Raw genomic sequence first — 288,358 nt, forward strand, 5'->3', positions numbered from 1 at the left:
TTATCTTATTCTTCCCAGTTAAATTTACCCTTCATTCTAATTTGTGTTGTACAGTTATTTCATTTTTAACCTTAATTTATATTTTATTCCTTCCTAGTTAAATTTACCCTTTTTAATTTTTCATATTTATTTCCTATCTTATTCATAGCCTTTTCCTTTTTTGTTTTCTTTAGGTCACGAGCAGTTGTCCAAGCATTTCACTACATATCGTACTGTGTATGACTGTGTACGTGACAAATAAAAATTTGAATTTGAATTTGAATTTGAATTTGAATCATCATCATCATCGTCTCCTTCTCGAGAGTTTTCGCGTACACCGGCCTCAGTGAGGACCTCGGACTCTCCGTTCCTCCTCGATCTCCTTCCTCCTTCTCCCCCGTTCTCCTGCTCCCCGCAGGCAAGCGCTTAGCCGGATGGGCCCCGGGTTACGCGTAAACCGGCCCAAGTGGGGACCGCGGGCGCTCCATGCTCCGTGGGTACTCTGTGACCCCTTAGTGATCATGATGGGGTATTTCGCCACCCCGAACCACATTCGTAAGTTATGATGGCAAATACTGGGGTCTCAAGGGACCCTGAACCACCGGAGCAAACATCTCTCAACTTCACATCATCATCATCATCATCATCATCATCGTCTCCTTCCTCCTTCTCTTTGGTCCTTCTATCCTGCGCTTGCAAACGCTCAGCTTTACAGAGGGTAGTCTTCACGTAAACCGGCCTTCTCCTCAGTTCTCCTGGGCCTCGCTGTTGGACGCTTGGCTTTACAGAGGGCAAAGTTCGCGTAAACCGCCCTCCTTGAGGGCCTCAGACTCTCCCTGCCGCCTACCTACCTCCTTCTGCTCCATTCTCCTGCTCGGGTGGGCCCCGAGTTACGCGTAAACCGGCCTAAGTGAGGACCGGGGGTGCTCTCTACTCCGTGGGTACACTGTGACTCCTTAGTAATGGCGATGGGGTAATTCGCAACACCAATGCTCATTCGTAAGTTACGATGGCAAACGCTGGGGTCTGGAGGGACCCCGAACCGCCGGAGCAAACAACTCTCAACTTCACATCATTATCATCATCATCATCATCAATTTCTCCTTCTCGGCAGTGTTCGCGTAAACCGGCCTAAGTGAGGACTTCGGACACTTCCTGCTTCCCCGTCCTGCGACCTCCTTCTGCTCCGTTCTCCTGCTCCTCGCAGGGGAGGGCTTAGCCGGACGGGCCCCGGGTTACGCGTAAACCGGCCTAAGTGAGGACCTCGGACTCTCACAGCCTCCTAGTTCAAAGAACAGTAGTTCAAAGCGGTTACTATTTAAATGGTGTCTAGACAGAAATATTAACTCCTGTTATGACTAAGTTGCTAAGTTACTAGTTAATGAAGTTACCAGTAACATGGTTAATCGCATCCACAGATTCACAGTAAAGATCCCGATTAGCTTCAATGGATCTATAATAAATTTCTGCTAGTTCTAGCGCTTCATTTAAACCGTATGATACTCATACTTACCCAGAGTCAGTGTAAAATAAAATTCTACCTGTGTGAACAAAGTCTGGCTCCTTTAATCCTGCATGACAAACTTCAGGATGCAGGTTTATTGACCCTCTTTCCTGCTGGCACACCTGTGACACCTGAGAGTCAGCTAGAAACTTACAGGAATGTTTACATCAGGCAAAGACTGATAGACTCTGTAATACTGTAAATGATCAGTAACTTAGGTTAATACTAAACATTTGTGCCTCTCTGTCTGTGCTGAACCATTTAGAATCAGGTTTTGAGTCAGGCTGCATTGAGTGTGGGACTTAAAAGCATTAGGCTTGAAGATGGTATGAAAATCTCTACTTACCTTCTACGCTATATTTTTGTTACTGATTTATTAATACATTTTACATTGTTTCTTTTGTTTATCAGTAGAGAGAACACAGATTTCAGAGGCGCAAAGAGAAGCACTGTTGCTTCATACTTAATACTTTAAAGCTGCATTAGACAAGAAGTAGAAGTACTTCCAGGCACAGCCGCAGTGAGGGAGCAGACACCTTACACTGAGTTCAGAGAAGTCAGAATTTCAAGAAGCGTCTGAAACAGCTCAGGTTTGGAAAGAAGCCTTTTATGTTGGGTGTTATAAAAAATATACACATATTTATAAATACATTTTATAACAACAACTATAATATTATTATAAATAGTAGTTATTCTCTTATTATTATAAATAAATATCAAACATTTCAGTTGATTTTCTATCACATATATTGTGTTAGCCCTGTGATAAACTGGCAGCCTGTCCTGCTTTTGCCCTGTGGCAGCTGGGATAGGCTTCAACCTCCCACTGTCACGATCCTGGGTCTTTTGACCCAGCGTTTTAAGTTTTAGGTTATTTTTGATATTTGTGGTTTATTTTTTAAGTTCATTAGGTTATCTAAGCTCATTTGTTTATTTAGATTCCCCTTGTGTCTTCTACCCCTGTGTTTTAGTCTCCCTTTGCCCTTTATGTGTTTCATGCTGCGTGTCTTATGTTATCAAGTTTATATTGTCTTGTCTGCGTCTCATGTTTCCTGTTTTATTTTGAAGGTCTGTGTCCTATGTCAGTGTAGTCAGCTTTGCTTCCTTTGTCTCGTTATGTCAGAGTAGTGTCAGCTGTTTCCCCATGTGTTTCCACTTCCCCCTAATCACCCTTGTGTGTATTTATTCTGTGTGTTTCTGTTCATTCTTTGTCAGGTTGTCTGTTGTTCCATGTCTCCAGGAGTTTCCATGTTTATGTTTTTTGCAACGTTCAAGGTTTTGTTCTTTGCCTTTTGTGTTTAGCATTCAGTTTTCCCAGTTTAGTTCTAGTTAGTAGTGATGGGCAGATGAAGCCCCATGAAGCACTGAAGCTTTTCATCCAATTGGTTCACCCCAACGCGAAGCTTCATGAAGCTTCATTTGCTCTAGCAGGACACCTACTGGACGTAAAAATAATAGCTGGCATGAATTTGAAGAGTGTGGCATTTTGCACACAGCCTGTAAATGTCAACAACAAAAGGAGTGTGTAAAACATGTATATTGTAGTGATGGCAGTATACTGTGTATATTTATAGTGGCAGTATGGAAAATGATTATTTGGAAATGCTTGAAATGGAAATGATCATTTACTGTGAGGTGAGGTGTGGTTGGGGTGTGGACAGTGGTTGTGCTTTTGTAACGTTGAGGTATGGACAGCTACACACTGAGGCTTTGAGCCTCAGTCCTGCCTGTTCACATTTTATTCTGTAAAAACTAAATTTTCACTGCTTTTATGACCTTTTTAGTGGGGAGAACATAGCTAGGATTTAATGATTTAACAAATCTTTTGAATCCTTTGTCCTCCACAATGCTAAATGGCTGGGAGTCCTCAATCACCATGCTGACCAGGTCTTCATCTATTTGAGATTGTTCTCCTGAGGAAAGACAATAAAGACAAAGCACAAATATAAACATCACACACGTAACTTATTACAGCTGTATAATATTGTTATATCATTTAGTAACATTACTGCATGCTATATTATCATGGCATTTGATGGCTCACCTGGTCTTGCTCCACAATCGGTGTCCCCCTTATTCTCATGCAAAGCTCTGTAGTGCCTAAGCATGGATGAGGTGTTGTTGTTATATCCCAGCTCCCTGGCACATAGAAAACACTTCACCTTGTACAAAAGTCAAGACAGCTCAACATAAATTGTATTGCACCATCAGTATCATGAAAATACATCTTCTGTAGAAATTTACATACCTTGTTGGGAGGAATAAGATCAAAATGTTCCCACACAGGGGAGGACATCCTCCTCTTCTTAGCTGGCTCTATTCTCTCCTGACTTTCTCTCCTCACTCTCATAAACCTCCAAACTGTCTCCAAACTCTCACTAACCGCAACTCTCCATCAAACACCCACATTGTGAATGAAGTCTGAGGGGTTTATATCGCTGTCATATCTCGCGGCAAAGTTCGAACCACTTCATGAACCAGTCACGTGGTACAGCCGGGCAGCGAGGCTTCGGACGTCATCATTTTCAGCTCCTCCCATAAATGAAGCAAGCCTCGATACGCGCTTCGCGGAAACGCCCCCTCCATTACTCGACACACGCTCCGAAGCCTCGATACAGAACGTCCCATCACTACTAGTTAGGTTCTTTCTTGTGTGCATCTGCCTTTTATCAGCCACATTAAACGGCTCGCTTTTAACCTGACCATGTTTTACCCAGCAGACATTTATTTCAGTGACTCTTTGGAATGTAACGGACTTTGGATTATTTCCTGTGCAGGAGGAGGAGAAGGAGGCTATTCAGATGACCCGGATAGCCACGGCTAACCCAAGGTTTCTGGATTTTTTTGCCTGATGATTTAAAGAACTTTGTTACTGCCTCAACCTCAGTAGTAATATAACTTTTTAACTAGTTTAGGAGCATTTCACTTTTCTTTTGTGCTCTGAAAGACACAGAGGCTAATAGTTTTTAAAACAGAGTACCACAAACAACATGTATCCCTTTAGAAATAAACTTTTCTTGTGATACTTCTAAAAACCACATATTCTTAACTAGCCACAATAGCACTGTATCGACGCCCCAATGTTCCTTTAATGCAACCTATAATTGTCTAGTAGCCACACAAACGCACTGCAACAGTAAGACTTGATGATTAGACAGAGGGGGTTACAGGTAGGGCCCCAACAGTCAGCAAAACAAGTCATAAAACAATAAAAGCTGCATACTTATCAAGAGCATCCCAGCACACACATCCCAACTGTAGTTCCATAGTTTTTCACCTTTTTTCTTTACAAACTGCTCTTTTCATCTCTCCATGTCAGAGGTCAACTGAAACCAAGTCCACCTATATAAAAACACCCCATCAGACACACAGTATTTTCCTCAGCACTTCACAACTTTCGCAAGGTATATCGTTTTAACTGTTTTTTTTTTCGGACCCCGGACACAGCGCTGTGAGGTAGTTAGCACACAATTTGGCCATGTAGAAAGCATCGTTTGTTTGGAACGCGTCATCACTGTTCATAAGAGTTTAATTTAATCAAACCTCATTTTAGGATCTACGTGGCTCCTCATCACTCGCCGATTCATCATTTTATTTAAATATCTGAATGTTCGGAATGGTGATCTAAGCGGGACACAGGCTGCTAGTTTTAACGCACCAGAATGCCGCAAATATAAATAAAAGCCTGACTGTCCCGAGAGCCTAGCCGCAGCGACACCTTTCTTTCAAATGGATGCCTGCAGGTGCGTTGGAGCCGACTTTGCTACCCGCACAGAGCGTTTCTGACAGTCGGGCGCTGCTTATGCAATAAAGAAAAACAACAATACAGCATGTTTCTCTGCTCCAAGACATCCGCGGTCCTTTCACACGGTAAGCATGTCTGTTATACCCAGCGCATAAATGCCTGTATGTCAGCGCTGATTATTCAAACCCTGTTTAAAATGTGACACGTTTGTTGTCCAAAAACATTTCCTCTAAATTTGCAAAGTTACTGATTTAAAATCTGCTCTAAGAAATATTTCCTGTGATCTAAAATTTGGCACATTTATATTTGTGTCTGGTAACAACAGCAGCAAATGTGCTGTACAGCTGATTCTTTTGAGGGTGTAGCGCCTTCAAAGGTTGACGTAGGCACCATGTAGAGTTATAAAACGGGGTTTATTCTGGTCTCGATGACCCGGGAGAACTGCTCAAAGAAGAAAACGATTTTTTTAAAAACATCACATCAAAATGGATTCTTCTACTTTGTGTAAATCAATCACAACGTAATCAATCACAGAAAATAAAACATTTAAAGAACACAAACAAAGTAAGCTGACCTCCAGGAGGGGCTAAATAGTCCTTTGTGGCCTTATTAGCTTTTTCTATCACCCTCCTGGGTGATAAGTTAGCAGCGATGCAGGTGGATGCTTCTCTGGTGTCCTGGATTGTTGATTACCTGACAGGAAGACCACAATATGTACGTCTCCCACAGTGTGTGTCTGACAAGGTGATCAGCAACACAGGGGCACCACAGGGGACTGTCCTCTCCCCCTTCCTCTTCACCCTCTACACCACAGACTTCAGCCACTGCACAGAGACATGCCATCTTCAGAAGTTTTCTGATGACTCTGCGGTGGTTGGATGCATCAGCAGGGATGATGAGACAGAGTACCGGGCTGTGGTCGACTCCTTTGTCACGTGGTGTGAGCAGAATCATCTGCAGCTCAACGTGGCAAAGACCAAGGAACTGATCGTGGACTTCAGGAAGACCAGGAAACACTTGACCCCAGTTTCAATCCAGGGGGTCAGTGTTGACATTGTGGAGGACTATAAATACCTTGGAGTACACATTGACAATAAACTGGACTGGGCTAAAAACACCACAGCACTTTACAGGAAGGGCCAGAGTCGTCTCTATTTTTTGAGGCGACTGAGGTCCTTCAACATATGCCGGAAAATGCTGAGGATTTTCTATGAGTCTGTTGTGGCCAGTGCGATCCTCTATGCTGTTGCATGCTGGGGGAGCAGGCTGAGGGTCGCAGGTGCCAACAGACTTAATAAACTGATCCGTAAGGCCAGCAATGTTGTGGGGATGGAGCTGGACTCCCTCAAGGTGGTGTCGGAAAGGCGGATGCTGTCCAAGATAAAGACAATGTTGGATAACACCTCCCACCCACTCCATGACATGCTGGTCAGTCACAGGAGCTCGTTCAGTGAGAGACTGAGATTACCGAAAAGCACCACTGAACGACACAGGAAATCTTTCCTGCCTGTGGCCATCTCCCTGTACAACGCATCCACTTAACACACTGTTTGCTGCTACAACTACACGTTTTTTTTTCAGCTATTTATTTATGAGTGACTTATGTATGTATGTATGTATATATATGTATATATTGTACTATTCTTAGTTAGTGTATTGTCTGTCTTGTCTTAATGTTGGTTTATAATGGAGCACTGTAACAAAAAATAATTTCCCCCAGGGATCAATAAAGTATTCTGATTCTGATTCTGATTTCTTGCACTTATTTAATTTTGAACATTACTTTTTCCATGTGTGGAGCTAACGATGTGTGCTAGCAAAAAAGGGGTTGGGTGGAGACCCAAAAATGCAACCAACTCTACATTCCACTGTTCATCACCAGATGGTGCAAAAGCGCAAGATCCAGACATAAAGCATCAAATCCAAAAGTCCTTTACAGAGGGTTTTTATCATTATTATTATTTATTATTTAACTAACTTTTTAAATGTTTCACACATTAAACATTAATGCATGAATGGATGTGTATTTTAAAATGAAATACTTACAGAAGACATTGTTAATTATTAACAGCTTAATTATTGTGCTTTGTATATGCTACATGTATATATAGTACATGCAGTATGACAGGAACACAGAGGTTTAGTGCCAGACTTCACATAAAAAGTATCAACTATGTTAGGATCCATGATTATCATGTGTGGTGTTAGTTTACATTAGTGGCTCCTCTCATGAAGGTGTGTGGATCTCTCACCTCTCTCCAAATTGTGGTTGTGTGTTTGATGCTGAAACAGATGAAGACTGCTGATTGGCTGAAGTAGGGTACAATATATATTTTTGGTTTTTGGTTTGGGCAGTGCTCACCGCTACATTAAATAAACTGCTGCTCGTGTGTGTTTGTAGGTTCTCAGTCATCCAGCTCATGGTTGTCTAAGGAGCCTGGAAACACTTCAGCCACCTGGAAATACCCAGCCTGCAGAGTACATCATATGATTTATTGATTTATTTTGTGTTCATGTCACATGGATGGATGTGAAATTAATTTATGATTGTTTTGTTTTTTGTCTGTTTCTAGAGGAGACGTCGTTCAGGTTGCAGGACTTGGTGGTTATAGAGTAAATGCCACCGGCCACACACGTAAGACCATATTTTGTTTGATTATTTCACAGTTAATGCTAGAATCTGATTTCGGTTTCTGTGACTGTTTTATACTTACATTTATGTTTTTGTTTAATACTGAATGAAGAACAAGTTTTTTATTTTTGTAAATTTTGGAGTAGATATACTGTGCGCCAAGTTCCTTGTTTAAAAATCATTTGGAAACATAAAAAAAGACGAAACATCATTCTACTCAAAATTTTAGCTTTTGAAAGATTATGAATAACTTTTGTTCTTTTCCTTTTTCTCTAGTCCCTGATGAACCACCTAATCTTCAGTGTGCAGACGTGTGTTGCTGACTGTGAGCCTACCAGATACTCTCAGTGTACTGCATATGTGCCATATAACAACAGGCTGTGTCTGGAAGAACATCAAGTAGATGCACGTGGGGTTGGTTGACTGCTAATATTACTGTATATCATCTGTGTTTGTTTTAGATATTTTGGGGAGCACAAACTACATTTCTCTTCTCTCAGGGTGATTCTGGTGGTGGAGTGATTTACAACAACATGATTTATGGTGTAATCAGTTCTGTTTTTGAACGTGTCTGTACTGGACCAGCTGTTACTGTGAATGTTTGTTCTAACATGAACTGGATAAATCAGAAAATTGCTCAAAATAATGGAAAATAACTGAATGAAAATAACATCCAGAATAAACAATCATCTCTACATGAAACTTGTGTGCTGTGTGTTGTTTCTACTCTAGAATATCTTCATGTTAACTGCAAATTGTGAACCTTTTTCTTTGGTCTAAAATATTGTGTCAGATTTGCAGCTTGTGTGTGTTTGAATGTGGTGTCAGGTGTGTAGCAGCTCATCCTGTTGTTCAGAAACTCTCAGACTCACACTGTGAAGATGCAGAAAGGCTTTCTGATCAGACATGCCACCAATCAGCTGCAGGGCCTGAACATGATAGACTTCATAAATCTGAGTTGATTGTTGGGGGTGGAAATGTTTACGTGGAGGCTGTTGGCTCATTGGTGTCAGATCAAATTTTTTTCAATCACTGCACTGAGGGCATTAAAATAAATACAGTAACCATCAAAATAAGTTTTGTTGATAAAATACATTTCTTGAAACCGTCCATTGTTTTGTCCGAACTCTAAACACTGAATTCAATGCAGTGCTTTCAAATTACTTTTGAAGTAGTACAGAGAAATTACTCTTCTCCTCGTCTTTTAAATTGCATCAATATTTTCCAACTGAGCAGTAAAAGGACACGGAACTCAAACATGAAGCATCAACGTGATGTTTAGATGTCGATTAATATTACAATAAGAGACTAAAGTAACTCGCTTTGAACACTTCAGTTTTCTCTCTTGATGCTTCTGTTTGTTTCCTCCTCCACTTGTATTTTTCTGCACTTCAGTGAATGTGCATAGCGCCCTCTGTTGTATGTTTGGGAGAACTGCACTGCATTGTCATCAAATGAAACTGTGCAGAGGTGGAAAATGAGCAAAGGAAGCACATCAACTGAAGAAGCTTCTTGGATCAGAAGTTAAACATCATCCAGAACCTTAAAGAAGTAAAGTCGCTTTCTTTCCAGGCTCCTTAGACAACCATGACCTGGATGACTGAGAACCTACAAACACACGAGCAGCAGTTTATTTAATGTGGACCTGAGCAGTGCCCAAACCAACAACCAAACAATTTTTATTGGACCCTACTTCAGCCAATCAGCAGTCTTTATCTGTTTCAGCATCAAACACAAACCACACCTTGAAGAGAGGTGACAAATCCACAAACACCTTCAAATGTAAACACACATCACACATGATGAACATGGATCCTAACATAGTTGATACTTTTTTTTGTAAAGCCTGATACTAAATGTATGCAGGCCACCTGAACTGCTTTGTCTCGAGTGCCGCCCACTGGGTTGGTCACTAGAACTGTGTGTTGCCATCACTGGAGCTGGTCTTTTAGATTATTTAGACTGGGACTGTTTTTTGTTGATTAGGCGGCATGGTGTCCTGACGGCTGCCTCTGTTGTTTTTTTTCCCAGGAGGAGGAGAGTGGAGCACAGGTGGACAGCAGCCATGGGAGCAGAGAGCACAGAGTTTTGGGTGAAGACATGACACAGGAGTCGAGGGAGCTCAAGGGATTATTGTGTTGTCTTATTTACTCCACTGTAAATAAAGAGCACTGTTCATCGCACGAGTCCTGCATTTGGGTCCTCCTTCCCCACTTCACAAACACTGAAACTAATTATACAGGTAATAATAAAGGAACCAAAAGTTCACATCTATAGCTTTAAATTTGGACAAATCTGTCAACACAACCATCAATAATAGAATAAAATACAAACAAACACTGAAACTAATGAAAAATTACACATGATATATGAACTGTGGAAACTAACTGAACAATAAAACTCAGAATAAACAAATTCAAACATTAAATGAAAGGTATAAACTGATTTGCATCTTACTGATTTGCAGGCTCACTTTGCTCCAGGACTTGACGACTGGCCCAACCGTACAGTCTTTGGCTCTTAATACTGAATGTTGAAAACTGATACTCATGGACACCTTATTTCAGCCTCTTTACTTTGGATAAGAGACCCAAAGCATTACATCAACATGATGTTGTCTAGTGGACCAGCACGTCCATTACATGTTTTGCCGTTATTGCTGTTTGTTACGAGTTCAAATATTGAGGGTGAGCACAAAACAATAATGGTCCAGAAGAGCTTCGGTCAGACAATGATTTTAATGAACACGCGCGTGGAGAGATGAACACTGCCCACAGACAGCATCGATCTCCGCCCAATGATACACAAGCAGTTGTTTTATACCATCAGGGTTTACGTTTATGACGCCCCCTCATGCGTCAAGCAGATACAACACATGCATAAGTTTCAAAACCACAAATGTTCTGTTGACGACTTTGGACACATTTAAAAGGACATCTTCTCCATCTCGAGGCCAGGTGCTTCCTATTAATCTTCTAACTCTCGCTTATCTCCTGGAACAAACTGTCCCTTAGGCAGACACAATTTTGCAGTCACAAGCTTTTGCAAACTATTATTTGAACTCTTACCTAAATATGAGTCTAACTACTGTTTGTGTGTGTGTGTCTCGACCTCCAACGCACTCAGCCTCACCCCGCCCGTTGATGCTTCTAACCTTTTACCAGACTGAAGCTCTCTGTGATAGGTGTAATAATCTTAACTAAGAACATGTGTAATCTATTGAATAAATGCTTTGATGAAATGATAATTAATGTAATGGTAATGATGATGGTTATGAATAGTAGCAGTAAAATATTTCCCTGATCTCCACACTGAGTTATTCATCTTAGAGCAGTTTGTGTGTGTTTAACAACTCCACAACATTAATAGATGATTCCTTTGCTCTAAACTGAAGATTAGTTTATTTTGGGTTTTGCACATTTTGTTTCTGAATAATTGTTTGATTTGTAAATTCATATTTCTGTGTTATGTAGAGAAATGACACTATACATATTTGAAATCACAGACTTTGACCATCTGCATCCACTGAGGAAACACAGCACTACAAACACAAAAGTAGATTTGGTGGAAATTTCAAACAGGACTGCCTCATAGTGTGTATGGTTGCCGCCCGGCACACAATGCACCTGACCCCTATGGCGCCTCCTGTGGGTGGTGAGCCTGCGGGAGGATGGGCCCATGTCTCCTATTCGGGCTGTCCCCGGCCGGGCCCCATGGACTAAGGCCCGGCCACCACCTTTGTTTCCTGATTATTTTTATAGCCTCTACAGAGACACATTTCTCACAATCTTCTGTTCCTGTGTATTACAGTGCATAGTGTGTGCATGTTATTGCAGGTGATTGTTTCTTATTTTGAATTGTGTATTAAAGCAAGCATGGGGTTGATCTTCCTCAATAAAGTTGAGGGTGAAAACATGTATGTATGATGTTTGTAGGGCTCTACTGTAGTTGCCTGGTAATTTCGCTTCTTTTTGTTCTTTTAAATATTGTCCTTACAATGTTCAGTCATGGGATACTCTTTTAAACATGGAGCTAGAAATGGTTACAGGACTACATCAACAGTTTACAGTGATAATAATATGATTTGCATGTTTCACTCAACATGTTTCCTACCTTCCAGTCGATGCTGTTCTGGTTGGTGTATGCTTCAACCAGTGAGCTGTAGAGAAATTATTTTGTTTAATTCCCCAAAATATTCCAATAGGAATTAAATGCATTTTCAATTTCTTGATGCATGCTCAATCATCCAGGTAAGTAAATCCCCAAAGTTCGATTCTGTTCATCTGGGCCTAGCCTTGTCAGAGGGAGAAACGTTTCGTCACTCATCCAACTTCTTCAGTCTCAGCTGACTGCAGGTTTCCCCAATTTTATAAACAGTACATTTGTATAATGACTGAAACTAGCACCACTAAAGGAACAATTGGCTGGGAGGTCAGTTCCTTGAATATGCAAATTTTCATGACCATTGATCAATGACCACTGATCAAAACTCATTGTACCGTAAACCTACACATATGGATGAGTATTTAAGGTTTGACTCTCATCATCCACTGGAGCATAAACTGGGTGTCATCAGGACGCTACAACAGAGAGCGAACGCCATTCCCACAGACACAGTGGCCAGGGAAGCAGAAGAATATCACATCAAGAAGGCCCGGAGTAAATGTGGTTATCCCAGCTGGACATTTGTCAAAGCTGGGAAGGCGCCTATAGAAAGCTCCAGCCGTTCCAGGAGAGAAGGACAACCATGGATTGTTGATCAACCACTGACAATTTGCATATTAATGATCAAGGAACTCCCCTATTTTTCAGACCATAATGTGCATCGGATTATAAGGCGCATTAAGTGAGTGAAACAAAAGAGTCAGATAAGTCAAAGTTTACTCAACTCATTCTTCCTGCTTCCTCCACTTCCGTACCGTTGATTCATTACTGTTGAATTGTCTGGCAGCTGCTCTATTCCCATGTTTTTGCAGTATATTAATGACTAACCTCGTATTGTGGATGGATTGTCTCAGTTGTTCTTCTGACGGAAGTTTGGTGCGTTTACAGCATCCTGCCATGCGATTGCATTTGTCTCTAACCATTGGGAACCCTGGCGTTAACTTTTATAAAGTGGAAATAAGTTAGCGTTCATGCTCCAGCTTATGTTATGCTAACATAGCTGTGTCACTAGTGATCACGTAGCACATCATTATATACCAGCTCGTCCAACTTCAGTAGCCCTACAAAAGTCACTGCTGTTTCGTTTTCTGTCTTCGTTTATGTTGGAAGTGATAGCAGAGCTGTACGTTTTAATTTTTTCAGAAATCTCTCAGTCAGAACATGGCATATCATGTGTAGGTGGAAACTAGCGAGCTAACTTCCTGTTAACTTCTAACTCCGTTAAATTTAATAAATTCTGTTTTCATGGATGCCTGGATGTTAAACTTAATTGTTACACCTGGTAAAGCAGCAACGCTGATCATTTTATTAAAGATGAAAGAATTTGGACAGTTTTTAACTCTCAGTGATGTAGCAGTGTTTGTTTGACTTTGGGACCTGAAGCTGATGGACTTTGACCCTGATTACTCCGCAAGGCTACTGACTATATTAGCCGTAATGCTTCGACAATCCATCGAACGGTGCCGCTTCGAAGCTTACCAAAGTTATTCTAAAACTTTTTTTGACAGATTTTTGAGAGCCGTGTAACACATAAAATCGGTAAGCACAACCACAATTCATATGTAAGGCACACCGGATGTAAGGAACAAGGAACAAGGAAAATTAAAGAATTTTACGTGTGCATTATAGTGCGGGAAATACTGTCTGTAAGTCATAAATAGTTACAATTGTTGACTTTCTGGCCCTGTCACATCCCAGTAAGACATGATGATCTGAAAAAATGAATTGCATTATTTATTTTGTATTTTTATTACATTTATTGCATATAATACACACAGTTAAACATTTGAACACACTAATCCATTTAATTAATGAATTAATTAGAGGTCTTATGTGAATTACAGTCCTTTAGAGGTTTCACATACATTTTTACATTACTGAAACTAGACTCACAAATTAGTAGGAATACAAACCAGCTGATGTAATGGGTTTGGATTTATAAGTCTATATTTATCATTTTAATCTGTTGAAACCAAAAGAAAAAAGATTTTTTAATTTTTTTTAAATTAAGCAATATTAGGGTATAGTAAACCAAATTCATATGAATAAAAAAAGGGTGACTAAACTCTAACAAATATAAAAGAACAAGTGGAATATTGTTATGTCTTAGTAGTAGAAAAATAAATGCATAAACTGACAAGTATCACATTAATCTTTACAGTTCATTAGAGCAACAGAACTATTATGAAGATAACATACAAAATATATTTCTTATTTTGCAGATGGTTTGTAACGATTACACCGATCTCCAGCCAGATGAGGGTCACATGCCAGAGTGTACCGGACCTCAAAACCACCTCTTTTAGCTGGACAGGTGAATGTGTGTGTCCCCTGCTGAAGATACTTGAAACATGATCCCAGACGGTCATCATGCCATACATCCTTGTCCCAAACTTCAACCTTCAAACCCAAGTGTGTGTCCACCTTCATGAGAAAATTAATCAAACAAGATTTAATATAGTTTTATCCTACCAATGTTAATTTTAGCACTAGTGAAAAATAAACACAAACGAGAACAATGAAATAGGACAAATCCATAAACCATTTGTACATGCTTAATAAGAGCAGCATTTAAAACTGGGCCATAGGAGTCATTAACTGTGTGAAAGACACAGCGGTGGATTCGAGGGAGATTGATTATTGGAATCAATTTAAAGAATGGCTCTTTGAATATGAATATGCATATATGTTTATGTATATGTTTGCTAAACCACTACCTAGCTAACATTACTTCTTCCAAGTCAACTAACATACATGGTATTTGTCATTACAACGGTTCTAAAGCTCAACTTAAAAACAGAAGTTTAGTAGTTTAGTAGTAGAGTCTGATTATTTGGATTGATGATGAGGTAATGCTTTTGCATTTTTTTTTAGGTATTAGCTAAACTATGGCTTTGTGTGATATATTGTGTCGAAAAAACAAACAAGAACAAGAAAAAAACCCGTAGTAAACTGTTGATAGGCTTCAGGTTTGAAAAGTAAATCAACTCTGCTGACTGTGAGGCCAAACAATTTATCATGATCTATAATGAGGGTTTACTGACCTTGCCTAAATCATAATTCGCGTTCCACCAGGGATTGTTTGACCGAATCCAACGAGTCTTCCGATAGAAGGAACCAAACCACATTTTAGCATAGCTGTGATCAGAAGAAAAGAAAGAAGAGCAGCAGAAGAATTATTAAGTCTGCTTGATATACCACACCAGCCAGATCTTAATAGACAAGAGTCTATTCACCCCTCAGTTTTTCCAACTGGATCTCCTTTCAAATTCCAGGCTCGCACAATGGTAACCCTTAGCGTCCCCCTCCAGGCTTGCAGAGGACAGCAGTTGGAAGCCAGATTAGGAATGTGCCACCCACAGTTTGGCTCATTGGGTGACTTTCTCACAGCGTTATCTTCCAAGTACTCTTCTATGGCAGCTTTCATCCCTGCCTTTTGTGTGCCATTTGTCATCAGGCTATAGATTGGCCGAAGGGAGTAGGAAACAACATCTGGGTGATCTTTCAGGGTGCTCAGCCAAGTTAGAAAGCCGAGGGAGTCATTCTGGGTGAGTGCAAACTCTCCCAACCAACCATTGCCTCCTACCACCTCTGTGTAGTGTTGGTGGAGTCCAGTGCTGTACATAAACGAGAGACCCTGGTTTTGTAGGACCTTGTTGCAAGACTGTCTGTTACTGGATAATTTCAATTTTCCCAAGCCGACAGAGAAACCCAGTGATAAACAGGAGTGGACCTGCAGGACAGGAAGGGAAACAAAATGTCAGTGTCTATCAAGGGCATTTTCTCTGCATTTCTAGCTGTACTATAAATATATACAGTGGTGTGAAAAATTGTTTGTCCCTTCCTGATTTCCTTTTTTTTGTTTTTTGCATGTTTGTCACACTTAAATATTTCAGATCATGACAGAAATTTAAATATTAGATAGAGATAACAAAATAAACACAAAATACACTTTCTAAATGAAGGTTTTTATTATTAAGGGGAAAGAACTTGCATGAACCTGTATGAGAAAGTGATTTTCCCCTAAACCTAATGACTGGTTGGGCCATCCCTAGCAGCAAAAACTGCAATCAAGGGTTTGCGATAACTGCCAATGATTCTTTTACAGCGCTGTGGATTAATTTTGGCCCACTCAGAATTGTTGTATTTCAGCCACAAACTCAGCCATTCAGGGTTTTTGAAATTTTTTTAAATTCATCCCACATCATTTCAATCAGATTCAGGTCAGGACTTTGACTGGGCCACTCCAGTCTTCAGTTTGTTTTTGTTTTAAGCCATTCAGAGGTGGACTTGCTGGAGTATTTTGGATCATTGTCCTGCTGCAGAAGTCCGCTTCAGATTGAAGTCACAAACAGATGACCGGACTGTCTCCTTCAGCATGTTTTGGTAGACGGCAGAATTCATGGTTCCAAATACCACAGCAAGTCTTCCAGGGCCTAAGGCAGCAACATAGTCCCATACTATCACAAAACCACCACAATGTTTTACTGCTGGTGTGATGTTCTTTTCATGAAATGCTGTGTTAGTTTTATATCAGATGTAACAGGACTCAAGCCTTCCAAAAAGTTCAGCTTTTGCCTCATTAGTCACAGAGTATTGGGGATCATGAAGATGTTTTTTGGCAAATGTGAGACGAGCCTTTATGTTCTGTTTGTTCAGATGTGGTTTTCTCCTTGAACTTTCCCATGGATGCCATTTTTGCCCAGTCTCTTTCTTATTGTTGAATCATGAACACTGACCTTAACTGAGACATACGAAGCCTACAGTTAATGTTGTTCTGGGGTCTTTTGTGACCTCCTGGATGAATTGTCAATGTGGTCTTGGAGTATTTTTGGTCGGCCGGTCACTCCTGGGAAGCCTCACCACTGTTCCAGGTTTTCAGTTGATGTATGATTGCTCTTATTGTGGTTCACTGAAGTCCCAAAGCCTTAGAAATAGCTTTGTAACTCTTTCTTGACTGATAGATGGCAGTGACTTTTGTGTTTCTCAAGTACTTATTTAGACTGTGGCATGATGTCTGGCTTGTTGAGATGCTTTTTACCTTGCTTCACTTTGTCAGACAGGTTCTATTTACGTGATTTCTTGATTCAACAGGTCTGCCAGTAATCATGCCTGAGTGTGTTTAGTTAACCTGAACTCAGCTTTTCAAATAGTGTGGTTTATCACAGTAACGCATGATTTAACAAGAGGAGACAATCACAATTTTCACACAGGACTAGATAGGTTTGGATAACTTTGCTCCCTTAATCAATAAGATCATCATTTAAAAACTGCATTTTGTATTTACACACACACACACACACACACACACACACACACACACACACACACACACACACACAAAAAAAACAAACACAAACACAGTTTGTGAAGATTTTGCGGGGCTGTCTGATCACGTCAGTTTCATAAACATGTCAAAGCTGTTGTATTAAAACCAACTTAAATCATGCATATGCTCTTCTCTTAACAAAGCACACAAGCAGTCTTGTGGAGAGAGAAGATGATGACATTATAAATGAAGATGATAGAGTGTATGAAGGACTGTCAAACCAATTTTGAAAGATGAGAGAAAATAGGTGTTTACATCCAGACTCAGATTTAAAAAAAAATCCAGTTCATCAAGATGTGTGCCACATGTATGTCAATTTTAACTCTAAAGACTGTTCTACTTACTTCTCTGTTTTCTATTGTCTTGTGTAAAGTCATCCATTTGAGCATTAATCTAAATTTTGGCAGCATTATGTAATGTTATGTCTCAAAAATTGGGTTAATTAGCCCTGCGTTAGGCTGACAACCTATGACCCTATGATAGCTGTGACTCTTATAAGGATAAGTGGAAGAGAACGGAAGGATGGATGGACAGAAAATTATGGTGACGAAATATGTAGGCTACAAATTATGTCACTAAGATATTAATCATAGCTTTATTGATCGAATACTTAATTACAGGATCAGTAAGAGTCTGGACTAAAGAAAAACTGAAGTTTCTAATAACTAAGATAATATTGGACTATAGAAGTTTATGTAAAACAAAGCAAAAACAACAACAAAAAATCATTGGCATTATTGTTCAGTATGGCACAACTTTAACAGGGTTAACTTTGGCCTTTCATGACCAGTGTTGGTCAAGTTACTTGAAAAAATACTGATTACTTCCCCCAAAAAGTAATCCCGTTACTTTACTGATTACTTATTTTCAAAAGTAATTAATTACTTAGTTACTTAGTTACTTTTTAAAAACACGATTTACAACCTGAGTAGGTGATAAAGTGATAGATCTTTCAGCCCAATTCTACTTTTTCTGCATAATCCATCATACAAAATGTAATCAAATGGAAAAGTCTCTTTTTAAAACTTTTATAGTTTTATTAATTTTAATCTTTTAACTTTATGCATCAAGCAAAAATGTAATTATATGCAACATTCTCTGACTGGAAGAAATTTGTTTAATATTTAAACCTATTTTCTGAACATTCCAGCACATAAAATATATTTTTTTTTTTGTGTTTACACTCACTCTTTCAAATAGATGCAAGTAAAACACAGCAGAAAATAAATAAAATCAAAGACTAGCGGTCCTGTTGCTCTATTTTCACCTGTACAGCAGGAGTTGGGTAGGCGGAGGTTTACCCTGGTGCAGGTGTGCCGCAGCGGTCAGTGGAAGGATACGGCAGTTTCTCTGTGAGTTTCCCATTACGTCGTTGCGCACTCGGAGCTTGCTTGGAAGTTTAGGGTTTTTTTTCGCTGTAAAAAGATGTTTTCTTCCCACGCACAATGCTAATGGACGCTAATGTTTTTGTCACTTTTTATGGAATCAAACTCAAAGTAAGGTCAGTACTTCCACGCTTTAAACGCTGCACGCTCATACTCTCTCCGGCACTCGATATATGATCCATTGTTGATCTGCACACAGCTGTTGTCACGAACGTCGCACTCGCTTACGTCACTGTCATGAGACATTCTCGCAAAAAAATCACGGTTTTAGTAACGCAGTAACGCAGCGTTCCTACGGGAAAGTAACGGTAATCTAATTACCGTTTTTGCAATAGTAATCCCTTACTTTACTAGTTACTTGAAAAAAGTAATCGGATTACAGTAACGCGTTACAAGTAACGCGTTACTGCCCATCTCTGTTCATGACAGAGGTACTGCCCTGTATGTATAGAAATATGTAGTCTGGTAACTGCAGGCACATGAGCCAACATACTATACAGAGCACGTGTCTCGCTATGCAAAACCCACACACACGGTTTTAGATGCAAAATTCAACTTTAAGTCTAATTTACTAAGCCCAAAATTAACCCAGGCAGTCTAGAGGCACTACAGCGGGCCAACGAACTCAGCTCGGAGTCTAACCGGCGAAAGAACTTAGCCCCACTGTCAGGCAGACTGTCAACTGTAACAGTTGACAATCTCAGCTCAGAATCGAGCCAGCAAAAGAACTTGGGCCCACTCCCATACAGGCTGTCACCTGTGGTGAATTTAACTACTCAATTTCAATCGAGATGCAACCTCTCGCACTTTCACATACACACGCACAGCCTAGAGGCGCTGCCCCCTTCGCACAGAATCTAGCCGGCGGAGAAAATTGGGCGGCCCCCTTTCATGTAAGCCTTTCAACTGTGGCAGGGATCCCACACCCTGTCTGGTTCTTTAGGATGTCCTCAGTTCCCAGGTTACCACCCCAGTCCTCCCTTCCCATGGGTCTCGCCCTCGCGTCCGCGAGCGAGTGGGGCAGCCAAGCCCAGAACAATTAGTCTTACTCTTACATTTTCAGTCGCTATTTTTGAGATAAAATTATTTGAAGTGCCTCAGTAATGCTATGCTTTTAATAAGTGTTATAAAGTACCTCATTTGAGGACAGTCCATTCAGTGAGGACAGACAGGTTCGTGCAGCTGTGACTCGCCTCAGTCGACCACCAAGGTGAATCTGCAATGTGGTGCAAAGTCGGTGTTATAAATCATTTTTTTGAAGAAATATAATAATAATAAGGAATAATAAGAAAATTCACAGCATGTGCTTTAACCTGGCGGATGTAGTGTGTGCCGTAGGTGTGTATAAGCTCACTGTACTGAGCTCTGGTGGAGCTGTTGTAGAAATGTGGTAGCTTGGTTAAATCCTTACTGAACTCAGAGCTGAGAGACGGACTGTTTGATACTCGGTAACTGGACACAAAGAGACAGATTAGTAAATGATCTCAACAGAAGCTTTTCAAACAAAGATTGATTGATTGATTGATTGAATCTTTATTTTGAACATGTTGAAAAAGTATTAAAAAAATAGAATTAAAAGAGACAAATGAACAAAGCAAACAAAAGGAAAACGAGCAACCACAACTCCAAATAACGTCCATGTTCAAAAAGGAGCAGGAAGAAGCATAAGCTTATTTAATCCCACCCCTTTTCCACTATCTAGTATCAATAGACTACAGAAATACCTCCTTGCAATTACATTATATGTTATGTGTAATTTTTTTTTTTTTAAATATATACACATATATGTTTCTATCTATCCATACATACGTATATACACACATACGCACATATACACATTTTCAATAACCCCATTAACACCTCAAGGATACACAGCCTACAATTATATATATATATATATATATATATATATATATATATATATATATATATATATATATATATTATATACATACCCATACCAACAAACCCGTGCATGCGCACACACATGAAAATATTCGACAAGAACACCCTATCAAATCTCTACCTTTTCCCTGTACCCTGTAAAAACCATATCCTTAAACCTCTTTTTAAACTGCGCCATGCTTGGACATTGCTTCATATCTTTACTTAGTCTGTTCCACAGCTTCACTCCACACACAGAGATGCAAAAACTTTTTAATGTTGTACGGATACGAGGATGTTTTAAATTTAATTCCCCCCTCAAATTGTATCCCCGTTCCCTTTTAGAAAACATTTTTAGAATATTGTCAGGAAGCAGGTTATTTATTGCTTTATATATAATTTGCGCTGTGAGAAAATGAACCAGATCTGTGAATTTTAGAATTTTTGATTTTAAGAATAGTGGATTTGTATGATCTCTGTAACCAGCAACATAACCCAAATTTATATGACTATTCTGAGTTATTCACAGCCTACCTGTAATGGTTGCAGGTGACCCTGTGTGTGCTGAAGATGTGGCGGTCCTCTGCGGCCCTTTTTGATGCAAAGTTATACACAGCAGATTGCTTTCCTCCCACAAATATCCCTAAATCTAGGCCAGTCTGTTATGAAAGATAAGAAAAAGAATAAATAAATTAGTGTGTTCAACTGATTGATTTTTTTTTTTGCCAGCCAATAATGAGACATTATTTGATCTATCTGTCCCAAATTACAGATCTCGATTTATGTTCAAACATGGCCTCAGTTTCAAAGTGCAAAACACATGTTGGTGGTGGGACCATTTTTCAAAAATCTGAAAAAGTATTTAAAATATGAGGTTAAAACTTCCTAATAAGACTTAAGACCATATACTTTAAAAAAAAAAAAATCTATCTATATTGACATGTTTATCATTATTGTAACATTGACATTATTTGATAATACCAAAATATGTTAATTTTATGTAAATAACTGTTGTGAAATGTGCCCTACCTTCCAGTCAGTACTGTCCTGGGAGGTGTAGGTGTCAACCAGAGAGCTGTGAATACAATTCACAGTAAAGAATCACAGATAAATTTCAGTTTGATTTCAAAGGTGATTTCCATTATTTTAAACAGTTAGTATTTACAGATGAGGACCTGTTTTTGTAATTAGATTAGCTCTGAATAATATGATGAAGAGAATAAAGATAATTTATACATCAGAAAAGGTGTCTAGCAGTAAAAATCCTTGAATTTCATCACTGCCAGAGACTGAACTAATCAGATATAGATTTTTAGATAGCGACTCAACTGTCACACAACATTTAACCTTCTCTCAGTAAGACACTAACTGTGAAGCAATCATAATAATATAACATAATAATAAGGCTATACCTAACAGAGGTGTGGATGCTGCTGTAAATATCGGCACTACATCGGCTGAATGCACGCCAGTCCACTGCAGAGACTGGCAGCTGAAAATGAAGACAGATCATGAACATGTACACATAAAGTGTGTGCTACTGTTCAAATGGCTCTTTGTTGTTGCATCTTTATTTACTTTCTGCCAGAGGTGTGGACTCGAGTCACATGACTTGGACTCGAGTCAGACTCGAGTCATTAATTTTATGACTTTAGACTTGACTTGAAAAAATGTTCTAAGACTTGTGACTTGACTTGGACTTTTACACCAATGACTTGGGACTTGAATTGGACTTGAACCGGTTTACTTGAAAAGACTTGATATTTTACCCCAAATATAAAATTTAACATGCATATTATATAGAGATTGAAAATGTGACGTCATTCACGGGTAGAACCGCAAAGGATTCTGGGAACTCGTGGCAAGCGGTACTAGCGCACGCAGGCTTTCAATTAAAATCAGTTATACAGCGATAAAAAAAACCACAAAAATGTCAAGAAGCCGTTGTATTATTAACTGCAATAGCCGGTCGCATGACAGCCACGGGAAGCCGACGGGTAAAGAGATCGGTTGTTATCGGATTACGTCGTTGAAGAGAAATTGTTCAAGCCATGTTTCCGAAGTAACAAAGACGCGACGGATGGTCTGGATTGCAGCCATTCAAAGATCAAATATAACGTCCCAGAACACTCCAGCTCACAGGTTAGTCTGCTCCAAGCATTTACACAAAGGTCAGTGTTTTTTAGTAGTTAATACGTCATTTTCATAACATAACTGGTGATATAGGTTACAAGCAAGTCTGGCGCTGAACAGAAATTGTCGCGCTATGCTCCTTTATTTATTGTGCATAAATAGTGAATTGTCCTGACACAATATTGCGTTTCGCTTCTGTTATTATGGTACATTGACAAAAACATATACTTTTATTTATCCTGTTTTAGAACAGGATAAAACAGGTTTTTTGTATCACTAATTGCCCAGTACGATTACAGCATACAATATTGTTGTCACTGCTACATTTCTGTGATGGGTACCAGAAATTATTTCCACTACTAATTAATTACCGTTGAGCTCAAAGGTCCTATTAATAAACGGTTAACGAATGTGTATTTATGACGACAATTTGTGAGACTGGTAAACTTATGATACGTACGATGGTCTTTCGTTCGACACGGTGCATTTCAAGGTCCTGTACCCATCTGTCGGTAAACTGTACCTGGGCTTGTTGCAGTGACCGGAAGTTACTAAACTTCATGAGTGTATGCACTCACTCCAAGAACTGTATGATTATAAATATGCATATAAATATGCTACGATGAGATAGCTGACTTCATCTAACTAGCAAATGTTGTCCAGGCTACGTTGGTGATACAGTTTTTTTTTAATGTGTATGATATTTTTGTCATGCGATTTTAAAGCCGGTCCTACAACCGCATCCAAGAATAACATGCAGCTTATCTCAGAACTGTCGGTGAAAATTATTCTTGGAGCTAGGTTTAATTGAGCTGCATTTTAAAGAGGTGCAATTTCACAATTTGTGTATATTTTCTAAGTTCACTATTTTGTCATGTGTTGAGAAAAACACAGATTTTAAAATTACATGGTCTAATATTTACATTTAGCATAACTGCAACATTATTTTTTCGTTTTTTTTTTTAAAGACTCGAAAGGACTTGAAATTCAAAGTTTCAGACTTGTGACTTGACTCGGACTTTTACACCAGTGACTTGAGACTCGACTCTGACTTGCCTGACATTACTTGAGACTTGACTTGAGACTTGAGGATAAAGACTTGAGACTTACTTGAGACTTGCAAAACAATGACTTGGTCCCACCTCTGCTTTCTGCAGCATGTTGCCTTGAAGCGGGTTGGAGCAGAGAGTACATGTTTCACTTGGTGTGAGGTAGGTATTCACATCAATCACGTAGGCTCCCTTTCGTCGCAGAGTGACCACATCAAATCCCTCCCCCACCAGGTTGTGACCTGGTATAAAAGGAGCAGCCTTACACTGGCTGTAGTTTCCAGTCTGACAGGAAAGAACAGCGGAGTTGCAGGACAGAAAGAGAAGGAGGCTCAGGTAGAGAGGAGGTGGGGTTAAATAAGACAGCATAGCTGCAGTGAAAAAGACTGATATTTTGGAGAGAGAGAGAGAGAGAGAGAGAGAGAGAGAGAGAGAGAGAGATAAGTGATCGTCATTAAAGTTCTCAGTAAAGTAAAGAACACCAAATTTTTGCAAACATGCAGCCTCACCTGACTGCAGGGTTCCCCAACCTTATAAACAGTACAGGACACAACAGTGTGCGTATTAGTGATTTGCATAATATTATAAGCTTGAGTAAACCTGCAGTCAGCTGAGGCTCGATGGGTGAGGAAATGTTTTTCCCACTTAAAATTCTGTGACTGGATGAACAGAATCAACTCTCTGTGATTCCTTACCTGTATTTAAAAACATTCATTAAGATAGTGTGCTTTAAAAAAAAAAAAAAAATCTGGATACCTCTTTCGCAGTTTTTCCATGGCAGAGATTTCTGAAATTTGTTTTAATCATCACTGATCAAAAATGTAATTTTCCTTTTTATTAAAATGCTGTGCTTGTAATATGGTTTCAATATCATATACTGTAGTATCTTGTGTGAGAAGCTGTAGTCAATAAAGTATTGTTAGTTGACTCAAGTCAACATTTTTCATATTGACTTGACTCACATGTAAAATGATCTTGACTTAAAAGAAGATAAGAAAAAAAATCACTAAATTGAAATGCAAGCACACATACATAAACAAATAAAAGGAGAGGCTTTCTTTAAACACTGTATCTCTGTCTGTCTTATTAAAATAAAGTTAACAATAACTTTGTGTACCATTAAAAAATGTTTCTACCTTTTCCAAATACTGTTGAAGTTGCTGTTCCTCTGTCAGTGATGCAATTCAGACAAAAGCAGGACAATGAGCCAACAAGACTTGTTCAAAAACAGACAGAGAAGCACAGCTTTTAAAGAATAAGATGGGTACACGTGCTACAAATCAACAAAGATAAGGATCGTTAAACAAACCAACAATGGCTTTTTGGACCCTGGATTAAGGAAGTGTCCTTGGAATAACTTCCTTGTCAATGCTGAGAAGCTGTTTGAGATTATGTGCCCTCTTAACAATAGATGTAACTGTATATGTGTAAGAGAAAGCGGGCTGTCAGCCCCCAAACCACAAAATTCCAACAACAGAGATGCCACACATGCACATTTGGTTCAAATATCAAAAATGATTTGGACCATGTATATTTTTATCTTCATTGCCAAATCTATTTATTAAAATTTTTTTTAAATAACTAACACAATTAACAATATAATTAAATAATAAACAGACTGGCGACCTGTGCCCCAATTGTACCCATATGGCACCTTGGATACGCTCCATCCCTCAGCCCTGCGACCGTGATAAAGATAAGCAGAAGAGAATGGATGAATGGATGCCAAATTTAATAATAAATGTTTAGGTAACAGAGGCGTTATCAGTGTTGTACTGCTGGCTCTGCAGTCACTAGATATAAAGTCTGTCTTCATTCTGGGTAAATGTGTCACGTTTATTATTGCGGCTCTGATTGTTTTCCCTGTTTCACTCCTTTCTTCAGTTGTTTTTCTTACACCCACAGGTGCCCTTGGACTTTAATTGCTCCTAGTGTCACTCACGTGTTTGGCATTACCTGAAGCAGCTTTGTGTGTAAACATACCTGAAATCTTTTACTAGTTGTTTTCAGCAGTGAAATGAATACATTACCTGTAAATCAACTTCCTTTTGCACATTTGTATTTTTCATTTGTAAACTTGTTATGTTATTCACTATAAAACATGTTCCATCACTACCTAGGCTTACAATTTCAATTAATATCCAGACCTTTAAGTAGTCAGGCTATTCATTTTCAAACTGTAAAAACATTACACACAGACAAAGTCTCACAAAGAGACTCTCAAAAGAGACTTAGTGTTGTGTTTGAAGTAGTATACCTTGCCTGTAGAGGTAAACACAAAGATCATTAAGCATGCATGTTATTAAAGTATCTTCCCCCCTTTCAGCTGCTCAATAATGCAAATATATAATAAGCCAGTCTAATGGTAGCAACGGAGTGCATTTAGGGACATAGACATGATCATCCTGCTGAAGTTTAAGTAACTTTTAATATGGCATGTTGATGTCAGATGGTGTAATATAGAAATTGTTTCCCATAAAATCACCTCTAGGGGTTACAGAGAGTGAGTGAAAAAGAGAAAATATCCAGTTTTCTCAGTGAAAATGCCCAAGTGTGTAGTTTCATACCATGGATTCATACCATGGATAATCCTCTATTTTAAGGTACAGTATGGCCAAGATTTTTTTAACAGTTTTTACAGAATTAAATTTCATCTCTGTAATATTCTGAATATTTATAATTGAGCTATTTGTATATAGTAGAGCTATTTCCCAATTTTGTGAACTTTGTAATATATTGTATTATTTAATTTAATTCAGTCTGTTACTGTTCTTATTGTCTTGGAGCAACTGTAACCACATAATTTCCTCAGAGATTAATAAAGCATTCTGAATCTGCTGAATCTGCTGATGAGACAGCTTTGAGCTGATAGGAAGGTGACAATAACTCGCATAACCACTCATTAAAACCAGGATGCTGTCAGGGTTCCTGGGCCGTTGACCCGGTATTTTCAGTTCGTCTTCATTGTTCATTCTCTGCATGTTCTACTTCCTGTTTAATTGTGTTAGCCTTACTCTGTGCATTATGTTCTAGTTCTCTTCCCATTTATCATTAGTTCATTATGTTCAGCTGTTCACTCACCTGTCTCTAATCACTCATCATTCCGCCTGTGTATTTATGTTCCCCAGTTCCACCAGTCCAGTGCCGTGTCATTGATGTTGCCATTATTGTCGTTCCTGTCTGTATTCAGTTATTCAGCCAGCCAGCCATTCAGTCAGTTAGTTAGTCTTGCCGTTCCTGCTTTGTTCATTCACCCGCTCCAATAAATCCTCGTCATTCTGCACCGTGAGTCCAGCGTTTGGGTCATCTCTTCCTCGCCTCCCACAACCCCTGACAGGTACACAGAAGAGCATCTCTGAGCAAACAACATGCTGAACTTGCGGATGAGCACACCAGTCATGCACTACTGCCAGCTAACCCTCTATGCCAAATGAGTACTACTGAATACCTGAGTATCATGTCCAAGATGGCGCCGCGGATGGTCGCCCTGGTGCTTCAGTGCGTTACTTTTGTTTTGTTTTTGTGCATTTCTTCTGTGTCTGGGCACTCCTCTGGATATTCGTACACCAGAGAAGAGCTCCTTAACTACAGGACTACAACGCCTGTGGATTTATTTCCAATATTTGTCGCATCTGCGGAAGATTTACTGCTGACTCTGACCAGGAAAGCGAGACGCCGAAAGAGAGGGAAGCGAGCCGGCGCACTCGTGCGTTTGAGGAGACGCGGACTGCGAACCGCTCTTCCTGGGATCTTCCTTTCTAATGTACGCTCACTCGGGAATAAGATTGACGAACTGGCCCTGATGAGAAGCATGAACAGAGACTTTGCCTCCTCCTGTGTCTTATGTTTTACGGAGTCGTGGCTCAGTGAGAACATCCCAGACTGCGCGCTCAAACTGGAGGGCTTCCATCTGCTGCGCGCGGACCGGCAGGCCGCTCTCTCCGGTAAGTCCAAAGGTGGAGGTCTCTGCTTCTACATCAATAGTGGCTGGTGCACAGATGTGACAGTGATTGCTCAGCACTGCTCTTCCTCTCTGGAATATCTTTTTATCCACTGCAAACCGTTTTATTCTCCGCGGGAGTTTGCTTCATTCATCCTGGCCGCTGTTTACATCCCGCCAGACGCAGATGCGCAGGCAGCTCAGTGCGCACTCGCGGAGCAGATTCTCCACACGGAGCGGACATTCCCGGACTCTCTCATCATTGCTCTTGGGGACTTTAACAAAGCCAATCTGAGCCATGAGCTTCCAAAATACAAGCAGTATATTAAATGCCCGACCAGAGAGGAGAGGACATTGGACCACTGTTACAGCACGATCAGCGGGGCCTATCGCGCGGTGCCCCGCGCTTCACTCGGACTTTCTGACCACGTCATGATCCACCTAATCCCCGCATACAGACAGAGGCTGAAGCTCTCCAAACCTGTCGTGAGGACTAAAAAACTGTGGAGCAACGAGGCTGTGGAGGAGCTTCGCACGTGTTTGGAGTCTACAGACTGGGACACAATGAAGGCTGCTTCTAACAGCTTGGACGAGTTTACGGACACTGTCACCTCCTATATCCACTTCTGCGAGGACAGCATTGTGCCATCACGCTCCAGGGTGAGTTATAACAATGGCAAACCCTGGTTCACCTCCTATATCCACTTCTGCGAGGACAGCATTGTGCCATCACGCACCAGGGTGAGTTATAACAATGACAAACCCTGGTTTACTCCTAAACTCAAAAAGCTGTGGCTGGAAAAGAGAAAGGCGTTCAGAAGCGGAGACAGGGACTGCTACAGAGAGGCCAAGTACAGGTTCACTAAAGAAGTGGACATTGCTAAACATCAGCACTCTGAGAAGATGCAGCAGCAGATCTCAGAGAATGACTCGGCCTCTGTGTGGAAAGGTTTTAGGAATATCACAAACTACAAGCCTAAAACCCCCCACTCCACTGATGACTTGCTCTTGGCCAACACCCTTAACGACTTCTACTGCCGTTTTGACGAGCCATCAGGCAGCCTTCACACCTCCAACGGCCCCAACAATAGAGACACTTTGGACACTAATTCCCCCACCTCTCCCCCCTCCATAGAGCCATCACCACCTTCAAACCGTTCACCTACAACACCCCCCTCCTCACCCCACACAAAAGAGGATTTCACACCACCTCCTCCCACCACAACTCTTCATATTCATGAAGCAGATGTGAGGAAGCAGTTTAAGAACCTGAATGCTCTGAAAGCTCCCGGCCCAGACGGTGTGTCTCCTGCCACCCTCAGACACTGTGCAAACGAGCTGGCCCCAGTGTTTTCTGGCATTTTCAACTCCTCACTGCAGGCATGTCATGTGCCTGCCTGCTTCAAGTCCTCTACCATAATCCCTGTCCCCAAGAAACCTAGGATCACTGGACTAAATGACTACAGACCCGTGGCTCTGACATCTGTGGTCATGAAGTCCTTTGAGCGCCTAGTTCTCTCCCATCTCAGGACCCTCACGGCCCCCCTCCTGGACCCCCTGCAGTTTGCATATAGAGCCAACAGGTCTGTAGACGACGCCATCAACATGGCCCTACACTTCATCCTGCAGCATCTGGACTCCCCAGGAACCTACGCCAGGATCCTGTTTGTGGACTTCAGCTCTGCCTTCAACACCATCCTTCCAGACCATCTCCGAGACAAGCTTTCCCAGATGAATGTGCCTGATCCCATCTGCCGGTGGATCACTGACTTCCTGACGGACAGGAAGCAGCATGTGAGGCTGGGAAAGAATGTCTCGGACTCCCGGACCATCAGCACCGGCTCCCCTCAGGGCTGTGTTCTTTCTCCTCTGCTCTTCTCCCTGTACACCAACTGCTGCACCTCCACCCACCAGTCTGTCAAGCTAATCAAGTTTGCAGATGACACCACCATTATTGGACTCATCTCGGACGGGGATGAGTCTGCCTACAGGAGGGAGGTTGAACATCTGGTGTCCTGGTGCAGCCACAACAACCTGGTGCTGAATGCCCAGAAGACAGTGGAGATTATTGTGGACTTCAGGAAGCACACAGCTCCACTCCCCCCCATCATCCTGACTGACACCCCCATCACCTCTGTGGACTCATTCCGCTTCCTGGGTACCACCATCACCCAGGACCTGAAGTGGGAGCCCACCATCACCTCCGTCATCAAGAAAGCCCAGCAGAGGATGTACTTCCTGAGGCAGCTGAAGAAATTCAACCTGACAACACGGACGATGATGCAGTTCTACACTGCAATCATCGAGTCCATCCTCACCTCCTCCATCACCGTGTGGTACGCTGGAGCCACTATCAGGGACAAACAGAGACTGCAGCGTGTTGTGCGCTCTGCTGAGAAGGTGATTGGCTGCAGACTCCCATCTCTGCAGGACCTGTACACCTCCAGGACATTGCGGCGTGCAGCTCGGATCTCAGCTGACCCTTCTCACCCTGGTCACAGTCTGTTTGACCTGCTCCCCTCAGGCAGGAGGCTCCGGTCCATTCGCACCAGAACCTCTCGCCATAAGAACAGTTTCTTCCCCTCTGCTGTTGGACACATGAACAATAACCGTATGACTATCCCCGCCACTAACACATGACCCTACGCTGTGTTCACTGTATCATTCCATGTTTGGCACTGATCACCACCTGCACTCATGAATATATCTTTCAACGTAGCACTCTTAATTCTTACTCTCATGTATATATCTCATGTATATCTCATGCACATATCTTTCCACGTAGCACTTTTAATTCTTATCCCTACTTTTATTTTTTCCATGTCTATTTAAGTGTTATTTATGACACCATGTTTGCACTGAAGCACCGCAGCAATTTCCTAATGTTGTAACCCTGCTCAACATTTGGCAATAAACCCCATTCTGATTCTGATTCTGATTCATCTGTTTTTGATCCCAGTGTACCCATCTTATGAAGGCTGCCTCCACAATAATGTGTTGTCTCACAAAATTCAATTCATCTCAAGCTGGTTTCTTGCACATGATAATGATTTAGCTTTATTCAAATGGTCTCCACAGTCACCAGATCTCAATCCACTAGAGCCTGATGGGACGTGGTGGAACAGGAGATTCACATCATTGATGTGCAGCTGACAAATCTGCTGCAACTTTGTGATGCTGTCATGTCAGTATGAACCAAAAACCTCTGAGGAACATTTCCAGCACCCTGTTTAACCAATAAGAGCCAAGACCCATTTTTACTGTCAGGAAAACTGGGAGAGTCAATTTTGAAACTTCAACAGAACCTTTCCTCAATGTGTACAGGGGCATGGGTTCTTATGGGCAAATCTATGCCATGAATGATTAAGGTAGTTCTGGGATCCAGGCTATTATTAGCAAAGTGTACCTAATAAAGTGAGTATAAACAATGGAAATGAGTGTCTTCGTTAAATCCAATCCAGCTGTGTGTGCTAAAAGTACATTTTAGCATGATAATCTAATCTGATACCTGCTAAATATTAACTTATTACTAATGCCTTTACTATGCTAACTCACTTTACCTTTCTTTACTTTGCATGATTTATTCCAGACATGTCTCACAAATCTATTCTGGGCTTCAGACCAGATTTTATAACAATATCACCACTAATTGGTTGGGTTATTGGAGCAGCTCATGGTCTCCTTTTCTTCATTTTGGATTAATTTAGACTTGTTATGTTTTTACTTGAACTGTGATTGTCAGTAAGTGACTTTAATTGAGAGCAGCTACAAAGCTTGCTACCATAGAGAGTATAAAAGCTTGACTATTGTGATGTCACATCCACAAATGTGCCTTTGTGACATTAATTAGTGCCCTCACTGACACACAAAACAAAACGACTACACAACAGAACAACTACACAAGACAACACAACACACTAAGTATACACTCCACACTAAACGTCACAAATCTCCCACATCTAAAAACTCTCTCTCTCTCTCTCTCACTCGCTTGCTCTGTCTGTCTGCCATTACCGTCACTCCCAAAACTTTTCCCTCTTCCTAAACAATCAAATCCCACGTGTTGACTTTTTTTTAAAAAATTGGTCGACATGGTACATTTTTCCACCAACAGGAAAGCGGTGGCTTTTTCCCTTTCTTTACTGTTTTCACGCTGTCCTTAGAAAATGCTTAAAACACACACACACAAAAACGTGACGACAGTGTTTAGAAAGAAGTATGACTTATATCTATTATCATAACTCTGGATTTACTGGCCTGTAATTAAAATTTAAAAACATTGAAGTCTGAACTTTCAATGTGGGCTGAAATAGAGACTCAGTGTGGTTGCAGCTTGTTGCTATGTCAGCTTACATCAGTCATGTGATTTGGAGGTGGAGCGTGTCCGTGGACCACAGAGGGTTAACATCCAACCACCTGTGTAAAATCCGAAATTCCCATGGTGTTGTTCAAAATGTGCTTTGGCACAATCATAAGCATCGCTTGTTACTGAAAACAAGAAAAAAGCCGGTCCTGCTATGGGCTGAACCATTTGTTACTGGTGCAGGGGGGAACACTATGCAATATATTCAGTTTTAGCATTTATATTCACTGTTGACTGTAACTACGCTCAAACTGTTAATGCTACCTTATTTTAATAAACAACACTGTCATATGCAAAACTGGGGTGGCACTTGGGGTGGCAAGGGAGCATTTTAGGGTGGCACTTGCCACCCCATGCCACCCTTCTAGATCCGCCCCTGGATCTAAGGGGAAAGGAGTCCAGGTCGGCATCAGCTTTCAAGCTCTGCAAAGCAGCCTGTACAGGAGCACAAGGGGATGCACAAACTGTGCGTGAACAGGGAAATGATTTGTTCTCCGTGTTATACGGAAGAGGCGCTGAGGTGGACACCGCGTCAGCCTCCCTTCCTTTCTCTCTTTCATTAACATGCACTTCTCTAGGCAATTCTTTCAAAGCTGCTTTCGTTTCCCTCCTTTCTGCTTCTATCATCCACATTTTCAAACATTCTTTCTCCTTGCTTACCCTACACAAATCTACCGTCTTAACTTTCCCTTTCTTTAACAGCTTTTCTTCCTCTTCCCGCAACTGTTCCTCTACTTTCTTTAACTGGTTAAAACTCAGCGTGTCACGGTTCTGGGTCCGTTGGACCCAGTATTTTGAGTTCATTATGTTTTGGTACTTTTGCATCATGGATTTTCCTTTATGTTTCTCTGGTACTTGGTGTTTCAGTTATCTTGGTGTTTTTCTATATTATGATTTATGATCTGATACTGTTGTGATTATGATTATCATTTAGTAGCCTTTGGTCAGTGTCAAGTCTGTCTCTGTCTAGTCTGTGTCTTAGTAAAGTGTGTTTTGTTTCCTGTTTTACTTTGAGGGTTCTTGTTCCTGTCTGATGTTAGTGTGTGCAGCTTTGTTCCCCCTGTCTCGTTAGCCCTGATCTCTCCCAGCTGTGTCTCCCTCCTGTTGCCGATTCCCCCGTTACTACCCTGTGTATATAAGCCCTGTGTTTTCCCATGCTCGGTGTCGCGTCGTACCATCAGATTATGCCTGTGTGTCCTTGGTCTCAGTGTTCCATCATCACTTCATGTTTGTTTTCCTGCCAGCAATAAAGCTGAGGTTTTTGAGTTTCAATTCTGTGTTCGAGTCCTGCATTTGGATCCTCATCTCTGCCTGCCCGCACACAGAGCCCTGACACAGCGATTCTTTTTCAGGAAACCCGTTTTCTTTTTGCCACTTAACAACATATTTCATACACCCAAACCCACATTTCTAAACCATACTGTCAAGTATTAAGTTTTGTCCCTGGCCGCCCGGTGGAATGTCTGCCGCCTTACTGGATCTAGATCCCATATTTACATTCAGAGCGTCCCCTCCAATGGGCTTCTTCCCTTCCCAGCAGAAAAGTAATAAAAAACCATCACTTCACGCACTGTAGTATGCAGAAATAATTATCAACAGTGGACTCAAACCACTGTCCCCTGTGATGGACCAGAACCAAACACAGGCCTGGGGACTTGAACCCCAGGATTTTCCCTTCGGAGACTCGAACTCTGGAGTCAGCAGCTGCTTCCCCCTCGGCCAGGCACAAAACTCTCGTGACTTGTATATAGGGTAGATACAGCTCACTGTTCTGCAGGAGTTTCCCCTCGATTTGTCAAGATGATCTTGGTGGTCTCTGAAACACGGCCCTGCAACTCCGCCTTTTTCTTTGCTTTAACCAGCCGGCAGGACCGAAGCGTTTAGCTATCTCGGGGTGATCAGCCGTCCCAGAGCCGTCCTTCAGTGAGAACACTGGACCATCCTGTTCGTGATGTCACTGAACTGTTGTGGAAGTTCACTAACAAAGCCTCCAGACATGATGAGCCATTAAAAAAAACAACACCTTTATTTCCCATGCATGAGGAGAGACTTCAGTCAGGGGGCACTGAGAGTCGTCTCAGTCAATGAACAGTTCAGGTACTCTTTTAAAACCGTTGCAGTACAAAAGCTTTCACAGTTCTCTTTCACACCTTGAGTCTAACATTTATTTTGTTTCTCACAATAAATCAGTTTATAAAGTAAAACATACAGAGAAAAGAATGCAGTGTTTACTGTAATAACCACACGGGTTAATAGCTTTTTGGGGGGCACAGTCTGATTTGTTTTTTGCTTACAGCCCTGACACTTTGTGTGTGTTTGGTTGACTTTTAAGATTTCTGGCAGTTTTTGTCAGGAGGTTTGTTCCACACACTATCTAGCAAAGTTAGAAACTATAACAGTTCATTTCATCTTTGAATGATCCTCTGCTGAGCAGCCTCTGAACCATGAAAAAACTTTCCCTGAACTTTATCTTGTAGCACTGAAATTTTGTTTTACTCTGACTGTACAGATTGGTGTTTGTCAATTCAATGCTGGGCTGTGCTAAAATAGTTATCCTCGGTCAGAAGGAGAGGCTGACATCCAGGGAGAAGATTGTAAGAGGTGTGGTTTATTTACATTCAGATTGATGGTACAAGGAGGTATGGCATAGTGTAGAAGGATGTGATGGGGTGGTGTGGTTTCTGTGATCAAGAACAGGAAACACTTAGATCATGAATAAAGATTTAAGGCTATATCGCTGGCATGGAATTCCTTCACTACAAACCTGCTAAGGAATTGCATCAATCTACAGTTTTTCTGAAATGATAAAACACTAAATCCCATTGTAAAAACTAAACTGTAAACTACCAAAACTCGTTCATCAAATCAATCCCACAGTTGTTAAAATTTTAAACACTATTCATCTGGTTAGGACACAATTTGCAAATCTGAATCTCCCATTTACCAAAACTCTAAACACATTCTCAAACACAAAACACATTTAGCAGTGTGGTGCACTTGTACCCAGAATGGTGCACACAGGCTACAGAAGTTTAACACAACTAACACACTGTTTTCATCATTTACACACTACCACTCAAAATTGAAAACACGTGTCCAATCAGTGAACTCAATTAGTAAACAGTATATAAGCCTAGTAAAATGCAAATTCAACTGTCAGAGATCATGTTCTGGTGCATGGTATGACTATAAGGGAGGCAGGGCAACGTATGCAACCAAACCTAAGCAGGTTCTCCGTGGCTACTATAATCTGGACCTTCAGAGAAGAAAACAGGTAAAAAGTATACTTGTCTCAGTAAGGGGACAATGAAAAATAATTTCTCCATGGTACTGCTTGAAAACATTTACTGAAAACATAGGTGTGTGTGTGTGTACTTATAACTAAATAATGCAATTCGACTGCGTGAATTTCAAGCTTAACCGGCCTCTGTGCTGCTGTAGCTTAAAGAGCAACCAGCCATATGATGTTGATTAACCTTCTGTCCACAAGGTGTCACTGTTAGGCTTCCCAACATGGATGGTAATGGACAGATTCAAGGTTTTCGATGGTTACAGCCTCGTGCAATAAGAAGGATGCTCTGGATTGAATATGAATTCTGACTGTATGGAAATTTATCAGAAAATGACCACTTGAAATAGTGACAACAGTAAGTAAGGAAACTTACTGTTGTTGATGTGTTTATGGTCTCAAATACTAGTTTCAAGTGTCCATCAGTAGAATATAATGCTTTTTTTAAAATGTTGTCTCTAATGTTAGGTGTCATAGTATTTTCTACTCAAACTATGTGTGTGTGTGTGTGTGTGTGTGTGTGTGTGTGTGTGTGTGTGTGTGTGTGTGTGTGCGTGTGTGTTTTATGTACATGTACTGATGGTTCTGCAGTAAATATTGAATATAAATTCAAATTAAACAGGCTTGACCTCTTTCACAAGCTGTTTTCTCCCTTGAAAATAACAAATTATAACTGTTCCCTTTACATATTTAAGCATGCATTACAACATGTAATCTTCTTTACTACTTTTAACTAGCATAGGCCTAAAATTTAAAATGAGGTCCAAAGATAGTATTTTTTTCTAACTGATCAGGCCATTGAAAACCATTACATACAGAGGCTTAGAGGCTGAAATGGTTTGTTGTATCAGACTGTATATAAAAGATATAAAAGATAGAATTAAAGCACACATTTCAGATCTGAAACACGAAACCACTGAAAATGTCTTAAATCTGCATTTTGCTTCCTACAAGGGCGTCCTCTGGATGTAGGTGGAGGATTTACATTATTCCTACACATTTCCTTGCGGTTAGAACTCAGCAGCCCCAAGCACAAAGAAGCTATCGCATGCATTGCTGCTGTTTCATGTTCTCACAGGTAGCTCTCTGCACTCGGAGAGAAATCCTGCTTGCAGAATCAACTCACTTTTGACTGTCTGGAGCAGTCATTGGTCTGGAGGCAGAGCCCAATAAAGGACGGAGTCCTAATGTGATTGGTCAGTTTGATGGCAACTTCAGGTTAATGCGTACTGAGAGTTACACTGTGGCAGTGACAGCTGCTTTAAACCATATTTGTTCACAATTTGAAAAATAAAGTTTGTCGAATTAATTATAAACAGTTATTGTTTGCTGTACAGCAATGGAAGTACTAACAGTTTAGGTTGCTGCTATCATGCAGTGTAAATCTAAAAGAGTCTTATAACTATATTGCCCACCATGCTTGTAGCTGCAGTGTGCTGAGTGTGCTAAGTTTTTATGCTTTGTGGTTCCTCTGTGCAGCTAACTAGTGGATTAACTTTTGTTATGTCTGTTGTTGATCCATCACTCAGCTCTCCAGCCCCGAACCTGCAGACCACAGGGAAAAAACACACATCTACTGTATCTGCTGTCTGTTGTCAATGTTTTCTTGAAATTCTTTTACTTTTTTGTTTGATAAGTTTATTATTCATTTATTTACAAATCTTAATAGTGCTCATAAAGTAGGGTGACCATATTTTGATTTCCAAAAAAGAGGACACTTGGTCCAGTCATGAAGAACTTTAATAATACTGTTTACTTAAAGAAAACTTTACCATATTTAAACAATGCCTTCTCTGTGCACTTCATGAATTCATTCATTCATTCATGAATGGTGAAATAAAAAATGTCATATAGGCTTTTACAAGTCAACAAGTGCAAAAAAAGAGGACGGTTGGTCACCCTATCATAAACAGACTAGTTGATTTATATTGTATATTAATCTACAGAGGATTAGAGTTCATAAGAGTTCATAATAAAATGTTTTCATTTGGAAATAATGAAATATTTCCATTTGTATAGTTATTTTTTATGAAGAAATTTTAAAAAGTCAGTATGAAAGAGTTGATCTATGCTACACATCAATCTTGAGGATGTGTTGACTTTTTGAAAATGCAGTTTACCAGTTTACCTACAGCTTTTATTTCTTCTCTGCACTGGTGGGTGTGCTGATTTATGACTGGCTTGACTTTAAATTAAAATAACTACAGAGCATTTTCAGTTGACCATTTCAAACTCAAAAACTTTTAGAACAGAAATTGTAAAAATTTTTACACAATTACAACAACTGCAAAACTCCATAAGCGGTGAATTGGAGGCCTAAATACAGGTTCAAAGCTGGAAACAAAACATAGTGGTGTCAATAGGTGTATTGACCACCCTAAAAAAATTCTGTTTAAAATAGTGCATAAAAATGGCTGTAATTCATCAACACTTATTAAAATATATAGCCTGTCAAATTACAGCTGCACCTCAGCTACTCTACGAGCTAAAATTATGAAAACTGAGTCATTGTCCAAACTTTTCTCAGCTGTATGAGTAGTAAAGTAGTAGTAACATACCCTGCACAGTATGTACCACCGGCAGATAGAGGAAGTGGCTGACATCCAGAAATCCTACCAGTGGCTGGACAAAGCTGGACTGAAAGACAGCACAGACGCACTAATCATGGCAGCACAGGAACAAGCTCTGAGCACAAGATCCCATTCATAACCTCGCACCTCCTTACCTTTCTGACCTGTTAAGCACTACCTTTTCTGCCCACCCACTTTGATCTTCTTCTTCTATCCAGCTTTCTGGGAATTTATTATTATCATTATTATTATTATCCATAGAAGCTGGGGTCCTTCCCACTAGGCAAGACCCGAGGTGCAGGCTGTGTAAAGATGCCCCTGAGACAATCTAGCTCATAACAGTCGGGTGCAAGATGCTAGCAGGCAGGGCATACATGGAACGCCATAACCAAGTGGCCGACATAGTATTCAGAAACATCTGTGCCGAGTATGGCCTGGAAGTCCCGAGGTACAAACAGGAGACGCCCCCAAGGGTGGTGGAGAATGACCGAGCTAAGATCCTGTGCGACTTCCAGATACAGATGGACAAAATGGTGGTGGCTAACCAACCGGACATAGCAGTGGTAGACAAGAAGAGGACGATAACCGTAGTGATAGACGTAGCGATGCCGAATGACAGCAACATCAGGAAGAAGGAACACAAGAAGCTGGAGAAGTACCAAAGGCTCAGAGAAGATCCTGAGAAGATGTGGAGGGTGAAGGTAACAGTGGTCCCAGTGGTAATGCGAGCACTCGGTGCAGTGACTCCCAAGATAGCCGAGTGGCTCCAGCAGATCCCAGGAACAATATCCGAGATTTCTGTCCAGAAGAGCAAGACCGCACTCCTAGGAACAGCTAAGATACTGCGCAGGACCCTCAAGCGCCCAGGCCTCTGCTGGAGGACCCAAGCTTGAAGGATAGACCGCCTGCAGTTCCTGGTCAAAATTGACCGGTCTGTTTTAACAGCTCTTAAATTAGCATAACAAACATTTTTCACAACCAAATTCAGTTCAGTGGGTCGTTCAGTGGTCTTTCAGTGGGCCATTCAGTGTGTCGTTCAGTAGGTGGTAAAGTGGGTCTTTCATTTGGTCATTCAAATTACCAAATGAAAGATGTCATTTTGGCGACATTTGGGCAATCATGGCTCAAGAGTTGGGTGCTCGTCTTGTAATCGGAAGGTTGCCGGTTCGAGCCTCGGCTCGGACAGTCTCAGTTGTTGTGTCCTTGGGCAAGACACTTCACCTACCGCCTACTGATGTTGGCCAGAGGGGCCGATGGCGCGATATGGCAGCCTCGCCTCTGTCAGTCTGCCCCAGGGCAGCTGTGGCTACAACTGTAGCTGCCTCCACCAGTGTATGAATGTGAGAGTGAATGAATAGTGGTATTGTAAAGTGCTTTGAGGGGTCCCGAAAAGCGCTATATAAATGCAATCCATTATTATTATTATTATTATTCAGGGGGTCAGAGGCCAAAGGGTGGTATGGGGGGGTGGATTCCCATTCATTTCCTATGGTGGTCACTTTTGACCGAGAACACCACAGGGTACACACAACACAAGGTTGACTAAAACACTCAAAATTGAATGAAAACAAGTGCTCATCACTTTTGTATGTTCAAGTGCATAGTGTGGAGGATGTCCTAAGGCCTTGGGGCAATCGGATGTAAAACACAATATTTATGAGTGTTTTAAGTTGTAAATCGGACAGATTTGCCCTGGGCAGGGATCACACCAGCAACCCTCAGATTAGTAGATTACCTGTTCTACCTCCTGAACTACAGCCATCCCATCTGCAATTGTCTTGTACAAATGCAATAACTTCTGGAAGGAATAACTCAGTGCATTATTAATCTGAAAATTCAGGGATTCAAACAAGAACTTGTTATGTATGTATGTAGTGTACTGTAAACTGTACTGTGCGTAAAACATTTTCACTTTCTTTTTTTCATGCAGACACACCTGTCTCAATGGTTAGATAAGGTTTAACTTGCCAGTCAAGAATCTTAGTAACTCCTTTGTTATTTAATTCAAAAGAGAATTAACAATAGAATACAAGGGCGTAGATTTGGTTTTGACATTGGTGGGGACGGATGATTCAACCAACGAACCCTGCCCTGCTTCTTATTTTTTTCCCCCTTTTGTCTTTGCTGCTTGATTAAAAAAAGGAGAAATATACTTGCCTACATATGCTATTAAATTACTATTAAACAAATGACTGTATTTTAGACCAGCGGTCCCCAACCCCCGGGCCTCGGACCAGTACCAGTCCCTGAGTTGTTTGATACCGGGCTGCGAGACTTGAGGCTCAGGTGTGTTATGAATAAATCTTTTTTTCGGTACCGGTACTAGTTTTATTTTGTTGTATTTATCCGCGACACATTAAAGGCCGGTCTGTGAAAATATTGTCGGGCATAAACCGGTCCGTGGCGCAAAAAAGGTTGGAGACCACTGTTTTAGACTTTAGTTTACTTCAGCCATATTCCATATAAAAAGTGAGACATGTCAATTCAGATTCTTTGTCAAATTACATCAGAAGCCCAACAGTTGTCATGATAATAAATACTAGTTAATCAATAGTACCAAATCATGAGTCAGTCACCTGTGACCTTGCCTCTTCACCTCTGTCCGAGCTACAACATGGCAGAGCTTACTTGGCTTTAAGTGACTTGCAGGTTTCTTTGAAAAATACTTTCTTATATCCCGGTTCTTCCTTTGTGCTGCCATCCTCCAGCGCAGGCTTGCCGCTGCTAAAACTAAACAGAACTCCCTGAAAGGCTCAGCCAATCACATTGGCCATATTTGTCACATGAGGTAGGACTCCAGTAGAGAACTTATTTATCTCTTTCTGCACCGCTGGGTGAATGAGACGTTGAAAGATAGTTTTTTTTTCTCTCTATCGGGTTTGTTTTTCTTTACTCGAAGAGACCAAATTATTGGTGGGGACAATTCAATAATCGCTGGATATTGGTGGGGACATGTCCCTTCTGTCCATGCTAAATCTATGCCTTTGATAGAATACATAGAAATCATTTCTTTAACCAGGCTACTACAACCCTAAAACTAATTTAGCTTTGCTAAAGTAACATTAAGACAACTAATGTCTGTAAGCATGGAACAGAAGCTCATTAACCACAGGTCCTAACAGACTGACTGGATGGGTCACTTTATAACAGGTACATTCATTTGTAGAATTCCTCATTCAACAGTCATTTTGAGGAGACCAGCTCCTACAAATATTACACACATTATAACAACATGAGTGTGCTCAGTCATACGTTACATCTTTGCTTAAATGGGACCTAGGCTCTTTTCACTGTTAACCTGACAATCCGTTAAATTCTGTTAATTCTATGTACTGTCTTACTCAACTCGTAAACACAACTTTTTGTCAAAGGAGGCTTGCAGCCTGCAGTGCACATATAGGATATTCCTCTTAGCCTACAGTAATATCACCAACCTGAGATAAACACTCTAACGCAAAAGTTAGCACAGGCTTTTACAGTGTTTCTCTAAAAAATATGATTGGAACAGCAAAATATTTGCCATTCTTGCAATGGACAACATTTCACGCATCATATACAAAAACTAAGAGCACACTGAAGAAGTATTTGTCAAATAGATATAGTTGATTTTGAAATGTCATGTAAACAAAAAACAATTCTATTTTTTCACTGAAAGTATCACAGGGCGGTCATCATGTGAGCCCTTTTCATGGAATGACATTTATGTCATAACAAACATCCTCTGTGATACAAATGTACCCTAGGATTCCACAGCTTTTAAGATGGTTTTCAGTATCTCCATTTTGGATTTTCACAGGATGTCAAAGCATTTTAGTTGCCAGCCACTGAGCAGTCCCACATTATATTTATTATATATTTCTGAAAAGTGAAAGTCATGAGGCCACCCAAACTAGCTGAAAGCTAATAAATGTCAAACAAAGATCTAACTAAGATTTTATATTATATAAAAGGTTTCAAAAAATGGCTATAGATACATGTGTGTTTATGTTTTAGGTCAGATGTAGAAGCCTTTTGAAGACGCCCTTCTTTGCTCTCAAAGTGGGAGAGATGAGTGGTCCTGTCTTTACTGACTCTGGAGTCCACATCATCTTGACAGGAAGACTTCACATGTTGTAATTTTCTATTTCATCATCAAGCGCATACAAAGAAAGTCCTTTATTCCATTTACATTATTGGTGTCCACCACCCTAATAAACAAAGCTTCAAGCCTGCATTGCATTATTATTTTATAAATTGACACTTAAATTGAAAAAGTATTCCATATTATTCTTTAAGACCATAAGCTCTTATTAACCGTTGAAGCAATCGTGCCAATGAAACAGTTTCATATGACTGAGGTTTAATTTAAAAAAAAAATCTTGTTGGTATGTGCATCTCTTCAAAAGGACTACTATCTTTAAGTTTTCCTATAAGATTTTCTGTTTATATTATTTGTGTGCCAAAGCATAATGTTATTGTATTGGAGAACAGATTAAATGATTCTTCTTAAGATAGCAGCGCTCAACAGATAGAGAAAGCTCAGTGGTGCCAAATTTTTTAAAACATGTTTTATTTCATAATTGTAACAACTTAATTGTTTTTTTTCCATAATTTAGTAAGTTTTAAAAGATGAGTCAGAGTTATCACACCTTCACAGTCTTACAGCTTGAAGGTTAATCATTAGACGCTCTTAAGCAATTACAAGCAGTAACTGTCTTATCTATTTAAACCCCTGACTTCTGCAATCACTTCTATGGTTAAAAACATAGCTTCACAAATTAAGTCAAGAACCCTGTCAAGGAAATGGGACTATCATTGTTAAGGTCTACAATCAAAATAATTATTCATAAATTTGACTGGAAAGTGCAAACCACTGGTTCCACTGAAGAACAAGAAGGCCAAATTAGAATTTGCCAGAAACATCTGAAAGAGTCTGCGCTGTTCTGGAAATCTTTTTTGGACAGATTAAACTAAAATTAGAATGATGGGAAGAGGCAATTATGGAAAAAGTGACAAACAGCTCATGATCTGAAGCATACCACATCAACTGTTAGATGTGGTGGAGGCAATGATATAGCATGAGCATGTATGGCTGCCAGTAAACCTGTGTCTGGTTGCTTGTTGATGGTGTGGCGGCAGGGTGTACAGGGCTATACTCTCTGCTCAGATTCAGCCAAATGCTGCAAAACTGATTGGACTGGGCTTCACAGTGCAAATGGATAATGCCATAAAGCAAACTGCAAAAGCAACCCAAGAGTATCTCAAGGGAAAGATGTGGCCAACAGAAGAGAGGAGCGTCATAACAGTTAAACAAACCTGAAGAATATATCATAGCTAGCATGAAGATTACAAACAGAATACTGAACTGTACAACTGCAAGCCCACGGTGTAGTGACTTGTATGTTGAGTAGCACTGGTTCACTGATTCTACGACAACATGAAGCATCTTGTTGAACAGGTTAAAGATTTAATGACATTCTAATTGACCTGCAGGCTTATGCACAAAAGAGAGAAAAAGAAAGTGAAACTGTGTGACTCAATTTGTCTTATATAATTACTCTTTGAGACAAAACAATGTACGCTTTGTCAGGATGACAGTTTCCAGTGTATCTTTTTAGTTTTAGCAGGAACAGTTTTGTTAGTTGAACAGTTTCAATTGGGAAGAAGACTAATCTAGGTGTGCTGGATAACCTCACTTCTCACACTGTGTTAAAACTCACCCTGCAGTGTGCTTAATTTAACTATCACTGCTTTACTAATTTTAATCATAGTAGCTGATGTGTCATCTACTGCCCCTTTTAAGCTGGAACAAAGCTTTCATCCAAGTAAAATTACCTGCAAATATCCACTTCTTGCTTTTTCAACTACAGTTTAAACACATATCCAAGCAATATATTTGGTGGTATTACTGTTGTTAATAGCTACAATGTCAAATAAAGATCTGCACACCAAGCTTTATGCTTTTAATTCTTTTGCCAATAAATTGTGAAAGTCGGATGTGAGACATTTACAAAATGAAAGAAATATATATATTACTGTGAAAAACTCACATTTGGGACCATTGCTGTTTTGACATATGTCAGGTTTAAGTGTTTTAGCATAATTGTCAATGCATTTAAAATAAATTTAAACTTTAATAAGTCAGACATGCTGACAAGCACTGCCTGATTTGTGCAAAAATAAAACCACACTGTCATAGTCCCAGATTTGTTGTGATTATTTTGAGTTTTGATTGTGTTTTCTTGTCTTCCCTGTGTCTCCCTGCCGTTGCCTTTCTTTGTCATCAGTGTGTTTGTTGAGTCCTCTTCCTGGTTTTTATTTGTAGTTGCTTTCCCTGGCCATTTCTGCCTGTTTCTCAACTTCTCATTTTATTTTCCCTACTTTGTTATCGCCTTTGTGCCACTGTCACTTGTATGTGTGTCAGTTATTGTCAATTTAACAAATGCAATAATAATAATAAACTGACATAACATTGGCATGTATGGCTGCCAGTGAACCTGGGACTGGTGGAATTTCAAAAGCAACCCAAAAGTTTCTCAAGGGAAAGTCGTGGCCAACAGAGCAGCATCATAACAGTTAAACAAACATGAAGAAAATATCATAGCCAGCATGAAGATTACTAACAGAATACTCAACAGTGCAACTGCAAGCCCACAGTGTATTAACCTGTATATTGAGTGGGACAGTTTCACTGATTCTACAACAACGTGAAGCATCTTGTTGGACAGGTTGAAGATTTAATGAGTTGAACAGACCTACAGGCACACAAGAGTGAAAAAGAAAGTGAAACTGTGTGACCCAAATTCCTTATATAATTACTCTGTGTGACAAAACAGCTTACACCTTTTCAGCATGACAGTTTCAGTGTATCTTCATAGAAGCAGTTTTAGTAGGAACATTTTTGTTAGTTCAGTTTTATTAGTTCAATAATAAAAAATAAAAACAAAATTAGGGGAAAAATACATTCAATAGAAATTTAACAAAGTTTCAGGTACCTACTTACATTAGCGTTCTTATAAAGTTCTTTTGAAGTGATACAGGTCACATCTGCATGTAAAGGATAAAGGTCTCTCTTTCGAGGATGCCAATGTTCACATTTTGGACAGAGAAGACATATGTTTTGAAAGAGGAGTAAAAGAAGCCGTTTATGTCCACACTGAACAACCATCCTTGAAACGAGGGGGTAGCGTACGACACCAACTGTCCACCACCTATAATCCAGTTTTGAGATCCCTTCCCAGATGCCTCAACGCCCACTCAGACCATGTGTCAGCTCATCTCAATAAGTCACATGACAGAGTGAGGCAAGGTCTTGTAGGTTTCAGCTGAAGCTGTTGCGGTACTGGGTCTGTGACCCAGTGTTTTGCTTGTTGATTAATTTATATTCTTTGATTTAATGTTATTCATGGTTTTGGCTCTCCTTATTGTTATCCATGTGTTATATTCTTAGTGCCTAGTCTTTAGGTTTCTGTTACTATGTTTAATCATGCTTGTCTCCATATTCCCTCTTTCTCTTGGTCTCTTGGTTCCTGTTTTACTTTGAAAGTCTCGTGTCCCATGCACAGTGTTTTCAGTTTTGCTTCCTCCCTGTGTCGTTTTGTCTTATTAGTCCCAGCTGTGGTTCCCTCCTTTTTCCCCATCCACTCGTTGCTCCCTTTTGTATTTAAGCCCTGTGTTTTCCTCTGTCTGTTGTCGCTTTGTATTACCCCATGTTGCTGTGTGTTCAGGTGTTAGTGTTACTGTTATCTCTGAGCTTCTCGTTTCCCTCTCACTATTCCTACCTCCTAGTGTCTTGTTTTGGTCCCAGTCTCTAGTTTTCAGTATGTAGTGTTTAGTGGTTGGTTCTTGCATGTACAGCAATAAAGCTGCCTCCTTGAGTTTACTTTTCCATTTACGAGTCATGCAATTTAGGTCCTTCATTCTGCCTGCTGTATCACTGACCTTGACAGAAACCTCTGCTGATAATAACCCACACCCATTTTCACACCTTGGCTCGTGTGATTAGGCACCCAATCAACAGTGGGTCAACGACCCTCTTAAGGGACCGCTCCCAATAGGGCTTAAAATCTGTGACTCTTCTCCCACTTGGTCATAAGATACAAAAAGCTTCTCGGATGCACTGCAAAAAAAGGATTTTCAAGAAAAACAACAACAACAACAACAAAACAAAACAACCACACAAACAAACAAAACCCTTGTTTCTTGTCTGAAAAGAAAACACAGGCAGAGGCATGGCAAATCAATTTCATAAAAAAAAGTTTATTAAAATAACTACAAATAATATAGAGCTGAAGAAAAGAAAATTAGGGGGCAGGACTTGCAGTACATAACCTTTAATTAAAACACTTTAGTAACAAACATTGCTTAAAAGAATGAGATTCACTGCCACTATGTTGCTCTAGTTAAAAAGAAAAAAGGGAAAAAAAGCACTTCAATAAAATAGTTAAGCAATATGGCTACGGAAGGAATGAGTGCCAAATGCCAGGAGTCACTGAGTAGGCCACAGCTGCTCCTTAGAACCAGCTTCTGATTAGACAGCTAAGGGAAGAGTAAATGTTCATGCTGCGTTCACAGACACCATGCATGAACAGAACATCTCCTACAAAATCTAATCCACTATACAAGTTGTGACATCATGACCAGAGCCTGAAACGATGCAGGGGCGTTAGTGAGTCCAAATGGCATGACCAGGTACTCAAAATATCTGAGGTGAGTGTTAAAGTCCATTTTCCATTCCCCTTCCTTATCGTGACTAGATGTTATGAGTTCTGTAAATCAAGTTTGAGTTACTACAAGGACCCACGGTGTTCACCAAAGGCTGAAGACAACAGCAGCAGGGGCTACTTGTTTTTAACAGTGATCTTGTTTAGCCCTTGAAAGTCAATACAGAGATTGAGAGGCTTGTATTTCTTCTCTATATGGAAGCCAACACTGAGTGGGAAGTGGACGGACAAATTATCCCAGCAGCCAGGGAGTCTGTAATGCAACATTTCATAATCTCCCTCTCTGGCTCTTTTTCATCTGCTGGCTCGCTTCCTCCTGGACTCCGTTCCCTTGAAGTTGCTCGAACGCTCGATGAGAATCCCCCACTAGGCTGCTGTTAGCCGTAGTTTGGTTTGCCATATTCATGCATGTGGTCATCCATTCTAATGCACATGGACATTAGAGAACTAGGTAAATTCTTGACAGTTAACTCACGACTTAAGACGTGAGTTAGGCTATGAAGTAAAAGCCCCCCAAAGGGCTTTCTCCTCCTTCCCTGTCTCCCAATCGAATCCAAAAACCAATGGAGAAGTCAGATATGCGCCTCTTACCTTGCTTGAGAGTAAACATCTTGTGTGCTGCTGCGTCGGGTTACAAGCTTTATCAAGAACAGTGGAATTTTGTTAGAAAATCATCATTTGACTAGTCAGGGTGAGCTTTTAATACCGCTTGTGCTCATTTTATTGGCATCCAGTCAGTAGCTCCACCATGAAGGAAATCTTTTCACTGTTGGATGAATAGTGCTTGCTGTGCTGGTGAAAAACAAGTGGAAATTGGGTAAGAAATCCTCCACTCGTATCTAACTCAGCGGTCCCCAACCTTTTTTGCGCCACGGACCGGTTTATGCCCGACATTATTTTTACGGTGTCGCGGATAAATACAACAAAATAAAACTAGTACCGGTACCAAAAAAAAAGAAGATTTATTCACGTGAAAAGACCCAGGAAAACCGAGTTAACAATAAAAACGATAACAAAATAACGCCGAAAACCGATAAAAACCCTGAAAACCATACATTTCACACCTGAGCCTCAACTCTCGCGGCCCGGTACCAAACGACTCACGGACCGGTACCAGTCCGAGGCCCGGGGGTTGGGGACCGCTGATCTAACTCACCTGCAAACTTCTCTGGGGTAGGTGGCAATGGAGGAAGACGGCTGGCAGCAACGACGGCACTAAGAGACGGAGGAGCTGGATAGTGTAGTGGTAAGACTATACACCTTTGGAACCGGATTCGCAAGTTTGATTCCCACTCGGTGTCCAGTAAGGGTCCTGCCCATATAGAAAAGAAATAGTAAAAACTTATATGTGATTACTCATGAAAGTGGCCACTTTCATGAGTAAATCATATAAGGCTTATATGATTTACTCATGAAAGTGGCCACTTTCTCATTACTTTCATACATTCTTTTAGTAAGTATCCAAAACATACAAGTTTCATCATATAATTTTTCAAGGGATCTTATATCTGTTTTCACTCTTATATGCTTTTCATACAAGTTTCACACAAGACAGATACAAACTTTATAAGATTGATAATTATCTTTTCCATATGGGTGGCTAGATGCTAAAAAAAACAAAAAACAACAACACAACAAGCCCAATGCGGTTACATCTACTGCCTGTCCGCAGCTCAGACACAGGCACTCACACTTTCACTACATGTTGTACTCTGTGTATGTGACAAATAAAGGTTGTTGTTGTTAAGGGTGTGCAGGCCTGTAACATACCTTTCATTTCCATGAAGCAGCAAGCTCTGTTCCTTGGAAATGTGCTGGAGCATTCCTTTGTGGCGCTCTAGTTGGTCCCCCTGCAGCGACAGAAGGCACTGAACAGGGCTAGGGCTGGGTCTGTATCTGGCTGGATTGTTTGGTCAGGTTTACAGGAAAACAGGACCTGAACACAGGACGTCCTGAGGTCCAAAGAGGTTTCTTCTGTGGCGATTTCCCAACTTGTGTAAACTGTTGTGTGTGTTGTAACTGTGTTTTCAATAAAAGGCAACGAGCGGAGGCCTAAGTCGGGGTCATTTTGTGATAGGATTCGAAGTGGGGCCTCCCTTGTGCAAGTACAAACAATCGATCACTGATTGTCTTGCTTTCTTCATGAGGAATAAGTTTCTAAACTAGCGGGGCCTGTGGAAGCGCAGACCCAACACTTGGTAAGCTGCTAGCATATGAGTTCAGTCATGTGGCCTCATCCAAAAGCACACAATGTTCTGGTTATCTGCATTATTTTGTTCATTGTCTTGTAATTCAAACAATAAAGGGATAACTAGACAACTAGAAAGATTCTTGACTGACATGTAAACTCGTTTTCTTTCTGAATGGTCTAGTAGCAGTACAGTGCGTATTGTTGTGTAAGGATGTCATTCATCACCTTTTACAGTAACTTCCTGTTTTCTTCAAACTCCCAACATCTTGAATGCCTGAGATTTCAGATAAATGAAGCACTGTTCTTGCCTGTCCAGATTCCATTTGCATTTATCATGTGACTTTCAGTCCTAATGATACTGTTTTGGTATATTCAGAGAGAGGGTTTTAACCACAGCACAAAGTTTATTAATTTAAGAGGATTGCTTCGTAGCTATCTGTTCTCTGGAGTTATTATCAGTTTTCTACAGAACTTATGTTGTGATTTGCATAAATATATAGTTGCATTGTAGCTTTCAACAAAAAGTAATGGATTAATGTATACTTTATTGATCCCCGTGGGGGAATTTCCCCTCTCCATTCACTCAGTGAAGCAGTGGGCAGCCGATTGAGATACTATAAATTCTTTTTCCACTCTCAGTTTCCCAAAGAACAAATGTTGAGCCCCTAGCTAGTGTATTGAAGGCTAAAGCTTAATCTAATCTAGATCTAAAGCATAGTAAGTTCAAAGGCTTGCCTCTCTATCACTGCTTATGACAAAATCTTAGTATAAACTTTGCCATTGCTTTATTTTATCATAATTTTCAGAGGGCAATGTATTTGGACTCCACACCAAAAAATGTATTTTGTAATTGTCTTTTCATGCCTTCATCTACAGTTAGGGTCATAATTTGTTGGACAAAAAAACAGTTTCTCTTGTTTTGCCTGCAGTGCAGACTTTCAGCTTTAATTCAAAGGATTTTTAAAAAAGTATTACATTAAAAGTTCAGTAATTACGGCCATTTGTATACGTACTCCTCAATTTTCAGACTCAACATTCTGTGGATAAGTGGACAGTAAAACAGGTTCATGGACAGGTGGGGCTTGTTCCCTTGTTACTCAATGATAAATGACAGTTTTATACCTTTTTACTGTAATTTTAAATATGAGGCCCAAAGAGACATCAGTGTGTGACCATGTTTGACATTGGCTCTACCATGGACATATATGGCTGCCAGTGTAATGAGATTTTACTGCTGATATAAGTACCAGGATGGCTCTGAAGCATGCAGAGCCATACTGTCAGCTGAGATTCAGCCAAATACAGCAAAACTGAAGCAAGGTTCATCTTTAAGGCTAAACTTCCAGTGGTTCATCAGACAACCAATAATATGCCTGACAATAAGATGACTGTAAAATGGCAGAAAAGATTGACAACTTCTCTTCTGTCACACATCACTGTGAACCTGCTCTTGATGATGGACACCTTGAAATGTAAATAATAGGTTGATGTGCGCTCGAGAAAAAAATGCGTCAATGCAAGTTTGTTCCCTGCCTAAAACAACTTTCGTTTTCTGTTTTGCTGTTGGTTTCTGCTTTTGAATGTATTGTAAATCTTTTCATGCTAAATAAGAAGAAAACATGGAGTATACACCTGCCCACACACACATACTGTTTTTATTATTATTCAGCAGATGCATTTATTAAAACAAAGAGACTGATATATATTCAGTATTACATTATTCTTATTATTATTTGTGTATGTATTATTTTAATGGTTTAAGCTGAAATAATTTAAAGTATTAAAGTAGTATTTAGGCTAAAGTTGATCATCCATCCATCCATTTTCTTCTGCTTATCTGGAGCAGGGACAGCAGCCTAAGCAGAGAAGCCCAGACCTCTCAGTCCCTGGTCACCTCCTCCAGCTTGTCCAGGGGAACACCCAGGCATTCCGAGACCAACCGAGAGATATGATCTCTCCAGTCCTGGGTCTTCCCCGGGGCCTCCTCCCGGTGGGACATGCCCAGAAGACCTCACCCAGGAGGCGCCCAGGAGGCATCTTTGTCAGATGCCCGAACCACCTCAACTGGCTTCTTTAGATGTGGAGGAGCAGCGGCTCTACTCTGAGCCCATCCTGGATGGCCAAACTCCTCACCCTATCTCTAAGGGAAAGTCAATCTCCCACTCACCTCACTCGTGAGCAAGACCCTGAGATACCAAGGTATCTGAGGTTTGACTAACAGACAGACTCTCCTTTCCAGCATGCTGGCATAGACTTTCCCGGGGAGGCTGAAGAGTGTAATTCCCCCATAGTTATAACATCCCCCTCCTCAAATATGGGAACCATCACCCTGGTCTGCCAATCCAAAGGTACCGTTTCTGATCTCCTCACAACATTGCAGAGGCGTGTCAACCAATACAGCATTACAACATCCAGCATTACAACATCCAGAGCACTCTGATGTAATTATTCAATCAGTAAGAAACTAAAGTTTCTATTAATTCCAAATTAAAATCAAACCCAACACTCTCCAAACTCCGACCATATCAGAGTTTTTGCTTTAGCCTTTGCCCAAGCTGTGTTCCACTTGACCTGTTGGTAATTATTGGCTGCCTCCGAAGTCCCACAGGCTAACCAAGCCCGATAGGACTCTTTCTTCAGCTTGAAGGTTCCCTTAAAATCTGGTGTCCAACATCTGGTTCGGGTATTACCACCATGGCAGGCACCAACCACCTTGCAGCCGCAGCTCAATCCAGCAGCTTTAGCAATGGAGGTGCTGAACATGGTCTATTCAGACTTAATATCCCCCAGTCTCCCTTGGAATGCTGCCAAAGCTTTACCGGAGGTGGGAGTATGCTGCAATAGGCATAGGCTACTGGGGGACTCCCATGATGCATTGAGTTTTTCCTTTCCAGTCACCTATCTCACTCACTATGTGCTAATACACCTCTCTGCATTGAATCGTACCTGATATTAATCTCTGTCTCTCTTCCACAGCATGTCTTTATCCTGTTTTCCTTCTCTCACCCTAACCAGTCGCCACCTCTCCTTGAGCCTGGTTCTGCCGGAGGTCTCTTCCCGTTAAAGGCGAGTTTTTCCTTCCCACTGTCGCCACGATCTTGATCGTGGCTCAAGAGTTGGCAGTTCGTCTTGCAATTGGAAGGTTGCTGGTTCAAGCCCCGGCTCCAACAGTCGTTGTGTCCTTGGGCAAGACACTTCACCCGTTGCCTACTGGTCGCGCCAGTGTCCGGCAGCCTCGTCTCTGTCAGTGCGCTCCAGGGCAGCTGTGGCTACAATGTAGCTTGCCATCACCAGTGTGTGGATGACTGAATGTAGTGTAAAGTGCTTTGGGGTCCTTAGGGACTAAGTAAAGCGCTATACAAATACAGGCCATTTACCATTTACCATGCCAAAGTGCTTGCTCATAGGAGGTCATATGATTGTTGGGTTTTTCCTCTGTATCTATTATTGTAGGATCTACTGTACAATATAAAGCACCTTGAGGCGACTATTGTTGTGATTTGGTGCTATATAAATAAAATTGAATTGAATTGAATTGAATTGAATTGAATTAGAGATCTAGCCCATACCTCTCAACCTCACACACCAAGTCAGGCTCCTTCCCCACCAGATAGGTGACATTCCAATTCGCTAGTCTTGGTAGCCGGGGATTGGTATGCCAGGGTCTCCACCCCTGGCCACCGCCCAAAACACATTGCACCCGGCCCCTACAGTTTCCCCTGTGTATGGTGGGCCTAGAGGAGTATGGGCCCATGCCCCCTTTTCAGGCTGTGCCCGGCCAGACCCAATGGACTAAGGCCTGGCCACCAGATGCTTGCCCTCAGGCACCCTTTGTGGGCTCCAGGGTGGGGCCCCAGTAACCCTGGATTACCCTGGCAGGGGTAGCTGTTCCCTAGTTCTTGCACACACAGGGGTTTTTGAATCTCTCTGTCTGGTCCTACATCCAGGGCCAATTTACCATGGGAGACCATATTAGGGGATAAAAAGCCCCAAAATACATAGCCCCTGGGATCCCTGGGACACTCAAACCCCTTCACCATGATAAGGTGAATGCAATAAAATTAATTACCTCTCAATTTTGTAGCTATGATAATGTGGAAAAAAAAGAGAGAGCGAGAGAGATGCCAGAAGGTCAACAAGCGTAATGGTGGTCTAAGGAGCTTGGAAAGAAAAGCGTCTATACTTCTTTAAGTTGCTTGAAGACGTTTCACCTCTCATCCAAGAAGTTTCTTCAGTTCTAGGGTCAAATGGAGAAGAGTCCCAGATTTAAGCCCTGTGGGAGTATTCCCCCAACGAGGGACAATGGACCCCCTAATGATCCTCTACCTAATCACATGTTAACTTTGACAACACTAACATCTAATTTAAAAACAGTAACAAAGTATTTGTATGTCTACTTCAGGTTTAGTGAAATTCCGGTCTGAAAAGTTCTTCACCCATTTTTCCTGTCTGTCCTCAGGTGTGTGTTCTTCTCTGAGGAGTGAATGTTTTTGATAGCAAAGTGGCTGTGCCATGGGCTCCCCGGTGTCACCTATTGTAGCCAACCTTTACATGGAGGAAGTGGAAAGAAAGGCTCTTGGCTCTTTTAAAGGGAAAGTACCTAACGACTGGTACAGATATGTAGACAACGCCTGGGTCAAAATCAAAACAGAAGAAGTCAAATCCTTCACTGCTCACATTAACACTGTGGATAAAAACATCAAGTTCACCAGGGAAGACACAAAGGACAACTGGTTGCCTTTCCTGGACTGTTTTGTGTGCATTGAAGAGAGTGGAAACCTCAACAATGAAGTTTACCGGCAGCTCACACACATGGACCAGTACCTCCTCTTTGACTCCCACCACCTTCTGGAACACAAAATTGGAGTAATCAGGACCCTACAAAACCGGGCAGAAAATGTTTCCTCTAAGCTGAAGGGAAAAGAAGGAACACACACATGTAAAGGAAGCACTTAAAACATCCTAATTGGGCTTTCAGCAAGTCAGCAAAGAGGCACAGAAATAAAGATCAGACACCAGCTAGGGAGGATAAGAAAAACAAATGCAACAACATTGTCATCCCCTATGTAGCTGGTGTATCAGAAAAACTCAGGAGGGTTTTCTCCAAGCACGACATCCCAGTTTACTTCAGACCCAGCAACAGGCTCAGACAGAAACTGGTTCATCCCAAAGACAAAACTCCTAAACACAAACTTAATAATGTAGTGTATACTGTACAGTGTAGCGAGGAATGCCCAGACATCTACATTGGAGAGACCAAACAGCCACTTCATAAACGCATGGCACAACATAGAAGAGCCACCTCCACAGGACAAGACTCGGCTGTCCATCTGCATCTAAAGTACAAAGGTCACTCTTTCGAGAATGCCAATGTACACATTTTGGACAAAGAAGACAGATGGTTTGAAAGAGGGGTAAAAGAAGCCATTTATGTCGACTGTGAGCGACCATCTTTGAACAGAGGCGGTGGCTTACGACACCAACTGTCTGCCATCTATAATCCAGTTTTGAGATCCCTTCCCAGACGCCTTAACGCCCACTCACATCCTGGGCCATCTGACCTCAGGAAATCACATGATAGGGTGGTACCAGGTTTCACAATGAGCTCACCCGAAACCTTGGCTGATTGTGACCAACACCTGTTTTCACACCTTGGCTCAGGCGATTAGGTAGAGGATCATTAGGGGGTCCATTGTCCCTCATGGGGGGGGGGGGGGGGGGGGGGGGACACTCACACAGGGCTTAAATCTGGGACCATTTGACCCTAGAACGGAAGAAGCTTCTCAGATGAGAGGTGAAACATATTCAAGAAACTTAAAGAAGTCCAGACACTTTTCTTTCCAAGCTCCTTAGACTACGATGACCTGGATGACTGAGAACCTTCACAGACAAGAGTAATAGTGTTTAACCTGTTGGATTGTTTCATTTCCTGTAAGTCATTTGAATGCCAAGAATTTAGCTGATGTATTGCCTCGGGTGAATGTGAAATGTCATTTTCTTTTTCTTATATGAGAGAGTCTTTCCAGCTCCGTGACAATACAGTTCTTTCTTTTTTACTGTCACCATGTCTTGTGCACCTTCTGATTTTCACATAAAGATCACAAAAATATTTTTTAACAAAAATATAGTATTGGGAATCAAAACTCATATCATGTTATCATGTATTTATAATGTGTGATCAAAATGCTAATTTTCTTGTTTTTAAGTAATAAAGCATTATTTTTCAGAGCTCCAAAATCACAAATATGTTTGTGTTCATGGCATGCTGTTTCTCAGCATCCATGCTTTATGTGTTAAAAAACAAAACAAAAACTGTCGCGGGAAGGTCACATGACCTGGGACAAAGAATAAAAGTGCTGTTGCCTGAACAGTCACAGGACATCCTCAGATGATACCCTCACCATCTCCATCTCTTGACACATTCACTGCTGAGGTTTAAACAGGTAATCTGATGTTTTTTATTTAAAAAATATTTAACACATATTTTAAATCAAATCAAAGAATGAATCTTATATTATTTACAGTAAACTTATGAATGATCCTGCTGATTTTTTGCCACCTCAGGCTGAACAAATTAATTTAATAAATTTATCTAAATTACTGATTGTGTGTGAAGTATGCTAACATAACTAGCAGAAACACATTAAATGTTGGTACTACGCAACCAATGCCAAACATCATTTTGATTTGTTAGCACAGGTAAATAAATATAAATATAAATATAAATAAATATCACAAATGTAGCTTTTTGAGCTGTTGATCTAATGAAACAAGCCTTTCAATGGAATGATGGACCCTTTCAACATGGAATGCAGTATTCTGAGTATATATAAGATAAGATAAGATAAGATAAGATAAAACTTTATTAATCCCTCGGGTGGGTTCCTCTGTGAAATTCGGTTTCCAATTGCACAGCACCGACAGAAGTTACAGAACGTGAGCAGAATATTATATACATACACATATATCAATACAGAGACATATATAAATAAAATATATAAAAGGGATAAATAGAATAAATAGAAATAAGAATACAAGGGAATTGCACATTTCAAGTATTGAAGTCTATTGCACCGTTGACTATTAACAAAACGTATTGCACAGTGAAGTGAAGAGGCACTTGTTCCCCCCTCCTTTGTCCCCCTGTTTCCCCTCCCTCTCCCCTCCAGAGAGGAGTTAAACAGTCTGATGGCGTGTGGGACAAAGGAGATTTTAAGTCTGTTCGTTCTTGTCTTTGGGAAAAGCAACCTGTCACTGAACAGACTCCTCTGGTTGTTTATGGCCGTGTGCAGAGGATGCCCAGCATTGTCCATAATGTCCAGCAGTTTTTTTAGTGTCCTTTTCTCTGCCACTGTCACCAGAGTGTCCAGCTTCATGCCGACCACAGAGCTAGCCTTCCTGATCAGTTTCTCCAGCCTGCATGAGTCCTTCTTTGCTGTGCTGCTCCCCCAGCACACCACAGCATAGAAAAGTACTCCAGCAACCACTGACTGGTAAAACATCCTCAGGAGCTTCCTGCAGATGTTAAAAGACCTCAGCCTCCTGAGGAAGTACAGTCAGCTTTGGGCTTTTTTATACAGGTGCTCTGTGTTGCATGACCAGTGCAGTTTGTTGTCCACCCACAGCCCGAGGTACTTGTACTTGTTGACCACCTCCACCTCCTCCCCCTCTATCTGAACCGGCAGTGGACCTTCTCTGGACCTCCCTAAGTCCACAACCAGTTCCTTGGTCTTTGAGGTGTTGAGTTGCAGGTGGTTTGTGTGACTCCATGTGACGAAGTTCCTCACCAGACTTCTGTACTCCTCTTCCTGATTATCCCAGATACACCCCATGATGGCTGTGTCATCTGCAAACTTCTGAATATGGCATAATTCAGAGATGTAGCAGAAGTCAGAGGTGTACAGGGTGAAGAGAAGAGGGGACAGCACAGTTCCCGGTGGTGCTCCTGTGCTGCTGACCACAGTGTCAGACATGATGTCCTTCAGCCTGACGTACTGTGGTCTGTCAGTTGTTAGTGATTGTTAAAAAACAAACAAACAAAAAACCAGCGGCATATTAATTAATATTTAAAATAATCACTAGAAGCCATCCTATATATTATGACAATGTGAATAGCCTCTTCACCTCACTGTGCAATACCTTTGTGCAATACTTTTGTAAATAGTCAATGGTGCAAATAGACCTCAATACTTGAAATGTGCAATTCACTTGTATTTTTATTTTTATTCCTATTTATTCTATTTATCCCCTTCATATATTTTATTTATATTTGTCTCTGTATTTATATATGTGTGTGTGTGTGTGTGTGTGTGTGTGTGTGTGTGTGTGTGTGTATAACATTCTGTAACTGTAACTTCTGTCGGTGCTGTGCTTTTGGAAACCGAATTTCCCAGAGGAACCCACCCGAGGGATTAATAAAGTTCTATCTTATCTTATCTTATCTTAGCCGGGTCATATCTACTTAAGAGAGATGAATGATTAAAAAAACCCCAAATAAAACAAAAATAGTATTTCTTGCATTTTCTTTTTGATACATTATATTACAGCTTAAAATAAAGCAACTGTTCTCCCTTCTCCCAGCCATGCTCTCCTTTTCAACTCCCACCACTCTCTACCTGAGCCTCCTCCTCCTCTTTCTGTTGTGCCTCTCCCCTGCTCTTTCTTGTCAGACTGGGACTCAGAGCCAGTGTATGTCTGCTCCCTTTGTGCCTGGTTATGACCTGGCAGGGGAGGGCTTTGATGTTGTTACACTTAAGCGAAAAGGAGCTTATGTGATTGATGTGAAGACCTACCTCACTCCAAGAAAAACCTGTACACTCTGCACCAACCCTCATAAAGGCGGCCAACTGCAGAAAGTAACTAAATATTATAGTAATTAATAAAAAACATGTCAAAAATTACTTTGGCATACCATTAACATGCTAAACCTGTTATTAATTATATTTCCAGCTACCAGTCTCTACTTTGGACTGGCGTACATTCAACCGCTGCAGTTTTCGTCTCGAGGACAGTGAACACACCTCCATCAGGTATTCTAGGACTTAGAAACATAATCACTCATTGTGCCCTGACAGGTTTCATACATTACTTTACATATTCATAGATGTCATCCCACCCACATGGCATACATTAATTAATTTGATCAAACAATCATTTAATAATTGCAAATCATTTTTTCCTACTGGAATATTTTGGGGAATTAAGCAAAATAATTTCTCTACAGTTCACTGGTCAGCACATACACCGACCAGAGCAGCATCGACTGGAAGGTAGGAAACATTCATGTTGAGTGAAACATGGATATAATGTTACTATTACTGCAAACTGTTGATCTAGTCCTGTAATCATTCCTAGCTCCATGTTTTAAAAAGTCCTATGACTGAGCATTGTAAGGACATTATTTAAAGAAAAAAAGAGAAGAGAAATACAGTAACAAGGCATATAAACATCATACAGTGTGGAACCCCTCTGTTTATTGAGGAAAATCATCCCACTTTTGATTTAATATGTAGCTCTAGGTAAGAAAGAATTGCCTGCAATAACATACACACACACCACGCACAGTAATACACAGTAACAGAAGGTTGTGAGAACAGTGTCTATGTATAACCTATAAAAGTAACGAGAAGGTGTTCTAACTTGTAGAAGGATCTTAAAAAAGAAACATTTCGTTTTCCCAAAAATCCCATTTCCTTGTCAGGTGTTTCTCAAGAGTCCTTAGAGTGAGACTAGTACTTCTCCTAGTTTTTTGTTTTTTTTATAACAATCAATAATTTAAATGCTATGACTATAATTCCCTCGAAGCAAGGCAGACGCAAGGGGTTTTCCGTCACTGGTTTATTTGAAGACTTCTCTCCAAAGTCACCGTGAAAACTACACACCATTAACAAAATAAAAACTCAATGTAAGACACAGCACCTAAAATAACACTGTACAACAAAACGAGATATATCAATAAATACCTCGTTGGCTGCATGCTGCAAAAAGGGAATTAGTCACCATTCTTCTGAAGTTTCCTTATAAGTGTGTATTTAAAGCCCATTCCACTTAGTGTGACTTTCACTAAAGAACGGCCTCATTCTTGCTCCGCGCTTACAGGTGGTTTTCTCCTTTTTTCTCCCAAAAAGGAAACAGCGCGACTTGTAAGCAAGCTTGACTTTCAAAATAAAAGCACAATAAGTTTAACTACATAAAATAGCATAGCATAAATAATGTAAAGCTTAAACAATTTACAACGATGACATGGACCTTGAGAAGATAAAGAAATAATTCAAATGATATAAACAATGTCATCATGCCAACAACAACATGACCATGCATTGTTTGGACATGGACAATAAGCTGGTCTAAGCTGGCACTACTTCCAAGAACTTTGCAACTTGTTCTCCAATGTGAGCCTTTCTCTTCTTTTTGTAAATATTCCTCTTGACTGTATATATTTCTCTTGTTTGTTATTTATTCCTGCTGTCTTATTACAGTGTTTCTCAAATGCTAAAACACATGTCACACAGCAAATTCAAAAGTGTTAAATGTGTTGGTGTTAATAGTCTTCTTGCAAAAGTAGAGTTAATTTTACTCTAAGCAGAGTCACATTCTTTTAATGTAACTCTGAGGTGTAAAATGATAGTAGTTAAAATCGAGTGTTAAAAATGAGTGTTTCTCTGTCAAATCTGGAGGTGTTACAATGGAAACATTAACTCTTGACCTCTTAACTCTGAACTCCTAGAGGGGCTATGACACCAATAGAGTAAATTCACAGACTCCGCCCCCAGCACGGCTCCAATCGAAGCTGAAGTGAAGCCGTTTCAGAACATTTTGCACTACATATTTGAGTTGTTTGCCATGCTTGGTAAGTCATTTTTTCAAAGATTGTTTCAATTATTATTATGAGCTTTTACTTCTGTGGCTCTTTGGAGTTGAGACAAAGCTGTGTGAAAGGCATTAGTCATGTTGCTCGGTGATAGCATAACATTCTGCTTTAGCTAGCTGAAAGGTATTGTTTGCAGGCAAATACCACAGCCTTGAAAAAAAGCTTGCATGTGAATTTTCAGTCAAACTTTTGGTCAAATACACCTAAAACAATGTGTAGAATGTGAAATGTTGGTATAATGGTGCTACTTGAAGCCTGAAAACGATCGCCCATAAAAAACAAAAAAACAAAAAAAAACCCCAAACACGAGCAAACAGCAGTAGCAGGCGTCCTGACTGGGTTCTACGTTAGCATAGATCCCTCCAGAGTTTTGTGCACACGGTTTAAGTAAAAATTAAAAAGGTTGAGGTTTTACATTTAGTTCAGTATTACCTGTTGCCTGCGTCCTTGTCTTTTGGGAAAATACTTTACACAAGTAATGGCTCAAAAAGGATTCCTTTTCTTTTTTACTGTGCTGCAATTGTTTACTGGATTATTTGTGCCATTAATTAGTGTCAACTAATTTTTATTCAATCTCCGCACAGGATATGCTTGTGAAGATGGAATATGGGGGAGAGCAGAAGTGCGTTGAAGTTCCACAAAGGGATGAATGAAGGACATACATATTGTATCGAAGAAATAAGTGATGAGAATGCTGTTATTTGCATTTACCATGTCAGACCTTTTGATAAACAAAATTCTAATGAAAGTGAGAACATGTATACTGTTACATCTTTCAGAAAATGTTTTGAAATTGTGGTGCACAATTCAGAATAAATGTTTTTCAAAAACCACTGCATCTTTTTAGTAAATGTTTATTTCCAAAAGAAATTTCTAGAAGTTCAGAACAGTAAAATTCCCGCTTTTTAGAATGAATTAGAAGATAACTCTTACGTAGTTAAACTAAAATACTCTTTGAGAGTTAATATATAAACTCTTAACACCAAGTGTTAAATTATCAACTCGCAAATTGGGAAAAACGCCCTGGAATGGCGAATCCATCCCTGGAAGGCCTCCACTGGGATGTCAGCACAGGCCAGCTCCATTGCCCGTACGAGGTTCTCTCTTGTGTATGGCTGTCTGTCATACACCTTCCATCTCCATGATGAGAAGAACTCCTCTATAGGGTTCAGGAAAGGGGAGTAGGGTGGCAGACAGACGTTTAAAAAGTGGTCACTGTTGGTGGTGAACCACTCTCTGATTTGGTGTGTTTTGTGGAAGCGGACGTTGTCCCAAATGATCACATACATGTGATGTGCTAGCCTAGGATGGTGTTGTTGACGGTCCAGGAGGATGTCTTTTAGCTCATCTAGGAAGGTGAGGAGACGTTGTTTGTTGTAAGACCCAAGGACAGCATGCCGGTGGACAAGCCCCTCCGTACCCATAGCTGCACAAAGAGTAATATTACCCCCCCCCGTTGGCCAGGAACCTCAGTGATGGCTCTTTGGCCAATGATGTTACGGCCTCTTCGCCTTCGTTTCTGGAGGTTGAAGCCAGCCTCATCCAGGAAGAGGTACTCATGGGGTCTGGCCATCGCGTCCAACTGCATTATCCTCTGTGAACATGGAAAAGCATACAGGTGTTTAGAACGGTCAATCAGGTAGCACAGTATTGTCCAGAAGTAATGTAGGCCACTAAGCAACACAGTATGTCCACTAACTGTACTGTGGACATGGATGTATACGTACTTGCACATACTCGTAACGTTGTTCTATGTGTCGCGCAGAGTTGCGTTCAAAGGGAACCCTGTAGACCTGTTTCATCCTCATCTGTTGGCGCCGGAGAACTCGGTCTATTGTGGACAGCATCAATGTTCTCAAAGTTTACATTATCTGCAATGACTTTGTCTCTGATCTCTCGGAGTCTAATGCAGTTGTTCTCACGGACCATATCTGCAATGAGGGTTTCTTGTGCCGCTGTGAATATGGCAACCCTCCCACCTCTTTGTGGCATTCTTTCAGCTCTAAAGAAAGAAACATGTGTTGTCAATTGACTGATTTATATGTAAAACTACTGTACATGTAAAGTAACAGACCACTTTCACAGGCCTGTAAAACTGTAGTGTGACAAAGAAAGCAATAGCGTACTATACCTGTTGTGTTGTCTAAATGCCTTGATAATGGTGGCCACAGTGAACCTACTCAGGTTTGGATGTACTCTTCGTCCCGCTTCAGCCATTGTCATGCCATGGACAATGACATGATCAATTACTGTTGCTCGCATATCATCTGTTATGATGGTGCGAGGTTGTCTTCTTCTCCCACCTGGACCTTCTCCTCTCTCTTGTTGGCCTCCTTCTCTTCCTCCTCTACTCCGAACTCCTCTTCTTCTTAGGCCTTCACCTCTTCCTCCTCTGATCTCAACCCCTCTTCCTCTTTGGCCTGCAGCTCTTCTCCTTCCGCACGCTCGAATGCCTTCATCCATTGTGATTGTTTGGCATCTTCACCAAACTATGCTTTTATAGGTGGGGTCACATCATTAGCAACAGGTGTCTTCAATTTTGAGTCGTTGTGTGTAGTGACTGACGCCAGGTGTGTTCCCTGTGTTCAAAGATTGGTGACTGTGGCAAGCATTTTGCATCACATGGGCTTTCATTTGTGAATATGAGCAGAGTTGTTTTGCAACATGTGTTTTAGCAAGGACAAATGTGTTTAGATTTATGAGTACAGAGGGTTGTGTTTTGTGAATTGTGTCTTCATGTGACATGTGTTTATGGTACTGGAATATGGTGGCTACATTTAGTAAATGTGTTTAGACTACTGGTCATTTGGGTTACAGGATTGGCTTTTGTGTTTTAACATTTGAGAAAAACTGTATTTATATTTTATTTGTGCACAGTTGGTGTGGAGCACACACAATTTCATTGTACATTCTACAATGACAATAAAGGACTACACACCCATTGCTCAACAACTTGTTAATTACAAGTCAGTCACTGAGTGTCTGGTTTACAATCAGCACACTTCAAAATGAGACTTCATAAACCAACATATGACATCACAATAGCTACATGCATCTTTTATACTCTCTATGGTAACAAGCTTTTTAGCTGCTTTCAATTAAAGGTACTTTTAAGGCCTATTGCAAATAAAAGTTGAACAACAGGTGAGTTGTCATCTTAATTCAATGTGGTCCTATAATTCACTCACTAACAATCACACTTCAATCAAAATATAAATCACGTAGCTCATGCCTTCATTTCTCTTAGGTTGGACTGGATATTGAGAAGCTTGGCAACCTGGAGTTTGGAGGAACAAGATCTACAGCATACAACTTTGCTGTAACCAAGAAGAGAGAGGATCGCTACACCTTCAGCACACATATAATCACCTGTAAACATTATAGGTAGAGTTTAAAGACTACTACAACATCTAATTTTTTAAATTTAAGTTTGATGTCTATTAATCTGTATTTTTTTTGTGTGTTTAGTTACCGTGTGTCCAACAGCCCTCCTCTCAGTGCTGAGTTCAATAAAGATGTGGCCAGACTCCCAGCTACCTACAGCAATGCAACCAAAGCCCAGTACAGACACTTCATAGACACATACGGCACACATTATATTCGCCAGGTGATAAAATTAATATACACATCCCTTTAATTTTTTTTATACCATTCAGAAGTCATTAAACCCATCCATCCATCCATCCATCCATCCATCTTCATCCGCTTTATCCGGGGCCGGGTCGCGGGGGCAGCAGCCTAAGCAAAGAGGCCCAGACCTCCCTCTCCCCAGCCACCTCCTCCAGCTTATCCGGGGGAATACCAAGGCGTTCCCAGGCCAGCCGAGAGATATAATCTCTCCAGCGTATCCTGGGTCTGCCCCGGGGCCTCCTCCCGGTGGGACATGCCTGGAACACCTCACCCAGGAGGTGCCCAGGGGGCATCCTTGTCAGATGCCCGAACCACCTCAGCTGGCTCCTTTCGATGTGGAGCAGCAGCTGCTCTACTCTGAGCCCCTCCCGGATTGCCGAACTTCTCACCCTATCTCTAAGGGAGAGGCCAGCCACCCTTCGGAGGAAGCTCATTTCTGCTGCTTGTATCCGCGATCTCGTTCTTTCAGTCACTACCCACAGCTCGTGGCCATAGGTGAGGGTAGGGACGTAGATCGACCGGTAAATTGAGAGCTTCGCTTTTACACTCAGCTCCCTCTTCACCACGATGGACCGGTGCAGCGTCTGCATTACTGCAGCTGCAGCCCCAATCCGTCTGTCGATCTCCGGCTCCCTTCTCCCATCACTCGCGAACAAGACCCCGAGATACTTGAACTCCTCCACTTGGGGCAGGAACTCATCCCCGACCCGGAGTGGGCACTCCACCCTTTTCCGGCTGAGAACCATGGCCTCAGATTTGGAGGTGCTGATCCTCATTCCCGCTGCTTCACACTCGGCTGCGAACCCTTCCAGTGCGAGCTGGAGGCCCTCACCCGATGAAGCCAACAGAACCACATCATCTGCAAAAATCAGAGATGAGATTCTGAGGCCACCAAAGCGAAAGCCCTCCGCCACTTGGCTGTGCCTAGAAATCCTGTCCATAAAAATTATGAACAGAACCGGAGACAAAGGGCAGCCCTGGCGGAGCCCATCACCCACCGGGAACGAGTCTGACTTATTGCCGGCAATGCGAACCAAGCTCTTGCAACGGTTGTATAGGGATCAAATGGCCCGTAGCAATGGGCCAGACACCCCATACTCCCGCAACACCTCCCACAGGACACCCCGAGGGACACGGTCGAATGCCTTCTCCAAGTCCACAAAACACATGTAGACTGGTTGGGCAAACTCCCATGCACCCTCAAGTATCCTGGAGAGGATAAAGAGCTGGTCCAGTGTTCCGCGACCAGGACGAAAACCGCATTGTTCCTCCTGTATCCGAGGTTCGACTAGCGGACGAACTCTCCTTTCCAGCACCCTGGCATAGACTTTCCCAGGGAGGCTGAGGAGTGTGATCACCCTGTAGTTGGAACACACCCTCCGGTCCCCTTTCTTAAAGATGGGGATCACCACCCCAGTCTGCCAGTCCACAGGTACTGCCCCTGATCTCCACGCAACATTGCAGAGGCGTGTCAACCAGGACAGCCCTACAACGTCCAGAGCCTTCAGGAACTCGGGGCGGACCTCATCAACACCAGGGGCTCTGCCACCAAGGAGTTGTTTAACTGCCTCAGTGACCTCGCCCCCGGAAATTGGCGGGTCATTCCCCTCATCCCCAGACTCTGCTTCCTCCTCGGAAGACGTGTCAGTGGGATTAAGGAGGTCCTCGAAGTATTCCTTCCACCGCCTGACAATTTTCTCAGTCGACGTCAGCAGCGCTCCGCCAGCACTATACACAGTGCAGGTAGAGCACCGCTTTCCCCTCCTGAGACGCCTGACGGTTTGCCAGAATCTCTTCGAGGCAGTCCGAAAGTCTTTTTCCATGGCCTCTCCGAACTCCTCCCACACCCGAGTTTTTGCTTCAGCCACTGCCCGAGCCGCATTCCGCTTGGCCTGTCGATACCTGTCGGCTGCCTCCGGAGTCCCACAGGCTAACCAAGCCCGATAGGACTCCTTCTTCAGCCTGGTGGCTCCCTTCACCTCTGGTGTCCACCATTTGGTTCGGGGATTACCACCACGGCAGGCACCAACCACCTTGTGGCCGCAGCTCAATGCAGCAGCTTCGGCAATGGAGACGCTGAACATGGTCCATTCGGACTCAATGTCCCCAGTCTCCCTCGGAATGCTGTTGAAGCTCTGCCGGAGGTGTGCGTTGAAGATCTCGCGGACTGGGGCCTCTGCTAGACGTTCCCAGCACACCCTCACTACGCGTTTAGGTGCACCAGGTCTGTCCAGCGTCCTCCCCCGCCACCTGATCCAACTCACCACCAGGTGGTGATCAGTTGACAGCTCAGCCCCTCTCTTTACCCAAGTGTCCAGAACATATGGTCGGAGGTCTGCTGATACGATTACAAAATCGATCATCGACCTACGGCCTAGAGCGTCCTGGTGCCACGTGCACTTATGGACACTCTTATGTTCGAACAGGGTGTTAGTTATGGCCAAACTGTGATTAGCACAGAAGTCCAATAACAAAGCACCGCTCGGGTTCAGATCAGGGAGGCCGTTCCTCCCAATCACGCCCCTCGAGGTCTCGCTGTCATTACCCACGTGAGCATTGAAGTCTCCCAGCAGGACAACAGAGTCTCCAGGCGGAGCACCCTCCAGCACCCCCCCCCAGGGACTCTAAGAAGGCTGGGTACTCTGAACTGCCACTCGGCGCATAAGCGCAGATGACAGTCAGGACCCGTTCCCTGACCCTAAGGCGCAGGGAACAAACCCTCTCGTCCACCGGGAAAAACCCCAACATATCGGCAGCAAGCCGAGGGGATATTAGAATACCCACCCCAGCCCGCCGCCTCTCACCAGGGGCAACTCCAGACTGAGACAGAGTCCAGCCCCTCTCCAGGAGACTGGTTCCAGAGCCCAAGCCATGCGTAGAGGTGAGCCTGACTATATCTAGCCGGTACCTCTCAACCTCACGCACTAACTCAGGCTCCTTCCCCACCAGAGAGGTGACATTCCATGTCCCTATTGCCAGTCTTGGCAGCCGGGGGTCAGTCCGCCAGGGCCTCCGCTCCTGGCCGCCACCCGGCACACAATGCACCCGACCCCTATGGCGCCTCCTGCGGGTGGTGGGCCTGCGGGAGGATGGGCCCATGTCTCCTCTTCGGGCTGTGCCCGGCCGGGCCCCATGGACTAAACCCTTTTTTAAAAATGTTTAATAAATGTTTTTTCAGGTTGATCTTGGAGGGCAGTTCAGGCGAGTCACGTCTACACGTACCTGCTTGTCCAGTCTGAATCATCTTACTTCATCCCAGGTATGTGTAGCACATATATCTGGTTAAAGCAGTGAACATATGTACATACACTTTGTACCAACAAAAGCAATATCCAGTGTTACCTCCTTTCACACAGGTACACGACTGCTTGTCATTGGGTGTCAAGGTAGGCCTGGGGAATGTTAATCTGGGTCCTTCTTTTAACTTATGCGCCTCAGTCCTAAACAACCAAGGTGTCTCTGTTATGTACGCCTCTGGTCTTCACGGTCATTATTCAGAAGTGGTAGGAGGCAGAGGCTGGACTGGGGAGTTTTCACTCACCAGAAATGACTCACTGGGCTACCAGAATTGGCTAAAAACCCTCATAGATCAACCTGATGTGGTTTGCTACTCTCTAAGACCACTGTATGAACTGGTGCAAACGTCAGCACGGAATAAAGGACTAAAGGCTGCAATAGAGCAGTACTTAAAAGACAACAGCATCAGTCGATCAAACACACAGTCGTACTGTAGCAGCAGTGGTCCCAACCTGGATTCCAACTGTTGTCCTAAAGAGATTCAGAAAGGAACACTAAGGATAACAATGATCCAAGCCTCTGGTCTGGAAGGAGATTTTTGGGGCAAGACTGACGGGTGAGTAGTGAACAAGATAAGCTTCAAAGGAAAGCCACTGTAAACATAACAGATGAATCATAGACATTAACACAAGGAGGGATATTATACCCCTTATGTCAAACAGAGTGATTTGTGGCCCCAATAAATGATTTGTGACCCTAGGAAGTAATAAAGGAAGTAATAAAACATATGGTACCCATAAAATTATTATATTCATGAAAATTATGATATTCATAAATTTGTGATATTCATCAAAATATGCTAGTTCATAGTTCATTAATTTTTCCCCAAAAATAAATGATTTCATTATTTAAAAAAAGTTTTTTATATCAAATAGCATCCTTTATTTTTAAGCATAAAAAGTTTTTACTTTTTATGCTTAAAAAACGCCATCTGGTGGTGGGTCAGTGTGTGTGTGGACTTTCTCAAAAACAGGAGAAAACTGATCAAACAAAAAGGCGGTCCACCCCTACACGCTCTTACATTAACCAACATAGTGACACAGTGAACGGTCTGCCGGTTGGGTTGGGCCGAGGATGAATGACCTGGCAGTCCCTGGCGGTGTCTTCTTATCGCTGCCTCCCGGTCCTTAGCCAATCGGTGCAATCCAGCCACCCTGGATGCACCAATCACGGAGGAGCACCTGCACACTCAAATTTACATATGATAATTACGACAACAGTCGTAACATGTGCTTTTTGTTAAATAAAAAACATGAGAGATAATTCACTTAAAAACATAATAATAATGTTTTATTTTTGGTTTTTGATTACATCAGAAATTTAACCATGTGGGTGATAAGGCAATTGTCTTGCTTTTCTTCTTTTTTTGGCTTAACAATAACATCTTCCTCGGATGATCTGTGGTATTCTCCTGTTTCTCTTGAATCTTTTAGCGCTGCTATTTCCCTTCTGGCTGACAAGTTTCCAATAGTGGACAGGGGTAGCTTTAGGTCCGCCAGAGTTCGTGCAAGTGAACGCCAGCCTGTTGGCTTCACACTTGTCCAAGAGCTTGCTAAAAACTTCATCAAGTTGAGCACGTGACTTCCTGGTATAGGCTTTTCTCTATGCATCAATTCTCCGTCCTCAGTCCATCCACTGTGACCTTTTGATGCTAATATTCTACGCATTAGATATTCAGTGTTTCTCTTTGAGCGAGGGTTTATGTGGGTTAAAACGGCATGTAAAACCTTATTCACACTTGCCACCTGCTCCCCCTCCTCGCTTTCTTCCTGCTGGTAGTCGCGCTCATCATGTGATCTCTCACTCTGTCCCTCTTCACGCGCAGCGGGGAGCCTTAGTGTTATTTGCTTGCTTTCATCTACTTTTTGTCTCTCTAGTATGAGATACTTTTGTAAAAGCATGTTATACTTTTTTTATTTTCTCATCGGGGTTTAGACCCTGAGTCTCCAATACACGTCTCATTTGACTGTCCAGTTCATCCTCGGCTTTGTCTCTGATGCTTGGTCGAGAAGCATTTGCATGCGTTTCATGTAAGCATTTGATCTGCTCAGGCGAGATCAGATACATTTTCTGCATTTTTATTTGCGAATGGCGCCTATAGCTAAATCAGCTACGATGGGTAAGACTGTTGTGAGTAGTGGTAAGAGGAAGCTGCCTTTTTGAGTCATTACCTTCTTTTTCTTCCTGACACCGTCACGTCTGTTGGCCATTTGTCTGATTTTCTCTTATGTCATTTCAACTTCTTATGTTGGCATTGTGTGATTGGAATATTTCCACACAGCTGTTCTGACGGTAGTATCCCGGATCTCAGTCTGAGTTGCTCTGGAGAGGTGGGGGTTAAACCTATCAATAAATATCCGTGTGGTTCTCTCGTGGCTTCTTCAAAACTCTCCAAGATGAAATGCAGACGTCCTGGACATATTTGTCTAGCTAGTGTATTAACTTGTAATTTATCGTGAGGTTTTTAAATAACACTGTTCAGACTGATCGTCCTGCTGTGTTTACCTTGTAGAAACACATTTTGGCTCAACATCATCACACTCATATTTTTATGGTGTCTGTACTTTGTGAAAATCCGGACCACTTTTGGATGATTTGCTTCTTGAAAAATAACATCATCCAGTACAATGAGATGACTCTGGTGTGAGGGAAACAAGCTCTCATCGTCAAAAGAATCAGGGAGACCTTCAATGAATTTAATGATTTTATTTTTCTCTTGAAGCTCAGAATACAGAGGCTGAAAGGATGTATAAACCCAAACAACATTGTCAACAAACTTGTTCGAAACGTACACAGTTTTCCAATACAGATTTCACGAAAAAGGTCTTTCCCCTCTTGGTTGTTCATTTCAGCACAAGTGCGACAGAGAGTAAAGAGAAGCTTGCCTGACTTTGTTTTATAGAGTCCTCTGGGTGGGTATACAACCGCTTTGATAAACCCAAAGTAGTTTTTAGGGTGCTGAAAATTTCGAAAAATTACTTGAGGATGGCCTAAGGGGTAACGACAGGTGCTATTTACAAACGGATACAACGAGGTGACATCCACATAACTAATTTTCTCACCAGGCGCTACACTGCAACGCAATTGTGCTGGGCTTGTACGGCCTCCGAAGAGGGCATGGCGAGGATTCAAAGGCTCTGGTGGATCATAACGTCTGAGGAAGTTGATTACACTCTCATCAGTACGTTTTAACTTGGTCCACTCATGCTGCCAGATTATAACAGGACACACATTATGTTCAGCTCTCAATCTAGCGAGCCTGTCTTGAGCGGCCATGTTACTGTCTGAAAAAGAGGCCCCTAACAGAGGGTTAACATCGGCCTGATTTGAAAAACACGTAACACACCCATGGAAGTAGCAACCCAAAAATTCCCACAGGTATGTTTTACCGTTAATCTGACCATACCCATCCACATAATAACTAGTGAGCTGTTTTTCCCCTTGATTGAGTGCATGTCTGATAAAAACACCTTGTGTGTAAGAGAGATATTGGAGCCATTGAATTGAGGATGAGGAAAATGATTTGACCTGATTATGGTAATTTAGAGGGCACGGTATTGCTAAAGAATTCATTGGCATGAAGTTTGTTAAATAGGTTTTACGCACGCGCTAGCAAGGGTGTTGCGGCTGAAAGGATCTACTCCTGTCTCTTCAATAAATCCGTTTCTGAACAATGTGCAACCCCGAGCTAGAATTTCAACATCGTTTTCACAGTATAAAAGGGCCTCTTTCATGAAATTGAAGGTGCCGGAGCTGACTGAATCATACCATTTGTAAAATTCTTTCCTGCCCTGTGTTGTCATACGCTCGAGACTATAGGCGGAAGGGGAGGATAAGTGATGTTTGTTTCGAACTGAAACAATGGGGGGAAAGCCTTTAATGCTGTCTGAAAACCCCATTCCTTTTGGGATACCTGACAACGGCATCGGAAGGAAACAGCACGAGTCCATATAGCGCTGGTTTAAGTCTGTGTCTGTAAAGCTGATCAATTTCGAGCCTTGACTGATTAACTTTGGTTTTAAGCTTTGCTTAACCATAGCCCTGAGAATAATGTAAGCATCAAAACTCTTGGCATTATGAGCGATAAAGATAGATAGATAAAGATTTCTGCCAAGGCTGCTAAAGCCTGATTAAGCGCTATAAACGGATCGGATGAGGAAATGTTTTGTGTCAGACTCAGTTGAGAATGAGCCATGTCTGACTCTGTTTGGATCTCACCATGCTCAACACTCAAACATTGAGAGCTATTTTGCGAGACACTTTCACTAGGCGCTAATCGGGCTAGAGCTAAATTAAGCATTTCTAAAGGGTCATTATTATTATTATTGATCACATCAGGTTGCTCACCGCTTTGTGGAGGTGTATTCTGTGAATGAACAGTATTTTGATTTAACCTAGCTAACGCTAGAAGCAAGAAATGGGTCTGTAATATCATGTTCCTGGTTATCCATTTTTATTGAGTGACAAGAATATCTAAAAGCACAGTTGTTGAAAAAGTAAAGAAAAAAAAACAGCTTTTTATATGATGAGCGAATTAATTCAGCAATGAGACATACTGCTCGAAGAGCGATAGAAGCGAGCTGGTGTCGTCTGCGCTTTGTCCTTGTGCTCCTTATCCTTCTGGTCCTGCTGCTTGTTCTGTTGCTCCTGAGATGTTTAAGTAGACCTAACAATTTGAGGATAAACCCCCCCCCAAAAACAAACAAACCAGTGAGTTATGTTAAATACAAAAGGATAGTTTTTATAAAATTAGAAAAAAAGTGAGAACATAGAGAGACTGACCGTGTTTAGCTCGCAAAAGCAGGCGCCGTGAATTTCGTCTGCCTGATGGGGGAGAAGAAGCGTTGGTGGGGATGGTGCTCCGGGAGCCAGGAGCGTGAGGACCGACCGCGGAGAGCAAATCTTGGCGGACAGACGAATATTTTTCCCCGAGGGTCGCGGGAGAGAAGAAGCGCCGGTGGGGATGGAGCTGTGGCCGGCAGAAGCGGGACGACCTAGCGCTAAGAACAGATCTCTCCCGATTTGACAGACGGATATTTTTCTCTCAGCGAGAGATCATAAAAATCGGACCTGTATGCGATTGGCTAACCGGGGTGCAAGGGGAGCCGCTCTTTTGTTTATGTCATTGGCAGCGGGGCGAAGTTAGGCACGTCTCGAAGGCGGAGTTGGTCTCCAGCGCAAATTTCGAACGGAGAGCCCGAAATCATTAATAAGGAGCAGATATAGCGAGAGTAACAAGGGAAAAAATTGTGCGCTGGCTGCGGCTCAGTGCGATGTAGAACTTAGGCTGTGCGCTGAATTTGAGATGGAGCTAGTAAGAGGGCTGGTTTGAAGAAAAAAGACTAAGGATTTTTTCAGGAGTTTTTACCCTGTTATCGAATATAAGTTTTGGGAATAGAGGGTTCCCCCTAACAAGTTATTCCTGGGGGGGTTTTTTGCGCGTGTTTTCGATAAAAATACGGAGGGTTTTTTCTGGAGGTTTCCTGCTTGTTTGCCTAAGGGTTGGGTGGGAGCCGCGGTGAGCTTATGCTTGGGGGGGATAGCGAGAGTTTTATCGAGTTATTCTAGGGGGGGGGGGTTTGCTGTTGTTGTGCGTTTTTGGAGAAAGACGGAGGGTTTTTCAGGAGGTTTTTGCTGGGAGCCGCGGTGCGCTTATGCTTGGGGTGGTTTTTTTGGGGGGATCTCCAGCATTTGTGAATCGGACTTGGATTCTCATTTTCCTTGTTCAGATTAAACAAATGCAAATAAATTGAAATAAAGTTTTCCAATGAGGGATGCAGCCTGTATCTCCCGCCATACTGAACGTTACAAAAACACAAGTTTAACTAAGCACTTTTACTCTGGTTTAACACACACACAGACGAGCACGGGCCCAGACACAGGCACGCGCACGAGCGCGCACAGACACACTCGCACAGGGGGCGCGCGCGTGCGCACACACGCACTGACCCACCACCAGATGGCAGTTTTTAAGCATAAAGAGTAAAAAAATAATTTAATGGCTTAAAAATGAAGAATGCTATTTGATATAAAAAAAAATCAAATCATTTATTTTTGGGGAAAAAATTAATGAGCTATGAACTAGCATATTTTGATGAATATCACAAATTTATGAATATCATAAATTTTATGAATATAATAATTTTATGGCTACCATATGTTTTATTACTTCCTTTATTACTTCCTAGGGTCACAAATCATTTATTGGGGCCACAAATCACTCTGTTTTACATAAGGGGTATAATATCCCTCCTAATACAGTAATGTTCTTTTTCCACATTTTGCCATTTCACAGATATGTTAAGATCCAGTTTCAATCGCAAAAATTCCAGACCAGTGTGATCGAATCTAACTCCCCCTCCTGGACCACCAATTACATTCTGGAAAATGTCAGTACAAAGCACTTCTATCTCACTTTTATCCACTACAACAAGTAAAACCAAGGACATTTTAAAAAGCTCTTTTTTTTCAAGATTTTGCATAATTATCTTCTCAGATAAAGAAAAGAATCACACTGTTATATCTTTATATTAAAGACAAATAATAATGAAGCACTGGTGAAATGCTATTTTTTCCTTCTGGAGTTTTTTTTTTCTTTTAAATTATTATTGTAATAAAATGAAACATTACTTTAAATGGGCACAACATACATAATTTTATTTCACTTTGGTTTAACTTTGTCTGACTTTTTTTTAAAAAGGTGGCAACAAGCTCGCCTCTGATGATTGAAGTCTGGGACGAGGATGTGTTCTTTGATGACCACCTGGGATCGTGTGTGAAGTACCTGACTCAAGGTACAAACACAATCAGATGCTCACTTCAAAAAGGCGGCACTGTTGAGGTCCAGTATACTCTGACATGTGACAGACACCTGACTGGATCCACCTGTAACCAATACCAACCATCTTCACAATGAAAACGCATTCTGGCTGGCACACACTATGGAAATGCTGGTAGCTTATCTTTAATCAAGTATCATGTCAGGTTGGGTGATAACATTCTTTATGTGCAATATATAAAGAATAATAATTGGGCACAAAATTAACACATACCATGCACTTAGAGTTACAGCTAATTTGATGTGTCATATAGTCTGAGGCAGACAGTCATCTTGTTTAATCCTCATTTGATTTTGGTGGTGGGTCCACATTCAAATCACTTTGTGTATTCATTAAAGACACTTGTGATTATTTTCTGAATTATGTGTAAAAATGGTCAGGCCTCTTCATAAGTATGATTACAAATGCATTCTTGTGTGTCATTCTTGCAAAAGCCTTCATAACATGCAAATATTTTATGTATATTTTTCAGTTCTTTGATTTGTAACAAGTATATAAAACATTAAGTTTAGCAATGCTTGCATGGGTCATATTTAGGGACTTAATGTATCATTTATAATAATGCTGATTATAAAGAAATAAATGTGAGTTCTGATTAATTGATATTTGGCTCATTAAACCTTTGGTGGTGTTTGAATGGCCGTAAATAACTTTTTTCTTTCTTTTTTTTGTAGACACCAAGACTAGAATAAATAAAAAGGCACCCCCAGGTGCCTTTGGCGGTGCAAAACGTTTCGTCGACATTGTGTTTGTTACAAACATACAGTACAGCACTTCAGAGTCATACTGCTAGCGATCAAAGATTTATGGAAATTTGACAAGCTGGAAGCATTCTGTACTGTACAGGAGACACGGCACGAGATTGATTGACATTGGTCTACAGCCAATCAGGACGCAGTGCACTGTGTCCTGAAATAAAATCCACAAAACAGCGAGGCCGCGAAAGGTGAACCGCGTTATAGCAAGGGACAACTGTAGTTTCAAATCGTATAAATAGCCAAAGCTCTGTTGAAAAGGGTTACTTTTTAGGGTTTAAACCATGATTGTAAAAATGAATATGCTGTACTGAAAAACACTGAATCTGGGAAGTGAGAGAAAAAAACTTATCCAAAAGGTTTACTGAGGTCATCAAGTGAGCAGAAGAATCCCTTCCTCACTGACTTTACAGTTTTTCTGAATTGCTAAAACACTAAATCCCATTGTGAAAACTAAACTGTCAACTATGAAAACTCATTCATCAAATCAATCTCACAGTTGCCAAAATCTTAAACATTATTCATCTGGTTAGGACACCATTTGTAACTCTGAATCTCCCATTTACCAAAACTCTAAACACATTCTCAAACACAAAACACATTTAGCAGTGTGGTGCACTTGTACCCAGAACGGTGCACACAGGCTACAGAAGTTAAACACAACTAACACACTGTTTTCATCATTTACACACTACCACTCAAAATTGAAAACCCATGTTGCAACCTCTTCTTCTGCTATTTGCTAGATTGAATACAGCTTCATCCACGAAGCTGTATTCATGAGGCCTAACCATTGAATCAAGCTCAAAGATTCTCTTTATACAACAAACTAATTTTAGTTCTGTAAATGAAATAGTATGATGTATATATGTGCTATCTATACAAGTATACTTACAGTTTTTTCTGAATGCTTAAACCCTAACTGTGATTCCTGTAGCACAATCTCTAAAACTATTCAGACTTATAGCAAAACCACTCACTGAGTTTGCAAAACTAAAGGCACAAAAACTGCTTTGCACTCAGTTTGCAATTTTGTAACACACACTTTGCAAAACTGTAGGCACAATCCACTGCACAACACTCAATTACCAAATTTCCAACACACTCCTAGCAAAAGTATACACATGTATGGCTATCATTAACACTAATTTGCCAACTGTCTGGCACACTTTCACATGTGAAAACTTTTTTAGATAATTAGTTCACTTTGCAATCAGCCTAAGCACTATAATACAGGTAAGCTGTGTGTGCGGAGTACAATGGAGGGAGCAGAAAGAGTGAGAGGTAGAGGAGGCCGAGGAAGAGGACGTGGAGGTGAAGAAGTAGGATGAAGAGGACGACAAGGACAAGGAGGAGCAAGAGGAAGACAAGGAGGGGGGAGAGGAAGATGAGGAGGGGGGAGAGGAAGGGTAGGAAGAGTAAGAAATAGAATTGCTGATGACATCAGAGCTACAATAGTGGACCATGTAATCAACCGTGGAATGACCCTGAGGGTAGCTGGCCAACGGGTCCAGCCTAACTCGAGCCGCTACACTGTAGCAAGCATCATAAGGACATCTTGAAATGAGAATCGGTTAGTACAGTCACTTCGCACAAAGATTTGTAGCACTGCCATATGCCAATGAGAAACACACCAATACCATTGATGTAAAAATACTGAAATTGTTACTTTACAGAATTGCTAGATGACCAGATGCTGGGGGCAGAGGAAGCATGTTCACTGCAGACCAAGTAACCCATATAGTCATTATGGCGATTGCAAATAATCCTATACTTGGAAATAGACACTTGTGTTCGTTTTGATGTGTTTGAATAAACACCAGTACTTGAAGTTTGGATCCCTCTATGCTTATGGATCTATGACAGAAGTATGAGCTCAAACTGACATAGCCTACCTTGTGCACAGAGAAAGCAAAAGCCAGATGTGTTTTGTATTCATACCATCAGTGTGCAGTTGGCGCATTGTGTGCTTAGTAGATGATGGCTTGTGTGTACTGTTTGATACGGAAACACCATTTTTACGAAGGTGTGAAGAGTTAATCTAGCTGTGTTTGCTTTTGCAAGAGAACTACAATGTTTTGATTATTGGGTGACAGGTTTTCTTATTTGTGTGAAGAGTTTTGCAAAATTAGCCAATAGTTACAAAAAATGTGCTTAAGCAATCAGAAAAAACTGTAAGTCCTCTGTCTCCCTTTGTTCATTGTCAAGTCATTTCCCATCTCACTGTGTCTCAAAGGTTAGTGTTATCTGTCATGGTCCTGCGGCCATGACTCAGTGACTTTGTGTTTATGTTCTTTATTGTTATTATTCTCTTTATCATTCATGGGCTGTTTTGGGATGGTTTGTGTTTTGGGATTTTAGGTACTGGGTTCTGAGTTTGTGCTCCCTCTATTGGTCCCTGGTGTTAGTGTTCCCCTGTCTCGTCAGGTTAATCAGGTCCAGCTGTGTCTCCCACCTGTGTGTGATTTCCCAGTGTCTCTTTGTGTACTTTTAGTGTGTGTTTGCCTCTGTTCCTGGTCGCGTCGTCTGTGTTCATACCTGGTGTAATCCCCTGCGTGCTCTCCCTGCTGTTCTCCCTTCATGCTCAGGTTTGCTATTTTTTTGTGTAGTTTCTCCCAGTTAGTTCATCCTTAGTTCTGTTTTACCATCCCCACTTTATATTGGATATTATCAATAAATCACCCTCACACCTGAATAAGTGCTGCGTTTTGAGTCCTCCTTCCGCTCTCCACACGGCCGCTGCCCCGGACCGTGACATTATCAGGATTTTTGGGTTTCATGTTATATTTTCTTCCAGTCTAGGTTTTGTTAGTTCTCGTTCTGTTTTTGTTGTTGTTTATTTTCATGTGTATTGTTGGCCAAAATGAAGACTTGCCTTGTGTTAGATTCAATTCTGCCTCCAGTGCATCTGCTTTTGGGTCCACGCCACAACTCATCGGCTACCCAGCCGTAACATTCCCTTTACATATTTAAGTATGCATGATGAATGAAGCATATGAATGTATGCATGAAGTGAGGTCCAAATTATTTTTTCTAACTAATCAGGCCATTGAAAACCATTACACAGAGACCCTCCAAAAAGGTCCGTTTTTAGAGGGTGAATTGGTCTGTTTGCATAGATTTCAGGTCTGAAACATTAGTCTACTTAAAATGTCTTAAATCTGCATTTTTTTTCTTATGACGGTGGCCTCTGGATGTAGGTGGAGGGTTTAGTTCCTACACATTTCCTGTAGCTTTTCTCTCACAAGCAGAAGATGAATTGTGTTAAATACACTTAAGAAATGAAAGAGGGCGATCCTCAGTGTGTAGGCATTGCATTGTTCTTACACTGAAAAAGTCACGACCATCTCAGTTCAGCAGCTATCTACTGTTACATCACATGTGATGATAGCTGAGAGATTTCCAGTTACTTTTTTATTCATATCACTGAAATATAAACTTAGTACTTTCAGATAGGATAGAAAGAGTTTGACAAGTGACTGCTGACTGATTATCAGCTGATCACACAATGGTTCACGCATGACAATAAGTTGGTACAATACAGTATTCCCTAAATGGAAATGTTAAAACCCAACTTATTAAAGTTTTGTATTTACTAATTAGATTTTTTATTTATTTCATTCTGACTTTCTGCTTTTAATTCGGTTTAGTTTCAGGTAGTTTCCAAAGTGGATTTTCTTGTTTCAGTTTAGTTTTTTTTTTGTTTGATATGTGTTTTATTATTGGATGACTTGGAAGAGTTTGTGTGACAGGTAAGATTTTGAAAAATCAGTACAGACATTACATCTTGAAAGCAGTTGACTTGCAGTCTTGTATCCAAAGTCTCAATGAACGGATTTATGACAGCCTCATTAGGCAAGTTGTGATAAACTCTTTATCAAACTAACATATACTAAAACTAAGAATATTTCCTGCGTTTATTTTATTTTTTTCAGCTTTCTGAGTTCACAAAATTGTTTCAGTTAGTTACATTTTTCAAAAGTCTAGTTCTTATTTTAGTTCATTAATATGTTTTTTTTTCACATTTCAAGTTTATTTCTTATTATTTTTATTATAATCATTATTATAATAAATGGTGGCGATTTTGAAAAGACAAAATCATGACGATCGTTTTCATCAGATCATGTGTCCTATTCTTAAATGAAAGACCAATTAACAAGTGCAAATGAAAGAGCAAGTGTGGCACAGACACATACACAGTTTTTTTTTAAAGTTTTTTTTTTTAAACAAGATGTTCAGTGTTCATCGGCCTGTTATTAAATTTTTTAAAACATTTTAATATCTAAGAAGAAATAAGAGCAACTTTGAGACAGCAAAAATTATTACAAAATTTAAAATAAAATTCAATGAATGTGGATATCCTGAGTGATGTGTAACCAACTTTAAGGTATAAGGGTAAATTACAGCACAATAATTACTTGGGCTCGTAATAAGACCCTGGCCAGAATCAGAAGACACCAAATTCATATGGAACCAAAGTATTGAGCAGCAATAATGACCTGGACACAATGTTAACTTTTGAGTAGCCACTCTTGTATTGTTACGAGGTATAACAGATATTTGTCCAATTTGTACAGATAAAGTATAAAATAAAATAAATAGTGTGCACACTCAAACAAAATAAAAGTACTCGTTGAGACCCTTTAAGAATTTAGAGTTAAGCTGGCGATAGCCAACTTCAAAGGTCCTTGTGAGTGTAACTGGAATGTATGAGTGTGTGGGTGTGTATCTTCTTTGGGGTAGATCGTCCTCAAAGTGGTTGGCTCACCATCTATCACAACCGGAATATCGTCCTGGTCCTTGGACTTTTCTGTCCTCTCCAAAAAAACCTGACCTATAATCCAGGTCATAAAATGTACATTCTAATCAGCCTGTTTCAGATGCACTGTTTAAGGTTAAAATGTAATATCAAAATATTGCATCAACCTCGTATTCATTGCATCAACATCTTAAATCTTATCGAATCTCACAGTTCTCTTGTACAACATTCAATTTCCAAGTATATCAAATATGAGAACTAAACATCTAAGTTGCTCAAATATTTCTCTATTCATGTAAACGTCAATTAAACAGTACTTATGGTAAGTAACCATTGACATTCAAAATACAATACACCATAACAATTTCAGAACTATGTGCAAATAAGCAACAAAATATACATGTGAGTTCAGTTCAGAGGCATTAAAGCAAAGATTTGTATGTGTAAAAAAGATTTGTGTGTGCGTAAAAAAGATTTGTATGTGTAAAAAGGATTTGTGTGTGCGTAAAAAAGATTTGTGTGTAAAAAAGATTTGTGTGTGGACTTAGAAAAAAAAAAACCCTGCAAGTTACAAGTACGGATTTTTGACCCTATTTTTCTTCCCTTCATCTGATTGGTCAATGTCATGTCAATCACAAATGTAACAATCCAATCAGAGAACAGATGGGTTTGGCTGTCGAGGGGCGCTTTTTTTGAACTGCAGGTCTTTGAAGGGAATAAATGCCCTTTTACATGCCAACCCAGCGTTTTCCTTCATCACCACGAAGGAAAACAGTCTGTGGTCGTCCGAGTTTGGTCATTTTTATGTCACAGGTCTACGTGTTTAATACAGGGACTTCCACAGCCTTTTCAACAGTGCTGCGGACCGCGGGGTGGGGGCGGGCAGTGTTTTGGAAATGACAGTCTTCATTACAAAGCTTTCTTCGTTATGAATTAGCATACATGTTTTTATTGAACATTTGAAGAACTAGCTAAAAAAAACAAACTCTTGTAGAGGACATAAAGTCAGAGATAGAAAAGACAAGGAGCAGGTGCATCTAGTACAGGTAGAGCTGCTGCAAAAACCCATAGAGCCCAGCAGCCAGCGTAACAAATTCTGGATCCTTTGCTTTTAGTTAGCAGTTAGCATTAGCAGCGTATCCTGCATCCGATGTGAAAGGACTTTTATGCTGCGCACTGTGACTCACAGCAATGGTCCTGGGTCAGCCCTGACTTTGTGTTAAACTAATCCTAAAGTAATAATGTTATTTCTAACCACTGATATACCACAACTTTTTCCTTTCAACAGCTACTGAAAGTTAGGGGACCTAGCTGCTATCGGATATTTATATAGCGATCCTCCAGCTTCAAACTGTATCACCCTTCAAGGACCTGCAGTTCAAAAAAGCGCCCCTCCGACAGCCAAACCCATCTGTTCTCTGATTGGATTGTTACATTTGTGATTGACATGACATTGACCAATCAGATGAAGGGTAGAAAAATAGGGTCAAAAATCCGTACTTGTAACTTGCAGGGTTTTTTTTTCCTAAGTCCACACACAAATCTTTTTTACACACACAAATCTTTTTTACGCACACACAAATCTTTTTTACGCACACACAAATCTTTTTTACGCACACACAAATTCTTTTTACACATACAAATCTTTTTTACGCACACACAAATCTTTTTTACAAGTACAAAATATTTATGACCACATTTTGAGCCCATACTCCATCAACACCACACTGAAGTGATAGAAGGCAATGATTGGTCAGGGGACTTTGCCCTCGATGTTGATGACTCTGTGGGCTTCAGAAATTGGCTGAACAGCTTGAAAGATTTCCCAGATACAGTTTCGTACTCCCTTCTGGCACTGTATGAGCTGATGCCAACTGAGGCAAAAAAGGAGGGGGTAAAGACAGCCATAGAGAAGTACTGATCTGATAACATCATAGGTTCCTCATACAAAGAGAAATTTTGTCAGCACCCCGATAACCTCGCTTCCAACTGCTGTCCTATACAAGCCAGGAGGGGGCTACTGAATGTGACCAAAATTCAAGCCTGGGATCTGTCAGGAGATACTTGGGGTCCGTCTGACAGGTGAGTAAGCTGAGGTCAGGACCTGCAAGTTGACAGTATGTTTTTAAATTCTCAGAATACCAGGACATCTTGAGTTGTTTCCTGAGTCCAAAAGTGATATAAGTCTTAAATCAATTGACACCAAAATGCAGATAGTTTGGTGAGGGTTAATCGAGCCCCAGCTTGTTTCGATGTGGTTCTACAACATGTACAGATCACAGCCTCTTTGAAACCAGGTTAATCAATTTCACCGTTTTTTTCCCCTCATATTTTTAAATCAGATATTATGTCTGTACATGTGACATTATGTTTTTTAATATTTGGAAACCTGCTGCAAAACAAACTGAGGTAGACTAACTGTGTTATTCACAGACTGCATGGAAACATTCTGCAGATTTATCCAGGATAAACAGGTTAGTTTGCTGTAGTGTGATGGGTTTAAGGTAAAGAACGGTGTGACTGCTGCACATTGGCTGGTCAGAGTTAAATTACATAAATTATATCATAAATGAATTTGAACTTAAGCTGATGATACTACGTTTCATTCACTGAGTTACAACTTTAGAGTGTCTAATATAAAGACAGTATAAAAAGTCTACTGTTAGTGCAGAGGATGGAAATCAGTCCGGACAAATCCTGAAACATATGCTGACATCTGGTTGAATTCAGTTGTGTAGATCCACAAAAAGCAGCAGGTCAGCTGATCACAGCCAGTAAACTAAGAAAATCTACTGAAGCTCTCAGTAGAAATCATTGTGAGTTATGATTCTTTTCCCTACTCTGAGCCACTACAATTGATTTTAGCTTTCCCCCACCTGCTGAATCCCACTTTAACACTTTTTTAACACACTGTGTGCACAAATCCAGCTAGATGCAGTTAATTTGATTGACATAAACAAAACATACAGCCAAAGCAACCCAGGAGTTTATTAAAGCAAAGAAGTGGAATATTATTGAATGGCCAAGTCAGTCACCTGATCTTAACCCGACTGAGCATTTCACTTGATGAAGACTAAACTTCAGACAGAACGGCCCACAGAAAAACAACAACTAAAACCTGCTGCAGTAAAGGCCTGGCAGAGCATTAAAAAGGAGGAAACCCAGCATCTAGTGATGTTCATGAGTTCACGGCTGCAAAGGATTTTCAATTAAATTTCAAATTTAATTCACTTAACCCCACTAAGTGCATGTCTTTAGACTGTGGGAGGAAGCCGGAGTATCTGGTATTTCCTTTCATTTTTATCCATGTAGCTTTGTACAAGGATTTTGAGAACTCCAAGAGTTAATACAAAAGCGTACACTGAGGAAAGACGGGCTCCTCAGCAGCGCAGCATCCGCAGGCCACAGCCAGGCTCCACCATCAGCCAGCAGGCCACAGCCAGGCTCCACCATCAGCCAGCAGGCCCAGCCAGCAGGCCCAGCCAGGCTCCACCATCAGCCAGCAGGTCCAGCCAGGCTCCACCATCAGCCAGCAGGCCCAGTCAGCAGGCCCAGCCAGGCTCCACCATCAGCCAGCAGGTCCAGCCAGGCTCCACCATCAGCCAGCAGGCCCAACACCAGCAGGCCACAGCCAGGTTCCACCATCAGCCAGCAGGCCCAGCCAGGCTCCACCATCAGCCAGCAAGCCCAGCCAGGCTCCACCATTAGCCAGCAGGTCCAGCCAGGCTCCACCATCAGCCAGCAGGCCCAGCCAGCAGGCCACAGCCAGGCTCCACCATCAGCCAGCAGGCCACAGCCAGGCTCCACCATCAGCCAGCAGGCCACAGCCAGGCTCTACCATCAGCCAGCAGGCCCAGCCAGGCTCCACCATCAGCCAGCAGGCCACAGCCAGGCTCCACCATCAGCCAGCAGGCCCAGCCAGCAGGCCACAGCCAGGCTCTTCCATCAGCCAGCAGGCCCAGCCAGCAGGCCACAGCCAGGCTCCACCATCAGCCAGCAGGCCCAGCCAGCAGGCCACAGCCAGGCTCCTCCATCAGCCAGCAGGCCTAGCCAGGTGCCATCATCAGAAATTCCGCTTCCGGGTCCCTCGTGGTGGCCGCCTCGTGCTCTCGCTTCAGTATGCCACCCAAGAAAGGCCCAACACCAGAGGAGGTTGAGGACATTAAAACCTCCCTCGGAGCGCTGTGCAGAGACATGGCAGCAGTCAGGGCGCAGCAGGAGCTGCTTCTGGGGCTACTGGAGGAGGTAAAACAGCTACGCCTCCAAAATGCCGAAAAGGACAGACGGATCATGGATCTCGAGCGGCGGGTGGATGAGCTGGAGCAGTACACCCGTACGAACGACGTGGTCATCAGCGGTATTAAAATCAAGCCGTGCTTGTACGCGCACGCAGTGGCCGGGAACGTCGGGGAGCCCAGCGACGAGGAGACCCGCTCGGTGGAGCAACAGGTGGCGTCCTTCCTCCAAAGCAAGGGGATAGAGATGGACCTGGAGCACATAGAAGCATGTCACTCACTGCCCAGGAGGAGTGACAGACCGCCGGCCGTCGTTATGAGATTTGTCAATCGGAAGAACAAGGTCGCACTGCTGAAACAAGGATGCAAACTGAAAGGCACGGATGTTTTCATTAATGAGCATCTGACACGAAAAAACGCAGACATCGCGAGGAAGGCAAGGCAACTGAAGAAGAACGGTAAAATACAACATACATGGGTAACAAACTGTAAGATTTTCATTAAGCTAAACGGGACACCAGAAGAGGCAAAAGTACTGATAGTGAGGAACATGGAGGATCTGGACAAGTACAACTGACACTAATGTATCGAGGTAATATATAATTCTAATGACAATCAAATGATAAATACACCAACATCTCTAATTACACCAGGAAATGACATGGACATGTTGAAATTAATTCTTCAACAGAAAGTAATTGATTTAGATTGTGAATATAAGGAGCATAATATAATAGATCCAGAAATAGATTCTGGAAGTAACTTTCTCTCTACTTTTGTTAAAAATTGTAATTATTTCACTCAGGAACAATATGAAAAAGAAATTAACCTAGACGGGAAGCTCTCATTAATTCACTTTAACAGCAGAAGTATGTACTCTAATTTTGATTTCATTAAGGACTATTTGCAACAATTTTCTCGCCCCTTTAGTATTATAGCCATCACTGAAACTTGGTTCAATGTCGATAAAGGAATAGATTTTTGTTTGAATGGATATGATTTAAAATACATGAATAGATTAAATAAGGCGGGCGGCGGGGTTGCTATATATGTTCATAACTCTATAAAATATAATGTTGTAACAACTATGTCTATGGCTATTGATGGAATTTTGGAATGTTTGACTATTGAGATCATGAATGAAAAAAAGAGAAATGTTATAATAAGTTGCATATATCGGACAACCAGTTCAAGTATTGACACTTTTAATGAATGGATAGAAAAAACGTTTGCTTCGGTGAACCAAAAATTACTATTTATCTGTGGTGACTTTAATATTGATTTGCTAAACCCAACAAGGTTAAAAGCCATTGATGACTTTACTGACACGATGTACAGCTTATCACTATATCCAACAATAACAAAGCCAAGCAGAATAACATCACATAGCGCCACTATTATTGACAATATTTTTACTAATGTCATGGATTTCCAAATTAATAGTGGCCTGCTTGTCTGTGATATAACTGACCACTTACCAGTTTTTACTTTGTGTGACTGTGATTTTAAAAAAATAGATACCAAGATCATGATAGCAAAGCGAACAATAAATGAAGAAGCAATTCATGCCTTCAATTTCGATTTAGCACAACAAGATTGGAGTTCGGTGTATGAAGAGTCAGATGTGGACAAGGCTTATGACAATTTCCTAGATATTTTTACTATGTGGTACAATAAACATTGTCCTGTAAACGAACACATGACAAAGAAAAAAAAAGATAAAAAGTCCTTGGCTCACAAAAGGAATTATTAATGCCTGCAAAAAGAAAAACAATCTGTATAAACAGTTTATCAAAGTAAAAACAAAAGAAGTGGAACAAAGATATAAAGCATATAGAAATAAATTGACTGATATTATAAGAACGAGCAAACAACTTTATTATAGAAGAAGATTATATGAAAATAAAAACAATATAAAAGGAACTTGGGATGTGTTATGACGCACGCCACGCCGCGAGTCTGCACGTGCCTGTTGTGACCAATCCTATTCGCGAGGCACTATTATATGCCTTCCGGGTTGTCGCCTCGAAACGACGCGGGGGAGAGGCGTTAGCGGATGGAAGCAACAGGTACGTGGGGTGAGCGCTTTTCGCTGTTTACTATCTTGACTTGTTTTTGAATTAATTGTGGATTGCGTTCAACAGTATTTTGATACCGCCGCGGGTAGATGCGTGGGGCTCGTATGTGACATCGCACGTAGTGAATGGTGAGTTGAGCCTGAATGTTTGTTTGTATTTGTAACCTGTATCAGTATGCCAGTGCTATTAGCTGATGGGATAGCTAAGGGTGAGGCCTACTACATTACTACTACTCTCACTTTACGTGGCTGTAGTTTTGTTATTAGAGATTGTTATTTATTTTAATTTATTACAATGGTTGGATATGTATTTGTTGTATATTGGTATTTTCTCATGAACTTTATTGTGTACACTGGAACTAAAGCTAGCTTGGGAAATTTAGATGAATTTTGCTAATAGTGGTCCTGTGATTATAGTGCAGGCTAGTGGTGCCCTGGAGAGACCACAGCGACACCACTACTTTGGATGGCGAGCTAGGCCCAACGAGCCAGAACCCCAGCTACAACTTCCTGCGGTCTGGTAGGAGGCTGCTGCGGCCTACACTCTCCCCCCCCTGGTTTTCAGTCCCCCAAATCTCACTTTCGAGATCTCAGTCTTGGAATCTCAGTTCTGATCATCACACTTCCAATTTCAACCTGTTACAGACTGTCATACGCGTTGGATTTATATCAATCATGAAATAGCAACTTTATGGACATTGTCTGCCGGGGGTTGGAGGAGGTTGCTGCACCACTGTGCAGCGGATACTTTACAAGCTTGAATTATGTTTTATCTTTTCCTGTCTGCAGATTTGTAAATATTGGTATTTGGTAATTGCACTTTATTTTCACTATAAATAATAACTGTAATCACAATATCTGTGGTTGTATGTTTATTGTACTTCACTCACCTCCTAGAGCCGAATCTGATATCTTCTGAATTAGCCCAACTACTCATAACCAACTTAAATTTTTTTAGCTTATGTACTTGCTACATAAGACAAATTAGTGGCGAACCAGCCAGGAGGTTGTGTCAAGTATAATATTGTTGTGTACATTCAGTCTCACTATCTCACCATATTACTATGAACATGGACTTGTTGGAGTCATTAGGTGTTAAAATACCAAACGCGGTATTGGTCAGTGGCGTCCCCGCATATGAGGTTGAGGAGGTTGAAGATTTTCTTCTCCAGTATGGTGCTATTGAACGCTCCGTGCCAATAAACTCACCCGGTTCTGAGTTTAATAATATGCTCGTCGTTGAGTTTAAAACAGGGTCTGCTTTTGATTTATTGGGTCCGATTCTGCCATATACATTTAAGCCCTTAAATAATGAATATCATATAAAAAGCTTGTCTAAAATCTATGCGGCTACTGTCGGGTGCACAAAGACTAAGACTTATTTAGCTGACTTAAGACAAGTAGCAAAATTGTCTGGTCAGGATTTTGCTGAAGTTCTTCAAGAACTAATGACCCAAATAAATGGAGCTGTTTCAGAACTGCACCCAGGAAAACCAGAAGGGCTCAAGCAGGAATGCACTGCCGCATCTGAACACAAAACGGCTGCCACTCCGGATCAACAAACCCACAACATGGCTATTCCTGTCACTTCTTCAGCTGCCCTACATCCTACAACAACAGAAGGACATTCTATCAGTATGTCTGCAGCTGAGTTAAATCCACCTGAAGTACAGAAGTATGTTGTGGAGCATATAGTAAAGAGCGAAGATGTAAACATACGTTCATCCCATAGGCTGCGCAGGTTTTCTGGGAGACTGCCACACCCACAGCATGAGGTGGACTATGATACATGGCGCTCTGGAGTGGATCTCATCTTAAAGGATCCAGCCATTTCAGAACTGCGAAGATCCAGACACATCCTTGATAGTCTTTTACCACCTGCAGCGGACATAATCAAGCACCTTAACCCCGACCTACCAGCAGAGACTTATATTCAACATCTTGATTCTGCTTATGGAATTGTACAGGACGGGGAAGAACTTTATGCGAAGTTCATGGACACACTGCAAGACTCGGGTGAGAAACCATCCGGCTACCTACAGCGACTTCAGGTGGCCCTGAGTTTAGCTGTCAAGCGGGGAGGAGTCAAGCAGGGTGAAGTGAACAGGCACCTGCTCAGCCAATTCTGTTGGGGATGTTGGGATAGTAACCTTATCTCTGAGCTCCAGCTGAAGCAGAGAAAATCCAACCCACCTTCTTTTGCAGAACTGTTACTCCTATTAAGAACTGAAGAAGACAGAGAAGCTAGCAAAACTCTGAGGATGAAGCAACATCTGGGAACACCAAGACACAGAGTTGCAGCTCAAGCTCAGTTCGCAGTAGAAGAAGAAAGGGGGGTCTGTGCTGCATTGTCCACTCTCACCCAGCAGATGGCGGAGATACAAAAGCAACTTGCCGCCTTAACTGCCTCCCAGTCTCACCAGTCCTGTACTCCTGTTCCAAAGCAGCACCAGAAGCAAAGAACGGATACACAGGGGACTATATCACCTAACCCCAAGCCTGGTTTCTGTTTCAGGTGTGGGGAAGATGGACACATTAGACCACAGTGCGAGAACAGACCCAATTCTGCATTGGTCAATGCAAAACGCAAACAGTTCAGTGAAAGGAAACCAAAATGGCAGAAGCGGAATTCATCAACTGGACATTTAAACTAGATACAGTTCCTGTAATGGGACGTACAGGAACTGTGCAGGACCCACATTGTCCCGCAAAGGAGGAAAGGAACAAGGAGGAAATTGTTCACTGTGTAGACCTACACACTTGTCCGAAGGCAACCACAATGTTACCTCATGGGTTAGTTGGGTCAAGATGCACAACAGAGGTGACCCTAGCAGGCCATCCACAGAAATGCCTGCTTGATACAGGATCACAGGTTACTACAATACCTGTATCCTTTTACAACAATCATCTTCATGAACAACAAATTCAACCACTCCATGATCTTTTCCAGGTGGAAGGTGCTGCGGGTCAAACCATTCCATATCTTGGATACATTGAGATTTCCGTCAAGTTCCCCAGAGATCTTGTTGGTGAAGAATATGAAGTAACAACATTGGCTCTAGTTGTTCCGGACGTACACCCTGACGTCCCCGCCACTGTGCTAATTGGGATGAACACCCTGGAACCCCTGTATGAACAGCATCTTAACCAGCATCCGAGCTATCAGCCTAGCACTCATGGGTACAGAGCGGTGTTGAAAACACCCCACTGTTTAGCCAGAGTGTTCTCCTACAGCATCCTGCTTCCACCTTACCTGGGGGTTTGTGCGTCAGCAGTTGTCTCATCAACTTCCCTGTTCTTTCTCCATACAAGGTTCCCGTGGTTATTACAAATGAGTCGGAGCAAGATACCTTCATTCCACCTCACAGTGTCATTGCGGATTTGGAAACCTACCACTCCATCTTGTCTGAACATCGCGTGACCCATCTTCCAGTCAGGAACACTATCACCAGCCTGAATTTTGATTTTGGTGATTCCCCACTGTCACCTGAATGGAGGACGCGAGTCATAGGCAAGCTGAATGACATCTCGGAGGTCTTTTCGCATCATGACTTGGATTTTGGATGTACATCACCTGTCAAACATCATATTCCACTCCATGACAATACACCGTTCAAGCAACGTGCCCGGCCAATCCATCCACAAGATTTTGAAGCTGTCTGCCGTCACCTGCGTGAGCTTCTGGAAGCCGGCATTATAAGGGAATCATCGTCTCCTTTTGCTTCGCCTATCGTGGTGGTCAGGAAGAAGAACGGTGAGGTCCGGCTGTGCATAGACTACCGGAAACTAAACCTTCAAACCATCAAGGATGCATACCCCTTACCTAATTTGGAGGAATCCTTTTCAGCACTCACTGGTTCTAAGTGGTTTTCAGTACTCGACCTGAAGTCCGGTTACTACCAGATCCAGATGGAGGAGGAAGACAAGGCAAAGACTGCTTTTGTGACTCCTCTTGGGTTCTGGGAGTTTAACCAAATGCCTCAAGGTGTCACCAACGCCCCAAGCACATTTCAGCGCTTGATGGAGCGATGCATGGGGGACCTCCACCTAAAGGAAGTGCTCGTTTTCCTTGATGACTTAATCATCTATTCAGACACTCTTGAGGAACACGAACGAAGGCTGCTGAGAGTCCTGAACCGGTTGAAGGAATATGGGCTGAAACTGGCACTGGAGAAATGTCGATTCTTCAAAAAGTCTGTAAAGTACTTGGGTCATATTGTCTCTGAGGAAGGAGTTCAAACAGACCCCGAGAAGATAGAGACCATCAAGACATGGCCGGTTCCACAGACTTTGAAACAATTGAGGTCTTTTCTGGGCTTTGCTGGCTATTACCGCGGTTTATAAAAGACTATTCCGTCATTGCCAAACCACTCAATGACCTGACTCGTGGATATCCTCCGGTTCAAAGATCAAAGACCCTGAAAGCTCGCAAGACATCCACCTACGGGCCAAATCAACCCTTTGGTGAGAGGTGGAATACCAACTGTCAAGTTGCATTTGAGACCCTGATTGAGAAGCTTACAACTGCCCCGGTCCTTGGGTTTGCAGACCCGTCTCGTTCATACATTCTGCACACCGATGCGAGTGTGACCGGACTTGGAGCTGTGTTGTATCAAGAGCAAGAGGAGAAACTCCGGGTCATAGCTTATGCTAGCCGCGGATTGTCGCAGAGTGAGAGCCGTTATGCAGCCCACAAGTTGGAATTCCTCGCCCTTAAGTGGAGTGTGACCGAGAAATTCCAAGATTACCTGTACGGGGCAGATTTTACAGTGGTGATGGACAGTAATCCATTGACCTACGTTTTGACAACAGCTAAACTGGACGCTACTGGACACCGTTGGTTGGCTGCATTGTCAACGTACTCCTTTAAACTTCTGTACAGAGCTGGCAAACAGAATTGTGACGCTGATGCGCTCTCGCGACGACCTTACTCCTGCTCCAATGATGAAGTTTCTAATGACCATGAACTCATTCGTCAGTTCATTTCTCAACACACAGCTGATTCTGATGTCCTCTCAGAAGAGACTGTGAGAGCAATCTGCCAAAGTCATTTGGTCAGAGCCACACGGCCGGGTGACTGCGGTGAGGTTGGCTTCACACTTGTCGAGTCTTTGTCAGTTCAAATGGATACTATCCCTGACAGTTACTGTTCCGAGGACTGTCATCAGCTGCCTGTCGTTTCTACTCTTAACATCAAAGAGAAACAACACTCAGATCCCTGCATTCGGGAGCTTATTCACCAGCTTGAGACGGGGGAGAGGGTTCCACCACGAGCTAGAGCTGAGCTCCCTGAACTTCCGTTCCTGCTCAGAGAATGGTCCAGGTTGGAGCTGGTGGATGGAGTCCTGTACAGGAGGAGACGGGACAATGGAGACCTTTCATACCAGCTTGTCCTTCCAGGGGAGTTGCGACCATCAGTCCTGAAAATTCTCCATGAGGATATGGGCCATATGGGGATTGAACGTACACTTGACCTTGTCCGTACGAGATTCTACTGGCCCAAAATGGCAAAGGATGTTGAGCAGAAGATTAAGACTTGTGGCCGCTGTGTGCGCCGAAAAGCCCTGCCGGAAAAAGCTGCTCCACTTGTCAGCATAAAAACATCTCGACCCCTTGAGCTTTTGTGTATGGATTTTCTTGCTCTTGAGCCTGACACTAGTGGCACTCGTGATATCTTAGTCCTGACTGACCATTTCACTAAATTCGCTGTTGCCATTCCAACACCCAATCAAAATGCAAGAACTGTGGCCACTAATTTGTCTTATGTAGCAAGTACATAAGCTAAAAAAATTTAAGTTGGTTATGAGTAGTTGGGCTAATTCAGAAGATATCAGATTCGGCTCTAGGAGGTGAGTGAAGTACAATAAACATACAACCACAGATATTGTGATTACAGTTATTATTTATAGTGAAAATAAAGTGCAATTACCAAATACCAATATTTACAAATCTGCAGACAGGAAAAGATAAAACATAATTCAAGCTTGTAAAGTATCCGCTGCACAGTGGTGCAGCAACCTCCTCCAACCCCCGGCAGACAATGTCCATAAAGTTGCTATTTCATGATTGATATAAATCCAACGCGTATGACAGTCTGTAACAGGTTGAAATTGGAAGTGTGATGATCAGAACTGAGATTCCAAGACTGAGATCTCGAAAGTGAGATTTGGGGGACTGAAAACCAGGGGGGGGAGAGTGTAGGCCGCAGCAGCCTCCTACCAGACCGCAGGAAGTTGTAGCTGGGGTTCTGGCTCGTTGGGCCTAGCTCGCCATCCAAAGTAGTGGTGTCGCTGTGGTCTCTCCAGGGCACCACTAGCCTGCACTATAATCACAGGACCACTATTAGCAAAATTCATCTAAATTTCCCAAGCTAGCTTTAGTTCCAGTGTACACAATAAAGTTCATGAGAAAATACCAATATACAACAAATACATATCCAACCATTGTAATAAATTAAAATAAATAACAATCTCTAATAACAAAACTACAGCCACGTAAAGTGAGAGTAGTAGTAATGTAGTAGGCCTCACCCTTAGCTATCCCATCAGCTAATAGCACTGGCATACTGATACAGGTTACAAATACAAACAAACATTCAGGCTCAACTCACCATTCACTACGTGCGATGTCACATACGAGCCCCACGCATCTACCCGCGGCGGTATCAAAATACTGTTGAACGCAATCCACAATTAATTCAAAAACAAGTCAAGATAGTAAACAGCGAAAAGCGCTCACCCCACGTACCTGTTGCTTCCATCCGCTAACGCCTCTCCCCCGCGTCGTTTCGAGGCGACAACCCGGAAGGCATATAATAGTGCCTCGCGAATAGGATTGGTCACAACAGGCACGTGCAGACTCGCGGCGTGGCGTGCGTCGGGCTCGTATGTGACATCGCACGTAGTGAATGTGCAGGCTAGTGGTGCCTGCACATTCGCAAGACCAAACAGATTTTTCTGTTTTTTACTGAAAAAAAAAAGAAAGAACTTTGCAAAGGGATCAATTCAGCATGATGACAACATCTCCCTTTATAACCGTCATGTGGATAAAATCTTTGTCTATTTAGTCCCTTGAGCAAAGCATTCAGCTGTTTTTCTGTCTGTTACATATCAAAAGTACACAGAGGTTAGATGAGGTGAAGCACAAATTTTCCATCACAACATGTACCATGTTCTTTGTGTTCAGTTTAGTTAGTATTTATAAGCAGGGGTGCACATAAGTGGTCCACAGGTGCGCAGGTGTTGTCAAAATAAAAGACGCGCGTTTGCGTACATAAGATTTTCTGCAGGAGGACAGACATTTGTTTAGAACTCTTAAAGATGTCGAAGAAGCAAGCTCCTTTAAGCAATTACTTTGGTGTTCCTCCACCTCCAAAGAAATGTCAGAAGGAGTCCGAACCACAAAAGAAGTGCGTATTCCCGGAAAAGTGGTTGCAGGAGGTGAGCTTGTCATGGTCCTGGGTCAAGCGACCCAGTGTTTGAGTTTATGTATTTTTTTGTACTTCTGTTGTGCCTTAGCTTAGTGCACCTAGTTAATTTCTAGATTGCTGTTTAGTCTTGTTCCTTAGTTGTTTATGTCATCTTCCCCTGTACTAAGTCTCCCTGGTTCATGTGTCACGTCTGCGTGGTTATGTTTAGTTCATGTCATGTCTAATCTCCATGTTTCCTGTTTTACTTTGAAAGTCTGTATTCAATGTCAGTGTATTCAGTTTCACCTCTCCTGTCCTGTCGTTATGGTTCATGTGTCAGCTGTGCTCCCATGTGTGACCACTTCCCCTGATCATCCCTCATGTGTATTTAGTCTCTGTGTTTCATGTAGTCTGTGTCGCGTCATCTGTGTTCCCACCCCCTGTGTTCCGTATCTCCAGCCATAGCCTTTCCATAGTTTATGTCCAGTTTAGGTTTCTGTTGAGTTATACTCTTATGCTGCCCTCACTCTGGTTTGTTCCTTTTCATCAGCCATAATAAAAGGCTCGCTTTTGTTTAATCCACTCCTGTATCTTTGCTTGTGTTCGCACCTGGGTCCACCACACACATTTCCGCACGGTCTGCCTCCGCAGATCATGACAGAGCTGGCTTCAAATAAATGATGAACGCACAGAGATGTAGTGCAGAATATGCCGTGAAAATCCCACTCTAGCGGACAAAAACAGTGCCTTTTATATGTACGCAAACGCGTGTTGCAACTTCTTATCTGGTGCGCGTCTTTTATTTTGACAGCGAATGCGCACCTGCGGACCACTTATGTGCACCCCTGTTTATGATGTCATTAGTGTGCGCCACTGCCCTCTCTGTGAATTATGGGAACAAAGTGTGAGACAAAGACAAAGGCACGCAGGCTTGACACTGTGATGGGGGAGAAAGAGACATGGGGACATAATGGACTGGGGAGACAGAGAAGGAACACGGATCACGGAGACAAGAGTAACTAAATGTGGATCGCAGGGAAGGCACAGTAACAGAAAACTAAAGACTAGAAACTGAAAATAATATATGCAGAAAACAACTAAAAGAACCAAAACTATGAATAATGTGAGCATGTAAGAGTTGTGGAAGGTCTTTCATCTGTGTGTGTATAAAAGAGATCAGGGCGACGGCCATTGTTAGAGACCACTCCATATTGCAACATGTTATTAACCCCACTACGAAAAGACGCTCACCAGGTGTTTGCAGTTCATTTAAAATTTCCATGACACCCTACAATTGCCCTGGGATACTGTATGTGAAAAAATAACATTCATTGTTTAAAAACATTTAAATAGTAGTGTTAGTTACTTGGATACTACAGCTACTGAATCTCTGTCCTTGTTGTTAATTGCTGACTTTGTATAACTGAGTGCTCTAATCATTTCTGTTCTTGGATCACTATACCTCTTATAGGAATAGCTACATTATGAGACCCTTACTGATAGTACCAAATGTTTTTGCAGGTGTTGTCACATTATTTTTCACTTTTGAATGTAACTAAAGTTTAGCAGGACACAAGTTGCTGTTAAACTTGGACTTTTGGTTTAAAGCAAGAAGTTTTGTCTATGTTATTACTTGAGAAAATAACTAAAAAGGGGGATAATGTGATATTCACAAGAGTTGTTGTATCTTGTGTGAAAAACTACCCTACCTAGTGGACACAATAGGAACAGAAGAATAGAAAAGAATCTACAGAGAGGCACTGTAATGATCACATGTACAGTATCTGTGCTGCAGTCAGCAATAAAGTTTGTTATGTTGTCACCATGGTCGTCTTCTGATAAACACCAGAAACACTACAACTGTTAAAGACAGCAATCTGTGACTGTAGGCATCGATATGATGAGTATCAGCAAAATTCTGTTGTGTTAACATTTGTGTTTCTCACAATGAGTTTTTAAAGTAAAACATACAGAGAAAAGAATGCAGTGTTTACTGTAATAACCACACAGGTTAAGAGCTGTTTTACAGCCCAGTCAGATTTGTATTTTGCTAACAGCCCTGACACTTCCTATGTGTTTGGTTGACTTTTAAGTTTTCTGGCAGTTTGTGTCAGGAGATTTGTTCCACACACTGTTAAGCAAAGCTAAAAACTGGCATAGCGTTAAAAATATATATTTAAATGAAAAGACTACATGTGTTTTCCTTCTTTATTAAAAGTTAACATTAATCACATTTTCATGGGGTAATTTTGACCAATTGTAACAGTTCATTTCTGGCATATCTTTAAATCATCCTCTACTGAACCATGAAAAAACTTTTCCTGAACTTTATCTTGTAACACTGGAATAATGTTTTACTCTAACTGTACAGATTGGTGTACATCAGTTCAACGCTGGGCTGTGCTACAATAGTCAGAAGGTCAGAAGGAGAGACTGACATCCAGGGAGAAGATTGTAAGAGACGTGGTTTATAAGATAAGATAAGATAACCTTTATTAGTCCCACACGTGGGAAATTTGTTTTGTCACAGCAGGAAGTGGACAGTGCAAAAGTTATGAGGCAAAAATTAGAATACAATAAGAATAAATACAGTACACAACTGTACAGAATAGAATAAAATAAAATACTATATACAGTAGAATAAAATAAAATAAATATACAATAAGATAAAAATAGAACACAAATACTATATACAACTGAGTAAAAATACAACGATGACAGAAAGGATTATTGCACTTAGTATTATTGCATATGTATGGATGTGTGTGCTTGATCAGTTAAAGTCTTTATTATGGAGTCTGACAGCAGTGGGGAGGAAAGACCTGCGAAATCTCTCCGTCCCACACCGTGGGTGCCGCAGTCTCCGACTGAAGGAGCTGCTCAGTGCTGTCACAGTCTGCTGCATGGGGTGGGAGATGTTGTCCAACAGGGATGACAGCTTAGCCGCCGTTCTCCTGTCACTCACCACCTCCACTGGGTCCAGAGGGCATCCTAGAACAGAGCTGGCCCTTCGGATCACCCTGTTCAGTCTCTTCCTGTCCCCAGCAGAGATGCTGCCGCCCCAGCAGACCACACCATAAAAGATAGCAGAAGCCACAACAGAGTCATAGAAGGTCTTCAGGAGTGGGCCCTCCACTCCAAACGACCTGAGTCTCCGCAGCAGGTACAGCCTGCTCTGCCCTTTCCTGTAGAGGGCGTCTGAGTTATGAGTCCAGTCCAGTCTATTGTTCAGATGAACACCAAGGTACCTGTAGCTGTCCACAGCCTCAATGTCCATACCTTGGATGTTCAGTGGTTGCAGTGGAGAATGCTTGTGCCTGCGGAAGTCTACCACCAGTTCCTTGGTTTTACTGGCGTTGATCTGGAGGTAGTTCAGCTGGCACCAGTCCACAAAGTCTTGGGTCAGACCTCTGTACTCCTTGTCGTCCCCATCAGTGATGAGGCCGACTATTGCAGAGTCATCAGAGAACTTCTGCAGGAAGCACTGGGTGGAATTGTGGGAGAAGTCTGCAGTGTAGATGGTGAAGAGGAACGGAGCCAGAACCGTTCCCTGTGGGGCCCCCGTACTGCAGACGACCCTGTCCGACACACAGCCCTGAGTCCTCACATACTGTGGTCGGTCGATGAGGTAGTCCAGGATCCAGGTAGTGAGGTGATGGTCCACTCCAGAGTTCACCAGCTTGTCCTTTAGAACCGAGGGAAGAATGGTGTTGAAGGCACTGGAGAAATCAAAGAACATGATTCTCACAGTGCTTCCAGCGGTCTCCAGGTGAGCGAGGGAACGATGTAGGAGGTGAATGACGGCATCATCCGCTCCAATGCCAGGCTGGTAGGCAAACTGAAGTGGGTCCAGTGATGAGCTTATTAGGCGCCGAAGCTGAGCCAGGACCAACCGCTCCAGGGTCTTCATCAGGTGGGATGTCAGAGCCACCGGCCTGTAGCTGTTGAGGTCCTTGGGGCGTGAAGTCTTTGGCACTGGTACAACACAGGAGGTTTTCCAGAGCTGTGGGACTCTTCCCAACCTCAGGCTCAGGTTGAAGAGGTGCTCCATCACCCCACACAGTTGGTCCGCGCAGGACCTGACGACCCTCGAGCTGATGCCATCTGGACCCGCTGCCTTCTTGCCATTAATCCTCCTCAGTTCCCTCCTAACCTGGGTGGTTGAGAGAGACAGGCTGGAGCCTTGTGTTGAGTGTGTATTGGATGCTGCAGTTGGGGGTGGGGGGGAGTGAGCAGGGTGAATAGAGGAGGTGTACATGTACATTCAGAATGATGTACAAGCAGGTATGGCATAGTGTAGGAGGATGTGATCTGGTGTTGTTTCTGTGATCAAGAACAGCAAACACATTACAACTTGAATACAGATTAAGGGGTAATATAGCTGACATTAAATTCCTTCACTACAAACCTGCTAAGGCAGTGGTTCCCAAACTTTTTTTTACTAGGCCCCCCTTGGTTGTACACAAAAATCTTGGCGCACCAACACATCCTCCAACCACACACATCCATATTTTGTTTTCAAACTCAATTGCAGTTTATTTCACACCTCTAACCTTTTGTAAACAAATAAACAAAAGTAAACTGCAATAAATTACAGGTTACAATAATATAAACTACTAACTCTTTTAAATAACCAAAAAAAAGCATCTTTATGGTGTAATTATTTTAAGTGTAGTTGTTTTTTTTTTTACTGTGTAATAATATTCAATTATTACCCACCCTATTTAGACGGGTGGGTAATAATTAAGCAAATAATGCACAAAACATTTTATCATGGTGGAAGGAAAACAGCAAAAGTAAGAGGGAATTAATGACGATGTAGAAACAACAGCACCAAGGCCCAGGCATAGTCCAAAAGCAAACAAACAAAAGAGCTCACGAAAGGCGCAGAGGCCCCGGCAACAGTCTCGAAAAAGTTCAGGGGGCCGGCCCGGAGGCTGACGGCACAACAGTCCAAACCCGGGCAGGTCAGGGGGGAGGCCCGGAGGCTGATGGTCCAAGAGCCCAGAAAACAGGTCAGGAGGCCGGCCGGGCGGGAGGCACCGGCGGCGACGTAGTTCAGGGGGCCGTCCATGACGGCGGCATCGGTCAAGGAGCCGGCCATGACGGCAACGACGTCCAGTCATCGGCTGGACCGGACGTGCAGGACGAGCAGGCCGGACAGGACGTGCAGGACGAGCAGGCCGGACAGGACGTGCAGGCCCAGACGGCATGGGGACCCCAGGCGCAGACGAAGCTGAACACTCCAGCAGAACCAGTTTGCAGAACAGATGAAGTGGGTATGATGTCCGAATGTCCAGAGTCAGAATGCTCAACAGTTCTGTTGTGGCGGCGGCCAGAACGCCGTTTCCTTCGGGATGAGGAAACAGGAACCGGTGGAGAAAAAGAGACCCCCTCCTCATCCTCTGACCACATAGCTGCCAGAAAAAAGGCAGGTGAACGAGAACCCAGCTGGTGTGGGGAGGGAGAGGAAGTCCGTGGCAATGTTGAGACAGAAGGAGAGTATGTGTTGTCCTGGGGTAACGGTGGGGAAGATGTAGAGAGTGAGAGAGCAAGCTCACCAGCCTTTACTTGCTCTCTCCAGGCAGTAATGGTGTCGTCCAACTTAGTGTCCTTAGCAAACTGAGACAGCTGAGGGTTATGGCGAATGATGGTATCCACTGCATTCAGCCCGACTGCCATAGTCCGTAGATCCCGTGACTGGGCAATGCGGTCGAGCAGACTCACCATCTGCCTCATCTCGCCGTTGAACTCCGAGGAAAAGGAGTCTGCAGGGTCCATGTTCTGGTCGCGATCTTCTGTTAGGTGAGGGCTGTGTGCGGACAGGGATAGGACCCAAGGTGCAGACTCCAGAGAACTCAAAACCGCTTTAATGTTAAACTCAAATATAACATAACTGGAAACAATCAAAATAAACTAACACCAGAGGACTGACAGAACACACAGCTTGGTAAACGGTAGATCGCGACACAAACACAGAGAAACACAGGGCTTAAATACACAGAAGGAGCAATCAGGGAATGAATAACAGGAGGAAAACACAGCTGGGACAAATCAGAACTGACGAGACCAAAGAAGCGTAACCTGAACACACTCGAATAAGACAGAGACCTTCGATGTAAAACAGGAAACACATAACACAGACTCACATGCAGGCACTACAGAGGGAACAGAGACGTGGGACCAGGGCAGACACAAACACTGACTGAACACGGGGATATAGGAACTAAGGATACACAGAGACGCAAACTAGACAAGGGGATACAGGTGATAGGGGAGACAGAGCAACTAAAGAAGATAGAGACATAAACCATAAGACAGAACTCAAAGAAACCAAAGACTAGAAAGTATAAATAATATAATAAACTCAAAAACCCTGGGTCAACGACCCAGGCATCCTAACAGCTGCTGGTTCAGTGAATTTTGGTCGCAGTGACAAAACCTGCTGCTTCAGAGTCTGTGAGCCGTCGGCTTTCAGCACCTGCGAGAAAGCCCACATCTCGCAGATTCTGATGCTCCCCACTTTAGGAACCACTGAGTTAGGATGTGTACAGGGCCTCTCTATCTTAAAAAAGTTATTTTATCTTAAAATAAAGCATTATGCAGAGCAGTGGTTTCTTTGTATCTATAAAGTGCTTTAAGGAGTGGAATCCGTTTACCTGCTCTCATTTACTATTTTGGCTCTTTGGTGGTTTTGAAATAGTTTTGTGAGCTTCAACCTGAGATCCTGGCGTTTCTGGCAAAATACATGTATATTTATAAAATCGATCAGGATGGGAGTTGCGTGATGGAGCGTTTGGGACTGGCTCCGCCATAGAGAGTCTCTGACCCCTGTCAACCTTACATTAGTTTTAAAAAAGTTAGATGTTCCCAAATAATGCATTTCCAGACTGTGGTGGCTAGATCAGCATCCTTGAATTTATTGAGAGACATGGCCACAGAAACGAAGAAGAGCGTGCAAACTCGAATCTCCACAATGGCGGTGGGGGGAAATAATGCTAGCAGTACTAATTTTAGCCCTGCTAGCCAAGAAGAAGGACCAAAGATGGATATAAGCGGCTTGTTTGCCGAAATGACTAAGCTTGGAGCTATCCTAACCGGTGTTGCAGCCGATATATCTCACATCAAGTCTGACATGGTAAAATTTAAAAACGCTATAAGTGGAATCCAAATCCGGATGACTGAAGCTGAGGGCCATGAAGGATATAAAAAAAACAACAACAGCAATAGAATAATATTAAACACAAAGTGAACCCGTCTTCCTTCATTAAATAGGTTCTTTTAGATGTTAAGGAGGAATTGACTTAACCAGGCTGGCGGAGAATGAAGACAACCGGACACCTGCTGCAGATGGGGAATCAGTGAACTTTTATTGAGACAGAGACAACCTCTCAACACAGCTCACATCAGGAGATTCCTAATATTTGCTGTGAGGATGGGTATATATTCTCTAAAACTTACAGGAGGGGGTTGTGAGGAAAGTGCTGCATTAGCAGAAAAAACAACTCCATAAAAGGAAATCGGCCTTGGGTGTTCTAGTCTCTTCGCTTGCAGATATCTTGCACCTGCAGGATGAGGCGATCGCTTCTTATCGCTCTCAAGGCCAAAGTCGTGAGCACATTTTTATTACACAGTTGCACAGTAACTTTAAAGCTGAACAATATTTAAAGCTGAATAATGTTTGATCAGATTATATTTTCTTCAAATCCCCCTTTTGACCCATCTTAAATGGGTCAACACACAAAAATAAGTAACATTCAAAGGAACACAGAGACGTGTCGAAGCCTGGCTCGAAAAACTCCTCGGGTCTTATCATTTGTCTTTATCTGTCATTGCAGATGAGGAGAAAAGAGTCCAGGCACCACCCTGCCCAGGGGTCGGCTGCAAGCAGTCTCGGTTCCCGACGAAAGCAGTAACAGCTGTCCTGCACACAAGGGTACAACGAGTTAGTGCAACCAGGGTAGTGACACAAAATTAACAGTTCCTGTAACTCAGCAACCAAAAAGCATAAGTAATGATAAAAATGTGGAGAGTACAGAGTATACTATAATAATGAGAGATATAAACGTGAAAATGTGAAAGAATAAATCAACCGTAAAATAAACTCAGAACGGTAACTGCTAAGGACATTCAAAAGTGAACATGGTAAAACGTGAGGAAGGGGTGTGGAAAAAAACAATTTATATCCAGTGGTGGGAGTACACATTCGCTCAGGCTTAAGTCCGGAGACCCTGAGAACATCGCTTAACCCTCACAACCCGACCAGACACAGTTCAACCAGATATATCCTTCAAGAGGAAGTGGGTGAGGGAAACAATTAATAACAAGCCTAATACAACACACCACAGAGAAACAACCATTCTAGAAGCATTTAAACAAGAGAAAGACGATAATGTTCGTCACCCTCACGATCAGAGTTTTCATCATCCGTTGGCGAGGAGGTGGGAAGTTGACTAGCCAATAAAGGCATCTGCCGGGCGAGATCCTTATCCTCAGGAGTGAGAGCTGTAACAATCAGTCTCTGGAAGAGGGATCGAATGCATGGAATACAACAGCAACCGCAGGTGACTAGGATAGCAACAAAAACTGAGATAGAAACTAGGATGGAAGCTACAAGGGCCTTATATTTGCCAAACATGTTAAGCCAAGAGTCCCACATGGCAGTATCAACGCCCGAGTGTTCCTTCATTTTAACAGTAAGAGCTGTGAGACCAGTAATAGCTTTAGTGAGGGAACCATCAGGAGCTGTGTTATTGGGGATATAGGTACAGCACTCCTGACCAAAAAGGCTGCAGACTCCGCCTCTTTCTGCGAGGAGAAAATCCGTTGCGACCCTGTTTTGGAAAGCCATTAGGGAAGTGGCAGATAACTGTGCATGCACAGCTTCCAAAATGGTACTGAGGCGTCTCTGCCTGAGTGAAGTGAGTGTGAAGGCCTGTGAGGAGACGTAGGCCACCACACTGTGTGATGTCAAAATTTTTAGTGGGTGGTTCATCACTATGTGTGCTGTTTTCTGAATGATTTTTGCAAGTCCAGAAACGTGTTGTGTGCACGGTGGGTGGCGTTTTTCAGTGTTGTCAAGCATTACGCTTACATATGTCAACACTTTTCTCTCTCCCCCTTTTTTCTGGAACAGGATACCATTGATATGGGTTCCAGTTCCAGAAACATCAAGATGAAAAGGCAAAGCATAATCTGGCACAGCAAGGTCAGAGGCGACAGAAAGCTGTTGTTTTAACTTTATAAACGCCTGTTCTGTTTCTGTAGTCCATGAGAGGGGAGCAGAGAGGTTTCTCATGCCTTGTTCATTTACCAAAGCGCGCAAAGGGGAAGTAAGGCCAACATAGTCTGGGACATAGGTCCTGCTGTAACCAGTCAGGCCCAAAAATGACAACATGTCTTTTACAGTTAAAGGTTTTGGATGGTGCAAAATGGAGTTCCTGTGTTCTGGGGACAAGGAAATACCGGACTGTGAGACCATGCGGCCTAGAAAAGAAACCTGTTTTCTTGCAATCTGTAGTTTGTTTTTGCTCACTTTAAAACCTGTGTTGGCCAGGTGTTGAAGTACCACTCTGGTGGCCTCCAAACAGATGTCAGCCGTGGGGGCAGACAGCAAAAGGTCATCCACATATTGTATTAACATACAGTCAGATGGTAGTGGGCTGGTTTGTAAAAGTTCTTTCAAACACTGATTAAACAGTCCTGGGGAGAGGGCAAATCCCTGTGGTAAGCGAGTGTAACGCCATTGTCGGCCTCTAAATGTAAATGAGAAAATGTCACGCAGTGACTCACGAAGTGGGAGGCAGAAAAAGGCATTAGCCAAGTCAATGCAGGTGAACCAGGCATGAGATGGTGGGAGGTTGGTCAAGGCAACATAAGGATTAGGCACAGGCAAAGTAGGAGTGCCAAGTAAGGCATTAATCCTTCTCAAATCATGTGCCATTCTGAACTTCCCCGTGCCTTTTTTCTCAACGGGTAGGATGGGCGTGTTCCACTTAGAGCAGGAGGGCTCCAAGACACCGGCAGTGACCAAACCAGAAATTGTTTCTGCAATCCCAGCCTCAGCCTCCGGTCTGTGTGGGTACTGAGGCTGCCACAAAGGGGTAGCAGATGACAGTTGAAAAGAGACTGGCTCCACATCAACTAAACCTACATCTGTGGGTCCAAGGGACCACAAACAATCTGGAAGAGAGTCGAGTAAAGGCGCAGCATCACAGTGGTCTGTGTGTTCTCTTCCATGTGACCCGCTGACCACTCGATGTTGCAGTGTTGAGGAATTAAAGCAATCATTTAAAATTTGGTATGTCTTGGTAGATGGAGAAAACAAAACCTGTGGGAGTTTTGTAGGTGTCCAGTCAGTGGCCGCAAGGGAACGTTTAACCATTCCACCCAGCTCCTTAGCCTGGTGTCCAGGATGTAAGGCCAGTGACACATGGGGAGCTGCCTCATCAGACATCATGTACCACTGTAATTGATCTGTTGTAAAAGTAACCGCTGCTGCCACTCCCTCCGGTGCCGCAAAAATGCACGACATGTTCAGAGACCAAGCCCGCCCCTCACACTGCTCTTGGAACATGTGCTGGTACCAGGTGGTGTCATGCCTGTCATAAAACAGTGTAACATGAGGTGGGTCAGGGGGAGGGACATAAGGATGTAGGAGTGAGAGCCACGGCCGCCATTGCTGAAAAGCAGTACAAACTCCTGGTTCAGCAGGTGTTTCAACTTCCAATAATGCCCAGTAGATGTCAGCAGAGTCCGCTAAACAGGAGGAGGGTTGCAGCAGAAACTGACCACCTCCCTCTGGCCCATCAGAACAGGGAAGCACAACCCCAGTAGGGAGAGTCACAGTTAGGCCTTGTGAAGAGCAGAGTATTGTGGCTCCTAATTTAATCAACAAGTCTCTTCCCAGTAAATTCACAGGCGCCTGTTTTGAACAAACATAGGTGTGTAACAAGGTCTGATCTCCAACCGTTGTGGGGAGGGGCACGGTGTAAGGCAGAGTTTTAGGTTCCCCAGATATGCCCACCACTGTAATCACTCTGTCAGTAAGTCTTTCACGAGCAACATCCTTAATGGTGGAGTACGTAGCTCCAGTGTCCACTAAAAAGCTGCTTCTTCTTCTATCTACAGTTATGGACAGCATAGGGTCCGCCGTTGTCCCTTCACCGTCCTGGGCAGTCTGTGGGGTGTCCTATAGCTGGGGACCACCCTCGTAGTACTCCCACCCCATCACAGGCATCTGTGGGGCCGGGGGCACTTCAACTAAAGCACCACGAGGTCCACCTCTGTGGCCAGGATGCTGATAGGGCCCACCACGGGCTCCCCTGCCTCTTCCAGCAGCCGGGTTCAAAGGGCACGCTTTAGCCCAGTGTCCAGGTTGTCCACACCGGAAACAAACATACATCTGGCCTCCCCTACCACCTCCCATCTGACCCCTTCCCCTGAAACCACCTCTGTTTCCTCCAAATGGGGAACCTCTCTGCCCATAAGGGGCCGGGGAGTGATAAGCACCATACTGGGGGGGCTGTGGATCAGTTGGCCATGGGTTCGGATACAAATCAGGGGCAACTGGACCAGGAGCGGGAGCCGCAGCGGCCACAAGCTGCTTTTTAGGCTTGTCACCTTTTCCACCCAGGTCGTTTTTTGCTTTCTGCAGCTGAACCTTCAACAGTTGCAACTGTAAATCTTCGACGCTCTCCGCTTTATCATCAGACTTAATCTGCACTTTGTTAAGATTAAAAATCAAATGTTTCTTCCAGATTGCAAAGTCACAGTCCTGCAAATCAGGATTATCCTCCATTTTCTGGCTTACTGACTCCGGAATGCCCCTCAGCACCGCCCTTCTAAACCACATGCTCTGTGAACAAGTCCTACTGGGGTGATGACCTGTATGGTTCACCCAGTCTTCAACAGCCTGATTTAGATAATGGGTGGGATTTTGCTTTCCCTCCCATTTAAATTTCTGTAAGGTGCCTTGATTTTTGGGTGGGAATTGTTTGCGCAGGGCCGGTCCAATAAACCTCAAGGCCTGCATTAGTGGCACCTCGTTCTCATGCGTGGTAGTACCCGCATTTTGTTCCAGGTCCGCTGCCTGAGATCGGGATGTGCACCTAGTTATAATAGCTCTAAAATCTCCCAGTGCGAGGTCCTGTCCAGCTGTGTATTTATCCAAACCAGCCAACCAGGCATTCCCTCCCTCCGTTATGTCAGGGAGTTTGTCCACTAGGGCCTGGACATCTCCGAATGAATAAGGTTGATACACTGGTCTACGTTGCGCTTTAGTCTGGACCAGGGGAAATATGCCTGGAGGCTGAGGCACAGGGCCCTTAGATCTAGTCTGATATCCTAAACTGGGAGGGGTAGAGGGGCGTGTATTGTTAAGGTCACTGAGTTCATCATCAGTATCCTCAGTTTCTTCCCCGCCTGGTGGGGTAGCAGTGTCAGTAAAAACGTGGGCTAAACTCATCTGTGTTTCCGGATCCTGACGGCCCACCAAAGACATGGTAACTGTGACATTTGGTGAAGTGCCAGGCTCAGTTTTTGCAGTAGCGGTCAGATCTCCTTTAACAGCGACAGGAGTGCTGGCAAAGGGGTTGGACCGGGAAAGAGGGGCTGACGCAACACGATTATTCACCTGGACCACTGACCTATGTTCATTTAAGCAGCTGCGTAATGCTGCTTCTAGATCAGTTAATTGTTGTTCAGTGGGTTCCTGTCTGTTCATTCGAACCGCAAATGGTGCGCTCGCAAATGGGTCAGTTAGGCCCTCAGATCCGGTTCCAAAACAATGGGACATGGAAGAGGGGGCTCTACTACTAGCTGAGGGTGTCGCCGACAGAGAGGAGCTTCCTGGGCAAAAATGCTTGGTATCTATGGGAGTTGGAGCTACGGGCGGTTCTTCTCCAATAGTCATTATTCCACCAGAGATATTAAGTACCGGATATATGCCTGCTGAGGGAGGAGTTGAGGCAGAATAGGGAGGTGGCTGAGACCTATTTTTCTTCATGTGTGGTTTTGCAGTTTCCCATAAACACACCCAGTGATTAAATTTAGCTTTGCGGCCTGCGTGCTTATCTGCTTCCTTTCTGTGTCTCACCCCGCTCATCACACCTGCACCTGCTGCTGCTGAGTTGGCTTCTTCCTCTTTCTCTTTTGCCTGCATAGCCTTATTCTGCCAAATTATTCCCCAGTTACCACTACTCCCCTCGTCCTTTCCCTTTTCTTTCATTAACCTTTCAGCTGTTTTCCTCAATGACTCTTTCTGCTTTTTTGCTTCTTTAGGCTGGTGTGTGGAGTTGATGACTGTCTCAACACATGTTAATTGTTCTCCCAATGTGCTAAGAATAACACCGGGACCCCAACCATCATCATTAGTTTCTCGATCTAATTCTCCATCCATTTTGCTGTCAATGGAGGAGTGTTCTTTTATTGATTTTAAAGGAGAATTTGGGCCAGCTGGGTTTCTGCCTCTGTTAGGCACTAACAGCTGGGGCGCTGCTTTAAAGGTGAGTCAGCACTGAAATATCCCTTCAGGTGTTACCAAGCTTCTACCAAACCGGAGTCTGGCGGGTAACCTTGCCTAGAGCTTCCTGATAGGGGTGCTAGTTGGTTGTCACCTTGTTCACACGTCTCATTCACACTTCATACATTACCTGCAGTCACTCATTACCCTCCTTATGTATGTAAGAAATGTGTAAAAAAAAAAAAAATTCTATGTGTGGTGTATTATTTTAACCAAAAGAGGAACCTAGTTCCTTTAATTGTGTAATCTGTGAACAACGGAGAACCAAACTGTCCTGCCCAGTGTTCCACAGCAAGCATTCAGCGTGTATTTATGTGTGTCCAATATCAAACAGAACATCAAAACATTTAAAACACTAAAATCATCAGGGTTTTAAGAAGAGATCCGTTTTCTCCTATTGATCAAAGGGACCCCTCCTTTGGACTCCAACCAGTACTTCTCCTTTTTAAGTTTTAGAGGATCTTTTCTAATAAAGTCCTCTGGGCCTTCCTAACCCTTCTGTAGTTTAGAGAATATTACTAAAAAATATTCTCAAGGCCTTTAACCTTTTAATTTGTTTAGAAAGGCGTTACTAATAAACCCTTTCAAGGTCCCAGACCTGCACTGAGGTATTTATCCGACACCGGAGAGCAACCCGTCGGCTGCAACCGTGGTCAGACCTCAGTTCACTCTTATCTTTATTCACTTATTCACTTATTTCTTATTCACTTATCTCTTATTCACTTGTCTGATTCTCAACAAGCCTTAAGTAAGCCAGACAATTTTGGTTATGAATTACTAGGAGTTTGGACACTAAGTATTTTTATAATGTTCAATATAGCAGAAATAAAAGGTCTGCTTACCTTGTTTTTGTGTGCACACAGCTTTTGTCCAAACTCCGTTCACTCAGACCACAGCCGATGTCCTCCCATCCGTCCAGTTGACCTGGAGCGGATCCTGTTCCGTGACGCCAATTGAAGGATATAAAAAAAACAACAACAGCAATAGAATAATATTAAACACAAAGTGAACCCGTCTTCCTTCATTAAATAGGTTCTTTTAGATGTTAAGGAGGAATTGACTTAACCAGGCTGGCGGAGAATGAAGACAACCGGACACCTGCTGCAGATGGGGAATCAGTGAACTTTTATTGAGACAGAGACAACCTCTCAACACAGCTCACATCAGGAGATTCCTAATATTTGCTGTGAGGATGGGTATATATTCTCTAAAACTTACAGGAGGGGGTTGTGAGGAAAGTGCTGCATTAGCAGAAAAAACAACTCCATAAAAGGAAATCGGCCTTGGGTGTTCTAGTCTCTTCGCTTGCAGATATCTTGCACCTGCAGGATGAGGCGATCGCTTCTTATCGCTCTCAAGGCCAAAGTCGTGAGCACATTTTTATTACACAGTTGCACAGTAACTTTAAAGCTGAACAATATTTAAAGCTGAATAATGTTTGATCAGATTATATTTTCTTCAGCCACAATTAAGATGTGGAAAACAAAATGAGGAGCATAACAGAAGATAATGGCAAAAATATCAAAAAAGCTTGAACAACTATGGGCCCGAGTAGATGACCAGGAAAACAGAAACCGCAGAAAGAATATTTGGCTTATTGGTCTGGAAGAGGGTCTGAAGGTGGCAACACAAATGATTATGTGATGAAGATACTTGCTGATGGCCTGGGTCTACGAGGGGAGGAATATGAGCTGGAAAGATGCCACAGAGGTACAAGACCACGCCCGGGACCTGGTCAACCACCTTGAACCATGCTAGTGAGATTTCTGTGTTACACTGCATGACAAAAAGTTCTCATAAGCGCTATGCAGAAGAAAGGCATAATGTGGGAGAACTGCCGCTTGTCATTCTATGAAGATATGACCGCAGAGCGAGTGGCGCAGAGGCAGCTTTTGTACCCAGTGATGAAGAAGCTATGGCAGCATCAGATAAAGCACACCCTGGCACATACAGCAAAACTTAAATTAACATGGAAAGCAAGGGCGTAGATTTGGTTTTGGCATTGGTGGGGACGAATTACTCAACCACCGAACCCTGTCGTTTCTTTTTTTTTTTCCTTTTTGTCTTTGCTTCTTGATAAAAAAAAAAGGAGAAATATACTTGCCTACATATGCTATTCTACATGTTTTTAAACCATTTAAAATTACAATTCATAGTTTTATATGTGAATTATATAATGTTAAATTACAAAAAACATGTAGTCACACATGTGCACCACCAAGTCATCATCCAATTTCACCTGTGATCTTGTATCTCCATTTTTCTCTGAACTTTGTGTTGGTTCTTCTGTCACCTGACAAATAGGACATACATGACAATAAGAATAAAATGTGTAGCTGCTTCAGTGTTTCTGTCAATTTGTGCAGATCTTGACTCATCAGTAATGTTTGTGTGAGTGCATTTTTAAAACAATTTGTGCAAACTGCACTACAAGGTGGAATATTTGCAAAATCATGACTACCTCATGATATTTTGTCTCAAAAATTAACCCTATGAATATGTCAGTGCCATTAGGATGAAATTATTGTGTCACCAACATTTTAACATTAAACATATAATTTTAACAGCCTCTGTAAACTAATATCCTGGCTTGCTCAAAGCTGCCGTTTTCTCTGACCGTTTCAATCAAAATTAGAAATGCTACTCTGGGAGACTGAGATAACTAGTAGTGCTGCCTGTTGTGCAGTTAGTTTCTAAAACACGTTATTCATGGTTACATACAATTTTAGACTGATGTGGGCCAAAGCCATAGCCTGTAACGTTATTATGACGGACACATTTTATGAGTGAACTTGACTTTATGTGACTTACAGGTTTCTTTAAAAAATACTTTCTTATATCCAGTGGCGGTCTGTTGTCAGAACCATACTGAATTTCGCCAGAGACACACACACACATATGAAGAGAGAGAGAGTATGCATTGTATGCAAATGGCTACCAAACAGCCATCATAATTGGTCATACAATGAGAACAGGACAAATCAACAATTGACACTGACTAATTAATATTAAAATCTGTAACATAATGTATTGTTTGGAGTTTAGTCGTTTACTGTTACTATTTTTACCATTTCTTCTTGGAGCAACTGTTACTCACATTATTTCCTTAGGGATTAATAAAGTATTCTGATTCTGATTGTTTCAGGATGACCTGCCATTGTCCAATGACACATCTGCTTACCTGTATCTTTGGCTCGTTTCTCCTCCTCTTCTTTTCTCTTTTTTGTAAACTGAGCACCTGATGGCTTTGAACTTTTCTTGTCCATCTTCCATTGGTTTTAATTTTGGACTCCAGTATGAACACCCCTCGCCCAACTCGAGGATCACCACAACATAACCTAATAGACCTACACCTTCACAGATTCACTTTGTCGAAGGTGTATTTCTGGGATTTCACACAACCCAGGATTCAAATCTTCAAATCAGTAATACATAATGGGCTTGGATTTACATAATTATGAATGAAATGAGATGCTTGGCTACAAGTTGAACAGCGACAAGGGGCAGTACCCTCCATGGAGAAGGAGGCTAGAGGGCAAGATCAAAGTAGCACGGAGGGAGGTTAGCCAACTAACGGAGTTGCAGAAAGGTGCGACAAATAAGGTGCCTAAGAAATACAGCAAGCTGTCCATACCTGGGGCCTTGGAAACTGCCAAGCAAAGACTCACAGCCTTGGCCAGCCGCTTGAGGAGGTACACCAGAGAGATCGAAGGCAGGAGAATAAACCAGCTGTTCTCCACAGAACCAGCAAAGGTGTACTCTCAGTGGCAAGGGAACAATAAGAGAACAGCACCACCAAGGCTGGAGACGGAGCAATACTGGAAGAGCATATGGGAGAAGGATGCAACCCATAACGGCAATGCTCAGTGGCTAGAGGATCTGAGGGCTGACCACAGCGACCTCCCTGAACAGGGTCCAGTAACCATCACAGTGGCAGATATCCAAGAAAGAGTCTCCAGTATGAAGAGTTGGACAGCACCAGGGCCCGACATGGTTCACGCCTACTGGCTGAAGAAGCTGACTGCACTCCACGAGCGTCTGGCAGCACAAATGAACCAGCTGCTAGTTAACGAGGGACACCCGGAATGGCTAACCGAAGGTCGGACGGTCCTGATCCCCAAGGACCCCAAGAAGGGACCGGTCCCCTCCAACTACCGACCAATAACCTGCCTCAGTACTACATGGAAGCTCCTGTCAGGCATCATATCGGCTAAGATGAACAGGCACATGGGTCAATACATGAGCGGGACACAGAAAGGAATTGGCAAGAATACCAGAGGCGCAAAACACCAGCTACTGGTAGACAGAACAGTCAGCCGAGACTGCAAGACCAGACTGACCAACCTGTGCACTGCCTGGATTGATTACAAGAAGGCCTATGACTCAATGCCCCACAGCTGGATACTGGAATGCCTAGAATTGTACAAGATCAATGGGACCCTAAGAGCCTTCATCAGGAACTCAATGGGGATGTGGCGCACAACACTAGAGGCCAACTCTAAGCCCATAGCACAAGTCACCATCAAGGGCGGGATCTACCAAGGAGATGCTCTGTCCCCACTGCTGTTCTGCATAGGCCTGAACCCCCTCAGTGAGATCATTAACAAGACTGGCTACAGATACCGACTACGGAACGGAGCAGTTGTCAGCCACCTCCTGTACATGGATGACATCAAGCTGTATGCCAAGAGTGAACGAGACATCGATTCACTGATCCACACTACCAGGCTATACAGCAATGACATTGGAATGTCGTTCGGACTGGAGAAGTGTAGTCGGATGGTAACAAAGAGAGGGAAGGTAGTCAGAACTGAGGGGATTGAACTACCAGAAGGCAACATTGCAGACATAGAGGACAGTTACAAGTACCTGGGGATCCCGCAGGCGAATGGGAACCATGAAGAGGCCGCTAGAAAAGCTGCAACCACCAAGTACCTGCAGAGGGTCAGGCAAGTCCTGAGGAGTCAGCTGAATGGTAAGAACAAGATCCGGGCCATCAACACGTACGCCCTGCCCGTGATCAGGTACCCTGCTGGGGTAATAGGCTGGCCAAAGGAGGAGATAGAAGCCACTGACATAAAGACAAGAAAGCTCCTTACCATGCATGGAGGGTTTCACCCCAAGTCCAGCACCCGAGGCTGTACGCTAAGCGGAAGGAAGGGGGCCGGGGACTGGTGAGTGTCAGCACCACAGTCCAGGATGAGACAACGAACATCCAAGAATACATTGGGAAGATGGCCCCAACTGACCAAGTGCTCAGTGAATACCTCAGGCAGCAGAAACCCAAGAAAGAGGAGGGAGACGAGGAACCATCATGGAAGGACAGGCCCCTGCACGGTATGTACCACCGGCAGATAGAGGAGGTGGCTGATATCCAGAAATCCTACCAGTGGCTGGACAAAGCTGGACTGAAAGACAGCACAGAGGCACTAATCATGGCAGCACAAGAACAAGCTCTGAGTACAAGATCCATAGAGGCTGGGGTCTATCACACCAGGCAAGACACCAGGTGCAGGCTGTGTAAAGATGCTCCAGAAACAATCCAGCACATAACAGCAGGGTGCAAGATGCTAGCAGGCAAGGCATACATGGAACGCCATAACCAAGTGGCCGGCATAGTGTACAGGAACATCTGTGCCGAGTATAACCTGGAAGTCCCAAGGTCAAAATGGGAGATGCCCCCAAGGGTGGTGGAGAATGACCGAGCTAAGATCCTGTGGGACTTCCAGATACAGACGGACAAAATGGTGGTGGCTAACCAACCGGACATAGTGGTGGTAGACAAACAGAAGAAGACGGCCGTAGTGATCGATGTAGCAGTTCCGAATGACAGCAACATCAGGAAGAAGGAACATGAGAAGCTGGAGAAATACCAAGGGCTCAGAGAAGAGCTCGAGAGGATGTGGAGGGTGAAGGTAACGGTGGTCCCCGTGGTAATCGGAGCACTAGGTGCGGTGACTCCCAAGCTAGGCGAGTGGCTCCAGCAGATCCCGGGAACAACATCGGAGATCTCTGTCCAGAAGAGCGCAGTCCTGGGAACAGCTAAGATACTGCGCAGGACCCTCAAGCTCCCAGGCCTCTGGTAGAGGACCCGAGCTTGAAGGATAAACCGCCCGCAGGGGCGTGCTGGGTGTTTGTTATTTTTTATATATAATGTATGTATGTATGTGTATCTTTTTACGCCATTTATTTTAATTCTTTTTTTGACTGCATTTTCCCTCTGTTCAGCACTTAAGCCGACACTTGATGTCTTGTAAGTGTGGTGTACAAATAAAGCTGACTTAAGTGTCCAAATATATATGGACCTAACTGTATCTTTGGCCCTCATATTGAGAGTTCCTGTGGAAAACTGCAGAATACATATGCAACACTTGGAGTCAATTAAAAATGGTTTACATTCTTAATTGTAATTGCTGTTAATCATAGAATGATGATGATGAACCAGGTCTTATGTAGTAATAGAAGGTCTTGAAATTGTTTCTCAATCAATAGCCCAATTATATTTGTATCTCTGAACTAATGGACTATAAACAAAAGTGGCTGTAATTCCAAAAGCAATTTATGCAATTCTTTTGTTAGAGTTTGGGCCTGCATTCACCCTGTGGTGTTGGGGAATTATGAACACATAAAATGATCATCATTGATTCAGGAGTCATGGAATAGCATCTGGAAAGTGTCTGATAAGCCATTGCTTTATTTTTTAGAATGAGAATTAAAATATCCTCAGGTACCCCGAAACCCCAGAAACAGCCCAAACCTAAATATGCAATCTGTTTCAGTCTTATATACTATATTTTTATGTATGTTTGCACATTTCAGTAAATTACTTCATTTATATGAAAAAAAATATTATATAAATGATGGATGGTTTCTTTTCTAGATATGTGTGTTCACAGACCTATATTTAAAATTAACATGTTGAAATTTAGAAAGTGCTTTTTTTATTTCAACTATATGTAATGCTAGTCAGTGAATGACTATAATCATGATTTATTTGATCAATGAATAACTAAGTGATAAAAATATACATTACATGAAGTAAACCTGAATCATATCATATCCCAGTGCTAAGAGATCAAGTACATACACTCATCTGTAAATAAACTCATGTGATCCTTTACGTTGTAAGTTCAACAGATCTGATACAGATATTAGTTACAGCATTTGTAACTATGGTGAAGGTTTATAGCGCTCACACTTCTCTCCTGTCAGATGAGGGTCGCAGATCAGAGTATAATGAAGCGCAAAGCGACCTCCACTGGATGGGCATCTAAATGTGTTGCTCCCCGCCCACAGGTTTTTCTGACATGATACTAAAAGATCATCATAGGATGGGTCCTCGTCCCAAATCTGGACCTCCAAAAGTGACTCTGTGTTTACCTTGATAAGAAAAAAAAATTAAAACAAGATGTGATTTACTCATACTTTAAATATTCAGCTGAGATTTGGGGGTTATAGAAATGGTGAGAAGAGCAGACCTAAAGGGCAAAATATTTAATCACACTGATTCTTGAAAGCATACTCTTTGCACAATTACACATGAATGCTCTCATACACACCCCAAATTAGAAGGTCTGTTTGATGAATTGTGATACCAAAATATAGCTGTCCCATTGTAAAGTAAAACCTTGTGCAGTACAGCAAACAAATAGGTAATACAGATACAGAGACAAAGCTGCTCTGAGCACAGAATTGCATTGTACCATATTATCTGTGGATCTGTCTAAGGTGCTGGATGCAGTGGATCATTAATTGCTGCTGAATAAACGTATTAATGCTTGTGTTCATTCTAAGGCTGCTATTTGGTTCAGAATTTTCCCTATGAATACAATTCAGTGTGTCGATGTCATAAAAAAGACCATTTATCTGATTTCTTAAGCTCCCACGGGATTGCACAGTGCATGCTTGGAAATAAACAAATATGGCAAATCATTTTAAACCGATTTTGTTCTTTATGTTTATAAATTATTTGGGTATGGGCATCCCCAAAAAACTAGTCTATGATGACAATACTGCTGTTTTTACACTTGATTCCTCAGTGGTGCAGGAAGTGCAAGAACTTCAGACTGTATTTCACACCCTGCTCTCCTGTATTTAAAGCCATTTTTGTAATGTTCCCAAAACAGTTTACAGTTTTTTCTGAATGCTTAAACCCTAACTGTGATTCCTGTAGCACAATCTCTAAAACTATTCAGACTTCTAGCAAAACCACTCACTGAGTTTGCAAAACTAAAAGCACAAAAACTGCTTTGCACTCAGTTTGCAATTTTGTAACACACACTTTGCAAAACTGTAGGCACAATCCACTGCACAACACTCAATTACCAAATTTCGAGCACACTCCTAGCAAAAGTATACACATGTATGGCTATCATTAACACTAATTTGCCAACTGTCTGGCACACTTTCACATGTGAAAACTTTTTTAGATAATTAGTTCACTTTGCAATCAGCCTAAGCACTATAATACAGGTAAGCTGTGTGTGCGGAGTACAATGGAGGGAGCAGAAAGAGTGAGAAGTAGAGGAGGCCGAGGAAGAGGACGTGGAGGTGAAGAAGTAGGATGAAGAGGACGACAAGGACAAGGAGGAGCAAGAGGAAGATGAGGAGGGGGGAGAGGAAGATGAGGAGGGGGGAGAGGAAGGGTAGGAAGAGTAAGAAATAGAATTGCTGATGACATCAGAGCTACAATAGTGGACCATGTAATCAACCGTGGAATGACCCTGAGGGTAGCTGGCCAACGGGTCCAGCCTAACTCGAGCCGCTACACTGTAGCAAGTACCATAAGGACATCTTGAAATGAGAATCGGTTAGTACAGTCACTTCGCACAAAGATTTGTAGCACTGCCATATGCCAATGAGAAACACACCAATACCATTGATGTAAAAATACTGAAATTGTTACTTTACAGAATTGCTAGATGACCAGATGCTGGGGCAGAGGAAGCATGTTCACTGCAGACCAAGTAACCCATATAGTCATTATGGCTGTTTGATACGGAAACACCATTTTTACGAAGGTGTGAAGAGTTAATCTAGCTGTGTTTGCTTTTGCAAGAGAACTACAATGTTTTGATTATTGGGTGACAGGTTTTCTTATTTGTGTGAAGAGTTTTGCAAAATTAGCCAATAGTTACAAAAAATGTGCTTAAGCAATCAGAAAAAACTGTAAGACTCAAAAGCTCACTTCACACTGAACACAGGAAGAGTGACTGTCAAAAAAAAACAGGAGTCTGTTGGTTGAGAAAAAGACATTTCACAGATTCTGATGTGTCGCATCCAAGCTTTGTGTTTACATCTTTGTGCAGAATCCGTTTACCTGGGCCCTATTTCAGGAAGCCGGTTTAGAAAACAGAGTGAAAAACGATACTCAGGGTTGAGTAACCCCGAACTGTCCAACTCGGAATATTCGGTTTCAGAAAGGCTGATAACAATTAGTTCAATCAACGCGGAGTTGCTTTAACCCCAAGTTAAGCGCACGCACGAGGATACATAAAGCCCTGATTAGTGGAGCACAGATTAAGCGAGTCACCATGGAGACGGAGGGAAAGAAGGCGCGGTCAATGTATTTTACAGCGCTTGAGGCCGAAATTCTGATGGCAGTATAGGGCTTTGGAGCGTGATGTCACGGGGGTGGGCGATAACATGCAAATTTTGTGGAAAAAAAGTAACACAGCCTCAGCTGCAAAAGAAAGGGAGCATGCATGGCAAAACATGGCCGACAGAGTCAATGCATGAGTGTTAATTTAAACATTGATCTAGGGATTTCCACCCATTTAACACGTTATTTTATTATATTTTATTTTATTTTTTATTTCATACATTTTATTTTGTGATGTGATGTGAGCGCAGGTGCAACCCAACAGGCCCCAAACGTTCCTGGCAGCAAGTAAAAATGAAATATAAAAATATAGTCCAAACAGGTAAGGTGTAATTGTATTATGAGCCATAGTGCTTGGTCTGTTTGTCCTATATAAATCAATTGCAGTTAGAGGCTACATTAATTTTCTTTCTGTAAGCACTTATTGAAATTATCTGAGCACATTACAAGTACATATTTGCTTACTCTGTATGCTCAAATGTGACCCGTTATAGCCAACAGAAAAAAAGCGGAGGCCTGAAAAACAGGTGGGGGTCCTCCACCACCACCACTCACAGAGGCTGAGCAGTTGGCTTCCACATTTGTGATAATGTTGGCAGCATCACATATGATCTTCACAGTGCAGAGAACACAAATTAGCATCCATTACTATAATGAAATAATTTGTTAGTTTGAAATGCTACAAGGAACTATGTACCTGTACATTAATGCTGTGGAAAGACTTCCTGTTCACATAGTCTCCTTCATTTACTGAAGGAGCAATGATTGGAATGTGAGTGCCATCTATACAGCCAATCACGCCTGGGAACCGTGGGAATAAATGTAAAATTTAAGTAGTAGTTCAAGTATCACCACATCATGAATTAAGTTTTGTTCATCCTGATACCTGCAATTTTGTGGCATCCCTCTTTGATAAATCTTGTGGGTCTATGACCGGGGAACACCACAAACGAGTACAGGAGACGTTTCAGTGCAACTGTAACATTCCTGACTGCCCGACAGACGGTAGCCTTGGAAACGTGCTCAGCGTCACCAATATTATACAGAAAGCTCCCGTTTGCAAAAAACCGAAGTGCAATACAAATAATATGTACAGAACTGAGAGGATGTCCGCGATGTGTCACATGAGCAATATTAGGCCTGAGGATGTTATTCAAATAAATTATAGATTGTGCTGAAAAACGGTAACGTTCACACAGGAAATCATCAGGAAATGATAAAATGTCCAAACGCGCTCTGATCACTCTCTCCCGGCGGAGAGCTCTGCGGAGAATTTGGGCTTCAACATCTACTGGCTCTTCAAGGAAGAGACACGCCATGTCTGACACTTCCTACAGTCAGGTTTCCGACAAAGAGGCGGAGAAAGTTAGGGTTAGTTGAAGTAAACCTGCTAGGGGGCAGGTTAGCTTCACGGAGTGTGTTGTCATAGTAACTCGCTCAGAATTAATCTAAACTCGCTTTGTGAAACCGAAAACCCAGAGTTTTCGTTAACTCAGGGTATACTTACTCAGATTTTGCTCTAAACCGGCTTCCTGAAATAGGGCCCTGGGGCCCGTTCTTCGTACGTCGCTTACTACATCCAAGATCAAATGACACATCCAAGATCAAATCATCGCGCTAACCGTGAGCTCGCTAATCCGGTTCCCCGAACACACCTGCTGTTGACGATTACTACAGCTGGACGCAGGAATGTGACATCACTGGGTGTCGTAAAAGGGGCTACGCATCGATAGTAGAAACATTGATCGGCAACCCTCTGATTGGTCGGCGAAAATGTCGACGGAGCGCGCTCGGCTCGGTATTTTTCGGCAGCAGAGCAAGAACTCTTGAGTGAGGGATTTCAGGAGTTTCAGAGTTTAATCAGAACGCAAGGGAACACTGCAAAGGCTGCAAAAGCAAGGAGCGAGGGCTGGCAGGAAGTTGCTGACAAATTAAACTCGTAAGTAATTTAATAATAACAATAATAATGGAGTGGATTGATATAGCGCTTTTCAAGGCACCCAAAGCGCTTTACAATGCCACTATTCAGTCACTCTCACATTCACACACTGGTGGAGGCAGCTACAGTTGTAGCCACAGCTGCCCTGGGGCAGACTGACAGAAGCCAGGCTGCCATATCGCGCCATCGGCCCCTCTGGCCAACACCAGTAGGCGGTAGGGTAGATTTATTATATTACACTATATTATCCAATATTATATTACATTATATTATAATATGTTATATTTTATCCTCTTTCACATTAGAGCCACGACAGGACCCACTAGAACATGGGAACAGGTAAAAGTGAAATATAAGAATATCCTACAGAATGGTAATATTTATCACTTATATTGCTTTTAGTCTCTTGGAAAGAGACCCTGGAATAATCTGTTTGTTTATAACAGCAACCAAGAAAAGGGCAGAGGAAAAAAAGACAGGTGGTGGTCCTGCACCCCCTCGTCAACAAGTTGGTTAAGTGAATAATACCCTCACGGGAAAATCGATATCTCTCTATGAGCACACTGTCGCGCTGAGCTAAAGGATCCTGTCTATCCCGCAATATACGCTGAATTCTGAGGACTCTCCTTATCAATCTTGCACCTTCCGCAATGGGTGGCTCGCGTATACGGACAGGATATGACTGCGACAGGCTTCCCAAATCCACCTTCGCTTTTATAGCCGTGGTCTCTCATCTTGATTACACGAAGTAATTTACAATTGCTACTCTGAAATATGAATTACATCTGTAATAATCACATACATGTAATAGAATGTTAATAGTACATTTCCCTTTTTTAGGAAATGACCTGTATGTATCTGTGTGAAATCAATAAATGGATCAGGTGCTGCATTGTCTTTAGTTACATTGATGTTATTTATTTATGGTGAAACAGTGGTGGAATATCGCTGTTGCTTTCGTATGAATGACGCGGGCATACCTGCGTGGCCGCGATCTAATCCTGTTTACATAAAGTAAACCTGCTCCCGAGCAGGTTTACGCTTACGGCTCTGTTGCTATGACAGCAAGTCCCGGATGAGCTTCGGGGAACCGACTGATCCAGGATCACGCGAAATCGTCAACAATCTAATCCGGCTAACCTACTTAGCGAGGTACGAAGAACGGGCCCCTGCTCTCACTGTTTTAGCTGTTTGGTGGTTGTTGAAATAGTTTTGTGAGTTTTAACCTGAGATTCTGGCATTTCTGGCAAAATACATTTAGATTTAAAAATTGATTCAGGATTTAATGAATATTGTGTTATTTAAGCTAAAAATTGATTTTAATTGGAAAATCCCAAACTGAGAGTGAGAAAGTGAGAGACCTGAACACACACACAGAGGAAGACGTAAAGACAGATGACATGACAGACTCTCATGAGAGACAAAGACACAAAAGGGGCCTAGTTGACAAGAACAAAATAAACCAGAATATGAATATAAACTTGGAGACACAACAAGAAGTAAACTCAAGACTAAAATGTATAAAACTTAAATCATTAAAACCCAAAGAACGAATCAAATAGAAAATAAGCTAAAATATCTGGGTCATAGACCCAGACATCTGACAATAAGATATTTTTGACAATTAAATATACAGAAAGAAATAATTATAGGATAAAAAGACACAAATATGAAAAACAGCTTTAATCTTCCTTAAAAAAGTTTACTGACCGTGCCGAGCAAATAGTCACCAGTCCAAGTAGGGTCGTTTGACTCGATCATTTCAGTCCTGCCTCTGACGGAATCAATCTTTAATACAACATAGCTGTGAAGAAGTAAAGAAACAAAGAGGACAAGTTGATTAAATATTACTGCTTGAAGGAAATGCTTTTAGCATTGTGAAGCATCCTGTGCAAGAAGTTCACAGGCATGAAGAGGGCAGAGTAGAACAGGCGATAAAGAAAAGAGAAAGCTAACAAACCATTTGGGTTAAAAAAAATTTAAATCTGCCAAAGCAATCAAGAAGCAGCTAAGCAGCAAGGTAACAAGGTACAGTTAGATCCATAAATATTTAGAAAAAGACAGCTTTTTTCCATTTTTGGTTCTGTACATTACCACAATAAACTTTAAATGAAACAACTGAGATGCAGTATCTGAATAAAAAGATTGCAGAAAATGTGAGAAACTAAAGCATGTTGTTAACACAATCCCTTCATTTCAGGGGCTCAAAAGTAAGTGGACAAATTAAATAACTCAAGATAAAATATTTGTTTCTAATACTTGGTTGACATCACCAGATACAGGATTTCCTTCTTTTTAATGCTCTTCCAGGCCTTTACAGCAGCAGATTTCAGTTGCTGTTTGTTTGTGGGTCTTTGTGTCCAAAGTTTAGTCTGTCTGAAGTGAAATGCTCACTTAGGTTGAGATTACTTGACCGACTTAGCCGTTCAAGAATATTCCACTTTTTCGCTTTAATAAACTGCTGGGTTGCTTTGGCTGTATGGTTTGAGCCATTATTCATCTGCATTATGACACGTAGAATAGGGTGAACAAGTGGGGCTTTAACTTAGCTTTGAAAAAAGAAAAAGCATGGTCCCAACAGTTTTTCTCCTGGCTTTAGGAAACTTTAGAAGGCCAGAGTATTGAGATTGGAGAGCATGGGAAGGAACATAGAGGTGCCAAGTTCAGAGAGATATGAGGGTGCCAAACCATTTAAACCCTTGTAGGTGAGCAACAGCACCTTAAAATCTTCTTAAACCTGACAAGGCACCCAGTAAGAGATTTCAGTACCGGAGTAATGTGCTCATATTTCCCAGTTTTGGTTAAAATGTGAGCAGCTGCATTTTGTACCATCTGTAAACGTCAAAAACTTTTCTTTGGTAGCCCAGAAAGGACAGCGTTACAATAATTAATGCGTGAAGACACAAATGCACGGACAAGAACCTCTGGAGTGTCAAGTTATGAAACTCGTATGATTTTAGCGATGCTTCTTAGGTGATAAAAGGCAGTCCTTGAATACCCGTCCATCTGAAACATGTTTTGGACACCACTGTAAAAATGGTTAACTTTGTGAAAGCCAGGCTCCAATGCAACAAATAAGCAGGGAACATGAGACTTTATTACTGCACAGAGAGGTTCACTGGCTATCAAGAAAGTGCTGACCCATTTCTTTGAGCTGAGGGATGAACTTAAAGTTTTCTTCTGTAACTATCCCTCTGAGCTGCCTGAACATTTGCATAATGAAGAGTACCTTACGTGCCTGGCTTATCTGTGGCTTACACATTTTCTTGTCTGAACAAGCTCCGTCTCGGATTACAAGGTGTTTCTGCAACCATATTCAATGTTCAGAATAAAGTTGAGGCCCTGATAAAGGAGTTAAACCTTTGGAAGAACTCCATGGACACAAACAACACAGAAGTCTTTCCCGTGCTGCATGATTTTCTGTGCTTAAATTATCTCACACTCACACAGTGTGAAGCACAACTGTAACATGCACCTTGAGGAGCTGGTGGCGCAGTTATGCCAATACTTTCCAGAAACGGAAGGGTCAAATGACTGGATGTGTCACGTATTCAAGGCCATGCCTACTTTATTATCAGTGGCTGACCAGGATAGCCTGATTGAGATCGCCTGAGATAGGTTTCTAAAAGTTGAATGTGCTCAAAAGACCCTGGCAGATTTCTGGATAGTACTGTGCACTGAAAACCCTGCGTTGGCTAAGCGTGCTGTCAAGACTGATGCCTTTGGCCACCACATACTTATGCAAAAGTGGATTTTCTGCTTTAACAAACATGAAAACAAAATACAGAAGAAGACTTTCTGTGGAAAACAATTTAAGACCTTTCCCAAATTGAGCCAAACATTTAAGAGCTGTGTGCCTGTGCTCAAGAACATCCATCACATTAAATAAAGTTCTGTATAATGAAAGTTCACATCTTGTCTGTATGCTCTCGATTCTAATAAATCTTTTGATACACAGCTAGTATTAAGTAGGAAAGTCATTATCTTTAGGTGGGCGATAGAACACTGTAATTAGAATCACATCATATAAGGCTTATGTGATTTACTCATGAAAGTGGCCACTTTCATATATTGTTCTAGTAAGTATACAAGTTTCATTTATATGATTTTTTTAAGGGATCTTATGTCTGTTTTCACTCTTGTATGCTTTTCATACAAGTTTCACACAAGACAGATATAAACTTTAGAAGATTTATATACATCTTTTCCATGTGGGTTTGCATGTGGCGATAGAAGCTTTGGTGCAGACAATGATGAGTGGGTAAGATGACCAAATCAATACCTAAGACTGAATCACCTTGAATGGGGAACCTCAACATCACTGGGTAAAATGCCATTTTGATGCACCAACAGAAAACGTATAGTTCAGGTAACCTGCATGCCTTTGCACTTTAAAGACACTGGCGTACTTGAAGGACACATGAACACATACAGCGATCCACAGCTAAGACTTGTGCACAGAAATCTGCAGTGACTGTACATGTAAACATTTTTAATTGCTTCATTCAACAACCTGACTTTACATGAACGGCTGACAAAATGAAAGTTATCTCTTTCCAGACTGGAAGAGGAAAGTGGTAGCACACAGTGTGCATTGACTTTCCTTGTGCAGGTACATGACAAACAGCAACAGTCACCTACTTTCTTAAATCCACTCACTCTCACAAGCTCAGTCATAGTGGCTCTGTTGCTTACTAATCACTGTCTAACCACTGTAAATTCACTGTAACTGCCATCTCCTCATAAAATGTTTGTTAAACTGACCAAGCTTACATAGACTGGATATAACTACCAATTCAAGCTGTGTAGATCATTTATGTATTTTAGCCCCAAATGTTCCTAACAAACAGTACAGGATTGTCCCTGGTGACTATAGTTACACAAATGTAATCTACAATCTCAGTACATATATATATTACAGATGATTTTAACAATGATTCAAGTAGCTGAATTCTTGAAACTGAACCAAAATGATGCTCCTTGTACTTTCCTATATTTATTAGGGCATATTATTAGGGCAAAGCATCGTGCCAAAGCAGTGGGTAGCACATGAGATGTGAGCCCACTGAGGTGGGATACAGGCCAGTCCTTCTGCAGGGACACAAACTGTGAATTTAATTATCCTGGTTTTGGATAAGGAAACAACTCAAGATGTCCTGGTATTCTGAGAATTTAAAAACATTCTATCAACTTTCGGGTCCTGACCTCAGCTTACTCACCTGTCAGACGTACCCCAAGTGTCTCCCGACAGATCCCAGGCTTGAATTTTGTTCACAACCAGTACTCCCCTCTTATGCTTTATAGGACAGCACTTTGTATCCAGGTTATCAAGGTCCTGACAAGTTGGGTTTTTTTCTAAGGAAAGCGCGATGTTATCAAATAAGTACTCATTCAAGGCAGTCTTTACCCCTTCCTTTTTTGCCTCAGTTGGCATCAGCTCATACAGTGCCAGAAGGGAGTACGAAAGAGTATCTGGGAGATTCTTCAAGCTGTTCAGCCAGTTTCTGAAGCCCACGGAGTCATCAACATTGAGGGCAAAATCCCCTGACCAATCATTGCCTCCTATCACCTCAGTGTGGTGTTGATGGAGACCAGCACCATACCTAGTAGTGTAATCCTGGTTTTGTAGGACCTTCATACAAGACTGTTCAACACTATATAATTTTTCCTTCCCCAAGCCAACCGAAAATCCCTTCGATAAACAGGCGTGAACCTGAAAGAGAGAAACACAAATGCCATGTATATTTAATAGCTATATTTCGGTATTTTATTGCTGCTTTTCCTAAAATAATGGTTTTCTCCACCACTTATCATTGGCAGCTAGAAGAAGATTTTTGGTAAAATAGTAGATATTTAACTATAGACATAATAAAATTTTACAATTCTTCAGTCAGGAAGCAATGCAGAAAATTAAAGACATTTATGTTTTGATCTGATCCAGTTTATCTTGTTTTATAGCAGAAGATGTTTTTTCCTTCATCATACTCAACATGTTATATGACAGAATACATTAGATTTTGTCTGGAAAAGATCATCTAACTGAAGGTCTAACTGATCTGCGTATACTTTATTTAGAATAAGATTTTTTAATAAGGTTACTGAGGGCAAAGAACAATTACATACAGAACTAAAATCATTATTGAGCTTGCATTGTTTTCAACGTGCACCACTATTCATAGTTGGATTTGTTGGATGTGAAATTCCACAATGATTGAATGTAATTTAAACAATTTAGTTTAATCATCGACTAGACACAGACTAGACACAGACGACTGCCATCACTGTAAATCTGTGCGCACCGGGTCTTTCATGGCAGTGGTAACGTAATGTGTGTAAGTGGAGTGTGTGCAGTCTGTGGACAGGCACATCTGCTTCATGTACATGTACCTCATGTGAGTTGAACTTGTTCAGGGTGGACAAACAGGTTCGTGCAGCTGTGATTCTTCTTAGTTGGCCCCCAAGGAAAACCTGCAATTTGGTATATTGTTATCTTTTTAAAAAAGTGTGTGTGTGTGTGTGTGTGCGTGCGTGCGTGCGTGCGCACGTGCGTGTGTGTCTTAACCTTGTGGATGTAGTGCGTGCCATAGGTTTTTATCAGTCTGTCATACTGATCACTGGTGGAGGAATTGTAGTGACTTGGCAGATTGTCCACATCCCTCTTGAACTCTGGGCTTAAAGGTGGTCTGCTTGCTACACGGAAACTAGACACAAAGAGACTAATTAGGTAATTATCTTAACTGAAACAAACTAACTGACAGGAACTTATTTTCAGAGCCTACCTATAATATTTGCAGGTGATGCCATGTACACTGAAGGTGTACCGATCCTCTTCAGCCCTGGCTACAGCAAATTTAAATGCTTCGGAACGTGTTCCTCCCACAAACACGCGATCACCCAGAACTATATTCAAATTTAGGCCATCGTGATCAAGCACAGCCTGCATTACATACATTATAAGTTACATCAATTAGGGGAACGTAACATAATCACTTCTTTTTTTTCTAGGTTCCTTTGTTCAGATGCTGTATCTCATTTGTCATGGATTCCTGATCACATTATTAAAAGAAAATTATATTTTTCATTTAACAACAGATACGTTTTAGCATTGGGTGAAATTAAATATGTTGAGATATGAATTATTTAAGATTTCATGTTTTCTTTAGTGCCATGCTGGAGATTAAAAAAAATCAGCAAGCAGTGTTTTATTATTTAATTGACTAAAGTATTAATTGTATGTCAATAATAGGTGTAATATGTTTCATACCGTCATCAGTGAGCTGTGGATACAATGCAAAGGAAGGGATCTCTGTTAAATTTCACTACTGATTTCTTCAAACAGTTTATCAAATTTTCTGTTCATAAATCAACAGAGGATGTTAATGGGACATTTAGCTTTTACACTTTATTAAAGATATTAAAGACAAATTAGGATCCAGAAGAATATTGTTACATTATTTTATTTGTCCATGGCAAATTTGATGCTAGCTTTTATGGTGAGGCACAAGTCTGTGTTACATAAAAGACATGAAGGCTGTTAGTCTTTTAGTAATTATAACATGTTATAATACTATACCCAACATTGTCGTGTACACTGCTGTCAACCGGAGTGCTGCACTGGCTGAATGCACGCCAGTCCACTACAGAGACTGGCACCTGAAAATAGAAGACAGAATACCATGATTAATAAGTACAAGCTATGTGTAAGCCATGTTTAACTCACTGCACAGAATTATTTATTTTACTTTCTGCAGCCTGTTGCCTTGAAGGGGGTTGGTACAGAGAGTACAGTGGCCGTTTGGAGTCATGTAGGTCCTCACATCAACCACATAGGCTGATGTTCGCCTCAGGGTGACCAAGTCGAATCCCTCCCCCACCAGGTTGTGACCTGGTACAAAGGGAGCAGACTCGCACTCGTTGTTGTTCCCAGTTTGACAGGAGAGAACAGGGGAGATGTATGACAGAAGGAGGATCAGGCAGAGAGGAGGTGGGGTTGAAAAGAAGAGCATGGCTTCAGTCACAGACTGAAAGGTGGGAGAGAGAAGGATTTTCATTTAGCTCCATATTTTCTTTTAGACAGCAACACATATTTCGTAACTTTAGTTTTGTACCCAAAAATGCATATCTATGAAATATACTAAAGTTGAAATTTGTGGGATTATTTTTCTGATAAAACATCTTTGGGTTGAATTAGAGCAGATACTGCAAGTCAGTGTCTGACAAATGCATTTCCGGAAGATTGGATATAAATTACCATAAAAGCATTCCGAACCTGGTGGAAAGTCTTCCTAGAAGAGTTGAAGCGGTTATAGATGAAAAAGGGTGTGCTGAAACCAAACTAAGCTTAAGCTCAATTTAAACATATTATCCTGTATATGAAAAAATCTTTTAATCTTTTCACTGTATTTGTAACAATAGTTCAAATTCATTTCCAAAACAGCTGGGAAGCTGTGTACAATTTAATGAAAGCAGAGTGAATACCATTTAAACTCTATGCTTAACTGAAAATAGTAAATGTACCATATTTAAAAGACTGAGACATGTTTTATGTAAAAAAATATAAAATTTACTTTCATGCCAGAAACACGTGTTAAAAAATTATGGACAGCACATGCAGCATGTGTTGCATCACCTCATCTTTCAATAGCACTCTTTGTTTTTGGGTTTTGAAATCCAAATATTTTTTGTTCACTAGTTGGTTTTGTCATATTTTCTGAAAGGGTTTCTGCTGCCAGATAGTTTGGCATCTCCTCAGCCATTTTTTGCATTGCTTAGGGTGATAAGTCTGGACTCCTGGCAGGTCCATTTGAAACCCTGAGTCTTTCACTAAGAGTCATGCTGTTGTAATCAGTTCAGACTGTTCTCAGCTAAAGCTACAGATAACAAAATTTTATCTGTTGTGAGCCTAACATTGCGTGCCAGAACAAAAACACTTGGCCCAAAGACATGGAGCCAGGTCAGGCCAAGTTGGCATATGATTGGCTGAGAGGTAAATTTGCAATTTGCAGTGCTGGCCGACAGATCAAGTGTAGTAGACTCGGCTGAGTGTGGAGCGAAGGATTTGCCTGAGGAGTGATCCACTGGACTACTGGCAGTGGATCCAACAACCCACCACCAAACCTGAAACGCACCCAAATTCCAGATCCAGCTCGTTAGCAGTTCTACTGGAAGGCAAAATCCCTTTATTTTGTTAATATCCTTCCACTTGCCAGAGAACCACTCAGAATGAGGTTATGTGTGCTAATAGATAACTTAAATAAATGTAATTAGTACTCACGTTCTCATGAACTGGCAAGCTGTTATGAAAAACGCATCCAAATGCAAAGTGAAATTCTGTTCGTGAACTGCAGCAGCGGCAGAATTTAAAGTCTGCCACAGGTGTTAAAGTCCAACGCTTGCGTCACTCAGGATATTTACATTCATTGAATTTTTTTAAAGTGATTTTTTCTGTCTCAAAGTTGTTTCCTCTCAGATACTTCAATTTAAAGAAAAAGTGAATTGCAGGTCAATGAACAGTGAACATCTTAAGACTAAAAAAGTCCTTGCACTGTGTGTGTGTGTGTGTGTGTGTGTGTGTGTGTGTGTGTGTGTGTGTGTGTGTGTGTGTGTTGTGATATTATTCTGTTATTATATGTTACCTTATAGATGTAACCAAAATAGTTGAATTAGAATACTGCTGTAGATCATATTATACCCTTTAAAATAGAGTGTGTGATCTGTATGTAGTTTAGTTCTCATTATACTTTTGAGTTAACAGAACATATTCACATATTAGTTCATTAGATAAATGTGCATCACTCTGTATCCTTGATCTGCTGGGAATGTGTTACACTGTTTTCTTGACATGCTTAAGTGTTGAATCATGAAGAGAAGGTTGTAAGCAGGAGACTCTGTGTCTAAAGACAGGGGAGATAGACAGACCACATTCCACACCCCCACCTTACAGAAAGCAGAGAAACAACTGCCGAGGTCATAACTTAGGCGCTGTAACAGAGAAAAAATGTGATGTTTTGGCTTTTACGACTAGCTGGGGGCCACTAGAGACTATAAAAAGCTGAGCAACCCGTCACCATTTTGAGACATGTGCCTGACCCTCTGGTAGCATCTCTCCCGTCCGGACGTTGTAATGCTCTTATTGTTGAATTGTATGGAAATAAATGATTGTTGATTGAGCATTGATACACCGAGTATTGTCCTTCCTTCAGCCCAAAGATTCAAAGAACTGCGTATTTTCAACAACTTGGTGCCGTGTGACCCGGATCTTTGGTGTGCTGAGGAGGTGCAGATTTGACCTTTGGTGAGATCGTGAGGCGAGGTGAACAGAGGACCGGTCCAAAAATAAAAAGGTAAGCACAGCCTGTTGTATTATAAATACCAAATGTGCATATTGGGCTTTCCAAATTAATCTGTTCACTGAGTTACACGTATTTTCACAGTAAATTTGTCGGTGTCTGGTTTTTGGCGCAAGATACTAACAACATAAGTTGAGGCTGAATTCCAGTGTGTTAAATAAACTGCTTCTACCGAGAAACTAATAAGACACTACGTTGAGCTAGTTGCAGTAAACTGCTTCTACCGAGAAACTAATAAGATACTACGTTGAGCTAGTTGCAGCCACTTTACCTTCCACATTTAATTTTGTCTAATACTGGCTTCTGTAGCAATAATACATTAGAATTTCTTCTGAAGACGCGGCCATAAGTTCAGTACATTGAAGTCGAGGTTTGAAGTTTGTTTATGATGTCGGTTACGTCCTGGCTCTTGCCGGCTGTGAAATAGAAGTTGATTTAAGGAAAAGCAGATGCTGGCTTCACGGTGCGGTTAAACACTGGCAACGCGAGAGCGAAACACGTCCGTAGGTTTGGTTTATGATACGGCGTGTTCCGGTGATATGCGGCCGTGAAGTGCAGTAGTGGTTGGTGCTAATTTTAGTACATTGAACAGAGGTTTGACGGTGGTTTGTGGCGTCAGTCGAGTTTTTTTTTTAAAGGGCTGCGGTCATAAAACAAAGTAAAATTTTACTTGCCAAGAAGTACATAGAGCAAAACCTGGTTTATGATGTCTGGTATAACTTCGGGGATGCAAGCATCACTTTTATGATGCGACTTTGCTCCGTTGTGGCGGTCATAAGCGCAGAGAAAAGGGTATTTTGGTCTATGGTGCAGTGTGCTTTCAGAAGATCTAATAGTTGAGCTCAGAGGTTTCTGTGTAAAATTCCCGCTGAGGAAAAGTGTTGTGTGTGAGTGTCAAAGCGCGCTCTGGGTGAGAGAGAGTGTGAAGCTGCGAGGCGCGCTCTGGGTGCTGTCTTGTGGGTGAAGCGCGCACTGAGGGAGAGTGTGACTGAGGCGCGCTCTGAGTGTGTTTTGTGTGGAGTGTGAAGCGTGAACACAGTGACAGTGACGGTTAATGTGTTTGATTAGGAGGACATTAGAGCAAATACACATTTTAGGATCAAAGGTTGATGCCTAGTGTACCTGTGGAACATTTGCCCTAGGAGTGGCGACCCTCCTGTCCAGGGACGCTTGGCCAGGACCGGCGGCGTCCGGGTGCCGAGGTGGTGACTTGGGGAGGTGAGGGCCCCCGCATAGCTACGGATATAACACTGGAACGGCCGTGTAATCACGGGTTCACATTTATTTCCGGACTAGAACAAGACACATTTTGCGAACAAACGTTGAGTCTAGATTTAGTAAAGAAATATAAAAAGGTTGAATTCCTCGTTTCAGTGGTTGAAATTGTTGTGTGCCTGTCCCCTGACAAGTGTGAAATTAAAATAAAGAGGGAATTCGGAGCCACATAGAGATAGACGGGCATAATTGGGTGTATTACTCTGTGGTGTAATAAAAATAAAAAGGAGAGATAGTAAGAGGTGTGCAGTGGAGAATTATAGAGGAGTAGAGAGAGGAATGTGTTGGGAGACTGGCGTACAGTTTACGCTGTCAAGGTAGGCGTGTTGCCTGCTTATCGGTTTAAAAGTGATGAAAATGAAATTAAATAAATCTCTTAGTGTGTTAATACAGGAAGCTGCGGACCTGGACCAACTGCCCCCACAAGCACAGCGGCCGAAGAAAAATTATAGGTAATGGGAACCACACCCAGCACGAATCAGCAGCTGTAAAAAGACAGCAGCGAGGAGAGAATTAGAGGAGAAATTAAGAGAAGTTTTAACACATAAAATTGGGGCCAACGGACTTGTGGAGGTTGGGAAGGCGTCCGGAGCATCACAACAAAAAGGTGAAACAAAAACACACACAAGCAGAGAAATCTGAGAGAAAGGCTCCTTTTAAGGTAACGCCTAGTTTGAGAAAAGATAAAATTAACCTGCTTTTATACAAATGCACATACACGCAATGAAGAAACAGCTTACACTCATGAACATGTGAAGATTTTCCAGCAAGGTTAAAGAAAAATTAACATACTTAAATGATGAAGTCTATACATTACTGACAAAGAAACCCTCTGGGTTGCAGGACAACAATTTAACTAAAAAAAAAAAGGAACACTGGTCTAACCAGCCAGGCAAGACACAACAAATTTAGTGGTTAAAAGATTCAAATTGTGACATGTTTTCTGTTGATTGATTAATAAAAGTGATTACTGAATGAAAGAAAGTTCCTTTTTGGGCTTTTAAACATGATCTTAAGAATTTTAACATATACCGGTGTTGTCCTGTCAACTTGGTGGGTTAGGAGTTGATTATATCGGGAGACAAAAAACAAAAAAAAGGGGGAGAGAAGGCTGACACAGGGCCTGGCCCCATTGTCTCCCCTCTGAATAACACAGCCAACACAACATCATTTTCCTGTTCGTTTGTTTTTGTTTTTTGTTTGTTTTTGTTTTGTTTTGTTTTTGTTTTTTCTATACATATTTAATTACAGGCTGCTTTGCCGGCCCTGAAAGCCGAGGCTGACTGGACTCCTGCTCTCCCCCATACGTGACACTGACCAAATGCTGCAACAGCTGGACCCACAACAACGACCTGAGAATGTCAACAGACCTGCAGGAATGTGATCTCATGCAGCCGAGACGGAGAGCACTAAACCTAAGGCCCGTTTCACTACACGGGGGAAAATTCCCAGACTGCGTCAGCTGACAGAGCTGTGACGAGACGCCCGCCAAGCCCGCATGAAAAGTAAGGCCGAGCGAAAGAATGCTGACCTTGATAACTTTGCATTCACACTGTGCAGGACAGTGATGGACCAACACGGATGATCGGGTGGCGAAAAAGGGCGTGACCGAGACAAGAGGAGTAACTGAGGACAGAAGGCACCTCAGAATGGACAAAAACACAGAAGAAGATGCAGGTTTCACCTGCGGTGAACATCGACACTGGAGAAAGGACTGCCCCAATTGGGGTCAGAACCAGGATGGACTGAATTTTGAGCAGCAGCAGCAGCAATGGTCGCAAACAAACTGAAAAAGGAGGGGGGCAGGACCCCAGGGCACGCTTCAGGCCATGGTTTACCCAGAACACCAGAACAGGAAAGTGATGAACACAAACACCCACACAAACACACACATCTACATGCACTGACTCACAATGAAGAGAAACACACACACACACACACACACACACACACACACACACACACGGGAATGTTGATTCACTGAGAAGTGAGGCACACACATACACATGCACACGCTTGTGCAATGAAGAGTGATCCACACGCACACACACATACACGCTGATGCAATGAAGAATGCTTTGCTTATGCTGATATGCAAAATGCTGCACACAAACATCCCAATGCATAATTTTTATGAGGAGCCATTGATTTCCATTGATTACCATTGATTACTTAGAATGTGTTATATGTCACCTAGAAGGCATTTATGTAGATTTTAGGAATAAGGTCTAAAACGGTTTGGTTATGAAAACAATGTCTGTGCGTGATGTCTGTTTATGGCTCAAGGCCTTGACTGAATTCTTTGCTGTGCTTCACACAGCCCTGATGAGGAACAGTGGCACAGAGTGAAATTGATGAATTAATAGTGTAAGTTTTAGGTCGGAGTACGGCATTTTCTGTGATTGAGTTTTAATTCAAGGAGGAACAAAAGGTGTTACGGCACCTGAGGTTTTCATTCCCACACAATATTGTCCCGGCAGGAAGCAAAATGTTCCTGTGAATTTCTGGTTGATTGTTTGGTTTTGTTTAGCGCTAGCTTGATTTTATCAGTGAGCTTTGACTTGTGTTCTTTCTCGTAAGCGAGAGAGGGATAGTTTTATGCTTGGACATGTCTGCAACGGGCCCTAGTTTGTGTTATTTTAGTAGTATTTTGTTGGTTATGTCTGTTTTCATTTTTGTTACAGTGCACTGGAGAAAAAACATCTGAGAGGTGTGATCCACCGGTGGTGATATGTTGATATTTTGTGAGTTCATGATTTAACAATCAGCTCTTTAAACAAGGCCTGAAAGATTGAAATTTAAAGCGCTATAAAATATTATTACTGTAAACAGTTGCAAAGTGTGCTTCTCCATGATTGTAATTGGCTTGGGAGAAATTCACTTATAGGGAACACCGAGAAGTTCTGAGTCTAAAAGGATTGCACCGAGTCAATCCGGCCCAAAAAAAAAAAAAAAAAAAAAAAAAAAAAAAAACAACAAGGAATTGTTTTCCTTTAAAATGATGACGTCATCTTGCTGGTGATGGAGGCTCGAATAGGTTGCGCGGGAGACTCCATTATCAGCAACATCTGGTATGAATGTGTATGGAGGTATGCATGCGAATGGACTGTGATGGACTGACGACTAAAAGTTTTAACTGACTTGATACTGAGACAATGACTGCACCCACTTTAGGATTAGTAAATGCCAATAAACAATTCATAAACAATTCACCCAGGCGACAAGAGAAGGGTGGATGCTTCGCTTTGTTTTGTTTTGTTTTTTTCAGGAGCAGGAGGATAAGAGAGACTGGAGGAGGAGACTCTAGCTTCACATAAGTATGAACTGCAGACTTAACACTGTGGTTGCTGATTTTGAGTTACTGATGTTTGCATTAAGAAAACTGTGCTATATTAGCTGTGTTTTGATTAAGGTATCATGTTATATTATTGGGAATGCCAAATGCTACAGTGGAGAAGACTTTTGATGCCACTCATGACTGGAATATGTTATTATTAACCATAGCAGGCCACTGTAAAAAGTCAATTAAATTTTATAGAGGAAAATCGCCAAAACCTTAACAATACCTATGAATGACTTGCCACATTCAGAATAGAGATATGCAATAATAAACATTGGTCCACGTGATTTAGGTTCTCACTTGAAATAGTAAGTTATTAAATGTAGAACATAATCGACAGGGACATTTGATAGGATGTGGTACTGAAAAAGAACAAGAGCAAAGTAAATAAAGAAAATATTGTGTTTAGTTTGGATATTTTCAAATTAAAATGTACCATTACACTCAGAGGATCAATATGAAATAAAACATATGCAAAATTTGTAGGAAGTACATGACTGATAACTGTTCTGTCCTGAGCGTTTGTTTCTAGAGCACCCACTTGACCACACCAACAGTTTCTCGCCACCGAGGAGGGGTACTTGCAAAAAGAATAAAATAAAAATCTGAGTTTAACAAAACATTTTAAATGTAAATATCAAGCTTACCTTTCTTTTTCCATGTAATGTGCTTGTGGGCACGCCAGCCATTTTGAAAAGGTGGGCAAAACAATTGGCAAGGCCACACCCCCACACATGTGACATAATTTTAAAGGTACTGTTGTCCCCTCTATGAAACATCAGGACTTAGAGGAGTGGCAAGTAGAGTATGAGAGCTACAAGCAAAAAACTAAATGTGTACTACAGTGCGCAAAAATGAATTACTGGGTCATCAGGGGGTCTTGAGGGACGTTTATAAAACAAAAAATCCCACAAACCTTAAAAGTGCACTTGAAAAGCTCACACAAGAAGGTTAACCTAGCTTACCTAGAAGACCTCATCAGGGGGAGCACGCTCCCCCTCGTTGAAGAGCTCACCCACTTAACTCGCATCCCAAGAAAATAGCTAACCCCAGATAAGGCAGCGTGATGTATCCCGAGATAACAGGACTGGGACATCTAAATAAAGGTGTGAAACAATCGCCTTCAAAAGGTTATCAATTAACTTTAACCAAAATTAGGAACACTCGGTGCGGCAAGAGTTAATAGTTATTAGTCTCAACACCCAAGGATAATTAGAAGAGCATGACTGATATGATGGAACGGAGATTTTGTTACACTTAACTTTTGCAAAACACAAATAGAACTAAATTGAAACTAAGGATTTTCAGAAAATAAAAACTAGACTAAACTAGCAAAGAATTGGTAAAAACTAATTACAACTGGCAAAAAATTGAAAATCTGGAGTCGAAACTAAATAAAAGATAAAACCTAATGAAAATGGCGAAACGTTTAAAACTCTGGTGCAGAGATTGGCAAATCTGACCAGGAACGTTATAAAATGGATTGTCAGAACAGTCAGCGTTAAAGCCACATTTGACAGTCCATACTAGGATGGCATTGGACATCTTGGGGGTGGAAAGGGGTTGGTGTGACCAAGGTGTGGTTTGGCTTGTCGTATGTGTATTTGAGATCATATGGCTCTGGATGGACCGGTTACCAGGGCATGGAAGGAGGACAGACTCATTAAAGGAGGAGAAGGAACTTGCTGGGATTGGAGATCCTCTGGGTGAGTGGTTGATTAAAAGTATGCATAAAATAGAAGTTATCTGTTGTTATTGATTGGTAATAGATTGATAATTGGCCACATTTACAGCTGTATTGACTTGTTGTGGACGTAGTCGACTTCAGGTTTAAACACTCTAATTAACAGGGTGAAAATAGTGACATTAAAGGAAGAGTAGGCAGCACCACCCTGTCAGACGCCAGTGATGGTTTTCATTGCAGGTGTAACCATGATCGTTTTTATACATATTGCAACTTGTTGCTCATTGTAGAGTTGTGCTCAAGTTAATAAGGGTTAAAAGCTACAGTCAGCGCGAATGTCTGACTGATCTATTGAGGGAAAAGGCTTCGAGCATAGAAGGCCGCACGCGCTTACAAAACACTGATATCATGTTATTCTTTGTGATCTTTTCTTAAATTATGTCTTTAAGTTTAGTTTAAATAGTGGCAGTTAATTAAACGAGATTTATTAAAATATTAAATACCTGAGTCAGAACGTTACACGCGGATCACCTTAAGAGTCTGGGAAACTTTGTAGCTGCCTAACTTTTTTTTTTTTGAATGTTCTAGCTCCGTTGATTTGACACATTGGAATGTGTCAAAAAAGGGGGGGAAGGTTGAGCTTTAACATCAAACCAGGATTATTTGAACATTTTATAACTTCATTTGTGTCTTTAATAATTTAGGAATGGTAAAGCTTAAGCTAATAGCGGTCCGAGAAGACGGACCTTTTAGAGAATCAGTGAAAAAGCATAAACTATCACTTTCATGTTTAATCATTACTCATTGAAATGAACTGAATAGCGTTTAGAAGATTTGTTAATTTTTTGTCTTTTGTTAAAAAGAGGGGTTTCAATAATTTTCAGACACACCTTGCAAATGTGCTTATAACGAGTTGGCACTCAGCCTTTTGAAGGTCAGAAGCTTCGTTCGGCGTGACTGTCCGGACTGATAAAGTGTAGGAAATGCCTTGAGTGCAGAGGGCTAAATGCAAACATGCTTACACACACATAAGATATGATTAGAATAAGTCCCTGGGACATTCTGAATGTTTTAGACCAATTCTGAATCACTAGAAGGTCAGTAGATAAGAACATTAGATTATTAGGGTTAGGAAGAGAGGTGCTTTGGTTTTCTGTCTCTTACAGAGAAAGGAACAGACACCAGACGAGGTCACAGAGATGCGAGGATCCTCCGTAGCAGAGTCAGACACAGTGACTGCCGAGACATCAACTGGGTTCAAGTGTCATGACGTTTGGGCTCCTGGAGAAGATGGATCCCACAAACACAGCAATAACCATGAAGGGGTTGGCGAAAACCAGGAACACCAGACCAACGAGGTTCGAGAGGCTCTTGGAAAAAGGGGGACACGGCGGTGACCCCAAAACACACAGATCCTTGTTTGAAATCGCAATAATCCCCAGAACTGTGCAATGACTAAAGGGTGGTCTAACCCCGGAGGTCGAAGAAAGAAGCTGAGAATCACCCAACTGGAAGACACTGGTAGCTGCAGCAATAAAAATAAAGGTTAAAAGCTCCTTAGACAGAGGTTCTAGTCTAAGTACATTTGAAAGGTATAAGGGGGCATTAAAAGGGGAGTGGAAAATTGGAGCACCAAAATAAAGCTGTGGGAAAATGGGGAGTGATGGGAGAGTCATCTGTAACTGCTGTTATGGTTGTAAATCTAACGTTGCTTGCATCTGAACTGCGTGAACACAGAGGTCATCCCCCATATGGTCCACCCGTTAAAGGGGGACAGAGGGCCTCAGGATCAAGAAAACCTGGACCTTGCAACGCTGAAGTGCTTGTTATTAGTGATCTCTTTAATGAGAGATCAAAAGAGGGTATTGTGATATTATTCTGTTATTATATGTTACCTTATAGATGTAACCAAAATAGTTGAATTAGAATACTGCTGTAGATCATATTATACCCTTTAAAATAGAGTGTGTGATCTGTATGTAGTTTAGTTCTCATTATACTTTTGAGTTAACAGAACATATTCACATATTAGTTCATTAGATAAATGTGCATCACTCTGTATCCTTGATCTGCTGGGAATGTGTTACACTGTTTTCTTGACATGCTTAAGTGTTGAATCATGAAGAGAAGGTTGTAAGCAGGAGACTCTGTGTCTAAAGACAGGGGAGATAGACAGACCACATTCCACACCCCCACCTTACAGAAAGCAGAGAAACAACTGCCGAGGTCATAACTTAGGCGCTGTAACAGAGAAAAAATGTGATGTTTTGGCTTTTACGACTAGCTGGGGGCCACTAGAGACTATAAAAAGCTGAGCAACCCGTCACCATTTTGAGACATGTGCCTGACCCTCTGGTAGCATCTCTCCCGTCCGGACGTTGTAATGCTCTTATTGTTGAATTGTATGGAAATAAATGATTGTTGATTGAGCATTGATACACCGAGTATTGTCCTTCCTTCAGCCCAAAGATTCAAAGAACTGCGTATTTTCAACAGTGTGTGTGTGTGTGTGTGTGTGTGTTTCCGAGTTGTCATGAAACAGCCCAAGAACTGAGCCACATGACAACAGTAACATCTGGCTCTGGCTCCAGAGATGATTACTTTGCTGCTCTGTGAGAAGTCAGTCTGGGAGGCCTCTGCTCTCTTTCTCTGCAGCCCTACAAACAAACAGGCACGTATGCACGCACACAGCAAATATGGCAAGTACACACGTGTACGCATGCACAGATTGGTATAGCCAGATGGCAAATTCTCTTTGACTGTCACCTAAACCTCTTCGGAATAGCAGTAGATGTGTTTGGGTACACAAGATGAAGCTGGCGGTTACTAATTGGCTCTCGAATGTAATACAGAAACCTAATACTGGAATCATTTGTGTCATTTAAATGACAAGAATTATTAGGGCACTGTAGCATTTTGGTTTTCTCTTTTAAAAAATACAGATTTCTGTAAGACACATCTTCTTAGGATAAACTTTGTAAAGGAAAAATAAAACAAAGAGCAACTCGTGCAAAAACTAAAGTACTTTCAGCACTTCTGGTGAGCTGGATTCTGTGCGTAAAGTGCGCGTACCTGTACCAGTCCAATCCCCGTGCGTAATGCCGGTCGAAGAAGTGCGGCTCAGACCCCAGGGCGCGGATGTCTGGATGGAGCCGCAGAAACTCCAGCAGTGCTCGGGTGCCTCCTTTTTTAACCCCTATAATCAGCGCCTGGGGTAACCTCCGAGTGGCTGTCCACTCTTTCCCGGAGCTGTTCGCCTCCAGCTCGGGATGCTCGCTGCCGAATGCGCCTTCTCCAGCTGTGGTGACACTCTCTTTGGCAAAACTGGTTCCGTTTCTCTCGTACGGCCATCCTGACCCCGACACGAGGAATTCGCTCGTGGGCGACTTTATTTCAGAGTTTTCTGTCAGTTCCGACTCGCAGCATCCAGTGAGAAAGTAGACCAACGAAAAGCAGAGGATGCTCAGCGAGGACGCGATGGTGAGCCGGTGGAAAAGCCGCCGCAGGTCCGTGTTCGGAGGGTGGTGGTGATGATGGTGGTTGTAGTGGTGGTGGTGGTAAAAAGTTGCCATTCCTCACAGGCCCATGTGTGATAATGGGCCATTCTACCACAAGTTCAGCTCACATCCTAACGCCATGAACATCCCGTGAACTCTTGGAGAGTCTCTGTCAGTCCGCTCCACTGCTCTCCTGCTCGTTCACGTCGCGTGTTTGGAGCATATTGAGAACTCTTCGAACCATAAAGCCGCTCAAACTCAGTAAATCACTGGAACTAGTGTTTACGTGACATCCAGGATATGCGCCCACTTACTCACCCACCCTGGCAACCTAGGGGAACTAATAACGCTCTGATGTCAGAGCCTCGCTGCAGCGGGTCTCTCTCTCTCTCTCTCTCGCTCTCTCCCCACTTCACTGGATTACTCTGCGTCTCTCTACCACGGCTTATCCTAAGGGGATTCACGTCCACAGTTTTCTCTCTCTCTCTCTTTTCCCTCAGATATCTTTGATTGCGGGGTTATGGCTTGGGGCTCTTTTAATTACAGTATTATTTATTTGGTGAAGACTTATAGAAGTTATTAAAGAAAAAGATCACCTCACATGTTCAGTAATCATTATTATCAAAAGAAATGATTAATTTCTGGGACTTTATGCTACAAATCAGCGCATCAAGCATTATCATCTCTCTCCATTGCATATTTGTATAGATGGAAAACTCTTCTGATGGATCCCCAAAGAAGTATTGGTGTCATTTGGATCTGGATTTATCGTACTTAGAACTGAAACTCTGCTCTGTAAAACCTATGGCATAATTGGCTTAAGGGTCAGACAGTTTTAGATGTAGTACAGCCGCCAATAGTTAGCTGACTGACCTCAAATGACAGACTGTTAGCCCACAGTGAATCATTCAGAAATGCCTTGAAACCTTGTTTTCTGTGTAGGATGCAGTGATTCTGTTCTGATCCCTTACATGATAAACTCCCAAACTATTGACAAATGGTATTGATACATGAATCGAAAAGCGTACTTATTTTTGATCCAGGAAAAAGGTTTGCATGTCAAAAGTGAACGCTTTATCACTGGCATCAGGAGTGTGTTGAGTTGCAGTCTCCTGTTAGGGAGCTCTGCAATGTTGGCTTTTATTATTGCAGAGTGCGGAGCTAAGGTAGGGGTAATAGCTCATAGGAGACTCATTATTCCCCCTCCCAACCACACTTGCACAGCGCGTGTGCACACATGCACACACACACATACACGCACACGTTCACTTACCCACACAAATAAGCACATACTTCATGTTCCATTTGGCTTACCCCTGTCATTATCCCATAGCAGATGTGACCCATGCCATAAAACCACTGCATTGTCCTGCATAGATTAATAAAAGCCACCATCTATTTACAGCAAGATAAACTTTATGTTATTTAGCCATAATCATACTTCTATTTATTATAGTGATACATTTATTCATAAGAAAGTATTGTGAAAAGCTGAAGTGCCGTGAAAAAGTATTGCCCCATTCGTGATTTTTTAGGATTTTTTTGTGGTTTTTGCATATTTGCCTCATTTAAATGTATCAGATCATAAAACAAATTTTAATATTAGACAAAGATAACCCAAGCAAATATAAAATGTTGGGGTTTTTTTTAAGTGATCATTTCATTTATTTAGGGGAAAAAATGTCCAAACCCACCTGGCCCTATGTGAGAAAGTAAATGCCAACCTAACTGGCTGTGCTACGAAAAACAATGAAGTATTTGCAGTGACTGGCAGTGAGTGTCTGACATCACTGGGGAGGAATCTTTGGTCCATGCTTTTGTTGAATTGTTTTAATTTACCCACACTGGAGGGTTTTAAAAGCACGAATGACCAGTTTAAGGTCAAGTCAAAGTATTTCAATCTGATTTAAGTCTGGATTTTGACTAGACCACTCCAGTCTTTTTTTTTTTTTTTGGGGGGGGGGGGGGGGGGGGGGGATCGAAGGTCATCTGGATTTTCTGTTAGCGAGCAGAATTCATGGTTCCACCAATTCCAACAAGTGATCTGAAGAAGCAAAGCAGCTCCAGACCTTTACACTATCACCACCACATTTCACTGAGATCATCAATGCCTTTTTTTTGTCTTTTGTCCTGTCTTCCTTCTCTCACCCCAACTGGTCACAGCAGATGGCCCCGCCCCTCCCTGAGCCTGGTTCTGCTGGAGGTTTCTTCCTGTTAAAAGGGAGTTTTTCCTTCCTACTGTCGCCAGAGTGCTTGCTCAAAGGGAGTCATATGATTGTTGGGTTTTTCTCTGTGTGTATTATTGTAGGGTCTACCTTTCAATATAAAGGCGACTGTTGTTGTGATTTCGTGCTGTATACATAAAATTGAATTGAATTGAATTGAATTGAATTGAGTTGAATAAACTTGTGGGAAGGTTTCTAGTGTTACAAATTTTGTTAAGGTGTGGATAATCACTGTTACTGGGGTTCACTGGAGTCCCAAAGACTTAGAAAGGGCCAGATAGCTTTTTTCGTTTAATGAGTCTAATCGTCATTTAAAAACTGCATTTTGTATTTACTGGATTTTTGTCTGATATTTAATTAAATCAGAAAGGGGGGGATGCTTTTTCATAGATCTGCATATATACTTTACTATATGTGCTTTTCATGTGATGATGAAAGAGAAAATTTAATCTACTCTTAGCTACTCTATTGTTCTGCTCCTTCCTGTCTCACTAACACTTTATTGACAAGTTGCCATCAGACTGCTTAAATCAATGCCCCAGTGAGTCAAAAGAGTTCAAATGTGGGAAACACAGTGCACCTGTGGATGTTCAAAAACCAAAAAATAAAATCATTCCTTCCTTTTGTCAACCACTATTTATTCCCTAAATACACCTGTGGAGAATGGTATCCTATCCTATACATCCTATACAGCCTATACATCTCGCTCTGTAAATGCTCACTCTTACCCCACTCTTCCAACCTTACTCTCTTCATCATGAAGGGCATATGGACTCTTCTTGTCCCTGTCAGTTCCCTGGTAAATCTGGGAAAGCTCTGAGAGGTGGTGGGCAGGGGTCATAGCTGCAGTTTGTGGTGTACAGAGCAGCTTTATTGCTTAACCACGTCTTGAGCCCTGAATCAGGGTCATGATGAAAGCCACCAGCTGTAACATACTACAAATACTCCATGATGCCAATGGAGTCTCCGCAAACATGCCCTGTATCATCTTGTGGAGCTTATAAGCATCCATCAGGTCCAACTGGAGAAGAAAGGTCTGCGTTCCTAACTGTGGTGTTTTAGGCTCCATTGCCACAGTCTTTGTTTCATTTGACACATATTTGAATTTTACGCTGATTTGGTGCCACTGTGGAAGTTTGGGAATCAAACATGACTGACTCTGGAATCATTTTGTTTTAAAGAAAACCATGGAAAACAAAATCTGTGGCCTGTATCTGCAAATCATTGCTACATTTCCCTTCCTTGAGCTACTGATGCAAATCAAAATGGTAAATGGCCTGTATTTATATAGCGCTTTACATATCCAGTCATCCACCCATTCACACACTGGTGATGGCAAGCTACATTGTAGCCACAGCCACCCTGGGGCGCACTGACAGAGGCGAGGCTGCCGGACACTGGCGCCACCAGGCCCTCTGACCACCACCAGTAGGCAACGGGTGAAGTGTCTTGCCCAAGGACACAACGACCGAGACTGTCCGAGCCGGGGCTCAAACCGGCAACCTTCCGATTACAAGGCGAACTCCCAACTCTTGCGCTACGATCACCCCAATTAGTCTTTGTGTAAATCCATAGAAGTGATTCTAGATGAGGAACTGGCATTGTGTTGGTGGGAAAAGAAGTAATAGCAAGTATTTTGCGCCACACCTGTTTTGGGATGGTGCAAAATGGTCTAGGCAAGGACATGCATCCCCTACTCCATCTGATCCAGTTTTGCCAGAAGTCAGAGCTTACTCTGACTTACTCTACCCATAAAAATTATGGGCAATCTGCAGCAAACTGTTCAAGTGAGAATGCAATCACTTGTTTGAACAGCTTTTGATTGGGGCAAAGTACTTACATGAAGTAGTTTCCATTCCCTAGATTGTGTTGTTTTCAGATATCTCGTACTTGTCAATGTGAAAGTACCTGATATACATAAAGTCAAAGCCTTAGGCACATCCTAGCCACTGTTACTTATTATCACTTATTTTTGGGAGTGTTCCCAAAGATCACTGGGACAAATGTTAGATTCATTTTGAAAACATCAAGTGTGGCTGACCCTTTCAGCAATCAGACAACATTACTCACACTGATTTTATTCTTGGGCTCCTGTATGGGCCTCTCCAGCCACAGCAGCTATGGCAAAAAAAATGAAACAAGGGTGACACAAGTAAAGCCAGACCTGCCCCAAATGAGCCCAACAAATACAATCGCATCAACATTGGTTTTGGAGATACTACTTATCACCTCTTATGCGCTTTTCTTATGTATAAAAAGAAACAGGACATTGAAAAATATCAATTACTTTAACCTTTTGGTGAGACCATCAAAAATATCCCTACTCTGATAAATTTCCAAAACCACCCAACCCCTAAGTGTCAGTTCAGTAAAAACTCCATCCACTGCTCAATTGACCCTGAAATAAGAGAGTCATTAAATGCCCCAATTACTCAATAACACTTATACCAAAGTCACCCTTAAGTGTTCCTTTCTTTCTAACTACACATAAAAAACACGTACACTAAGGCTCCATAGAGATGATCAACTATACTTTGTATATCCTATTATTTCCTGTTTATTTTATTCTCCAGCCTTTCTCCATGGATCAAGATGCAAGGTCATCAGGTGAGGCTGTGTGTCTTTTGTCTGCAGTCGCCCTGCAGATTGTTCTGTGATGAAGTGGTCGTCTATAAAGTGTGACCCTGAGGTCAGGGCTGAAACCTAGGCAGGGATTCATTATCCGAAATGGGAACAGAGCAAGGTGATTAATACATTCTGTATCCCAATGTATAAAATGGGGAGTGTTTATTTAAAAAACATAAATATATGAACGCGAGCCACTCTGTACTTTTGTTGATGTTTTACGTTTCTTTGACTTGACGGTGTAATTAATTTCAGAAGGTTAAGAGGTGGTTTTGTGCAACACGAGCTCGTCTTGAATCAATGCATTTGTCACCAACCCTGAATTTAGTATAATTCCTATACAGTCAGTCTGACTGCATCTTTCATCTTCACCTGCCCTGATTGACAGTCTAATTAGAGGTAAAGTAATGGTAAATGTAATCAGGGCTAAATTACAGCCATAACTCACTCAGTGGAGAGCCTCATACCTGCAAGCCAGTCACAGTCACAAACTAACAAACTGACCTCACCATCCATTTCAAACATAAGGACCTGGTATTAACATCTCTCAGCACCACAGGCCGTGCTGAAGTGGTTTTTGTGGAGTGCTTACAAGGTCGCCGCACCCACATTACCAAAAAAGAGAGAAGAGCATATTTTCTCACTTAATGGCATCGAGAATGAGACAAAATGTGTTTTGGGGGGATTTGGTTGACCATACTCTTTAAAACCCATCTGCCATTAGTGCGTGACACGAGTCATTGTATGTTTTTATTGTGTCAATCCAGTTTGAAACGTCCTATTTTCAAAGGGTAGTAATCTTTCTGTGAAACTACAAGCATAAATTACAAAGACAAACAGGGGGGTGTGAGGGGAAGGTTTTCATACAGTACAATACATACAAAAGGAACACTGATTTTCAGAAGTAAAAATAAAAAAGTACTTTGTACAACTGAAGACATATTTCATGTGGGTTTTTTTGAGACAGACTTTTATTTTGGGGGGCAGGGCAAGGGTTTGACCTATACTGCAGCCAGCCACCAGGGACTTGGAGACATATCCATGGAGAAACTACGGAGGCTGAAAAATGAAGCACAAGTGCCAAAAACTGGAGTTTCTCTAGTGGCTGGCACCAAAAGTAAGTCGGTCACATACACACCAGTGTTAAAATAGCAAGAAAAACATTATGATCATGTTTATAGGTACAAGAAAATACATTTAGATGTGTGTGACTGGTTACTTTAGGGGGAGGGGGAGCCCTCACTCCCCATACTTTAAAATCACTGAACCTGACCTTTCCACCACATGGGTGCCACCCAGTGTTGCCAACTTAAAGACTTTGTCGCTATATTTAGCGAGTTTTCAGACCCCCTTAGCAACTTTTTTTCTAAAAAGCGACTAGCGACAAATCTGGCGACTTTTTCTGGTGTTATTGGAGACTTATTTATGATGACTTTTTGACATGAAAGCACATGAGCAAAGCCCCCCCCCCCCCCCCCCCCCCCACACACACACACACTGTAATGCAGGGTGGGAGCTGCAGTAAATGTACTTTTTTTTTGACTAAAATAAGTCAATGCACTAAAAAATATCATTCCCATCATTGCAAACTTAGAAATCAGATGCCCTTGATGAGCCTTAAGTCCGTCTTGTACATCCGATATGACTGAAGCTGTCTGGTGAGGCTTGCTGTGTCCATTTTTATTTTAATGGTTAAAAATGTTCTTCTTTTGCCATTACTTTTTATGGATCACAAGGTATAAAACTATAAAACAGACACACACAGACACACATTCACACACACAAAATAACTTGTAGTTCTAAATGTATTTTAAATGCTTTTATGGTGTTTTTTACTCACTTTATGTCTCTTCCGTGATGTTATTTCTCTCTCCTACAGCGTCTGTTACAATTACATAGGCATGACCAATTATGCAAATTAGGCGATGACATCATTTAGCGACTTCTAGCGACTTTTAGGACAGCCAATAGCGATTTTCCTTACTGAGGAATTGGCAACACTGGTGCCACCTAAACAGTTTGCTAGCTAAGCTTGCAAGCTAACAGTTGCAAGCTAACCAAGCTTGCAAGCATTAGCACACTCTGCACCTCGTATCCAAATACAGTAGGGCTAACTTCTGACTCCAAAAAAGTACCAAAAACTACAGCAGCGGTTATATTCCTAAATTCAGGCTTCTAAATGTAGCGAGTATGACCATGTTTTATATGCAGTCTATGATAAATAAGAATCCATCCAACACAGAAACTAGCTGCCTAGCAGACTAAGTGCAATGAAAAAAAGTTGCACAAATACATATAGTGTGACTACAGTGGAGAGTTTTGACTGTTTATCACTCAGTTTTACTTCACTATAAAGAAGATGACTGTATATTATGACTTCTGATGTCTCAACAGCAGGCGTTATGCTAAAGGAGCATTAAGAGCACTGACAAGATTGTATGAGATTAGTCCACATTAGGCATACAGTACGGTTGAGCCTGTGAAGAACTTGTTTGACAGAGACCCCCATAAACTGAGCTAGCCAACCTCTTATTTGCTGCCTAGAAACGTGAATTGAGTAAAATCAAATAATCGTTTAGCTTTTCTAGATGTTTCTAATACTATTGCATCAAAGTAATTCAGTTCTGACCTGCTTTTGTTCTAGTAAATGTGTGTGAGTGTAAAAATGCTACTTGGTTCAGAATGAATAAGTATTATGATCACTGCACATATAGTACCTACAGTTCTTTTGAAGCTCTTGGTGTCCTGTTGGTGTCTCTAAATTAGAGGACTGCTGGGCCAATGAGTCCTGCCAGAGCCACACCCTGATCAGAGGGCTGCACCTCCTGCTCTCCCAGCACCTTTTCCACCTGTCATTTGATTCACATGCTGGCCAAGAAACCACACAGTGCCCTGGTGAAGAGCGAGTAAGTGTGTGTGTGAGTGTGTGATTGACCCATAGGGTGAACAGAGATCAGAGGTAGGTGCCAGATCAGATCAGATCAAGGCTTTCCAAGTAGGATAAGCTCTACTTATGCTGCTTTCAGAAGGGTCGTGTGTGTGTGTGTGTGTGTGTGTGTGTGTGTGTGTGTGTGTGTGTGTGTGTGTGTGTGTGTGTGAGAGAGAGAGAGAAGTTGTGAGGAAGTGAGCAAAATGAAAAAGAACTGGATAAAATGTCTATAAAATGGTTTCTTTTCCGTCACCAGAGGATTTGTTTTCCTTTTTGTCAAAGAACAAAATATAATACTGCAATCACTTAAAAAAAGTAGTTCTTCATTTTATACATTTTATACAGTGTTCTCGTTTTTATGTTTTTTTGTTGCTTTTCTTTTCAGTTGGTAAAGGCATAAAATGAGAGAGCTCGCTGGCTCTAGGTTGGGCAAGGCAGGGCAATGTTGGCAGAGTTCAGTCCATGCCGAGGTCTATGCCAGGGGGTCGCTCATGTCCTCGTCAACCTGGGAGAGGAGCTCCTTCTTTTCATCAGTGCTCGCCAGAGAATTGCGGCTGTTGTGGGCACCCATGTACAGGGTGGCATACACTGGGTTCGTGAAGTTGGTGGGCTGCGGAGTGAAGAAAATTTCTCAGTGACTCAGGCAAAAGAAATGAAAAGATTTGGTATATTGTGAAAGAAGCAGTATTTTTCTTATTCAAATAGGCTCAGCTCGCATAAATAACAAGATGTTTCCCAGCTCAGTGCTGAAACCCTGGCAGACATTTGTGGTTTGTTATGTTTTCTGTGTTTGGTTATTTGTTTCTGAAAGTCTGGGCACTAATCATCTGCCCCCAACAAACCAGTAGGTGTATTTCCAGTGAAGAACTTGCAACTTCTTTTTAAGCACTCAGGACTTTATGGACAATTCCTCATTTGATGTTTTATGATTGTGGTGAAAAGTGTTTGAATATAGTGACCATGAGGGCTCCAGCATAAAAGCTTTATTCAGCTGCTCCCCTTATTCACAGTGGATTTCCGTTCCTGACACCCCCAAGGGATTTTTGTCTCCAGCTGGGATTAAACTGGAGATTTTTTCACTTCTTAGGTGAATGTAAAAGAAATGGTATTTATATAGTGCCTTGTGCTTTTATCTGCTGAATGCATTCACACACACAGAGGTAACTCAGGGTTCAGTATCTTGCCCAAGCATTGATCTGTATACAAACCACTCGAGCCACAACGTGTAAACCATGAGACTATGGAGCCACTCATCAGAACTAAAGTATATGATTCACATAATTCTAACAATATTCATTCCAAAATTCATTACAGATGCCAGAAGTAAATACCATAACGACACCCACTGGTTTCCTAAGTCTTGCTTTAAAGCTTTTGCATTTGGACTGTGGTGATCTCGATGGCAAAAAACTGGATATAAATGTAGAAAAGTGATTACAGATCAGTCAAGACAGAAAACTGTTTTTCACTAGACGTCCAAAGGACAGGAATATATTGAGAAACCCAGCTACTTTCATCCAGTGTTCTTTAGATCACAAAGAAGGGTCTATTTACTGTCTATAATGACTCCACAACCAAAACCAATTCATTAAAAAAAAAAAAACTCACAAAAGGACTCATAAATGTGGAAATATCTGCATGGTTAGCCACTACCAGGCATTTTCAGATATTTTGTAATGAAACGGCTTTTTTAAGCTTTGTTACCTTGTCTGGGTCTAAAGCAAAGTCGGAGTCCAGAAGTTCCCCAGCATCATCATCAGGATCTCCTTCATAGATCTTATAGGCAGGGTTTCCAATCTCAACATTCATGGCCCCGTTGGTCATTCGGTGGTGCTGGAAGCCCTTGGCACTGCAGAGAAACAGATCAACAATTATCTTAGAAGCAGATTCAGACCCTTGTTTAAAAGAATTGATGTGCTAACCTCAGAAGAAAGCTAGAGTGACTAAAAGGTGTCTTATCATAAACCCATATCATAAATTCACTCAGCACTGGCTATGTACAATTGACAAGAACAAGACAACATATATCAAAGGTTTTCAAATGAGCTTTTGTGTCAAAAGGCCATTTGATCAAACCTATCGAATATACTGCAGCATGTCCATTGCGGAGAATGCTGGATTAGATTGCAAATATTCGGCTGTTTGCAAGCATATAAACATTTTTCAGAGATGCACAGTTATACACTTTACTCTGCAAGCACATTGCCTGAGCCTAATATTTACAAATGTAAACAGGGAAAGGCATGGAGGACAATGGGAGGACGTCAAAAGTTCAACTACTCGTGCATCACCAGAGCTATTCCAGAGTGAGTAGGCCCCCTGTGTTGTTGGGTGGGAAACCCCATGGAAGCCAAACAGAAGATGGCAAGCGAGGACAATGCGTTGGAGGTCTGTAAGCAGGTTCCACCATTCTCGCAGAAGCCTTAAGACAGCAAAGAAAGAGAAGAGTGGCAACGGACCGGTAACCCATAACAACGCATGTAAACGCATGGCAACGGACAGTTAACCCATAACAACGCATGTAAACGCATGGCAACGGACAGTTAACCCATAACAACGCATGTAAACGCATGGCAACGGACAGATAACCCATAACAACGCATGTAAACGCATGGCAACGGACAGATAACCCATGGCAACGGACAGTTAACCCATAACAACGCATGTAAACGCATGGCAACGGACAGTTAACGCATGGCAACGGACAGCTAACCCATGGCAACGGTCATATAACCCATGGCAACGGACAGTTAACCCATAACAACGCATGTAAACGCATGGCAACGGACAGTTAACCCATAACAACACATGTAAACGCATGGCAACGGACAGTTAACGCATGGCAACGGACAGTTAACCCATGGCAACGGACCGGTTACCATGGCAACGGACCGGTTACCATGGCAACGGACCGGTAACCCATGGCAACGGACCGGTTACCATGGCAACGGACCAGTAACCCATGGCAACGGACAGTTAACCCATAACAACGCATGTAAACGCATGGCAACGGACAGTTAACCCATAACAACGCATGTAAACGCATGGCAACGGACAGTTAACGCATGGCAACGGACAGTTAACCCATGGCAATGGACAGTTAACCCATAACAACGCATGTAAACGCATGGCAACGGACAGTTAACCCATAACAACGCATGTAAACGCATGGCAACGGACAGTTAACCCATAACAACGCATGTAAACGCATGGCAACGGACAGTTAACCCATAACAACGCATGTAAACGCATGGCAACGGACAGTTAACCCATAACAACGCATGTAAACGCATGGCAACGGACAGATAACCCATGGCAACGGACAGTTAACCCATAACAACGCATGTAAACGCATGGCAACGGACAGTTAACGCATGGCAACGGACAGTTAACCCATGGCAATGGACAGTTAACCCATAACAACGCATGTAAACGCATGGCAACAGACAGTTAACCCATAACAACACATGTAAACGCATGGCAACGGACAGTTAAGGCATGGCAACGGACAGTTAACCCATGGCAACGGACCGGTAACCCATGGCAACGGACAGTTAACCCATAACAACGCATGTAAACGCATGGCAACGGACAGTTAACCAATAACAACGCATGTAAACGCATGGCAACGGACAGTTAACCCATAACAACGCATGTAAACGCATGGCAACGGACAGTTAACGCATGGCAACGGACAGTTAACCCATGGCAACGGTCATATAGCCCATGGCAACGGACAGTTAACCCATAACAACGCATGTAAACGCATGGCATCGGACAGTTAACCAATAACAACGCATGTAAACACATGGCAACGGACAGTTAACGCATGGCAACGGACAGTTAACCCATGGCAACGGTCAGGTAACCCATGGCAACGGACCGGTTACCATGGCAACGGACCGGTAACCCATGGCAACGGACCGGTTACCATGGCAACGGACCGGTAACCCATGGCAACGGACAGTTAACCCATAACAACGCATGTAAACGCATGGCAACGGACAGTTAACGCATGGCAACGGACAGTTAACCCATGGCAACGGACCGGTTACCATGGCAACGGACCGGTTACCATGGCAATGGACCGGTAACCCATGGCAACGGACAGTTAACCCTTAACAACGCATGTAAACGCATGGCAACGGACAGTTAACGCATGGCAACGGACAGTTAACCCATGGCAATGGACAGTTAACCCATAACAACGCATGTAAACGCATGGCAACGGACAGTTATCCCATAACAACACATGTAAACGCATGGCAACGGACAGTTAACGCATGGCAACGGACAGTTAACCCATAACAACGCATGTAAACGCATGGCAACGGACAGTTAACCCATAACAACGCATGTAAACGCATGGCAACGGACAGTTAACGCATGGCAACGGACAGTTAACCCATGGCAACGGTCATATAGCCCATGGCAACGGACAGTTAACCCATAACAACGCATGTAAACGCATGGCAACGGACAGTTAACCCATAACAACGCATGTAAACGCATGGCAACGGACAGTTAACCCATAACAACGCATGTAAACGCATGGCAACGGACAGATAACCCATGGCAACGGACAGTTAACCCATAACAACGCATGTAAACGCATGGCAACGGACAGATAACCCATGGCAACGGACAGTTAACCCATAACAACGCATGTAAACGCATGGCAACGGACAGTTAACGCATGGCAACGGACAGTTAACCCATAACAACGCATGTAAACGCATGGCAACGGACAGTTAACGCATGGCAACGGACAGTTAACCCATGGTAACGGTCAGGTAACCCATGGCAACGGACCGGTTACCATGGCAACGGACCGGTTACCATGGCAACGGACCGGTAACCCATGGCAACGGACCGGTTACCATGGCAACGGACCGGTAACCCATGGCAACGGACAGTTAACCCATAACAACGCATGTAAACGCATGGCAACGGACAGTTAACCCATAACAACGCATGTAAACGCATGGCAACGGACAGTTAACCCATAACAACGCATGTAAACGCATGGCAACGGACAGTTAACCCATAACAACGCATGTAAACGCATGGCAACGGACAGATAACCCATGGCAACGGACAGTTAACCCATAACAACGCATGTAAACGCATGGCAACGGACAGATAACCCATGGCAACGGACAGTTAACCCATAACAACGCATGTAAACGCATGGCAACGGACAGTTAACGCATGGCAACGGACAGTTAACCCATAACAACGCATGTAAACGCATGGCAACGGACAGTTAACGCATGGCAACGGACAGTTAACCCATGGTAACGGTCAGGTAACCCATGGCAACGGACCGGTTACCATGGCAACGGACCGGTTACCATGGCAACGGACCGGTAACCCATGGCAACGGACCGGTTACCATGGCAACGGACCAGTAACCCATGGCAACGGACAGTTAACCCATAACAACGCATGTAAACGCATGGCAACGGACAGTTAACCCATAACAACACATGTAAACGCATGGCAACGGACAGTTAACGCATGGCAACGGACAGTTAACCCATGGCAACGGTCAGGTAACCCATGGCAACGGACCGGTTACCATGGCAACGGACCGGTTACCATGGCAACGGACCGGTAACCCATGGCAACGGACCGGTTACCATGGCAACGGACCAGTAACCCATGGCAACGGACAGTTAACCCATAACAACGCATGTAAACGCATGGCAACGGACAGTTAACCCATAACAACGCATGTAAACGCATGGCAACGGACAGTTAACCCATAACAACGCATGTAAACGCATGGCAACGGACAGTTAACCCATAACAACGCATGTTAACGCATGGCAACGGACAGATAACCCATGGCAACGGACAGTTAACCCATAACAACGCATGTAAACGCATGGCAACGGACAGTTAACCCATGGCAACGGACCGGTAACCCATGGCAATGGACAGTTAACCCATAACAACGCATGTAAACGCATGGCAACGGACAGATAACCCATAACAACGCATGTAAACGCATGGCAATGGACAGTTAACCCATAACAACGCATGTAAACGCATGGCAACGGACCGGTTACCATGGCAATGGACCAGTAACCCATGGCAACGGATCGGTTACCATGGCAACAGACCGGTAACCCATGGCAACGGACCGGTTACCATGGCAACGGACAGTTAACCCATAACAACGCATATAAACGCATGGCAACGGACAGTTAACCCATAACAACGCATGTAAACACATGGCAACGGACAGATAACCCATGGCAACGGACAGTTAACCCATAACAACGCATGTAAACGCATGGCAACGGACAGTTAACCCATAACAACGCATGTAAACGCATGGCAACGGACAGTTAACCCATAACAACGCATGTAAACGCATGGCAACGGACAGGTAACCCATGGCAACGGACCGGTTACCATGGCAACGGACCGGTAACCCATGGCATCCTCACCCCTTCCTGTTACGTGTTGCATGTTGTCCATTGTTTATTTACCTCTCACCAGTCGGCAGCGTCCGCCATGTTTGTCTGTGCTAAATGTCATCTGCGGTGTGCTCAACAGCTATTTGGTCAACAGGCTCTAGAAGAAAACAGAATCAAACTTACGTGAACACAGTCTGTATCCACACTTTTGTTTCCTCTGTGACAGCCATCCTGTTTGGTAATCTGCAAACTCAAGAGCTTGTTGACCACTGTATCGTAACCAGAGTGGTTACTTTGTAACATCCTCATTGTTTAGTGTTACTGATTTGCCAAAATCACCGTCTCAAAGCCTTGAATTTCTCCGTTTTGAAGCACAACTTCTAGCAGTTGAAATACAAGGCTATGGGAATGTGGCATTCCTGCCACATTTGCTAATTTTGTAGCTCTTATGGACAATTTCAGCTTTAACCCAAAGTTTTAACTGCACAAGTGTTTCCAGATTTTCTGGATTTGAAAATTATAACAATAAACACTCAGTTGTCAGTTTATTAGGGAGCTCAAACTAATGCAGACTAACAACAGTCCTGCAATAAAGGCAACTTTTCATAGTTTCATCTTCATTGTAAAAAAGAGGAAGTGTTTGTGGTGCTGTTTTCATGTACTGCATTATACAGTAAGGTGTTCCTATTTGCTTTTCTTTTTTTAGCTTAACCTCATTTACAGAAATGAGGGAACAACTGATATAAATTAGGTGTACCTAATAAAGTGAGAACTGAGTGTACATCCTCTGCTCTTCTTGCTTAAAAACACTCTTAAGAAATTGAGATGTAAACAGAAGCAAATGTCCAGATTGACCTCTTGGTCGTCTAACATGTGTGTCCCCCTGTCTCTCACCCCCCCTCTCCATGCCTACTCACAGATCTCCGAAACCAGCCTTTCCTGCGAGCGGACGCGTTGATCCGGAGCGGTTGGAAGAGACCCTAAACCACTTATTCGTCACTTATAGTCCCCTCCCTATTGTAACCCTTCCCTTTGTCCCAGTGGCGCATCTCAACCCTGAGGCTGCAGATCACAAAGACTGAAAAGCGAGGACAGGACAAAGCCCTTGTTTTAGCCCGGTAATTTATTTATTTATGGATGCCCTTTTACAACCACTTTAAATGAGCAGGCATGATTACAGAAGCACAACGCGCTACTACTCCTTCGTCACCGCGAGCAGAAGGCTTTCCCTGCTCTGTCGGCACTGACCTTTGGGAGGATGACCAGAGCACAGGTGAGGCCATCTGAGGACTGGAGGAGGAATTGTGCTTTCACTAACAAGTGCCTGCTAGCATGTGGATCTTAATGTGGACATTCCTAAAACCCATTAATATCCGAAGGTTACGCAGTCATAGCAGGATTTAAACTGGGAGGCAGCCAAGATAAATTGCCGACTCTTCTGCTGCTGCTGGGACGCCTGCCTTTAAGACACCTGCAAAAGCCTCCTGCAAATAACAGAGGAGGTGCGATGTTATAACAGACATTCGTGGACTGTTTCGCAGCGTTACGCCAAGTCTTCGAGACGCCTTCAATCAGACTTAATATTGTTTATTTTGATTGTATCTGGGAGCAAAGACCATCACTGTACTGGTTCTTCTTGTCAAGCTAGACAAACCAAATTACTCCAAAGTTTGATGTTCCGCTTAAGAAGTGCCTTTTTGTGTTATTTCTCGTCAGTCAGCCATAATTTGTTTATTTTACATCTTTCATTTGGTAAAGATTGTATTTTTTACCGCCTTGTAATATAACATTAGCCTTATAATCCTGACAACAATATGCAAGTTGAAGGCACAAAAAAAGCTTAAAGGTATGTTAGTTCCTTTTTACCTCTAGTACATCAGAACAGCTGACACGAGAGTCCCCAGAGTTTTGTGCCTTGACCAAGTGGTGGTTAAAAACAGAATATTACGTGCCTTGATAACACTTCCTGTCACACCGTGCGTGACAGTTAGGAGGTGACAGACGCATGAAGGAGACTCCAGGTGGACTACTGTTTCAAAGGCACACTTGCTGTTTGGTTAGCCTGCTCTAAATGTATTAACAGATGAAGGATGAAGTGCATTTAAAGCTTCTTTTTCTTATCCGTTTTAATACAGATTATTCCTCCTAACAGCTTTAGAGACTTGCATGACATTGGCACAAAGGGAGCAATACATCTTAACACTACTTAAATTTGGCTCAAGATTGTATAAAACACTATTCTTGTGTGTACTGAAATCAAAAGAAACATACTTTTTTTTTTTAAGAAAAAGCTATTCTTGGGATTGTCTGTTGACTGAAAGACAACACTTCCTGTTTAATAAATATGATGATTTATGTAACAAGACCAAAGACTTTCATTACAATTCAGAAGCCTTTCCAGATTAAGCAACATCCAAACAAGTGCTTTCTACATGTTTGTGTTTTATTTCTTCATTCTTTAATGATAAGTGAGGCTATTTCCTAATGTACTGAAGTATGAAGTAGACTGCTTCTCCTCTCCATCTTTCCAAATGACAGACACGGCCATCGTACATTTCTACTATAAAAATCCATTTAATTCCTTATATCAAAAAGAAATCGAATTATAACAAAACAATCAGAACCACAAACGTGGGTTTTTGCCAGTTAAAGAAATTCTCCAAATGAAATATGATTGTTCCAACTTACATGGCGATTTAACAGAGCAGGATGTTAAAAGCAAATAAGCAAGAAAAAAAAAACAGAATTTAAAGAAAAAATGTGATGAATACTGTTAACATTTGAGGACTAAAGCCAGAGTTTCCTCTTGGTTAAGTGTGTCTGTGTGTGTGTGAGCACCATGCAGTGATATGGTAGGTATGGCTGACAAGCTGAGGTGATTAAAAGCAATACGGTGAGCAGTGAGACATAGAGCCACACTTCCCAGACTAAAAATCCGGATGGTTAGCAGCAAAGCAAAGGAATGGAGAAAGGAATGCTTATCAGGAAGCCGATCAGTCTCCTTCCTGAGAATGCACTTAACAATGAGCATTAACCTAAATTACATGTCCATGTAATTACATACAGTGAAGGAAAGAAAAAAAAAATCCAACCTCCCACAGAAGTACGTACCATCAGACGGTCTCCCTGGCCTTTCCTGAAAGTATGTTTACAATCAAAAGACGAGGAACAAAAGTTGAAAGCAACCGTTCTCGGCTAATTACTGGTCGCAGGTTCTTTTTTTTTTTAGAGGATGACCGGAAATTCACAGAAGCTTGTCTCTACTCCAGAAGAGTTTCAGAACAAAGCCCCAGCTCCTGTCCAGGGTGTCCTGCAGTAGGCTAATCCAAGGCCACGGATATCATCCCAGGCTTTTTCATCCTGGAATGTGGACTTAATTACAATCATCTTCATCCAGCGCACACTAACACACTGCCATGATTCATTCATCGGTGACACAAAGTATGTCAATTATACAATGACTTAAAAAAACAAAAGAAAAACATTAAAAAGTACAGACTGCTATTTGTTACTGATGTTTGTATTCCTGGGTATATTTTCAAGACACTTTGTTAATAGGTTCATATATATGGAAATATATATATTTATAATATATATATATATATGTAACTTTAGTCTGTGCAAGGAGGTAAAAGACAATCACTTGAATGTAGCTCTTTGCAACAACAGATCAGATGCCGAGTCTCTTGTGCATACACGTGCAGTTAAACATCACCTCGCCTTTCCCTCTAAGACCTCCAGTAGCAAACATACATATACACAAAATGTGAACCAGCATCCAGGAAGCATTCGTGGTGAGCACTGACGCATCTCCTCTCTTTCATGAACAACGAAGACTTGGCAACATTTTCTAGGATGGAACAAAAATGTTTTTTTTCTCTTTTCCCCTACACAATTTATACAAAAATAAAAAAATTAAAATTGTTCCACTGCCATTTGTATCTTTTACATTTGCACAGAGGTAGTGGCTGAATGCGTGAGAAAGGTGTGTGTGTGTGTGTGTGTGTGTGTGTGTGTGTGTGTGTGTGCGCGCGCGTGTCACACTGGCTCTTTCATTTGCACTAGTTAATTGGTCTTTCATTTAAGTTTTCTTTTCAAAATGGCCACCAGTAATCATAATAATGATTTTTTTTAATGTGAATAAACTTGTAATGTGAAAAAACATATTAATTAACTAAAATAAAAATAAGAACTAGACTAGACTTTTGACATTTCTGAAAATGTAATTAACTGAAACAATTTTGTAAGATTGGAGAACTAAAAAAGCAAAATAAAATAAAAAATAAATATAGGGAGTATTCTTAGTTTTACCATCTGTTAGTTTGGTAAGGATTTAATCACAACTTGCCTAATGAGGCTTTAAATGTGTTCATTGAGACTTTAGCTAAAAGACTGCAGTCAACTGTTTTCAAGACGTAATGGCTGTACTGAACTCTTCATCCAATAATAAAACTAATAATAAATAATAAATGATAAAGAACAAAATAAACACAGAAACTAATAAACTAATAAAGTAAAACAAAAACATTTCAAACAATAAAAACTAAACTGAAACAAGAAAATCCACTTTGGAAACAACCTAAAACTAAACTGACTTAAAGCAGAGTTAAGTCAGAATGACGTTTTACACAATCTAATTAGTAAATACAAAACTTTTTAACTCTGTATTTAACATTTCCAAGGAATTCCGTTACAATAGTTGATACAATATTTTGCATTATTGATACAATTTATAATCCTATTTACCTTTTAATACCCACCCAGTCTCTGACAACATATTTAGGGTAGAGTGACCGTATTGTATCAATTTATTATCACGCATGAACCATTGTGTGATCCAGTTTATATTACAGTGCTATGAATCAAAAGTAAGGAGAAATGACTCAACTTTCATCAGCTGTGATGTAACAGTTGATAGTTGCTAAACTGAGATGCTTGTGACTTTTTCAGTGTAAAAACCAGGATGAGTTTCACAGCACTGGTTTATTTATTGACCTGTTTCCCTAACATCACTGTGATGATGGTACTGGAGAAAATAGTCTCAGCCTGCTGAAGACCACAGGTGAAACATCTGTGCAATTCACAGACATGCCAAATCTGAAAGTGGATGACTGGACCATTTACATGCATTTACATCCCCCTCTATTTATATTTATATTCTAACTCTGTAACATGGAACTTCTCTCGATATTCAGCAACTGGAAACTGAATTTCCTGGAGGAACCCATCCGAGGGATTAATAAAGTTCTATAGAATCTAATCTAATCTAATCTAATCTAATCTAATCTAGAGGCCTTAATTCCCCCTTGATAGCAATACCTACACATTAAGGATCACTTTCTTTGATTACTCAAGTGTATTTAACACAATTCAATTCAATTCAATTTTATTTATATAGCGCCAAATCACAACAGCAGTCACCTCAAGGCGGTTTATATTGTGCAGTAGATCGTACAATAATAGATACAGAGAAAAACCCAACGATCATATGACCCCCTATGAGCAAGAAATTCAGCTTCTGCTTGTCAGAGAGAAGCTACAGGAAACGTGTAGGAAAAATGTAAACCCTCCACCTACATGCAGAGGACAAAAACAAAAAAATGCAGATTTAGGACATTTTCAGTGGTTTCATGTTTCAGACCTGAAATCCATGTCCATCTTTTATATACAGTCTGATAAAACAAACCAAATCAGCCTCTAAACTGTTTCGCCTGTATAGAATAGTTTTTGATGGCCAAATTAGTTAGAAAAATACTATCTTTGGACCTTACCTTGGATTTTATGCTATGCTAATTAAAAGTAGTAAAGAAGATAACACTTTGTAATGCATACTTAACCCTGGAGAACCCATGGGGTCAAATTTGACCCCATGGTTTCCCTAGTAAACCAGTGGGGTCGGCTCTGACCCCATGGGTTCTCCAGGGTTAAACATGTAAAAGAAACAGTTATATTTTGTTATTTTCACTGCAGGAAACAGCTCGTGAAAGAGGTCAGGCCTGTTCACAAACAGCTGATTCTGAGAATGGGAAACATATAAAGGCAACTGGGAGGAATCCAAGTACACTGCCTACGAGAAGTGACAGGAGATGGGGTGAAACAAGGGGAAACAAACAGGGCAAAGATAGCAATGGTAAAAACATCTGCCTTTGGAGAACACAGACTTTAGATTAAATATTTACAAACTGCAGAACCAACAGTAAATATTTGTGGGTAAATAAACACACACACACACACATTTGAAGAGTCAACCCACAGGTAACATTTAAATCTTTCTGGAGTTTGAGTAGAGAATACTATGAGACCTAACATGACAGACAAAATATAAAAAACAAACATTATATTGTACTGAAGGAGACTTTAAACTAGTAATTGAGACACATCAACAATAAGGTTCCTTACCGTGGTCACTATTCTAAGTCACTATACTAGGTCACTAGGTCACTATACTAAGTGCAATAATCCTTTCTGTCATCGTTGTATTTTTACTCAGTTGTATATAGTATTTGTATTTGTATTCTATTTTTATCTTATTGTATATTTATTTTATTTTATTCTACTGTATATAGTATTTTATTTTATTCTATTCTGTACAGTTGTGTACTGTATTTATTCTTATTGTATTCTAATTTTTGCCTCATAACTTTTGCACTGTCCACTTCCTGCTGTGACAAAACAAATTTCCCACGTGTGGGACTAACAAAGGTTATCTTATCTTATCTTATCTTATCTTATTCAAGTGGTCATTTTCTCATAGATTTCCATAAAGTCAGGATTCATATTTAATCTAGAGCATCCTCTTTATAGCACGAGGCAGTGACCACTGAAAGCCTTTCATCTGTCCTTTACCATCCATTTCATTTTGTACAATCCACTCTTCCAAGTTTGTGTGGTTTATCCATCTGACCAGGTGAATCTTCGTGCACAATCTTTTTAATTTATCACCACACCGTGTTTATGTGCTGAAAGAGAAATTATTTCCTTATTAAAACCGATTCTGAAATACGATTTCACTAATAACTGTGGCAGTTTGTCTTGAAAGAACAAGTGTAATCTCCACATTTTGACTTTTATGTCAAAATTTTGAGTCTATTTTCAAAATGGTCAATAATATTTTTTTTCTTAAATTGTACCCTGAGCTGAATTTGTGGTTATATTAACAAAATTTCTGGGTGGTGTAGAGGTTTGTGCTTTATTTTGGGGAAATACTTATATTGTTATACATCTTAGTGTCATATTAGTCTAATCTTTAGCACTAAATAGCTTTTATGTGTGCCTGTTGCACTGACACCGTTTATGAAGACAGCTTGTGAATCAAGGTAACTAGAATGAGCTGCTAAATTAGCACTCCATCATGTTGTCCAAGTATGTAAACTTCTGGCTCCAAAACACTAACATGACCAAAACGACACAAGCTTATGCTTCAAACTGCATAGCATGAATCAAATTAGTGTTTTGTTGGAACTGATTTCTTTTACTCTATTTGTGCATTGTGCAGGGTGTGCAGCAGAATACACACTCGTGTGCAGACTGGAGTCAGGATGCCCTGGAAAAGTACTGGAGGCTGTAAATTCTGGTGTGTGTGTGTAGGGAGGAGTTTTCTCTCCATCTCTCCACAGGGAGATGCCCACTGCTGGAGATGTATGATGAGCGAGAGCCAGACCAAATCCCAAATAAGGGAAAAGCCAAGTATAAACCACAGCTACTCCCCAACTTTTTAACCAATCATATTAATATTCTGTTTGTGTGACTCATGATAAAAGTGTTTACTGCTTGGATGCAGTGACCTTTGTCCGTTTGGCTCACTAAACAGAGGAAGAGGCACAGCAGCCATCTTAATTTGAACCTTTACCCGCCTAATAAATTTCGAAAACTTATACTTTGACTTTACTCATCTTCTCTCAAAATAAAAGGACCCCACAGTTTTCTCTGTGGTTACTTACATATATTCTTTTATAACGTGATCTACAGGAGTTTTTCTCTGCTGGCCTTTAGAAAGAACACGGCAGTCGATAGTATCAATACCAATGCAGGTATTGGTATCGGATCAATAATAGCAACGTACGATCAATACTTTATTTCTATCCTCCAAGTTCAGTCTGTAGCCCACTGAATGAAAACACACTATGAAAACTGTCTGAACCTTTTTGTGTTGACTGCAGAGATGGGCAGTAACGCGTTACTTGTAACGCGTTACTGTAATCTGATTACTTTTTTCAAGTAACGAGTAAAGTAAGGGATTACTATTGCAAAATCGGTAATTAGATTACCGTTACTTTCCCGTAGGAACGCTGCGTTGCTGCGTTACTGCGTTACTAAAACCGTGATTTTTTTTGCGAGAATGTCTCATGACAGTGACGTAAGCAAGTGCGACGTTGGTGACAGCAGCTGTGTGCAGATCAACAATGGATAATATATCGAGTGCGGGAGAGAGTATGAGCGTGCAGCGTTTAAAGTGTGGAAGTACTGACCTTACTTTGAGTTTGATTCCATAAAAAGTGACAAAAACATTAGCGTCCATCGTGCGTGGGAAGAAAACTTCTTTTTACAGCGAAAAAAACCCCTAAACTTCCGAGCAAGCACCGAGTAGCTACGACGTGATGGGAAACTCACAGAGACACTCGCGCGGATTCTTCAACTGACCGCAGCACACCTACACCAGGGTAACCCTCCGCCTACCCTGCTCCTGCTTTACAGGTGAAAATAGAGCAAAAGGACCGCTGAGTCTTTGACTTTATTTATTTTCTGCTGTGTTTTACTTGCATCTGTTTGAAAGAGTGAGTGAAAACACAAAAAATATTTTATTTTATGTGCTGGAATGTGTAGAAAATAGGTTTAAATGTTAAACTAATTTATTCAAGTCAGAGAATGTTGCATATAATTAAATGTTTTGCTTGATGCATAAAGTTAAAAGATTAAAACTGATAAAACAAGTTAAAAAAAGAGACTTTTCCATTTGATTACATTTTGTATGATGGATTATGTAGAAAAAGTAGAATTGGGCTGAAAGATCTATCACTTTATCACCTCTTCAGGTTGTAAATCGTGTTTTTAAAAAGTAACTAAGTAACTAAGTAACTAAGTAATTAATTACTTTTGAAAATAAGTAATCAGTAAAGTAACGGGATTACTTTTTGGGGGGAGTAATCAGTAATTAGTTACTGATTACTTTTTTCAAGTAACTTGACCAACACTGGTTGACTGTCACATGTTAATAGTCTTTTGCACATTTAAACAACAGAAATGGGTCAATTTCTGACTTTCAGGCATATTTACACGCCAGATCTCCAAAAAGGTGTTTTTTGTCGTGTTAACTAATTTAAGTGCAATGTAAAAATCCCAGTGAGTTAGGGATCATTAAAATATGTTCAGAATAATGATGATTAATAAGTCATGACACACTCCATAATCTCCCCAACAAAGCTGCCCTTCTTATGTTAAAAGTATGTGTATATGTGCACATGTGTATTGGCATCAGCAGTCCTGGGACTGTATTTGATATCAGATCAATACCAAAACTTGCTGTATCTCACAGCACTATAATGCATATGGTTTGAGGAACTTCCACACAGCCTTTATAACATTTTCTATAAGAGAAACGTTTTTTGTCCAGATGTGATGGTGTCAAATGGCCCAATCATGATTAGCATGATTATTTATAAAAATTCAGATTAAAGATTTAGACGTTAATTTTATGTACATGCCTCGTAGTGAAGTTGACACGCATGCTTAAGCAATAATTGACCAATAAAAACTTGTGATTTGTTATTTTCACTGCAGAAAACAGCTTGTGAAAGAGGTCAGGTGTGTTTACAAACAGAGCTGATTCTGAGAATGGGAAACACATAAAAGCATTGGGAGGAATCCAAGACAACTTACGTATGAAAAGTGAAAGGAGATAGTGGTGAAATGTTGAAAACATTTGCCAAGGGAGAACCAGGGCTTTACAGTCAAGACGTCTAGAGACTACAGAACCACCAGTACATGTCTGTGGGTACATTAAAAAGATACATTTAAAGATATGACTAAATTGCAACACTAAGGTTTATGTAGAACAGACTTGGGCACTGAACGAGGTCAAACATATGTGTGGTGTTAACCACTACACCAATCAATGGTTGACACCAAACAGTTTTTCATTTCTATAAATCAACTTGAAAACAAACCTAACATCCCAGAAATTAATGTCTATTATTGTGCTTTATGACAGCCTAAATATGAGTATTTGACAGCAGCTTTTACAGATTTTAATTACATCAGTTTTATGCGGTCTGTTGTTTCCATTTGTCCTTTAATATTTTTCATTTGGAACCTTTTTTCCCCTATAGATGTCCTTTGTTGGGATGAGAAGCAAGAAGTAGTTTTCCTTTAATGCGCTGCATTGCTCACATGTTTGAAAGGTCTTTATTTTTATAGGCTATGAAAAAGAAAAGCCTCGCATACAAAAACTAAGGATCTATACACACCTGTTTTGAAGACCCAACACATAACACCAGATCAGAGGTTTAAAACCGATATACAATCTACACTTTAGTCACTTCCTGTCTCTTCCTAAAGAGTTTCTAAACTGGAAACGCTTGAAGGTGGTTAAATCATGGAAATAACAAAAACCAGACTTACAAAAGGAGATTTTATTTTTGCCTCAATGACACAACAGTGTTAACAGTTCATCTGAACATTGATGGTTTTAAAAGCTGTGGAGATTATTGTTAAAACCTGCAAGCTTTCAGCGGTGCCATCAAGGCATATCCAAAGGCCAGAAATCATGCGTTTTCAGAGTGGATTGTGTAAAGAAATAATTCCATTTTTTGAATAATGGAAAACACAAAGATTAACTCTAGTAAACTCAGAACAACAGTGCTTTCTCCATCTGCAGGGATGCTGCTAATATTAGAAAGTATTTGAACCTATTTTCCAAAACAGTTAAGGAACTGCTTTGGCACACATACAGTGGAAATGGGAAATCTTATGGGGAAACATACAGTAAGTGGTCCTTTAGAAGTCATGCACATACCAAGTAGACTTTAAATAATCCTCACTTATATGAAAGTTTCCATAGGGCGGTCACGTCAACAGGCACTGTCATCGTTAATAAAAGATCTTAAAGAATAATCGTTTAATGGTGCTTGGAACAAACGGATCCTGCCTCAAATGATGCGATGCAGGCTTTAAGCTTTGTTTACTGGGGTGCTATGTGCCATTAAAATAATCTGCAGGATTGACTGGGTTAGACTTTGTATGTGTGCTTGATGATGGAAGAGGAAAGTACAACGTGTGGAGTCTTCTTGTCAACCAGTGCGTAAGATGATGTGGACTCCAGAGTCAGTAAAAACAGGGCCGCTCATGTCTCCCACTTTGAGAGCAAAGGAGGCGTCTTCAAAAGGCTTCTGCATCTGACCTAAAGCAGAAACACACACTGAGCCATTATCCAAATAAAAACTCATACAACATGATGCACATCAGCACGTGCATCTATAGGTAATCATTCATTTGTATGACTATTTCATATTAATGACATATTAGCTCATTTACATGATTAATTACATTAATTTCTTTTATTCAGTTCTACAGAGTTTGTGCAGCTAGATAACAGGCTTGTACAGGCTAAGCCTACACTTGAAGCCACTTAGGTGTTCGATGGCGGGGGTGACGCGGTGCCACTCTTATGAATGAAACTTGAGAAAATCCAATAAATCCAGTTGTGCTTATCTTGCCCATTTAACACCTTTAATGCTTTCAATTGGCTGCATTTGTTGTTCAACAGTTCTCTTAGTTTCCAGCGTGTCACAAACCGTTTGCTCCTTCCGAACAACAACACCCTCTGATAATTACCTGTGCATACCTTAAGTAAGACACCATAAACATTCAAAAAGTGACCCCTAGTGGCACACAAAGGTAACAACACAAAAACAGCTCCTACAAGCCTAACGTACAGTTTCAGGTCAAACAAATGCTAGTAATAACTGCCAATAATCTTTTTCACTTCGCTGTGGACAAATTTGGGCCAACTCTTCTTTGCAAAATGTTTTAATTCAGCCACATTGGAGGGTTTTCAAGAACCAATGGCCAGATCAGCTCAACACAAAGCTACATTCAGAGGTGGACTTGCTGGTGTTTCAGATGATCATAATAAATGAGGTCATCACTTAAAATAACTGGCAGTCACCAGTGCTACCCCTAAAGCCTTAAAGCCTCGTGGCTGATGCTCCTATGGTATAAATTTGAAAATTGAGACTTCCTTCTTTATCGCATTCACAAGATTTTTCAGAAAACTTCACCTCTAATATTGACATTTAGGTAGGGCTGCTCAATTAATCGAATTTTAATCACGATTACGATCTGGGCTTTCAACGATCATTAAAAATGACTGAGCCGATTATTAGCCCCTCCCTCGTGCTTTACTCTCGCGCTGCTCCGTGTGGCAAATCGAGCGCACCTCTCTGCATTTCGAACACGCGTCACAACAATTAAGAGGACCCAAGGGAAGCTCGGAAAGCTAAGCAGAAGTTATTTGGAGAGGAGAGTGACTGCCGCTGGTTGAAAAGAGAGGTTAAAAACAAAACAAAACAAAAAACCATTATGGGTTCGCAGAGTCAGATGTGGATCAAGTAGACATAGTGTGTAAACTCTGCTACAGTGTGGTAGCTGCACCACAGGCCAACACTGCAAAGTTCACTAAACATAGATGTTTACATTTTTCATTTATTTTTTATATTGCAAACATTTGCACTGTTATCAGTATTTGCACACTATTTTATATTATTTTTTAAAGTCATTATTCAATACATTGTTATTGTTAAATAAATATCGTCAAATAATCGAGATCTCGATTTCAGTGAAAATAATCGTGATTATCATTTTTGCCATAATCGAGCAGCCCTACATTTAGGTTGAGGTTAATGAAATTTGAACTTGCCCAAGATTCTTAGGAGATACACCTATAGTGTGAACTTTGCTTTGAGTTATCGCATTCACAAACTTGTGCATTCATGCCACCCATGCATCAGGCGGAGTGACGACAATACCACATCGGCTTTTTACGGCCGAGGGGTAAAAACTGCAACTTCTGTATTTACTCTGGTTATCCTTGTCTCATATTGAAAATCAGAATCAGAATACTTTATTAATCCCGAGGGAAATTAGGGATTGATGTTTGAAACGTGTGACAAATATGGAATTAAACTGTGCTCACAAACTGCTGGTTTAACTTGTCACTACTATCAGTTATTCATGCACTGAATGTTTGATCACTTGATGGAGAGCTATGTGCAGGATTTTGTTTTATTCAGAAAGACAGATGAAGGAGATGCTGAATGAGAGACTGCACTGAACAGAGAATGACATCACGCCGTGCATACCTCTACCAAACAGTCCCAGATCTCCACCATTCTTAGCGGAGCTGCAGTCGCTAAACTGAGATGCCAGGGACTCAAACTTCTCCTGTCCAGACTTGATCTGTTCTATGTACTCTGCACAGAAGACAGAAGATATTAAATGCATATATATATACATGGGGTGGGTGGCTGCTTCCAAATAGAGCACATTTCATTCATAATTATGTAAATCCAAGCCCATTATGTATATATGGTATATAGATGGCCAAGCTTGAAACCTGGATCCCCCGTAGCCGGTTACCAAGATTACGTGAAGTACCCTCAGAAGGTCTGCTAGATGATGTTAATGCAGCACTACGGGCAATACCTACAGCCACGATTACCGACACTAACAAGCTGATCTACAATACGGCAACAGTGATCAGTGAGATGCTTGGCTACAAGTTGAACAGCCACAAGGGGCAGTACCCTCCATGGAGAAGGAGGCTAGAGGGCAAGATCAAAGTAGCACGGAGGGAGGTTAGCCAACTAACGGAGTTGCAGAAAGGTGCGACAAATAAGGTGCCTAAGAAATACAGCAAGCTGTCCATACCTGAGGCCTTGGAAACTGCCAAGCAAAGACTCACAGCCTTGGCCAGCCGCTTGAGGAGGTACACCAGAGAGATCGAAGGCAGGAGAATAAACCAGCTGTTCTCCACAGAACCAGCAAAGGTGTACTCTCAGTGGCAAGGGAACAATAATAATAAGAGAACAGCACCACCAAGGCTGGAGACGGAGCAATACTGGAAGAGCATATGGGAGAAGGACGCAACCCATAACGGCAATGCTCAGTGGCTAGTGGATCTGAGGGCAGACCACAGCGACCTCCCTGAACAGGGTCCAGTAACCATCACAGTGGCAGATATCCAAGAAAGGGTCTCCAGTATGAAGAGTTGGACAGCACCAGGGCCCGACATGGTTCACGCCTACTGGCTAAAGAAGCTGACTGCACTCCACGAGCGTCTGGCAGCACAAATGAACCAGCTGCTAGTTAACGAGGGACACCCGGAATGGCTAACCGAAGGTCGGACGGTCCTGATCCCCAAGGACCCCAAGAAGGTACCGGTCCCCTCCAACTACCGACCAATAACTTGCCTCAGTACTACATGGAAGCTCCTGTCAGGCATCATATCGGCTAAGATGAACAGGCACATGGGTCAATACATGAGCGGGACACAGAAAGGAATTGGCAAGAATACCAGAGGCGCAAAACACCAGCTACTGGTAGACAGAACAGTCAGCCGAGACTGCAAGACCAGACTGACCAACCTGTGCACTGCCTGGATTGATTACAAGAAGGCCTATGACTCAATGCCCCACAGCTGGATACTGGAATGCCTAGAATTGTACAAGATCAATGGGACCCTAAGAGCCTTCATCAGGAACTCAATGGGGATGTGGCGCACAACACTAGAGGCCAACTCCAAGCTCATAGCACAAGTCACCATCAAGGGCGGGATCTACCAAGGAGATGCTCTGTCCCCACTGCTGTTCTGCATAGGCCTGAACCCCCTCAGTGAGATCATTAACAAGACTGGCTACGGATACCGACTACGGAACGGAGCAGTTGTCAGCCACCTCCTGTACATGGATGACATCAAGCTGTATGCCAAGAGTGAACGAGACATCGATTCACTGATCCACACTACCAGGCTATACAGCAATGACATTGGAATGTCGTTCGGACTGGAGAAGTGTAGTCGGATGGTAACAAAGAGAGGGAAGGTAGTCAGAACTGAGGGGATTGAACTACCAGAAGGCAACATTGCAGACATAGAGGACAGTTACAAGTACCTGGGGATCCCGCAGGCGAATGGGAACCATGAAGAGGCCGCTAGAAAAGCTGCAACCACCAAGTACCTGCAGAGGGTCAGGCAAGTCCTGAGGAGTCAGCTGAATGGTAAGAACAAGATCCGGGCCATCAACACGTACGCCCTGCCCGTGATCAGGTACCCTGCTGGGGTAATAGGCTGGCCAAAGGAGGAGATAGAAGCCACTGACATAAAGACAAGAAAGCTCCTTACCATGCATGGAGGGTTTCACCCCAAGTCCAGCACCCGAGGCTGTACGCTAAGCGGAAGGAAGGGGGCCGGGGACTGGTGAGTGTCAGCACCACAGTCCAGGATGAGACAACGAACATCCAAGAATACATTGGGAAGATGGCCCCAACTGACCAAGTGCTCAGTGAATACCTCAGGCAGCAGAAACCCAAGAAAGAGGAGGGAGACGAGGAACCATCATGGAAGGACAGGCCCCTGCACGGTCTGTACCACCGGCAGATAGAGGAGGTGGCTGATATCCAGAAATCCTACCAGTGGCTGGACAAAGCTGGACTGAAAGACAGCACAGAGGCACTAATCATGGCAGCACAAGAACAAGCTCTGAGCACAAGATCCATAGAGGCTGGGGTCTATCACACCAGGCAAGACACCAGGTGCAGGCTGTGTAAAGATGCTCCAGAAACAATCCAGCACATAACAGCAGGGTGCAAGATGCTAGCAGGCAAGGCATACATGGAACGCCATAACCAAGTGGCCGGCATAGTGTACAGGAACATCTGTGCCGAGTATAACCTGGAAGTCCCGAGGTCAAAATGGGAGATGCCCCCAAGGGTGGTGGAGAATGACCGAGCTAAGATCCTGTGGGACTTCCAGATACAGACGGACAAAATGGTGGTGGCTAACCAACCGGACATAGTGGTGGTAGACAAACAGAAGAAGACGGCCGTAGTGATCGATGTAGCGGTTCCGAATGACAGCAACATCAGGAAGAAGGAACACGAGAAGCTGGAGAAATACCAAGGGCTCAGAGAAGAGCTCGAGAGGATGTGGAGGGTGAAGGTAACGGTGGTCCCCGTGGTAATCGGAGCACTAGGTGCGGTGACTCCCAAGCTAGGCGAGTGGCTCCAGCAGATCCCGGGAACAACATCGGAGATCTCTGTCCAGAAGAGCGCAGTCCTGGGAACAGCTAAGATACTGCGCAGGACCCTCAAGCTCCCAGGCCTCTGGTAGAGGACCCGAGCTTGAAGGATAAAACCGCCCGCAGGGGCGTGCTGGGTGTTTTGTTTTTTTTTATATATAATGTATGTATGTATGTGTATCTTTTTACGCCATTTATTTTAATTCTTTTTTTGACTGCATTTTCCCTCTGTTCAGCACTTAAGCCGACACTTGATGTCTTGTAAGTGTGGTGTACAAATAAAGCTGACTTAAGTGTCCAAATATATATGGACCTAACTATCTTTGGCCCTCATATTGAGAGTTCCTGTGGAAAACTGCAGAATACATATGCAACACTTGGAGTCAATTAAAAATGGTTTACATTCTTAATTGTAATTGCTGTTAATCATAGAATGATGATGATGAACCAGGTCTTATGTAGTAATAGAAGGTCTTGAAATTGTTTCTCAATCAATAGCCCAATTATATTTGTATCTCTGAACTAATGGACTATAAACAAAAGTGGCTGTAATTCCAAAAGCAATTTATGCAATTCTTTTGTTAGAGTTTGGGCCTGCATTCACCCTGTGGTGTTGGGGAATTATGAACACATAAAATGATCATCATTGATTCAGGAGTCATGGAATAGCATCTGGAAAGTGTCTGATAAGCCATTGCTTTATTTTTTAGAATGAGAATTAAAATATCCTCAGGTACCCCGAAACCCCAGAAACAGCCCAAACCTAAATATGCAATCTGTTTCAGTCTTATATACTATATTTTTATGTATGTTTGCACATTTCAGTAAATTACTTCATTTATATGAAAAAAAATATTATATAAATGATGGATGGTTTCTTTTCTAGATATGTGTGTTCACAGACCTATATTTAAAATTAACATGTTGAAATTTAGAAAGTGCTTTTTTTATTTCAACTATATGTAATGCTAGTCAGTGAATGACTATAATCATGATTTATTTGATCAATGAATAACTAAGTGATAAAAATATACATTACATGAAGTAAACCTGAATCATATCATATCCCAGTGCTAAGAGATCAAGTACATACACTCATCTGTAAATAAACTCATGTGATCCTTTACGTTGTAAGTTCAACAGATCTGATACAGATATTAGTTACAGCATTTGTAACTATGGTGAAGGTTTATAGCGCTCACACTTCTCTCCTGTCAGATGAGGGTCGCAGATCAGAGTATAATGAAGCACAAAGCGACCTCCACTGGATGGGCATCTAAATGTGTTGCTCCCCGCCCACAGGTCTTTCTGACATGATACTAAAAGATCATCATAGGATAGGTCCTCGTCCCAAATCTGGACCTCCAAAAGTGACTCTGTGTTTACCTTGATAAGAAAAAAAAATTAAAACAAGATGTGATTTACTCATACTTTAAATATTCAGCTGAGATTTGGGGGTTATAGAAATGGTGAGAAGAGCAGACCTAAAGGGCAAAATATTTAATCACACTGATTCTTGAAAGCATACTCTTTGCACAATTACACATGAATGCTCTCATACACACCCCAAATTAGAAGGTCTGTTTGATGAATTGTGATACCAAAATATAGCTGTCCCATTGTAAAGTAAAACCTTGTGCAGTACAGCAAACAAATAGGTAATACAGATACAGAGACAAAGCTGCTCTGAGCACAGAATTGCATTGTACCATATTATGTGTGGATCTGTCTAAGGTGCTGGATGCAGTGGATCATTAATTGCTGCTGAATAAACGTATTAATGCTTGTGTTCATTCTAAGGCTGCTATTTGGTTCAGAATTTTCCCTATGAATACAATTCAGTGTGTCGATGTCATAAAAAAGACCATTTATCTGATTTCTTAAGCTCCCACGGGATTGCACAGTGCATGCTTGGAAATAAACAAATATGGCAAATCATTTTAAACCGATTTTGTTCTTTATGTTTATAAATTATTTGGGTATGGGCATCCCCAAAAAACTAGTCTATGATGACAATACTGCTGTTTTTACACTTGATTCCTCAGTGGTGCAGGAAGTGCAAGAACTTCAGACTGTATTTCACACCCTGCTCTCCTGTATTTAAAGCCATTTTTGTAATGTTCCCAAAACAGTTTACAGTTTTTTCTGAATGCTTAAACCCTAACTGTGATTCCTGTAGCACAATCTCTAAAACTATTCAGACTTATAGCAAAACCACTCACTGAGTTTGCAAAACTAAAAGCACAAAAACTGCTTTGCACTCAGTTTGCAATTTTGTAACACACACTTTGCAAAACTGTAGGCACAATCCACTGCACAACACTCAATTACCAAATTTCCAGCACACTCCTAGCAAAAGTATACACATGTATGGCTATCATTAACACTAATTTGCCAACTGTCTGGCACACTTTCACATGTGAAAACTTTTTTAGATAATTAGTTCACTTTGCAATCAGCCTAAGCACTATAATACAGGTAAGCTGTGTGTGCGGAGTACAATGGAGGGAGCAGAAAGAGTGAGAAGTAGAGGAGGCCGAGGAAGAGGACGTGGAGGTGAAGAAGTAGGATGAAGAGGACGACAAGGACAAGGAGGAGCAAGAGGAAGATGAGGAGGGGGGAGAGGAAGGGTAGGAAGAGTAAGAAATAGAATTGCTGATGACATCAGAGCTACAATAGTGGACCATGTAATCAACCGTGGAATGACCCTGAGGGTAGCTGGCCAACGGGTCCAGCCTAACTCGAGCCGCTACACTGTAGCAAGTACCATAAGGACATCTTGAAATGAGAATCGGTTAGTACAGTCACTTCGCACAAAGATTTGTAGCACTGCCATATGCCAATGAGAAACACACCAATACCATTGATGTAAAAATACTGAAATTGTTACTTTACAGAATTGCTAGATGACCAGATGCTGGGGGCAGAGGAAGCATGTTCACTGCAGACCAAGTAACCCATATAGTCATTATGGCTGTTTGATACGGAAACACCATTTTTACGAAGGTGTGAAGAGTTAATCTAGCTGTGTTTGCTTTTGCAAGAGAACTACAATGTTTTGATTATTGGGTGACAGGTTTTCTTATTTGTGTGAAGAGTTTTGCAAAATTAGCCAATAGTTACAAAAAATGTGCTTAAGCAATCAGAAAAAACTGTAAGACTCAAAAGCTCACTTCACACTGAACACAGGAAGAGTGACTGTCAAAAAAAAAACAGGAGTCTGTTGGTTGAGAAAAAGACATTTCACAGATTCTGATGTGTCGCGTCCAAGCTTTGTGTTTACATCTTTGTGCAGAATCCGTTTACCTGGGCCCTATTTCAGGAAGCCGGTTTAGAAAACAGAGTGAAAAACGATACTCAGGGTTGAGTAACCCCGAACTGTCCAACTCGGAATATTCGGTTTCAGAAAGGCTGATAACAATTAGTTCAATCAACGCGGAGTTGCTTTAACCCCAAGTTAAGCGCACGCACGAGGATACATAAAGCCCTGATTAGTGGAGCACAGATTAAGCGAGTCACCATGGAGACGGAGGGAAAGAAGGCGCGGTCAATGTATTTTACAGCGCTTGAGGCCGAAATTCTGATGGCAGTATAGGGCTTTGGAGCGTGATGTCACGGGGGTGGGCGATAACATGCAAATTTTGCGGAAAAAAAGTAACACAGCCTCAGCTGCAAAAGAAAGGGAGCATGCATGGCAAAACATGGCCGACAGAGTCAATGCATGAGTGTTAATTTAAACATTGATCTAGGGATTTCCACCCATTTAACACGTTATTTTATTATATTTTATTTTATTTTTTATTTCATACATTTTATTTTGTGATGTGATGTGAGCGCAGGTGCAACCCAACAGGCCCCAAACGTTCCTGGCAGCAAGTAAAAATGAAATATAAAAATATAGTCCAAACAGGTAAGGTGTAATTGTATTATGAGCCATAGTGCTTGGTCTGTTTGTCCTATATAAATCAATTGCAGTTAGAGGCTACATTAATTTTCTTTCTGTAAGCACTTATTGAAATTATCTGAGCACATTACAAGTACATATTTGCTTACTCTGTATGCTCAAATGTGACCCGTTATAGCCAACAGAAAAAAAGCGGAGGCCTGAAAAACAGGTGGGGGTCCTCCACCACCACCACTCACAGAGGCTGAGCAGTTGGCTTCCACATTTGTGATAATGTTGGCAGCATCACATATGATCTTCACAGTGCAGAGAACACAAATTAGCATCCATTACTATAATGAAATAATTTGTTAGTTTGAAATGCTACAGGGAACTATGTACCTGTACATTAATGCTGTGGAAAGACTTCCTGTTCACATAGTCTCCTTCATTTACTGAAGGAGCAATGATTGGAATGTGAGTGCCATCTATACAGCCAATCACGCCTGGGAACCGTGGGAATAAATGTAAAATTTAAGTAGTAGTCCAAGTATCACCACATCATGAATTAAGTTTTGTTCATCCTGATACCTGCAATTTTGTGGAATCCCTCTTTGATGAATCTTGTGGGTCTATGACCGGGGAACACCACAAACGAGTACAGGAGACGTTTCAGTGCAACTGTAACATTCCTGACTGCGTGACAGACGGTAGCCTTGGAAACGTGCTCAGCGTCACCAATATTATACAGAAAGCTCCCGTTTGCAAAAAACCGAAGTGCAATACAAATAATATGTACAGAACTGAGACAATGTCCGCGATGTGTCACATGAGCAATATTAGGCCTGAGGATGTTATTCAAATAAATTATAGATTGTGCTGAAAAACGGTAACGTTCACACAGGAAATCATCAGGAAATGATAAAATGTCCAAACGCGCTCTAATCACTCTCTCCCGGCGGAGAGCTCTGCGGAGAATTTGGGCTTCAACATCTACTGGCTCTTCAAGGAAGAGACACGCCATGTCTGACACTTCCTACAGTCAGGTTTCCGACAAAGAGGCGGAGAAAGTTAGGGTTAGTTGAAGTAAACCTGCTAGGGGGCAGGTTAGCTTCACGGAGTGTGTTGTCATAGTAACTCGCTCAGAATTAATCTAAACTCGCTTTGTGAAACCGAAAACCCAGAGTTTTCGTTAACTCAGGGTATACTTACTCAGATTTTGCTCTAAACCGGCTTCCTGAAATAGGGCCCTGCTCTCACTGTTTTAGCTGTTTGGTGGTTGTTGAAATAGTTTTGTGAGTTTTAACCTGAGATTCTGGCATTTCTGGCAAAATACATTTAGATTTAAAAATTGATTCAGGATTTAATGAATATTGTGTTATTTAAGCTAAAAATTGATTTTAATTGGAAAATCCCAAACTGAGAGTGAGAAAGTGAGAGACCTGAACACACACACAGAGGAAGACGTAAAGACAGATGACATGACAGACTCTCATGAGAGACAAAGACACAAAAGGGGCCTAGTTGACAAGAACAAAATAAACCAGAATATGAATATAAACTTGGAGACACAACAAGAAGTAAACTCAAGACTAAAATGTATAAAACTTAAATCATTAAAACCCAAAGAACGAATCAAATAGAAAATAAACTAAAATATCTGGGTCATAGACCCAGACATCTGACAATAAGATATTTTTGACAATTAAATATACAGAAAGAAATAATTATAGGATAAAAAGACACAAATATGAAAAACAGCTTTAATCTTCCTTAAAAAAGTTTACTGACCGTGCCGAGCAAATAGTCACCAGTCCAAGTAGGGTAGTTTGACTCGATCATTTCAGTCCTGCCTCTGACGGAATCAATCTTTAATACAACATAGCTGTGAAGAAGTAAAGAAACAAAGAGGACAAGTTGATTAAATATTACTGCTTGAAGGAAATGCTTTTAGCATTGTGAAGCATCCTGTGCAAGAAGTTCACAGGCATGAAGAGGGCAGAGTAGAACAGGCGATAAAGAAAAGAGAAAGCTAACAAACCATTTGGGTTAAAAAAAATTTTAATCTGCCAAAGCAATCAAGAAGCAGCTAAGCAGCAAGGTAACAAGGTACAGTTAGATCCATAAATATTTAGAAAAAGACAGCTTTTTTCCATTTTTGGTTCTGTACATTACCACAATAAACTTTAAATGAAACAACTGAGATGCAGTATCTGAATAAAAAGATTGCAGAAAATGTGAGAAACTAAAGCATGTTGTTAACACAATCCCTTCATTTCAGGGGCTCAAAAGTAAGTGGACAAATTAAATAACTCAAGATAAAATATTTGTTTCTAATACTTGGTTGACATCACCAGATACAGGATTTCCTTCTTTTTAATGCTCTTCCAGGCCTTTACAGCAGCAGATTTCAGTTGCTGTTTGTTTGTGGGTCTTTGTGTCCAAAGTTTAGTCTGTCTGAAGTGAAATGCTCACTTAGGTTGAGATTACTTGACCGACTTAGCCGTTCAAGAATATTCCACTTTTTCGCTTTAATAAACTGCTGGGTTGCTTTGGCTGTATGGTTTGAGCCATTATTCATCTGCATTATGACACGTAGAATAGGGTGAACAAGTGGGGCTTTAACTTAGCTTTGAAAAAAGAAAAAGCATGGTCCCAACAGTTTTTCTCCTGGCTTTAGGAAACTTTAGAAGGCCAGAGTATTGAGATTGGAGAGCATGGGAAGGAACATAGAGGTGCCAAGTTCAGAGAGATATGAGGGTGCCAAACCATTTAAACCCTTGTAGGTGAGCAACAGCACCTTAAAATCTTCTTAAACCTGACAAGGCACCCAGTAAGAGATTTCAGTACCGGAGTAATGTGCTCATATTTCCCAGTTTTGGTTAAAATGTGAGCAGCTGCATTTTGTACCATCTGTAAACGTCAAAAACTTTTCTTTGGTAGCCCAGAAAGGACAGCGTTACAATAATTAATGCGTGAAGACACAAATGCACGGACAAGAACCTCTGGAGTGTCAAGTTATGAAACTCGTATGATTTTAGCGATGCTTCTTAGGTGATAAAAGGCAGTCCTTGAATACCCGTCCATCTGAAACATGTTTTGGACACCACTGTAAAAATGGTTAACTTTGTGAAAGCCAGGCTCCAATGCAACAAATAAGCAGGGAACATGAGACTTTATTACTGCACAGAGAGGTTCACTGGCTATCAAGAAAGTGCTGACCCATTTCTTTGAGCTGAGGGATGAACTTAAAGTTTTCTTCTGTAACTATCCCTCTGAGCTGCCTGAACATTTGCATAATGAAGAGTACCTTACGTGCCTGGCTTATCTGTGGCTTACACATTTTCTTGTCTGAACAAGCTCCGTCTCGGATTACAAGGTGTTTCTGCAACCATATTCAATGTTCAGAATAAAGTTGAGGCCCTGATAAAGGAGTTAAACCTTTGGAAGAACTCCATGGACACAAACAACACAGAAGTCTTTCCCGTGCTGCATGATTTTCTGTGCTTAAATTATCTCACACTCACACAGTGTGAAGCACAACTGTAACATGCACCTTGAGGAGCTGGTGGCGCAGTTATGCCAATACTTTCCAGAAACGGAAGGGTCAAATGACTGGATGTGTCACGTATTCAAGGCCATGCCTACTTTATTATCAGTGGCTGACCAGGATAGCCTGATTGAGATCGCCTGAGATAGGTTTCTAAAAGTTGAATGTGCTCAAAAGACCCTGGCAGATTTCTGGATAGTACTGTGCACTGAAAACCCTGCGTTGGCTAAGCGTGCTGTCAAGACTGATGCCTTTGGCCACCACATACTTATGCAAAAGTGGATTTTCTGCTTTAACAAACATGAAAACAAAATACAGAAGAAGACTTTCTGTGGAAAACAATTTAAGACCTTTCCCAAATTGAGCCAAACATTTAAGAGCTGTGTGCCTGTGCTCAAGAACATCCATCACATTAAATAAAGTTCTGTATAATGAAAGTTCACATCTTGTCTGTATGCTCTCGATTCTAATAAATCTTTTGATACACAGCTAGTATTAAGTAGGAAAGTCATTATCTTTAGGTGGGCGATAGAACACTGTAATTAGAATCACATCATATAAGGCTTATGTGATTTACTCATGAAAGTGGCCACTTTCATATATTGTTCTAGTAAGTATACAAGTTTCATTTATATGATTTTTTTAAGGGATCTTATGTCTGTTTTCACTCTTGTATGCTTTTCATACAAGTTTCACACAAGACAGATATAAACTTTAGAAGATTTATATACATCTTTTCCATGTGGGTTTGCATGTGGCGATAGAAGCTTTGGTGCAGACAATGATGAGTGGGTAAGATGACCAAATCAATACCTAAGACTGAATCACCTTGAATGGGGAACCTCAACATCACTGGGTAAAATGCCATTTTGATGCACCAACAGAAAACGTATAGTTCAGGTAACCTGCATGCCTTTGCACTTTAAAGACACTGGCGTACTTGAAGGACACATGAACACATACAGCGATCCACAGCTAAGACTTGTGCACAGAAATCTGCAGTGACTGTACATGTAAACATTTTTAATTGCTTCATTCAACAACCTGACTTTACATGAACGGCTGACAAAATGAAAGTTATCTCTTTCCAGACTGGAAGAGGAAAGTGGTAGCACACAGTGTGCATTGACTTTCCTTGTGCAGGTACATGACAAACAGCAACAGTCACCTACTTTCTTAAATCCACTCACTCTCACAAGCTCAGTCATAGTGGCTCTGTTGCTTACTAATCACTGTCTAACCACTGTAAATTCACTGTAACTGCCATCTCCTCATAAAATGTTTGTTAAACTGACCAAGCTTACATAGACTGGATATAACTACCAATTCAAGCTGTGTAGATCATTTATGTATTTTAGCCCCAAATGTTCCTAACAAACAGTACAGGATTGTCCCTGGTGACTATAGTTACACAAATGTAATCTACAATCTCAGTACATATATATATTACAGATGATTTTAACAATGATTCAAGTAGCTGAATTCTTGAAACTGAACCAAAATGATGCTCCTTGTACTTTCCTATATTTATTAGGGCATATTATTAGGGCAAAGCATCGTGCCAAAGCAGTGGGTAGAATCAGAATCAGAATCAGAATCAGAATGGGTTTATTGCCAGATGTTGAGGTTTACAACATTAGGAAATTGCTGCGGTGCTTCAGTGCAGACAATAAGAATTAAAGTGCTATGTAGAAAGAAAGATGTGTGCATGAGATATACATGAGATATATGTTATTGGACTTCTGTGCTAATCACAGTTTGGCCATAACGAACACCCTGTTCGAACATAAGAGTGTCCATAAGTGCACGTGGCACCAGGATGCTCTAGGCCGTAGGTCGATGATCGATTTTGTAATCGTATCACCAGACCTGCGACCATATGTTCTGGACACTCGGGTAAAGAGAGGGGCTGAGCTGTCAACTGATCACCACCTGGTGGTGAGTTGGATCAGGTGGCGGGGGAGGACGCTGGACAGACCTGGTGCACCTAAACGCGTAGTGAGGGTGTGCTGGGAACGTCTAGCAGAGGCCCCAGTCCGCGAGATCTTCAACGCACACCTCCGGCAGAGCTTCAACAGCATTCCGAGGGAGACTGGGGACATTGAGTCCGAATGGACCATGTTCAGCGTCTCCATTGCCGAAGCTGCTGCATTGAGCTGCGGCCGCAAGGTGGTTGGTGCCTGCCGTGGTGGTAATCCCCGAACCAAATGGTGGACACCAGAGGTGAAGGGAGCCACCAGGCTGAAGAAGGAGGCCTATCGGGCTTGGTTAGCCTGTGGGACTCCGGAGGCAGCCGACAGGTATCGACAGGCCAAGCGGAATGCGGCTCGGGCAGTGGCTGAAGCAAAAACTCGGGTGTGGGAGGAGTTCGGAGAGGCCATGGAAAAAGACTTTCGGACTGCCTCGAAGAGATTCTGGCAAACCGTCAGGCGTCTCAGGAGGGGAAAGCGGTGCTCTACCTGCACTGTGTATAGTGCTGGCGGAGCGCTGTTGACGTCGACTGAGAAAATTGTCGGGCGGTGGAAGGAATACTTCGAGGACCTCCTTAATCCCACTGACACGTCTTCCGGGGAGGAAGCAGAGTCTGGGGATGAGGGGTGTGACCCACCAATTTCCGGGGGCGAGGTCACTGAGGCAGTTAAACAACTCCTTGGTGGCAGAGCCCCTGGTGTCGATGAGGTCCGCCCCGAGTTCCTGAAGGCTCTGGACGTTGTAGGGCTGTCTTGGTTGACACGTCTCTGCAATGTTGCGTGGAGATCAGGGGCAGTACCTGTGGACTGGCAGACCGGGGTGGTGGTCCCCATCTTCAAGAAGGGGGACCGGAGGGTGTGTTCCAACTACAGGGGGATCACACTCCTCAGCCTCCCCGGGAAAGTCTATGCCAGGGTGCTGGAGAGGAGGGTTCGTCCGCTAGTCGAACCTCGGATACAGGAGGAACAATGCGGTTTTCGTCCTGGTCGCGGAACACTGGACCAGCTCTTTGTCCTCTCGAGGATACTTGAGGGTGCATGGGAGTTTGCCCAACCAGTCTACATGTGTTTTGTGGACCTGGAGAAGGCATTCGACCGTGTCCCTCGGGGCGTCCTGTGGGAGGTGTTGCGCGAGTATGGGGTGTCTGGCCCATTGCTACGGGCCATTCAATCCCTATACAACCGTTGCAAGAGCTTGGTTCGCATTGCCGGCAATAAGTCGGACTCGTTCCCGGTGGGTGATGGGCTCCGCCAGGGCTGCCCTTTGTCTCCGGTTCTGTTCATAATTTTTATGGACAGGATTTCTAGGCGCAGCCAAGTGGCGGAGGGCTTTCGCTTTGGTGGCCTCAGAATCTCATCTCTGATTTTTGCGGATGATGTGGTTCTGTTGGCTTCATCGGGTGAGGGCCTCCAGCTCGCACTGGAGCGGTTCGCAGCCGAGTGTAATGCAGCGGGAATGAGGATCAGCACCTCCAAATCTGAGGCCATGGTTCTCAGCCGGAAAAGGGTGGAGTGCCCACTCCGGGTCGGGGATGAGTTCCTGCCCCAAGTGGAGGAGTTCAAGTATCTCGGGGTCTTGTTCGCGAGTGATGGGAGAAGGGAGCTGGAGATCGACAGACGGATTGGGGCTGCGGCTGCAGTAATGCGGACGCTGCACCGGTCAGTCGTGGTGAAGAGGGAGCTGAGTGTAAAAGCGAAGCTCTCAATTTACCGGTCGATCTACGTCCCTACCCTCACCTATGGCCACGAGCTGTGGGTAGTGACCGAAAGAACGAGATCGCGGATACAAGCGGCGGAAATGAGCTTCCTCCGAAGGGTGGCTGGCCTCTCCCTTAGAGATAGGGTGAGAAGTTCGGCCATCCGGGAGGGGCTTAGAGTAGAGCAGCTGCTGCTCCACATCGAAAGGAGCCAGCTGAGGTGGTTCGGGCATCTGGCAAGGATGCCCCCTGGGCGCCTCCTGGGCGAGGTGTTCCAGGCATGTCCCACCGGGAGGAGGCCCCGGGGCAGACCCAGGACACGCTGGAGAGATTATATCTCTCGGCTGGCCTGGGAACGCCTTGGTATTCCCCCGGACAAGCTGGAGGAGGTGGCTGGGGAGAGGGAGGTCTGGACCTCTTTGCTTAGGCTGCTACCCCCGCGACCCGACCTCGGATAAGCGGATGAAGATGGATGGATGGATATACATGAGAATAAGAATTATGAGTGCTACGTAGAAAGATATATACATGAGTGCAGGTGGTGATCAGTGCCATAACATGAAATGATGCAGTGACACAGCGTAGGGTCATGTGATAGTGGCGGGGACAGTCATGTGGTTATTGTTCATGTGTCCAACAGCAGAGGGGAAGAAACTGTTCTTGTGGCGAGAGGTTCTGGTGCGAATGGACCGGAGCCTCCTGCCTGAGGGGAGCAGGTCAAACAGACTGTGTCCAGGGTGAGAAGGGTCAGCTGAGATCCGGGCTGCACGCCGCAGTGTCCTGGAGGTGTACAGGTCCTGCAGAGATGGGAGTCTGCAGCCAATCACCTTCTCAGCAGAGCGCACAACACGCTGCAGTCTCTGTTTGTCCCTGATAGTGGCTCCAGCGTACCACACGGTGATGGAGGAGGTGAGGATGGACTCGATGATTGCAGTGTAGAATTGCATCATCGTCCGTGTTGGCAGGTTGAATTTCTTCAGCTGCCTCAGGAAGTACATCCTCTGCTGGGCTTTCTTGATGACGGAGGTGATGGTGGGCTCCCACTTCAGGTCCTGGGTGATGGTGGTACCCAGGAAGCGGAATGAGTCCACAGAGGTGATGGGGGTGTCAGTCAGGATGATGGGGGGGAGTGGGGCTGTGTGCTTCCTGAAGTCCACAATAATCTCCACTGTCTTCTGGGCATTCAGCACCAGGTTGTTGTGGCTGCACCAAGACACCAGACGTTCAACCTCCCTCCTGTAGGCAGACTCATCCCCGTCAGAGATGAGCCCAATGACGGTGGTGTCATCTGCGAACTTGATTAGCTTGACAGACTGGTGGGTGGAGGTGCAGCAGTTGGTGTACAGGGAGAAGAGCAGAGGAGAAAGAACACAGCCCTGAGGGGAGCCGGTGCTGATGGTCCGGGAGTCCGAGACATTCTTTCCCAGCCTCACATGCTGCTTCCTGTCCGTCAGGAAGTCAGTGATCCACCGGCAGATGGGATCAGGCACATTCATCTGGGAAAGCTTGCCTCGGAGATGGTCTGGAAGGATGGTGTTGAAGGCAGAGCTGAAGTCCACAAACAGGATCCTGGCATAGGTTCCTGGGGAGTCCAGATGCTGCAGGATGAAGTGTAGGGCCATGTTGATGGCGTCGTCTACAGACCTGTTGGCTCTATATGCAAACTGCAGGGGGTCCAGGAGGGGGGCCGTGAGGGTCTTGAGATGGGAGAGAACTAGGCGCTCAAAGGACTTCATGACCACAGATGTCAGAGCCACAGGTCTGTAGTCATTTAGTCCAGTGATCCTAGGTTTCTTGGGGACAGGGATTATGGTAGAGGACTTGAAGCAGGCAGGCACATGACATGCCTGCAGTGAGGAGTTGAAGATGCCAGAAAACACTGGGGCCAGCTCGTTTGCACAGTGTCTGAGGGTGGCAGGAGACACACCGTCTGGGCCGGGAGCTTTCTGAGCATTCAGACTCCTAAACTGCTTCCTCAGTTTCTGAAGCCCACGGAGTCATCAACATTGAGGGCAAAATCCCCTGACCAATCATTGCCTCCTATCACCTCAGTGTGGTGTTGATGGAGACCAGCACCATACCTAGTAGTGTAATCCTGGTTTTGTAGGACCTTCATACAAGACTGTTCAACACTATATAATTTTTCCTTCCCCAAGCCAACCGAAAATCCCTTCGATAAACAGGCGTGAACCTGAAAGAGAGAAACACAAATGCCATGTATATTTAATAGCTATATTTTGGTATTTTATTGCTGCTTTTCCTAAAATAATGGTTTTCTCCACCACTTATCATTGGCAGCTAGAAGAAGATTTTTGGTAAAATAGTAGATATTTAACTATAGACATAATAAAATTTTACAATTCTTCAGTCAGGAAGCAATGCAGAAAATTAAAGACATTTATGTTTTGATCTGATCCAGTTTATCTTGTTTTATAGCAGAAGATGTTTTTTCCTTCATCATACTCAGCATGTTATATGACAGAATACATTAGATTTTGTCTGGAAAAGATCATCTAACTGAAGGTCTAACTGATCTGCGTATACTTTATTTAGAATAAGATTTTTTAATAAGGTTACTGAGGGCAAAGAACAATTACATACAGAACTAAAATCATTATTGAGCTTGCATTGTTTTCAATGTGCACCACTATTCATAGTTGGATTTGTTGGATGTGAAATTCCACAATGATTGAATGTAATTTAAACAATTTAGTTTAATCATCGACTAGACACAGACTAGACACAGACGACTGCCATCACTGTAAATCTGTGCGCACCGGGTCTTTCATGGCAGTGGTAACGTAATGTGTGTAAGTGGAGTGTGTGCAGTCTGTGGACAGGCACATCTGCTTCATGTACATGTACCTCATGTGAGTTGAACTTGTTCAGGGTGGACAAACAGGTTCGTGCAGCTGTGATTCTTCTTAGTTGGCCCCCAAGGAAAACCTGCAATTTGGTATATTGTTATCTTTTTAAAAAAGTGTGTGTGTGTGTGTGCGTGCGTGCGTGCGCACGTGCGTGTGTGTCTTAACCTTGTGGATGTAGTGCGTGCCATAGGTTTTTATCAGTCTGTCATACTGATCACTGGTGTAGGAATTGTAGTGACTTGGCAGATTGTCCACATCCCTCTTGAACTCTGGGCTTAAAGGTGGTCTGCTTGCTACACGGAAACTAGACACAAAGAGACTAATTAGGTAATTATCTTAACTGAAACAAACTAACTGACAGGAACTTATTTTCAGAGCCTACCTATAATATTTGCAGGTGATGCCATGTACACTGAAGGTGTACCGATCCTCTTCAGCCCTGGCTACAGCAAATTTAAATGCTTCGGAACGTGTTCCTCCCACAAACAAGCGATCACCCCGAACTATATTCAAATTTAGGCCATCGTGATCAAGCATAGCCTGCATTACATACATTATAAGTTACATCAATTAGGGGAACGTAACATAATCACTTCTTTTTTTTCTAGGTTCCTTTGTTCAGATGCTGTATCTCATTTGTCATGGATTCCTGATCACATTATTAAAAGAAAATTATATTTTTCATTTAACAACAGATACGTTTTAGCATTGGGTGAAATTAAATATGTTGAGATATGAATTATTTAAGATTTCATGTTTTCTTTAGTGCCATGCTGGAGATTAAAAAAAATCAGCAAGCAGTGTTTTATTATTTAATTGACTAAAGTATTAATTGTATGTCAATAATAGGTGTAATATGTTTCATACCGTCATCAGTGAGCTGTGGATACAATGCAAAGGAAGGGATCTCTGTTAAATTTCACTACTGATTTCTTCAAACAGTTTATCAAATTTTCTGTTCATAAATCAACAGAGGATGTTAATGGGACATTTAGCTTTTACACTTTATTAAAGATATTAAAGACAAATTAGGATCCAGAAGAATATTGTTACATTATTTTATTTGTCCATGGCAAATTTGATGCTAGCTTTTATGGTGAGGCACAAGTCTGTGTTACATAAAAGACATGAAGGCTGTTAGTCTTTTAGTAATTATAACATGTTATAATACTATACCCAACATTGTCGTGTACACTGCTGTCAACCGGAGTGTTGCACTGGCTGAATGCACGCCAGTCCACTACAGAGACTGGCACCTGAAAATAGAAGACAGAATACCATGATTAATAAGTACAAGCTATGTGTAAGCCATGTTTAACTCACTGCACAGAATTATTTATTTTATTTTCTGCAGCCTGTTGCCTTGAAGGGGGTTGGTACAGAGAGTACAGTGGCCGTTTGGAGTCATGTAGGTCCTCACATCAACCACATAGGCTGATGTTCGCCTCAGGGTGACCAAGTCGAATCCCTCCCCCACCAGGTTGTGACCTGGTACAAAGGGAGCAGACTCGCACTCACTGTTGTTCCCAGTTTGACAGGAGAGAACAGGGGAGATGTATGACAGAAGGAGGATCAGGCAGAGAGGAGGTGGGGTTGAAAAGAAGAGCATGGCTTTAGTCACAGACTGAAAGGTGGGAGAGAGAAGGATTTTCATTTAGCTCCATATTTTCTTTTAGACAGCAACACATATTTCGTAACTTTAGTTTTGTACCCAAAAATGCATATCTATGAAATATACTAAAGTTGAAATTTGTGGGATTATTTTTCTGATAAAACATCTTTGGGTTGAATTAGAGCAGATACTGCAAGTCAGTGTCTGACAAATGCATTTCCGGAAGATTGGATATAAATTACCATAAAAGCATTCCGAACCTGGTGGAAAGTCTTCCTAGAAGAGTTGAAGCGGTTATAGATGAAAAAGGGTGTGCTGAAACCAAACTAAGCTTAAGCTCAATTTAAACATATTATCCTGTATATGAAAAAATCTTTTAATCTTTTCACTGTATTTGTAACAATAGTTCAAATTCATTTCCAAAACAGCTGGGAAGCTGTGTACAATTTAATGAAAGCAGAGTGAATACCATTTAAACTCTATGCTTAACTGAAAATAGTAAATGTACCATATTTAAAAGACTGAGACATGTTTTATGTAAAAAAAATATAAAATTTACTTTCATGGCAGAAACACGTGTTAAAAAATTATGGACAGCACATGCAGCATGTGTTGCATCACCTCATCTTTCAATAGCACTCTTTGTTTTTGGGTTTTGAAATCCAAATATTTTTTGTTCACTAGTTGGTTTTGTCATATTTTCTGAAAGGGTTTCTGCTGCCAGATAGTTTGGCATCTCCTCAGCCATTTTTTGCATTGCTTTGGGTGATAAGTCTGGACTCCTGGCAGGTCCATTTGAAACCCTGAGTCTTTCACTAAGAGTCACGCTGTTGTAATCGGTTCAGACTGTTCTCAGCTAAAGCTACAGATAACAAAATTTTATCTGTTGTGAGCCTAACATTGCGTGCCAGAACAAAAACACTTGGCCCAAAGACATGGAGCCAGGTCAGGCCAAGTTGGCATATGATTGGCTGAGAGGTAAATTTGCAATTTGCAGTGCTGGCCGACAGATCAAGTGTAGTAGACTCGGCTGAGTGTGGAGCGAAGGATTTGCCTGAGGAGTGATCCACTGGACTACTGGCAGTGGATCCAACAACCCACCACCAAACCTGAAACGCACCCAAATTCCAGATCCAGCTCGTTAGCAGTTCTACTGGAAGGCAAAATCCCTTTATTTTGTTAATATCCTTCCACTTGCCAGAGAACCACTCAGAATGAGGTTATGTGTGCTAATAGATAACTTAAATAAATGTAATTAGTACTCACGTTCTCATGAACTGGCAAGCTGTTATGAAAAACGCATCCAAATGCAAAGTGAAATTCTGTTCGTGAACTGCAGCAGCGGCAGAATTTAAAGTCTGCCACAGGTGTTAAAGTCCAACAGCAGCATTCAAATTAACGCTTGCGTCACTCAGGATATTTACATTCATTGAATTTTTTTAAAGTGATTTTTGCTGTCTCAAAGTTGTTTCCTCTCAGATACTTCAATTTAAAGAAAAAGTGAATTGCAGGTCAATGAACAGTGAACATCTTAAGACTAAAAAAGTCCTTGCACTGTGTGTGTGTGTGTGTGTGTGTGTGTGTGTGTGTGTGTGTTTGTTTCCGAGTTGTCATGAAACAGCCCAAGAACTGAGCCACATGACAACAGTAACATCTGGCTCTGGCTCCAGAGATGATTACTTTGCTGCTCTGTGAGAAGTCAGTCTGGGAGGCCTCTGCTCTCTTTCTCTGCAGCCCTACAAACAAACAGGCACGTATGCACGCACACAGCAAGTATGGCAAGTACACACGTGTACGCATGCACAGATTGGTATAGCCAGATGGCAAATTCTCTTTGACTGTCACCTAAACCTCTTCGGAATAGCAGTAGATGTGTTTGGGTACACAAGATGAAGCTGGCGGTTACTAATTGGCTCTCGAATGTAATACAGAAACCTAATACTGGAATCATTTGTGTCATTTAAATGACAAGAATTATTAGGGCACTGTAGCATTTTGGTTTTCTCTTTTAAAAAATACAGATTTCTGTAAGACACATCTTCTTAGGATAAACTTTGTAAAGGAAAAATAAAACAAAGAGCAACTCGTGCAAAAACTAAAGTACTTTCAGCACTTCTGGTGAGCTGGATTCTGTGCGTAAAGTGCGCGTACCTGTACCAGTCCAATCCCCGTGCGTAATGCCAGTCGAAGAAGTGCGGCTCAGACCCCAGGGCGCGGATGTCTGGATGGAGCCGCAGAAACTCCAGCAGTGCTCGGGTGCCTCCTTTTTTAACCCCTATAATCAGCGCCTGGGGTAACCTCCGAGTGGCTGTCCACTCTTTCCCGGAGCTGTTCGCCTCCAGCTCGGGATGCTCGCTGCCGAATGCGCCTTCTCCAGCTGCGGTGACACTCTCTTTGGCAAAACTGGTTCCGTTTCTCTCGTACGGCCATCCTGACCCCGACACGAGGAATTCGCTCGTGGGCGACTTTATTTCAGAGTTTTCTGTCAGTTCCAACTCGCAGCATCCAGTGAGAAAGTAGACCAACGAAAAGCAGAGGATGCTCAGCGAGGACGCGATGGTGAGCCGGTGGAAAAGCCGCCGCAGGTCCGTGTTCGGAGGGTGGTGGTGATGATGGTGGTTGTAGTGGTGGTGGTGGTAAAAAGTTGCCATTCCTCACAGGCCCATGTGTGATAATGGGCCATTCTACCACAAGTTCAGCTCACATCCTAATGCCATGAACATCCCGTGAACTCTTGGAGAGTCTCTGTCAGTCCGCTCCGCTGCTCTCCTGCTCGTTCACGTCGCGTGTTTGGAGCATATTGAGAACTCTTCGAACCATAAAGCCGCTCAAACTCAGTAAATCACTGGAACTAGTGTTTACGTGACATCCAGGATATGCGCCCACTTACTCACCCACCCTGGCAACCTAGGGGAACTAATAACGCTCTGATGTCAGAGCCTCGTTGCAGCGGGTCTCTCTCTCTCTCTCTCTCGCTCTCTCCCCACTTCACTGGATTACTCTGCGTCTCTCTACCACGGCTTATCCTAAGGGGATTCACGTCCACAGTTTTCTCTCTCTCTCTCTTTTCCCTCAGATATCTTTGATTGCGGGGTTATGGCTTGGGGCTCTTTTAATTACAGTATTATTTATTTGGTGAAGACTTATAGAAGTTATTAAAGAAAAAGATCACCTCACATGTTCAGTAATCATTATTATCAAAAGAAATGATTAATTTCTGGGACTTTATGCTACAAATCAGCGCATCAAGCATTATCATCTCTCTCCATTGCATATTTGTATAGATGGAAAACTCTTCTGATGGATCCCCAAAGAAGTATTGGTGTCATTTGGATCTGGATTTATCGTACTTAGAGCTGAAACTCTGCTCTGTAAAACCTATGGCATAATTGGCTTAAGGGTCAGACAGTTTTAGATGTAGTACAGCCGCCAATAGTTAGCTGACTGACCTCAAATGACAGACTGTTAGCCCACAGTGAATCATTCAGAAATGCCTTGAAACCTTGTTTTCTGTGTAGGATGCAGTGATTCTGTTCTGATCCCTTACATGATAAACTCCCAAACTATTGACAAATGGTATTGATACATGAATCGAAAAGCGTACTTATTTTTGATCCAGGAAAAAGGTTTGCATGTCAAAAGTGAACGCTTTATCACTGGCATCAGGAGTGTGTTGAGTTGCAGTCTCCTGTTAGGGAGCTCTGCAATGTTGGCTTTTATTATTGCAGAGTGCGGAGCTAAGGTAGGGGTAATAGCTCATAGGAGACTCATTATTCCCCCTCCCAACCACACTTGCACAGCGCGTGTGCACACATGCACACACACACATACACGCACACGTTCACTTACCCACACAAATAAGCACATACTTCATGTTCCATTTGGCTTACCCCTGTCATTATCCCATAGCAGATGTGACCCATGCCATAAAACCACTGCATTGTCCTGCATAGATTAATAAAAGCCACCATCTATTTACAGCAAGATAAACTTTATGTTATTTAGCCATAATCATACTTCTATTTATTATAGTGATACATTTATTCATAAGAAAGTATTGTGAAAAGCTGAAGTGCCGTGAAAAAGTATTGCCCCATTCGTGATTTTTTAGGATTTTTTTGTGGTTTTTGCATATTTGCCTCATTTAAATGTATCAGATCATAAAACAAATTTTAATATTAGACAAAGATAACCCAAGCAAATATAAAATGTTGGTTTTTTTTTTAAGTGATCATTTCATTTATTTAGGGGAAAAAATGTCCAAACCCACCTGGCCCTATGTGAGAAAGTAAATGCCAACCTAACTGGCTGTGCTACGAAAAACAATGAAGTATTTGCAGTGACTGGCAGTGAGTGTCTGACATCACTAGGGAGGAATCTTTGGTCCATGCTTTTGTTGAATTGTTTTAATTTACCCACACTGGAGGGTTTTAAAAGCACGAATGACCAGTTTAAGGTCAAGTCAAAGTATTTCAATCTGATTTAAGTCTGGATTTTGACTAGACCACTCCAGTCTTTTTTTTTTTTTTTTTGGGGGGGGGGGGGGGGGGGGGGGATCGAAGGTCATCTGGATTTTCTGTTAGCGAGCAGAATTCATGGTTCCACCAATTCCAACAAGTGATCTGAAGAAGCAAAGCAGCTCCAGACCTTTACACTATCACCACCACATTTCACTGAGATCATCAATGCCTTTTTTTTGTCTTTTGTCCTGTCTTCCTTCTCTCACCCCAACTGGTCACAGCAGATGGCCCCGCCCCTCCCTGAGCCTGGTTCTGCTGGAGGTTTCTTCCTGTTAAAAGGGAGTTTTTCCTTCCTACTGTCGCCAGAGTGCTTGCTCAAAGGGAGTCATATGATTGTTGGGTTTTTCTCTGTGTGTATTATTGTAGGGTCTACCTTTCAATATAAAGGCGACTGTTGTTGTGATTTCGTGCTGTATACATAAAATTGAATTGAATTGAATTGAATTGAGTTGAATAAACTTGTGGGAAGGTTTCTAGTGTTACAAATTTTGTTAAGGTGTGGATAATCACTGTTACTGGGGTTCACTGGAGTCCCAAAGACTTAGAAAGGGCCAGATAGCTTTTTTCGTTTAATGAGTCTAATCGTCATTTAAAAACTGCATTTTGTATTTACTGGATTTTTGTCTGATATTTAATTAAATCAGAAAGGGGGGGATGCTTTTTCATAGATCTGCATATATACTTTACTATATGTGCTTTTCATGTGATGATGAAAGAGAAAATTTAATCTACTCTTAGCTACTCTATTGTTCTGCTCCTTCCTGTCTCACTAACACTTTATTGACAAGTTGCCATCAGACTGCTTAAATCAATGCCCCAGTGAGTCAAAAGAGTTCAAATGTGGGAAACACAGTGCACCTGTGGATGTTCAAAAACCAAAAAATAAAATCATTCCTTCCTTTTGTCAACCACTATTTATTCCCTAAATACACCTGTGGAGAATGGTATCCTATCCTATACATCCTATACATCCTATACATCTCGCTCTGTAAATGCTCACTCTTACCCCACTCTTCCAACCTTACTCTCTTCATCATGAAGGGCATATGGACTCTTCTTGTCCCTGTCAGTTCCCTGGTAAATCTGGGAAAGCTCTGAGAGGTGGTGGGCAGGGGTCATAGCTGCAGTTTGTGGTGTACAGAGCAGCTTTATTGCTTAACCACGTCTTGAGCCCTGAATCAGGGTCATGATGAAAGCCACCAGCTGTAACATACTACAAATACTCCATGATGCCAATGGAGTCTCCGCAAACATGCCCTGTATCATCTTGTGGAGCTTATAAGCATCCATCAGGTCCAACTGGAGAAGAAAGGTCTGCGTTCCTAACTGTGGTGTTTTAGGCTCCATTGCCACAGTCTTTGTTTCATTTGACACATATTTGAATTTTACGCTGATTTGGTGCCACTGTGGAAGTTTGGGAATCAAACATGACTGACTCTGGAATCATTTTGTTTTAAAGAAAACCATGGAAAACAAAATCTGTGGCCTGTATCTGCAAATCATTGCTACATTTCCCTTCCTTGAGCTACTGATGCAAATCAAAATGGTAAATGGCCTGTATTTATATAGCGCTTTACATATCCAGTCATCCACCCATTCACACACTGGTGATGGCAAGCTACATTGTAGCCACAGCCACCCTGGGGCGCACTGACAGAGGCGAGGCTGCCGGACACTGGCGCCACCAGGCCCTCTGACCACCACCAGTAGGCAACGGGTGAAGTGTCTTGCCCAAGGACACAACGACCGAGACTGTCCGAGCCGGGGCTCAAACCGGCAACCTTCCGATTACAAGGCGAACTCCCAACTCTTGCGCCACGATCACCCCAATTAGTCTTTGTGTAAATCCATAGAAGTGATTCTAGATGAGGAACTGGCATTGTGTTGGTGGGAAAAGAAGTAATAGCAAGTATTTTGCGCCACACCTGTTTTGGGATGGTGCAAAATGGTCTAGGCAAGGACATGCATCCCCTACTCCATCTGATCCAGTTTTGCCAGAAGTCAGAGCTTACTCTGACTTACTCTACCCATAAAAATTATGGGCAATCTGCAGCAAACTGTTCAAGTGAGAATGCAATCACTTGTTTGAACAGCTTTTGATTGGGGCAAAGTACTTACATGAAGTAGTTTCCATTCCCTAGATTGTGTTGTTTTCAGATATCTCGTACTTGTCAATGTGAAAGTACCTGATATACATAAAGTCAAAGCCTTAGGCACATCCTAGCCACTGTTACTTATTATCACTTATTTTTGGGAGTGTTCCCAAAGATCACTGGGACAAATGTTAGATTCATTTTGAAAACATCAAGTGTGGCTGACCCTTTCAGCAATCAGACAACATTACTCACACTGATTTTATTCTTGGGCTCCTGTATGGGCCTCTCCAGCCACAGCAGCTATGGCAAAAAAAATGAAACAAGGGTGACACAAGTAAAGCCAAACCTGCCCCAAATGAGCCCAACAAATACAATCGCATCAACATTGGTTTTGGAGATACTACTTATCACCTCTTATGCGCTTTTCTTATGTATAAAAAGAAACAGGACATTGAAAAATATCAATTACTTTAACCTTTTGGTGAGACCATCAAAAATATCCCTACTCTGATAAATTTCCAAAACCACCCAACCCCTAAGTGTCAGTTCAGTAAAAACTCCATCCACTGCTCAATTGACCCTGAAATAAGAGAGTCATTAAATGCCCCAATTACTCAATAACACTTATACCAAAGTCACCCTTAAGTGTTCCTTTCTTTCTAACTACACATAAAAAACACGTACACTAAGGCTCCATAGAGATGATCAACTATACTTTGTATATCCTATTATTTCCTGTTTATTTTATTCTCCAGCCTTTCTCCATGGATCAAGATGCAAGGTCATCAGGTGAGGCTGTGTGTCTTTTGTCTGCAGTCGCCCTGCAGATTGTTCTGTGATGAAGTGGTCGTCTATAAAGTGTGACCCTGAGGTCAGGGCTGAAACCTAGGCAGGGATTCATTATCCGAAATGGGAACAGAGCAAGGTGATTAATACATTCTGTATCCCAATGTATAAAATGGGGAGTGTTTATTTAAAAAACATAAATATATGAACGCGAGCCACTCTGTACTTTTGTTGATGTTTTACGTTTCTTTGACTTGACGGTGTAATTAATTTCAGAAGGTTAAGAGGTGGTTTTGTGCAACACGAGCTCGTCTTGAATCAATGCATTTGTCACCAACCCTGAATTTAGTATAATTCCTATACAGTCAGTCTGACTGCATCTTTCATCTTCACCTGCCCTGATTGACAGTCTAATTAGAGGTAAAGTAATGGTAAATGTAATCAGGGCTAAATTACAGCCATAACTCACTCAGTGGAGAGCCTCATACCTGCAAGCCAGTCACAGTCACAAACTAACAAACTGACCTCACCATCCATTTCAAACATAAGGACCTGGTATTAACATCTCTCAGCACCACAGGCCGTGCTGAAGTGGTTTTTGTGGAGTGCTTACAAGGTCGCCGCACCCACATTACCAAAAAAGAGAGAAGAGCATATTTTCTCACTTAATGGCATCGAGAATGAGACAAAATGTGTTTTGGGGGGATTTGGTTGACCATACTCTTTAAAACCCATCTGCCATTAGTGCGTGACACGAGTCATTGTATGTTTTTATTGTGTCAATCCAGTTTGAAACGTCCTATTTTCAAAGGGTAGTAATCTTTCTGTGAAACTACAAGCATAAATTACAAAGACAAACAGGGGGGTGTGAGGGGAAGGTTTTCATACAGTACAATACATACAAAAGGAACACTGATTTTCAGAAGTAAAAATAAAAAAGTACTTTGTACAACTGAAGACATATTTCATGTGGGTTTTTTTGAGACAGACTTTTATTTTGGGGGGCAGGGCAAGGGTTTGATCTATACTGCAGCCAGCCACCAGGGACTTGGAGACATATCCATGGAGAAACTACGGAGGCTGAAAAATGAAGTACAAGTGCCAAAAACTGGAGTTTCTCTAGTGGCTGGCACCAAAAGTAAGTCGGTCACATACACACCAGTGTTAAAATAGCAAGAAAAACATTATGATCATGTTTATAGGTACAAGAAAATACATTTAGATGTGTGTGACTGGTTACTTTAGGGGGAGGGGGAGCCCTCACTCCCCATACTTTAAAATCACTGAACCTGACCTTTCCACCACATGGGTGCCACCCAGTGTTGCCAACTTAAAGACTTTGTCGCTATATTTAGCGAGTTTTCAGACCCCCTTAGCAACTTTTTTTCTAAAAAGCGACTAGCGACAAATCTGGCGACTTTTTCTGGTGTTATTGGAGACTTATTTATGATGACTTTTTGACATGAAAGCACATGAGCAAAGCCCCCCCCCCCCCCCCCCCCCCCCACACACACACACACACACACACACTGTAATGCAGGGTGGGAGCTGCAGTAAATGTACTTTTTTTTTGACTAAAATAAATCAATGCACTAAAAAATATCATTCCCATCATTGCAAACTTAGAAATCAGATGCCCTTGATGAGCCTTAAGTCCGTCTTGTACATCCGATATGACTGAAGCTGTCTGGTGAGGCTTGCTGTGTCCATTTTTATTTTAATGGTTAAAAATGTTCTTCTTTTGCCATTACTTTTTATGGATCACAAGGTATAAAACTATAAAACAGACACACACAGACACACATTCACACACACAAAATAACTTGTAGTTCTAAATGTATTTTAAATGCTTTTATGGTGTTTTTTACTCACTTTATGTCTCTTCCGTGATGTTATTTCTCTCTCCTACAGCGTCTGTTACAATTACATAGGCATGACCAATTATGCAAATTAGGCGATGACATCATTTAGCGACTTCTAGCGACTTTTAGGACAGCCAATAGCGATTTTCCTTACTGAGGAATTGGCAACACTGGTGCCACCTAAACAGTTTGCTAGCTAAGCTTGCAAGCTAACAGTTGCAAGCTAACCAAGCTTGCAAGCATTAGCACACTCTGCACCTCGTATCCAAATACAGTAGGGCTAACTTCTGACTCCAAAAAAGTACCAAAAACTACAGCAGCGGTTATATTCCTAAATTCAGGCTTCTAAATGTAGCGAGTATGACCATGTTTTATATGCAGTCTATGATAAATAAGAATCCATCCAACACAGAAACTAGCTGCCTAGCAGACTAAGTGCAATGAAAAAAAGTTGCACAAATACATATAGTGTGACTACAGTGGAGAGTTTTGACTGTTTATCACTCAGTTTTACTTCACTATAAAGAAGATGACTGTATATTATGACTTCTGATGTCTCAACAGCAGGCGTTATGCTAAAGGAGCATTAAGAGCACTGACAAGATTGTATGAGATTAGTCCACATTAGGCATACAGTACGGTTGAGCCTGTGAAGAACTTGTTTGACAGAGACCCCCATAAACTGAGCTAGCCAACCTCTTATTTGCTGCCTAGAAACGTGAATTGAGTAAAATCAAATAATCGTTTAGCTTTTCTAGATGTTTCTAATACTATTGCATCAAAGTAATTCAGTTCTGACCTGCTTTTGTTCTAGTAAATGTGTGTGAGTGTAAAAATGCTACTTGGTTCAGAATGAATAAGTATTATGATCACTGCACATATAGTACCTACAGTTCTTTTGAAGCTGTTGGTGTCTCTAAATTAGAGGACTGCTGGGCCAATGAGTCCTGCCAGAGCCACACCCTGATCAGAGGGCTGCACCTTCTGCTCTCCCAGCACCTTTTCCACCTGTCATTTGATTCACATGCTGGCCAAGAAACCACACAGTGCCCTGGTGAAGAGCGAGTAAGTGTGTGTGTGAGTGTGTGATTGACCCATAGGGTGAACAGAGATCAGAGGTAGGTGCCAGATCAGATCAGATCAAGGCTTTCCAAGTAGGATAAGCTCTACTTATGCTGCTTTCAGAAGGGTCGTGTGTGTGTGTGTGTGTGTGTGTGTGTGTGTGTGTGTGTGTGTGTGTGTGAGAGAGAGAGAGAAGTTGTGAGGAAGTGAGCAAAATGAAAAAGAACTGGATAAAATGTCTATAAAATGGTTTCTTTTCCGTCACCAGAGGATTTGTTTTCCTTTTTGTCAAAGAACAAAATATAATACTGCAATCACTTAAAAAAAGTAGTTCTTCATTTTATACATTTTATACAGTGTTCTCGTTTTTATGTTTTTTTGTTGCTTCTCTTTTCAGTTGGTAAAGGCATAAAATGAGAGAGCTCGCTGGCTCTAGGTTGGGCGAGGCAGGGCAATGTTGGCAGAGTTCAGTCCATGCCGAGGTCTATGCCAGGGGGTCGCTCATGTCCTCGTCAACCTGGGAGAGGAGCTCCTTCTTTTCATCAGTGCTCGCCAGAGAATTGCGGCTGTTGTGGGCACCCATGTACAGGGTGGCATACACTGGGTTCGTGAAGTTGGTGGGCTGCGGAGTGAAGAAAATTTCTCAGTGACTCAGGCAAAAGAAATGAAAAGATTTGGTATATTGTGAAAGAAGCAGTATTTTTCTTATTCAAATAGGCTCAGCTCGCATAAATAACAAGATGTTTCCCAGCTCAGTGCTGAAACCCTGGCAGACATTTGTGGTTTGTTATGTTTTCTGTGTTTGGTTATTTGTTTCTGAAAGTCTGGGCACTAATCATCTGCCCCCAACAAACCAGTAGGTGTATTTCCAGTGAAGAACTTGCAACTTCTTTTTAAGCACTCAGGACTTTATGGACAATTCCTCATTTGATGTTTTATGATTGTGGTGAAAAGTGTTTGAATATAGTGACCATGAGGGCTCCAGCATAAAAGCTTTATTCAGCTGCTCCCCTTATTCACAGTGGATTTCCGTTCCTGACACCCCCAAGGGATTTTTGTCTCCAGCTGGGATTAAACTGGAGATTTTTTCACTTCTTAGGTGAATGTAAAAGAAATGGTATTTATATAGTGCCTTGTGCTTTTATCTGCTGAATGCATTCACACACACAGAGGTAACTCAGGGTTCAGTATCTTGCCCAAGCATTGATCTGTATACAAACCACTCGAGCCACAACGTGTAAACCATGAGACTATGGAGCCACTCATCAGAACTAAAGTATATGATTCACATAATTCTAACAATATTCATTCCAAAATTCATTACAGATGCCAGAAGTAAATACCATAACGACACCCACTGGTTTCCTAAGTCTTGCTTTAAAGCTTTTGCATTTGGACTGTGGTGATCTCGATGGCAAAAAACTGGATATAAATGTAGAAAAGTGATTACAGATCAGTCAAGACAGAAAACTGTTTTTCACTAGACGTCCAAAGGACAGGAATATATTGAGAAACCCAGCTACTTTCATCCAGTGTTCTTTAGATCACAAAGAAGGGTCTATTTACTGTCTATAATGACTCCACAACCAAAACCAATTCATTAAAAAAAAAAAAACTCACAAAAGGACTCATAAATGTGGAAATATCTGCATGGTTAGCCACTACCAGGCATTTTCAGATATTTTGTAATGAAACGGCTTTTTTAAGCTTTGTTACCTTGTCTGGGTCTAAAGCAAAGTCGGAGTCCAGAAGTTCCCCAGCATCATCATCAGGATCTCCTTCATAGATCTTATAGGCAGGGTTTCCAATCTCAACATTCATGGCCCCGTTGGTCATTCGGTGGTGCTGGAAGCCCTTGGCACTGCAGAGAAACAGATCAACAATTATCTTAGAAGCAGATTCAGACCCTTGTTTAAAAGAATTGATGTGCTAACCTCAGAAGAAAGCTAGAGTGACTAAAAGGTGTCTTATCATAAACCCATATCATAAATTCACTCAGCACTGGCTATGTACAATTGACAAGAACAAGACAACATATATCAAAGGTTTTCAAATGAGCTTTTGTGTCAAAAGGCCATTTGATCAAACCTATCGAATATACTGCAGCATGTCCATTGCGGAGAATGCTGGATTAGATTGCAAATATTCGGCTGTTTGCAAGCATATAAACATTTTTCAGAGATGCACAGTTATATTTACAAATGTAAACAGGGAAAGGCATGGAGGACAATGGGAGGACGTCAAAAGTTCAACTACTCGTGCATCACCAGAGCTATTCCAGAGTGAGTAGGCCCCCTGTGTTGTTGGGTGGGAAACCCCATGGAAGCCAAACAGAAGATGGCAAGCGAGGACAATGCGTTGGAGGTCTGTAAGCAGGTTCCACCATTCTCGCAGAAGCCTTAAGACAGCAAAGAAAGAGAAGAGTGGCAACGGACCGGTTAACCCATAACAACGCATGTAAACGCATGGCAACGGACAGATAACCCATGGCAACGGACATTTAACCCATAACAACGCATGTAAACGCATGGCAACGGACAGTTAGCGCATGGCAACGGACAGTTAACCCATGGCAACGGTCATATAACCCATGGCAACGGACTGTTAACCCATAACAACGCATGTAAACGCATGGCAACGGACAGTTAACCCATAACAACACATGTAAACGCATGGCAACGGACAGTTAACCCATAACAACGCATGTAAACGCATGGCAACGGACAGTTAACCCATAACAACGCATGTAAACGCATGGCAACGGACAGTTAACGCATGGCAACGGACAGTTAACCCATGGCAACGGACCAGTAACCCATGGCAACGGACAGTTAACCCATAACAACGCATGTAAACGCATGGCAACGGACAGTTAACCCATAACAACACATGTAAACGCATGGCAACGGACAGTTAACCCATGGCAACGGTCATATAACCCATGGCAACGGACTGTTAACCCATAACAACGCATGTAAACGCATGGCAACGGACAGTTAACGCATAACAACACATGTAAACGCATGGCAACGGACAGTTAACGCATGGCAACTGACAGTTAACCCATGGCAACGGACCGGTTACCATGGCAACGGACCGGTAACCCATGGCAACGGACCGGTTACCATGGCAACGGACCAGTAACCCATGGCAACGGACCGGTAACCCATAACAACGCATGTAAACGCATGGCAACGGACAGTTAACCCATAACAACGCATGTAAACGCATGGCAACGGACAGTTAACCCATAACAACGCATGTAAACGCATGGCAACGGACAGTTAACGCATGGCAACGGACAGTTAACCCATGGCAACGGTCATATAACCCATGGCAACGGACAGTTAACCCATGGCAACGGTCAGGTAACCCATGGCAACGGACCGGTTACCATGGCAACGGACCAGTTACCATGGCAACGGACCGGTAACCCATGGCAACGGACCGGTTACCATGGCAACGGACCGGTAACCCATGGCAACGGACAGTTAACCCATAACAACGCATGTAAACGCATGGCAACGGACAGTTAACCCATAACAACGCATGTAAACGCATGGCAACGGACAGTTAACGCATGGCAACGGACAGTTAACCCATGGCAATGGACTGTTAACCCATAACAACGCATGTAAACGCATGGCAACGGACAGTTAACCCATAACAACGCATGTAAACGCATGGCAACGGACAGTTAACCCATAACAACGCATGTAAACGCATGGCAACGGACAGATAACCCATGGCAACGGACAGTTAACCCATAACAACGCATGTAAACGCATGGCAACGGACAGTTAACGCATGGCAACGGACAGTTAACCCATGGCAACGGTCATATAACCCATGGCAACGGACAGTTAACCCATAACAACGCATGTAAACGCATGGCAACGGACAGTTAACCCATAACAACACATGTAAACGCATGGCAACGGACAGTTAACGCATGGCAACGGACAGTTAACCCATGGCAACAGTCAGGTAACCCATGGCAACGGACCGGTTACCATGGCAACGGACCGGTTACCATGGCAACGGACCGGTAACCCATGGCAACGGACCGGTTACCATGGCAACGGACCGGTAACCCATGGCAACGGACAGTTAACCCATAATAACGCATGTAAACGCATGGCAACGGACAGTTAACGCATGGCAATGGACAGTTAACCCATGGCAATGGACAGTTAACCCATAACAACGCATGTAAACGCATGGCAACGGACAGATAACCCATGGCAACGGACAGTTAACCCATAACAACGCATGTAAACGCATGGCAACGGACAGTTAACGCATGGCAACGGACAGTTAATCCATGGCAACGGTCATATAACCCATGGCAACGGACAGTTAACCCATAACAACGCATGTAAACGCATGGCAACGGACAGTTAACCCATAACAACACATGTAAACGCATGGCAACGGACAGTTAACGCATGGCAACGGACAGTTAACCCATGGCAACGGTCAGGTAACCCATGGCAACGGACCGGTTACCATGGCAACGGACCAGTTACCATGGCAACGGACCGGTAACCCATGGCAACGGACCGGTTACCATGGCAACGGACCGGTAACCCATGGCAACGGACAGTTAACCCATAACAACGCATGTAAACGCATGGCAACGGACAGTTAACGCATGGCAACGGACAGTTAACCCATGGCAATGGACAGTTAACCCATAACAACGCATGTAAACGCATGGCAACGGACAGTTAACCCATAACAACGCATGTAAACGCATGGCAACGGACAGTTAACCCATAACAACGCATGTAAACGCATGGCAACGGACAGTTAACCCATAACAACGCATGTAAACGCATGGCAACGGACAGATAACCCATGGCAACGGACAGTTAACCCATAACAACGCATGTAAACGCATGGCAACGGACAGTTAACCAATAACAACGCATGTAAACGCATGGCAACGGACAGTTAACCCATAACAACGCATGTTAATGCATGGCAACGGACAGTTAACCCATGGCAATGGACAGTTAACCCATAACAACGCATGTAAACGCATGGCAACGGACAGTTAACCCATAACAACACATGTAAACGCATGGCAACGGACAGTTAACGCATGGCAACGGACAGTTAACCCATGGCAACGGTCAGGTAACCCATGGCAACGGACCGGTTACCATGGCAACGGACCGGTAACCCATGGCAACGGACCGGTTACCATGGCAACGGACCGGTAACCCATGGCAACGGACAGTTAACCCATAACAACGCATGTAAACGCATGGCAACGGACAGTTAACCCATAACAACGCATGTAAACGCATGGCAACGGACAGATAACCCATGGCAACGGACAGTTAACCCATAACAACGCATGTAAACGCATGGCAACGGACAGTTAACCCATAACAACACATGTAAACGCATGGCAACGGACAGTTAACGCATGGCAACGGACAGTTAACCCATGGCAACGGTCAGGTAACCCATGGCAACGGACCGGTTACCATGGCAACGGACCGGTAACCCATGGCAACGGACCGGTTACCATGGCAACGGACCGGTAACCCATGGCAACGGACAGTTAACCCATAACAACGCATGTAAACGCATGGCAACGGACAGTTAACACATGGCAACGGACCAGTAACCCATGGCAACGGACAGTTAACCCATAACAACGCATGTAAACGCATGGCAACGGACAGTTAACCCATAACAACACATGTAAACGCATGGAAACGGACAGTTAACGCATGGCAACGGACAGTTAACCCATGGCAACGGTCAGGTAACCCATGGCAACGGACCGGTTACCATGGCAACGGACCGGTAACCCATGGCAACGGACCGGTAACCCATGGCAACGGACAGTTAACCCATAACAACGCATGTAAACGCATGGCAACGGACAGTTAACCCATAACAACGCATGTAAACGCATGGCAACGGACAGTTAACCCATAACAACGCATGTAAACGCATGGCAACGGACAGATAACCCATGGCAACGGACAGTTAACCCATAACAACGCATGTAAACGCATGGCAACGGACAGTTAACCAATAACAACGCATGTAAACGCATGGCAACGGACAGTTAACCCATAACAACGCATGTTAATGCATGGCAACGGACAGTTAACCCATGGCAATGGACAGTTAACCCATAACAACGCATGTAAACGCATGGCAACGGACAGTTAACCCATGGCAACGGACCGGTTACCATGGCAACGGACCGGTTACCATGGCAACGGACCGGTAACCCATGGCAACGGACCGGTTACCATGGCAACGGACAGTTAACCCATAACAACGCATGTAAACGCATGGCAACGGACAGATAACCCATGGCAACGGACAGTTAACCCATAACAACGCATGTAAACGCATGGCAACGGACAGTTAACGCATGGCAACGGACAGTTAACCCATGGCAACGGACCAGTAACCCATGGCAACGGACAGTTAACCCATAACAACACATGTAAACGCATGGCAACGGACAGTTAACGCATGGCAACGGACAGTTAACCCATGGCAACGGTCAGGTAACCCATGGCAACGGACCGGTTACCATGGCAACGGACCGGTTACAGTTAACCCATAACAACGCATGTAAACGCATGGTAACGGACATTTAACCCATAACAACGCATGTAAACGCATGGTAACGGACAGTTAACCCATAACAACGCATGTAAACGCATGGCAACGGACAGATAACCCATGGCAACGGACAGTTAACCCATAACAACGCATGTAAACGCATGGCAACGGACAGTTAACGCATGGCAACGGACAGTTAACCCATGGCAACGGTCATATAACCCATGGCAACGGACAGTTAACCCATAACAACGCATGTAAACGCATGGCAACGGACAGTTAACCCATAACAACACATGTAAACGCATGGCAACGGACAGTTAACGCATGGCAACGGACAGTTAACCCATGGCAACGGTCAGGTAACCCATGGCAACGGACCGGTTACCATGGCAATGGACCGGTAACCCATGGCAACGGACCGGTTACCATGGCAACGGACCGGTAACCCATGGCAACGGACAGTTAACCCATAACAACGCATGTAAACGCATGGCAACGGACAGTTAACCCATAACAACGCATGTAAACGCATGGCAACGGACAGATAACCCATGGCAACGGACAGTTAACCCATAACAACGCATGTAAACGCATGGCAACGGACAGTTAACCCATAACAACGCATGTAAACGCATGGCAACGGACAGTTAACCAATAACAACGCATGTAAACGCATGGCAACGGACAGTTAACCCATGGCAATTGACAGTTAACCCATAACAACGCATGTAAACGCATGGCAACGGACAGTTAACCCATAACAACACATGTAAACGCATGGCAACGGACAGTTAACGCATGGCAACGGACAGTTAACCCATGGCAACGGTCAGGTAACCCATGGCAACGGACCGGTTACCATGGCAACGGACCGGTAACCCATGGCAACGGACCGGTTACCATGGCAACGGACCGGTAACCCATGGCAACGGACAGTTAACCCATAACAACGCATGTAAACGCATGGCAACGGACAGTTAACCCATAACAAAGCATTTAAACGCATGGCAACGGACAGTTAACCCATAACAACGCATGTAAACGCATGGCAACGGACAGATAACCCATGGCAACGGACAGTTAACCCATAACAACGCATGTAAACGCATGGCAACGGACAGTTAACCAATAACAACGCATGTAAACGCATGGCAACGGACAGTTAACCCATAACAACGCATGTTAATGCATGGCAACGGACAGTTAACCCATGGCAATGGACAGTTAACCCATAACAACGCATGTAAACGCATGGCAACGGACAGTTAACCCATGGCAACGGACCGGTTACCATGGCAACGGACCGGTTACCATGGCAACGGACCGGTAACCCATGGCAACGGACCGGTTACCATGGCAACGGACCAGTAACCCATGGCAACGGACAGTTAACCCATAACAACGCATGTTAATGCATGGCAACGGACAGTTAACCCATGGCAATGGACAGTTAACCCATAACAACGCATGTAAACGCATGGCAACGGACAGTTAACCCATGGCAACGGACCGGTTACCATGGCAACGGACCGGTTACCATGGCAACGGACCGGTAACCCATGGCAACGGACCGGTTACCATGGCAACGGACCAGTAACCCATGGCAACGGACAGTTAACCCATAACAACGCATGTAAACGCATGGCAACGGACAGTTAACCCATAACAACGCATGTAAACGCATGGCAACGGACAGTTAACCCATAACAACGCATGTAAACGCATGGCAACGGACAGTTAACCCATAACAACGCATGTAAACGCATGGCAACGGACAGTTAACCCATAACAACACATGTAAACGCATGGCAACGGACAGTTAACCCATTGCAACGGACCGGTTACCATGGCAACGGACCGGTTACCATGGCAACGGACCGGTAACCCATGGCAACGGACCGGTTACCATGGCAATGGACCAGTAACCCATGGCAACGGACAGTTAACCCATAACAACGCATGTAAACGCATGGCAACGGACAGTTAACCCATAACAACGCATGTAAACGCATGGCAACGGACAGATAACCCATGGCAACGGACAGTTAACCCATAACAACGCATGTAAACGCATGGCAACGGACAGTTAACGCATGGCAACGGACAGTTAACCCATGGCAACGGTCATATAACCCATGGCAACGGACAGTTAACCCATAACAACGCATGTAAACGCATGGCAACGGACAGTTAACCCATAACAACACATGTAAACGCATGGCAACGGACAGTTAACGCATGGCAACGGATAGTTAACCCATGGCAACGGTCAGGTAACCCATGGCAACGGACCGGTTACCATGGCAACGGACCGGTTACAGTTAACCCATAACAACGCATGTAAACGCATGGTAACGGACAGTTAACCCATAACAACGCATGTAAACGCATGGTAACGGACAGTTAACCCATAACAACGCATGTAAACGCATGGCAACGGACAGATAACCCATGGCAACGGACAGTTAACCCATAACAACGCATGTAAACGCATGGCAACGGACAGTTAACGCATGGCAACGGACAGTTAACCCATGGCAACGGTCATATAACCCATGGCAACGGACAGTTAACCCATAACAACGCATGTAAACGCATGGCAACGGACAGTTAACCCATAACAACACATGTAAACGCATGGCAACGGACAGTTAACGCATGGCAACGGACAGTTAACCCATAACAACGCATGTAAACGCATGGCAACGGACAGATAACCCATAACAACGCATGTAAACGCATGGCAACGGACAGATAACCCATGGCAACGGACAGTTAACCCATAACAACGCATGTAAACGCATGGCAACGGACAGTTAACCAATAACAACGCATGTAAACGCATGGCAACGGACAGTTAACCCATAACAACGCATGTTAATGCATGGCAACGGACAGTTAACCCATGGCAATGGACAGTTAACCCATAACAACGCATGTAAACGCATGGCAACGGACAGTTAACCCATGGCAACGGACCGGTTACCATGGCAACGGACCGGTAACCCATGGCAACGGACCGGTTACCATGGCAACGGACCAGTAACCCATGGCAACGGACAGTTAACCCATAACAACGCATGTTAATGCATGGCAACGGACAGTTAACCCATGGCAATGGACAGTTAACCCATAACAACGCATGTAAACGCATGGCAACGGACAGTTAACCCATGGCAACGGACCGGTTACCATGGCAACGGACCGGTTACCATGGCAACGGACCGGTAACCCATGGCAACGGACCGGTTACCATGGCAACGGACCAGTAACCCATGGCAACGGACAGTTAACCCATAACAACGCATGTAAACGCATGGCAACGGACAGTTAACCCATAACAACGCATGTAAACGCATGGCAACGGACAGTTAACCCATAACAACGCATGTAAACGCATGGCAACGGACAGTTAACCCATAACAACGCATGTAAACGCATGGCAACGGACAGTTAACCCATAACAACACATGTAAACGCATGGCAACGGACAGTTAACCCATGGCAACGGACCGGTTACCATGGCAACGGACCGGTTACCATGGCAACGGACCGGTAACCCATGGCAACGGACCGGTTACCATGGCAACGGACCAGTAACCCATGGCAACGGACAGTTAACCCATAACAACGCATGTAAACGCATGGCAACGGACAGTTAACCCATAACAACGCATGTAAACGCATGGCAACGGACAGATAACCCATGGCAACGGACAGTTAACCCATAACAACGCATGTAAACGCATGGCAACGGACAGTTAACGCATGGCAACGGACAGTTAACCCATGGCAACGGTCATATAACCCATGGCAACGGACAGTTAACCCATAACAACACATGTAAACGCATGGCAACGGACAGTTAACCCATAACAACACATGTAAACGCATGGCAACGGACAGTTAACGCATGGCAACGGACAGTTAACCCATGGCAACGGTCAGGTAACCCATGGCAACGGACCGGTTACCATGGCAACGGACCGGTTACAGTTAACCCATAACAACGCATGTAAACGCATGGTAACGGACAGTTAACCCATAACAACGCATGTAAACGCATGGTAACGGACAGTTAACCCATAACAACGCATGTAAACGCATGGCAACGGACAGATAACCCATGGCAACGGACAGTTAACCCATAACAACGCATGTAAACGCATGGCAACGGACAGTTAACGCATGGCAACGGACAGTTAACCCATGGCAACGGTCATATAACCCATGGCAACGGACAGTTAACCCATAACAACGCATGTAAACGCATGGCAACGGACAGTTAACCCATAACAACACATGTAAACGCATGGCAACGGACAGTTAACGCATGGCAACGGTCAGGTAACCCATGGCAACGGACCGGTTACCATGGCAACGGACCGGTTACCATGGCAACGGACCGGTAACCCATGGCAATGGACCGGTTACCATGGCAACGGACCGGTAACCCATGGCAACGGACAGTTAACCCATAACAACGCATGTAAACGCATGGCAACGGACAGTTAACCCATAACAACGCATGTAAACGCATGGCAACGGACAGTTAACCCATAACAACGCATGTAAACGCATGGCAACGGACAGATAACCCATGGCAACGGACAGTTAACCCATAACAACGCATGTAAACGCATGGCAACGGACAGTTAACCCATAACAACGCATGTAAACGCATGGCAACGGACAGTTAACCAATAACAACGCATGTAAACGCATGGCAACGGACAGTTAACCCATGGCAATGGACAGTTAACCCATAACAACGCATGTAAACGCATGGCAACGGACAGTTAACCCATAACAACACATGTAAACGCATGGCAACGGACAGTTAACGCATGGCAACGGACAGTTAACCCATGGCAACGGTCAGGCAACCCATGGCAACGGACCGGTTACCATGGCAACGGACCGGTAACCCATGGCAACGGACCGGTTACCATGGCAACGGACCGGTAACCCATGGCAACGGACAGTTAACCCATAACAACGCATGTAAACGCATGGCAACGGACAGTTAACCCATAACAACGCATGTAAACGCATGGCAACGGACAGTTAACCCATAACAACACATGTAAACGCATGGCAACGGACAGTTAACCCATGGCAACGGACCGGTTACCATGGCAACGGACCGGTTACCATGGCAACGGACCGGTAACCCATGGCAACGGACCGGTTACCATGGCAACGGACCAGTAACCCATGGCAACGGACAGTTAACCCATAACAACGCATGTAAACGCATGGCAACGGACAGTTAACCCATAACAACGCATGTAAACGCATGGCAACGGACAGTTAACCCATAACAACACATGTAAACGCATGGCAACGGACAGATAACCCATGGCAACGGACAGTTAACCCATAACAACGCATGTAAACGCATGGCAACGGACAGTTAACCCATAACAACACATGTAAACGCATGGCAACGGACAGTTAACGCATGGCAACGGACAGTTAACCCATGGCAACGGTCATATAGCCCATGGCAACGGACAGTTAACCCATAACAACGGACCGGTTACCATGGCAACGGACCGGTTACCATGGCAACGGACCGGTTACCATGGCAACAGACCGGTAACGCATGGCAACGGACAGTTAACCCTTAACAACGCATGTAAACGCATGGCAACGGACAGTTAACCCATAACAACGCATGTAAACGCATGGCAACGGACAGTTAACCCATAACAACGCATGTAAACACATGGCAACGGACAGATAACCCATGGCAACGGACAGTTAACCCATAACAACGCATGTAAACGCATGGCAACGGACAGTTAACGCATGGCAACGGACAGTTAACCCATGGCAACGGACAGTTAACCCATGGCAACGGTCAGGTAACCCATGGCAACGGACCGGTTACCATGGCAACGGACCGGTTACCATGGCAACGGACCGGTAACCCATGGCAACGGACCGGTTACCATGGCAACGGACCGGTAACCCATGGCATCCTCACCCCTTCCTGTTACGTGTTGCATGTTGTCCATTGTTTATTTACCTCTCACCAGTCGGCAGCGTCCGCCATGTTTGTCTGTGCTAAATGTCATCTGCGGTGTGCTCAACAGCTATTTGGTCAACAGGCTCTAGAAGAAAACAGAATCAAACTTACGTGAACACAGTCTGTATCCACACTTTTGTTTCCTCTGTGACAGCCATCCTGTTTGGTAATCTGCAAACTCAAGAGCTTGTTGACCACTGTATTGTAACCAGAGTGGTTACTTTGTAACGTCCTCATTGTTTAGTGTTACTGATTTGCCAAAATCACCGTCTCAAAGCCTTGAATTTCTCCGTTTTGAAGCACAACTTCTAGCAGTTGAAATACAAGGCTATGGGAATGTGGCATTCCTGCCACATTTGCTAATTTTGTAGCTCTTATGGACAATTTCAGCTTTAACCCAAAGTTTTAACTGCACAAGTGTTTCCAGATTTTCTGGATTTGAAAATTATAACAATAAACACTCAGTTGTCAGTTTATTAGGGAGCTCAAACTAATGCAGACTAACAACAGTCCTGCAATAAAGGCAACTTTTCATAGTTTCATCTTCATTATAAAAAAGAGGAAGTGTTTGTGGTGCTGTTTTCATGTACTGCATTATACAGTAAGGTGTTCCTATTTGCTTTTCTTTTTTTAGCTTAACCTCATTTACAGAAATGAGGGAACAACTGATATAAATTAGGTGTACCTAATAAAGTGAGAACTGAGTGTACATCCTCTGCTCTTCTTGCTTAAAAACACTCTTAAGAAATTGAGATGTAAACAGAAGCAAATGTCCAGATTGACCTCTTGGTCGTCTAACATGTGTGTCCCCCTGTCTCTCACCCCCCCTCTCCATGCCTACTCACAGATCTCCGAAACCAGCCTTTCCTGCGAGCGGACGCGTTGATCCGGAGCGGTTGGAAGAGACCCTAAACCACTTATTCGTCACTTATAGTCCCCTCCCTATTGTAACCCTTCCCTTTGTCCCAGTGGCGCATCTCAACCCTGAGGCTGCAGATCACAAAGACTGAAAAGCGAGGACAGGACAAAGCCCTTGTTTTAGCCCGGTAATTTATTTATTTATGGATGCCCTTTTACAACCACTTTAAATGAGCAGGCATGATTACAGAAGCACAACGCGCTACTACTCCTTCGTCACCGCGAGCAGAAGGCTTTCCCTGCTCTGTCGGCACTGACCTTTGGGAGGATGACCAGAGCACAGGTGAGGCCATCTGAGGACTGGAGGAGGAATTGTGCTTTCACTAACAAGTGCCTGCTAGCATGTGGATCTTAATGTGGACATTCCTAAAACCCATTAATATCCGAAGGTTACGCAGTCATAGCAGGATTTAAACTGGGAGGCAGCCAAGATAAATTGCCGACTCTTCTGCTGCTGCTGGGACGCCTGCCTTTAAGACACCTGCAAAAGCCTCCTGCAAATAACAGAGGAGGTGCGATGTTATAACAGACATTCGTGGACTGTTTCGCAGCGTTACGCCAAGTCTTCGAGACGCCTTCAATCAGACTTAATATTGTTTATTTTGATTGTATCTGGGAGCAAAGACCATCACTGTACTGGTTCTTCTTGTCAAGCTAGACAAACCAAATTACTCCAAAGTTTGATGTTCCGCTTAAGAAGTGCCTTTTTGTGTTATTTCTCGTCAGTCAGCCATAATTTGTTTATTTTACATCTTTCATTTGGTAAAGATTGTATTTTTTACCGCCTTGTAATATAACATTAGCCTTATAATCCTGACAACAATATGCAAGTTGAAGGCACAAAAAAAGCTTAAAGGTATGTTAGTTCCTTTTTACCTCTAGTACATCAGAACAGCTGACACGAGAGTCCCCAGAGTTTTGTGCCTTGACCAAGTGGTGGTTAAAAACAGAATATTACGTGCCTTGATAACACTTCCTGTCACACCGTGCGTGACAGTTAGGAGGTGACAGACGCATGAAGGAGACTCCAGGTGGACTACTGTTTCAAAGGCACACTTGCTGTTTGGTTAGCCTGCTCTAAATGTATTAACAGATGAAGGATGAAGTGCATTTAAAGCTTCTTTTTCTTATCCGTTTTAATACAGATTATTCCTCCTAACAGCTTTAGAGACTTGCATGACATTGGCACAAAGGGAGCAATACATCTTAACACTACTTAAATTTGGCTCAAGATTGTATAAAACACTATTCTTGTGTGTACTGAAATCAAAAGAAACATACTTTTTTTTTTTTAAGAAAAAGCTATTCTTGGGATTGTCTGTTGACTGAAAGACAACACTTCCTGTTTAATAAATATGATGATTTATGTAACAAGACCAAAGACTTTCATTACAATTCAGAAGCCTTTCCAGATTAAGCAACATCCAAACAAGTGCTTTCTACATGTTTGTGTTTTATTTCTTCATTCTTTAATGATAAGTGAGGCTATTTCCTAATGTACTGAAGTATGAAGTAGACTGCTTCTCCTCTCCATCTTTCCAAATGACAGACACGGGCATCGTACATTTCTACTATAAAAATCCATTTAATTCCTTATATCAAAAAGAAATCGAATTATAACAAAACAATCAGAACCACAAACGTGGGTTTTTGCCAGTTAAAGAAATTCTCCAAATGAAATATGATTGTTCCAACTTACATGGCGATTTAACAGAGCAGGATGTTAAAAGCAAATAAGCAAGAAAAAAAAACAGAATTTAAAGAAAAAATGTGATGAATACTGTTAACATTTGAGGACTAAAGCCAGAGTTTCCTCTTGGTTAAGTGTGTCTGTGTGTGTGTGAGCACCATGCAGTGATATGGTAGGTATGGCTGACAAGCTGAGGTGATTAAAAGCAATACGGTGAGCAGTGAGACATAGAGCCACACTTCCCAGACTAAAAATCCGGATGGTTAGCAGCAAAGCAAAGGAATGGAGAAAGGAATGCTTATCAGGAAGCCGATCAGTCTCCTTCCTGAGAATGCACTTAACAATGAGCATTAACCTAAATTACATGTCCATGTAATTACATACAGTGAAGGAAAGAAAAAAAAAATCCAACCTCCCACAGAAGTACGTACCATCAGACGGTCTCCCTGGCCTTTCCTGAAAGTATGTTTACAATCAAAAGACGAGGAACAAAAGTTGAAAGCAACCGTTCTCGGCTAATTACTGGTCGCAGGTTCTTTTTTTTTTAGAGGATGACCGGAAATTCACAGAAGCTTGTCTCTACTCCAGAAGAGTTTCAGAACAAAGCCCCAGCTCCTGTCCAGGGTGTCCTGCAGTAGGCTAATCCAAGGCCACGGATATCATCCCAGGCTTTTTCATCCTGGAATGTGGACTTAATTACAATCATCTTCATCCAGCGCACACTAACACACTGCCATGATTCATTCATCGGTGACACAAAGTATGTCAATTATACAATGACTTAAAAAAACAAAAGAAAAACATTAAAAAGTACAGACTGCTATTTGTTACTGATGTTTGTATTCCTGGGTATATTTTCAAGACACTTTGTTAATAGGTTCATATATATGGAAATATTTATATTTATAATATATATATATATATGTAACTTTAGTCTGTGCAAGGAGGTAAAAGACAATCACTTGAATGTAGCTCTTTGCAACAACAGATCAGATGCCGAGTCTCTTGTGCATACACGTGCAGTTAAACATCACCTCGCCTTTCCCTCTAAGACCTCCAGTAGCAAACATACATATACACAAAATGTGAACCAGCATCCAGGAAGCATTCGTGGTGAGCACTGACGCATCTCCTCTCTTTCATGAACAACGAAGACTTGGCAACATTTTCTAGGATGGAACAAAAATGTTTTTTTTCTCTTTTCCCCTACACAATTTATACAAAAATAAAAAAATTAAAATTGTTCCACTGCCATTTGTATCTTTTACATTTGCACAGAGGTAGTGGCTGAATGCGTGAGAAAGGTGTGTGTGTGTGTGTGTGTGTGTGTGTGTGTGTGTGTGTGTGTGTGTGTGTGTGTGTGTGTGTGTGCGTGTCACACTGGCTCTTTCATTTGCACTAGTTAATTGGTCTTTCATTTAAGTTTTCTTTTCAAAATGGCCACCAGTAATCATAATAATGATTTTTTTTAATGTGAATAAACTTGTAATGTGAAAAAACATATTAATTAACTAAAATAAAAATAAGAACTAGACTAGACTTTTGACATTTCTGAAAATGTAATTAACTGAAACAATTTTGTAAGATTGGAGAACTAAAAAAGCAAAATAAAATAAAAAATAAATATAGGGAATATTCTTAGTTTTACCATCTGTTAGTTTGGTAAGGATTTAATCACAACTTGCCTAATGAGGCTTTAAATGTGTTCATTGAGACTTTAGCTAAAAGACTGCAGTCAACTGTTTTCAAGACGTAATGGCTGTACTGAACTCTTCATCCAATAATAAAACTAATAATAAATAATAAATGATAAAGAACAAAATAAACACAGAAACTAATAAACTAATAAAGTAAAACAAAAACATTTCAAACAATAAAAACTAAACTGAAACAAGAAAATCCACTTTGGAAACAACCTAAAACTAAACTGACTTAAAGCAGAGTTAAGTCAGAATGACGTTTTACACAATCTAATTAGTAAATACAAAACTTTTTAACTCTGTATTTAACATTTCCAAGGAATTCCGTTACAATAGTTGATACAATATTTTGCATTATTGATACAATTTATAATCCTATTTACCTTTTAATACCCACCCAGTCTCTGACAACATATTTAGGGTAGAGTGACCGTATTGTATCAATTTATTATCACGCATGAACCATTGTGTGATCCAGTTTATATTACAGTGCTATGAATCAAAAGTAAGGAGAAATGACTCAACTTTCATCAGCTGTGATGTAACAGTTGATAGTTGCTAAACTGAGATGCTTGTGACTTTTTCAGTGTAAAAACCAGGATGAGTTTCACAGCACTGGTTTATTCATTGACCTGTTTCCCTAACATCACTGTGATGATGGTACTGGAGAAAATAGTCTCAGCCTGCTGAAGACCACAGGTGAAACATCTGTGCAATTCACAGACATGCCAAATCTGAAAGTGGATGACTGGACCATTTACATGCATTTACATCCCCCTCTATTTATATTTATATTCTAACTCTGTAACATGGAACTTCTCTCGATATTCTGCAACTGGAAACTGAATTTCCTGGAGGAACCCATCCGAGGGATTAATAAAGTTCTATAGAATCTAATCTAATCTAATCTAATCTAATCTAATCTAATCTAATCTAATCTAGAGGCCTTAATTCCCCCTTGATAGCAATACCTACACATTAAGGATCACTTTCTTTGATTTCTCAAGTGTATTTAACACAATTCAATTCAATTCAATTTTATTTATATAGCGCCAAATCACAACAGCAGTCACCTCAAGGCGGTTTATATTGTGCAGTAGATCGTACAATAATAGATACAGAGAAAAACCCAACGATCATATGACCCCCTATGAGCAAGAAATTCAGCTTCTGCTTGTCAGAGAGAAGCTACAGGAAACGTGTAGGAAAAATGTAAACCCTCCACCTACATGCAGAGGACAAAAACAAAAAAATGCAGATTTAGGACATTTTCAGTGGTTTCATGTTTCAGACCTGAAATCCATGTCCATCTTTTATATACAGTCTGATAAAACAAACCAAATCAGCCTCTAAACTGTTTCGCCTGTATAGAATAGTTTTTGATGGCCAAATTAGTTAGAAAAATACTATCTTTGGACCTTACCTTGGATTTTATGCTATGCTAATTAAAAGTAGTAAAGAAGATAACACTTTGTAATGCATACTTAACCCTGGAGAACCCATGGGGTCAAATTTGACCCCATGGTTTCCCTAGTAAACCAGTGGGGTCGGCTCTGACCCCATGGGTTCTCCAGGGTTAAACATGTAAAAGAAACAGTTATATTTTGTTATTTTCACTGCAGGAAACAGCTCGTGAAAGAGGTCAGGCCTGTTCACAAACAGCTGATTCTGAGAATGGGAAACATATAAAGGCAACTGGGAGGAATCCAAGTACACTGCGTACGAGAAGTGACAGGAGATGGGGTGAAACAAGGGGAAACAAACAGGGCAAAGATAGCAATGGTAAAAACATCTGCCTTTGGAGAACACAGACTTTAGATTAAATATTTACAAACTGCAGAACCAACAGTAAATATTTGTGGGTAAATAAACACACACACACACATTTGAAGAGTCAACCCACAGGTAACATTTAAATCTTTCTGGAGTTTGAGTAGAGAATACTATGAGACCTAACATGACAGACAAAATATAAAAAACAAACATTATATTGTACTGAAGGAGACTTTAAACTAGTAATTGAGACACATCAACAATAAGGTTCCTTACCGTGGTCACTATTCTAAGTCACTATACTAGGTCACTAGGTCACTATACTAAGTGCAATAATCCTTTCTGTCATCGTTGTATTTTTACTCAGTTGTATATAGTATTTGTATTTGTATTCTATTTTTATCTTATTGTATATTTATTTTATTTTATTCTACTGTATATAGTATTTTATTTTATTCTATTCTGTACAGCTGTGTACTGTATTTATTCTTATTGTATTCTAATTTTTGCCTCATAACTTTTGCACTGTCCACTTCCTGCTGTGACAAAACAAATTTCCCACGTGTGGGACTAACAAAGGTTATCTTATCTTATCTTATCTTATCTTATCTTATCTTATCTTATTCAAGTGGTCATTTTCTCATAGATTTCCATAAAGTCAGGATTCATATTTAATCTAGAGCATCCTCTTTATAGCACGAGGCTGTGACCACTGAAAGCCTTTCATCTGTCCTTTACCATCCATTTCATTTTGTACAATCCACTCTTCCAAGTTTGTGTGGTTTATCCATCTGACCAGGTGAATCTTCGTGCACAATCTTTTTAATTTATCACCACACCGTGTTTATGTGCTGAAAGAGAAATTATTTCCTTATTAAAACCGATTCTGAAATACGATTTCACTAATAACTGTGGCAGTTTGTCTTGAAAGAACAAGTGTAATCTCCACATTTTGACTTTTATGTCAAAATTTTGAGTCTATTTTCAAAATGGTCAATAATATTTTTTTTCTTAAATTGTACCCTGAGCTGAATTTGTGGTTATATTAACAAAATTTCTGGGTGGTGTAGAGGTTTGTGCTTTATTTTGGGGAAATACTTATATTGTTATACATCTTAGTGTCATATTAGTCTAATCTTTAGCACTAAATAGCTTTTATGTGTGCCTGTTGCACCGACACCGTTTATGAAGACAGCTTGTGAATCAAGGTAACTAGAATGAGCTGCTAAATTAGCACTCCATCATGTTGTCCAAGTATGCAAACTTCTGGCTCCAAAACACTAACATGACCAAAACGACACAAGCTTATGCTTCAAACTGCATAGCATGAATCAAATTAGTGTTTTGTTGGAATTGATTTCTTTTACTCTATTTGTGCATTGTGCAGGGTGTGCAGCAGAATACACACTCGTGTGCAGACTGGAGTCAGGGTGCCCTGGAAAAGTACTGGAGGCTGTAAATTCTGGTGTGTGTGTGTAGGGAGGAGTTTTCTCTCCATCTCTCCACAGGGAGATGCCCACTGCAGGAGATGTATGATGAGCGAGAGCCAGACCAAATCCCAAATAAGGGAAAAGCCAAGTATAAACCACAGCTACTCCCCAACTTTTTAACCAATCATATTAATATTCTGTTTGTGTGACTCATGATAAAAGTGTTTACTGCTTGGATGCAGTGACCTTTGTCCGTTTGGCTCACTAAACAGAGGAAGAGGCACAGCAGCCATCTTAATTTGAACCTTTACCCGCCTAATAAATTTCGAAAACTTATACTTTGACTTTACTCATCTTCTCTCAAAATAAAAGGACCCCACAGTTTTCTCTGTGGTTACTTACATATATTCTTTTATAATGTGATCTACAGGAGTTTTTCTCTGCTGGCCTTTAGAAAGAACACAGCAGTCTATAGTATCAATACCAATGCAGGTATTGGTATCGGATCAATAATAGCAACGTACGATCAATACTTTATTTCTATCCTCCAAGTTCAGTCTGTAGCCCACTGAATGAAAACACACTATGAAAACTGTCTGAACCTTTTTGTGTTGACTGTCACATGTTAATAGTCTTTTGCACATTTAAACAACAGAAATGGGTCAATTTCTGACTTTCAGGCATATTTACACGCCAGATCTCCAAAAAGGTGTTTTTTGTCGTGTTAACTAATTTAAGTGCAATGTAAAAATCCCAGTGAGTTAGGGATCATTAAAATATGTTCAGATATTCCAAAATAATTATGATTAATTTAATAAGTCATGACACACTCCATAATCTCCCCAACAAAGCTGCCCTTCTTATGTTAAAAGTATGTGTATATGTGCACATGTGTATTGGCATCAGCAGTCCTGGGACTGTATTTGATATCAGATCAATACCAAAACTTGCTGTATCTCACAGCACTATAATGCATATGGTTTGAGGAACTTCCACACAGCCTTTATAACATTTTCTATAAGAGAAACGTTTTTTGTCCAGATGTGATGGTGTCAAATGGCCCAATCATGATTAGCATGATTATTTATAAAAATTCAGATTAAAGATTTAGACGTTAATTTTATGTACATGCCTCGTAGTGAAGTTGACACGCATGCTTAAGCAATAATTGACCAATAAAAACTTGTGATTTGTTATTTTCACTGCAGAAAACAGCTTGTGAAAGAGGTCAGGTGTGTTTACAAACAGAGCTGATTCTGAGAATGGGAAACACATAAAAGCATTGGGAGGAATCCAAGACAACTTACGTATGAAAAGTGAAAGGAGATAGTGGTGAAATGTTGAAAACATTTGCCAAGGGAGAACCAGGGCTTTACAGTCAAGACGTCTAGAGACTACAGAACCACCAGTACATGTCTGTGGGTACATTAAAAAGATACATTTAAAGATATGACTAAATTGCAACACTAAGGTTTATGTAGAACAGACTTGGGCACTGAACGAGGTCAAACATATGTGTGGTGTTAACCACTACACCAATCAATGGTTGACACCAAACAGTTTTTCATTTCTATAAATCAACTTGAAAACAAACCTAACATCCCAGAAATTAATGTCTATTATTGTGCTTTATGACAGCCTAAATATGAGTATTTGACAGCAGCTTTTACAGATTTTAATTACATCAGTTTTATGCGGTTTGTTTCTCCATTTGTCCTTTAATATTTTTCATATGGAACCTTTTTTCCCCTATAGATGTCCTTTGTTGGGATGAGAAGCAAGAAGTAGTTTTCCTTTAATGCACTGCATTGCTCACACGTTTGAAAGGTCTTTATTTTTATAGGCTATGAAAAAGAAAAGCCTCGCATACAAAAACTAAGGATCTATACACACCTGTTTTGAAGACCCAACACATAACACCAGATCAGAGGTTTAAAACCGATATACAATCTACACTTTAGGAAGAGACAGGAAGTGACTAAAGAGTTTCTAAACTGGAAACGCTTGAAGGTGGTTAAATCATGGAAATAACAAAAACCAGACTTACAAAAGGAGATTTTATTTTTGCCTCAATGACACAACAGTGTTAACAGTTCATCTGAACATTGATGGTTTTAAAAGCTGTGGAGATTATTGTTAAAACCTGCAAGCTTTCAGCGGTGCCATCAAGGCATATCCAAAGGCCAGAAATCATGCGTTTTCAGAGTGGATTGTGTAAAGAAATAATTCCATTTTTTGAATAATGGAAAACACAAAGATTAACTCTAGTAAACTCAGAACAACAGTGCTTTCTCCATCTGCAGGGATGCTGCTAATATTAGAAAGTATTTGAACCTATTTTCCAAAACAGTTAAGGAACTGCTTTGGCACACATACAGTGGAAATGGGAAATCTTATAGGGAAACATACAGTAAGTGGTCCTTTAGAAGTCATGCACATACTAAGTAGACTTTAAATAATCCTCACTCATATGAAAGTTTCCATAGGGCGGTCACTTCAACAGGCACTGTCATCGTTAATAAAAGATCTTAAAGAATAATAGTTTAATGGTGCTTGGAACAAACGGATCCTGCCTCAAATGATGCGATGCAGGCTTTAAGCTTTGTTTACTGGGGTGCTATGTGCCATTAAAATAATCTGCAGGATTGACTGGGTTAGACTTTGTATGTGTGCTTGATGATGGAAGAGGAAAGTACAACGTGTGGAGTCTTCTTGTCAACCAGTGCGTAAGATGATGTGGACTCCAGAGTCAGTAAAAACAGGGCCGCTCATGTCTCCCACTTTGAGAGCAAAGGAGGCGTCTTCAAAAGGCTTCTGCATCTGACCTAAAGCAGAAACACACACTGAGCCATTATCCAAATAAAAACTCATACAACATGATGCACATCAGCACGTGCATCTATAGGTAATCATTCATTTGTATGACTATTTCATATTAATGACATATTAGCTCATTTACATGATTAATTACATTAATTTCTTTTATTCAGTTCTACAGAGTTTGTGCAGCTAGATAACAGGCTTGTACAGGCTAAGCCTACACTTGAAGCCACTTAGGTGTTCGATGGCGGGGGTGACGCGGTGCCACTCTTATGAATGAAACTTGAGAAAATCCAATAAATCCAGCTGTGCTTATCTTGCCCATTTAACACCTTTAATGCTTTCAATTGGTTGCATTTGTTGTTCAACAGTTCTCTTAGTTTCCAGCGTGTCACAAACCGTTTGCTCCTTCCGAACAACAACACCCTCTGATAATTACCTGTGCATACCTTAAGTAAGACACCATAAACATTCAAAAAGTGACCCCTAGTGGCACACAAAGGTAACAACACAAAAACAGCTCCTACAAGCCTAACGTACAGTTTCAGGTCAAACAAATGCTAGTAATAACTGCCAATAATCTTTTTCACTTCGCTGTGGACAAATTTGGGCCAACTCTTCTTTGCAAAATGTTTTAATTCAGCCACATTGGAGGGTTTTCAAGAACCAATGGCCAGATCAGCTCAACACAAAGCTACATTCAGAGGTGGACTTGCTGGTGTTTCAGATGATCATAATAAATGAGGTCATCACTTAAAATAACTGGCAGTCACCAGTGCTACCCCTAAAGCCTTAAAGCCTCGTGGCTGATGCTCCTATGGTATAAATTTGAAAATTGAGACTTCCTTCTTTATCGCATTCACAAGATTTTTCAGAAAACTTCACCTCTAATATTGACATTTAAGTAGGGCTGCTCAATTAATCGAATTTTAATCACGATTACGATCTGGGCTTTCAACGATCATTAAAAATGACTGAGCCGATTATTAGCCCCTCCCTCGTGCTTTACTCTCGCGCTGCTCCGTGTGGCAAATCGAGCGCACCTCTCTGCATTTCGAACACGCGTCACAACAATTAAGAGGACCCGAGGGAAGCTCGGAAAGCTAAGCAGAAGTTATTTGGAGAGGAGAGTGACTGCCGCTGGTTGAAAAGAGAGGTTAAAAACAAAACAAAACAAAAAACCATTATGGGTTCGCAGAGTCAGATGTGGATCAAGTAGACATAGTGTGTAAACTCTGCTACAGTGTAGTAGCTCCACCACAGGCCAACACTACAAAGTTCACTAAACATAGATGTTTACATTTTTCATTTATTTTTTATATTGCAAACATTTGCACTGTTATCAGTATTTGCACACTATTTTATATTATTTTTTAAAGTCATTATTCAATACATTGTTATTGTTAAATAAATATCGTCAAATAATCGAGATCTCGATTTCAGTGAAAATAATCGTGATTATCATTTTTGCCATAATCGAGCAGCCCTACATTTAGGTTGAGGTTAATGAAATTTGAACTTGCCCGAGATTCTTAGGAGATACACCTATAGTGTGAACTTTGCTTTGAGTTATCGCATTCACAAACTTGTGCATTCATGCCACCCATGCATCAGGCGGAGTGACGACAATACCACATCGGCTTTTTACGGCCGAGGGGTAAAAACTGCAACTTCTGTATTTACTCTGGTTATCCTTGTCTCATATTGAAAATCAGAATCAGAATACTTTATTAATCCCGAGGGAAATTAGGGATTGATGTTTGAAACGTGTGACAAATATGGAATTAAACTGTGCTCACAAACTGCTGGTTTAACTTGTCACTACTATCAGTTATTCATGCACTGAATGTTTGATCACTTGATGGAGAGCTATGTGCAGGATTTTGTTTTATTCAGAAAGACAGATGAAGGAGATGCTGAATGAGAGACTGCACTGAACAGAGAATGACATCACGCCGTGCATACCTCTACCAAACAGTCCCAGATCTCCACCATTCTTAGCGGAGCTGCAGTCGCTAAACTGAGATGCCAGGGACTCAAACTTCTCCTGTCCAGACTTGATCTGTTCTATGTACTCTGCACAGAAGACAGAAGATATTAAATGCATTCATCAGACTTCGTAAAATCTCCTCTCCATGCTGCCTTACTTACTCTGAATCAAATCCAAGGCCTCATCTTTAGATCGTGTAATGTTTTGTTCCCTCCAGGAAGATGGACGACGCGACTGATTATGCTTCACCAAGAGATGAGAGCAGCGTACCTGAATTTTAAAAAATATATACATATACAAATATATCAGTATTTGTGTGTTAACACTCCAGATGTTGGAGTATCAGAACCACTTTACAATTTGGATGGCAGAATTTCAACTTTACAGCAAGTCATGCAGCCCTACAACTACATTTGACTGGTTCTTCCTTTGACCTTCCACCAGATGTCATGAACATACAAGAACACCAATCAACATTACATAAGTCGCAAGTGTAAAAGAAAAAACTAAACTGCTTAGCCCTAGAATAATAAAATTAATTACTGTTTCAGTCCACCAGGTGGTGCTGTTGATGGTTTTTCCCCCCCTGTCTGCTTCATAACTAAGTATTGTGATAAGATAAGATACATACTGATCAGCAATGACGATAACCATTAGCTAAGTAAAAGCACACAGTTGTCCATCAGTCTTTATTAATAATCATGTGAAATATTAAATACTGTTAATGACTGGATTCCATTTCTCTACACCGTTCCTCCTATCACTATTTAAATGCATACGTGTCATATTGCAGGCAGCTCCCTGATGTCTTACAGGAACATTTCAAATGTTATCCTGGAGAACGCTATCCCCCGGCCAAAATGATTTTTCACAATAGTTGTCGAATCATAAATAATTTGCAGGCATTACCAGTACCCTAGCTGGAATCTGAACATGCCGTGTAAAACGTGTTTCAGTACCTCTTTAGGGAAAGTAGCACTGACTCATCACGTGCATAAAAAAACAAACAAAAAAAACTAAACTAAACATTACACACAACCTTATCTGGCTCGCCACGTCCGTCTCCCACTGGACGTTCCCACTGGCTGGCATTAGTGATGTGGTTGAAGTAGTACACTTTGCCTGTTGAAGTAATGACAGAGAACCAGTAAATTCATTAAGCTTTATTAAGATCTTTTTAAACACATGTAAACACAACACGGACTCTGCAGCTACCCATTCACCCAGTACAGGATACTGTGCTACAGCAACTGGCCTCACTTCACACGAAAATGTCTAAGACTTGAGTTTTACACAGGGATGGCCGACGCTGAACCTAACAAGTTATCCTGGAGTACACCTGAGAGTTAGGCTACGTTCACACTGCAGGTCTTAATGCTCAATTCCGATTTTTTGATCAAATCCAATTTTTTTGTCTGCGTGTTCACACTACAAATAAAATGCGACAGCAAACGCGCTCTAGTGTGAACGCTCAAAGCGGCCTGCATGCGCAAAAGAAGACTTCACACACAACGCGCTCTGTTTAGACCCAGAGCAAACAGTATTGTTTGACTGATGGCCCTTAATATAAAGACTTCGGACTTTATTTTGTTATTTACATAATAATGTAGATAACTTAATAATGATCCTTATTGCTGTTTTAGAGAGGAGCGGTGCTTCAAAGGATAGCTGCAGATTTCTGTCAGAATCTGCAGATTATACAGTACAAATAAAATAATCACGTTTCTCCAACGTTGTCTTCCCAACAGTTTCACTGACATCTACACGGGATGGCCAGGAAGCGTTCGCGATGTCTTATTGGGCGCTTCTCCGGCGCTGATAATTGGCGTCTGTCTTGTGTCGGTGACATAAAAGACGGATTTAATGCGACATGACCGTTCAAACAGCAGTCGCTTTCTAAAACATCAGATATGTATCAGATTCAGTACCACATACGAAAGTGACCCAGATCGGATTTGCGCCGTTCACACTGTCATAGCATGATCGGATATGGGTCGCACAGGGTCAGAAAAATCGGATTTGATGCACTTTCGCCTGCAGTGTGAACGTAGCCTTAGAGCCATCATTTAAGCTGCTAAATGTCCACCTTTCTTTGACAGCTGATCACTGATGATGTGTGTAAGCCACTGTTGTGAGCTGCTAAAAAGAAAAAAACAAAAAACAAAAAAAAAACAACCAAACTGCTTCCTGCCATGACTGTAAATGAAGGTAATGAGAGAAAAGCATCAGAGATGCTATCAAAAAGCCACAATAACCAAACTGACTAAAAAAAGCTTATTGTGTGAGTTTACAACTATGAGCAAAGCCTTTTATATTAGACATTAAAGGCCATCTGCACAGGAGAAAATAAATATCGCAGGATGTCTTCATAGAAGAACCACCTTTGAATCCTTCACGGCCTTTCAGCAAAAAGGTGTAAAAGGAAAAAAAATGTTGCTGAGGCCGTACACTTTTAAAAGAAGCACCTTTCTCTAGTTTAGGATTCGATTGTACTTAACAAACACTGAGTCAACTATACAGTTTCTTCTGTTTTAAAAGTAATTCTTATTTTAAGACTGTTTTCACGGACCACTGATTCATTTATTAGGCCAAATGTGACCTTAAAGCTGCAGTCCAACATCATGAAACCCGACTGTTTTTATCTTTGCAAATAAAGACTTCCAGGTAAACTGCTAAATGGTATACGCTCTGACACACAACCCTGCTACCGCTAATGTTCACTGATCGGCTCTTTTGCAGTGCTAACATTTTCATGTGTGGTTTCATAAGACCAAGATGGTGAAAGCCCAACTGCCACACTGCAAGTTTCAAAGCTGGTGCCCACAAACCACGGGGTGACATTAAAGTGGCTCTGCCCAGCTTTTATATGCTTTGGGTGCTTTCCATGACTCAAGCATGCCTCCTTTCTTCCTCTGGTCAGGCTCCATCTTCATATAAAGCAATTAGCTTGTTGTCCAGTACTAGTTGGCAACTAGTTGCTAGCACTGTCACTAGGAGACGGCTCTTCCTAGCCATCTCAGAGAGATGTGAAGGAGGTACGTGTCGATGGAGGAGCTGCTGTTGCTAAATGAGAACTTTGTGGTTTTATCGTCAGTGTAGAGTGAGTCACGGTGCACAGCTGGGCCACCTGTCCAACTCACAGACTCCCACACAAGCCCTCACTTAAGAACGATTTCAAAGCTTAAAGCAGCTTCTCCTTCACAGTCTGAAAGTCATTCAAATCTCTAACAGGCCAATTTAAAAAAAAAAAAAAAAAATCTCTCGAGCCATCTTTAGATATGCTAAAAAAACAAAAACAAAATATTAGTATTTTTTATTTTATATCTTCCAAATATTTACCTTTGATTTATTTACTTGCGTTATTGCTACTTCCTTACTTATCTTTATTAGTCGTTGATATAACAGGCTACAAGGTAACAAGACAGGCAGCACTGTAACATATCACTGTACTAATTTCAGCAACTGCATTACATCATTTCACTATTTGCATTGAAAAGGTTCTTCAATTATCTCAGCAATGGGCAGATTGAACGAAAAGAGAGGGAAAAAAAATCAAACCAGCAGTTTTCTTCCTGTGCTGCTGTCAGCTGAGTTCAGATTTTTGCAGGGAGGAGGAAAATGGTGGAGCAGTTTACAACATTTGAGAAGTGGTGATGTTGCCATTTCATTGAATGAAAGGATGAGATCACGAAGCGCAAACTGCATCCAGAGCAGAAACTGCTGCAGTATACTGTTAATGCAACATCTTTTTACAAACATCTTCACGGTGAAGAACCCAGAGTCGGTGTATCCTGACCCTTAGTCAGCAGCCAGAGCCCAACAGGTAATAAAGGAAGTGATGAGCCATCAGGCTCAGCCTCCATTTCTACCTGTACATGTTTCAACAGTAGAATCAGTGTGTGTCTGAAGGCTCCTTGAGTTGGTTTTCAACTTTGCCACGTGTTATCACTACAAAAAAAAAATAAAAATAAAAATCTTACAGCCTCCGTTATGATAGGGGTTTGTGTCACTGTGTGGGATGTAGCCTAAGGCTTATAATGCATCACAACATGCTGTCAGTCATGTTGCGGTGGAGCAGCGCAAAGTATAACGAGAAATTACTTTCTCCAAGGAGTAACTAGGTAATGCAAAATTAAACAAAAACAAATTAAATAAAAGTGTTTTAAGACTTTGAGCAACGACCCCAGCAATTTTCACCTCACAGTAACTGTTTTGTTTTTCTTTCTTTTTTAAGTAATTAGCTTCCTTGAGGGATGCTAAAATATTTAGGTTAACTGTATATTAAATATTACAGTGTTTCTCCGTGTAACTGTGCTGTATTAGAATTTACTGGTCCTTACAAAACACCACAGCACGAGAGCTATGACGATAAACTGTGTCACGTGAGGAGGGAGGAGAGAGGATGCATAAGTTTAGCATTCTGAAAAGCGTCCTACTGCTGGGACTCGTTCAGTCTGCAGGTGAGGTGCTGGGGCGGGCTGACGTCATGCAGGGCCCTGCCGCAGCCAGGTTGAATGAATCAGCTTTGGCGCGATAATGAAGCTAAAGTGCCTAAAACAAGCTGAGAAAACGCCACAATTAAATAAAGACAATGACAGCAGCGACTAACCCCTCGCTGCTTTTAGACTGCAATGATTAAACACGTCACTCCAACCTCGTTTCAGCACTAATGCACGATGCTGAGGTTGCTAGCTACTGAGCTAAGTTCACTATACACTGCAGTTTAGCTCACTATTTAGGACACTTAGCTTCTTTTGGCTCGTGTTTTATCACCTGAACTGCGGCTCATTCTTTTCTCCCATCCGGGCGGTAGGTTCTCCTCATCTGCCATGTTGCTTTCTGCAGCAGCGTTTTCAAATTTGATTTCAATCTAGAAGCCGTGTGACGAACCAAGCTGCAGCTAGGCAGATTACGACAGTTGGCCTGACGTTTATGGTAAAAGTTGTTTCCAGTATTAGGTCCGCCATTGGTGGGGGTTTTTGTTCTCTGATAGGTCTAGTGAGAGCGCCAATCATCGTAGTCCTCATTTGATTGGTAGGAAGGCGAATTCGCAACTAAACCAGCTTTACGGTAAGCAGGACCGAGAGGTTTCCAGAAAATATCAGCGAAGGAAATAATTGTTTTTTCTGCTGCACGTTTCAAGGTAAGGATGACAGCTTCAACGTGCGGTTTTTATACGGTATCATAATGTTTCGAATTTTGAACACATAAAGCTGCCCATGAGTGTATTTAAATATAAGTCCCGTTTGTTACATTAACGTGGTGTTGTGAGCAACAGCTAACGTTAGCTAAACAAAACAACCTGGCTGATTTCAGTAGATTTCTGTGCCTGTGATTTCCAGCGCGTCTTCTATAAAACAAACTCACTATGGTTATCACCTACTTTATCATCTAATACCTTCATTTGTCTAACGTTGTCTCATCTCTTCCTTTTTTCTGCAGACGTAAAGATGATCGAAGTGGTTTGCAACGACCGTCTAGGCAAGAAAGTCCGGGTCAAGTGCAAGTATCCTTTGCTGAAACTCTGAAAATGATGCTGAATATTGTCTCTCAACATACACGTCAAAATAATGTTTTAGGTGCAGACATCTGGGATGTCTTGAGATGAGTTAACATAAGTCAGGATTTTTAACAGTACAGCATTCATCTGCATCTGCTTTCAACGCACCCCTGCTCTGAAAGTATGGACTTACTTTTAAGACGCAAGCAAAGCTCATTTATATTATAGAATGGTGTGGAGAACAGTTTTACAATGAATCTATTAACATATGAGTTTCTAGAGTATGTTATAAGACTAAAATTCAGTGTCACTGTTTATCTTGGCATTTCTTATGACTTATTTCATTCCGTTAATACAGAATCCCACAATTGCAAGTCTGTGGGTGATTATAATAGTCATATTTGAGATTTCAGCTTGTAAGTGAACTTTATTTAAAACGTCAGTGTCTTACATTTTGGTCTTTCATGTTCTTTTACCTTTTAATATATGACGCTATTTATGTTTATTATCATCAAATGATGCTTAAAAATGGTGCTTGCCCCCACTTGCCAACTCTTGACAGCAGATATAATACCACTTGAATGAACGCCACTTGACAATCAGCTAAAAGTCTGATGATTTTCAGTAACTTCTAGGTGTCGCAGCTTGAAGGGATCTTGTTTGATCAAGTGTTAGATGTGTTTTGCCTATAATGGGTTCAGGAGCAGTCTGGTCTGTCACGGGGCTACAGAGAGAGTTGGACCAGTTTAGCTAGAACACTTTAGCCATCCTGCGTGTGTTTTGATTGAGGAAAGCAGAGCGTCCAAAGCTGCTGCGCCGTCCATCTGCAGATCAAAAGAAACAAAATGATATTAGCAGACAACGCTCAGATTTTTTTAACCACGCATTTGTTAACACTCTGGATGTTTTCCAAGCTGTTACACTGCCCTTCCTTAACTTTGGTGTTTCAGCTCTGAGGATACCATCGGAGATCTGAAGAAGCTCATAGCTGCCCAGACAGGAACACGGCATGATAAGATCGTGTTAAAGAAATGGTGAGCTGCTCAAATGGGATTTGATGTGCTTGATGACAAAAGCTCATCTATTTGGACCTAAATGTTGTCCTTTGTTTTCCACAGGTACACCATATTCAAGGACCACGTGTCTCTGGGTGACTGTATCCTTTAAAGGTTTTTTTTCCTGTAGTTATACTTATGTGGTTTTAGTTAGATTACCTTTAATTTAATAATGATAATGACCATGACATTATTACACCCTCACAGAACAACTGCAGTTCTTTTTATTGCACTCACAATGATCCATAACATAAATGTATCCATAAATTGTTTAAATCGGTTAAAAAAAAAATATTTTTTTTTCTTGATTTAAAGATCAAGATTATTTTTGTTGTACTTAACCAAAAACTCTCCAGATGAAATCCACGATGGGATGAACCTTGAGCTGTACTACCAGTAAGCAAGAGGGGAACTACGAGTCAGATGTACAGATGTAAAGATGTTTCTTGCTACAAACACAAACACACATGCGCCGCTGGAATTGAAGGTCTCACACAACATGATGGAGCGAGAGCGACTCTCACACAGCAACAAGTTTTAATTTTTCCTCTCAAATTACTTTGTGAAAGAGACGTTGAGGTTTTTTTTGTTTTGTTTTTTGATATTTTGGAAATAAAACTGATATTTACCTGACTGTGAGAGTGAGTGCTGGTCTTTGTTGTCCATTAATTATTTTCTCATACTGGGTGAGACTGGGAAACCTTATGTATCGCTAACTCTTCTCCAAATTACTCTTTGCTTTCCAGCTTGCTGGATGAAGGTAAAGTGTTGGGCAAAAGCATGTAAAAAAACATGGAGTTAGTTGCTTTTGATGTTGGTGGTAGAAAGTAGAAGGGATTAATTGGTGCCAATGGGACTTACAAACTTCTCAGTGGATCTTGGCAATGATATTTGCCTATGGCTGTGCATCCAACACCATTCACATGGGGATGTATATGAATAATTTCAGTGGAGGCAAATAGAGACCATCAGGTTTTCTAGGGGCCTTCTGCTCCAACTCCTCCACAAACTTTTAATTAGTCGTAGCTTTACCTCTGTACATAAGACCAGTATAGCTAATGAGTTTATCGCATATATGCGTTGCAGAAGCTCGATTTACACAAATGCTGTTTTCAACAACAAAAAAAGTCCTTTGACTTAAAAAAGTGATACTAACTGATTAATCAGCTTTGGCAGCAGTTCTCAGACTGTGAGCTGGGGTTGGCAACCAGGGGGAATTGGTATGAGCGCTAAAACTCCCTGTACACTATATGTTTAACCTCGATATGTTAAACCATTCTTTACCACATTACTCTGGTACTGGACCACATTTCAGAGGAAATTATAAGACCTTTGTGCATCTAACATGTACTTTTATTTTAGAAACCTTTCTGTAGTGTACTGATCAGATAAGACAGCTATAGTACAAAAACCACCTGCTTGTATTCACTGCATCAGCGTGAATTCATAAAAGGTCTATTGTGTAAACTATTTTTGCAGTTCTACATGTCAGGAAGCCCGTGGCATTGATACTTTGACCTTTGTTGCAGCTAAATAAATGCTGCTACTACAAAGAAGTGCCATGGCCTGCAACTCTGTTTTAGATTTTAGATTTAGCATTACAACACAGATGTGGGCACAAAACCAGGCCCATAATCAAACATTTTCCTAGTTTGGTGTGTAAGAACATGTCTGCACTGAACAAAGCCATCCAACATGTTTGAAGTGGAAGCAGCACTTTTGGCAAAGTGAGAGCGAAGTCCTGCTGCCATGGAGACCTAAATCACTTACTTATAGACTCAGTCTTATTGGACATGGATAATATTGTCTGTCCCAACACTTCAGAGCTTTAGCCAACAGTCATTCTAGGTTAACTGACATTTCTGGCAATTGATGTAAACCTTTTACTAAAACTGCATCAAAGAAGGAAAAGAATGAGAGGACAGTCGTGCACAGCTGTGGAAAGACAAACAACAACTGCTGAATAAGGGAAGACGTCAAATGTGATAATTAGAATCCCTATATACTAGTATCATTTCCAAATTGTTGCCAATACAAGAATTTGAATCATTTTTAAAAATAAAAGGCAAGTTTTACCTTATTTGACGTTGAAGAAGAGATCAAAGTAACGTCCAAAGTAATGTGATAATTAGAATCCCCATTTATCATTCTCCATATGCTGTCAATACAAACAATAGCAGTAAGAAGGTTTACAATAGCTCTTCATAGTATTATTATCACTTTGACCTTCACATGTATCTATTGAAGTTGAGGGAGAGGTCAGACGTGACACAATATTCTAAATCTTTATGCATTACTTTCTAACAATACACACTATATACAGCAAACCAAGCCTAAAATACTCTGTTGTAATACTATTACTACTAATACTACTACTAATAATTAATAATAACACAGCAGTTAGTTACATGCATGCACTGTAAAGAAAGAGTAAGGGCACTTGTTCACACATACTGTTCTTCACCTTTTCCCTACAATGGCAGAAACAAATCATCATGTACTCGTTTCTCTTGTAGTGGTTTTAGTGTCAGTCCTCCACACTGGCTAAACCTTTTAACCACTAAACACCTACTTTGCAACCCCCAACCTCCCACTATGTTTCTCTGTGTTTGGTGGTCTACTGATGTTCTTGGTCTCCTGGTTTCTTACGGGTTGCAGACTGCAGTCCAAATAAAGAAAACTGTCTTGTTCACGGCCTCTTTTTAAAACCTTTCTATTTGTTGTTGTTGCTCCCTGAGCCTGGTTCTGCTGGAGGTTTCTTCCTGTTAAAAATGAGTTTTGCCTTCTCACTGTCTCACTGTTATTTTTGGGTCTTTGCTTTGCATTATACAGCGCCTCGAGGCAAATGTTGGAACTTTATAAATAAAATCGAGCTGAACTGAATTGTCAGTTAGCTTTAGGTTTAGCTTTAACTTTAAGACTGCACCACATGAAGTCACATTTGCTGCTTTGGTAATCGGAAATCCGCTGCATACACGATGTACATTAAACACCCTTTTTTCAGTTTTTAATTTAATTTCACATGAGATCACACAAACACTTAAACGTGAGCTTAAAAACAACACAGAGGTGATGTTGTAAACTGTAAATTTCGAGTAGATATAATGATATGGTTAAAATCCATACATGAACCAGACATCATCAAGCTGGCTGAACAGAGATTTTATTCACATCACTAGACACTCATCACATAATCACAAGTAGCTACTGGCATTCTCGTTCATACACACAGCCACACTCCTGCATGTTGGTTAATGCAGTCCCTCACACAGACCCCTACACATCGAGAACGAGTCTACATATCACATCCATAGGAACATCAGCAGTAGTCAGAGTAATCCTCCTCCACATAGTTGGCTGGAAAGAACCCCACCTGGAAACACAGGAGCAGTGCAGGTCAGACAAGAAAACAGCAAATAAAAAAATATATATATTTTTTACATTTTTTCCGTGCTCTCACCCGGCCGTACACCTCTCCTTTCCACCAGCCACTGTGACCCTTCTTGGAAAGGATCTTGATGGTGTCTCCTTCCCGCAGCGAGAGCTCGGAGCGGTCCCTGGCCGAGAAGTCATACCTGGCCCTTGCGACGCCAAAGCTCCTCATGCTGCCCCCTGTGAGACAGAGCCCACATTGCAGCATGGAACAGCTTAAAGGAATAGTTTTGGGGAAACAGTCTTACCCCATTCCTCGCAGAGGAGTTTTCATGAGCGTTATCATCACCACTCATGTTAAACAGAGTTAAAGCAGATTTTAACTTACAATAAAGACTGGAGATGGCAAAAAGAACTCATGCGGCTATCATAAAGTCATTTCTAGACTCTTGCTTTTGTTCAAAATAAAGAAACGTGATAAAAATGAATATGAGAGCTCCATGATCTGTAGTGATCTGCACTTCCAAAACTAGGAGGTGGGTTGCTCTGTCATTTTGCACAGACATTTGCAAGTCACAGAGGACGACTTTGGTGATCACAGTGAGGACTGTAGGAGGTGATGGAGATCTTCTGTACCTGGTGTGAAATTGGGCATGTTGTCAGACAGGTTGCTTTGCTCCGGTTGTTTGAAAGGTATACAAAGTGTGGTGTCCAGGTCCTTAAAGTACTCCTTCAATGAGGTCTGCTGGTAATACTGAATCATCTCCTAATATGGGAGGGGGGCGGGAGGAGAAAAGAAGCGTGAGAAACGTAAGAGAGATGTTAGTTGTGGTTAGAGAGGAGGAGCTGAGGTCAGCAGCAATCCAGCACTAAAGATAATGTTCAGCGGTAGGTTTGGTTTCTCTTGCTCTGAGGCAGTGCTTCAGCTTTATGACTGTGTATGACTTACTACTAGCTCCTTGAAGGCCTTCTTGTCGTTGATGCGGTAGAGGCCTTCACTAGAGGTGATCTTAATGTGTCTGATGTCCATGTTGAACCTGAGGGAGGAGAGAGGTGAATATTAAAAGCCACAGTCTGGGAACTCAGTCCACGTGGAGGCTGAACGGCAAACATAGCGATGGCTCTCCAACGACAGAATCGAGAATTTTTCACTTCTGCAAAGATGAATGGATTTTGTTGGCTCATGAATTATAAACAGATCATGCATTAAATGCTTTGTCAGTCTGGATTGTTTCCCTTGGTTTTGAGAGGAAGTGATACTTCGTTTACTGCACATTTACGCATTACACGTGTTTGGTGAAACATCTCCAAATTTCCAAACCGTTTTTTGGATGGGGAACTTTTTAAAGAGGAGGTTTATTTTACAAGAGGATGACAATGCAGTATATTTCCTGATGACGTTTTGTATGATTTTATTAAGTTAAATGCTCCTTTGATGCAAAAAGATGTTCATCCTTCCATCCATTTTCTTCCGCTTATCCGGGGGCCAGGTCGCGGGGGCAGCAGCCAAAGCAGAGCAGCCCAGACCTCCCTCTCCCCAGCCACCTCCTCTAGCTTGGCCAGTCGAGATATATAATCTCTCCAGCGTGTGCAAAAAAAAAGTGCTCTTTCTTATTGTTTTAGGGCAGATATGCAGCTTATCCTTTAACAATTAAGGTTTGAAATGCAATCGGACCAATAATAGAATATTTTAAAAAATTGCTTGTAATTTGGCCATCTTCAAATCAACAGATAGATAATCAAACAGTACTTTAACTGATATATGTCTTACTTAATGCTGATAGCATACTCTCCTCCATCTTTCTGCCGCACGAGGAAGGTACCATCAGAGCGGGACATTAATAGGTTTTTGGCGGCCGTGCGGTCCATGTTTCCCGCAAACCTTCAATCACACAGAGAGAACGAGAGCGTCAGTTTATTTTGAGTGAATACTGTAGCCTCTGCAACATTAATTCACACAGTTATTTTTTGACAACAGTCACAAGACCAATCAAGTTACACTGCTATCAAACACACACTTTGTCACTACAGCATTACTTGGCCTTCTTTGACAGTTATAGACGTGAGAGCAGACAATGATTCAAATATGAGTGTCATTACAAAGAAACAATCATTTCACAAACAGCACCAAAGTGTTAAAAATTTAGGATCCAGACAAATGTGAAAAATGGTCAGTATGGCAAGCTTTGAGCCAAATTTGAAGAAATCCCCTGAAGACATTTGTGAGATATTTCATTAAAGTGGGTAGCCCTAAAACAAAACACCTCTGGCTTCGCTCTTCGCTGACAGCTAGTGAAAGAAGCTTTGCCTTTAGGGGTTTTTACCAGAAAGACTGTATAAAGAAAAATAGTAGGCTACACTTAGTCCAATGCTTTAGTTGAAAGCCCATCAGTTCACACCTTAACCACATCTTAAAAAGCTATCAAATTAAATGTATCGGTTGCATTTCCCTGCACAAGCGTACATAATTCTGAAAAATACTTTCAAACGAGCTTTAAGCCGATGTTGTTCTCTACAAACTCTGATCCATTATTTTGATAATGGAAAGCTCTGTTTATAAGAAAAATTATGTTGTCTGACTGTACATGATCAGTCGTGTTCACTTTCCTGTCCTCAATGTCATACTTTTCATTACCACCAGGTGTCGCCAAACTGACACATTTTCTAACACGCTGTCCTTCAGGAGGGCAATGGTGTGATTAAAAAGCTGTTTATAATCACTACTTTGAGGGCTCAGAATGCCGTCGTCATCGTCATCAACACGAGCCTGGGGGTGAATCACATATCACCACAGTGTACGGTACATCCCATCAGTTTGAGCGTTACAGAGTGTTCCAAACGCTGCCATTAAAACGCCTGTAATTTTCAGTATCGGGTTCTGCTTTTGCGTCTGTTAACTAGTACTACTCTATGTGTCGGCTCAGTGGTGTTTCCCACTGAGTTTTGCAAACACTGCAGCACTGTAAAAAAAAAAAAATCAGACCATGGTTAACCAAGGTAAGCAGAAGCTCGGCGAGCGAGCAATTGTGCCCCGTTCCTGTCAATACTCACCAGTTGAAGCCAGATAGGTCTTGGGGTGGCCTCTGGAAAGTAGTGAGATCACAGAAAAGTCACATATAAAAAGGCTGATAACAAGTTTTCATTTCCTTCTGCTTAATGTTTGTTTTCTTTACAGGAATATGCAAGCTGACAAAAACCACTTGGCTGTGCTAAATTTAGTCAGTTATTTGTTTGCTGTTCTGAGCTTATGCCTTTCTGGGAAATTAAATCTATTTGAAAATGTTGTTTTGTTTTCAAAATGGAAAAAGGTAGGGTGCTTACTGGCTGCTGGATTGTACTCACAGTGAGGTAGGGCTGAACCTTTTGGCAAGGGAACCATCCCATTAGACCACTGGTTAGATTTCTTCCCTATGTCACATAATAGAAAATAACATGATCAGACTGAGTCAACCGATCAGTCACTGAAGGGTAAATCAAGCAATCGACCCCAATTGTAAAAATATTTACTCATATACAAAAGATAGCAATCTGAGGTAAGTCACACATCAAAAATCTGTAAGCAGAGGTTTAATGAGGAAGTACTGTGAAGCATGAAAGAGCTGGCTGACACCTGATTTGTGAATCAATTTTTTTTGGTTAACTATTAACAAAATGTTAAAAACTATTTCACTACGACATGTTTTAAAGTCCTGATGGATAAAATCACAGACACTGTGTTGAGCCCATTTATGCAGCGCTGACAGTGAGACGGTTCAAACGCATGAAGGTTTTTCACTCTTCTCAGCGCATGCTTTCTTTCTCATGAATGAAACTTTCAGTAAACTGTGCCACAGTGAGCCAGCGGGAACAAAAAGCACGGCCGCGAAACCTGAGCGGCTCTGTGGATTTCTGCCGTCAGATTACGCTTATTTTCCAAATCAAAACTGTCACACAGCATCGCGACTGCATGCAGATACAAGTGCAGGTTTGGCACGAGGGAGGAAGTGGAAGACTGAGACGCAGAGAGGAAAATGTCAAAAGAGACTGAAAAAAGACAAAAGCCTCTCACACCTACACGGTAACCACAGGAAACGAGCCTTGAAAAGTCTAAAAAATAATGCATGACCCCCCCTCACCCCTCCCCTTCTTCAGTTTACTGAATGCAGAATGGAGTGCATGTATATGGCTATGTTTTTTAGGCCTACCTCCCACCAGGGCAGCTCTGCGTCAGCGCGGGTCAGCTCAATGACGTCCCCTCTGGAGAGATGAAGCGCTTGGCCGAAGCCCACAGGAGGCGGCGGCATGCCATAATACTCCTGATTTACCTCCATCTTAGGATATCCTGACAGCAGAAAGAGGAAAAAGGAGAGGTTGTGATATTTGGAAGAGCTGCAATAAGGCAAGTACTCCTGGAAAAACGAATCAAACTGGATCAAACTATTCTCTGCATATTTTTAAAAACTTTTAATTTCAGATAGACAAAGTTTACCAAAAACATCCCCTATCCCCGCCTACCATGATGCTCCGTTTAGATAAATTAAACTGGGCTACCATTAACCACACACGAGTGGGGTTCCCATCAACATGCATAAATTGGTTGAAAATAGTCCACAAACTAGTTAATGGTTGTCGCTCTGATATTTTCTACCTTAAAAGAGGGCTCAGAAAAGAAGACTGTGAGAACATCTCATTCGCTGCAAGTACTGAACTCACAGCTCAATCGGTAAGAATAAAAAAACGAAGGGAATGAGGGGAAAGCACTTTCATTCAGACGTAAGCGAACCATCCTCATTTATTTACCAGCCCTGTTATGCAACTTGAATAAATCGGGTTGGGGGTATAGTACACTGATATGTTTGACAGGTGAAGCTAAATCACTTGCTGTGATGTTTCTGGGCAGAACTGGAGGGAGATAAACCAAGATATTGACCTCAGGACTCTGATTGACAAAACAAAAAGAGTAAGAATGAAAATATTTACAAGAGTGTTGCTTTTATTCCAGTCATTACAACCAGTGAGTCACAGTTCAGTCATGACTTTTGAAATATTACATAAAATGAAACCTAAAAATCCGTTGGTCACTCCGTGGGCTTTCGTAAATTCCTAAAGTTGAGACATCGCATTACAAACATAAATCTCTTTGAGGTTGCGTCAGAAAGAAAAAATCTTCAGAATCAAAAAGGTGGAGCTATCTGCCATGCTTATGCCTTCTTAGTAAGGGAAATAATCTTCTTCTGGTCAAGAGGCAAAAAGATAAGGTATTAAAACGTGCATCTAGCGATAAGATTATCAGCGTCAAAGAAAATGAATCAGACAGGCTGCAAAGTTTAGTTCCGTTGCATTTCCAGAAGACCAGCTGATTTCTATGCCAGCTCACAACAACAGATGACTCAGCAGGCAAACCTCATAAAGTGGGGTTATTTAATCCTGCAGCTGCAGCAAGCCACTCTGCAACCCACCTCCACCCCACTCTTTTTCATTCGTTGTCTGACGATCTCTACTCTGTTCTGTGCTGAGCTTTTGTTGCTGTTCTTCCTGCTTTATGCTTTACTCTTATGCACATGTAAGAACAGAGACAGCCATACCCTCTAATATAAATCAGTGCTGATGTAAACAATAAGACCCCGTGCACACAGACACACTACAGTAAAAAAATACCTTCTTTTGATGAGGAAAAAAATCAGGTTGCTCGGTCAACAGCCGCAAGCAGTTGGGGTGACCAGAGATTAAGTGTGCAACACTCTCAACCTTAACTGAATTAACCATCCACCTGATGGCTCTCAAAAAAGTCACAGTCAAACTTATACTGACTGCAATCAGTCAGACAGATTAGTTACAGATTGTTAACACGCTGCGATCTATTTTAGTCAGCATGGTTGCCAAGCGCCTATGTCACTTTGCACTTAGTGTCTTATAGAAAATAGATCACCGTTAAACACATCACAATAAAATACAACCATACAGGCAGGAAAAGCAGACTGGGAATACTTGCTGATAATGTGATATATAACTATCTGAATTATTTATGGTGAACTCTGCTGCTAATAGAGGAGAAAATGATAATTGCCCTGCTGAAGTTCTAGCTGTCCGACATAATAGGGTATGGGTCTTTATCAGAGAAGATCACAGAGAGATTAAAGCTGATGGCAGAGAGGCTTTTAAAAATGGTCACTATATATAGATTTGGTTATAACTTTACAAACAAAGAAAGCACTTTTATGATAACACAACTCACAAGATATATGAATTGTATGTAGGTTATAACTAGGGAAGACACATCGCTACAGCTTTATATTTGAGTGTTGAACAAAAACATAACCTCAGAACCTGAAAGTCTTGTGCTGTATGCTTTCAGCATGCTGGTAGAAGTAGGCTTTATAAGCTGATGTATCATGAATTGCTTACCAATGCTGGAATGACCAGAGGACCTTTGAGCTTTATTCTGCAGGAGCAAAAGAAAGAAACGGTGAAGCAAAGTTTTGCGCAAGTCCCAAAGAACATCCATCCATTAAAACTGGCACGTACAATAGTGGGAATAAAAAGCCCAAAGAGGCTTTATCCACCAGCTGAGCTGGAAGTTTACAGTATGAAATATATGTAGACATACCTTTTTTGCAGAAACAGAATGATCTGTAATTTTAAAAGCAGAATTGATCATTAGACTAATTAGTAGCGGTGTTTAAACACATACATATGCATGTGTGCACGTATACAGACCTGAGTTTCGTCCACAGGCGGGTACTCTGCCTAAACATTCTTTATGTGCTGCCATCTTACAGCGAGTGCAGCGATAGCCCTGAAAAAATATCCCCCTGCAGACACATTGAGAAATTTTACCTTTAGAGGAGATTCCTTTTCTTTTTTTTTGTTAACTTGTTAATACAGTTCCACAGGAGCTAACTTGTTAACTAGTTGGAGGAATAATAGAATAACAGAAGTACCTTAACAACATTGAGCAAGCTTTACAGGAGGTGGTTTCCTCAAAGCAGTGCATCTGGAAGTCATGGTTATTTGCTGTGGAGTTCTCAGGACTCATATTTGACCTGTAAGCATAAAGCGAAACTGTTTTGACCTCAGCTGGGGGGAAGTAGGCATTCAAACAGCTGCTTTTCAGTGCCAGATACTTTGGTACTTTCACTCTGGTAAAAGTACAAATCATAAGGTATCCGTTTAGAGAGACTGGCGATGAAAAAGCAGTCAAAGCCAGTGCAGTGAGACTGCAAATAATGTAACAAATAGCAGGTTGATGCATTAAATCAACAACAGAAATCCATAAAACTAAACGTTTCCATGTCCAACCTTTTTCAGATCCACTTCTTATTTTGTATGTTCAACAACACAAAAGTCCGTCATTACATAAATGTAATATTTTGGAGGAAAAAACAATTAACAACCTAAAACCTGCAGCAACTTATCCCAGCTCTGGTTTGCTGACATATTGAGGTGTTTTGAAAGAGCTCACTGTTTTTTTTTAGTCTATAAGTCTGAGTATAGTTTCTGGAACTTTAGCTGCTAAATATTCTTCATAGTTCTCTGATTGCTGTTTTTAGTGCTCAGCTGTACGTCCACATTTAATACTCACAGAGCCATCTCAAACTGTTCCAGCCATTTTTTCTTCAGTTCTCTGGTTTTGAAGAATAAATCATAGCCAGACCTTCCGTAGCAATCCAGCAAGAGGAACAAATAGGACCACTGTTCACATACAAAAACACACACACACAGTCAGTCCTATTGAGATGCCTTATGCCGATCTTGTTTTGTGTGTAACAGGTGTCTCAGTGCAGATTTGGAGACCTTTTTATTGTCCTTCTCTCCTGTGGTTTCATCTCGTATCTGGTAGCTGTGTAGTTCAATGATCTCTTTCAGCTCAAAAGTTTCTCCACTCTTTTTCTTACAAATAAACACGGCTTTATCAAAGAGGAACGCGTACCTGACAAACAGCAGAGCGCACACAAACGCAACGTCAAAAAACAGCTTGTAACATATCAGATGAGACGTGCGTCAGCCACACACGCACCTGTCCTGTTTCGATCTTTTCTCTGAGCTGCAAATCTTTAGTTCTCCATCGATTTTGGGACGACCGTAGAGAGCTAGAGACTGAGTCTGAGGAAGGAGGACGAGAGGGAGGATGAGCAGAAAGGAAATACAAACAACAACCAAAGAGAGACTCATTAAAAATGAAATAGTGTAACCGCACCATGTTTTCTATGGAAAGCTGAAATGTGGTGATTTGCTTGATGATCTCATTGTCTCGTTTCACCTCATTAACACTCTGCGCCAGATCCTGGAAACACACACACATGCATGCACGAGGATTAAGTATCATACTTTCAGGTTACATACAAGTAGAAATACACAAATACACACACTTACTCTCATGGCATCTAGAGCTGTTCGCAGGTTCTCCTTCTCTGTTGAGTCAGTGGTGTGTTTTACCAGCTCCTGCAGACACAAGCAAGCCACGGCAAATTAAAGCTGCTGGATAAAACCAACTGGAAACTGAAGATACAGTAAGTACCATGTATGAAGTATAAACACATGCCTGTAATAGCAGGTGGTATTTGAGGACTCTCTGCATGGGGACCATGAGTAAATCTCGTAGAGAAAAACGTCCACTGTTTGCTCTCTTTGAACACTCCTGAGAGAGAGACAGACAGAGCGAACTAGTATTAAACAACAAGAAATGATGATCAAATAAATTTGCATGAAGTTATTTAAATATGTCTAAAATGGAGCGTGTGTTTCCTCCTCACCTCCAGTTTCATCCTGATATCCTCCCTCGCATTTGAAAGCTTGTCAAGGTGTTTTGTTGCCGCCTCCACCTGACTGCAGTAACGACCGTACAGTAACAGCCTGGCGAGAGATGGGATACATAAACATATTTTTCATACATTTGTTTGTAAGATAAACAAGTGGATCTGTGTGTGTGTCTCTGCACGAGCGATATACCTCTCCTTGTAGTTCACAAACACCTGGGACAGATTCCTGGCTCCATTATTTAGGATAGAGTTCTGAACTTCTTCTAGCAATTCAGAATGGGTCTTATTCAAATCCTACACACACACACACACACACACACACACACACACACACACACACACACACACACACACACACACACACACTATGTAAACAAAGGTTTTCCATGAAGTGGGTATATCATGCAGGTGTAGAGGTAAACACCTTCTTTACCTGTACGTTGATGAAGATACTTTCAATGTCTTGTTGCTGGAGAAACCTTTGAAGAGGCTTCATAAAGTGCTGCACAGAAGAGCGAGTACGAGTGTTATTTTTAATTTTTTTTGTGCATGAGTTCTCTATACTTGTGTGCTTGTGATGTATGATGAAGGATTGAAAGAGGTGTGGAACAGGTGTATAAAAAGTGATGTTGTTACTTACGTAAAAATGTTTTTTGCAAATTTGTGATTTTAATTTCACAGAAATTCAGATTTCTTTTTTTTTTTTTTAAATGTGTGAGCTTTGAATTTCAGAAATATTAAAACATTTTTGTGTTAAGTTTAAAAGATCTCAGAAATTCACATTTTTTCTGCCCCAGCTCCTTTATGTTTTTTAAGATGGGCTCTGTCATCGTCATTATGAGTCGTTTTTTTTATTGCCATATGAATGCACCGATCTTCTTTGATCAGACTGTGGGTGTGTGCACACCTGTAGTATAGATTGCAGTGTTTCTGAGTATTTCTCTTCCGTCTGTCTGATCTCCTGCAGGCAGCACTCTCTCTTGTCCACACCAGTTTTCTGCTGCTAAAGGGCACAAAAAAAAGTCAAATGAGGGTTTTTTTGCTTTTGTTTGTACTTGCCTTATACAAAAGAAATGGGTTATGGTGTTTAAGTAGCAGTAGTTATTTAAACATTAACAGAGAAGTTTAAACAACCCCTATCAAAGTCAAACAGAAAACTTTGGCACATAGGCTCTGAGGCACTGCGGTTCCTTGACCCACAAAGACTTTCAAAAACCAAAGGAGGTTTTAAGAACATTAATAAGATTGGAAAGACAAAGAAAAATTATTATTCCTGCTACACAAAATTGTATTTAATATTTCAAACTGTCCTTCTTGCTCTTTTCTTACTGAATAATTCTGACTAAAAGGTTTCTAAAAAATCTAAAATAACATGCTTCGGGTGAAGGTGTATATATTAGACATCTGCAAGTAAAACTCTAATCTGATTAAGAGTCTTTGATATGCGGACTACTCTGCCTACCGAGTCATAGCCTCACATGAGGTGATAAGAAACACAGTGAAACCCAGATTTTAGTGCAGAAGTACTTTGTTGGAAGACCTGCAAAGTTTGCAGGTTGCAAGTGAAGGCTACACCCTCCTTTTTGTTGCAGGTTACAGGTCACATGGGAACCACTCACAGTTTCAGGCGGTTCATCTGTCCTCATCAAGTCTTCATAGATCTCATCTCCTTCGTTCTCCTCATCCTCCACAAAGTCGTACAAGTCATCATCTTCATCCACTGTATCACTAATACACAAAACACATGCAAAGTACTTACTGTTATCACCTTTGGCTTTTTTTCTTAAATATATCTGTGCTGTATACGGAGCGTCACTAACCTGTACACCACCTGTACACCACCTGTATAGCTGGTGGAATATAACATTTCTCCACTTGCAATAAACCATCACATCTCCCAGTTTGATTCAATTAAAATTCAAAATGTCCTGACAAGACTCTTAAATTTAATTCTTAAAAGTAAAATAATGCAGAATTTTTGCTGGTAGTTTTCTGTTTGAGTATTTTGAACTTTTCTACAGGTCAAAATGTGGCATTATGAAAGCATTTCCTTGTGAAGATGTTAAAGTTTTATAGGAAAATCCTCAAATCATACAGCCACACAACAAAAAGAGAGAGAGAAAAATTGGCAGCTATTTAAAACAATCTCTCTCCCTCCATTTAGACATTATAGAGAAAAAGGCTTACTCTATCTGGTCAGACAGGCCGCTGTAGATCTCCTCATCAAGAGTGCATCCCTCTAAAGGAAAAGGCCTGTTGAAGGGAAGGTGAGTGTGTTAAAGCAACAAAAAAAGAGAGTGAAAATTACAACTGAATAAAGGTTAATATAATATTAGTAATTAAGCATGAATTTAGGTTCCAGGCTGAAGGACAAAACCCCATTACTGTGGTGCTGACTTCCTGATGAGCCGGCGTATTTAATGGTAATGGAAAGGATTTAAATTTTTAAGTGCCCAGAAATCTAACAAAAACCTGTTGTGCTCAAAATATAAAGATTAAATGCCACTTAAATTAATGAGTTACAAAACTTGAAACTTTCGGGAACGTTCTGTCAAGTTAAGAAACAACAGTCTTATCTGGCACTGAGGAAGTGCTGTTATCTGCTACACCAACTTTCAGCCTAAGAAAAAAAACAGCCACAAGTCTCTGGTCCATATAACCAATTTCAGTTGTATAAAAATTATATTCTCGCTTTTAGGGTGGCATGGCCACAGACCAACAAAAAAGTAATCCCAAGTAAGCACTTTCACATCCACGTGGTAGGATAAGGGTATAATTTCATGTTGTGCAATAAACCATTTGAGACTAGTTATTTAAAACTCCATAATTTCCACATTTCTACAGAAAACAGTTATGATTAGGACATTTATTATAAAAAAAAAAGTTGACCATCTTAAACAAGTTACTTCTCCCTTCTCTGCCAACGCATCTGTTTTCTTTCTGCCAGCAACGAAATCGTCTGTGTGATTTCTATAAACCCCAAATATTTCAAGGAAGCAAACAGACAAATAATAAATGCTTCACACTAACAGATAACACACACATCAGATAATTAATAAAATACTACAAATTTAAAAATGCAGATAAAGCTTTTTACAATTGCATTTAAAGGCATTTGTTGTTACGTTTGGCTCTGGATGATGTCAGTGAGATCGCATTAAAGGTAGGTCGATCCAGATATCGGCACCAACAATAGTATTGGTATCAAATCGATAGTAGCATGATAGAGCATAGAAACAATGTATCGATTCTAAGTCCAGTATGTAATCGACTGCTTTAAATTAATTCTTTTTTTGGGAAATGAGAGAATATACCTCAGACGTGCACCATGAAAAATGTCTGAAACTTTTTGTGTTGACTGTCACATCTATTTTATTTATAGCTTATAGCCCATTTACACAACAGAAGATGACCCAAAGTGCTTTGGAGACTGGCACATTTAAATACCCCAAAAGCTGAAAGTTGTGTTTTGTTGTGTTAACCCATTATTGTGGAAAGTAAAACTCACGGTGATTTGGTGGTCATTAAAATGTGTTCAGAATTTGCGAACTGATGATGATTCATCTAAAAATTCATGACACACTGCTCTCCCATACATGAGCTGCCTTTATAAGTTACGGGTATTGCTACTGGTATTGGCAGTACTGGCCCTGTATTTATTTGGCATGAGATCAAGACCAAAATTTCCAGTATTGCACAACACTGGATCAGATATCCTGAATATGATTAGGATATGAGGGCTTATCATAAGAAAGTCGCCTTAAAAGGAGAGCTGGATGGAAGGTGATAGTCTAAGAATACAAGCATGGACTTAGCAGTTAGCACAAGTGGTCCCTTTAAACTTCAATTTTAGTTACAGGCAGGAATGTACTTACTGAAATCCTCTTTGGACAGCAATGGACGAATGAGACAGGGTGGACAACGTATCTATGACCTTACACAGACAGAAACACACAAAGAAGTATAGTACACAATTAACAATCTTGTACAGAGTGTGGGAACACACACTGGCAGAGAAACTGTAAAACTGTTTAACACTTTAAATGTGAACACTAAATAATGGCCTAGTTTCACTCTCGCTCTGTTTGACAGTTCAATTAAAAAGAGCATAATCACGGTGGGTGTTGAAATTTCATGTGAAATGTGATCAGAAACATACAAAAACAGTGGTTAAAATGAAAGTGAACGCTCTTTGTTTAAAGGAAAGCATGTATTAGCGAGTTTAAATGTTGGTTTATAACTTACTAACCAAGTAAGTAAGGGGCAGTTTGTTTTTGTCACACATTTTGAGCTTCTTTGACACGCTTTTTCACTTTTCAGCATGTTTTCTTTCTGTGTGATGCCACTTGACTTGTTTCAGCTGAAACTTGTCTTCCAACACTTCTGGTTAAGTAAAAAAAAAAAAAGGACTAAGGAATACATTTCTCAGTCAGCATTTTTCGGTCTAATTTCTGCTTTCATTCAAGACAGAAAAAAAGAGTAAAGATGCAACAAGAAGTGAAAATCTGTGGTTCTGAGAAGTCCTGTGGAAAAGAAATCAGTGAACTAATTCAAACTGCTATCTTAGTAGCAGAGAATTCAATAGAAAACACTAATTAGCTTTCTGATGAAGTGGTGGTTAAAAAAGATCCAAACAGCTGTGTGAGAGAACAGATGTTTCCCATACTAAAATGTTTTATGCTTAGCTAAGCCCATCGTCTGCTGTCTGCTTGCTTTCTGTTTAAATGCATCAACCCCTTCTTTCTTCCTTATATCCACCATAGGTTATCAGAAGTTCCACTTAAGAGAAATGTCTATGTTAAATCTTGAGATGATGGCTAGAAACCACTGAACTAAGCTGTATCAAAAGCAATTTGTGATGCAAGCTCTGCTATAACAGCAAAGTAGAGCTCACACACCGACGGGTAAGCGTTAGCAGTTTAATAAAGCAATAGATTATAATAAGATATCTCTCGGAGCAGGTTTTGTGCCGATGGACTTTATTTACTTGTGTACAGGATCTACCACACCCATGTTTTCTACATTAAATTGTTATGGGTGACTGAGTGGAAGCTGCAAAGTGAAACGAGAAGCTTAGTGACAGTAACACACTGTAAAGTTGATGAAATGACCCCCCCCCTCCAAAAATAAAATGTCCTGATGACTCATTTTGAGGACATGGCTTCATCTTAGCTTGCACAGACAAAAAAAAGTGCTCATTTCAAATCCACTCTTGGTTGCTTTAAATCGCTGCACTGCATAGAAAGTGAAAGAGAACTGTTGAGTACTGCATTCATGCCTTTGCTCTGACACTTCACATTAGAAAATCACCAAGCTACTTCCTGTTAGGGCTTTGTGGGTGTCTGCAAGCTGCAGTAAGGCGTTAGGACTTCATGCTTCACTTTAGACGTCTGCCGTAATGACTGAGCTACGAGTGCATCATGAGTTCCCCTTTCAGGTACAATTTTGGGTTCTTCAGATCTTTAAATTTTTATTCATCGTGTAACCATCAGGAAGAGATTTCATCCGTGCAAGATACAGCAAATAAACGACCGTAAAAAGACGATGACACAAAGTAATAAACACTTATCCTCTGGGACAAGAGAAGCAAGGAGTGCCACAAATGATGGCCTGGACCTGATCTCAAACTCAGTCAAACAGAGTCAGCCTGAGGCAGCATGATGGGACACTGAGGCAAGCTAAATCTACAGGAGAACTGTAGTGCGATTCTCCAAAGTGCAAGAGTGCCTGGAGAATTTGTTTCAAAAGCAAACGTAAAATGTGGTCACAACATGAATGTAGTTTTTCCTGTTTACTACATTTAGTGTAAAGCTAAAAGCTTTGGAGCTTTTAGCGTTCATCGTGATAGCGCAGTGGAGAGAAGAAAGGAAGGGTGAGGAGAGAGAAGACACGTGCTGGATGGTTCGGGGCAGATTCAAACCCAACTTTGTTTAAAGTTAATCAGTAATTAAAATTAACTCAGGGAATATGTCCGAAAGATAGATTTTTGCATGGTCATACCTTTCCAAAGTCCCGAACATCAAACAGATCAAAGGCTTCAAATAGTTCATTCTTCTTCAGATGAAACTTGTCTTGACAAACTCCCAGGAATGTCCGGATATTCTTTAAACACAGGAACTACAAAAAAACCAGAAACACAATCATCACTTTTTTTATAAGTTATATTATTCAATTCAGTTCAGCTGATCTATAAACCAAATAACCATAAATATACATGTGCAATTTTTACATGATAACAAATATGGGCATTGGGCCATACCTCTTGTATCTAGGCTTTAATATGTAGTAGTGCAATATTTAAACTCATACTTAGTTGTTTTTGTTTTAGATGCATTCTGCTTGTGCAGTGTGGATCAGAGTGAAGCTGCATTTCGATCGCGTGGATGTCCCGCACATATTGCACAACTGACAATAAAGTTGACTTTGACTTGAACATTTATGAAAGCATGGGTTGTTCTAAAGAGCTCGCTGAATGTGTTGGTATCGTAATAATTTGTGAGTTTTCTTCCCTCCTACATGCTGCAACTCGGCTACAAAGATTCGGTGCACATAAGGTTACAGAGCGAGGTCACAGAGTGCTGAGAGACACACGGATACATGGTGCACTAAAATTTCCAACACTCTGCTGACTCAATAACTGCAGCGCTCCAAACCACCTCTGGCATTAACATCAACACAAAAACTGCACGCTGGGAGCTTCATGTAATGGGTTTAAATGGCCGAGCAGCTCCTGTGGTCCAGTACATTTGTCCATACAGTGTATTCTAGCCTTACTCTGGATCCTGAGTAATCTGTTTTTCAATCAGTCAAGTTAAATAAATGTGTATAATTCAACAGACTTATTTCTCACTGATTTAAATATGTAGGTAAACACAGGTGTTGGTAATCACATTAATTAAGGCTCTGTACTTAATCTGAGAAGAACTCTTGATTAATATTATTAGTAAGATCTGAAAAGCTCCATACTTTGTGTCCGAATGGCAGCCATGAAACAGGTCTACTGGGTTTTTCCTGGTCTTCAGCGGTGTTGACTGTATTTCTTATCTTACTTATCAGAAATCTATATTTTCCTGTTTTATGTTTGACCAAACTTCCCCCAAAAACACTGTTATAGTGATTTTTCACTGGAAGGCCATCAAAACCTCCAATCTTTGTTAAACACAGACGGTTTAAGTTACGAAATGTCTCGTGTTTTTTAGAAGTGACAATCAAATGAAACGAGCAACTGATGATGCCACAATGGGCTCTGGGAACGTGTGATCAGCCTTTATGACTGTGCTCAAATACTTAGTATATATTTAGTGTAATATTTAGTAGTTCAAAATATTAACAGAAATGTTAATGAACAGATCCATGAAAACAGGAACTATATTAACAAGTTAAAAAAAAAAAGATTTCTCTCAATAGTTAAAAATAATTTAGAAGCAAATCAAAAGCAGTCGAAAAGAAAACACGTCTTTTTTAGCTACAATTGTAACAAATCAATAAAAACTTGACAAGTTTAGAAAATTGAAAGATTACAAATTAATAATAAATATCTTCAAAGCCAACGAGCCTGTTTGAGAAGGAACAAGCTGCTGTCTTTCTTTCAACACTTAGATTCCACATACGCTTTGTTACAGCCCTGACCAGACTGTAAATACTCATCAGCAGCACGGACCACGTAACCATCAAGCACAATGAGCTAAAATGTGTGCCACTAAAAAGAAGCAGTTCGAAGGACATCTAAAATATGACTGCAGAAGAAACCACACGGAGCAGAGTGTGCAGTGCAACTGACATGGTGGTCAGACATATGCCGCTTTACATAACTTCCTGCTCTCTCTCTCTGTGTGTGTGTGTGTGTGTGTCTCTCTCTCTGTGTCTCTTCAGCAGTGGGAAATGCGGAACTCTAATTTGAGAAAAGGGGAAACGTTTAGTTCTGACTGATACTGCTGCACACATCATGTCGCCCTGCCAGGAGATCACATTAACATGCAATCAAGTATTTGTTTTTACACTACTAAAATAATCCTTATTGCAAGAGCACAGACAAGATTGTCTAATTGTGTAATTGTGTCAACAGGTGTGTGTGTGTGTGTGTATGCACATTTGTATACGCCTGTGAGTCTACGTCACAGTGTACACGTCCGGCCTTCTGTTAATCAGCGGATGTTTCTTAACCACTTTTGACCTCATAGGATTTCCCAGAGTTTCCCATGCATATGTCAAAGGCCATTAACTCCTGCACTGTTTGCAGATCTCCAGTAAGGAGGGCCTTCTTAAGATTTCAGCTTAAAAAGGCCCAACATGCTCTACTTTAGGTTATGATATTCTACCATCCTGTCTTTCAAATGTTTTTAACTCATATTTGCCACCCTTTTAATTATCTCATGCCGTTCAACCCTTTTGTTTTTTGTTTTGTTTTTTTAGCTAATGTGTTTTTTAGCTTGCATGCACTGTCAAAAACAATTTTTTGGACAAAGTTGAAAAGACAAAGAAATGTAGGCAGGAATCAACAGGACTTTTTGAGAGTTATATTTAAAAAATGCATAGCTTAAGTATGTATTAAAAATGAATATATTAGCAATATATAAGAAATCACGCCCTTATGTCTGTGTTGTAAATGTACTGGAGCTAACACCTGGCTAACGTAGTGTAGCAGAAAATGTAAGAAGATAGGAAAGTATTCTGCCTGCTACAATCCAGAAAAAAAAGGTTCACCTAACCACATGCCATACCTCAAAAACATTGCTTGTAGTTTGTGAAATCTCTGCAAAAACTGAAGTCAGCTGTTTCTGCTCCCATTTCACACAAACAGCCTGTTTCTTATCTTTATGCTAAGCTAAGCTAACCATAGAATGGTATCAGTTTTCTCATTTGACTGTCTATAACAAAGGTATACACAAAATATTAGGCATATTCAAAGTGAGGAGAAACGATAAGAGGTGAAAGTATTTTTATCATATCCCTTGTGGAGTATACTCTGTAGAAATATGATCAAATTAAAGCACTTTCCAGCTGCCAGTGCGATTACGGTGCTTCGAAGTCGTTCATATGAGTCCAAAAGTTTCTAATTGTCAAATAAGAAAATAGTTGACATATCACAAAGAGTCTTGCTTCGAGCACAAATCCTGAATTTTCCTGAGCTGTGACTATTCTGGATTACAATGCAGCAATTTGGTATCATCAAATCCTATAAAAGTGAAGAATAAATTTTTAAATTGGAAAATGTTGACAAAACCCCTGTGTATAAAGAGATAATTAAATAACAAAAATTTTAGAGTTTTTTTTAAACATTTATTTATTATTTCTCTTTGTCTTCTAGTTGTCTCCTTTTGTTCTCCTTCATTATCATTATCCTGATCACTACATGCTCCCGGATGTACCGATAATGACTGAAGCATTTTCCTATCATGCAGCATCAGGGCCTCAGTAAGCCATGGTGGTAACAATAGCAATGTCCTATGGAAATGCATCAGGAAAAAGTCTGGGTGAGTGCGTATGTGTGTGTCTCTGGCATTGTGTCTTACCTGCGACATCTGTGGGCGTAGGTTGATCTCTCTCAGGTTGACAGCCTGAGGCAGCAGGTTGTTGAGCAACTGGCAGAGCAGCACGCCATCTCTCAGAGCCTGAGCCAGGTCGCACACCTGTCATAGCGCACACACAGAATTAATTTGAGGAACTGAAACGAGTTTGTGTATTCACACACAGGTGAATATGAATGTGTCGCTGCTTATTTACCTGTGCACCCTCCAGAGTGACCCTGTGGTTCTCTGGAAGAACTCGGCAGTCGATCAACCACATCGCGCACTGCCGCCACAGCTCCATCTTGGTTTTCTGAATGAAAAATAGAAAAAAGGGCAAACACACAGACAGAACTTAGACATGCGGCGTTCAATCAAATGGAGAGCAAAATGAATGTTCAATCAGAAAGGCGCACAGCAGACACTCAGCAATCCCTATCACGCCGTCATTCAGTGAAACACCTTTGTTGAAACTCAATGCAACAAAAAAAAAAGTTGCCGCTGTCTCAGTAAACCTGATCGTACGAGTCCAAATCAACGCAGGACCATTTAACCATCGGTCCTTACCTTCACTGGTTCCTCCCGGCACTTCTATGTGTTCTTTCTGATGTTAACCTCCCTGTCTTCCTTTCATTATCTCATTTTCAGACTTCGGCGCTCTTGTTCTGTCGTTCTTCCGTGGTGGGTGTTCTGCAGAGCTGCACTGTGTTGAAGGCTTTTAACTTTTTTCCCGCAACTTCCTTTTTCCTCTGACGCACCCTCTCTCTCTCTCTCTCTCTCACTCACACACACACACACACACACACACACACACATACACACTCAAAAAGCTGCTGCTGCTGCTGTTGTGACAACTGGCACAAGCTGATAAAAAAAGAGTGAGACTTGATGAAAATGTATGTGAGACATGAGACAGAAAAGCAGCAAGTAAGCCGCTGGACTGTCAACAAAGAAACATTACTTGTCTAGTCATCTACGCACTGATATTTCGCCTCAATAAGGATTTTTTATCCACTTTTGTGGCAGTAAAACGCTGCAGGAACCAAACACACATCAATAAATCTGTGAAATTCAAAATTACACTGCAGAGTTCATATTTAATCTGTCCTAAAGCTCAACAGCAGAGAGACACACTGTCTATCAAAGGAAAATCCTCGAGCTGCCTAATGAATAATGAAACATCTCCTCAAACACTCTGACAGCACCCAGGGGTGATTTTACCCTCATGTTGGCACTTAAAAAAAAAAAAATTCACAGCTGAGACGCCCCAAAATCAAAACTCATTCAGATGTAACATCTCAAACTAAATCTTTACGAATTTCTTTTTGTGCGACTAAAAACAGTGGAAGTACCGTCTAGTGATATCAGTAATTTAAGCCTTCACTCATTAACAATAAAGCAGGAGAGCAGTATTTAGTCAAGTACAATTTTGGGATATTGTTATCCATATAAGTACTTCCACTGGTACTTTGCATTTTTACTCCATCCAATATATGAGAAGGAAATGGAATGGCTTTTGCACATTTTACTTTCAAAACATACAACTGTTGATTTCAAATTTCAATGCCATCTATGTTTTTTTGACGGTTTGTCCAGTTCAGAGTGACAGGAAGCTGGTAAACCATGAAGAGCTTGCCAGTCTACAGGACGATTGACACAGAGAGTCAGACAACTGCTCACACTCTGCTTCACACTTACAGTGAATTTAGAATCACCACTTAACCTAACGTGCAAGCCCTTAAACTGTGGGAGGAAGTCAAAGTACCCAGACAGAGAGCCTATGCAGTCACAAGGATAATATGCAAAATCCACACATTGAATTTTCATGCAGTGTTGTGCACATGACTACAAATTTGTCACATAGTAAATAATAGATAGAGCCACATAAAAATGTAAACACTGTTGATTTTGGCAATTTGGGGGGCATTGTAGTTACTGTTACTTATCATAATAAAGATAAAATTAGATTACAATCCTTTCCTCAGAACTATAAAGTTGCAATATTAACAGGTCTATTCAAGTCCGGAACGCTTTCCACTGTGAGTTATCTGTATTTTTAAATATCAGATTTATCTTTCTAAATTTATGCTGGTGGTATGGCTTCTTGGAGACTGCTGAGCTTTTTTTCAAATATGCATTTATTTTTAAAATGGCCGATAACTTTTCACTCAAATCTCTGTTCTGAGGTGGCAGGAAATGTGTCAAAATGATCTGAGTGTCTAGGTTAGAGTTGGAAGGGGAAAAAAGAAGTATGGAAGAGCTGTTTTGCAAGAAAAGTCGGTTTAACTTATGGTGAACAGCAACCACTGTGGCCACAAGATGAAATTGCAGGATTACAGTAATAGCATTACTGATGATTGAGCAACATTAGGCGTTACACACATTTGACCCAAGCGTTCACAGAGGGAGGGTTTTATGGGTATTTCTTCTTATGGTGGCATAGTCTTGGTTTAAAATATATGGACGGGACAGTGAGCTGATTCATGTAGACCAGGAAACAGAAGAGAAGACGTGACTGATGAAGGGCATTGTGATGTAGCATAACTTAAGCAGCAAGGAAGGTGATAAGTAAATAGCATTAGCAGACAATTGAAGTTCTTTTTAAGCACACTTTATTGCTAGCATCTCCCTTTTACCATAAAACAATCAATCAGGCATGCAAAAATCCCACTGGCTTTATACAAGACTTTGCCCATACCTGACCTCGTTAGTCCCTACCATTGAAACAAAATAGGTCAAACCAAATAATACAATTCTAAACAAAGAACAGGAATAAAGTCATGCATGAAACTGACAAACTCATTTACTCAACTAAATGGTTTGTAAAGTAAAACACTGCATACAATATAACTCAAAAGGCTACTTTAAAGAAAACAAACAATACTATACAAAATGAAAACCCTCCATTTGGTTACACCCAGTGATCCAATCATTGACCTCATGACCCTATATAAACAGGAAGTAGTGGGCGGCCCTTCCCATACACCCGTCTCACATACAGGACCTGAATGCATAACATGGACACCATGGTAAGTATAACCAAAGCAACATAAAGAAACATAATTTACTAGACATGTGCCTGTAAACAGAAGAAAATTCAGATGATCTGATGGTTAGTAGTGTTTGCTTTAAAACACATGCATGGATGTAAAGAATGTAACTACTGCTACCACAAACAAAACCCGGGATATTGTGTGTTAAGAGAAGTTACACCAGCACTGTCTAAATTAAAGCATTATGGCTGACTGTAAAATAACAGAACACAGAATAACAATATACGCAAGTGACAAATGGCAAATGAATTCTGTCCTAGCCACTTTGTCACATTCCCCCCCCCTTAAGTCCGTTACTCTTCATAGGAACGGGAAAGAAAGTCTGCCACAACATTCTTTTTCCCTGCCCTATATCGAATCTTAAAACAATATGGCTGCAATGAAAGATACCACCTCGTGATCCTTGCGTTGGTGTCTCTCATTCTGCTCATCCACTGTAAAGCTCGATGATCGGTTTCAAGCACAAATTCACCTCCCAGTAGATAGTATCTCAGAGTGTCCAAAGCCCATTTTATTGCCAAAGCTTCTTTTTCAATTGTGGAATACTTCATTTCTCTGGGGAAGAGCTTACGGCTTATGTACTGCACAGGTCTTTGGTCCTCTCCATCACCTTGCAGCAACACAGCTCCCAGCCCAACTCCTGAAGCATCAGTCTGTACAATAAACGGGCACGTAAAGTCTGGACACTGCAACACAGGCTCATTACACAAACAGTTTTTCAAATCCATGAATGCAGCCTCACACTCTGGAGTCCATTTAATTTTGTTGGGGCATGATTTACGAGTTAAATCACTAAGAATAGCTGATCTGGTAGAGAAATTAGGGATGAAACGACGATACCAGCCAGCTAAACCCAGGAAGGATCTCAACTTTTTCTTTGTAGTCGGAGGAGGACAAGAGGCAAGGTTCTCGACCTTACTCACCTGAGGGCGGATGACCCCACCCCCAATGACGTATCCCAGGTACTCCACCTCGGTCTGTGCAATGTGGCATTTCCCAGGGTTGATGACTAGTCCAGCTGTTCTGATGCGTTGCAGGACATCAGCCAGATGTTTCACATGGTCCTCCCATGTCTCGCTGAACACCACAATGTCGTCAATATACGCTGCTGCATAGCCATCAGCTCCTTTCAGAACCAAGTCCACCAGCCTCTGGAACGTGGCTGGAGCTCCATGTAGTCCGAAAGGCATAGTTCTGAAACGATAAAGTCCGCTGGGAACCCTGAATGTAGTTAAATCCCTTGAGGACTCTGTTAGGGGGACTTGCCAATAACCTTTACAAAGGTCGAGTGTTGTGAGGTACTTGGCATTACCCAAGCGCTCAATCAATTCATCCACTCTTGGCATAGGATATGCATCAAAAGCAGAGACAGCATTAAGTTTTGAGAAGTCAACACAAAATCTCTGTCTTGCATCATTTTTCTTGGGGACGAGTACCACAGGGCTACACCACTCACCTCTAGATGGCTCTATAATCCCTGTTGCAAGCATTTCTTCCACCTCCTGTTTCAATGCTGGCATTAGCTTTGCTGGAACTCTGGAGGTGGTATCCCTGATGGGTGGTTGATTCGAACAACGCAGGTGTATGTCATGCTGAATAAGATGGGTGTAGCCTGGCTTTGTGCTGAAAAGCTCCTGTGGCATTATGGCCGTGAGCTCCTCCTGCTGTTCTGGTGATAGATGGCTCAAATCCGGAAATAGCTTTTCTTCAGTACTGGTGGGAAAGAATTGCTCTTGAGGCTCTTCTTCCTGCAGTACAACACGAGCCCACAACTGAAGTGATTGCTCTGGCTTCTCAATCCACTCCCTCAACATGTTGACATGAAACACCTGTTGCTTTTTCCGACGATTCGGCATGTTGAGCTCATAAGTGACAGGACCTGCTTTCCTGTTTATCACAAATGGTCCCTGCCATTTGGCTAAGAGACTGCTTTCAGTGGTTGGCAAAAGGAGCAACACTTTTTGTCCTTCTTTAAAGGTCCTCCTGCGAGCTGTCTTATCATAGTTCTGTTTTTGACGTCGCTGGGCACTTACTAGGTGACAATGAGCCAGTTCCTGAAACTGTTCAAGCTTGTCCCTCATTTTCAACACATAAGAGAGGGAAGAGCACTGTTTTTCAGGGCTAGCTTCCTCCCAAGCTTCCCGAAGTACATCCAGTGGACCTCTGACATTATGGCCGTACAAGAGCTGAAACGGAGAAAATCCAGTTGATGCTTGTGGTACCTCTCTATAGGCGAAAAGCAAAAATGGAAGCCATTGGTCCCAGTCTTTTCCCGATTCTCTTACGAACCTCCTCAGCATTGATTTCAGGGTTTTATTAAACCTCTCAACAAGTCCATCAGTTTGTGGATGATAAGGGCTCGTTTTGATTCCGGTAATTCCCAGAAGTTTGTAGACTTCTTTCAACAGGTTGGAAGTGAAGTTTGAGCCTTGGTCTGTCAAGATTTCTTTGGGAATACCCACCCTTGAAAACATCTGTATCAGACAATTAGCTATTTGGCGGGCTTTGACCCTTCTCAATGGGAAAGCTTCAGGATACCTTGTTGCATAGTCACAAATCACTAGAATGTACCTATGCCCTGAACCACTTCTCTCCAATGGGCCGACAATATCCATGGCAACACGAGAAAAGGGGACGTCTATTACAGGCATAGGAATGAGTGGGGCTCTGTCTCCTTTCCTACTTGGGGCTGTCAACTGACACTGTGGACATGATTTGCAAAACTGGGCAGTGTCTGAAAATTGCTGTGGCCAAAAAAAACGAGTTACCATTCTGGAAAAGGTTTTAAGATGTCCTAAGTGGCCTGCCCAAGGAACTGAATGAGCCAACTGCAAGACTACAGGCCTTAAGCTTTTGGGAACAACCAACTGGTCACCAACTTTGCTACGACGATATAGTCGTTCATTCTTAACAATGAATACTTCCCGTACTCTGTCTGTAATCTGTGCTGATTCTTGGGTGCTCTTAGCAAACAGAGGTGCTAAAGAGGGGTCCTCCCTTTGGAGTTGGACAATATTGCTCGGGACAACCAGGAGCTCATCGATCTCTGGTTCAGGAAGTGACTCAGCAATTTCTGTCCCCCTCACTTTTTCCTGTCTTCTCTGCATTTTACTTTTCTTTATATGCGGCCTACTTGGTCTGTCAATATCTGGAATTTCACTGTCTGCATAGGGCAACTCACTCAAACCTGGCTCTGACTGAGAAGCTTTATTACCAGACCTAGTGACTACTAGCAGACCTTCACATGCAACATGCAGATTCTTCTCTTCTCTGTCCTTCTCTGTCTTTGCTAATAACTCCCCAAGAATTGGCATGTCCCGGCCCAACACAATCTGGTAGGGAAGTTTATCCATTACTCCAACTGTAAGTACGTACTCCTTTTCATTAACTTGAAGGCAAACATTGGCAATAGGATAATCAACATTATCACCATGAACACACCAGACTTTAACTTTACCACAAAATGTGGTGTCGCTAGGGAGGCAATCTTGCCTGACAAGTGTGCGGCTACTGCCTGAATCCAAGAGGGCAACACACGGTTTTCCCTCAATGAAAACACAGATGGTGTGCTCCTGATCACTGGAGGGTACTAGAGACTCTGTTTCTTCCTCTAGCAAGTCAAAACACTGTGGTGAAAGACACATGTAAGTCTTACTGACTTGCTGACCTGGGCAATCTGCCTTAAAGTGACCTGCTTGACCACAGGCATGACACACCAACGGGCCTCTCTGCTTTACTTCTCTAGCGCGGCTACTGCTAGTGATTGGGGAACTTTGTTTAGGGCTTTTAGCTTTGTACCCATTCCCACCCCCGGACCTACCCACAAAAACATTGGCTGAACTGGGTTTTCCTACCATGTACCCTTTTTGTGGGCGTCGGGCTGCAAGAAAAGCCTCTGCCATCTCTGCAGCTTCTTTTGAAGTGGTGGGGTTGCGCTCTTTCACCCAGGTCCTCAGCTCTGGGTTAAGAACTCTGAGAAACTGTTCCATCACTATGACATCTCCTATTTGGTCCTTTGTCTTCTCCTTTGGAAGCATCCACTTTTCATATAGGTCTTTAAGGCGGGTTCGCAGCTCTTTGGGTGTCTCATCGTCCTTCACCGTCATGTTGCGAAATCTGGTTCGGTAAGTCTCAGCACTTATTTCAAATTTTTCAAGAACGGCGGTTTTTACCTTATCATAGTCCATTGTTTCTTCAGTGTCCATAGCAACATATGCCGCACGTGCTTTACCACTAAGAAGTGGAGCCAGATGCAGTGCCCATTCTTCTTGTGGCCACTGACATCCTGTTGCAATCCTCTCAAAAGTGGTTAAATAATGTTCAATATCTTCATCCTCACCATAGGGCTGCATCTTCGGGCCTTTCCAACCGCTTACTCTGCCCAGATTGGATGAATGTGGTGCTGCGGAAGATTCAGGGGGGTTTCCTCGCTGTTGAACAGGTTGCTGCACCTTTTGCCGCACTGAGGAACTCAGAGGCACTCCGGAATCAGCTACTGCACCTTCCCACAGCATCTGATGCTCCCGGTGCTCCGACTGGACCTCCTGCTGCAGTTGGCTGAACTGGTGTTGCATTCTATGCCACCGTTCATCCTGGCGTTGTCTGTCCTGCTCCCATTTTGCCTCACGGTCAGCCTGCTGTTGCATCAGGCCTTTTAATAAAGTTGAGAGCTCTGAGAGACTTTGTGCTTCCGTGCTGTGCTCACCCGTAGCTTCTGGCAGGTTGCCATCATCTTGGGCCTCCTCTGGGGGAAAATCTGTTGGCCCTTGAGGTTTCCTTGACTTGGCTGATTTCTGCATTGCTATAACCTATTGGCCTGGAGCCACTGCTGCCACCATTTGTGATGTAGCATAACTTAAGCAGCAAGGAAGGTGATAAGTAAATAGCATTAGCAGACAATTGAAGTTCTTTTTAAGCATACTTTATTGCTAGCATCTCCCTTTTACCATAAAACAATCAATCAGGCATGCAAAAATCCCACTGGCTTTATACAAGACTTTGCCCACACCTGACCTCGTTAGTCCCTACCATTGAACAAAATAGGTCAAACCAAATAATACAATTCTAAACAAAGAACAGGAATAAAGTCATGCATGAAACTGACAAACTCATTTACTCAACTAAATGGTTTGTAAAGTAAAACACTGCATACAATATAACTCAAAAGGCTACTTTAAAGAAAACAAACAATACTATACAAAATGAAAACCCTCCATTTGGTTACACCCAGTGATCCAATCATTGACCTCATGACCCTATATAAACAGGAAGTAGTGGGCGGCCCTTCCCATACACCCGTCTCACATACAGGACCTGAATGCACAACATGCACAACATGGACACCATGGTAAGTATAACCAAAGCAACATAAAGAAACATAATTTACTAGACATGTGCCTGTAAACAGAAGAAAATTCAGATGATCTGATGGTTAGTAGTAGTGATGGGCAGATGAAGCCCCATGAAGCACTGAAGCTTTTCATCCAATTGGTTCACCCCAACGCGAAGCTTCATGAAGCTTCATTTGCTCTAGCAGGACACCTACTGGACGTAAAAATAATAGCTGGCATGAATTTGAAGAGTGTGGCATTTTGCACACAGCCTGTAAATGTCAACAACAAAAGGAGTGTGTAAAACATGTATATTGTAGTGATGGCAGTATACTGTGTATATTTATAGTGGCAGTATGGGAAATGATTATTTGGAAATGCTTGAAATGGAAATGATCATTTACTGTGAGGTGAGGTGTGGTTGGGGTGTGGACAGTAGTTGTGCTTTTGTAACGTTGAGGTATGGACAGCTACACACTGAGGCTTTGAGCCTCAGTCCTGCCTGTTCACATTTTATTCTGTAAAAACTAAATTTTCACTGCTTTTACGTCCTTTTTAGTGGGGAGAACATAGCTGGGATTTAATGATTTAACAAATCTTTTGAATCCTTTGTCCTCCACAATGCTAAATGGCTGGGAGTCCTCAATCACCATGCTGACCAGGTCTTCATCTATTTGAGATTGTTCTCCTGAGGAAAGACAATAAAGACAAAGCACAAATATAAATATCACACACGTAACTTATAACAGTTGTATAATATTGTTATATCATTTAGTAACATTACTGCATGCTATATTATCATTGCATTTGATGGCTCACCTGGTCTTGCTCCACAATCGGTGTTCCTCTTATTCTCATGCAAAGCTCTGTAGTGCCTAAGCATGGATGAGGTGTTGTTGTTATATCCCAGCTCCCTGGCACATAGCAAACACTTCACCTTGTACAAAAGTCAAGACAGCTCAACATAAATTGTATTGCACCATCAGTATTATGACAATACATCTTCTGTAGAAATTTACATACCTTGTTGGGAGGAATAAAATCAAAATGTTCCCACACAGGGGAGGACATCCTCCTCTTCTTAGCTGGCTCCATTCTCTCCTGACTTTCTCTCCTCACTCTCATAAACCTCCAAACGGTCTCCAAACTCTCTCTAACCGCAACTCTCCATCAAACACCCACATTTTGAATGAAGTCTGAGGGGTTTATATCGCTGTCATATCTCGCGGCAAAGTTCGAACCACTTCATGAACCAGTCACGTGGTACAGCCGGGCAGCGAGGCTTCGGACGTCATCATTTTCAGCTCCTCCCATAAATGAAGCAAGCCTCGATACGCGCTTCGCGGAAACGCCCCCTCCATTACTCGACACACGCTCCGAAGTCTCGATACAGAACGTCCCATCACTAGTTAGTAGTGTTTGCTTTAAAACACATGCATGGATGTAAAGAATGTAACTACTGCTACCACAAACAAAACCCGGGATATTGTGTGTTAAGAGAAGTTACACCAGCACTGTCTAAATTAAAGCATTATGGCTGACTGTAAAATAACAGAACACAGAATAACAATATACGCAAGTGACAAATGGCAAATGAATTCTGTCCTAGCCACTTTGTCACAGGTATGACGCACCTCCCTCATGTTTTAGTCAAGGCTATTACATATCTTAAATTTCAAACGGGTGCTAATGATGTGATTATGATGGAACCCTAAAGCCCTGGGTTGAGAGCTAGATAAAAAAAAAGGCAGCAGATCTTCTGGAGGTTTGTAAGGCTGTTTCACAGCTCGTCCAAGAGGCTTCTTCAGCTCTAAAAAGCAATATGGAGAGTCCCAGGTATTTAACCCCTAGTGGGCGTTGTCCCCTTTGGAGGTGAACCAGGTCGTTGAGCCACTATTGATCATGTTAGTCATAACATGAGCTAAGGTGTGGAAAAAAAAGACATGGGCCATTACCATCACTAGTGGTTAAGGGCGAACCTACTGTGAGACCTTGTCCCCAAGCCATCATGAGACTTATTGAGGTCACCTGACACAAGGTGTGAGTGGGGGTGAAGCATCTGGGAAGACTGCATCATCGGGGGCTGATAGCTGGTGTCATAAATTACCACCTGTATTCAACGCTGGTTGTTCACAGTGGACATAGATCAGGGGTGTCAAACATAAGGCCCGATCCAGCCCACTGGATAGCTCTGGAAAATGTGAAGGACAGCATAAATTTTGGATTTTTAACTCTACTTTTTTTTAATGTTTTACAGTTTTTCCTACAGGTAAAGACTCTCCCATGGCCATTCATACTGCACCAAAGTAATCAAGTAACAGATAAACAGTTAAATTCAGAAATTTAAATGACAGAAAAGGTCTCGTTGTACAATAATTTTTGCTTGTTTTTTGTCAGTTAACAAAGACTTTCTCTTTTATAACTAAATGAATTGAGTGCATTGAGCTACCAGAGCTTTTTCTCTAGTTTTACACATTTATTTTATACAGCTGACAGATTTATTTCATTCACTGCAGCAGCATTTCTTTGTTGTGTAGAAAGACTGATGTGCATTCTTGAAATTGCTCTTCTTTATTTTTAATCTCACTGATTTAATGTATATTTAAAATTCTTTACACTGACAGAAAATAGACTACCACTGGTCCGGCTAACTTAAGTGGGCTGTATGTGGCATCCTCAAAAGTATCCTTTGTCCTTTAGGTGCGTTTGTACAGCGGAGTCCTCTCCTGTTGACGAGGCTATTCTATGTTGAACCTTGTGTTTATAGAGCAGGTGTTTCATCTACATAGAGGTCCGAGCACTCCTCACTGCCCTGCACAGCAAACACTATGTTGTTTAGCTTGTGTTTTACCCTCGGGACAAACCAGTTTGTATCTGGTTGTGATGTCATTTTTGGAGAAAATACTTCATTCATTCAGGGCTTCTTCAGTCCTCAAAACAAAAAGTGGATTTCTCATCACCCACTGGAACTCAAAGTAGCTGTGATCAGGACCTCTACACCATGGGAGAAGAACATTATCTCTAAGGGAGGACAAAAAGAAGAGGAGTACACACATGTTGGCCTAAATCAAATCAGCAAAGATGCACAGGAAAAAATGTCAGAAACCAAAATGAATACCAAATGGAACAACTGTCGTCCTTTATGTAGCAAGTTTGTCAGAGAAACTACAGTTGCCTTTTTTTAAGCTCTCAAGACTACTATGACCTGGATGACTGAAACTATGGTAAATGATAACCTTTACTCCACTGAAGATTAGGAAGTTTACCACCTAAACAGAATTTAATGCTGTCGAGTCACAAGACTACAACTTTTTCCTGATCCCTGGGGTGTAACCGTATCAGTAATACAATATCGTTAAAACTGAGTTTTTCCTTCCTACTGTCACCATGTGCTTGCTCAAAGGGGCTCATCTGATTGTGGAGGTTTTCTCTGTATTATTGTAGGGTGTTTACCTTAAAATCTCAAAAAGCACTTTGAGATAAATAATTGAACTAAATTCTCACAGGATGTTAAAAGTAAAAAAACAACTCACAATCCACATTCAATCAAAACGGACATCAAACTCATATCTTGCTGGAGAGACTGGTCCAAATGTGGAGTGAAGCCTTGAAACCAGACTATGCAAATAAATGATGGCACCCAAAATGTAAGCAGCAGCGTCTGACTATTCACACTCTGTCCACAGACCTGCTGCTGCTTCTCATAATGTTAAATTCATTATGCTTTTATTATATAGCACTAGGTTGTAAAACAAGACGCAAGATAATGTTGGAATAAATAATTCATCCAGAAGAAAAAAGCTTTTATTCATGGTGAAACGCGCAGGATGATTTCAGCCTGAGGAAATGAACTACTGTGAAGTCTGGTGGTACAGTGGCAGATTGTGGCTCTTGGTATTCTTTGGGCTCACCTCACTAAAAGTCATCCATACTTAAAAGACAGATGTGTTCAATGTAACCCTTTCAGTCTTGGTTCGTACACACGCAACAATAGAGGGGGATGTTTCCTGTCAAGAACCTGGCACTGTACCACCATCATGGAAGATGTTGAAATCCCTTAAGTTCCCCTTTATGAATCAAAAAGCGAGGAGGGTTCTCGATCAAACACTGATACAGCCTCCCTTACATATGCGCCTTTAAACATCCTCGCTGGGAGGAGCTACGGTGAGAGAAAGAGATGAGAGGGAGGGAAACAGGAAGACATGCTGGTTTAATGAAAAGCACCCGGCTCAGCAGGGATTTCAAACCTTTATGTTGAGAGGCCAAACAGCTTCAAAAGTCTTGTTCTAATAAGACATTAATCCTGCACTGTTTACTTTCCCCCTTTGCAGGTAGCCTTTCACTTTCCAACAACTATTCTGGCTCTGTATTGGCCAGCATTGGCCTTGCTGAATGCAATCAGCCTTATCAGCAAACAAGAACACACTCACTGGTGCCAGTTGCCAAGATAATTATCTGTGCCAAATCAATATTGCACCATATATTGATATAACACGATCACATCAAAGTCATATCAAAAACAAAACAGCATTTTGTATGAAACTTCAAAAATACTTAATGCTCCATAGTGTCTGTAGAAAAAGTAAACACCCAAACTGTCCCCATTTAATTTCCTTAGTTACTGACACTCTTTACTTTCAGATTAACATACTGCGGCTTTACATATGCTGAGCACTTGCCATCAAGTTGAGTAAATTGCCTTTTGTTGTATAAAACTGGCAGGTCTGTGTCACTTTTCACTTCAACACTGGGTGTCAGCCTCATGCAAAGCACCAGTATTCCTGCAGGGACTGTATCTCACAACATGCTACCTTAACAGACAGTCAGACAGGTTGGAAGACATACCGCTGGGCCTGCATGCCTATCTCTGACTTGACATGCTGACAGCTGCCTAACATTTAATATCCCCCTTCTTGTTTTTTGGAACTCTGTATCTATCTCACGGCATGTCTCTACCTGCGCTCTCCACCTACCGAGAACTCAAGAGGATTCCTGTGATGTGATTTGCCGTTTTGGGCAGGGTGCTGTGTTCCCAGTGTAAAATCTGATTGGCTTTCTGTTGACCCCGCAGGTTTGAGGGGGAGCGGGCTTCCACTGTTACCACAAACAGAAAGTGAGAGGCAGACTTAATGATATAAGAAACTTTGACAAGGACTACTCAAAGAAGGGAGGAAAAGTAAGGAAAGAAAAAAGCAGAATGAAAGAGAGATATTAAAAAGAGAAGACAGAGAAGACTCCCAGAGTGAGACGGGGGACCCAGTAAACAGGTAGGCGTTGCATACTGTAGCTGCTGCAAGGCAAACTGGACTGTCTGCTTGTGTTTCTAGCTGGCTGCTTTCTGGAAGTAAGCTGATAATCAGGCTGATCCTTCATTTGTGTTTCTTCTAAAACTCTTATGCACAGAAACATGTGCAAGCATGTGCGTGTTTGCATATGTGCTGGTATGTAATCCGTATCTTCCCCCCAACTTGCTGTTCAGACATGAATAATCGCTCCATCGCCTGGTGGCTGAGACAGATTGGCCTGCCCCAGTACACCAAGATACTTGAAAATGAATATTATGGTCTGGAGGTATGAACAGTAAATATTCAAAATGCATATTTTTTCTTTTTTTTTCTTGTACCCTAATCATTGCCTTTTTTTAAATGATGTTCCCCGGCCTGACTTTGTTTGTTTGTTTACTTGTTTACAGGGTTTGCTGAATGTGACGGACGGAGAGTTGAAGGATGCAGGGATAGAAGATGCAACACACAGAGAAACCATCCTCAACCAGCTTTCAAAACAGAGAGAGCGAATGGACCCACACTACGGTGACATGCATTCGCTAGATGCATTTGCACGTACACACAAGGGCTGGGAAGTTTGGAGATTATGTATAAATATGCTGATTAAATATTGAAACGTACTGGACGACAGCATATAAAGTGGAGCATTATCACATCACAGATTACAGTTTTGTCAGGCTTTCTTTTGGTAAATCATGTATTTCAATAGTTTATCCCACTCCACTTATATCCTGGAAGATTTTGGTTCATACTGACATGACAAAAGTAAATGTGGTCATGGATGTGCAGCCAATAAACATGCAGCACATCCATGACCACATTTCCCGTTTCATCACATCCTACAACATGCTCTATTGGATGCATCCATGCTTGCATCCATGTCTTTTTATGCCAAATTCTGACCTTGCATCCAAGCAAAAATCAAGACTCATCAGACCAGGCAATGTTTTTTCTAATCTCCTACTATCCAATTTTGGTGAATTCAAGCGCACTGTAGGCCTCAGTTTCCTGTTCCTAGCTAAATAGAGTAGCACCCTGTGTGGTCTTGTGCTCTGAAGGGATTTAAGGTTTGACATGTGTGGTCAGAGATGCTCTTCTGAGTACCTCGCCTCTAATGTCTGGTTATTTGAGTTACTGCTGCCTTCCTATCAGCTCAAAGCTGTTTGGCCATTCGCTCGTGACCTCTGACATCAACAAGTCGTTTTCACCCAGAGAACTGCCACTTGTAAATTCTTGAGATAATTGTGTGGAAAAATCCCAGGAAATCAGCAGTTTCTGAAATAATCAGACCACCCTGTCTAGGAGGCAGCGACCACGCCGTGCTATATATGCATCAACATGTGTACCTAACAAAGTGGCCAGTGAGTGTATGTCTCTGTTACGAAAGAACACAGACAGAAAGATAACATCTTATCTTGGGTTGATTCATCCTTAACTTTCAGAGAGCAGAATCTGTTAGAATAATTAACGCAGTGCGTGACGAGTCGGTTTATGAAGTCAAATGTTATCTTTTTAGGGTTTTTTCTGGCTCTTGGTGCTTAGTATAAATGAAAGTAGGTGAAGATCTCTGAACGAATGATGAACTCACAACTTATTTAATATCTGGCACAGTGCATGCTTGGAAATAAACAAATATGCTGAACAGTTCTGTGGATGAAAACACAAAAACTAACAGACTTTAATCACCAATTAATTTAAATTAACACTGACTATGTTTTTTTTAAATTCCAGCTTCAATTCTAACGGACAGTCAAGGCAGCGGTACGGATCTTGTCTTCTTCAACTCTTCTTTAACTCTGTTTTCCAGCATGTCAACCTGTGCCATTAAAAATGTCCTTCTGTCCTCTGAGGTGGGCAAGTCATAAAGCGCAGAGTGAGCCGAAAATATTCGCTGGGATCGTCCATGGATCTGGTGAGCTCACAAAGTTTGCACTGCAAGCTGTGAACATCACAAAACAGCTGAAGTCCTAACGCAATGCAGACAGCTGCTCCAGAGGCAACACTAACTGGGGATTTGCCTTTGCGTGCAGGAGAGGCCGAAGGATCTGTTTCGTCAGAGTGTTCTGCCCCGCCTCCAGCGCGCTGACAAGAAACATCGCCTGTCGGCCTCCTGCTCGCAGCTCCGCCCCCTGGACGAGGACAACATCAGTAACAACACCTGTCAGGACAGCAAACACAGGTAAAGTGACCCCCGCCTCCACCTTCTGGCTAATGATTACATTTGACCTCACAAAGTCTAACTCAGAGTTTGTAAGGCGGGGCAAACAATCAGTTATCCATAAATGGGCCTGAAAAGACATTACGAATGAAAAGCCTTTATGAATATTAAATGACAGGATGTTACGCTGCACTGAGTCCCACCTCCCACTGACGAAGGTCAAGAACTCAGTGACAAAGTGAAAGTACGCGTCTGCAAGTGTTCAATCCTTACAGTCCAAACAATTACAAAGAAGAAGATTTAGCTCCAGACTATCTCCAGCAACAAAATCCAGTTCATTCAAATTACAAAAAGCATGTATTTTCACTCTATTCCTGGTAAGTGGCAACCTTGACCAAGTCATGTCCTTCCTAAACCCATTGTTCCAGTTTGTTTGAATCATCCAGAGACCTTATGAAGAAGATCTCCATAAAAGAATCAGTTAACTGTTATTTTCTCTCAAAACAGGCAGCGATGGAGTTTTTCAGCAGATCTGAGATGGATAAACAATAGTTTAGCATCCTATGTCTGAGGGCAGCTGTAGATGTGGATATTTGAACATTTGAGCATGTAAAACCAAACCCACCTGCACGGCTAAATACAGCTTCAAGTGTGTGTGAAAAGATAGTTTTATAATGTGTGAAGTGACCGTTTACATATTAGCATATCACCTCCTTTCTATAGGTCTGCTCATCACCTCACCTGTAATCAGTTTTACTGATCCAAAGGCTATTTATATCCAATATATAACATCCAGTCATGCACTTACTTTTTAAATTTTGAGATGCCTGTGTGTAAGGTTTCTGTTGCTCCTCCTCAGTGGATGTGACAGGTCAGGAGCAATTTATCTTTCTATTATCAACATCTGTTAAAGTATAAAGAGGCATAAAACAAACAGCATTTGTTGTGCTGAAGAAAGACTTAGTAAAATCTGTTGATGAGGAAAGCATGTGCAGGAGTGCTACAATAGCAGGGTGATCGGTTTCCAATAAACTGAATGTGGGGCAAACACTGTGTCTGTGTGGGACAAAGTGGGACATGTCAACAATGCTGAGAGACAGACAGGTACATAGACAAGGTATGCTACTCTATCTATCCATAGACTAGCATACCTTGTTTTGAGCAATATCTGACAGTTTTAACCATTTTCATCCAAGAATGAACACATATACTACGTTTACGTTATTTTTTTCCCATCATATTCAACAAAAAAACTTTTTGGTGACTTGTAGCGTTCCCTGATGGTACTAGACAGGATAAGCTTCTTCTGACTAGAAAAGTGCATGACCTGCAAAAACAAGTCAAAATGTGGGACAATGCATCATGATGTTCCTAGGACTAGGGACAAACATGTTGTCCACTCCCACATAAAGAGGCAAATCTAGTTACTCCACGTAACACTGGTTACTAAATACTGCTTAGATTATTCATATAAAATATAAACTTAGTAATCATGCCAGATTGTAAAAGGTACCAGCTACTCAGCAGTATATAAAGTAAATAAAACAAACAGCAGCTGCAACATTGTGAACTGCTCTGTTCTTTATACTAACTATGTTTAGGCCATATTTGGATGCTATTGCTTTTCTATGCAGGGACTTTTACTTGTGCAAATATTATAGACTGTAGTGCAGTAATGTGTATGTTTTGGTAAATCGTCTTAACACTTCTTTCACCCCAATTCCAAATTATTGCTTAGGTCATTTTTCATGCAATACTATTAGCAAATTTCCATTTGTTTCTTCTTCTTCTAATAATAATAATAATAATAATAATAATATCTATTTTCTACTTTAATTTTTTTTTAAATTTCTATTCATGGTAACCCCCCAGCCTTCAACTGCTTCTTTTGTTTTTAAATCCTATGCTCGCCCTTGACCGTGTTTTGCCCAATACCGACCTTCAGTTTGTGTGATAAAATAAAATGTTGGCCAAGTTGACATCTAAACCAGCTCCACATGTAGGATATACCCCCATACAGCTCCCCACCTTCCTGTCGTCCCAGGTGCTGCTGTGTCAGCTCACCTTGCGTCGGTATCCGAGGAATGCCAGACAGATAGCGGCGTTTCAGCACCGGGGCCAGGGGCGGGGAGGAGGAGAGCTGAGGGCAACTTGTGGGAACTCGTACTGAGCACGACTCAGGCAGGAGGGAGAAGAGAGGAGGGGGGAGCTGGGAGGGACCGCAGCACAGACGGACACAACGTTAAACTTCCCAGCTGTTGTTTGTTGGTGTGAACTCGGACCGCAAACAGTAAAACATGTCCGCGGAGAGTGAGCTGTGAGTCGGGCTGACAGGTAGGACGGACCGCTGACCGCCGTCAGTGCCGTTTTTTTTAAACAACGAACAACTTTAACTAACGCGAGATGTTGAAGGTTAAGACGGGTGTTTTCTCAACAGTTAATTTACCTTTTATTGCGGATTGTGCAAGGCTTTCTGGACATTTTCTGAACATGCAGTACTCAGAACTCAGCACACGAAGTGGTAAAGCTAGAACCAAAAAGTCGAGAGTGGTTACTTTTGGGTTGTTGTTACCTGTACCTCTGCCAGCGAACTAACGACCTGTTGCACAATTTTAAGGCACTGGCAAGTTTAGACGCTGTCGAAGAATGTTCAGGTTGACAACAAGAGCTGTTAGAGGATATAATGGCAGCTGTCTCCTCTGGTGTGCCAAATTTCCAGAGAACTTTAATAAAATTGTATCAAACATAGAAATATGTGGTGTCAGGTTACATTTCTCAATAGCTGGCTGTCCAGCGCGTTGTACAGGTGTTTCTGCCCAGACCAACGCCCCTCAGACCGGATGTTGAACTAAGAACCACACAGAAAATCTTACAACTGTGATTTATTCGGATGTCCTTCAATTTTAGTTTTTTACCCCCCGGTTTTATTTATATAGCGCCAAATCGCAATAGCAGTCATCTCAAAGCACTTTATATTGTGAGGTAAGGACCTTGCAATAACAAAGAGAAAACCCCAGCAAGTAAACGACCCCCTATGAACAAGCACTTGGCGACAGTGGAAAGGAAAAACTCCCTTATAACAGGAAGAAACCTCCTTCACTCTGTTCAAAATGTCCATTATTATTATTATTGTTGCTGTTGTTGTTTTTATTATCAACATGGGACACCCCTCAACATAACTCGTATATTACACTAAACCTGCTACCTGTACGAAGGCTGTGATGGTGTTACGGTTCTGATGCTTCCCTGACCTGAATCCATTTGAAAGCCTCTGGGATGTCATGTATCGGTGACTCCACCGAATAGACCCACACACCGAGGTTGTTGTGGGTTTGCACAGCCAATACACACTACCGTGACACATTACGACAATACAGGGAGTGCAGAATTATTAGGCAAGTTGTATTTTTGAGGAATAATTTTATTATTGAACAACAACCATGTTCTCAATGAACCCAAAAAACTCATTAATATCAAAGCTGAATGTTTTTGGAAGTAGTTTTTAGTTTGTTTTTAGTTTCAGCTATTTTAGGGGGATATCTGTGTGTGCAGGTGACTATTACTGTGCATAATTATTAGGCAACTTAACAAAAAACAAATATATACCCATTTCAATTATTTATTTTTACCAGTGAAACCAATATAACATCTCCACATTCACAAATATACATTTCTGACATTCAAAAACAAAACAAAAACAAATCAGCGACCAATATAGCCACCTTTCTTTGCAAGGACACTCAAAAGCCTGCCATCCATGGATTCTGTCAGTGTTTTGATCTGTTCACCATCAACATTGCGTGCAGCAGCAACCACAGCCTCCCAGACACTGTTCAGAGAGGTGTACTGTTTTCCCTCCTTGTAAATTTCACATTTGATGATGGACCACAGGTTCTCAATGGGGTTCAGATCAGGTGAACAAGGTGGCCATGTCATTAGTTTTTCTTCTTTTATAGCCTTTCTTGCCAGCCACGCTGTGGAGTACTTGGACGCGTGTGATGGAGCATTGTCCTGCATGAAAATCATGTTTTTCTTGAAGGATGCGGACTTCTTCCTGTACCACTGCTTGAAGAAGGTGTCTTCCAGAAACTGGCAGTAGGACTGGGAGTTGAGCTTGACTCCATCCTCAACCCGAAAAGGCCCCACAAGCTCATCTTTGATGATACCAGCCCAAACCAGTACTCCACCTCCACCTTGCTGGCGTCTGAGTCGGACAGGAGCTCTCTGCCCTTTACCAATCCAGCCACGGGCCCATCCATCTGGCCCATCAAGACTCACTCTCATTTCATCAGTCCATAAAACCTTAGAAAAACCAGTCTTGAGATATTTCTTGGCCCAGTCTTGACGTTTCAGCTTGTGTGTCTTGTTCAGTGGTGGTCGTCTTTCAGCCTTTCTTACCTTGGCCATGTCTCTGAGTATTGCACACCTTGTGCTTTTGGGCACTCCAGTGATGTTGCAGCTCTGAAATATGGCCAAACTGGTGGCAAGTGGCATCTTGGCAGCTGCACGCTTGACTTTTCTCAGTTCATGGGCAGTTATTTTGCGCCTCGGTTTTTCCACACGCTTCTTGCGACCCTGTTGACTATTTTGAATGAAACGCTTGATTGTTCGATGATCACGCTTCAGAAGCTTTGCAATTTTGAGACTGCTGCATCCCTCTGCAAGATATCTCACTATTTTTGACTTTTCTGAGCCTGTCAAGTCCTTCTTTTGACCCATTTTGCCAAAAGAAAGGACGTTGCCTAATAATTATGCACACCTGATATAGGGTGTTGATGTCATTAGACCACACCCCTTCTCATTACAGAGATGCACATCACCTAATATGCTTAATTGGTAGTAGGCTTTTGAGCCTATACAGCTTGGAGTAAGACAACATGCACGAAGAGGATGATGTGGACAAAATACTCATTTGCCTAATAATTCTGCACTCCCTGTAGTGTGTCAGCCTGTGGTTTCAGTTTTTATCTCAGATTTTTGGTTTGATTGTGGTTCCAACCTTCAAGGGGTTAATGATTAATCGTCCCAACTGACCACTGTGACATCATTTTGTTCTCTTTGAATTACTCAGTGTATGTCAGTAAAGATTTTCAGTTTGAGTATTTCCTTCATCAAACGCTGATGTGTGATTTACAATAGAGAACAGAATGCTTTTATTGTCACCATCCAGATGTGCAATGAGATACAGAGCGTCTCCTCCTCAGTGCAAACATGTGGGAGATTTAAGTGTTTCCTTTCATTTTTTTTTTAAAGTGTACTTATCCACTGCCACAGGGTTTAGACACAGACTGAAACTACCTCTTAGCACAATTAAAGGCTATTTCTCTGGCCTGTGTTTTGGATTGAGCTTCATACCCAGTTAATTAATTGTTTTTAGATCTTTGCAGCTTCTCAGTTTGGGGGATTTGCTGTTTTGCTTTGTGTTATGTGGAAGTTGGATTTTTGGCTTTAGGAAAGTGTGATTACTATTATTATTATTTTGCCATTTTGTAAAATTTATAGATCAAATGACAGGTGGATTAGTTAATAAGAAGAAAACTCCTGAGTGGAATATTTAAAAGGCATACAGGATGAAGATTTCTGATGTTACAAAATTGTTCAGGGAGCAAGTTTTCAAGGGCTGCTGTCAGTCTGGTGGACGCCTGCTCTTGAATTCAGTGAGGACAAACATGGAAGAGAAAGCTGCTGTCAGGCTTCATTGCTAGTGAAAGCAGGTAGGATGAGCGGCACTGAGGACTCTGAGGTCATGGAGGTCATATGATTTTTTTTTCTGGAAGGTTGGTGGACTTTTTTTTAACAACCGTTGAATAACTCTCGTGTTAAAGACTTAGTTGTCATTTAAAAATATGCATATTCTAGTTTTTTAGATTATATGTCTGAAAAGAACATTTTTGGTGATTTGGGGATATAAAATTATGACTTGTTTGCAAAGGCTTTTGCAAAGGTATAGATCTGAAAATAAAGACTCAGTTTGATGAGGTTAATTTAACAGTAAACTGAACAAACAATTAAAAGACACAAAACAGGACTCATCAGAACAATTGCACTCGTATGATTTGAGGATCCTAAATTTGTTTTTGTAATCAGAATATACTTCTCTGCATAAACCAAAGAAAACCATAAAAAATGTGGCGGGTTTTGTTTAGATGTTGATAGTGGTGATGTCCAGGCTCAAATCACCTTCCATCACTGTTTGTGCACAAGCAATCCCTAAACAGATCATTTGTTCCAGTGACACAGATGGACCTTTTATGGAATAGTTAATATAATCTGTGGGAGGTATCTTTTTCCAGCCCTGTTATAAGTTGTCTGACCTCTTCATCTGCAAGCCTTGTGTATACAGAGGCAGGAAGGTGGAAGCTTGGGGAGGAAGGAAGGAAGGAAGGAAGAAAATGAAGGCAGGCTGTTAAAAGTTGTTCAGATTTTCTGGTGTTAATCGCACACCCAGACCTTGGACCTTCCATCCTCGTGCTGCTTTTGTTCAGAGGAAAAACATGGCACCATCATCTGTGGCTCTCTGGGGTTCAGACGAGTAACTCCGAATCACTTCTTGTTTTTCAGCAAGAGGAGAAGTGTCGCTGCATACTTCAGCCAGCTGAAGGTAAGAGCTTAAGCAAATGGCCTTTCTGGCTGTTTTCTTTTTCATTCTATAAATTTCCCTTTAAATCCTCGTTCATGCAGAATATGAGCACGAAATCAGCAGTGTATCTCTGGCCTCTGCGGGGGCTGCTGTGTTTTGTGCTGTAGGTGTTTGGAGGTCGAAAAGAGATGGACTCACTGAAGAAGGAGCTGGAAGAAGAGCTGAAGCTTAGCACTGACGACCCAAGGAGCCACGCGTGGTACCACGGACCGCTGAACCGAGAGGTGCACATCAGATCTACACGTTTAAGCAACAGATTTACTTCCCCTCTGGAAATATGGTTATTTGCTGTACTGTGAAAAGTTAGACTTTCATGTTTGTACAAAATAAATATCAAGTTACACCTAGTAGCTCGTTATTGTGTGTCAGCCTAGCATGAAGACTGTAAACAGACAGTGCAGAAATAGACACAAAAAACCAACTTCCTGCAGTTGTGACTTCATCTGGGGTTGTCAGGCATTCAGTGAAACCTCAAGGAAGTTGTTTCTTGTTCTCGCAGTTTTTGGATTTTGCAGATCAAACAAGCAAACAGGATATAATGAGTGTAGCTGCTACTGTTATTACATTTGGATAAAGGTAGCATTGACGTTTTCTTCAGTATACAGACTTATTGCCAGTTTTCATTCAAGTGCCACTTCCTGTTTAAAAACAGGTGAATAAGTAAATGAAGGCTAAGTTTAACAGCATAGCTCACCATAAATATCCTTTACAGTAATCATACATCATTCTTGAACATCTAAAACACTTATCTTTAGCTGACTGGCAACTCATTGTATCTATCACACAGACATGAGAGTGTGTGTGGTAATTGTCTGGCTGTCAAAGCTAACCTGCTGACTCTTCTCCAGGCTGCCGAGTCTCTGCTGGAGAGGGATGGGGACTTTCTGGTCCGAGAATCGAGCTCCTCCGCGGGCGACTATGTTTTGACCTGCTTTTGGAAGAACAGCCCCATGCACTTTAAAGTCATACGAGTGGTCCTCCGACCAAAAAAGGTGTGTCTGTGCTACGTGTGCTCATGCTAACCTGACAACAATCCATGTCTCAAACAACACACACAGCACATACCATATGTCTGGCCGTAGATCAATAGAAAAAACAAATATAAATAAAAATAATTCATAAAAATATTAATGCTGCTAAACTTGTGTGTAAGTTTGTGTGTGTGACTGCGCCTCCATCTGTGTGACAGGGCTACTCTCGGGAGCTGTTCCAGTTTGAGGAGGATCGCTTTGACAGCGTTCCCGCTCTCGTTCGTTTCCACGTGGGCGGGCGCCGGCCCATCTCCCAGGGTTCGGGCGCTGTAATCTTTCACCCAATCACACGGACCCTTCCTCTGCGTGTCATCACCGAGCGACAGGCCACGTCCAAAAGTAGCTGTAATAAAGTTGCAGGTGGAGAAAAACAGACCGAGCACGGCAAAAGACGCAGCCTCAGCTCCACACATGCCGACACACTGGAAGTTGCCAATCCGCTGCTGAGGTGCGAGAACGTAATTGGTGTGGTGCACATTCATACACAGAACTGAGATTTAAAGCAAAGTTACTGAGCGTTGTTTGATGTGTGGCAGAAGTGGAAGTCATCCTGCTAACTTGGAGAACGTGGGACGGAGGCCTTCACTTCAGACTGCACAGTCTGACAGCAACCTACGAACTGGTACAGTATTGCAAACATGCAGCGTATTTGCAGAACAGCAACATTAATGTCAGCTGCTTGATGTACCACTCGTGCTGCCAAACCAGTTCTGACCCCCTCAGAAAAAAGGAATATGTTTAAATTCTTTTTTGGAATTTAAACATTTGATATGTTTTTGTTTTTCTGTGTTGGATTGTGATAAGGGTTTCAAAGATCATTATACACATACAGTGGTGGGGAAATGATTATTTAATCCCCTGCTGAAGCTGTAAGTGTGCTCGCTTCCAAAGAAATGAACAGTCTCTCGTATTTATGGTAGTTTTATGGAGAGAGGGGGATTTTATCCACAAATCCAGAAAGAACACATTATATAAAAGTTATGAATTGATTTGATTTACGTTAAGTGAAATAAGTATTTGATCCCCGACATGACTTAGTATTTGATGGCAAGCTCAAAGGTAAGAGGTTCCATGTAGTTGGTCACCATACATTTGGACACACCTCAGGAGGGATCTTGACCCCCTCCTCTGTACAGAAACACTCTAAATCCTTTAGGCCAACTCGAAGCTTCAGCCCCTCCATCACTCCATGGCCTTAATGTGCTTCTTCTTTAGCCACTTCTTTGTTGCCTTGGATATGTTTTGGGTCACTGTCATGCTTGGAGACTCATCCACGCTCCATCTTCAGTGCTCTGTCACCTTCTTCATACAGGTGTTCCACAGAACCTTCAGTCTGAGGACACTAGCCCTGCCCAAATCTCCCCAGTGTTTCGGACAGGCAGCGAGCCCCTTCTGAGCCCACAGCCACGACACGCACGACCTTCCCATCCAGGTAACGTGGAGAGCCACGCGCATGGAGAACTTCTTTATCTAACAAACAAAGCTCATGCTTCCCTCTCTCTGATGCAGGTGGTGGTGCAACTTTAAGAGGTTCAGATGGGCAGCTACACCCCAGAGCTCCTCCTAAGCCTCTCAGGGTTTCTACTGTTTTCTCCAATACTGTACCTCCCCCACCCAGAGACCAGGATGAAGACCCTTCTTCTTTCTACAATGAGCTGGTCATCCGGGTAAAAGAAAAAAATTTCACAGCTGATGTCATCTTTCTGTTGTAACTGTTTATGTTTGCAGAAATGAGGAAGGCCTTTCAAGCTACAACTAAATCCTCCGTGGAGACTTAAGCCCTCCTCTTGTTCTGTTTAGGTGCCACAGAGCCGGCGGAAAGGTCATGTGGATCAGCTGCGTGCGGAAGAAAAGTGGCAGAGCCGTGCCCGCCTCACAGAGACTTCCTTTGGCTTTTTGGAGGCTGAGAAAAGAAAAGCCTCCTCACAGCTGCTGTTTGACAAACAGTTCCAGAAAAAGGCAGAGAAGGAAGTGGAGGACTGGTGCTTTGAACGACCACATGTTTGTATACATAATAATTACCTTCCAGTTTGTAGTTTTCACATTTCCCATTGGTTCTGAGGCTTCTGGAACTATTAAGTTCTTATCTGTACATAAATCTATTTTATGCTCCCCTGGGAGGCTGTTGATTTCCAATTATTTGATTATGATTTATGAAAAGAGTACTCTTTAAATTGTTGGAGTTGTGTAATCCATCACAGTGCTATCAAATCTGCTTTACCTTAGATATAGTTGCATACGTCTACAGGCACAGCAGCTCCAACTTCCACATCAGTGTTTGGTCAGCTACACAGAGCTGACAGTGTCAGAAACTGTATCTGTACCAGTCTTGCCAGTTAAAAGTAATAGGGAACTCCAGGCCTTGAGGGCCGGTGTCCTGCAGGTTTTAGATCGCACCCTGGGTCAACACGCCTGAATCAAATGATTAGTTCATTACCAGGCCTCTGGAGAACTTGAAGACATGTTGAGGGGGAAATTTAGCCATTTGAATCAGCTGTGTTGGATCAAGGACACATCTAAAACCTGCAGGACACCGGCCCTTGAGGCCTGGAGATCCCCACCCCAGACGTAAGAGGAAGTTTTCCATTGTTCCTAAGATCATGTCAACATTGACCTTGACTGTTATTAAAGGTGACACTTTTTTTGCACTATTGCATGCATATTTCCTGTTGTTTCTCTACTGCAGTTTTAATTACTGACTTACTACCTTTTTGCCACCAGGTGTCAGAATCATATTGTATTTGCCAGTTTGTAAAGCCTGACTCTGCCGTCTTAACTTCATATTCACAATAAATTCAATCCATGCACATTAGTGTGCAGTTATATAGAACTGCACACTAATGTGCATGATGTGTATCATGTGTGTATATGATATTCTTCTGCCTTCATTACAGATGGAGTCACAGTCGTGTTTTCAGTTGGATCAGTTTAAGTCGCTGCTCCTACCTGAGAATAACCGACCTCTGGAGAACAGCGTCCTGGTGACGCTGAAAGAGCTCTTTACCCGATCAGACCCTAAAACCATGGCTTTGCACATGCTCAGCATTGACTGCCAGGTGTCCCTGGTTTTTACTCTTTTCTCATTTAAAACTTTAGCTGTGTTGAATTTAACAGTAGTTTCTAATCTTGAGTAGTTTGATAAACACTTTATGTACACATGAGCTGTTGAAATTCTTGGATCAGGAATCTGACTGGCCATTTATCGCTCATTGTGCAGGTTGCACGCATCATCGGGGTGACCGATGAGCAGAAGAGGCTAATGGGAGTTGGCTCAGGGCTGGAGCTTGTCACTCTGCCACATGGACACCAGTTAAGACAGGATTTATTAGAGAGGTACACGCAGCCTGCACACTATTTTAAAAATCAATCCAATGTTACACTTTGTCAGTCATCCTTGGAGGTGTTGGTTTATCTCGTGGCTGTACACAGAAACTGTAAAAGGATCAGTTTTTATTTGTTTGTTTCTTTGTTTGGGGTTTTTTGCACATCTTTTTTTTTTAATTCTCTGGGTACCACAAAATTCGTTTCACCTCAACTGTATTTGCTTGGACTCTGGTTGGGTGAAAGCCAGTGTTCAGAAATGAAAAATGTCCCTTACCAGTTACTGCATTCAATCTTCTGTCCACTCAGACGCCTCTAATCCACTCAATGTGAATTTTTTAGGCATCATCTAATAGCACTGGGAGTCGCAGTGGATATCCTGGGCTGCACAGGGAGGGTGGAACAGAGAGCATCTGTTTTACACAAAGTAATCTTATTGGCTCAGGCCCTGAAAGAGCACACCCACAACTTGTACTCTTTCTCAGCTGTGATGAAGGCTCTGGAGATGCCTCAGGTGGAGTATTTATGACAGAGGACTGTGATTGCTGGATGTAAAATTATTCAAAGTAAAATGCGGTTCAAGTTTTCTTGCATATATTGAATATTTGTTTACATACAAATGTGCAGATAACGCGACTGGAGGCGACATGGAAAGAGCTGAGGAGGGAGTACACAGAGAGCGCAGTTTTATTTGAGAAGAATCTCAAACCGTTCATGAAGTCGCTGAATGAGGGAGATGGTGAGTGGCTGTGTTTACATCGTCTATGCAAGTTACTTTTGTTCAGCGCGGTTAGAAATATTTGTTTCTTGTGGTTTGATCAGGCGTTACAAAGATACAGTACTGTGCAAAAGTCTCGAGCACCCTTCATTTCTTTAGATTTGGCTTGTAAAATGGGGAAATAGGTGCAGCAATTTATTGAAACCTGTGCAAACATGCACGGAAATACAGTATGTAAGGCAAAAACAGAATTTGTACATTTCTAATGAGCGTATTCTTCAACCTGGCCTAGACTCTCTTAGGCAGGTTTTCTTGTAACTTCTTTAAGTAGTCTTCAGGAACAGTTCTCCAGGCTTCTTGAAGAACAATCAAAGCTCTTCTTTGGAAGCTTTTTGGTCCCTCTTTTCTTCTCTCTGTCATGATTTTGCTGCAGTATCCCTTCTCCTTATACTAGCAGTTGGCAGTGATTTTCAGTCTACCTCTAGTGTAATTTGGCACACCTCAGCCCTTTCTCCTCATTTCCCTTGCGTAAGAATGGCTTCTTGACAGCTAACTTATTTCTGATGAGGCTTCAGCAAACAGTAAATGGATCAATTCATCACTCAGGTCCTGTCTCAGTCCTCTGCTGTATTTTTTCTGTTTCTTAAGGACATGAATATCAGACTGTTTATCTGCTGTAGACAGTTTTTATGCCTCCCACTTCTTCTTTTGTCCTCCACTTGCATAGTTTTCCTTCTTTCCTTCCTCCTTTCTTTTTTAAGGAGAGACTGCAGAAAATGCTGAGATATGGCAAGTTTACAGCTAACAGCTCTTTGGGAAAAAACTTGCTGGTGCAAAAATACTACTCTGTGCCTGTCAAACTGTTATCTTTGGCATTTTTCATAGATTCGGCTAAAGAAATATGAACAATTATCTACTTTTCCCCCACAAGCTGTACAAAGTGCCTAAAGATACAATTTTAAAGTGCATCTTTGCTAAGTTGTCTGTTACATGCAGATACAACACTGATTCATCACATGAGTTAGGTGATGAATCTTAACATTGACAAACAAACAAAAACTCCCATTCATCTGAAAGTGGTCAGGTACAAGGCCTGGACCGAAAATGAGTGAAAAAGCTACCAACGCCCGAAACTTTGAAAGAGCATCAGAAAAACCTGGAGAACGATTAATGATGTCTGGCTCCTTAGAGGCAAAATATAAAGAAATGAGTGGTGGCTCAAGACTTTTGCACAGCACTGTAAATTCACAACAAGGATTTCTGTGTAATATTCAAATTCATTTAAGGTCCAGTTATGCTTGTTATGCTCCTCATATATAACTCTAAGGAGGTTCTGCTTGGTGAGGTCCAGCTAATCTCTCAGAGAGAGAAAGAGACTGGAGCTGAGGGCTTTTCTCTGCCTGAACCAGCATGGGATTTTTCCCCCATTTAAAGCTTTTCTAATTTAGTAATAATATATTTTTTTAATTATTCAAAGAAAGTATAATATGTCCTCTTGAATGTATAGGTTTATTAATAACAAGACTTTCTCATTATTGTTGCTAAGCATGTATAGGTTAGAAAAAGAAATGAAATAACTTCATGCAGCTGGATAATGAAGACCTGTCTAGAAGCCCTGCAGCATCATTCATTCTCTTCTCTGGACAGTCTTAAGTTTGAAAGCCTACCAAGAAAATGAACTTTATGCAACTCTGCTCAGTACTGTGCACATTTGGTTAAACTTTAATATAATTGGAAATAGTTTATCTGGATTTCAGGAGCAGGACCACGCCTCCATACACTTCCTGTTCTCTGTCTATGACCCTGTGTGAAAGCTGTGCATTCTCATTTTCAGGCCCCACTCACTCTCCCTCCCTTTCTCAATGCAGCCACTCCTCATTACTACATGAGGATCTGCCCGGCCTTCCCTAAACCGCAGCCTCAATTCATGGTCAAGCCGTCTGCCATCATCTACTGGACAAGCTGTCAAACCTAAATGACAATGTGGTCCCAACTAGTGAAATTACATATAGAGCACAATCAAATCAACAATCAAGACCAATACTAATATTTGGCGATTTGATGTATTTTGGCAAACACACAAAACATAACTTTCACTAAAATTTGACATATGTAATCATTTATCAGTCCTTTCTTAGATAATGTGACAATGCAGTTTTTCCTTTATTGTCGCAACAATTTGTGAATTAGTCATTTACAATCTGCACAGTTCTCCTTGCATCAGCTGGCTGTTTGTGGTGTCCCAAAAACATCAAGTTGCAGAATGCCGTCTCACAGACAAACTATGCAACATCAACATGAATAGCATGGTCAATCGCTTTCCTTTTTTTTCCCCTTTACTAAATTTTCAGTTGCCAGCTAATACAAATATTGGCAAATATCTAATATTGGCTGATACATCAGTCAGGCTTTAATTATATATGTTAAGCTCTTATGAATATGCAGTTGATGTAGTATTCCCTGAAATGTGTAAGCAAACACTGATGTGTAAAATCTTTGCATTACCCCTGTGAGATTAATGGGTGCAGTGCTTTTGTTTGCAGGCTCTGTGGTCCAGGGCCCCATAGCCTTGCCACATCTGGTTCCACTGCTGATGCTAATGGAGGGTGAGGACCCAGTAGAGGACAGTGAAAGAGGCTGTCAGCTACTCTATGATGTCCTCCAATCTGCTCGCAGCGCTGCGTTGCATGCCCATGATTATCAGGAGCACGCACACGCTCTGCTCTCAGGTATGCACGTTCATCCACACAATACAGTACAACATTATCATTAGTGTTATTAAGGAAACAAAAATGTCAGTGCACGTGAGTCCAAATGAGGGGGGAAATAATATTCAGTAAAACGTTTAAGGCAAATACAGCTTGTGTAAAGATGCTGGGAGGCAGCTGTGTTACTGAGCTGAAATTCAAGTCGAGAAAATGTTGAAGCCAAAACTGGCAACCTGGTGATATGGTGAGCAGAATATTCACTGTGCATCAATTTCCTTCAGCTTTATTAAGTAAGTCGAGAGAGTGTTTTGTGAAATATGGAAATGAAGTGGATTGCTCCCACAGGCTACAGATAATTGGTTCATCTGAGTAGCTTTTGCACCGAGCCCATTGTAATATAAAATAAACACTGGCTGAGACAGGAAGTGGAAAAGTAAAAAGCGTTATGCTCAAAAACTGTGTACATTGTGAAACTTGTATCTTGGTGGTATCTGATCTGACTAAGTGTCCAACGCACTGTTCCAACAGGAGGCTGGGAGCCGATCCCCGAACTGCTCGAGGCTTTCCGCACAGAGTTCGCCCTGCGGCTGTTCTGGGGTCAGCTGGGCGCAAGAGCAGAGAGGAAGGAGCGATATGAGAAGTTTGATAAGGTTCTTTGTGTCCTCTCAAAAAAACTGGAATCTAAAGACAACCCGAACCTTTAACCTGAGCCTCAGCCCTCCGTTTCTCTGAGCAGAGAGCGAAATCGGCACTTTCTTCACTTGAGGAAAACGAGAAAAGGTTTCAGCCGAGCCTCTGTGTGCTGTGGAGGTAAAGGAAGAGACATTTCTACTGGGAGATAAAATAGAGAAAAAAATGTTTTGTTTTTTTCTTCCTGTACTTGCTGAGAAAAGACTGTATGTCGAGCTCGTCAAACAACAGCTTAACAACTTTCTTTTTCTTTTCTTTTTTTTTTTTTTAAACAGGAATGTGTGCACACACCTTTATTGTGAAATAGGCCTGCGCCAGATTTCAAAATTGCTTTTCCAAAAACTGGAATGTGTTTACAAAATGTACATTTCTGATCCTTTTTTTAAAAATCATTGTTTAAAGAAGCCTGACTGGATACTCTATTTTTCACTTCAGTGTTTCGAAGCATAAATAAAAGTTTTCCTTTGTCATTTGTTTCTTATGAGTAACACTGCAATAAAACGAGACAAATGTTTTTCCTTTTTTATGATACAAGTAAATACAAACATTTTCTTTTAAAAAATGACAATGATTCCTTTTGAATGTTGAGAAAACATTTACTCGTGCGGGTCAGAGTGCTGGAGAAGACGTGCGTAAACCTTATGTGGCTCATCTTTAAACGTTTCAGATTTGATCTTAGAAATATTTGATAGCTGTTGGGAGGGATTCCAGTGAGGAGGTGAATCATAAAACTCATTTCCTTTCCACTGATGCCGTGATTCTTCATAATATCGGCATTTCAAGTTTAAAGAAAAAAAGAAAAGGAAAGAGTTTTGCTTTTTAAAGGACCTCATTTTAGACAATCTGACCAGGCAAACATTCAGGAAACATGCAGTTTAAACAATTTGAGAATATGAGAAACAGAAAGCAAACAGCTGACCATGAGAGCTGTAACCCTTCCAGCGTGAGTCCGACCACCGCCAAAAACTGCCTGTAGACCACATTTGTATTAACAGATATGATAAAGCCAGTGAAGCTGCACCCTCAAACACAAGCAATTCACAGGGATCAAAAATTAATAAACTCTGCATTTTTTTTTCACAACTTTGATCTTTCATTGCCAGCACTTTTCCTTTCGCTTCGGACAAACCTTTAATTCACAAAAAGCACCGCAAAGCAAGTTCCCTTCCAACCCTCTGTCACAGAGAAACTACAATGTCTGGTGTGAAGACAAAGGATAGGTTCACATGGTTTAAAAAGTCTGTCTTCACAGTACTCAGATCCTGCATAAGCCCCCTTTCAGCCACCTTCCTTTATTCTGACAGCTTCATGGACACTTCTGTAAACGTCACTATGTTAGAATGTGTAACATCACTTTTTACGCGACACGAGCCTGAACGCATGCCACGGGTTAACCGAGGAGCGTGCGCCGAATTAGACCGCGCACAGGCTCTTTGTGAGTTGCTTGACTCACCAGAAAATGCCCCAGACAGCAACAACCATTGTGCTTTCGTTATCTGGCCAAGTCAGTTATTAATTTCCAATAAGATTAAGACAGACCTCTGCAGTTTCCCCATTCCCAATCTAGAAGAGAAATCTCGCTCGCTGCGTGTGACGGGCAAGCTACAGGTCTCTGAGAGGCACCGTGCAGACAGAGACGCTGTGCTCTGCATGACAATCGCTGCGAGATCTAAATGTTCAAAAGTATAGTTACACTTCCATAGCGTGACTGTCTCCATCATTGTCGCGGCATGTCTGAATCAGGTCAGGAGGAGTCAGCAACAAAGTGAAAGTGTTTGAATAACCGGTTGGTGAAGCCATGGAGAAAAATGACTAATCTTCACATGGAGCCCGAGTTCTGTTCCAAACAGACCATAAACACACGTAAACCTATCCTTTCCTCTCACCGTCTACTGGGAGGGTCATTGTGCACTCCCTACTGAGTAGTGGTTTTCAGTTAAAATAATTAAACATCACATTTCTAAATAATAATAATAACAATAATAATAAAAAACCCTCACATTATCCTCTCACATGAAGGAATTGGGTAAATAGTTGGTGTTAAAACAAGAAAAGGTTCAGCAGGTTAATTCAAATCATTAGTGGGAAAGTCAAGTGGATGGATACAAACATTGCCATAAACATATCAAAGTATGTTACAGGAGTGGTCACTTCACACGTGACAAAATGTTCAGGCATACATTCAAAAGTTTTGGGGTTTTTTGTTTTAAAAGAGCTGAGATCTATAAAAGTCAAAGTTTCGTCCGTCTGCGTTTAGAGGCAACGTCTGCCACGGCGAGCAGAGATGGAGTGTATGATATTGCGATCAGCCTCGATAACAAGCTTTATAATCACTCACTTTCATCTCTCCATACACATCACTAGCTGAGATAAAAGATGTAGAGAGCAGCTCCAATTATCTGGAATGACTTTGTGTTCACCTTTGGCTGTTAACTTCCATCACAAGCTCTGTGATGGAAGTTAGGATGCGAGTTTGACATAGGATGAAGGTATATAGCCCTCGTCTCCACTGGCTCTAAGGACTCTCATCCATCCGTCGCCTTTATCCTCTTCCATTATGCTCAATAGCTCTCCCTCTTTAATGGAAACGGTGCCCTCGCTGTTGCCTGCACATAAACACCCAAGTAAGAGATGTATAATAGGCTAAATGGAGACCTATTTATTAACAAGTTTCATGTCAGTCATAAAATTCACCTTCAAAGCTGTACAGAGCCGTGCACTGGCCAATAGGACTTTCTATTTCATCAAACTCTTCATCGAACTCTGCGTAGATGTTCGCATCAGGATCATGTGTTACCCTGCTGGACATGCTCGTCCTCAGATGGAAAAAAAAAAGATTACTCATTCTGTTTCACTTTAAATGTTCACACGCTAAGGTAACTGGTATCAGTGTCTAAAAGGCAGACATCAAGCTACAGCCAGCAGTCAGTTGACTCAGGACACAAGGCACCCCTGATTCAGACAACTGTCATGTGATGGCCATGTGACTTTTTAAAATTACATCAAGCAATAGCTCCTAAGGAGGTGCCTTGCTTTTTTGAGAGGGGAAAAAAGTCACATAAACGTCAGACCACCACAGCCAAGTTTAAAATGTGAACATCTTCAGTGGCCCAGCCAAACTTTTTTGTCACAAATCTGATCACCGAACTAGAAAATTATGATTTTCTATAAGCATAAATATGTGATTTCAGTTTTAAACGTGTTTTGGACAGTTTCTTCTCTTTTTATGACAGGTGGTCTACATTTCTTTAGTACTGTGCTATTTACATCAAGCTAAGCTAAGCTAAGCAAACTGGAAGTCTCCTCGTACGTTTCCTTTAAACTTACCCATATTCTGTGTTGTTGTTGACAGGAAATGGAGATTCCTCTCCTCCCAGAGCTTCTGAGAGCCACGTCTGTCAAGAACATGAAGATTTGAAATGTTTATGAAAATTGCCCCAAAATACAGTACGGTATTAGCTTGCGTGTGCATATGTATGTGCGCGATAACCTCGTATTTGGCGAGCTCTCCCCTCAGGCGGCCCATGTCCTTGGTCATTTCCAGGATCCGAGGTTCCAGACTGGAGGGGTCTCCCATCTGTGGATTCTGCTCATACACACCCTTCATCTTCTCCAGGGCTTCACTGACAAAAGTGATGAAACAAGAAGAGAGAGGTGTTAATGTTTGGGGAATGTGATGTTTAAGGAAGTCTTTTTGAGAACACTTGTTGAGCTGCTGTTTTAAATCACTGCAAAGCTGTTGAATGGGGTCGGGGTCAGAGCTTGGTGAAGTTATTTTGTTATCTATTAATGGAGCTGACATGAGCTCTAGGTACTATTACGTTCAAACAGAAAATAACCTTTTTAAGCTTCCACAAAGTTAGAAGTACACATTTATTTAAGATATGAAATGATGACTTTGCATTTCTATCTCTCTTATATATTTGCTGCTGTTTTGGTTTAAACAAGAAGCATGTGTGGGAGATATAGCCTCGGGCAGCCGCGTTTCATTTCAAAGTTAGTTCACGCACAAAGGAGCTCACACTCGGCTGTCTGTCACAGTCAAAAGCATTTTTCAGAGACGTCTGTCATAGTGTTGCCGACGCTTTCACCTTTGGTCCTGTGCCTTCTGCAGATCTTTGTGGATATCGTCAATCTTCGTCTGCAGCCTCTTCTTCCTCTGCTCCGGAGGAAGGTGAGAGTAATCTTCTGCAGGAGTTTGCTACACAAACACACACACGACACCAACAACAACGGAAACGCACACGCAAACAGTTAAATCTCCTGAGCATCACGTATACAACAATCATATGAATTCTGACCACCGGCTGTCTTCATCTTTCCCACCTCTAGACAGACATCTTCACACACACACACACACACACACACACACAGGTTAATGCAGCAAATGCAGGTTGTTAGTTAAGGAAACAGAAACGAGGGAGAGACATTTATAGTAAAAACCCAGTAAGTAATAATGCATTTACAGTTTATACTGGATGAACAGTTTACAGACAGAACAAGGCCGACTCTCTCTCCTGTGATGGTATACAAGTACGCATTTAAGTAGCAGAAAAGATTCAATTCATTACACATAGTAAATTTTAAAAGACAATATAACAAAGAGGCACAGCAAACAAGTAAAATATGACACACAATGCAAATGCAAACTACAGAATACTGTTTTATATTATACGTTTTTAGGAATGTGCCTAATTGGGAAAAATATGACCCTGTATGATTTATGATACTGGGACTTTCTTGCTGGTTTTGGTTCTTAGTTTACGAACCAAAAAGTGTTTTACACGAAGAGCGAGGACTTCTGTGAAGGTAGCAGGTGTTGTGTTAAGCTACACTGGAAGGTAAAGTGCCAGCACTACTGATTCTACAGTAAGACAATAATAATAATAATAATATTGGCACACCAGTTTAAAAGAAATATGTTTTAAACTACTAAAAAGTAGGAGAAGGAGCGTAGTTAGAAAAGGTAAGGAGCTCCTTATGCCTACATGCACAAGCATTTAACATTAAACAAATGTTAATCTGGACTTTGGACTCAATAATCTAGTCCAATCTATTTTTGGAAACAGCTGGAGCAGCAACAATCAATGTTGGGTCTTTACTGCTTTATGCGCACTCGTTATACATGATAGTTAATAAAAACCACTTTGGCTGTCTTCACTGTTGTTTTTAATATATTTGTGAAGTGAACCTCCAGGTTAAAATGTCATATTTTGTAACTTTTTATTAAGCTTTTTCCTGGATTGGATAGTCAAGCTATAATATACATATACTGTAAATAGTATGTAAAATAAATCTTTAAATTAAATTGATCTGAATTTACTTCAATGTTTCACCTTAAATGTTACATACCTGTATGTCATCACAGAGAGAGAAAATTCAGAGGACGTCCTCAATAGAACAAAAACAAAAACAGTCGATTTTCCCATGAGATAACAGCATTTGATCGGGGGAATTAAAGAGTAACTGCAACCACACTGAGAACCCTGCGTGCACTGCCCACTAGGCCTTTTTCCACACACCACACCCGACTGTGATTACAGGTGTAATGCCATATCACTTATTTCCTTTCAGATCTCTTATCTAGCATAACCCACGCTGGTGCCACCAGTACTAATGCTGATAACAGCGACTGTGTTTCAAAACTTTCCATGTCCAGAAACAGTAAATGGACAGTAAACGCAGCGAGCTGCTGCTCTTGGAGAATCGCCTACAAAAGCTAAATCTCATTTAGGGTGGAGCATCTAGAAATGCACCAGCAGGTGTAGAAGACGACTGGGATCTGCAGGTTACACAGCATTTTCTGGTTTATATAAAGTTATGACATGATGTGCTGTTCAAATGTGCATCCGTCAGCGCTGGGTGGAAGCAAATGACACATGAATACATTTACAATATTGGCAATAAAACAGCCATTCCACCATCAGAGGCGTTCTAATAAAACTGAGAAATATTTTATTGAACTGATGAGACGGGAGCCCAGAAACAAGCTTCACTACCAGCCCAACTCCCACAATGCAGCCCGACCTTTACAGAGCTCTTTGTTGTGGCAATTAGTTATTTCATCACTTCCTTACTTGCGCTTTCATTTTAAAACAAGTGTGCTTATTAATTATATAATAAGAACGTCTTTATAATAGCGTAAATTAAATGGCATGTGGCTTTAGGAGCGCGGGGAACTGGTGTTGTTTGAAAATTACCCCACAAAACGAGGCCTTGACGAAAGCGAAGCTTCCTTTCCCACGGTCAGTGATAAATGAAAGCTGCACTCGCGCTGTCTCGCCCTCTCTGTACCTGGATACTGCCTGGAGCTACCAAAGGATTCAAAAGACACGTTTCTATTATGCTAACAGCACCTTTCTTCTCTTCTTCAAACAGGCTACATGCTCACGCAATTATAAAGGTACGGCCGTTCCAAGCATCTGGACAATGACAACATTTGTAATTTCTCCTCTGCACGCCACCACAGTGGATTTTACAATCAAACAATCAAGATGTGATTGAAGTGCAGGCTTTCAGTTTTAATTCAAAGGGGTTTAACAAATGTATTCTATTAGATGTTTAGAAATTTTAGTCATATAGTGTTTTTCCATGTAGTTATTTTTGCAGTCAATGATTGCCTGGAGTCTGAAACCCTGTTTCCTCCCTTGAGATGCTCTTTAGTGCAGCCACACTCAGTTGCTGTTTGTTTGTGGGTCTCTGTGCATTCAGTTTTGTCTTCCGTAACTCAAATGCGTTCTCTGTTGCTTTGAGATCACGTACCTGACTTGTGTATTTAGAAATATCCAATTTTTTTGTCTTGAGAAATTCTTGGTTTGCTTTTGCAGTGTGTTGTTGGTTATTAGCTATCTGCTCAGTGAACCTGCTGAATCTGAGCAAAGTATGGCTCTGTATACTTCAGAATTCATGCTGCCACTTCTGTCGGCAGGCACAACATCAATAAACACTAGTTTCCCAGTTCCGCTGGCAGCCTTGCATGCCCATACCATAACACTGCCCCCAACATGTTTGAGAGATAATGTGTATGCTTCAGATCATGAGCGATTTCTCTCCGGTAATCTTGGTTTTATCTGTCTAATGATTTTTAAGTTAAATCTTGCCTTTCTGTTGTTGAATGTAACTAGTAGTTTGCGCTATGTTGTAAATGCCCCGTATTTTATTCACGAAGGCGTCTCTTGTTCTTCACTTAGATAAGGCTACTCTGAAGCATATCTAACACATTTGAGAACACCTGGGATTCTGAATGTTCGTGACTTGGTTAGATATTGAGAAGTTATTCTTACCCATTAAAAAAATGATTTAATCATCCATTTCAGTGGTCTTCTGTGGTCTTTCAGGGCTTTATGTGCTGATAGGTTTGTCAGTGATTTTTTTCTGGTCTCTCTGATAGGCTGAAAAAACAAAATAAACCTAATGATGTTCCATCACATCTCTTTTGGTTTTGAACCGAGAGCTCCAGTAAACAACTGAACACAAGTTCAATGTTTGTGATCAACTCAATTTATTTTTAAATCGTAAGATAAAGAGGAAACTGCCCTCCTGTGGCTATGCTTGTCACTCAACAATTGCTTTTGAGCTTTGGGAAAAAAGAAATGTCTGTAATTCGAAAACACTTAATGCCATACTTTTGTTAAAGTAGGGGATTAATTAAGTCTGCATTTCAATCACATCTTGATTTTTTTTTTTTTTATTTAAATCCTCAGCTGCGATGTATCAAGAAAAATGACAACAATTTAGTCACTGTGCAAATAGTTATGGACCTAACTGTAGTTTATATACACATATGACTGGAGGAAATAGTTCCCATCTGTGGAAGGAGCTCTAGTTTACATCTATACTGGTCAAAATATTTAAGGAACACTTTTTAAATGAGAGAAAAGCATCAAGTCATTTAAACTTCTTGGCTAATGACGTGCTCAGTTAACTAGCGGGGGGTGGTGGTGGTGGTGGTGGTGGTGGGGGGGGGGGGTTTAATCAGTTTCAGCTGTTCTGTTTTTAAAGAAGGTAACAACAGGTGCACTAGAGGGGCAACGATGAGATACTACAAAAACAGGAATTGTTTCACAGGTGGAGGACACTGATATTTTCCCCTCATCTTTTCTGACTGCTTTTTTAACTAGTTTTGCATTTGGCTAAGGTCAGTGTCACTACTGGTACCACGAGGTGATACCTGGACGCTACAGAGGTTGCTCAAGTAGTCTCACGATAGCTCATCGGTATGTGCCATTGCGTGAAGGTTTGCTGTGTTTCCAACCACTGTCTCACAAGCATGAAGGAGATTTCAGCAGACAGGCAGTTACTCTAGGAGAGCTGGACAGGGCTGTAGAAGGTCCTTAACCCATCAGCAGGACCAGTGTCTGCTCCTTTTTGCAAGGAGGAACAGGAGGAGGAGGCCATTGGACTGGAAAGGCCATGATAGTGTTATGCTGCCCATAATATTGTTAAGGATGACCGATTTGGTGGTCTGGACAGGCATATCCATGGAGGGACACAAAGACCCATACAGGCTAAGCAACAACACCCTGACTGCTATTAGATATCCTTGGATCACCTGGCAGACCCTACATCAGTGCAGTGGGTGCTGGGGTCCTCCTGGTGCGAGACCATGCCCGGCTTCATGTGTGAGAGCATGCAGGCAGTTCCTAGAAGTTGAAAGACTTCATACCATTAACTGACTTCCAAGCTCACCTGACCTAAATCCAACAGAACTGGGACATTATGTTTCAGTCCATCCAGTGGTGCTGGGTTGCATCTCAGACTGTCCAGGAGCTCAGCGATGCCTTGGACCAGATCGTGGAGGAGATCCCCCAGGTAATAACCCATCATTAGGATGTTGTCAGGCATACAAACGAACTACTGAGTGCCATTCTGAGCTCTTGCAATTAAATGAAATTGCAATTAAAATGGACTCGCCTGCCACCTCATTTTTTCAGCCCACTGTAGATTGATAATTTTTTATTTCCATCACACAATGTGGCCACCTTTCAGTCCTAACACATTACCTAGTCCATTACAGTATAGATATCCAGTATGACTTTTTCCCCCATTGAGATATGATGTATTTTCAAAGTGTTCCTTAATTATGAGCAGTGTTGCAGCATCCCCCTGCAAGCAGTGACTGGAAGAGTTGGAGGAAGTACAACATCAACCAGCTATCCGGTGACATTTATTTCCTGAATGACATGACTTGGAGCAGATGCCTCCCTGTGTCAGGAATCTAAAGTCAAGCAGGAAGTAAATTCCTTGCTTTGTAGGGGTCAAAGGTACTGAAAGCCAACTGAACTGTAGCTAAGCGCAAGAAAGTGGGGTCAGTCACGAACAGAAGCTGTCAAACGGAAACAGATATGCCCCTCAGCTGCGATGAGCGATCAAAATAGTAAAAACTAAACTTCTTTGCAATTGATTATGTCCTCTTAACAGTTCTCTGTCTCTTTTATTATTGTGGTGGTCTATAGGGGACATTTTTTACTGAGTGGCTACTGGGATAACTTGACAGCAAGGGTGTCTGTGCTTTCTACCCACAAAGGTCAGTGCAGCATTAATTAGTGTGGAGTTACTCCTTATATATCACTTCCCCTTGAAAAGAATCCAGCACCAGATCAAGTTCTACCGGTATACCCTCTATGTAGTGATCATAATTGTTACCATTTGCTTTTGAGCTTGCATTATCTAGACAGAAAGAAACAAAGAGGCAGGTACACATCAAACACATGGCATGGAACGCACAGATACAATATCAACCAAAGCTTGTGTACATGAAACAGATTAGGACAGCAAAACAAGGGCGTGAACACGACAGCAAGCGAGGGGATGGAGGTCAGACGTGAACCAAGACGGGGGCGTCACTCACCAAGCAACATTTGTTTAATGTCTTTAAGGTGGAAATCCTGAGTTTGACAGAGGCTGAGGGTTGGGGTGGAATAAAGAAGGAGGGGAAGATGGAGAACAGAACAAG

General features: G+C 41.8%; 14 protein-coding genes and 2 long non-coding RNA genes across 22 annotated transcripts in view; 6 read left to right on the top strand and 10 right to left on the bottom strand.

Annotated features, from left to right (window-relative positions):
* The first annotated feature begins 2,688 nt into the window (after positions 1 to 2,688).
* Positions 2,689 to 8,854, top strand: LOC309708185. 2 transcript variants are annotated; one of them, XR_014277204.1, is made up of 6 exons: positions 2,689 to 2,758; positions 4,261 to 4,313; positions 7,630 to 7,706; positions 7,802 to 7,863; positions 8,137 to 8,274; positions 8,361 to 8,854. It is a non-coding gene; the product is annotated as an uncharacterized lncRNA (long non-coding RNA). The 2 variants fall into 2 exon arrangements; XR_014277205.1 differs by lacking the exons at positions 2,689 to 2,758; positions 4,261 to 4,313 and adding an exon at positions 4,997 to 5,353.
* A 4,936-nt stretch (positions 8,855 to 13,790) lies between these two features.
* LOC309708179 (perforin-1-like) lies at positions 13,791 to 27,329 on the bottom strand. Its single transcript, XM_082535968.1, has 11 exons — positions 27,253 to 27,329; positions 26,886 to 27,134; positions 23,904 to 24,190; positions 22,035 to 22,114; positions 21,652 to 21,697; positions 21,157 to 21,281; positions 20,052 to 20,190; positions 19,874 to 19,954; positions 15,261 to 15,757; positions 15,069 to 15,162; positions 13,791 to 14,448 (listed from the first exon to the last, which is right to left on the bottom strand). Exons 3-11 carry the CDS (start codon positions 24,171 to 24,173, stop codon positions 14,236 to 14,238), a joined length of 1,545 nt encoding a protein of 514 aa, XP_082392094.1. The 5' UTR covers positions 24,174 to 24,190; positions 26,886 to 27,134; positions 27,253 to 27,329; the 3' UTR covers positions 13,791 to 14,235.
* LOC309708186 lies at positions 22,503 to 136,875 on the top strand. The gene is made up of 2 exons (XR_014277206.1): positions 22,503 to 22,764; positions 132,684 to 136,875. It is a non-coding gene; the product is annotated as an uncharacterized lncRNA (long non-coding RNA).
* Positions 55,261 to 74,125, top strand: LOC309708181 (perforin-1-like). The gene is made up of 10 exons (XM_082535969.1): positions 55,261 to 55,302; positions 57,529 to 57,714; positions 57,809 to 57,888; positions 58,083 to 58,128; positions 62,977 to 63,113; positions 63,198 to 63,336; positions 66,538 to 66,618; positions 66,716 to 67,212; positions 72,952 to 73,045; positions 73,357 to 74,125. The coding sequence occupies exons 2-10, from the start codon at positions 57,550 to 57,552 to the stop codon at positions 73,570 to 73,572; spliced, it is 1,455 nt and encodes a 484-aa protein (XP_082392095.1). The 5' UTR covers positions 55,261 to 55,302; positions 57,529 to 57,549; the 3' UTR covers positions 73,573 to 74,125.
* On the top strand, positions 85,249 to 88,500 carry LOC309709002 (paraneoplastic antigen Ma3 homolog). Of its 2 annotated transcripts, XM_082537422.1 has the most exons (3): positions 85,249 to 85,313; positions 85,389 to 85,450; positions 85,739 to 88,500. In XM_082537422.1, exon 3 carries the CDS (start codon positions 86,386 to 86,388, stop codon positions 87,973 to 87,975), a length of 1,590 nt encoding a protein of 529 aa, XP_082393548.1. In that variant the 5' UTR covers positions 85,249 to 85,313; positions 85,389 to 85,450; positions 85,739 to 86,385; the 3' UTR covers positions 87,976 to 88,500. The 2 variants fall into 2 exon arrangements, with proteins under 2 accessions (XP_082393548.1, XP_082393549.1); XM_082537423.1 differs by lacking the exon at positions 85,389 to 85,450 and having other exon boundaries at positions 85,264 to 85,313.
* Positions 112,569 to 138,324, bottom strand: LOC309708184 (perforin-1-like). Its single transcript, XM_082535972.1, has 10 exons — positions 137,512 to 138,324; positions 125,534 to 125,812; positions 125,365 to 125,444; positions 125,056 to 125,068; positions 124,571 to 124,728; positions 124,354 to 124,492; positions 124,179 to 124,259; positions 123,011 to 123,504; positions 119,502 to 119,595; positions 112,569 to 113,631 (listed from the first exon to the last, which is right to left on the bottom strand). The coding sequence occupies exons 2-10, from the start codon at positions 125,795 to 125,797 to the stop codon at positions 113,422 to 113,424; spliced, it is 1,533 nt and encodes a 510-aa protein (XP_082392098.1). The 5' UTR covers positions 125,798 to 125,812; positions 137,512 to 138,324; the 3' UTR covers positions 112,569 to 113,421.
* Positions 138,325 to 145,828: 7,504 nt separating this feature from the next.
* On the bottom strand, positions 145,829 to 147,799 carry LOC309709308 (low-density lipoprotein receptor-related protein 1-like). The gene is made up of 2 exons (XM_082537866.1): positions 147,420 to 147,799; positions 145,829 to 146,325 (listed from the first exon to the last, which is right to left on the bottom strand). Exons 1-2 carry the CDS (start codon positions 147,537 to 147,539, stop codon positions 146,188 to 146,190), a joined length of 258 nt encoding a protein of 85 aa, XP_082393992.1. The 5' UTR covers positions 147,540 to 147,799; the 3' UTR covers positions 145,829 to 146,187.
* Positions 147,800 to 162,756: 14,957 nt separating this feature from the next.
* On the bottom strand, positions 162,757 to 168,766 carry LOC309708650 (peptidyl-prolyl cis-trans isomerase NIMA-interacting 1-like; the record flags this gene model as incomplete). The annotated part of the gene is made up of 3 exons (XM_082536882.1): positions 162,757 to 163,538; positions 165,499 to 165,609; positions 168,751 to 168,766. 3 exons carry the CDS (start codon positions 168,764 to 168,766, stop codon positions 163,429 to 163,431), a joined length of 237 nt encoding a protein of 78 aa, XP_082393008.1. The 3' UTR covers positions 162,757 to 163,428.
* A 12,682-nt stretch (positions 168,767 to 181,448) lies between these two features.
* LOC309708182 (perforin-1-like) lies at positions 181,449 to 183,579 on the bottom strand. The gene is made up of 4 exons (XM_082535970.1): positions 182,782 to 183,579; positions 182,565 to 182,703; positions 182,398 to 182,478; positions 181,449 to 181,723 (listed from the first exon to the last, which is right to left on the bottom strand). The coding sequence occupies exons 1-4, from the start codon at positions 182,952 to 182,954 to the stop codon at positions 181,508 to 181,510; spliced, it is 609 nt and encodes a 202-aa protein (XP_082392096.1). The 5' UTR covers positions 182,955 to 183,579; the 3' UTR covers positions 181,449 to 181,507.
* Positions 183,580 to 194,473: 10,894 nt separating this feature from the next.
* Positions 194,474 to 196,424, bottom strand: LOC309708183 (low-density lipoprotein receptor-related protein 1-like). Its single transcript, XM_082535971.1, has 2 exons — positions 196,054 to 196,424; positions 194,474 to 194,959 (listed from the first exon to the last, which is right to left on the bottom strand). The coding sequence occupies exons 1-2, from the start codon at positions 196,171 to 196,173 to the stop codon at positions 194,822 to 194,824; spliced, it is 258 nt and encodes an 85-aa protein (XP_082392097.1). The 5' UTR covers positions 196,174 to 196,424; the 3' UTR covers positions 194,474 to 194,821.
* Positions 196,425 to 216,531: 20,107 nt separating this feature from the next.
* Positions 216,532 to 224,221, bottom strand: LOC309709173 (peptidyl-prolyl cis-trans isomerase NIMA-interacting 1-like). The gene is made up of 5 exons (XM_082537678.1): positions 224,072 to 224,221; positions 220,338 to 220,420; positions 219,460 to 219,568; positions 219,274 to 219,384; positions 216,532 to 217,313 (listed from the first exon to the last, which is right to left on the bottom strand). The coding sequence occupies exons 1-5, from the start codon at positions 224,127 to 224,129 to the stop codon at positions 217,204 to 217,206; spliced, it is 471 nt and encodes a 156-aa protein (XP_082393804.1). The 5' UTR covers positions 224,130 to 224,221; the 3' UTR covers positions 216,532 to 217,203.
* Positions 224,222 to 224,325: 104 nt separating this feature from the next.
* ubl5 (ubiquitin like 5) lies at positions 224,326 to 226,486 on the top strand. The gene is made up of 5 exons (XM_082537679.1): positions 224,326 to 224,441; positions 224,741 to 224,804; positions 225,749 to 225,832; positions 225,917 to 225,954; positions 226,210 to 226,486. Exons 2-5 carry the CDS (start codon positions 224,749 to 224,751, stop codon positions 226,251 to 226,253), a joined length of 222 nt encoding a protein of 73 aa, XP_082393805.1. The 5' UTR covers positions 224,326 to 224,441; positions 224,741 to 224,748; the 3' UTR covers positions 226,254 to 226,486.
* A 2,513-nt stretch (positions 226,487 to 228,999) lies between these two features.
* On the bottom strand, positions 229,000 to 265,629 carry vav1 (vav guanine nucleotide exchange factor 1). 4 transcript variants are annotated; one of them, XM_082537669.1, is made up of 30 exons: positions 265,360 to 265,629; positions 248,037 to 248,333; positions 247,687 to 247,782; positions 247,476 to 247,592; positions 243,964 to 244,080; positions 241,839 to 241,897; positions 240,151 to 240,216; positions 239,583 to 239,691; positions 238,871 to 238,966; positions 238,397 to 238,465; positions 238,154 to 238,257; positions 237,958 to 238,057; positions 237,747 to 237,842; positions 237,578 to 237,646; positions 237,402 to 237,488; positions 237,222 to 237,307; positions 236,999 to 237,134; positions 236,787 to 236,896; positions 236,146 to 236,247; positions 235,922 to 236,016; positions 235,812 to 235,834; positions 235,610 to 235,646; positions 233,410 to 233,546; positions 232,547 to 232,633; positions 232,277 to 232,308; positions 230,997 to 231,107; positions 230,175 to 230,262; positions 229,862 to 229,991; positions 229,314 to 229,465; positions 229,000 to 229,226 (listed from the first exon to the last, which is right to left on the bottom strand). In XM_082537669.1, the coding sequence occupies exons 3-30, from the start codon at positions 247,771 to 247,773 to the stop codon at positions 229,173 to 229,175; spliced, it is 2,556 nt and encodes an 851-aa protein (XP_082393795.1). In that variant the 5' UTR covers positions 247,774 to 247,782; positions 248,037 to 248,333; positions 265,360 to 265,629; the 3' UTR covers positions 229,000 to 229,172. The 4 variants fall into 4 exon arrangements, with proteins under 4 accessions (XP_082393795.1, XP_082393796.1, XP_082393798.1 ...); XM_082537670.1 differs by lacking the exon at positions 265,360 to 265,629 and having other exon boundaries at positions 238,871 to 238,963; positions 248,037 to 248,313; XM_082537672.1 differs by lacking the exon at positions 265,360 to 265,629 and having other exon boundaries at positions 232,568 to 232,633; positions 238,871 to 238,963; positions 248,037 to 248,312.
* LOC309708919 (uncharacterized protein) lies at positions 249,023 to 260,222 on the bottom strand (the record flags this gene model as incomplete). The annotated part of the gene is made up of 5 exons (XM_082537270.1): positions 256,876 to 260,222; positions 254,343 to 256,789; positions 254,015 to 254,132; positions 251,446 to 251,716; positions 249,023 to 249,109 (listed from the first exon to the last, which is right to left on the bottom strand). The coding sequence occupies exons 2-5, from the start codon at positions 255,319 to 255,321 to the stop codon at positions 249,023 to 249,025; spliced, it is 1,455 nt and encodes a 484-aa protein (XP_082393396.1). The 5' UTR covers positions 255,322 to 256,789; positions 256,876 to 260,222.
* On the top strand, positions 260,974 to 278,873 carry sh2d3a (SH2 domain containing 3A). The gene is made up of 20 exons (XM_082537673.1): positions 260,974 to 261,119; positions 261,332 to 261,423; positions 261,545 to 261,662; positions 262,869 to 262,898; positions 262,988 to 263,049; positions 263,168 to 263,316; positions 269,857 to 269,896; positions 270,043 to 270,159; positions 270,784 to 270,927; positions 271,125 to 271,414; positions 271,503 to 271,588; positions 272,279 to 272,398; positions 272,476 to 272,633; positions 272,767 to 272,967; positions 273,861 to 274,022; positions 274,184 to 274,299; positions 274,630 to 274,801; positions 274,915 to 275,026; positions 277,549 to 277,734; positions 278,242 to 278,873. The coding sequence occupies exons 2-20, from the start codon at positions 261,334 to 261,336 to the stop codon at positions 278,415 to 278,417; spliced, it is 2,529 nt and encodes an 842-aa protein (XP_082393799.1). The 5' UTR covers positions 260,974 to 261,119; positions 261,332 to 261,333; the 3' UTR covers positions 278,418 to 278,873.
* A 40-nt stretch (positions 278,874 to 278,913) lies between these two features.
* Positions 278,914 to 288,358, bottom strand: part of trip10b (thyroid hormone receptor interactor 10b) — a 20,900-nt gene continuing 11,455 nt past the window's right edge. Inside the window, exons 10-15 of one of the 2 annotated variants that reach the window (XM_082537674.1) lie at positions 288,049 to 288,072; positions 282,495 to 282,604; positions 281,894 to 282,026; positions 281,731 to 281,798; positions 281,098 to 281,219; positions 278,914 to 281,009 (exon numbers count right to left, since the gene is read on the bottom strand). In XM_082537674.1, the coding sequence (XP_082393800.1) occupies positions 280,864 to 281,009; positions 281,098 to 281,219; positions 281,731 to 281,798; positions 281,894 to 282,026; positions 282,495 to 282,604; positions 288,049 to 288,072 (603 nt within the window). In that variant the 3' untranslated portion in view covers positions 278,914 to 280,863. The remainder of the gene's footprint in view (positions 281,010 to 281,097; positions 281,220 to 281,730; positions 281,799 to 281,893; positions 282,027 to 282,494; positions 282,605 to 288,048; positions 288,073 to 288,358) is intronic. The other variant, XM_082537675.1, reaches the window with a different exon arrangement.

This window comes from Aulonocara stuartgranti (assembly GCF_965226115.1).
Source record: "Aulonocara stuartgranti genome assembly, chromosome: 6".
NCBI lineage: Eukaryota > Metazoa > Chordata > Actinopteri > Cichliformes > Cichlidae > Aulonocara > Aulonocara stuartgranti.

Excerpts from the sequence above, each read along its gene's own strand:
- LOC309708179 (XM_082535968.1), bottom strand. The coding sequence starts at position 24,173 with ATGCTGTCTTATTTAACCCCACCTCCTCTCTACCTGAGCCTCCTTCTC. Across the intron at positions 19,955-20,051 it reads GCACACACTACATCCGCCAG|ATTCACCTTGGTGGTCGACT; the intron begins GTTAAAGCACAT and ends ACCACATTGCAG. Across the intron at positions 15,163-15,260 it reads CCAGTTGGAAAAACTGAGGG|CTATGCTAAAATGTGGTTTG; the intron begins GTGAATAGACTC and ends TTCTGATCACAG.
- LOC309708181 (XM_082535969.1), top strand. The coding sequence starts at position 57,550 with ATGTCTGCTCCCTTTGTGCCTGGTTATGACCTGGCAGGGGAGGGCTTT. Across the intron at positions 57,715-57,808 it reads AAGGCGGCCAACTGCAGAAA|CTACCAGTCTCTACTTTGGA; the intron begins GTAACTAAATAT and ends TTATATTTCCAG. Across the intron at positions 63,114-63,197 it reads ATCACCTGTAAACATTATAG|TTACCGTGTGTCCAACAGCC; the intron begins GTAGAGTTTAAA and ends TTGTGTGTTTAG.
- LOC309709002 (XM_082537422.1), top strand. The coding sequence starts at position 86,386 with ATGAACATGGACTTGTTGGAGTCATTAGGTGTTAAAATACCAAACGCG.
- LOC309708184 (XM_082535972.1), bottom strand. The coding sequence starts at position 125,797 with ATGCTCTTCTTTTCAACCCCACCTCCTCTCTGCCTGATCCTCCTTCTG. Across the intron at positions 124,493-124,570 it reads ATCACCTGCAAATATTATAG|TTTCCGTGTAGCAAGCAGAC; the intron begins GTAGGCTCTGAA and ends CTTTGTGTCTAG. Across the intron at positions 119,596-123,010 it reads ACTTGGGGTACGTCTGACAG|CTATGTTGTATTAAAGATTG; the intron begins GTGAGTAAGCTG and ends ACTTCTTCACAG.
- LOC309709308 (XM_082537866.1), bottom strand. The coding sequence starts at position 147,539 with ATGACCAACGGGGCCATGAATGTTGAGATTGGAAACCCTGCCTATAAG. Across the intron at positions 146,326-147,419 it reads TTGCTTTAGACCCAGACAAG|CCCACCAACTTCACGAACCC; the intron begins GTAACAAAGCTT and ends TTCACTCCGCAG.
- LOC309708182 (XM_082535970.1), bottom strand. The coding sequence starts at position 182,954 with ATGTATGTAATGCAGGCTATGCTTGATCACGATGGCCTAAATTTGAAT. Across the intron at positions 182,704-182,781 it reads ATCACCTGCAAATATTATAG|TTTCCGTGTAGCAAGCAGAC; the intron begins GTAGGCTCTGAA and ends CTTTGTGTCTAG. Across the intron at positions 181,724-182,397 it reads ACAAGTTCAACTCACATGAG|GTTCACGCCTGTTTATCGAA; the intron begins GTACATGTACAT and ends TCTCTCTTTCAG.
- LOC309708183 (XM_082535971.1), bottom strand. The coding sequence starts at position 196,173 with ATGACCAACGGGGCCATGAATGTTGAGATTGGAAACCCTGCCTATAAG. Across the intron at positions 194,960-196,053 it reads TTGCTTTAGACCCAGACAAG|CCCACCAACTTCACGAACCC; the intron begins GTAACAAAGCTT and ends TTCACTCCGCAG.
- LOC309709173 (XM_082537678.1), bottom strand. The coding sequence starts at position 224,129 with ATGGCAGATGAGGAGAACCTACCGCCCGGATGGGAGAAAAGAATGAGC. Across the intron at positions 219,385-219,459 it reads GGCCTTGGATTTGATTCAGA|AGTACATAGAACAGATCAAG; the intron begins GTAAGTAAGGCA and ends TCTTCTGTGCAG. Across the intron at positions 217,314-219,273 it reads TCTGGGACTGTTTGGTAGAG|GTCAGATGCAGAAGCCTTTT; the intron begins GTATGCACGGCG and ends TTTCTGCTTTAG.
- ubl5 (XM_082537679.1), top strand. The coding sequence starts at position 224,749 with ATGATCGAAGTGGTTTGCAACGACCGTCTAGGCAAGAAAGTCCGGGTC. Across the intron at positions 225,833-225,916 it reads AAGATCGTGTTAAAGAAATG|GTACACCATATTCAAGGACC; the intron begins GTGAGCTGCTCA and ends TGTTTTCCACAG. Across the intron at positions 225,955-226,209 it reads CCACGTGTCTCTGGGTGACT|ATGAAATCCACGATGGGATG; the intron begins GTATCCTTTAAA and ends AAAACTCTCCAG.
- vav1 (XM_082537669.1), bottom strand. The coding sequence starts at position 247,773 with ATGGAGCTGTGGCGGCAGTGCGCGATGTGGTTGATCGACTGCCGAGTT. Across the intron at positions 247,593-247,686 it reads TCACTCTGGAGGGTGCACAG|GTGTGCGACCTGGCTCAGGC; the intron begins GTAAATAAGCAG and ends GCGCTATGACAG. Across the intron at positions 240,217-241,838 it reads GCTGTCCAAAGAGGATTTCA|GCCTTTTCCTTTAGAGGGAT; the intron begins GTAAGTACATTC and ends TCCCTTCAACAG.
- sh2d3a (XM_082537673.1), top strand. The coding sequence starts at position 261,334 with ATGAATAATCGCTCCATCGCCTGGTGGCTGAGACAGATTGGCCTGCCC. Across the intron at positions 270,160-270,783 it reads ACGGACCGCTGAACCGAGAG|GCTGCCGAGTCTCTGCTGGA; the intron begins GTGCACATCAGA and ends ACTCTTCTCCAG. Across the intron at positions 270,928-271,124 it reads TGGTCCTCCGACCAAAAAAG|GGCTACTCTCGGGAGCTGTT; the intron begins GTGTGTCTGTGC and ends TCTGTGTGACAG.